We start from the raw sequence: 288,358 nt of genomic DNA, 5'->3' as shown, positions 1-288,358 counted from the left end.
GAACGGATGCTTACATCAACACAACAATACCCAAAGGGAAAATAATGATTTTTTTGCTTCCATTGGAATAAATGTCCACCAAGGACACCACGTGTTTTATGGTACAAAGCCCAGCAACTAAAAGAACCTGAATTTTCCCTACAATACACGTGTTTATCACTTAACAGGAATATCAACTGATCTATACTTAAAAGTAGTGATCTAAGGCTTCTGTTTTCTTCTGTCAGGCAACTTCCAGTATCAAATGTGAGGCATTTACCTGTTATGGCATAGCAGTAACGTTCTTTTACAGAGCTGAGCATGTTAGAACACATATCAGCTCACACTTGCACATGCATGCACACAAACACAGTTTGATCCTTAATTGATGCCACCACATGCTTTTCATTGTACTTTTTCTGATAAGCTACTAAGAATATTTTGCTGAAGAAGAGAGAGAACTTCTAGGACTCTGTTGTTTGGCCTTCCCACTTTTCTCCTCTGTGCAGTATCCACTCAGAAAGATGCAGGGCAAAACATAAAGCTTACTTACATTTGACCTTAGATAAACAAGACTGCATATGCATTACTGAGGCAAACTGAATAATAAAATGGCAAGCAATGCAGGATGGAAAATTGCGTTTTGTTTAAGCTGTACAATGAATTTTCAATAGCTGTTTAAAAAAGTATTTTATTACTCTGGTTGAGATTGCAAGCATTAGAGGTGTCCAGTGATTTTGGTGGATCCTCGTCAAATTACAGCATGCTTTCCATTTGGATTTTCTCCATTATTAGGTCTTATTTTCCTGTCAGTTTGCCCATTTTATCATGAGCTTCGTTCAGATAACAGACTGGGCAACATACCTCCAGCAGCAAAATAAATCAAACAGTCTATAAAAATAAAAATATGTTTTAATGTTTTTTTTTCCTTGAAAGATTATTTATCAGAGCATATAAAATGAATGACAGACTAATGATGGCCACTTCAGTTTTCTTCAGCACACAAACAAAAAAAGCTTTGATTTCCTTTGTTTTCCCCTTTTAAAAGGTTGATACACCAGAAAGAATTATATTTGGGATTCCTTAAGTAAGTTAAACCAGTCCAACAAAAGCTACCTTGCCAAATACAACTGTGATCTGACTCAGTGTTAAAGCTGCATAGCAAGATTTAAAAAGGTGGGAAACATTAATGTTCTTCTATGGGTGCCACTCTAACATACAAAGCAAATTCCAAAAGCTTTTAAATGACATTGATAAATTCAAACATGCTAAACACGTGACCCTGTGTTAATTATGGGCATGGTTATAGTTTAAATAGCAACCAGTTTACACCAAACCTGAATTTTACAGTCCCCTTTATTTACTTTTGCTGAAAGACATCTCTCATTGTTCCAGGATCAGAATCTCTTGTATTAATCAGTGTGATTTTCTGAGATTGCTGGAATGGCATCAGATTAGGTCAGCAGAGAAACTGGCCTTCTGCTGTGCGTAACGTTTCTAATTTTGTATCTTCAAGAAGTACCACATCCCTCACATCAGCTTGACTTTTACCCTTAGAATGAGTTTCCCAGCACACTCTTGCAGTGCCATTTCACACTGTTGTTTACTTCACTGTATCATCTATTCCAGCGTCTCCCAGGAGAACCTGCCTGAATTCTGTTGATTCCAGTCAGCATTTGAGAGACTTCAGTTTTTGCTGGGCTTTTTTTTTTGTTTTGTTTTTTGGGGTTTTTTTTTAGCATTTTTATTTCATTTAGTGAACATTTAGGAGAGTTTCAGGAAAGAGGTGACGCAAAGAAGTGTTATCCCTTTTGCCTGTTTGTTTTTGCTGCAGTCACAGCAGTTCTATTGCCCTCAAGGAAGGTCATCCAGGTGGGCACAGCACTCCGAAGCCCACGATGCAGACAAGCTGGAGCAGGGTTCAAAGGTGCCAGTGCCTCACTGTGCAGCTGGCCAAAGGAGGCTGAGATGACATGTGCGCAGCTGTGTGCCCAAAGAGCCACCTGGGTTACTGGCCCTTGTGTCACTTGCTGAAGGAAGCATGGGGCCCACTACTGAAATCCCCAGATGGCACAGGAGGGGCTGTCCCATGATGGATTTCCCCCACACCTACGCACCCCTGCATTCTGAGCCAGACCAGCATTCACACACGGCCTTCTGCACCTCAAATTCAGATTTCTCCCAAAAACTTAAGAGGGAAATACCACAACACTCAAGCAGGGTGAAAATTAAACCTATCTAATGTGTATCTTTCTTGGTTTCAAACGAGACACCCAGGGCCATTTTTTTTGCAGTGTAAGAGAGTGACTGTTGGGCTGCAGAGATGCTACCTCCAGGCACACAAACACACATTTCTTCTTCCATTTGGGAGCTGCGGGATGCAGCAGGACTGCAGGACGGGGGAGGGCAGGGGTGGCACAAGGCACAGCGCCAGTGCCAGGGGAGAGAACATGCCACAGAACATGGCGGACACCACCCTTCCGGGCACTTCAGCCCGTTTGTGAAGCGGTTATTTGTATTATTTTATTTTATTTCGCTTTATTCTATTTTACTTAAATTTTATTTATTCTCTTCCGCGGCCGTGAAAAGGAAATCCCGCCGTCACACAGCCGAGCGAGCACAACCCGCACTCGCCTCCTCGCAGCGCCCCTCCCCCGCCTCGCTCTTCCCTTCCCCCTCTCTGCCCCCCCACCCCCGCGCCGCGCGGCCTCGCGAGGTCACGTGCCCCGCACCTCCCCCCGCTTCCCCCCCCTCCCCCACCCCCCGCTCCTCCTCCCGCCCGCAGGGTGGGGGAGGGGCGCGAACCTGCTCTTTGTTGCGGGGTCAACGCCGGCTGCCGCCGCGCCGGGCGGTTACCGACAACCTTCGAAGAGAAGCGCACTCGCGGCCCGCTGGGTGCTGTGCGTGGGGCTCGAGCGAGTCTGGCCGGTGGTGTGAGCACACGGCTGAGGGCCGGTGGAGCCTCCATTTTGTGCCCAGTGCTGGAGCGGCCTTAGGGCAGGCTTCGTGGCTGCGTCACGCCCTCATGGTGGGATACCGGGGCTGGCACCCTCGGCTGAGGTTGCTTCCACATGTCAACAAATGGGTGTATTGTTTCTGGCACCTGGAGGGGAATGTGAATGTGATGAAGGGCCCTGTCCTCCTGCCTCCCAGAGCAGCAGTGTCCCACATCGTTTCCCCATGGGAAGGAAACACCTCAGGTGCACAAGACGCCCTGCTCCTAATTGCCAGCTTTGCCTGCAAGAAGGAAGCCCTTCCACCTTTCTCCCTTTTGCAGGCACAGTGACCTACTAAATAAACACCATGTCCCTTGCCTTCACATTGCAAACTCACCAGGCCTGTACACCCTGGCTAGGCTTATTCCTGCCCCCCCCCGACCTCTGCGCAATGGAAGGCGGGTGAAAAGGTCGGGGAGAACAATCAAAACACTGCCCTTGCCTGAATAGCAGCCACATAAACTTATCCACGGGTTTTAGAGCAGCCTTTTTTTTATGGGGATTGCCGCCCCTCCAGGACTGTAGTCCTAGCTTTATGGGTTTGGGGGAGGGGAGGCAATGCTGGAGCCTCCTGAGTACACAATACCAGTCAGGAGGAGGAAAGCTTTGCAGCCTCAAGTGAGCTTCCTTAAAACTCATCTGTCGGTTGTGAGGTTATCTTCCTCAGTTTTCAGTAGTTTCTAAGCTGTAATGTTGTCACCTGCAATGAGGATCAGAAGTACGGGCCTGGCTCTCTGCTTGCACAAACCACCACTGCAGCTCCACCCAGGAATGAAGTCAGTGCTGGTTTTTGCACTGAGGGTGTGTGAGAGCAAGCGTTTCCCTACATGTAAAATATTTTGATATATCAGTGGCTGTCTGGTAGTCACAGGTACTACAGCTTCTTTGAAAGGCTTCTGCATAAGCACATTTTGTTGGCCCATCTAAATCTTTGTTCTTTTTTTCCCTGTTGGCAGGAAATACTGGGAATGAAACCCAAATGTTTCCACACCTGCCCCACCACAGTTCCTTGGCACTGCCAGCTCTCCCCACCTGCACATGGTCATCCTTTTGTGCGGGTTTCCCACAGGGACACACCACGGCAGAACAACAGGGGGAGTGCGAGGGACAGGGAAACCGCCAGGCGTCACTTTGCCATTGCACATGCTTGGGTCAGGGCCTGATCTACCAGTTGTGCTGGTTAGCATGGGGTAAAATACCTTCAAACCATCTGCTTATGCTAGCAAAAGGCTTTGAGAAACATGCTAACCTCGTAATCAAAATAGGCTAAAATGCACCAGTCTGTCACACTGAATGCAATGTGGGCATGCCTGGCACCAAAAATTCCTTACTTTTACACTGGTAAGAGTTTGTCCTGCAATTTGGGCATAGCAACCCTATGCAATGCTAAAGGCTTTGGGCAGAGTGGCTAGAAAGCTGTGTGGCAGAAAAGGATCTCCGGTATGTTAGCCGACAGCTAACTGAACATGGCCAAGAAGACCAACGGCAACCTGGCTTGTATCAGAAATAGTGTTGCCAGCAGGAACAGGGAAGTAATAATCTCTCTGAACTCAGCTCTGGTGAGGCCGCACTTTGAGTACTGTGTTCAGTTTTGAGCCCTCACTACAAGAAAGACATGGAGGTCCCAGAGCATGTCCAAAGCAAAAGGCAGTGAAGATGATGAAAGGTCTGGAGCACAAGTCTTTTGGGGAGTGGCTGAGGGAACTGGAATTCTTCAGTCCAGAGAAGAGGAGGCTTTGGGAAGATATTATCCCTCTCTACAACTGCCTGAAAGGAGGCTGTAGCAAGGTGGGAGCTGATCTCTTCTCCCAGGTAACTGCAATAGGACTAGAGGTAATGACCTTAATTTGTACCAGGAGAGATTCCGGATAAATACTGGGAAAAATTTCTTCTTTGGAAGAGTAATGAGGTGTTGTAACACACTGCCCAGTGAGTTGTTGGAGTCACCATCCCTGGAAACATTCAAAAAGCATGTAGATGTGGCACTGAGGGACATGGTTAATGGGCATGGTGGTGATGAGTTGACAGTTGTACTTGTTGATTGTAGACAACTTTTCTAACCTGAATGATTCTGTGATTCTATCATTCTGTGGTTATATACTGGCATTGCAAACAGAGTTCTGAAATAGTGCTATTTACCTTTTGATGAGGGGACTGACTGAATGAAGGAATTACTGCTAGAAATGAAGTCAAGTAAGCAGAAACCATGCTTAGATAATTAAAAAGTTGCTGAAGCTGAGGATCTTTTAGCTAAACTTGAACATGCAATATAAAATATTTAATTACATTAGAATTTTAAAGATTCCTCTAAGACTTTAGTGTAGATGCAGCTCATATATACAGTATGAATTGTAATACATATATTTCTGGTTTTAGATAAGTTTGTTCTTAACAAGAAACTGAATACTTTGTTTATCTGTAGTAGGAGATCCTAAAATAATCAAGACTAGATATTCTTAGTAACTTTTTCTTAGTATGGACACACAAATTGTTGATATCTGCTTTTTGTTGTTATGACACATTGCATTAGAAAGTATGGCTACGTTTGTGCAACAAAAGATTGTTACAGATAAAACATTCCCCATAAATACAGATAAACATGCCCAGAAAAGTGTGCCAGCCTCAGGACTATTCTGACAAAGCATTCAGATCCTGCAATTAGCCATTGCATTTCTGAGGGTGGCTGAAAACTTCGGGCAGGCTCATCTGCAGCCTCTGGCTGTCTCTATTTCTGTATAAAAGAGAGAGCGTGCTTGGTGGGAATGCTCTGGGGAAGTGGCATGCTGCTGACAGGAAGCAACAGAGCTACTGTAGGGCACACCATTGGCTGCATACACATGGAGGCCCTTGGGACCGACCAAGGGCTGGGAGCAGAGCTGTGACCCAGGAGCAGACAGACCCCGAGTTGATTTGAGGGAATTTCCACAAGGAAGTGGTCAAATCCTAAATGAGTGCCTCGGTCACCAAGCCCCACTGTTGGCCTTATTTACAGACCAGGATGTCTGTGTGCTGGCTGTACTCTCATTGTTCTCATTCCTGAGTTTGAAAAGAGGTATTGTCCTACTTGCAGTGAAAAGAATATAATAATTTTAACAGGAGAGGCAGTCATCTCTCTTCAGGAGGCAGTAAAAATAGTGCCTGTCTGTATGCAATGTTAAGGCAGTGTAGCTCAGCTGGGCACAAGAAGGGCAATTTACCAGAATCAGTGTCGCTGCTGCTCATCCTCAACTGGAAGGAAAATGGTCTATCCTCTCAACTGTTGCTATGGGAACTTTTCCAGAGTTCTTGCAACTCCTCTTTTAGGGCTGAGGGAACAATGAAGGATATTGAGCAAAGAACATTAACCGTTCTCCGAAGCATTTCAGTAAATACCAAGTTTTATTTAAAGCTGCATCTCCATGAGTCCTGGCCAGCTCTTGTATAATTGCTGCTGCAGCAAAAATGGTGGCTTTCCAAGAATGCTGCTGAAGCTCCCCACAGCTCTGCTGCTCATCCGTTTGGGTCACCTACTGAGTTACATTCTGCCTTGTGGTAAAGCAAATTCCATGTGTGTTTCCTCATGACGGTGCAATTAATTTATTTACTCAAGCAATTCACTGAAACATTAGAATAGAAAGGCATATGGTGTGAACTGGTTGCACAAGTCAGAGTCAATTTGTTACTTCCAGCAGTGGTAGCTTATTATATTTGATACCTTTCAATTGATTTGCTTTTGTTCCCAACTCTGATCTTTAAAGCAATAAGCTTAAGAAGCTCTGATTTTAAGCATACACATTTATTCTGTAATGGCACAATTGATTTCTTGATGCAGTTTTTCCTGTATTCGTGGCATCTATCCAGACAAAAGGTGCTTATTTTCCAAATAGGAATCTCAGATTTAAATCAGGATTTTGTTTTTATTCTGGAACGGGGGGTTGGGGGTGTGGGGGAGGGTGGGGGAGGAGGGAGGGAAGGAACCCTAAATCTACCACATACAAGTCTGCAAGGATTTTATAATTGTTTCTTTTCTAATAGTGTACCTACAATTTTATGCAACATGAACATTCTTAGTGGCATTGTCAGAGTTACTTCTTGCACTGGAATAGATTAAATTTTCACTGTTAGATTTCAGCAGTAGGAAATAAGGCAGGTTTTTGTATTCAGTTTTGAGCTCTCCCCTTAAAAATGCTTTCTGCTCTTCAAAGATGGAGGAAAAAAAGGATTAATTCATGACATAGGCAGTAAAAGGAAACCATAAGTGAGAAGTATTGAATGTGAAATTATGCTGTTGCTAACCGCAATTTCAGAAGTGCTAGTGTGAAGAAAAAAAAAAAAAAAGAATTCACATTACCAGAACAAAATTGTGCATGACTCTTTGGAAAAAAAAAGAAAAGAAAAAGAATGGTAAAATGGAAAGGTCTGTACTATTACCGTTTTTGTGAGTTTGAGCTTGAAGGTAGACTGCGTAGATTTATGCTGTGAATATTTGAGAATACACTGTTACCAGCTGCTGGGCTGCAGTCTCTAAGGCTGGTGGAAAGGGCTGCTGTGCAGATTATATCCCTCAGCAGAAGTTTGCATAGGTGCGCATGTTGTATTATTCCTTGGCTTTCTGCCACTCCAATTCATGCAGAGAAGGAACGTTAGGAGACCTTTTCCTGCTGTCATTGCAGAGCAAAAGGGTCCTTCTCTGAACAGTGCCCACCTGTGCTGAAGCAGGGAGCAGGACACCTGACTGCATCGCATTGGCACAATCCTACTCAGAGGGAAATTAAAACTGAGGTTCACAAGGAGATCTGCTGGAGATGAATGGGCTGAGGGTTGCTGTTGTGCAGAGAGCTGTGCCTAATGGCATTCTGCTTCAGAGCTCCCACGATCTGGGAAACAATGTGCCCATTGCCACTGCTGCTTAAGGTGGCCAAGTTACTCCCCCACTGTTCCGTGCAACTGATGCATATTTTAATCAAGCTTCTCTACAGTGTTCATAAGCATAATCAAGAATTTCATTCCTATACTCAGCACTGCTGCCTCTCATGGATCCTCATCTCTGGCACCCTCCATTTGTTTTCTCACACTGAGGGGTACACTGAGCACATCAGTAATTATACAAGGGGGTAGCATGAGGTAATATATGACTGCCTCTCTGCTTGACTATTATATGGCCAAAGCAAAAAAGCAGAAACTGCCAGGCACTCTAAGGGGACTAAGGTCAGGTCACAACTAGCTCTGAGAGGCAGAGGAATGAGAAAATTGAACTCAATTCACAGATTCAACTCAGCTGCACATATGTTCTGTCAAAGACGAACAACTCTGTGCCAGTGTAGAATATCAGGCTGACTGCCTCTGCTCACAGGATTTGGCTGAAACAAAAATTAATCTATCTGTCTGTTGGAGTGAATGCCCTGTGCAGCTGAGGTCTGAAGAAACCCAGTCTTGCATCACTGTAGTTGCTATTGCAAAGTTACACAGCAAGTAAGGCCTCACATTCCTCCCTCTGAAATTTTACTTCTATGAATATGGATTTTCCAGATGAAGGGGCAGGAGAGATAGGAGTGATTTCAGAGAGCCCTGGTGATTTCCAGACTTGGCTCTCTGCAGCCGACCTCACCAGCAGAAGTCCCAAGAACTGCAGTAGAAAGTAAGTTTAAGTGTCTTTGAAAATCACATTTAGGCTCCCACTTAGTTGCTATCCATAATGATAGCAGCTTCTTGCATTTTTATTTCTTGTTGCAAACTGTTCCTTTGGTCATTTTGCATGCTATTTTTTTTAGCAGCAGTAAGAGCTTCCTACCTCATCTGATGCTATTCTTCACCCTTTCTGGCTTTCATAACAATGGATTCCACTTACACCAAGTTCGTCACATTTTTCAGAGTTCACTTGTATTTATTTTTACTGGACTCTTTTTCATCTCCATTCAAAGAAAATTTTGAAATACATTCAAAATGTAAATGGAGCTCAGATTTCAGTTGAAAAATGTGCTTGGAAGTGTAGACACTCTCAGAATGGCATTTGAAATGGTAGGAACTTAAAAAACATTTTTATAAATTCTGGAAAAATAAAAAATGTAGATTTTCCACAAAGTTCACACTAAGCACATTGTGATATCCAGCTGTTCAGCGTCCCGACTGTATTTTTCATACCATAATTCTGTTTCTAGAAGTAAGGTAGGCTGAATTCTGTTTTCACATTTTACCCAGGTTAGAGAAACTGCTTACTCTTAGGCCACGGAGTCCAAGAATAGCTCAAATTACTTGTATTTCTTCTCTTAGTACTTTGAGTCAGCAAAACAGAAAATGTCAAGGGATTGTTGAGGTATGCTCCAGGTAGAAACAAATTGGTAGAAACAAACTTTCATCTATTCTGTGCGTTAAGAAATCTCTGCTGGGTTCAGGACACACTTCTAAAACTGAAGGACATTTCAGATATTCTGATAAAAGAGAAACTTCAGAGAGCAAACTGATTCGTGGGCAGACAGATGTGTTTTAAAAGTAAATACACTGGGGAAATTTTTCCCTCAACTACCGGACTCTGCATTAACTTGACTTACTTTTGCGATGAGAAGGCTTTTATAATGATGTTAGTACACAAGGGATTACCAGGCAAAGCAGCTTCTGCAGATGATCCAGACTTTGGGGTTACAGGGTGCTGTAGATCTCACAGAAAAAAAAAAAAGTTTAAATTGTAGCTTTATATCAGATTTATGCATATGCATAGTTACCATAAAATTATAGTGAAGTATGTCTAACACAGGCAGATAGAACAGATTTGCAGTGGATTGAGATTGTAACTTGGCTTCTGGTCTCCTGTTTAGAATAACACCGAGGTTTGCTTTGCATAAGAAGAGATGAGAAATTATTAACCTGAACAAAACATGATCAACAACTACAATAACCATAATAATAGTTACTATTCTGTTCAGGAAGAAGAAAAGTTTACAGTGCCCATAGCTCTGGCGTTTAAGTGATGAAGTCATGTATCTGCATATGAATGAAATTTAAAAAAATATATATGTACAGTATTCACACTTTTCTGTCAGTCCTGTAGGCCAAAGGACTGATAGAGAACAGCCATTTAAAATCTGTATTTGGTGCCATTTTTTTTAACAATTCTATATTTGAGTAAATGGCAGTATCTCAACTGGCCCAAAGGCGAATCTCTTAGAGACTGTGAATGCTACACTGGCATCTGTCTCATCCCCTTATGGACATGCCTAAACTTAGAAAGATTCAAGACTGCAGTATGACCTGTTGAACCTTAAGCATCCACACGCACCCTGTCGTCTTCTGATTCTCATTCCTAAGCCTTCAGTTATTCTTAAATTATTATTATGTTTGTTTATTTAGTTGTTAAATAATTATTTTTGCCTATGAGAGCCATCACCTCAGAACTGTCACAGCTGGACCCCTTGGGGAACTGAGTTGTAGAATCACAGGGATGCATTTAAATTCAAGAGCAGATACATGCCATATGATATGAAAAACAGCGCTCCCCGGCAAAAAATCCAGACCAATGGATATGTTGGAGAACTCCATGGCTGTTTCCCCAGCCATGCACTGCATTTTTTCCAAATGATTGTCTGCTTGGGTAAGGGAGAATAGTGTTCATTCAGTTCTCACAGTAATACCTTCTTGAGAGACATCTGCATGTGAAAACTTGGAAGCTGTTCTAGATATTTAGGTATGCATCCTATCTCTAGTCTCTGTTTCTTATGTAGAGAAAATGCCAGTTTTCAGAGTTTCCAAATGGAACAATCACAATTTTTGTGGCATGGAGATAATTTGAATAAATATTACAAGGAATTCAAGTGTTCTGGGATTAGTCTTTATGACTTAACTATGAGAGCCATGTAAGACTTTGGCAGCTTAAACATGAAATGGATTGTTTCTTGTCCTTTCTCTTTCTTACCTACCCAGTAAAGCTATTACAGAGCCCTGGAGAGACCCACATGCAAAGGCTAGGGAAAGACCTATAAATCCAGAGATTTCTTTCAGATATTATAGCTAGCTATCTGAGAACTACTCTAGCCAATAAGTTACATTTTCTTCTACTGTCTTTGTGTAGCATTCAGCAGATGTGCCTACATAATGATAATGTTCAGGAGGCCTCAAATGATCCTTCTTACAAGATTTCTGACATGTAAACACCTTCTAATTTATCATTTATTATTCATTTATCTCAAGAAACCACTGTGAAAAAATACATACAGTTGCAATGTAAAGTCCCATCTCAAAATTTGGCCATCTGAAGTTATCTGAAGTAATAAGAGCAGGAAAAACCTGCACAGTGTCATATGTGAGGTGAGGAAGAAGCACACATCACTAGAAGTGCTCACTCCCCCAGCCTTAGCTTTGTTGTCCCTCTTGTTTCCTGTTTTCTTTCTTGTAGAAGGGAGTTGATCTCTCTCAGTTGGCGGCTTTTGTCTCTGTCCTCTGTCCTCATGCATGAACATTTAGCCCAGATATGTCTGTTCCTATACATGGTAATAGAGTTGTGAATCTTCTGGGAATTGACCAATGTAAGCATGGGATCTGGTGTTCCTAGTGCGGTGAGTGGAGAACTACAACTGAAGTGGTGAAATAAATTCACCTATGACATTTTAGCCCATGACGACAGTTTAAATGTCTTTATACAGAAGCCCGTAGTATGAGGACTCAGTTTGTTAGTTCACTTTCTTCTCTATTTGCACTCTATATTTCACTTCCTATCCCGTATTTGCAGCAAGATTTCCTTCAAACTGTTCAGATTATCTTTATTCCATCTCACCAAAATGCCACAAGTTGTTTACAGCATTTCTTGAGGAAAGGAAGGGCAGCTGTTCCCCCAAATACCTACTTAATTACATGGTTTCTTAGCTGCAGCACCGCTGCTCATAGTTCAGTGGTTGCATAAACTCCCCAGTGAGAAATCTGAACAATATTTAATTAGCTTGGTCCTGCTGCGTGATACTTCAAACACCCTGTTTACCCAATTAAGACAAAGGTTGCATGATCTTATAGTTAGTGAGTACCTCTATGTACTGAGACTTGCAGCTGGAAACCGCAAATGTAAAATGTACATCTCTCTTTGTGACTCTTAATTGTGCTGTGCCTAAATAACACAAAGCAGATACAGAATAAAAGAACAAGGAATCCTTTTCAAAGCTCTGGGTTAAAACATCTGCATGATACAAAGGAGGCTCAGCTCATAATAGGGTTCAGGTCCATCGCATGTTCTGTCACAAGAAAATAAGACAATGAACATTTCAGACAGTTTTTAGATCTCTAATGGTATGCTCAAGGAAAGAATCTTCACATAAATGCATTCTCCAGCACAAAGAATTTGAGACTACTATATGTGAAACGTACCTGAGATGTAGATCTCACTAGGAGACAGAAAGGGAGGAAGGAACTGCTTAGCATTCATAAAACTGTTCTCTACTCTTTCCAATAAAAATGTTTTTGTCCTGAATACAGAGTATATCCAATTAATGCAACACAGCTTTTACTAACACTTTTATTTCATTTCACTAATGGCGAAAGAATTGCCTCACTTCTTTACAAGATAGCACTGCAAATACCTCTTTGAGTCTGGAGATCTGCCCATCCAGAAGGAAAATCACAACACATTGCGCTGTTTCATGGAGCATCACAAACTGCAGTGCTGTTCCTTTGACTCAGGTGGGATCTACTGCAGTGTATTTGGTGTTTCCTAAGGAAAGACATGGCTTCAGCCTCTATCTTGCTATTATATTTCCAAGTTGTGAGCTTCTGCTACCCTCGCAAAAAACTGAAAAATCTTTAAGGCCTATTTCAATGTTTTGTAGTATTGATTGAAATATGATCTTCATTTTCATAAACTGCTTTGAGAAGAATTGAAAATTTGGAAAAAAATTAAAACAACCGAAAAAAAACAGAAAAATTTGAGTCACTTTCATTTTCTAGTAGAAAACAAAGGGGAAAAAAATAATCACTGAATTGTGAAAGTCCATTTTGCATTAGAAAGCTGTTTCCAGGCAATTCTAGTGGTAGCATGTGTGTTAGAAATCAACAACATGAGTTGTTTGGGTTGTTTTCATATCACAGCAATAGGTACTTGTATATGGAAAATCTCAAAGGAAAATACTGGTCCTTCGAATGAAATGCCTGGGATGCTTTTTCTGCATATTTAAATAGAAATTATGTAAGTTGGTTTCAAAATTATTTTATGAATGAGGAGTATTTCAAAAACTGTAGTTTTTACTTTTATTTTTTAAGGTTTTACTTATCAGAAGATAGCTCTGATATTAATCTTGACTTTCCAAAAGTTTCCCTCATGTGAATGTGTGTTATTAGTTGTGCTTCATCGTAGAAGTCAATCTTCTCTAGCAATTCTGGGGAATTGATGTGTTTTCTACTTATGATGCTTATGTGGGTGAGTGGCAGTGAGCACAGTAATCCCCTGCCCAGTCACACTGATTGAAGTCACTTCTACTAGGTGGCAAGGCAGCTAAAACTCAGGTGTTGCTATGGCTGTGAGCAACACACACATATTTCCACATGCTGTGTTTTCCAAGTTTTTGATCATACTGGTTTCTGTCTTTGGAATTGCACCTTTACCTTTACAAGCAGCCTGGCAACACTGAAAAGACTGGAAGAAATAGCTAAGTTTGGGTGAAGTTTCAAGAGGGTCACTGTCATTGGCATTTCTGGTCTGATGAAATTGTTTTCCTGAAATTTACATTTTGGTGAGATACTTAAAACTATCTCTATTAGGTGAATCTAATGCCTGTGATGTATGTAAGGACTGATGACTAAAACTAAGAGGATGCAGTAATGCCTATTTTCCAGTGAGTCCCCAGCATGAAGAAAAGCCAACCTGATTATAAAATATTGTCCATTTTAAGAATACAAATGTAAGTACTGAAAATGAAGAAAATGAAGATTTTCGTTAAGCCTTGCTTTCTGTAATTTCATATCTAAAACTTAATTGCCTAATAAATTACACCATAAATGTGCTTAAAAGAGGATTGAAAGATAGATAGAATGTATATTGCAGGTAAAGTGATTAGCAGATCTCAGATAGCAGAAAAAAAAAAAAAAACAAAACCAAAATCACACTGGCAATAACTTTTTCAACATCAAGAAAAAAACAATCCAAAAACTTGTAGGAGTGATATCCACCACTCAGCCAGTTGGAGCTAAATTCAGGAAGAGCTGTTATGCAACCGGTTTCCCTTTTAGACATCTGAACCTGATATTTATGCAGAGCTAGCAGTAAAAAACTCCAGGCTCAACTGCTGTTTAAATTGCATTGGCACATACGGCTACATCCATACTAATAGCTTTAGCTGTTCTGGGGAAAGTTCCCAGGCACTGGAACTTAAGCTGTTTATTCTCTTATATCGTCAGAGGGGTCTTTGGCTTGTTTTGAGTCCATCGTCCCTGTCTCTGCAGTAGTTCAGGACTGAAAAAAGCAGAGAACATTTCCACATACTGGTCTGGATATCCTCCTTGGTGGCTAAAACAGTTTAATGGTATGAGTTTGAGAATGGCCGCAGAGTCAAAGGATGGTTGAGGGAACATTTAACATTTTACAGCGTAGGCATATGGAAGGGAAATCAGTTTAGAAACATCACATACATTTCTGCATTGATGCATATGCAGATTTTCATCGAGTTCTTGGCCATGTTCATAAACAACATAGATTGATCTGGTAAAGAGAAGCATTCCTCAACCCTCTATCAAATATATCACCAGAATTTGTGCCCAGGAAGGGGATAGAATTGAATCTTCATGCATGTAATGCATGCAGTGTGGCCCAAAGATTCCTGGTCATGTCAAAGAGCTGTTTGTTAGATGAAGAGACGTCAGGCCTCCAACTAACTAGTTTAGTTTATTATCACAGCACAAAACATGGAAGTGAAAAATAAGGCCTAAATATACGCATATGTATAGCCAAGGCAAAGGAAAAACTTATTTCTCACAGCTCGGAGGATCCACACACACAGACCATCTCTTCTCTAAAACAAAGTGGTCTTTTACCTCCATTTTGAATACTGAAACCACATTTAGTTACATGAATAAATAGCCTTCATTTCAAAAATGTTGAGTGCTCTTGAATCCTACTGCAGTCATGTTCCCACATATTAAAAATGCTAGGCTGGAAAAAATTCTAAGCACTGTTTAGTAGACAAAAGCCCAAAGGTTTTGTTTACAGACTCTTTCACAGAAGAATAATCAAGCTCTTTGGAGAGCTGTTACTCCACTTACTTGCTAGCCTTATTTTGACAGCCTTTGCTAGTTTGCCCTACTTTGAAAAGGGTAGGTTGATGTGAAAGCCAAAAAAATGAAATCATATTTGCTGTCAAAAAAATAAGTGTGCTTTAAGGTTTCATCTGCCACTAGCAAGTAATCAAATATGGCAGTGGTAGCAGCACTTGTAGTTAACCCAGTGTATGTTCATTAAACGGCAGGGGGTACCCAGAGTGTTTATTTCAGTAAAAACAATTAAGCATATATATAGATGTATATATATATTCCATTGTTAATGATTCCCTGTTGACAGAGCTGAAAAGGGAGTGCTTCTTGAGTTTCCAAGAGTGATTATTAAAGAGAAATGACTGTCAGTCTTCTAATTTGGGTGAATGCCAAGCAGACCAAAGGTGACAGAATAGAGAAAAAAAGAAAAGAAAGAATACTCAGGGCTCATTATCAACGTACTCTTACTGTTTTATTTTTTTACATTGTCACAAATGAGCTTCACAGTTTTCCCTTTGTTATGAAACCAGCGGCCGTAACACGACACATTTTCCATTACATCACAGTGCTTTTACACGTAAGCCTGAGATGATTCCTTCCTAATTTCTTTCTTGGAATCATTCATCATTTTCTTTATAAAATATTACCTCTTATACTGCTGTTTCCCAAGCTTGTCCCCCATCTGAGGATTTTGTTCACGCTCAAGCTAGCTGTTTTTGAAAAAACGATGAGAATTTTCAGGCTCTCCCAGGCTGTAGAGAAAGAAAAGCTGTCATGGTGCCAGCACACCATATTCTCTGAAACCGTGGTTGTTAGGACTCAGACTCTGAATTGTTTGCAGAAGAGATGAAAAGAAAAAAGCCAAACTCTTGACATTATTCTACAAAGGAAAAATAAGTGAATAAATAAATTCATGACCCTGCAAAGGTGTGGTGCAGTTACAGGTTGGCTCATCCTGTTATTCAGAGTTAGTAAATGTTCATATGCTGTCTTTCATATTACTGCAGACTGAGTTCTGCTGGCTCATCACGATTGTTATCTCTACTGGAAAGCAAGCAAACCTCTCATCTGTATGAGATTTGATGTGACATTCTGCATTTTAGCCAATTCCAGCTGGCTGCTCCAAAAAGGCAGGCAATGTTTCATAGGTACCACAGCTATTTCTCCTTCTTCAGTCCCCTGAAGTAGTAGCTATGGGACTGTACATTAAGCTGTGAGGTAAGGAACCATAAATACGTATTCTATTATATAGAGATTTTTTACCACTTCTTTTACTGGCTTTGTAGTAATCCAACTGCAAAGTTAACCTGACAGAAGATTCCTTCTCTTTCATCTTTTTTGACAGTCTCCTGTCTCTATATCCCCTACTGCACTGTCTGTATTTCTCTGGACTTCATAATCTGTTTTAGAGCCTAAATTATCAAACCTCAACCATACAAACATAATTCCCTACTGTCTTATTCATTCCTGTCTTAAAAAGGAGTTAAAGAGTTTATGTGGGATCGTTTAAGGAAGAAATGGAAGGCAATGCAGAATAGTAATCCTCTGGCAGCATGAATTTCAACTGCAATATCTTTATTTCTGTAGAATTATGACTGAGGATGAGCCTTCTGGTAGATAGTGTTCATTCAGCCCTTGAAGAGAATGAATATCTGCTATGATCACATTACCATGCTGTGGCTGTGCCATAACCCTTAAAAGAGTCCAAAATACATTCAGGAATATACTTTCCATTGACTCTTGTCAAAAAGAAAAGTTGGAGTGAATTTGAAGACAAGTGGACATATGATAACTATGTGAAGATACAATATCAAAACAGATTGTTTCTATAGTACGGTCACAAGCAGTCATCAGTTAAAAAGTAAAACATTTATAATTCACAATCAGTTACCAGTCTTTTTAGTCATGGATGAAAAGTTGTGACTGGCATGTATCATTTATTATACATACAATTTTTAAAAAGCCGGTTCATTCAATTCATATAGACTAAAATGTAATTGAGAATGCAAAATATTACAACCTCTACATTAAACTGTTTTCTTAATTAATAGAAATTGTTCTAGTTTTTGCCACTGTCATACATTTTCTGTTGATGCTGATGTTGCTAAATCAGCTCGAGGGATGTTTGTAGTTATAGCTGTATGTGTGAGATCATGCAGAAGAGGGTTCAGCCCTGTCCTTCAAAACATTCCATTTCACAAAACAGTCTTAGCTGCGAATTTTGCTGCTGAATCACTAAGAGCTCAAAACTGAGGAAGGTTCAGTTTGATGGGTTTTACATTGGGAATGACACGTCCAGCTGTTATGTAGCCATTCTTCAATGAAGATCATAACAGTAACAGTTTTGCCTCACTTCATCTTCCTGAAGAGCAGGTAAGCTTCCATGAGGCTGCAGCATCCATTGACCGAGGCAGTGCAAACAGGTGAGCCAGTTATGACTCTTTGTCACCATTTCCTGCTATTCCCACTGCTGCCTGTTATACCTCCTCCCAAGTGAGAGCTGTGTTGCCATATGGTTTTATTTTGCCAAAGGGAAATCTGCCAAACCTACCCCACCTTAAGATAATAATTTACTCACTGCTAGTCATCTCTTCAAGGCTGACATAGCAGAGATGTACAAAGCCATCACCTTGTTGGTGAGAACAGCTTTGTTGTGTGCAAATTCCTAGCTAAGTTTGAATTGAGTCATAAATAGGTTAGAGTCATTCTGTGAATTGGCTGAGAGAAGAATCTACTAATGCTTTGAACCATTCCGCTAAGGCTTTTATTGCTCTGATACTGTCATAATTAATTCCAATATTTTCAGTCTGGAAATTGAAATCTAAATTTCTACAGCGTATTGATTCCTTGCTTCAAAACAGTGCCTCCTGTTTATTTCCGTGGAAACTACAACAGATACAAAGCGATTTCTGATAGAGCAAATTCTCAGCTCCAAAACAGTTTTTCAGTACAGTCACCACCATTGGCTTTGCATGATAGCCAGTGATAAACAAGAGCCTGCATGCCATACTCTGAACAGTCTGTACCAGTAGCGGTGACACACTGTCACTGTCACCACTGCTGAAACACACCACCTGTCTGTGCTCACATCCACTGTTAGGTGCCCACAAATGTTCAACAAGCATCAGTGTATGTCAGTGGGTGCTGTGCTGGTTTTTTGAATGAAGGAATTCAATGACAGGCTTTTGCCTAATATGCACTTCTGTGTTGGATGCCATTTTGTCAGGCTGCTGCACTGCTCAGCAGCAAAATGTAACGGAATATTGGTGGGAAGGTTCAACCTCTTGCTGTACCACCAACATCTGCCTCTGATGTTGTGAGCCAACGGAATAAAACAGGAATCATTACTTTTGGGGAAGGTCTCACAAGATGAAGTTTCTGAAGTAAATATCTAAATTGAAAGTATATTAGTATTTGTGGCTGTTCATTTATTCTTCCCTGGGTACTTGCTGTAGGCAGTTTTCACTGGTCACTGAAATTTTTCTCCGAGCTACTCTGCCCATTCCTGTGTTCATTTGTACCCTCTGCTTTTAAATGAGCCCATACCTGTCAGTGTGTCTTAGTGTAAGTGCTGCAACATCTCTGCAGGGAGACAACGTCCATCTCTGGTGCCCATCTGCTTTTCTCACAATGTTGATTTGTTGGTCAGGCTCCACTTATAGTGGATATATCCACTTATAGTGGATATAGTGTATGCCTGTGCTTCTGTATTTAAGCTCTCTAGTTTAGAATTTGCAGAGTGCGTTCACAAATCGTCAGAGTATGTGCTGTCCAAAATGGTAATAAACAGAGTCAGTATTACCAAGAAATTGAGATTTTCAATTTCCAGTTTTTCATTTCCTCTCCAGAGACTCACGATTGAGAGGAGAGGCATTTGCAGTGGCAATAACCATATTAACATAATTATTATCACAATAATAAGTTCAGAATGGTAGTTTATACTATTCTTCTAGTTTACTCTACCATTTAGCATTATAGCTCTATTCTTATTTTTTACAGGCCCCATAATTAGGATTGATTTTAAGGAAATAATTTCTTAGTTCCCAACTAGGCTATGACATTTGGTTATTAGAAGGAAGCCTATCTGCAGATAACCATCTTGTGTTCTAAGGCGCAACTTTACACCAGTCCTTAAGGCACCCAGACTGCCCTACTTCTTAGACATCTTGATTTCCTGAGTCTCACACTTCCCTAAGGTGTTTTGTTTGTTTGTTTTTCCCCTTTGCCTTGTTTGGGCCTTTATTCTTTTATACAGTGTCAGTCACAGCACAGTGCCAAAACCTGATCTGAAAATTAAACAAACAGAGAAACTTCAAAATGTTTTGAGTCTGACTGTGGAGACTCTCCTACGCAGGGCTGTGGTGCAGTAAGGAAACTCTTCAAAGTGTGCTCTGTTTTCACTCTCCTCTAGTGCTGAGTGTTAAGCATTTCTTTTTTCTTCTTCTTTTTTTTTTTTTTTTTTCCTTTTCCCTGTGCTGTTTCATTAGAGCCAACTCTGTTTGATCCACAAGGAAAGCAAATTTCCTGCTTCTGCCTAAAACACACTTGAGAACCTTTTTACTGGAGCCAGTAAGAACATTCTTGCATTAAGGAAGGAGAGTGAGGGGAAGCAGAATAAGAATGTAATTTAATTTGTTTTTTTTATATATATATAGCTTTTTCATATACAAAATGCAGCAAACTGAAGCATTATACTATTGCAAGCTCCTCCCACTATGCTTCCCCAAAGGTCACAGCTCAAACTTGAAAGCTATGCAGAATCTAATGCTAAAATGCTTCTCTGTGTGAAGTGGTTTTAGAAGCTAAACCCTCTGAAGTTGGACCATCTAAGACAGTGACGTAAAGAATAGTTTTGTTTTATTCTCTCTCTTAAGAAGCACTGCTCAATTTACATAAAGACAAGGGGACACTGACTTTGCTGATGTGCTCCTTGATTTCAGAGTGTGATTCTCTCCGGTCTTCCACATTTTGGACTGTCTTTTGAAAGTATGTCCATGACATCTGAGTGCTTGAACACTGTAGTTGACTTTTGTTATACAATGGAACCTCAGCATGGCTTCGCGTTTCCTGTGCATTTACAAAGAGTAAAAGTCATCTTCCACCTTGAAGTGATGTGCTGTAAAGGGAAGGACAGAGTAGGTGAGGTTTATCACATTTAACTCTAAATGTCCACTCCTGAACTAGTCATCACAGACTTTCTTTAACATCAGTGAACATGTACAGGCAGTTCTAGACTGCGATATAATATCTACACAAGGATGAGGTGATTCACACCCTAGAAATAATAATCAGTCTTTCTAACCATAATGGAAATCATACAGTGGCCCCATCATATCTTCAGCCAAATGAATCTCACCCACAGTGTCCAGTTCCTTACTGCATAAAGTTCACACTTAAATTATTTTTAGTTGAGTAGAATTTTTTTATTCTTCGGGAGTGATGACATCAGGAAGCAGCAAATGTAATTGCAGGAGAGAGATGTTTATGTGGCTTTTCTTAGAAAGTTTCACCTAACATAAATTCTCCTTTTCCAAGAATAAATTACAAAATGATCTCATCATTTTTTTCCAAATTAGATGAATTCTTACACGTATTTCATTGTTAACCTGTTGGGAACTTCTTATGCTCTGGAGAAGCGTCTTAAAAACATGCCATGGAGGTGGGCCTGAGGCATCCCTGATTATTCCATTAAAAATGTTGATTCAGCGTGGCTAAGTGAAAACTCATAAATATTCACTGTAGAATGTGGCTATTATGGAGGAGTGTAGCTTAAGTACCTTCCAAGCAACTGTTATTTGGTTTTAAAAATCTTTTTATACTACTGCTACTGTGATGCTTAGTGCTGAAACTAAGAGTAAGAGATGTCTCGTGAAAGTAGTTGCTTGATTAACTGCAGAGGGTGAGAGACACAGATAGTTAAGAGCAAAGAGAAAGAAAGATGTGGGGCCAGAAATAAAAATAACTCTGATGAGGTAACAGGAACAGAAATAGGCGGGTAACCAGTAGTGATGCAACAGAAGGACAGGTAGTTGGATGCACAGAGCAGGTTAAAAAAAGTCAGGAAAGAGAAGAAACGCTGGGCATGTGTATGTAGTTAGCAGGGGCAGGAGACCAAAAAGAAAGCGTGGGGAACTAGGGAGGAGGGGCAGAAGCATCTCGTATCACAGCCACAGAACCTGGCCATGTCTCTGGCCACCAAGCAGAAGCAGGCTTAGTCCTTGTTTTCCTTTACTCACAACCCTGACATTTTTCTAAGGTACGATTCAAGTCTGCAATATGATCATGCCTATAAATACTCTTAATTTAAACTTGGCTATCAGTTGGTAACTTTTCAATCTCAAGTTATTTCTGAAGAAGTATTTTGCATATAAACCTAATCCCTCAGATTTCCTTTTCCTGGCGTGTCATTTGATACAGTAGAAGTTAGCAAGCAAAGCTCCTGTCAGCACACAGAGCTAGTGCAAGTTTTTTTGTCTGAACATATAAAAACATAGCCATTAGACAAATTCCCGTACTTCAGATAGAAAGGAGTCGTAGAAGCACATAAAGAAAGACAAAAACTATACTAAAAAAATGCAAGCCTGAACTATAAATGCAAGCCTAAAACTATACTAAAAAATGCAATCAGTAGATTATTTTATATATTGAGAATGAATATGGGAAGATAAATTATTTTGGCCTTCTTTTCTTTTTTGTGAAATTTCAGTGCAGCCCTTCAGAAGTCTCATTTAAATGAAATATTCAAGTTGAAGCCAACTCAACTTTACTGCACCAGGCTACGTTATCTTTGAAAACTGTCTCAATCTGTTCATCCTAAGTCTACACTGTCAACGAAGCCAAACTATTAATAATATATTGCATGACTCCAGACGATACGCACTTATTGCATAAATGTGTAGTTTAGTCAGGATTCTTCTCTGGTTGCCACAACAGAGTAGATAAACACCAAAAAATATGTGTTGCTCATGGGATAAATCCCCCCAAATGTCCATGTTATTAATGGAATAAATCCTACCTACAATTTCACACCCAATACTGTTATTTGCAAATGAGATAAATTTATGTTCAGTAGTTAACGTGAGGGCATTTCTACTTCATTTTGAATGTGTTTGACTTTGGAGGTAAAATATTCTTCATGAAATAAACAATGTGGTAGTATGCAATTCAACTGAATTTTGGGGCAAAGATTAAGGGAGCTGTGGATACAGAAAGCCTTTAGACAATTAAATTATCCTCTGGCCTTGAGCAGGACATAGAGCTGACCTTTATTGCAGCATGTAAGACAAGAAAACCAATGTATAGTCAGGTGCATTGCACTTCATCTTTAATTTCTTGAAGCATACATCTTTAAATTCTTGAAGTATGCTTCCCTTGAAAGTTTTTCCTATTTCTTAATAATCGTGGAGGTGACAGCTCTGCTTAATAACACCTTTGACCAATGTATATTGAAAGAAATATATTCGTTCCCAGTTTACCTCTGGTCTACTGCAAGTCTTTATTTATTAACACTCCATTTCCAAGCCACCAAATCTTATAAAATACATCTGATTATTATTTTTTTTAAATAGCCCATGAATCTTAAGATTCAGTTGGAAACTTTCGAAGCTTTATAGTGTATATCTGAATCTGATTTATTATTTTTGCTTCTTTAGCCTACAGCTCAAATAATCATTACTTTCTGTCTCTCACTCTAATTTTCTGTGGTTCTGCCTTGGCCTGCCAAAAGTCATGTTGGTGGATTGAGGCTTTCAGTAGTTCTAAATCACATAATTCTAGTCCACAGAGTAAAACATTTCTCAGTTAAAATGCATAATTTTCTAAGAAAGATATCAATACAAATATCATTATTTTCCAAATACATTTTCTGAAGTTTTGTCCAATGTGATGCTGGTTTCCACTGTTCTAGTTCATGAAACCCTGAGTAGGCCTGAAATTAAAGAGCTTGATTTCTGTTGGCTTTAAAACAAAGACCAAAAAATTAAATCCATTTGCTCTCTAATCTGCTTTGGAGATTTTTTTTCAAGGTCAATATAAGTTGTAAGCTTTCAATGATCAAAGTATGCAATGCTTGTAAATGTGGTCACTTGCCTGATAGCATGTGATTTAGTATATCTTGCCATGGAAGAAATATGTTTCTCTGCTAAAGTTGTACAGTTTTTATAGGAGGGGGAGGGACTACATTAACAGGGCTAAGTGGTGTTTATTTCATTTTGTAATCTTCTTTTATTGCTTGACTTTTTGGACAACAGCTAGCTTAAAAATTGGTGTTAAGTATCAGGTAAATTTTTGTGTTACTTCCCCATTGCTTTTACCCATGAGTGCTTTGTTATACTGGTCCACCTCCTGTGGATTGCAACTCTGTAGATATCCAGGTCTCTCGGTGCCAGATGCCTGGCTGGTCTTTCCTCCAGTGTTTCTATTTTACTGTGTTTATTAATCTATTCTCTGTATGTGCATGCATACATCTGTCATATATCTACATCTATCTATACTACGCATACAGTCAGTGTATGCACACACGTACAATGGATTTGTGTAAGGCTTGGAAAGCAATATTGTTAACTGTGAGAGCAGAACATAGAGGATGAAATATTCATCCCTAAGATGTTTTGTGATCAGTATTAGTAGAAGGGTCACTTTCCAGTGGGAGAGACTCTGCTATGCAGAGTAGAGCAAAAGATCAGCAAAAATAAATGGGCAGCTGTTGACAAGAAAAGCAAGATATGTAATCACCAAGGAGGAATGGAAGGCAACTTGGTATTGCTTTTTAACTTGTTCTCGTTTACTCTGATTTGCAATTTATGTGGCGCCTGAAAGTATGCTGAGTACTTTGTAGAAAGACTATACAAAATATTTATAGATATTGCATAACTAGTAAGATTTACACTGGAGGTATGGTGAAATAAAAGTAGCAGCAAGAGCATGAACGTAGTTACGTTTCTTGTGATCCTAGGTAGAGGTTTTTACTTGAGACAAAATCTTTTCAGGGACAATGCATTAAACACGGATATTGCTAAACAGAAGCATGCAAAAGAGAAAGCAGAGTGGATGGAAGGGGCAACCAAAAGTATCCCAGGCATGTAAAATCAAAATAGGACTAATAAGAAGCCTGGCAACTGGGCTTACATGAAAACATATTCAACCAATTGTGGTGAAATCCAGACTGACAAAAAGAAAAATTTGTAACTGACCAGAGAATACTGCCACAATGGGCCATGTGGCAGAAGATCTTTTCTACAGCAAGGCTGTGTCTTTTCCCACATCTTTTTGCTATGTAGGAAAATTAGACTACATTGACTTAAAGGGTGCCTGACTGTAGGCTGTCTAAGCCAATTCATGGAGCTTTACTTGTTTTTAAGACAAAGGAGAACTTGACGAGTATGGAGTATGGAGTATGTCACGGGGAAGGGAATAAAAGGCAGGAAAGAAGTTGCTAAAATTAGGAGATAAACAGGAAGCGATTTTAAGTGGAGAAACAGGCAGTGTATGGGCATATGGGAGAATGGGCATATGGGAGAATGCTTAAAAGAAAATGAAGTAACTATTTCACTGGAGAGAATTTTATAGAGACTATAATTGCATATGGGGAACAAGAGGATAGGAAATACAAAAAAAGTGTGCGAATACAGAGGAGATCTGAACATCGCATCACATCTGATCAAACTTGACCAAACCCATACTGAAGATACAAATCTTACTAAGCATGAAGACTGGCATTTTCAAAGAGAAGGAAGTGGGTGGAAAGGGGGAGGGAGAAATAAGCTTGCCTGTGATGGGAATTATGTAAACCACTGTGGCAGGAACTGCAACTTGCTCAGACTTGTTTTAGATTATATTAACCAGTTGCATGCAGGACCTCACACCCCTTGCATTGTTCCTGCTATATAAAAGGGTAAGAAGACAGTCAGATCCTCCTAATGGAATGTTTCCCATCCTAATGAAGGCACTATGTTTATACATAGAAATTATACCACCTTTGAGAGCTTGTTGGAGACAAAGGTACTCGTGAATAGGTGCAGCTGAAGCACAAGGCACCTGGCCAGCTTTGACACACCTGATTGTCCCCAAGGGACAATTTCAGCCCAGGTGCAAATTAGAGCCTCTGAAAAAAGGAAAGCAGATGGGCTTTACATGTCCAAAAGGGTAAGAAGCTGCTAAAATAACACATCTGGGTCTCTGTCAGGTAGATGATGAGAGAGAAACCCTTATTCTTTTCAAAAGGCAGATGTAGTCTGGCCTCAGTGAAAGACCTAACTCCAGGTATTCAAGTACAGAAAGTAAGTAGAGAAAGCTTATATTTATCTGATGGTTTGAAGGAAATAAAAGTTAAAGGTACTGATGAAATGTATTCAGTTTTAGGCAAATCTTACTTCCACTTGAATTACTGGGAGAGTCTTATTGCCTCAGAGGGGATTTAGAATATTAAAAACATCAGTTAGATAGTGAAGGTAGAAAAGTCACTGGCACAACTTTATAAACATAATATGAAATGTTAATCCTCGGGATTCTGGAAAGGTTTCTCTGACTTCAGTTCCAAAAAAACTCTTTGGGAACAGCTGAAGTTCTATTTCTCCAAGCACTTTATTTTCAAATTTTTCAATAGTCAACAATCTTCCCTGAACAAAGGTAAAGTTCTTTTTGCTAGAGCTGTTGTTAGTCCTTTGTATCTGCCAGATCTCAACCATGCTTTCTAAAACCACACAGCAGGTTTTTCTGGCCTTTTTTGGCACGCAAGCTCTTTTCAGTATCAATTCAACAGAAATGTGAGCTAAATGCTATGTCCAATATCGTAGTACAAAACCATCAGCTCAAGTGCACTATGCTTCTGTAAGAGAATATAAACCACATTCATGTAAACATATTGGAAAATACTGTAGCCTCATCTTTTACCCTTGAGCTACTTGGGGGTGGGGTAAACATGGGCAACCCACCTCTGCATATCTCTTTTGCCTAATCTGCTCTGAGTACTGCCTGAATGATAGCTACGTAATAGCATAATGTCCTCCAGAGAAGATGAATGTTAAGCTATTGTCAGAGGAAACAAGTAACTGTTGTGTTTTGCTTTGGCAGAAACACAAATGCATTTTTAATAGCCATTTGTTTCATCTAAAACCATTAAGGGAGTTTTCCCATTTCTTTTCTGTCTGTTAGAACTACAAGCTACATTTTGCACTACATTAACAAAAATTTTACAGAAACTTTACAATCAGCATAGCTCAGCATTGCTGCAAAATCCTCCAGGAGCTGACAATTCTGTTGCTTTGTGTTGACGGATGGCTGAGCAATTCAAAACAGTGAGGGGTTTTAAATCTAAAAATGAAACATGCAATCAACATAAAACAAAGTTAATGCCTTAAAATATAATGTAGCACACCACTTAACATTTTCACAATTTTTTTCCCTGGTTTCCTGGTTTAGCAAGGGCCTGCCACCTGGTAGAAGCAGGCTGCAGAAGTTGCCATTCTTGCTCCGCATTCCAGGTGCACGGGCTACAGAAAGCTCCCTTTGTTCATGCCTCAAATGTGAATGAACAGTAGCAGCTTTTATGACTCCGATGCCGAGTGTGAGCCATAACAAGGGAGAACATGAAATGCTGGTGTACTCTGAGGCAAAATTATGCTTTCCAAAAAAGATAAGTTTTTTAAATATATATAGATGTAATTTAAAAAGAAAGCAGGGGCATTTAAATAGAGAATCATAGTGCGTGTAAACTCAGATTTTCCTGCTAAAGGAAAAGAAGTTTACAGATTGAGAAAGAAGAGTGATAGAAAGGGGTGAAAAAATAAAGCAATCCTACATTTTTAAAGAATCATAGAGAAACACATTCTGCACTCTTGCATCTTTTAAAATTCTCAGCTTCTCAATTTAGCTGATCATCAGCTCCTATCTCATGGTCTAAACAAATTACCACATTAAAAATTCAGGGCATGGCCCCAGCTCTTCTGGCTGGCGTTGCTCCGTTGCCTCAGGTGGCACCAATCCAACAGCACCATCTGAAGATCTCACCAAGAGGCTCTGTGCAAGTGCATTAGCCTGAGGCTGGCACTGTGCTGCTGATGCTTCTCCACAGATACTTCTTGCTCCAGAAGCATCCCTTGATCTGCAGCCAATGGAGATGCCAGGGATGGGATAGCAGTGGCTGGAGCCTGCTTGGTCACCTTTGTCCATGAACACAGGTATCTGGGCACATTCTGCTGTGGACACTGTTCAATACTGAAGTACGTACACGTGTGTGGCATACCGAGATTGATTTGTTAATGAATAGTTTACCCACACTTGCCAATGTGCTGTGAGGCAGAGACCAAATTATACAGCAGTATCTTTCTCCTGCTTTCCACAGTTATCAGAAAATTGTACTAAGTTGTACTACTATGTTGATCAAATACTAAAAGTCAAATCTGAAGAAAAAATAAAACACCACATGCTCAAAACTCCACAGCTGAGCCTTCTTAAGGCACTGGTATGGGTTCATGGAATAAGGCAATGCACAAATCTTCTGATGCAAAGTGGATGTGGACATTGCAAACTGTTTTTTAAAAAGGCTGAAGTTCACCAGCATGTCAAACAGAGTATAGGTGTAACTGTGGTTGGTAGATCTAAGGATCAGCCAGGACATACAGCTCTCCTCCCTTACTGCATTCATTGCAGCCCTCCCCTCCCCTCCCCTTCCCTCCCCTTCCCTTCCCTCCCCTTCCCTTCCCTTCGATTCCACATATTACCACAAGTATTACTTCACAGATACACAGCCACCTCTGACTTCTGTGCTTAGAGCAGATTCTATTTCACCACTGAGATTTTTAGAGTAACATTAACAGCATTTTCTTTTCTAAACTTCACTTTTGATTTGAAGTATGAGTGGCTGTGGATCTTTTCAATACTTTGTTTCTTATTAGAAGCCAAATAAAAAAATAGCAATGCTGAACTCCTATACTAAGTGAAGGGAAGGGGGAGAGAGAATATGAAAAACTAGGAAAAGAGTAAATTTTCTCTCCACAGTTGGAATCTATGGTAAATAGTTTGCTGCAATTTTAGTTTCAACCCAATCTGACTCAAATTATATGCTTTTTTGTGATATAGCTGCCTAGCAATCAAGTGTTTATCTTTGCGGCCCTGTGTATTCTGTACACATTCTGAAGATGAAGCTTTGTTCTATGCCTACCCGTTATTGAATTAAGAGCTGGGGGAAGGAAGGGTGAAGACACTTAACTCAGTATGATTTGATGACTCATTTTACACTGAAAAGTTGCCAGAAATGCATCATTTCCATTTGCTGGGAAATGCTGTTTCAGTCAACTGAAATTGTTTTTGATCTAGGGTGGGGGTCTTCAACCTACAGGCAAATGGAGACCACATGGTAATTATCCTCATCTTGATGCCAATGCCAAAAACACTGCTGTTTTGGAAAAAAAAAAAAGTCAAACTGAAAGAAGAGAAGCTGTGTAGCTAGAATCTGTTTATATCTGGAATATAATGAAAGAGATAGCAAAGACCACAAAGTAGATGGGATGAAACAAGAAAAATTAACATTTATCTTCTCTGAGTGATCAAACCCTGAGTCTATAGCACTGAAGCACCAGAGTATCAGCATTGCTTTAAGTACGGTAAGGCTAAAAAGATATTGCAAAGGTAATTAGGAAGCTGGGAAACTGGAACACTTCTGGTTTGGAAGGAATACTTGGATTTTGCATAACCTCTGTTCTTTCCACTATCTTAAAGATGAAGATCAGATATTTGCAAGATATCTGATTTCAAAGAATTTCTGAGGCATTTTTATCACTGCGTTTCAAGGAGGTGGAGATGCTGGTGGTTTTATAATGGAAACTGCTGCTATTTTACAGGCTTTAATTTAATTGCTTAATTGCTGCTTCAAAATGCAAAGGACTAGAACTTTAGCCAAGAGTTTTTTTCTCAAAGAAAATATTTATTAAAAATTAAAGTCAGCCTATACCATATCATGCAAGCTGGTAACTGTAGCAGAGCTGACTGGGGAAATCAAGTCAACTGCTCAGCCACAGTGGAAAAAAAGAGATCAAATAAGAAGATACTTCTTTGAATTTCCTCCCTGCCCCACACTTAATTTTAGTGACTTTGCAGAAAGGAATCTCAACCGTTTGCTCCCTTTTCAGGAATGAACATTAATACAGCCTTTAAGTTCCTTAGGGTAAACATACTTTCCCTTAATGGCTAAGAGCAGTTCAGGGAAAGGATTTGCAGCATTGCTTAAGGTACACACGTGCTTAGTGAAGTTCAGAAGGAAGCCTCAGTCGGCGCCGTGCCTAACTTCTTTTGACTGGATTGTCTTGTTAGGTGCCTTGCCTATCAAAAATAAATACGTAAGTGTAGATGTAAATTTGGCGTATGATGTAACAGTAATATTCTGAGGGTCATCAGCTAGCAAATGCTCATGTCCATGGGGGTTTCATTGCAGGATAACCTTTACTAGGGCACAAACAGGAGTGCCTGAAACAAAAAATCTTTTCTGCTCTGATGCCTGGTTTGACAGTTTACAGCTGCCTCTACATATCAGAGATAACAAGAAAAAATAGGCGTATGGAAATCAGACACGTTATAGAGATAGGAGCTATCTTATTTCACAAGGCTACCTCACGAGATGATCCTTGCTTGGCTCAAAGCTCATGCGGCAGGCATGCATGTGAACATCCAGAAATAATGGACTTGATTTTGAATTCCTGGCATCCTCAGCTGGCATTTGGCTGAAGAACATAGGTGATTCCAAATAGGTTGCTCACATTGCTTCTCTTCTTCAGAGAGCCTCATTTTCAGAAGATTACTAATGGAAGGTTTATATTCAAGCATGGGAAGCAGAGGTGGTGTGCCCACTCATTATTAAAGAGGTATTTAATGCACCAGTACAATCTGCTATGATAATAAATTAAGGAATATGCTGTACCTGTGCTATAATAGATTCTAGGAATGAGCAAAGTGACAACTGAGGAGCCTAATGGGTCACCTAACGCATTCATGCAATATGCAGAATTAATAACTATGGGTCCTTGGATATTATCCTACGAATGAGCTCAAGAACAATAAATAATTGATAGCCCATAGCCCATTTGTAGTTGCAAGTTTTTCATTCTTACATTTACATTTGGAGCAGAAGAAGAATTTAATGGTGCAAGAAGCACAACAAGGATGGCAGCAAAAAGTTTCTCTTCCTCTTTGGATACAATGGTCTGTGCTGAGCCTGTGTAGCTCAGCCAATTCTCACTCTTGCACATTCAAGCACGAAGTTTAAATTCTCAGTAGACCATTATAAGCCCTCATTGAAGTTGATATAAATCTAGAACAACTCCAGTGAACTCAGTGAATGAAGTTAGTCTGAATTTACTGCTGCGTAACTGCAAGCAGATTCTGAGCTCATCTACACTTTTTTTTTTCTAAATTACTAGGCCAAAGTCTGATAGCTTCAGATAGGCAAAAACCTGGTTAGTCATCAGCAGAAATTCTGACTGAGCCAACAGTCCTCTGTTTGCCCTCTAACCTCTCCTTATTTTTGTAGCTTAGTTGTGCACTCCTAACAGCTCCCTCCATGAGCCTCCACTCTTTGTAGTGACTGTGAGTAGGTCTGGGAGCATGGAGTCCAGAGATTAACAAAGTTATTTTCAAGTTGTATTTTTTCCAAAAGAACAGAGGTTCTTGGTAGTGCAATTCTTGCTATGTCACCATTCCACTCCACTCCTGAAGGACTGGAACTTTTTCTACTTCATATACAACTTCTCAACTTCCAAAAAATTCATCTTTTATTTCTGCTTTCTCATTACTCTGCTTCCTGGATCACCTCTCAAGATGTTATTGAGGTGCTCTACTTCACTGCTGCTGTGCCAGAGCAATGCAAAGATTGGCAACCTAAAATTCAAGTATTCCAACAGAACCTGACTGCAGCAAGATGACCAGTGGACATCGATGAGTAGCGCATCCCCTCACTGCATCCCTCAAAGCCCTTTTCCACTTGGAAGAAAGCTCTGAATTGCACAGCATTTGAAATAGAACAGTAAACTCTTTGGGCTTGTACTCTGAAGTGCTATTACAATCGTAGGTGTTGTAAAATAGATGTTTTATACAGTGAAGTGCTTCTTTTCATAACAGTTTTATGTTAATTTCTTCCACTTCATTGCTATCTATAGGGAGATCTCTTTTCATTAATTTTATAACAATAGCCTTGTTGCTCCCTGTTTTTATTAGATCTGAAATTGGTGTAAAATGACAAATGTTTGCTGTTCCACAGTAGAGCAAATGGAAAGAAAGACTCGGTACAAATGCAGTGAAATGACATCAAATCTAACTAATTACTAACTGCAAATCATGTAGGTTTGGGACAAAAAAAAAGTACTGCAGGAAATAGCAAATCATAAAGGCAGAGAATAGCTGGATATAACACACTGAACTACAACTCTCTGAAAAGCAGGCAGATGAAGGACACTGACTATGCCCCACAATAAAGGATGTTTTCATAATGCATAGAAATCAAAATTTCACTACAAGAGACCAAAAAAAATCCTTCTAACAGTATACTTGAACGAATTAACTGGCCATAACCCAAACCACTGTGACTGGGAATTTATGGAAACATGGCATATTCCTTCTTTTTCCTTGCCTCAGTTGTGATAATTTGGTGTTGAAACATGCCTCTTGCTGTGTTTTGAAGGCCATTCCCGAAATGATTGATGATTGCAAAATTGCGTGTTGCAACACTTGAATGTCTTTTGCTTAGTTTTTAAATGTCTCTGAACTCAAGGGCAAAAGAAAGTTTTCTGTCATCTGCACTTGGCCCTGAGGCCTGTGTGGGGCTGCCTTGCACAGGGGGGCATGGGACAGGCCTAAGGGGCCTCGGGAGCATGAGGCCTCTGTGAGGAGCCACAGAGACACGTTTTGGAGTGGTGTCACTGCTGTGCAGAATTCTGTGGTGGTATCAGGTTCAGGTGGTGCTGATAGTTTTGCACAGGGGTACCCCTATGCCTGACGGAGCAGCACCACAGTGCTGGCTGCATGTACTCGTGTGAGCATGTGGAGTGGCCAGCATGCAGCCAGAGCTGCCTGCAGGGACCACCAAGCACCACGGCTAATAGTGAGGGCCTATCCACCCTCTGCACTTCTGTGGATGCTATTCAAGCGTCACTTAATCAAAATGAAGCTATTTGATTGTTTAGAGAAGCTTTTGCCATTCTTTTTTCACTCTCAAAACTTCAGCTGGAGATAATTTTGTTCAACTCACTTCATCAGTTATTGTGATATAAAGAGAAATTAGCCTAGAAGGAAATTGCTGAATCCTCTCTTTGTCTTCCTACAGAGGCAGGCCCTTTTCCAAAGCAATTCCATAAAGGAATGCTGTGCTCTTTCAGGATGTTTCACAATGCCAGGCCTAAGCTGGTGTAAGCAGCAAATGACAGCAGCCATGCCAAAAACATGCACTTCTTTCACAAAGTTTCCACTTCTGGAGAAACATCTAACATTTGCAGTTCAGCTACCATGTTTCTTAATTTAAGTGACATAGCTGCAGTCACAGGCGTGACATTTACAGCTGCAGCTTTGAAACAACTCCCATTTGCCAAGCAGAAATAAAGTTGATGCTTGTCCACAAGTTCAGGGTGTTTTTCTTTACTTTGTTCATGAATGTGGCTATTTTTTTATTAAATCTGGATAACAGAAAAGATATAGCTGGCTTTTTAGTACCAGTGGCAGAATGCACCTCCAGGATGAGGGTCTAATTTTGTTTCTTGATATGCATTTTATTTAGGGAATGATACATATCTAGCCCACTCAACACCTGCTGTCTTCAGACGCATTGGCCATTTATGTCCATTATTTAGGGTTCTCCTCTAGTTTCTGCAGAACAGTTTTTCCACTGAAGAGTCCTCTCCTACCCTCACTCATTTTCTCATCTCAGCCATCAGTGTTGCAGAGGACAAGCTATAAGAAACAGCTACTTTTCTATGGCGTAAGGTACCCTAAAGAGCTCTAGCTCTGAAATTTAGACTCTGGAAATGTGTTTTTCCTTTCATTTCGTCACACATTCCTATTTGCTTAATGTGTTCAAAATTCAGTTGCCCCAGACCGCTTCCTGGCCTTGCCATACCATGTGAACCAATGCCTGACTTGTTGCAAGATCTAAAAACAAAACAACAAAAAAAGTCACATTCTATCTTCTTTATGGGATTTTAGGGTAAAATTAATCCAATTATAAACTGAGAATTACAAAAAATGTTTCAATGTAACAAGCCAATGTTAATTCATAGCAACTAGTATTTAAATGAGAATAGCTGTTGCAAAGCAATCCAATGTCATGCAGATTCATTAAGAATGACAGGAATAGGGAACGCTTCCTGCTTTCTCTGCTGTAATCTATTAGCTCCCAAATTAGCTACACTAGCTCTGCTGAACCAAAACTATAGGTATGCTTTACATGCTGCTCCTGCAGGCTTGTACTCCAGGCCTGCCACATAGGGCCCCAGTGCTCACAGTGGCATCAGCTCCTGGTTTTGCCTTGGGAGCCCCAGCCCCACTGGACAAGAACACATGTATACATAGGTTTGGGCACAGCCTGTAACTATGCAACAAAGTAATAAAACAAAGCACTGGTGTGGTGTCTGGTGTCATTTAAGAACATTGTTTCAATTTCTTTTCGCAGAGAAGTAAACACTGGTAACCGCTTCTAAAAGAAATACTGAAAGATATACAGTAACTCTCTGAAAATGTTCTCCTTATCACTGCTGTTGTAGATAAAAATGGCTGTAATCAGCATCAGGGAAGCGCCGAGGGCAGATCTGCACTAATTCCCTCTGACTGTTGTGCTCAGCAGGCATGCACAGCTGCCGGTTCTCAACCCGCTCTGGGTTCTTCCAGCATATTTTTGGATGAGCGGGACGCATAGCTTTAAAAAGAAAACATTTGCCAGACCTCACATCATTTCATTTTTGCAGCCCTTATGTTTAATAAACTATTACTTCTTCCACAACACTGTAATATTTTCCACAACACTTCACTTTTCCAAAGCATTGTCCAAACCTTCTCTGCGCTCAGAGGCAGCCAGTACTCAAATTCTCCCATGATTTATTTTCCCAGGCACCTTTAGCTCTCTCACAGATATTAAAAGAGCAAGAGTTTTAAATATACACATACATATCAAAAAGTATATATATATACTTTTGGCAGTTGCAGAAAAGTCTCACTGTTTGTATTTCTTTCTTAAGTGTGACTCGCTGTCTTTATTTTGTGCAGTTAACTTCATGCTCCGTGTGTTTCCTCGTGCAACAACAGATTCTGCTTTTCCTTTGATTTGTCATTTAATCCATTCTACAACAAGTGGCTTTTTAAACAATGGTGATTTTTAAAAAACCCTACATTTGCTCACACCCGTCAAAGAAGGACTGCACTGTATTGTTGTCCTGTGCTGGGAGCATACAGAGCACAACACTGCAAAAGCAGGCACTGAAATTTACACCAGCTTTTTGGATTGCAAACATTCATTTTGCCTATTTTCATGACTGAATTTCTAGCCAGGAAAAGTTAGCTCTTGTTTTCAACAGCGCATTTACAATAACTTTAATGAGAAAAACTTAGAACTAGTGCCAAGCATGGCACCTCAAATCAATATTTTATGATTTGCATGTTCAGAATTAGGCACTTAAATTATTTTTTAAAGTTTCCATTTTGAATCTCCACGTAACTGGAGAGGAAACTGCCTGCTCTTTGTCATCAGTCTGAATTATCATACTCATGAATGTAGTGTAAAGCAGGAAGTTCATAGGACCAACACTTATGGAGCTTGTAAGCAACCAAAACACACCTCAGTGTCTGAACCCAGATTTAGTGGCTGGCCTGACAGTGCATATGTATTGAATGATGCTGAGCAAGGAAATTAGAGGATCATAAAAGTGTTTGTAAGAAAGGACCTCTGGAGGTCGTCTGATCCTGCCTCCCACTCACGCAAGCACCACCACCGAGCCTCTTCCTTCTCAACGCATGCGTTTGATGAAGCTAATGCAGAATTTCCTCTCCAAAAAGACCTAAGCTGGAACATCTGGAGCTTTGCTCGTGTCGCTAGTGCACATCACAGGATAAGATCAGTGCCTTTGTGAGAGTTTAGCAGGGCGTCACAGAGAGCAGGAAACGAGATGAGGGTCCACGGAGTTTGGTCAGGGGAATACATGGATTGCAGCGCTCATTTCCCAGCAAAGGCACTGGCCATGGTCCATATATCAGTAAGCCCAGTATTATTTCAAAACATTCTTAATTATTTCGGACATTTTTAAGGCCAAAAGATCATGGAGAGGTCTGACTCTCCCCATACTTTTTATTGTAAGCACATAATCCATATCTAAACTATGATGCATCATAGAACAATGTAGGTTCTGATCATGATGTACAGCTTCGAAAACTTCGTTACACATTAGTAAGAAGGTTCAGAGATTAATTAATCTCACTACACAAACTGTGCCTATTTTTATTCTAAATTCTTCTAGAATTTGTTTGCTGGAGCAATGTACTAAGAAGATTTGATGCTTCTGTCCGGATCATAACAGATAGCAAGATGTCTCATCTTCTGGCCACAGCCCATTTAAATCCCAGATCTGTCTGATTACGATTTACTAGATAAATACTCGTCCACCAGAAAAGCTAACACACACGTCACACAGGCAGACATGCTCAGGCACACATATACACACAGAGGTGTTTAGTTTCTCTTTAACTCTCTTTGCCAAACTAAATATGTCTAATGATTCATAACTTTCTGGGACAGATTGTAAGGTATTTTACTCTGTCAGATTCCGAGGATTTTGTCATTCACACGCACAACACAACTATGAAACCATAATAACAATGCCATGCACAGCAATCACATAGGAGTATTTTTCTTTGAAAAATTATCTTTTAGTTTTTTGCTGCCTTGCACAGTTACAGAGCAGATGTCATGGTGCTGACTCAAGTAATTTTCATCTTAGCTGTCGGCTTAATGTCCAAATACTTTAAAGGAATATTTTGCTAGAGGAAGAGTTAACCAATTTGTTCAGGTCGTGCTGAAGGTTCCCTCTGGAAGCGTTAATTTCACAAACAGGATTTTAGGACCCAGTGGATCTTACTTCTCCCATTGGGAGAAAATCTAGTAGGGAAGCTGGGTGACAAATGGAGAAGTGAGCAACCCGCTGCTGTCATCAGTACAGCTTATTTGCTACGCTGCTGTCAGTAAAGCGCAATTCCCAGCAATGAGTGAAGTGTCACATTGGCTTAGATGTATGTGAATGCTAAAGAATAACTTGAGTTCTCTGCCATGTGAATTAACAGCGCATTAGCTAGAATCTATCGTATCAGCTCAACATTTCTTTTTGCAAAGACTGCTCTTCTAAAAGAGTTAATAGCCTACAAGCTGGGTCATACCTTGCATATCTTGCATCTGCAAGTTATATTACAAAGGTTAATCTATCCTTTATATATTTCTAGGGAAGTTTTTAGAAGAACAGGCGTTTGTCCTGCCCTGCACTCTCTGCTGTGCAAACTGGGGGACTCCACTCTGTTTGGGAACACCTGCTGAAGGAGGAAGGCATAAAAACTGACATTGCAAATAAAATGATATGAACTTGTCCTTTATGTGTTTGACAGGGTTAACTGCAATTCTGTTCCATCAGTTTATTACATTTAAAATCTACAACTTCAAAAATGGTGACACTGATATGTAACGATACAGCTCTGAATTAAGGGTGACTCTGAACATTACTGAGCGTCAATCCTCTAAATAGCAAAGAAGATTAATTATCTGGCAAAATTTCAGTGTTTGATACAATGTGACATTATCCTGAAGGTTTTTTTAGGGATTTCAATACATCTAAAACCACAGTCTCTTCAACAGCAAGAAACAAAGACATGTAGTGATGAGAAAAGTTTTGTCCGCACTACTATATGTGATATTTATGATGATCTGTTTTTCCTCAAATTATAATAGACTAACAGATTTCATAGGTGAGTAAAGAACCAGAGCACAGACTGTCTGGCAATCTGAAATAAACCACTGATGGATCCATTGGTGCTTTGAGATGTGCTCTAACACACACACAACAGCCAAAATAAACAGATAATGTGATTAGATTACACAGAATCACAGAATCGTAGGGCTTAGAAGGGACCTCAAGAAAGCATCAAGTCCAACCCCTGCTAGAGCAGGTTTCCTACAACAGGTCACACATGTAGGCATCCAGATGGTTCTTGAATGTCTCTATAGAAGGAGACTCCACAACCTCTCTGCACAACCTGTTCACTGCTCCGTCATCCTTACCGTATCAAAGTTTAAATTAAATTAAGATTAATTAAATTAAGATTAAATGAATATTTTACCACAAACCAGTAATGGATTTGCAGTAGAATATTATTATAGGCTTCACTTATGTTCCCTTTTAAAGAAAAAAAAAGATGTAATGCTTTGATTCTTGCCATTGTATGACTCCTTACATTCACTGTTTGGTATGATCATTATCAACAAACACATAAGGACCAAAACTATTTAATTCATACAGAGATTTTCCTTAGCTACTTCTGATGTTGATGTTTTGTTTTGTTTTGGTTTGTTTTGTTGGGGGGAGAGAGGCTGTTGTCTGTTTGGGTGTTTGTGTGTTTGTTTAATAAGAACATGTAGAGTTTCTCCCATAAAGTGAAGTCAAATTTGAAATTGTGGCTGGACATGCTCATCTCATATTTTCTTGAGATGCTAAACCATGATGGCAGAATAGAAGAACATCCAGTACAAGGATCATACAAGGTATTAATCACTTTAATTACACCTTATTCAGGAGCTCAATTTCTCCAATTCCACAGCGATTGGATTTTATTATGCCTTTGTGGAAAGGTCAGAAGGTTCAGCCATCGAACAGCTGTTCAGTGTGTAAAAATCTATCAATAGTCCTCTTCTAAAGTTTAATTTCTTGCATATAATACCATTCCTTGCAGTTTTTACATTACTTTATGCATTTTATCTTCTTCTCATATTTCTGAATTCATCCTGAAGTGCAACTCTCCCTCTTGGACAGAGCACTGTACATGTGGCGTTACCTCTATAGGCACAATCACTTGTCTGCTTGGTACCCTATCTTTTGCTTCCAAGATCAAGACATTCACAGATGCCTCTGGTACATTTGCTTTCTTTTCAATGGAGTTCCTCCTCACCTTGAGATGTTTACCACAGATTACTAAATGACTCCCAAAGAACTGCTTGCCATGACAGTTTACTATTCTCAAACCAGAGCTTGCAATTTCGCTCCGTATGGTGTTTTTTTTTTTCTATTTAGTTTTATTAAAATGAACCATGCTCGCTGTGACAGCCTAATTGAGTCATTCAGCTTGCACAGCACAGCTAACTTTTTTCCTTGTTTACTACCCTGCCAATTTCTCTGTCACCTGCACACATTATTAGCACAGATGTTTTGTCAGTGTCTGGAATGATCATCCATCAGGTGGAACTGCTCTCTAGGAAATCCACTGAAAAGGCTGAACATTTTTTATGTGTTCCTACTAATAAGTCCATTTTGTATCTGCAAGTGACCTAGGTTTCAATTTTTCCCTATTAATTCCATGTCATACAAGCTTTCTATTTAAATCGTTATATGGTTTTAAGTTGATACTGCAATCTCAGGTAAAACCTTGTCCTCTGGGAAATTAACTTTCCTATAGAGTCTGTGTAGTCAGGGGCTCATGCTGACAGAGGCCACCTCATTTCAGCTTCCTCTCTCACTCAGCGCTAGGGAAGCCCAGGAGGACTGTTCTGTCTCAATAACAGATAGAGATTTTCCCATGTTCATCCCTGCCACCGTATGTGCCCTGTCTGCAGGAACAAACTGAGAGTAAAGAGCTCAGAGTGTTTGCGATACCTCTTTCCTCAATGGGTCCACTTTGGCAGTATTCAAAAGCAAATGACTTCTTCTGTTCATTTACTAGAATTTACTTCCGTGCTGTAAGATAGATACTGGTTTAAAATGTGGCTAGAGTTTTCATACATGCACACACTGCATTATATTATTTAGACGGTGAAAATGGGTTCCTGCCACAAACGTTCCTGCCACAGAGCCAGGTCTAAATGAGCAGTGTGTTAATCAAACAGTAATGAAAAATGAAGTCCTTGTCCAAGGAGACTTACATTGCCCTGAAGTCTAGGTGTCTGCCCTTTTGTTGCACAAATGCCTTCTAGGACTGTCAGCTCTTTGTAAAATTTCTCATTAGTAATCTTGCGCTCTACTTCATCAGCGTCACTGCATGTGAAACTATCAAACAAAATGCAAGACATCAGCTCTATTTAAGATGAACACAAAGAGTCTGGTCTTCCACGATGCCAAACGTGCAACAGCCAGTCCTGAAAGCCTTCGTGGTACAGCACTCGCAGTGTCAACTTAGGACTTTCAGAGTCTTTGAATAAGTATTTGAATCCGGCCAGGTGGGTTTCAATAAATCACTAACACTATGTTAATAAAATCACCCTGACAGCATGAAAAGTCTTAGTACAGCATGAGCAAAAAAGAGCCAAATGTTACCAAAGGTACATGGCTATATTCCCATCAAATATAGTTAAGGCAATTTATACTATTTCCTGAATGTATATGTTTTCCATTGGACCTTAAAAGCTGCCCATTTAGGCATACTTCTATTCACACTTTTCAAAAGATTCTATTTAACATCCTAAGAATATCTTTTCCTCTTTCCATTACACATCTGAGTAAACTACAGCCAAAGCAGAAAATGCCTACATCCACTAACAGGATGTGTGAAAATCAAAATTGTCCAAGCATATTCTGCCAAACAACAGTCTCGCAGCCTTCTTGTAACTATTGCTTTTACCTACGACAAATCCTTCTCATCTTCTCTGTATTTTTTGTCTATTCACTTTTGGAGAGAGCTATTACGTTCTGCAGTTTATTATTTAAGTCATTCACATCCTGGCTACAAACATGGCTTCTGTTTCTTCATGCATCTCAAGCCATCCCAATTTGCATAGTAGCCATGTTTACCTTTCTCTTTATATTTCTTTTTCTCTGGCTTCTATCTCTTCCCTTCCCCTACTTCTAGGCAATGCTTCCAAAACACCAGTTCCAAAACGCACATTGGAATTCCTGAGATTTATATCTTTTCTTTCTTTCTTCCTTCCCCCCCCCCAGATAAATAGATCTTTATTGTGGTTATCCTTGGATTATTTTTGATACATTTAATTAGGATGGTTTGAAGCCAAACCAAAGGAAGTCCAGTAAATACTTTTAAAGCATTTCCCTGTTAGAGGCTTCTAACCTACTTTTCTTCAAACTGTCTCTGCATTAGTTACCCTGCAGTTAAATTCCTATTCTGACTTAAACAGACAATGTACACAATGTACACAAAATGCCTTCCAAGAACACCTATAGATGTATCTACTGTGAACACTGTGAAGTCATACAAAGATATGTGAATTCATTTTGGCTTCTGGAAGCAGAAGGAATCGCTGGGAAGCAGTCATTCTTTTTAGCCCTGTGAGAGATCCCACAGCGTGCTGCACTGTGCAATGCACACATACTATTTATCTTGCTATCAAGTCTATTCCTGTGATTTCCAAGAATTTTCAGGTGAATTTGGGAAACAGTGGCCCAAATTAGAGTTCAGAGTGGCCACTCATCATATTTTTTTCCATGTGAAATTAAGTGAAGAGTGTTATGCTATCATTGTAATAGTCAGAAGTCCTGTCAACATTACAGAAACAGTAACTGAGCTCTGTCTTCTTGGCCATGCTGTAAATGGTTATAATGCTTAATATTAATGATGTGAGAAGGAAACTTTGTAATTTACGCTATCCTTTACCTCTAACTTGGAGCCACAATTAGGTGATCTAAGCTGCTAGAACATCTAGCAAAAGTAACTGATAAACGATCCTTTAAAGTGCATACCTGCCTGGTTAAATATGGGAATCTTTCATGCTGTGGATAATATGTCTCTTCAGTGTAGCTTGGATAAAGATACTGATACCTTTAAAATTGTGCTTTTCTCTTGCTCTTTTAATGTATTTTTGTGCTGACCACTCATACAGCAGAGGTGACACTGGTAGAAACCTCAAAGACAGTAGAGTCTGCTCCAAGGGCTGATGAGGCTGGTGGGGGACCCACGCTTTGGACCGAAATGTTAGAAATATAATACAGTCAAGCATATAATGTAGTGTAAAGGATTTGGTTGGTAAGGGAAATGTGATCCATGATTAATCTGACCTTCATTTACCTTGTTGAATCAATCTCCTTATTTGGTGTGGACTATAATCAGTTCTGCCATCTGTGTCTCTTTGTTAAAGCCATACCGTTTATGTTTAGTCAGCTGTGAAAAGGGACTGAGAGAATGGTTCCTTCAGTACAAGGTGTTAATGTCATTCTCCCACACACTTCTACTTAAAAACAGAACCGTATTTCTTGACAGAGGCTCTTCTACTTAAAGGTGAGCAATCTGAATCACAGTTTACCCAGAGTGGACATAATTTATTTTTGCTTGCCTTACATAAGGACAACCAAACTCAAATATCACTACGGTCTCCTTTCTTTTTATTCAGGTTTAATATTGCATGTAGGCTTTGCCTTACGATGGAAGCAAAAGGCAAATCTATGTTAAAATATCTTGCTAGTTTACCTTCAACTGATACAGCCAGCAAAACCCAAATATAGATGCAGTCACTCTAGGAAAATGCATGCCTTTTTTCTACACAACTTGGTTTGGAGAGCTGATTTAAATATACTGATACAGAACTTTTTTTGGGACATGAGGAATGCCTCCATCTACAGGATTTGTCATTTTAATTTTACAGGTATCACTTCAGGTGGCCCCTAGGCTAAGCTCCAGTCACCATCAAGGCCTAATGATAAAATAAAGAAATTCCAGGTGGTGCATAAATCCCATACGTGGGTGAATTAATCTTGAGTGTTCAGGCTTTGTTGGGAGATGTCAATGAAAGCAATAATTATTTAATCCCCCTAGAAAAATCATGCTTCTATGTACAGTTTAAAAGGGAAAAGCAATGATATTGATGGACAAATGCAAAAGTATAAAAGGTCAAGATTTCATCTACTAGAAGTTCCATAACACCACTGACTGCAGGAGATTCATGGTGATGTACATTTGTTGAAATGCTGGCTGTATTCCAAAATGACAGAATTCATTCAGTGGGTGCAGAGTGAAAACCAAGGTGTCATGGTGCACAACATGAGACAACAGAGAGATCTTTAGATCTTTTGTTTTCTTCTATTTCAGATCAACCTTAAATTTCACAATTGCTTCGTAAGACAATTGAGAGATTTTCCGTGTTTTATTTGTGGTTTTTATTTCGGTTTGGTTTTTGGTTTGGTTTGGGTTTTTTTTTTGGTTGGTTGGTTGGATTTTCCCTTAAAATCCTCCAGGAAACAAATCTCTTGTCTTTATCCTGAAATGCATGAGCAAAGCTATGTGTCATAGTCAAGTTCCGTGCTGTCCTCACTGAGTATAGTAAAAGCTCTATTTGATACTACAGGGAATTTAGAGCAGAATAACAATGCATATTGATTCCCCTGCTTTTAAACACACAAATTTCTGATAGTGAAGACATAGCACAGACTGTCCCAGCTGAGAGCAAATCCCATAGCAAATGGGACAATTTGTTACAGCTCATGGAAATATATAGCACTCCCTAACATGGGGAAAAAAAGTAATAAAAATGGATGAATGCCCATCCATTTCTCTATTTGTTCAGAAGTCTAGATAAGAAAGCTTTAAAAGATAAACTATTAATTGGTGCATTTCTCAATAATTTATAATGATGATAAAATGTGTGATAAAATGTGTCAGAGGAAAGGATTTTCTTCTTGTTTTTTTACCTTTATGCTGCCAGGAAGGCTAATGCTCTTGTAACCTTGCTTGAAGAGTCACTGGAGACCTCACATGTTCACTTTGAACTTTTTCTGCCCTGAAGAAAGAGAGATAAATTTTCTCCTAAGTGTTTTTCAGTATTTGAGTTGAAATCAAAACCAAACAGTGTGAATGAAACTCACCTTCCTCTCATTACTTGGCATTTATTTGCATAGGTTTTTCTGATGCCATTATCCTTGCCTGATCTCCTTTGTCTAGAAGCCAGAGACTCAGAGGAATCACCCAGAAAAGGGTGATACAAGACGAATTTCTATCATGACTCAAATGGGAAACTTTCCCCTCTTACTTTCTAGAGATATATGCATTATTTGATTTTTATAATTAAAGAGAAGGAAAAAGAACATGAACCTGACCTTCCTCTCGTTCTTGCATAATCCATTATTAATAACAATGCCTTTTTCTGCATGGTTCTCACATATCCTTCAATATTCTAGGATAAGTTTAGCTTGATTTATCAGTGACATTGTTCCCTGACCTTACAAAAAATGCTGCCTTTTAATTCACTCTGTAGAAAAAAAAAAATTGCTGAATGAGTTTCTAAAGGTGGCTGAAATAGTTGCCATAGCCTCCAGGCAGCAATGATGTAAATGCTAACAAGTTATTCTGGTTTTACATGTCTATTCACCTTTGTATAAATTCTACCACCTCTGCGTCTCATACAACATGTGTTAATGCTCGGGAAGTTCTTTTGGGCCCTATAAACAGTTCCATAATGTAGTTGAATGTAAACTGAAATCGTTTCCTCTAATTCACCATTGCCTATTTAATAAGCATATTGTTGCTCTGCACAATGTTTACGTAGCACCCGGTTTTGCCACCCATATGCAGTCCCCCATTTTATAACCTTTTTATTTAAATTTAGCACAATAGATTGGATTGTGACAATTGCTTATTCAGGTTCAGGGAAAGTATAAAACGCGATCTCTTTCTGCGAGGCCAGCTCACATCTTGAGCCCATATGTTTGTGAGTGCAGGAAAACTGGAGCTGATGCCTCCATAGTGAGCAAATTAAGGCAGGAAAGGGTTACAGTAGTGATAGGAAGGGAAAGGAGCGATTGAATGTGTAATGTTTTTCTTTGAAATGGATGAAAGGATGCAAGGCATAGAGAAAAGAAGCCAGCAGTCAGCCACCTCATCCAAAAGCGAGAGCAGCAGCAGCCTCTCAACACAGCCCCACCAGCCCAGTACTGGGGCATGGAGCACCAGGCAGGCTCTAGGCATCCCTATTGACTCTAACAGCTACAGAGTAACCCAAGAGAACATACGTGATTTCAGCATCGGGAACAGTATGATAAGGCACTTTACTTTTAATGGGCACATGCTGCTACGGTTTAGGGAACAAATGTGCAAATGTCAAGGAGCCTTAGGAAGAGCACAGAAGCAGAAAATAGTATATTAGCGGTAGCAAAGAGAGACAAGATGAGCTGGAAAATGGCTAGAAAGTGATAAGGAGACAACAGAGCTCACACCATGCCTGATGCATTTTCTTGAATGGTTTTATATATATATATATATATAAACAGAAAAAAGACCTGGAAGAAAAATACTTTTTTTCCATACTTGCTCCTTCAGAGGATGAATAAGTTTGAATAAAGATGAGGCTACAAATTCACCTTTCTTTTCCTTTCATTCTTCCATTTTTTTCTGTGGGGGGAGAGGAGGTTGGCAGAGCACACATCCTTACTTAGTTTGAAAGGTACATAAAAATCTCCATATGTTCCTGGCCACATGTTTAGACTGTTTGTTTGTTTTGTTGTTGTTGTTTTGTTTTGTTTAATTGTAAATCAGCTCTTTAAAAAACCCACAGAACTTAACATGAAAAGGTAAGGGCATAAAGGGCTCCACAAAGCAGTAACTGCAGAGCAAATTAGGGTCTGACAGCCGTTGCATCTGTCTCTAAACCAGTGGCAGCTCTGAGCTGTAGCAGTTTGCACACCCATAAGCATAGGCTAGAAACCCACAAAATGTTGCCCAAATGATATATTCTGACAGGTGGCTGCAGTCTCAGCAGGAACCCACCTGTTAATGATCCCACACCGGGTTTTAGTAGGAGAAGGGGCAGACTGCAGCAAGAGCCTCTGGACTCGGTCCTGGTCTCTCCTGCACAGAGCAGAAGAACATTTGTGGGGCGGGCAGCGAGGAGTCGGCACTGTGAGAGGTGGCTGTTCCCAGCCCAACAGTCACAGACACAGGAATGAAAAGTAACAACCACGAGAGCAGGTTTCATGTTAACACAGGGGCTGGAATTCAAGCCTGAAACATTTCAGAGCTGTTTTTGTTTTTGTTTTTGTTTTGTTTCAATATATATAAAATGTATACTACAAATACAAGCATATTTTTGCTTGGTGCCTTGCAGCTCTATTTATAATTTGACCATCATTTTCAGACCTGCCTGATTAATACTAGGCCACTAAATTCAGGCTCACATTTCTAAACAAACATTCTCCTTTTTTATTGTTGTTGGTAGTGGTGAACTCCTGCCTTTCCCCACAGCATGTGCAGGATGGTTTTGCCTTTTAGCAGTCTCTTAGGGCGAGGTAAAACAAAGTTTGCCATCACGTAAGAATCTCAGAAATGTGGCCTCTGAGGATATCCTGGTTTGGTCAGAAGTACTGCTCTCGCCTACCTGAGCTGCTCTGGTGGAGTTTTTTGTGAGTTTAGAGTAACAGGATCACACAAAGTCAGGTTGAAAGTGGCCACATGTCCCATCCCCTGCCCCAAAAAGAGCCCAGTGCTGAGTGAAAGTGGGTGGCTCGGCCACGCACCTGCAAAGAGGGAGGGCCCTGTCCACCCTGGACACTGTGCCAAGCTGTCATCACCCTCATAGAAGAACACTTCCTTGCAAGGAGTGTGTGCAAGGAGCCACCATGAGGGAACTGTATGTCCTTCTCCCAATGGGTTACTCACACCGCCTGCAGCCACAGGAACTGCTCATGACCGAAATGTCCTTACTGGCTGGACACTGTGTACCTGCAGTCAACATTTTTGAAACCACTGCTTCATGCCTTTGCCATTTTCTCTGCGAGACATTGTCCTCATCTCAGAGGGGAGAGGGAGGGTGAATGCATTATTAATATGAAAAGCATTCAGATTTGGGGGGTGAGAAGCACCAGCACTTATGATTCATCCTATGAATACAATATAAATTATTCAGCAACTGTACATCTCTCTTAAAAAGGAAATGAGAACTGACAGACTCCTAATGAGACAGGAAAAACAATTAAATCCTAAAACATAAATGTAAACAAAAACATAAATACAATACAAATGAAAATAATTTAAAATACCTCACTGGAAAGTTTGCTTATGGTGCATATTACTTTAATGGTTACTTTGTGTGCAGATATTTTAGGAAGAAAAAGGTGTTCGTTTCTTATGATGTACTCCCATGCCTCCTTGGTTTTCCCTCTATAAGTTCATTTATTAACCTATTTTCTTTGTTTAATTGCTGTGCGTTTTTGGTAGAATGAAATCTTGTATGTTTCTCAATGTGCTACTTTTTAGTACTACAAAATAAACTCTGAGGTTAGACGTGTGTTGTTACCAACTCTGTCGTCACTGTAAGACAGTTTTTAATAAAGCCAGCACTACATCCCAAAGCTTTCACAATCTGGAGGAAACTGTACTGAGAACTTGAGATCCGTTGGACTTTACATTATTTTCCTGTTTTATGCTCCCACTCTTTCTCAGCTGCAGAGGCTTTGGATTTGAAAGAGAATGGTAGTCAGTGTAGAATAAATGAGGCCTCTTCGAACTTGGGATGGAAATTTGTTTTTCTTTTCAAACTTTACACAAAGTGTAGAGAAAAAAAATTCAAACTCCCCAAACACGTTCTTTCAAATTCACTTTGTTAAATGCAGTCTCTCCCACTTCACTGATGTACTTCAGCAAGGAAATTGTTCTGTCAGGTACAAATAAAAGGTATAGAAAATACTTACCTGATCTGCTGGCAAGTCATGTAAACACACCAATTTTTGCAATAATTAGAAGCACTTCATGTGAGTCCACCTTTTTTGGACAGTATTTCTAAAGTATAGCAATCCATATTAGGAAAAAATACAATAGGTTTGCAGTGGCTGAGAGCAGGCACCTGCAGGGGACCTTGTGCCAACTGGCAGAGAGTTACAAGCATGCATGCACAGCTTTTTCCACACTGGTGACAAAGACCTTCAGGAAACTTGCTCCTTCTGTTCAGTCCAGCACTTCCATCAAATGGAAAGGCTCACACCACCACTTAATCCTCCATGAGATCATCCTGTCGGAAACTTTGTTCTCTGAGGGCAATGTGTATGCACATATGGACACGCACCTCCACGCATGTGCTCTGGGTTCAGCCGCAAAATGATACAACTGATGTCATCTACCTGGGCTGCAGCACGGCCTTTGACATGGTCCCAGATTACATACCTATCTCTGAGTTGAAGGGATATGTATTTGAAGGGTGGACTGTTCAGTGGATAAAGAATTGGTTGGATGGTCACAGCCAGAGGGTTGTGGTCAAATGCCCTATGTCCAGGTGGAGGCTGGTGACGAGGGTTTCAGGCAGGACCAGTATTCTTCAGCATCTTCATCAGTGGCATAAACAGTGGGATTGAGTGTACCCTTAGCCAGTTTGCTGGTGACACCAAGCTGAGTGGTGCAGTTGATATGAGAGAGGGAAGGTATGTCATCCAAAGGGACATCCAGAAACTTGAAAGAGGGCACATGTGAACCCAATGATTCCAAGTGAAAAGTGGTGCACCTGGGTTGGGGCAATCCCAGACTTGTACAGACTGAGAGAAGAACTCATTGAGAACAGCCCTGCAGAGAAGGACTTTGGGGTTCTGACAGGGATTTGGAAATGGATTATCTTTAAGGTTCCTTCCAACCTAAACCATTCTATGATTCTATGAAGTATGTATGTGTGTATCTGTATGTTTGTTGATGATGCATACACATAAATATCCATTTGTGGTTGTGAATCTCCAAATAATATGGAAAAATAAGGAATTTTATGTCTTTGTTTTGGCTTATAAATCTCACAGTTGCATTTGCTTTTTTACAGTAATTTATAGACATAGCAAAAGAAGATAACAAGCAAAGTTAACATACATCATACCAGAAAGATTCAGACAATCTGTGTCTTTGTGAGCAATCAGGAAGCTTCCCTCGCAGCGCATCCTTATGGGAGGCAAGCTGTTTAGATTCTTGTGGCACCGGGTGAAGGAAGGAGATAAAAAGTAATTAAATTCTATTTAGTGACCATACTCCAGTTGCACATGGTCAGATGGCTCTAGATTGCAGATAAATCTTTCTAGCTGAGCTACTCATTACTGAAACCACAGAAAATATAAACACTACGGAGCGCAATTGTAGACTGTTATTGAAACTGCACGATATCTGAAAGCCTTGTAGCTCTTCTCACTTCCACCTAAGCCCAAGTTCAGCTTAAGGATGGGGATTTGTAAAACTTTGTGAGACCTAAAAACACCCAATCTTTTCTCTGTCTCGAAAGTTACAGAGTAATACTCCTACTTTAATCTTGAAGCTGATTCTGCGAATGCTTAGTGCTGAAATTAGACGCTATGTTATTTGATGAGTTTTTAATCATAGTATTTCTTTCTTACAAGCAGTCTTTGTATTGCATATCGTTGTAGGTACTTTTACCTAACATAATGTCAGCATCTGGCCCCCTTCAAGTTCTAATTGGGAAACAAGTGACTGAGCATACAGAAACACCACAAGTATGTAAAGACACCGTCTCTGTTCTTATCACAGAGCTTAACCTAAACTTACTAACATACAGAGATGGAAAACACAGTAGTTAGTGGTACAGTAGAAAAAGCAGAAAAATATTTCAATAGATGTTGACTTTCCATCTAACTTTTCTTTCAAAGGCATTCAATTTCTGATGATAGACACAATGGCTGTTTTCAATTCAAAGTTTTTCTTTAAAACAAACAAACAAGCATAAAAACAGCGAGCTTAATCACTGTGTACCCAACAGTACTTTCAGTTCCACTTTTGGTATATTTATGAAAATTCTGGGCTTACCTCACATATCTCAGTTGTGTTCTTTCCATTCTTTCATGTCCGACAAAGCTCAAGACATCATTTATATGTTAGAAGTGGATGGTTACTGTCTTCTGAAAGAAACAGAAAAAACTCAGGGCTGAAGAGCTAATTCTATTCTACAGACAGTAAGAAACAATTTTGTAATGAAGAACTCTAAATAACTGCCTCAGAATATTTTAGGTGGACCTTACAGATTTGTATTACTTGCTAGAAAACAAAGAATTAATTTAAATGAAAAGTTTAAAAATCTTGAAAATACAGTAACAGGAGAGTTTGCTGTAAAAAGTATAGAACACTATATTCTGGTACATTTCCCCTTTTTATCAATAAAAGAAATTTAAAAGCCAGTAGCCTGCACTGAGCCTATTACATGAAGGAATCATAAGCAACTGCAGCTCATGAAAATATTGCCAGTCACAAATTTACCATGACATAATGCAGAGGAAGCTGTAGTTTGAAGTCAAAGCTGTCAGGACTGATTTTGGAAGTCTCAGAATTCATAGTTAAACTTAGGCACATTAGCAGACGTTCAAGGAAGATGTCTGAGGGGCATACAGGAACTACCTCATTTCTACTGTCTTTCCTAACTGGTGCTTCTAATTCCAAGATTAAAGGAGATGCTGAAATAAGTAAGAAAAAAAAATCAGCCCTGTATAATTTGATAAAACTATAGAATCTGTGTGATGAGGGGAGTGCAGCAAATATATGCGACCTCAGGCTAATACAGTGAGTTTTTATATTGGAACAGGAGAGGAGAGGAGAGGAGAGGAGAGGAGAGGAGAGGAGAGGAGAGGAGAGGAGAGGAGAGGAGAGGAGAGGAGAGGAGAGGAGAGGAGAGGAGAGGAGAGGAGAGGAGAGGGAAATCTTAGGTTACTAGCACTGACAGATGAAGTAGGAACAAGAGATTTAGAAAATAAGAACAGTAAAGAATTAAGGAATCATTTTTTGTTGCAACAGAGATTTGAACTGATTTATTGAACCTGTTTCTCCCTCACTGTTCAATCTTTCAAATAACTCGGTCTTTTAGGAACTATGATAGTATAAAACAAAGATTACTTAATAGAGGGGCATTCATTCCTGTTCTATCCACTGTTTTTCCAGTATTAGTAAGGCATTGACAGGGAAGGGCCTTGTTATGCTCCTGTTGTAGTAGGATAACCACTGTAGATTTCAATGGGAACAAGACAGACTAAAATAGATCTGATGCCTGAACATCTTCATATAAATCCTCAGTTTTTAAATGGAGGGTGAAATTTGGAAGTACACTTTGAATTTTTAAGTGTCCACTAATACTGCTTTTCAAATACTGAAACACTGCTTTTTAAGCATTTACTGATACTGTATCTTAAATTTAATTGTAAAAAATGAGCTGAGTTTCTTCTCCCTTTTATGCATTTTTACTCATATCCATATAGAGCACTGGGCTAACAGAGGTTGTAAACTGCATGAAGTCAACTACAGTCATATGAAAATTAAGACTGAAAAGCAGGTCTGACTCATCAGCCTTGTAGTAGCTAAAGAGGCTTCTGATATTACATGTTTCTTTGAATATTCTTTCTTGGATAAAGTCCTTGGGAAAACTTCTGGCATATGAAAAGAAACCCCAACCCCACCTTCGGATAAATACATTTTCCTTATACAAAGCTATTCCTATTTAAAGTGGAAAGACAGTGACTTTGCAAGCACCTGTAGAAATAATGTGTGTGCAAATTCAGAAGGCAAAGTAAACTTTCTCTGCTGACAGAATATTGTGTATTACTGGAAAGGTGTGTTAAATACACTGACAGTTAATCAGTTAGCCAACCAGACATTTGGCTCTTCAAAAATACCACTTCTCAGAAGCCTGTTTTTGAAGATCTTAAGAGTAGAAATTGCCATTGCCATAGTTTATTCTTAGCATATAAAATCATAATACAGGCCACAGCACTTCCTAGCGTTCTTTGAAGCTCAGTAGCTGTGCTTGAGCTAACAATCTAGTTACAGATCCACATTGTTTTCTTTGCTCATAACGTCATTTGTCTGGTTTTCTCTAATCTTAAAAAACTTTGTTTGCTACTTTGTCTTTAACATCCAGCCGTAGATTCTCCCCACAGCTGCGTGATAGATTGAAAAGTCCTCTGTTAGCTCTTTTCCCACGCGTTGGTTCTTCTAAATGGTTAAGTTACTTCATTGATAAGTTGAACAGATCACTATCTTTGAAAATAAGCCATTTGCCAATCCTTCAGCCATTATCAGTACTCTTCTGTGCAGTCTCTCCAATTTATCATATCCCTCTTGAAGCGCAGATAATCAAATGGGACTACTTTAGGAGTAGTCGCACCAGTGCCAACCACAGAGACAGTATAGCCTCTGTTCTCCCTCCTTACATTTCCATTTTTGGGTACCCAGAAATCACAGCCGTTCTTTTGGCCATGGCATCACACGAGGCACTCCCATTCAGTTAGTTTTGTGCCAGCACTAGCATCACTTACATGAGCTTCTCAGAATCCTTCACCCTAAAAATAGTAGTTTGCATCTAGAAATGATGTAGCATACCTTGCATGCTTAAGTAGCCACAGGGACTGTAAAGAAAAATTAGGCATTTTAGAATTCTTGAACCCAAAATTTTGCAGTTGGCAAGGGAAGCAACCCATATGTCCTGCATTTCAGAACAGTGAGTCATGCTTTGAATCCTGAGTGATCCCACTGAATTAAGAGGAACCTTTAAAAGTGTAAAATATTATACCATGTAATGTCAGTAGAAACAGGGAATTATCAGTGACTTCATCTAGAGCAGTTTTAGTTTGAATCAGGTCTGCACTTCTGAAATGAATCTCCAGATTCTCCCTGTTTGCCTTACTTTGGTACACACACAGCAGAGTGGTTTCTAAGCATGAGAACTGGGTTTCCTCTGGGATGAAGCTAAGCCAGCAGATGTGCCTTGGGAACATGCCCCAGGCACTCCAGCTGACAGCCAGGCAGTCTGCTCAACCAGCCCCAGGCCTGAGGTGCATCTGGAGGCTGATGTTAGTGCAATGCAGATGTTTGGCCCCCGCAAGCACTGTTTCATCTTCACACCTGCACCAACCTACATGCTCGTTTAAGCATAGCCACTCTGGTTGCAGGAAACTCATTTGCTTGCTCCTCTGTATGCACTGGACCTGTCCTGAGGGTTTCCTGATAAATTCTTCACTGGGCTGCTCCTGTACTCTGTGTTAACAAGAGCTCTTTGGGAAGATATGAAGTTTGCACTGTCAGGCATAAGGCTCCTACATGTTCTGGAGAAGCTCTTGGTGTGACTGACAAACCTTGGGGGTGGGATACCATTCAGAGACACCTAGAGTGGCTCGAGCAGTGGGCCCAGGTGAACTGGTCTTGCACCTGGGTTGAGGCAACCTCCACTACCAATACAAGCTGGAGGATGAAAGGGTTGAGTGCGGCCCTGCCAAAAAGGACTTGGAGGTACTAGTGGATAGCAAGATGGATATGAGCCAGCAATGTGTCCTCACAGCCCAGAAAGCCAGCCATATCCTGGGCAGCATCAAAAGAAGTGTGGCCAGCAGGTTGATGGAGGTGATCCTGTCTTTCTACTTTGCATTGGTGAGGCCTCTCCTGGAGATGTGGAGTCCTCAGTACAGGAGAGACATGGACATGTTTGGAACACATCCAGAGGAAGGCCAAAAAATGATCCAAAGGATGGAACACCTCTCCTACAAGGACAGGCTGAGAGAGCTGGGGCTGTTCAGCCTGGAGAAGAGAATGCTCTGAGGTGACCTGATGGCAGCCTTGGAAATGGTTTTAAGTTGAAGGAGGGAAGATTTAGGTTGGAAGTCAGGGGGAAGTTCTTTACAGAGAGAGTGATGAGGTGCTGGAACAGGCTGCCCAGAGAGGTTGTGGATGCCCTGTCCCTGGAGGTGTTCAAGGCCAGGTTGGATGGGGCCCTGGGCAGCCTGGTCTGGTATTAAATGTGGAGCTTGGTCGCCCTGCCTGTAGCAGGGGGTTGGAGATTCATGATCCTTGAGGTCCCTTCCCAACCCGGGCCATTCTGTGATTCTGTGATTCTGTAAAGGGGGCTGTAAGAAGGAAGGGCAAAGACTCTCTAGCAGGGTCTGCTGTGACAGGACAAGGAGAAATAGTTTCAAACTAAAAAAGGGGAGATTTGTACTGGATATAAGGAGGAAGTTTTTTACAGTGAGGGTGGTGAAGCACTGGCACAGATTGCTCAGAGAGGTGGTGGAAGCCCCATCCTTGGAGACACTCAAGGTCAGTCTGAATGGGGCTGTGAGCTCCTGATCAAGTCGTAGGTGTGCCTGTTTATTGCACGGGTGTTGGACTAGATGGCCTTTAAGGGTCCATTCCAACTCAAACGATTCTATGATTCTATGACAAGTAAGCCAGGGCCACTCCTAATTTCAGAATTAATGTACTTCCAGAGTACCTGAGCAGCCCAGGGAGATTATACAAGACTAACATCCCTCAAATTCACAACACAGCTTCTGTGAAAGCTTGGCATCCCTGCAGGAGATCTGATCCTCATAATTTTTGAGGCTTTTCACTCTCCGCAGCCAGTTCCTGCTTAGAAATCCTCTCTCTTCTAAAACTTTTCATAGGAAGGAGAAAGGCTGGAAGCCATGAGCTGTCCCACACACGGTTCAAGCACAGCTGGGGCCATGCAACACTGTGCAAACGAGGAAAGGCAAGGGAAGAGATGATCACCCCTCTGTTCTCTATATCCTAGACTGGCAGGAGGCCAAAATGTCTCTAAAAGTAAATTAGAGCAACATAAAAAATATCTGTTCCATCTGGGTATCCTAAGGGACCCATAAAGCTAGCTTAGACCATCGTGTCAGCCCACTAAAATAGATCAGAGGAGCAGAGATTACATACATCAGAGTTTCTGATTTATTTTATCTTAAGTAATAACAATTATGCAGGTTCTACATAGTAAACAATACATTCCATATAGTAAAGAAGAATGTTTCCCTAACTTATTTAGCAAATTTTACCTTGGAAGAATCACTGAATACATTCTTATCTTATATATAGAAGCAAAAATATTCTTGGCTTAACACTTACCTTATATACAATTTGCCTGAGCAGTGGAAGATGTGCACTGATCATGTAACAGCACAGACGAGAAACTATGAACAGTGTGTCCCAGTCTGAGGCTTCAGCAGAGTAATAGCATCAGAATTGCTGTCAGAATTGATTAGATTTCTACCAGATTAGATCTAATTCCTGTCCAAAGAATCTAAATCTTCACACGGCAAAAAGGTGGATGAAAAATATCACTGGAGAGTACAGGTGTCCCAAGCCACGTGAAACAAACCATAGACAGAAAAGGGATAGGAAAAGAAGATTTTGCTCTCTCCACAAAAATAAGAAACATGTTGGTTGTTTTGTCTTCCAAAAGCTTTGTGACTAGGTCTCCCACTTTGCTTTTTGGTTTATTTTCTGCTTCAGATTGAAAGAAACATGATGATTACAGAATACCTTTTCTCATGTCCACAAATAATGTTGTTCTTCTCAAGGTCCGATTGCACACATGCTCATCAATTAAGCAAAAACTTTCAGTCTAGTCCAAAGAAAACTATGAAGTAATATGTGAAGAAAAGATATTAATGACAGTGTCAATTCCTGACAATATCTGAGTCAATCAGAATTTCCATTTAAAATTGAAACTCTTGGTATTAACAAATGGCTGAACGAGAAACCTTTTGATGCTTTGGAACTCACAAGTGACTCTGTGAGAACATTTATCTGAAAAAAACTACTGTAAAGATGCTCACAAAATAGGAATCAAGTCTTGCCTATGTGCTAAATAATAATAATAGTAATAACAACGTGCTAAAAGTCTTTCCTTTCGCACCACAAATTATCTTGTGGGACAAACCATAACAGGAGAATTAAGTGTGCTACAAGAGTACTGCCTGACACTGCATTTCAGTGCATAGAATACCTCCATATTTCAACAAAAAATTACATGTTGCTGCTGTATACACAGGCTGAAGCTCCAGTTTGGTTTTCACTATCACATACAATGTTTTTACTACTAATTCTCTGTAAAACATCATTAGATCACATATTTTACAGTTCATAACAAGAGCAAATTATCTCTATTTTGGACATTTTTACAAAGAGAACATTTTACCTACAGCCATATTAGCACAGAACCACTTACTTCTAAATGACTAATTCAGGGGAACTTATTTTCATTTGTATAGTCAGAGGACAGAAAACCACAGTGTGGGGGAAAATACAGTTAGAAACAGTTAAAAACACAACGCATTCTGAGGAAGCAGGAGAAGAATAACAGTGACTTTAATCTTTTAAAATGCAAAATATTTTGTCCTATGATCCTATTATCCCTGCAGTAGGCCAGCCACTAGCCCTCGACTGTTGCTTCGGGGTCAGGTTTCCATGTCGATGATGAGGTAAGACACCACACCTCCAGCTCCCCGCATTAGGCACTGGGGGAGCACAGCTAAATTCTGGCTGCCCTCCCTGCTGCCAGCTGCCCTCCCTGCACCGCCAGTTATGAAACAGAAGAAAAAAGACTCTTAAAGTCTGGGGGGGTTCTTTTATAGCGGGTGGATTCAAGATCTTCTGTCGCACAAAGGCTGACATTTTCTGAACAGCCACAGCAGTGATTCACTCTTCTTTTACTGTAGCATCCCTTTATAGGGTTGTTTTTTTCATTGTCATTGGAAAAAAAACCAAGTCTTTCTCCTCAGCTCTGTGCTGCTGCCCTTTGCCAAGCTTGAAAAACACAACTTCCTTGACAGATCTCACTTTATGATCTGGCTGTGCATTACATTTAGCCCCTTCCCTTCAGAGGCTGCCCTCAGCTTCTAGGCCGCACAGGCTGCCAGGCAGTGGGTGCCTGTGCCCAGCCCTGCAATGCCCCACGCTCAGAGGCCACGCAGCCCTCGGTTCTCCAGTGCGAGACCCCAGATGCACAGCTGAGAGGCTGCGCAAGGTCAAACCTGTGGGACTCTGGCTCGCAGCTGCAGCCACCCAATAGGCCTCAGTGAGAGCCTCGCTTGGCCTCCCCACAGCTGCTCTCCTGCTGCAGGTGGGGGAGCAACATCAGGCCGCTGCCAGGCGGTCCCCTCACTGCAGAGCCACACGTGGTGCTGCTGGTGCCTCTACTCGAGGCCACTGTGGGTGTGTTTGGCCTGAGGGAGTTAGAACAAAGCAAGCAGAGGTGTCACAGGAGCTGAAAGTTGGATACAGCATAGGCCTGGGGTGGTTTGTTTGTTTACACCGTTGGGTAATAAAACCCTAGAAACCTGATACAGTTTTTGCTATTGAAAATCAAACAGTGGCTCATTGGGAACAAAGAACGTGCCCGCATGAGCTCTGAGAGGAGCACGGAGCCACCCCGGCCCGCAGCAGCACCCAGCCGTGCCCAGGTGTGGCTCAGCACACGGCCCGCTGCCCGCAGCAACATCCCAGCTCGGCTGCCTCTGCCGACGCCAAATTGTTCCATATTGGCAGCAACGCAGCAGCTTCGGGGCCAAAACCCCGAGAGCACGCTGCAAGGCCGGAGCCAGACTGAACCCACCGGCGAGGGAAGGTCAGCCGGGAACGGAACCCGCTCGTGCGGCCCTGGGTGCTGCCGGCCCCGGCCCTCGAGCTGCCTGCGGCCCCGCCAAGCCGATGGCGGGGGATGGGATGGGATGGGGGAGCACGGCGGGGATTGAAGTGCGCAGCTACTCGGCGCCGGGCGGTAAAGCGGCGGCGGCGCGGCGATGATGTCAGCGTGTTATTTACTTTGCAGCGCAGGTGACCGAGCAGGGCGAAGGGAGGCTCGCTTCGCCGAGCGCTGACCCGCCAGGCGGAAACAACGCCCGGCGGCGGCTGCGGGGGGAGGGGCGGCTGCACGACGCGGCGGCCGCGTTGCATCATTCCGCGGGCACGGCGGGTGTGCGCCCGCAGCCGAGCGGCCCCGCGCCCGTTCCCGTGCACGCACCCCGCACCCTGCACCCCGGCGCGCGGTTACACCTTCCCCTCGGCCCTCCGTCGGTGGCGGCGGCGGCTGGAGCGCCCGGGGCCTGGGCTCGCCCGGTCACGGCGGCGGGGAGCCGAAGGGGTGGGGGGAGGGGAGGTTTCCTCCGCGTGTGCGCGGCGTGGGAGCGGCGCTCCGCGTGGGAGCGCGGCGCGGGGGTTCCCCCAGGGCGGCCGGCGGGCAGGGCAGCCCCGCACGCTGCCGGGGGCGGGGGCGCGGCCGCTCGCCCCCCCACCGGCCCTCCTCGCCCCGCCGCCCGCCCCCGTCCTTCCCGCCCGGCAGTGGCGGCGGCGGCGGGCTCCGGGCGCGGCCCGCTCCCCTCAGCGCCGCTCCCGCCGCCGCCGCGCGCCCGCGGCCGCCATTCCGCCCCAAAACTTTCCGCTCTCCCCTTCCCACTCTCCGGGACTTCCTTGTGTGCGCCGAGGGGGAGGAGGAGGCGTGCGCGGCGGCGGCGGCGCGGGGGGGTTCGCAGGCTGCTGGCGGGCTGGCCGGGACCCCGGCACCAGGAGTTGCACCATGCGCGGCAAGTGAGGGAAAGTCCGCCCCAGGCTCTCCCGCCGCCCCCGGAGCGGAGCCGCGCCCGCAGCGCCCGCGCGCAGGTGAGTGTCCGGGCGGGGAGCGCCGCTGCCCGCCGCGTTTGTGCTGGCTGCGTGCGGCCGCGAGCGCCCTTCCAGCCTCGGGGCTCCGCCGCCGCCACCACCACCAAGTTGTGGAAACCCGGCGCGTTTCTGTCCCTCTCTTTTTATTTGGTTAATGCTTTCGTTTTTCTGTATGCGTATAGATGTGTGTACGTTGATATGTTTTGCGGCACGACGTGCGAACCCCGGGCAGGGCGCGTGTGTGTGTGTGCGCGCCAGCTGCCCGCGCCCACCGCCGCCGTCCGCGGGCTCAGGGAGAGGGCAGAGAGCGGAGAGCCGCGGGGCAGCGCGGTGCGGGGCAGGGGGGAGGGGAGCCCATTCATCCCGCTTTGCGGCGCGGCCGACTTGGCTCCTCAGCGTGGGTAAACAAGCGGCCTCCCCCAGGCGGGCAGCGCTCGGGGCAGGGCGCGGCGCTCCGGACCTGTTGCGCGCCCCGAGGCCGGCGGTGGGAGCGGGGAGGCACGGCGGGCACCTCCCTCCTCGCCTCCTTCTTTCCCTCCGCCCGCGGGTGTCGTCCGGCTGCGCCTCGGGGTAACGCGGCTGAGGGGTGTTGTAAAGGCTGGTGACCCCTGACCTGTTTTAACGCCGTGTCGGTGGATCGCCAGATGGACACCCGGTATAGAAAGAGGGGGGAAAGCAACGAAGCCACACCCTAAAAGTTAGGTTGGTAGGTCGGTTTTTGGGAGCCGGTGCTCGGGAGCGAGCGCTGCCCCAACGCGTGTCCCGCTGCTCCCCAAAGGAGCCGAGCGGTGTTCTGCCCTCGACGTGCGGTGAGCGCCGGGGGGGAGGGGAGCGGAACCGGCCTCGCTGTGTTGCAAGGGAAGGGGAACGGCCGGAGTGGTGCCGCCGGAGCTGAAGCACCCCAGCGAAAGGAACGGCCCCGAGTGTGGAGTCTGAGTTGTGAGAGCTGTGTTTGAGGCTGATGGTGTGAAAATAAATAGGTTGTGCCAGGTAGAAATCTGAGCGTAGGTTCAAGAAACGTGTGGATGAGGCACATGGGGACACGGTTTAGTGGATGGTGGTATTGATGGGTGGGCAACTGGGCTGTATGGGCTTAGAGGTCTTTTTCCAACCCAAATGTTTCTATATAGCTCGTCAGTAATAAACACGAGGTCTCCACTGGTGACAAATACAGCCCTGCATCTCCTGTCCTTTGCCTGCTGATCAGCAGTCCTCTAAGCGAGGCATGCACGATGTGCACCATCACATACCTCGCTTGCCATGTGCTCGCATGTGCTGCACGAGGCCTCTTCCTCTCCTGCACTTAGTGCACCACTGGGTACAGAGACACCGGGCAGGTTTTGGAATAACTCTATGATTTCTGTGATTGCTGGAGAACAGGGCAATGTGTTTGACGTGTTTTGGTGGAGTTTGTTCCTGATCTGATGCTGTTTTCAACAATTACGGGTAGTAATCACAGCATCTCAATGACAGTAATGTTTTGTTTTTTTTTTTTTAAAAAAAAACAAAAACCAAAAAAACACAGGGTGGGAAGGAAAAAAAGCACTGTGGGGGGATGATGCTGCTATGTGAACAATGCATTGAACCTCTATTGGGCTACGTGCAGTAATGGTAAAACCAGTAGAGGTTTGAGCGGAATTGTTGTTTATCTCAGTTTAATACCTCTGGTGATCTAAGGAACAATCCGAGTTCTTTTTTCTCTTCTTAAGATATGTTTTGGAACCAGAGGGATGTAAGGATTTTGCGTGCTTGTGAACACTGGCAGCTACACAACTGTTCGAGTCTCATAGGACAAAAAAAGAAAAACCCTCTGCAAATAGTTTGTCATCTGAATGTATCGTCTGCCTTGTCCCTCTTGGTAACACCAGTGCCTGTTGTCTGTCATACTGTGGACGATGAGTTATTTTCGCTGTTACATTCCGTGAATAAAGCTCCTTGTTCATCTTTTCAGTGGGTGGCAAGTATCCCCCACACCCTGCAAGAGGAGTACCAGGAGAGTGAAAGTCAATTAAGTTATTGATAGAGAAGGGGTACATGCCAGCACTTCTGCTCTGCCACATTTACCTGTTGTGGTCCTCGCCTTTATTCACAGATGGGCTTTTCCCATCCCCACGGCAGCAGGACCAGAAATAGACCTGTTGTCCACTTCTTGGAAGAACCTCCTCAGCTGAGACCCCACTGGTGGCAGCAGTTACTGAAGGCTTCCAGCCCTGAGCCTCGAGGGTATTGATGAGAACATGCTTGAGTGCAAGCGACATATTGTTTCAGTGTTGTTTCTTGGTAGAAATGTAAGTCAGCTGTGAGATGCACTTGGGATTTGGTGGTGCTCTGAACTGGGTTCAGCTCAGAGGTTGGCTGGAGAACCTATCCCAGGGCTCTGTTGGCATGCTTTGGCACGCTCTTGCTATTTTCTGTTGACAGCTTTTAAAGTTCAGTGCTAGAATTCACGCTGTAGTTTGTTTTGAACTGACGTTGTTTATATTTTAGTAGTGCCAAGGGGCCCTCGTACAAATCAGGGCCGTTTGGGGAATATCCTAGATGACAGCTCCCATCCTGAAAAGGTTGTAATCGGAGTGAGAGAGACAGGAAACCAGGAAGGTGAATGGTGGAAAAAACTGACTCAGGGGAACAGCAGCTGGTGGGAGTGCTGTGTGTACTGGACAGCAGCGTGACCTCGCCTGGTGAAGAGAACAGAGTTGTTGTTAGCACCTGGAGGTGCCACCACTGATGGATCAGGTTGCTCTGTGCAGCCAAGGTGCTGGCATCCCTTGGCCTCTGCTGATGCAGACCTTTTAATTCACAGTATTATTGTAAGTTACGTACACCAGCCTGCCTGTAAAACAAATAAGGTTTTGTAGCTCTTGAGGGCAGATTCTTTTTCATAATCTTCATTATGAGGCAAGATGGAAGTAATTTTGTAAACTCTTTTTCAGCTGCTAAATTAAACCCCGTTCCCTCTTTCCCTCCTTGCTTTTGCCTATTTTTAGTTAAGAGGAAATAGCTGACCTCTTTACAACAAGAACCCAGACCCCCTGGGTGCCATTTATAGGTTCCTACCTAATGGCCTACTTGGATAAGTTGGTCGAATATTAAACAAAAACATTGGAACTACATCTCTGTGTAGGAATAGCAGCGTTCCCGTAAATACAAAATCTATCATTTTAATGATAGCGTTACAAATGTCTAAAGGTGAAAAATGGGTTTTAGGTTGGTTTTCTTTGGTAGACGTGAGGATATTTTATTCCTTCATTTATTTATTTTTTGTGGCAGTCTGGTCATTAATATCATGGAATTTCAATTGAGAACGACCGATGGTGAGTTGTTTTAAAAACACAAGAAGCCTTTGGAGTGCTTGAAAAGCTAAGTGGTGTCAGATACTCAGTTTCATAAGGAAAAGTCATCCTTTCTTACCAATATTCATCTTGTGGAGACATCCTAGACGGAGAATCATAAATTATGGCTACTAATATTTGGTAATTACATACAAGTATAATAAAATTGCTTCTGCAAGCTTGACTGAAAACAAACTGAACTGTGAGTATACGATTGTTTTTGAATGTTAAGGAGCACAGTCATCTTGCATTACTTTTCTTGAGCATGTTTGTGTTTCATTGAAGTGGCATCGATGCCTTGATATTATTGCACTATAGCGAGGTGTGATGAATTTCTTTGTTGCTTTAGCAGAGAAGAATGTGTGGATGTACATGTAGTCTTTACACGGCCTCCATAATACCCTGTTCATGTCCTGTCCACCAACGCTCTGATGGTATCTGGTTCTTAGTGTGCCTGCAGAAGAAGAGGCTTGGGGTTGGGCACATCTGGTGGCTCAACTCCTGTTTTTATCACTGCGTTGACTTTGTGCAATAATAGGAGGATCATAGTTGTTTAACCCCATTTCTTGACCTTCTCTGTTTGTAGCACAGGCAATCAATATGTGTCTGCTTGTCCTCTTTAAATTGGAGAGCATGTAGAAATTCATTAATTTATATGATGTTACAGTGGAATTTTTTGCTGATAGTATTCATGCAGTACAAAGTCACACCAATGTTTCTGTAGCATGAAGAAGCGTTTATTTCAGTAGTTTAGCTAAGCGTGGTGCATTAATCCAGTTTGGCTCTTCATTGCATCTTGCTCATTTCCTCCAAGAAGTCACACAGTGCACAGAGTACCTGAACAAATCCCCGCCTCTTGATGCCGAGGCGATAAGCCTGGTGGGTGCCTTTGAGCAGGCGAGGAGCTTCAAAGTGCAGAGTGATTACATATACTTACTTATCATGGCATTACTTTGTCTAATTCGGTGCCAAGTTTTATTGACTGCCTTTGGAAGGTGAAACAGGGCTTTTAAAAAAGCAGTATTCTCCACTAACGTGTAGCGGTTCCTCTGCATCTCTCTGCTGCAAAACAGGGTTGTATTTACTGACCTAAATTTCATCCGACCCCCTAAGTCTCAGTTACCTTTTAACCTCCTACTGTTATGTAGTGAGTTTAGAATGTTTTATCATGTGAAACCGTATTTTTTATTAGGTGGAAAGATACGGTAACATCAGATATTATTTTATTTTTTCCCTACTGAAACACAACCTTTTTATATCTACAGTAAATTATTGATGCAGCAAAGAAGCACGTTTTTTTCTTTTTTTTTTCCCTCAGGCATTAAAAAGACTTGGAAAATACTCTTTGACGTTGCCTTTAAGAAAACAAAGAGGATTTTCTTCCGGTGGATGGAATCCCTCTGTCATTCTGCAGGGTAATATGTTTGTTGAGCTCTTGTTTGGAGGCAGCAAACTGCCCACTGCAGTACGTACATCTCTGGCTTCTGGGGCACTGTGCTGTGTAGCACTGTCTGCTCCTGGTGAATCCTGTCCCACTGAGCAGGGACTGCAAAACAGTCTCTGCAGATCAAGATTAAAACCAACTCTTGCAGCTTGTATTTCTGAGCGGGAGAATCTTGTGTTAGAACATCAGTGGTGGGAGGATTCTGTTGCCGTGTTGTGATTAAGATGTATAAGGCTGTTATTACACATTCTGTGTTTAAAGTGTCCATGGATGTGTCTGCTGGTTTGAACACAGTCCAGTAGCCTACAGCGAGATCACTGGAAGTTCTTCCAGAAGAGCTGACCTTCATAGTGCATGGTTCATAAGTACATGAGACCTTTCTAAAATTAAGCCTAAATATGGAGCGTTTGCCAATCCATCCATGCTGGTTACTTACGACTAAGAATGACTGTAACTATCCAGTAGTTTCAGTGTTGTTCAGCAGCTGCAAGTTGCTTGTTGTCTCTTCAGTCTAGTCTCTGCTGGCAGGGCATGGTGCATCCAGAGATCCATTAGATTTAGGACTTTTGTTAGCACGCAGACCCAGTTGGGAGTTAACCAGTAATCAGTTTCACTAATGTTTTTTGTTTTCTTAAATGAGCTGAGTTAATTGTCCTCTTTGTGTACACACACACACACACACACACACACACACACACGTAGCCTTATGGTAGTTTAAAGAAAAAAGAAGAAAAGCAGCTTTTGGGAAAAAAAAAAAAAAAAAGGAATCATCCTAAGGCTGAAGAAAGGTGCGATGTGCTCCTAAATCCTGAGTTAGGACACATTGTGGCACCTTTAATTGTGTGCATGCTGAAATGTCTCTAAGTCAGGAATGGACAGTGTGCCTGGGTGCCCCACTGAGTGTGGGGAGGCTGCTTGGCTTAGAATTAAAATACAAGCCCTCATCTCAAAAGAGATTGAGGCAAAATTACCCTTTCTCCTAGCACTTTTCCCAGATGGATTTGAGCTTTGCTGACAGGGTAGGACGGAGGATCCGAGCACAGACAGTGCTGTTGGTGTTGTGGGGATTAGTTTCCAAGGATATCTATCTGGGCTTTTACACTTACAAAACAAACTTAACTCTTCTTGTACCCATTACGTGCATGTAGGAATTGGACTTCTAAGAAAGGAATTTGGTTATAAAATTGGTCGAAACACAGCAAATCTGATTTTTCAGGAGATATTGGTGGTGCTGCCAATTACATGCGTGCAACTCTCTTCCATTTTGGATTGACTTTGTTGTTTTGTTGTTTTTTTACTTTTTGCATCGAGTGCTGTCTTTTTTTAAGCTTCTGTGGCTTTATGTAGTAAATGTAGGCCTGGTTTCATTTTGCTTTTTAAAACTTAAAATAATGTGATGTGAAAGGCATGGATAAAAGACAGGTACGAAAATTATTCTAAGGAGGAGCATCGTCTTTCCTCTCGCAGTTCTCAGAAATGAAAGAGAAGAACAGGAGCAGGTGAACTTTTGATAACGCTGCGTGGTGTTTGCAGGATGCAGATTTTGTCATTCTTTGTGAAGGATGGTGAAGGTTTCTTTAATTCCGTTTTGACGACCACCTTGTTTGTTTTTTTTTTTTGATTGCAGGTATTGTAGCTCATTAAGAATTTGAGAGTCTGTTTTTGTATTGCAGAGTAACCCCAAAATGTAGGCTCTGCTTCTATCAATAAGTATCTTAAATAACCAGTTAATTTAAATGAGCCAATTAATTTGAAAGCGGTGCATGACAATGTGTCATAAAAATTCATCCAGCTTCATTCTCCCAGGATTTTATGTGCTTGAAAAAAAAAAAAAGTATAAGGCAAGCTGAAAAGGCCCATGTGCAGTACTGGGGGGAGGAGGGGGAGTGAAGAGTCTATCGTACACAGCTCAAATTCACAGGAGCATCCACGTAGCAGTTGCTTTCTTAATTTTTCTGAGAGACCAGCATTGTGTCTTTACTACGTGCTCTGGTGGTGCTGCATAGAGGTTAGGTAAAAAAAATAGAGTGTAGTTTAGGCCGTGACAGGCAGTTTATAGGGAGGAGGAGGAAGAGTGGGAGGAGGTTACCATAAAAGCCAGGATTCACTGGTTTTCACTTGCTGACTGTCAAGCAGCCAACAAAAATCTTTTAGGATTATTTTTTTAACAGAATTTTTTCTTGCCTGAGATGGTAATGCCTTCAAAACACTTATTCCTGTGTGTTTCATCAGTGTTGTGATGGTAGTAGATACAGTATGTGGGTATCTCCTCATAGGTCAGTGTTATTTTGTGATTACAGCAGGGACTGTGTGTGTCAGTGTGTGGTTGGGTAGGTATCTCTTCTGATGTTCTGTGTCTGTATCCATATGTGATCACTGCTGTATTCATTATTTTTTTTCATTCAAATTTTGCTTAGTGTAAGCAACATATTTATTGTGGTATCTGGTACATCACCAACAGTGTGCATTTGGGGTTTAAAAAGAAAAACAACTTAGAAAGTGGGAAGTTTTGTGTTCTCTAATGTCAGCATGTTTAATGGCATTGTATGTTGCCAATTTGACCGTACTTGGTGAATGATGGCTTTGTCCACCAGGTGCTTCATGCACAGTGAGTGTGTATGTACGTCTAATCTACAGGGAAATAAATGAATTTCTCATAATAAAAGACGTAGTGTGTCCTGTATTTTGTACATATTTAGAAAGCATGTGGATAATTGCAGGGATTTAGCTATAAGTGTAGTTGTTCACTCTCATATCTTCATATTGCTGTGTGGTTATTTTTTCTATAAGGTAAATTTGAATATACATCTATTGAAAGAAAAAATATGTTCCTCAGCATCTTTTTGAGACAATTGACAGGGCCCTCCTTTTTCCCAGCTGGATATTTCTAGTAGAATGTAACTTATTGGTCTGCCTCCCACCCTGCAGAGCTGCTGTGAAGGTTTTGCAAATGACTTTTTGGAAGAATGTTAAAGATTAAAACAGTGTGTTAATGTACTTACAGTTAGATTATTAAAAAGTGTGAATATAAAGTTCTGTTTTCAGTCCTGCTTTCCATCAGAGTACGAATTAGGATAGCAAAGTGTCGAAAAGAAATCATGGGAAAAAAGTGTTTCCTTCCTTTTGGTGTAGGGTTAGAATTAATGATTGCTTTACTTTGTTAATCTTCTGTTAATTTGAGAGCTATTTTCTTGGAAAACAGAGTTACGTTTAGGGTATTAATTGCTTGATGGGGTTTTTCCAATCTTTCTGTACTAGCTTTTAATTTTTTTTCTTTTATCTTTCTTTTTCCTACTAAAGAATATTGGAGTCTGTAGTGAAATTCAAGGGATTCCATTTTAGTGGATGTTTCTGATGTTCCATAGTAGTTGGTTTGGTTTTTTTTTTCTTCTTATGAGTTCCACACCGTGTGGGTAATGCCAGCAAAGACGAAGTTGGTTATACGTTTGTGTCGTGAACAATCAACAGATCCATTTAAAGATATGGCCTGAAACTTCACAAACTTACTTGGCACGTGCAGAAGACTTCTAGGATCAAGCCTCCTATGATGACAGTGCAGATTCTTGGTGGGTTAGGTCAGTATTTTCCAGCCCTTCCTGAAGTCTAGTGATGTGCGTGACTTCAGCTTTAGGACTGAAAGTCAGTATTCTTGTAATTACGTATGTAAGAGAATGTGGTGTCCGTTTCCTGTAGCCTATGTAAGCAGTTGGGGTTTGTTTCTTTCTCTGTGTGTGTGTGTGTGTGTGTGTGTGTGTGCACGTGTGTGTGGTAGAGCTTCCATTATCTATTTCGAATGCCATTCTTATCTGAATTCTCACAGCGTTCTTTGATGTTTGGGTGGCTGACAAACAAGATGTCCATATTCAGAGTCCAGTTTCTTTAAAATGTGCAGAAGCTGTGTTGGTTTCATTTATATTTTTATAGAACTAGTATGTTGCAGTATGAAATGTCGGACTTAGAGATTAGAAATTGCAAACGCGTGTTTTAAAAGGGGACCGACTTAGGTTGGTGATTAGAGCCTGTGACTTTCTTCAGAGAAGTGCCTTTAGTTTTTCAGGCCAGCCCATGTTGGAAGGAGTAAGAAGCCCTATAGCCACAGCCACCCATACAGCACCTGGCAGGCAGTGGCAGGATGCTCTTGTCATTGTCCATCTGTGTAATCTCAAGACTCTTCTGCCAGCTGTGGCCTGCATCCAAAAAGCTCAGCGTGCTGAGTCCAGCACCTGATGCTTGTCTTTTGCAGAAGGGTTACCAGCATCGTGTCCTCTGAGAAGACCACATGCAGCCTTCCCACTTGGCAGGGGAGAATCTCACACCCTTTTACATCTTGCTTGGAGCTGTGCTTCCTCCGTTCCCTTTTGAGTCTCAGCAGCCTAGCTCTCCTTCCTTTGCATGGAGTACCAATCTCTTAGCCAACAAGTTGATGCAAATGAAGCAAAGCCTTCTTGAATCCTTCCTCTGGTTTGCTGGGCACCCACCAAGCTCAGTTTGAAGGCAGAGGCAGTGCAGTGCTTTGTATTAGATGCTCGTTGTAGAAATAAACATCAAGGTTTCACTGCTTCTAAAAGGAAGCAAAAAAAACAACAAGAAGGAAACAAAAATCCATCTGTGTCTGTGTGTTGGTGGTGTGGCGTATGTGTTTTTTTTAACTTGCTGGTTTTCACGGGGGTAGTTCTGTGTGTGTCAACAGTGAGTAAGAAAAATAAGGCAGAAAGAGCATTAAGTTTGCTCTCATTTTAAAAAACAAGTTTACCGCTTCAACTCTTTTTTTCATTTGATGACGTGGGCATTTTATAAATAGTTCCCATTCCATCAGGAGTTATTTTACATACATGTATGATTGCACTGTTGGTGTTGTCTTAATCGTTCCTCTTGTCTTTGGAAATACATACAGTTACTTCTCTGGTGTCTCAATCGGAGTCGACGTCTTGCCAGCCTATTTAACGCACTAACGTATGTGAGAAAGTGTGCCCTGTGGCCTGAGACATCATTTATGTATTTGCCAATCCCCTCAGCCATTTGATTTCTGTTTGTGCATGCTGCATTTGGTTTGCTTGAATTTATTATTGATTTCAGCAGTTTGCAAATATTATAGTGACAGACCGTTTGGTTCTGTCTCCTTTGAGCCAGCATTTTACCCTCATTAGTCTATGGATGTTTTCCTTTGAACGTTGGCCAAATGCGTTCTGAAAAACAGCACAATTAAAAGGAAGGAAAAGTATGAAGGCTGTTTGACCTATTAATTGTAAACAGCATTGTGAAACTGCATTTTAGTGTTAGACTGCATCGTTCCCTCTCTCAAAATCTGGCGTGGAGTCTAACACTGAAGAAAATAGAAACATACGTATTTTGTAAGTCTTCCCTTTTGATTCTGTCAGGTTTTCTGAGATTGCCATGGTACACAGCCATTTTCTCAGATGATACAGTTGCCATTTTCTTGTTTTGTACATTCTTGTTTGGTTTGTTTTTGAAGACTGAAGCTGCTAGGTGAGTAACAGCCGTCACAGTTATCAGTTCTCTAATTCTGTAGTTTCAAACCACAGCCTGCGAGCTGCTGGGGGACTCACTGCCTCTTTTTTTAGAGACGTGGGAAAAAAAGGAAGTCTTTGTCATTCTGTGCAAATTTACTATCCAAGGTAACTTTATAGGTCCACAAATTAAAGAGATTTAAAAACCACTGATCTAATTATACTCCAAACTTCTTAAGGATGTGATGATATCTTATTTTTATGGCTTACTACTTTGTGGGTGTATATATCATTATGCAAGTAATGATTTCTGTTTTTGCAGAAGTAATTTATACCAACATTAAATTTTGGCATCGGTTTTGTTACGTTGTGTAGATTTCTATGAAAATAACCCTTCTGTTTTGTAGGACTGCAGTCTGTATTCTCTGACAGAACACAGGTCTGGCTGATCTTTAGTTGCACAAGAGATAACCTGAAGAGGAGCGTTTGGTTTCTCTTAGTTTGTGTTTACCAGATCTGTCATCCAGCAAGCCTGCTCAGTTGATTGCTCATCTTTTTGTTCTTTTTTTAAAATTTCTGGTCTTGTGCAGCATTGTTTTTGTTTCTAGCCATTTGTGTGGTACCGTCATATTTTAATAAATCCTAATTCTTGCATCTTAAAATGTCTTAAAAAAGAATTTTGGTTTTTTTTTGGTGTTGCCACATTTCTGCTCTCCCATGCTTGACAGCAGCACTCCATGTTGATGTTAGGAGGGGTTACGTAGAGGAGGTGAGAGTGGGGGTGGGAAGTAAAACAGGCTCTGGCTGTTTACACATTCCAGGCAACCACAGATCTCTCCTCTTTGAGGCCAGAAATATTTTCCTTTTTACTATCAGTTTTGCAGATCTGGGGTATTTGGGCATGCCGCCAATAGAAATAAATAGTAATGTGTTAATCTCTCTGATTGAAATGTACTTGTAATAAGCCATATTTTACCTTTTTGAGCATGTGCATGAGAATAAAGGTTAACCTCACTCTGTAATTAAAATATGACGTTTTTAGAAATACTAAAAGTTACAATAATCTCTACACTTTCTTCAAGAATTACCTACTAAAGGACAGAGTCGATCTTGCGTCCTTTCTTCTTGGTAGTTTTGTTCCATGGGGAAAGCTACACAAGCAGAATATTTTTGCTAATTAGGTTTCCTATTTTCTGCATGATATCCTTTGGCTCAAGGAGCTGACAGTGAGGCTCTTTTTCCAATTTCTATGTAATATATATATCTAAAACTTTTTTTTTTTCGTTTATTTTGGAATGTGTCTGGTCTGCTTTGTGGTCTTCATTTGATGATTCTGGTTTCCAGCACTTATATTTGAGATTTCTGATGAAATCAGATACTCACTCATCCACCTTCATGCCTGTAGTTTTCTGACTGTTAGAAAGTACTTCTTGCAGTCTAAAATACAGACTGAGCACGCAGGCAGACGAGTAATGATTTCTTCCAGGTTCTGCATAATGTAATAAACAGACCTCCTGTTTGTTATTATTTATTGTTAGTGTTTGTGTACATGTGATTTCCTTCCCCGAAGCTTGCTTTCTTGGTTTCTTAAAGCTGTATGCTGTGTGTGCCATTGTTGGTTTTCCCAAGTGGTGCAGTAATGCCACTTCATCACTCCAGCAGCTTGCTTTGTCACTGGCAGTTGATGTGGTGCAACTTGTTATTATTTCTGCTTTCCAAACCAAATTTGCTGCCCTCCAGAAATACGAGCATATGATTATGTCACAAACAAACCAAGACAGTCCCACTGAGATAACAGCTGTTTCCTTCGTTCTGAAGTCCATCCTAGGAGATGAAGTGCAAAAGGTAATTCAGGCAGCATCAGAAGACAATTAATAGCTTACAACTTTCTGCATAGCTGTGGCTGTCATCTTCTCTGTGTTTAGAGATACATTTTCTGAGGAGCAATAGAGTGCTTCAGCTAGAGCACCAGCAAGTTGAGTAAGCACATGGTGGTATCCCTTTCTTGACTAATTTAGGATCAGAGCACTGCTCTGCCGTGTAGCGACTGGGTTCTAAAGCCAGAGGTGGTTGGGGATTGCTGTTGGCCAGGCTGCCTGCGCCTTTTTATTTCTGTTCTGTGACATGCACTCACGATGGTTTGTATCCTGGCTGTGGCTCATGCTGGTTTTGATGTTAATATTTGTGTCTCTAGCGTATGTGCTTTCAGAGGCCAGGCGTTTTCAAGTATAGATACCTGTGTTAAGTACCATGGTGTTTGGAGGCTTTGAGTGTGTACAGCTCCAATTGAAATCAGGGCTGCTTAGTGCCAGAACAAGTCATTACTCTTACTCAGGTGTCTCGATGTAGGGGTGCATCATAAAATTCTGACAACGTGGGATTGTTTCCCTCTGTTTCACCTACATTAAATCAAGTAGCATTTTAAAAGTATTTTGAAGAAATGGATCCTGCTGAGTGATCATTGCCAGTCTGTATACTGGTGTTGGTTTTCTGTTTTCATGCGTTTCTTGAAAGAGCAAAATTTGGTGTTCTGTGTTTGAGGTCCTTTACTGTAAATGGGTAACAATGTATGCTTCCAGTGTACGTTCAGTTTCATTTCATGTAACGTTTGATTTAGTGGGAGGATTTCCTACTGTTGTAGGAGGGGTTTGCTTTAGTAGTTGTTACAAGTATTTGCTACCTAAAGCCATGAAAATGTATTTTGTAATTGAAACAGTAGCAGTTGGGAACCTTGTTCTTTATTAAGCAAGCAAAGACGTTAGAGACAAAAATGCCAGATATAGTGACCTAATGCAAAACAGACCACCCCAAATGCTTCTCAAAATGAAACAGATTTACGCATTACTTATGTGTCTGAATATCTAAGTATGAGTAGGGTCAAATAATGAGCTCCACCATATAAGAAGGCTAATTTGCATAGAATAGACAAAAACAGGCTTGGAGGTGACCTTCCATCCAAGTAGCTTAGAAGTATCAGAATGCTGCTTTAAGGACAGATGACACTAAAGTAAATTTGATGTGAAGAACAAAATGTGATGAACTGCTTCAGACCACTGTGGGCTTTAGAACTTGTGAAATTGTAACTTCCCTCTCCTTTCTCTCTATTAAGAATATGGACACGTATGAGGCATATTCTTGTCTGCTTAAACATCAGCAATTAATTTAAAGCTGCAACAACTGTAAAATGAAATTGTACACGTGCATCTGAAGCTTATCACCTTTTTTGCTAGTAAAAGTTTTCTACAGCAGACCATAATGTAACAAGCTTGCGTTGTTGACCAAACAAAACAGTCTGGGATGAGTTGTGTGACAGTACAGATATTACTTACTGTATTTAACGTTGTTCATCAGTAATTTTAATTATTTCAAAAAGTATTTTCTTAGAGTTCTTAGAATTCTTATGAATCTATCTGACGCAGTAAGAAGATCAGTAGGGCCCTGTCAAAGAGCATGTGATGTGTGATGGAAGGAGGCCATTTTAGTACTTCATTTATTTCTTCAACCCAAGCCGGCGAATGAAGCGTGTGTGTTCAGGTAGTTATACCTGAATCCAGCTTTGTGTCTTCATGGTTTTGTGCTCACATATGGGAAAAACATGAGTAAAGAAGGTTGGTAGTACACCAGCAGGCTTCTGTTTTGAGAGAGATTCGTAGGTAAAAATAAGCTTAAAAAAAGGTGTATTTGGCTCTTACAGGAGGAGCACCTCATTCAACTGACAGATTTTTATTTCTTTTTCTGCAACTGCTGTTTCAAAGAGGTTTCTGTCAAGATTGGTTTCACAGTTTTTGAACTTGTTAGTTTCAGAGCCTATTCTAGGCTAGTCTGCTTCCTGTGAAGAGTAATGTTTAATGAGGTGTGGGTATCTGCCACACCGCACTGCTAAGAAATAAATAGAATTGTTTTGGTCCTGCAGATCACCCTTCGCTTATTAGGTTGTATGCGCCTTTTGGGGGAGCAAGAGGTGGGAGGAAAGCAAGAGAAGCAACTAGCAGTGATGACATGGGACCGTTGTACTGGGGAAGGAGGCATGCGTGCCAGATTTCCCCCAGGTTTCATCTTTCAAAATGTTCCTATCAGTAGTAGATCTGATGGAGGCTGGTGGTATGCCTTCCTTCTGGAAAGTGAGTGTTTACAAAGTGCCAGTTGTCAACTCTTAGCTGGGAGGTGGCCTTTCCAAAGGAGGAAATTGATTCTGAAGTGTTAATAAATTGCTACAAATTGTCACTGGGATGAATGATTAAAAAATAAATAAACAAATGAAAGGAAACCAAAACAAGCCGAATAAAAACACCGTTAACGTTCCTCACCAAACTGAAATGAAGCAGATGACAGACTTGTTACTGAGCACTGAAGGTTGTCTTTGGACGTTACAGTGTGAATTGATTCTCAGCTGTCCGCTTTGTGTGAGGGAAGCAGAGTGAACTTGTCATCAAAAACATTCTTTTAAGAAGAGTCGCTATTTGTGATGATTCTGGTATGTTTACATGTATGTTTTAGAAGAAGAGAAATGACCTATTGGTGTCTTCAAGTCTTCCAGATGAAAGAGTAGCTTTTTTTCTTTTTTAAGCAACACATTACATCCTGTTGTTTAATGCTGGAAATTTTTCTTAAATACAATTTTTTAGTTTTTATTTTTTTACAAAACTAATTTTGCCATTATAATTGCAAGCACTTTAGTTAAAATATGGATGATAAAGATAGCTTTTATATGAAATAGTTGGCTTTGCCTCCTAGCATGAGATGATTAGGCCAAAATGTTGATGTTCTCCATTGAGCTTCTTTACATAAACATGTATGCATTTATTCCAGTTGTTTCTGCAGTAGGCTGCAGACCGTTTCAGGTGCAATGCAGTTGCCAGTACTGGACGGGTTGAGATTGTTCTGAAAAGGGGCAACGGTGAGTGCCAAGAGCTGATCTTTTTGCAAGTTGCAAAAATGGCTCTCTCCTCCTTGAACTTACCTCATCTTTGAATTAATCTTATGAAAGCCCTTTTCCTCTAATACTTAGTTTTCCTTATCTTGAGCATTAAAAGCAAAGTGCTGTTAGCCCGCTTTGATGTATACATTTAAGCTGAATATTCAAGTGCCTTACCGGAGAGAGAGAGACTTCTTTTCCAAATATATTTATATACTTAAAGAATATTTTTGTGAGATGTCTGTCTTTATTATAGGCCAGATATTTCTTCATACAGCATATGGCCATAGGTATTAAATATTTATACCTGTGCTTAATTGCACACGCAGTCATTTCAATAATGGAAACAGTTGTACTCAAAGGCAGGAAGTTTACAGTATGTGTGTATGTGTTTAGGGCTTTGGCATTAGTTACTAGTTTATAAGAATCAATTGTCTGGAGTAGAAATGTTTTAAAATCTGTCTTATTTCACCTTTAGAGAATTAAAAAAAAAAAAGTTATTAAAAGCTTTTAATGAGTAATGAAAAGCTAGTTGCTAGGCCTTCTGGTTCATCTTTGTGATTTGTGGTATTTTTCTTTTCAACTTGCACCTTAGATCCTTTCAGTGAAGCCTGGGCAGAGATTGCTGGCTGCTGTCTGCCGTGGTCGTGAGTGCAAGCGAACGAGTGGAGCTACTGTGTAAATAAAATGGCATCTCATAATGAGAAAGTTAGCGACTGTTAATTGCTCAGGAAAAATGGCTGCTTGCACTTGTGCTTTGAAGGGTTGCTTTCAAATTATTTCTGTAGCTAGCAGTCTGAATTCTATATCCATTGGCAATAAAGACTTAATCTGCAAGTAAAAGCAAAACATGCATGTTCTAAGCGTTGTCTGGTTGTGGCTAGTTTCTCCTGCTCTAGTCCTTAGTGAAGTTTATGCTCTTCTTTGGAGATGAAGGAGGCCTGTCACCAAGGGAATGAAATAATTATTGTGATATTTGAGGAGTAAGATGAAAAGTCAAGGGTGTGCATAACAGAGGAAGCTTCAGTTGAAGGAAACAGTTGTAAATAATCAGTCTAGCTCATCATGTAGGAAAAGAACTCTGCAGACTACATGAGTATAGACAGAACTCATTTGTGACTAACATAGGTTGTTCTGAAAATAGCCAGCTTTTTATTTCCATGGAGACTACAACAGATACAAGGAGCACAATAACACTGTTTGAGCAAATTCTTAGCTACAAAGCACCGATTTTCAACGTAGTCACCACCATGAGTTCTGCATTTTCACCAGCAGTGATCAAGAGCCTGCATGCCACACTTGTAACGATCTACCCCAGCACAGGTGATGCACTGTTGCTGTCTCCCCTGCTGAAATGCACTGCCCATCACCTCACTGTGCTCACATCCACTCTTCGGTCTCCGTAAGCATTTGGCAAGCATCAGTGAATGTCAACAGATGCAAAAACGGGAATTCAGTTCCACGCATTTCCTTTATTTGTACTTCCGTGTCAGCTGCCATTTTGTCTGACTGCCCCTCTGCTGCCATCTGTCATACAGTTTTGGTCTCCTGACTTGAAACGCCTTTGGGGAGCATCGCTCAGCTGATGGATGGAACCACTGCACCTCTTCCTCATTGAAGAGCACAGGGGAAAAATTTTACACAAAGTGTTTTACTGTGACAAAATGACTGTCAGGAGGTGTCCTGGGAAGTCAGTGAGGTAGCTGATGGCGGCAGTAGGAGGCAGCAAGGTCACCCTCGCATGGCGCAGCCCTGTGACTGCTGAAATGCTACTGCTGTGTTGCTTCCTGTCACTATGGGAAGATGGCAGCTGTACCCTGCACTGGAGGGGCTGGGAGGTGCTGGGGTGCCCCCCTGTAGGAGCTTACCCACCCGCTGTGGCCAGTGTTTGATGCAATTAATTTTTATTTACTAGGTCAGCCTTAATAGGTTTCACTGATGTACCTGGGTTTTATTGCAGTTTAGCCTTCTAAATACCCAGGAGGCTTCTAAAATACAATGATACTATTAATTAGGAGTTAAAAGGAACTTAAACTTTCAAACAATAATATATATTTTTTTCTCATCGTTTAATGCATTGTTTAATGCATGTACCTATTTAAAGCCGCATCTCCACTGCTGGAGCCATACAGCAGCTAAAGTAGTTTAACAAGCAACATTTGAAGTTGCTGAAAAAAACCCCAAAGAACTATTTTTTATATAATAATTCTGTTTTTTTCTCTTCCTCTTTATTTTTTGTTTTGCATATTTGAGGCACTGTTGTCACCGTCAGTTTCATCGCAGTCTCCTCTCAGGCCACTGGATTTCCCATTCTGTCTGTTGATTGTTTTACACAAAAACAAGTGATCGTTTTTAATTAGAATTAAGTAATATGTAATGCATTTTCAAAGCCATAAAGCCAAATGTAAGAACTGGGACTGATTCAGCTTCTAAAACTGATTTACTTCACTCGTTTGAGCAGATTTCACACTGCCGCTATCACTTAAAATGGAGGAAAAAGGGAGACGGGAAAAACCAGCAACAGCTAAATAAAAGATGTTAGAGCTAAAAGCCCAGATAGAATGCGTTTCTGTCATCTTTGCTATCAGAAACAGAAGAATAAAGACATTGTAGTCCAGTGCTGGACTACAGACTAGACTCTTCTGTTGTGAGATGAAAACTTATCTGGGTTATTGTAGTTCAAAAATATATTTGTCTTTCTGCCAGTGGGTGCATACCAGATCAGTTACAATTCCAGTCCAAATCCAAATTGAAGTTGGCAAAACATAAAGGAAATTTCAAGACAGCGGACTGTGGTAGTCCAGAGCTTCCTTTACTGTATATTTTTGTTAGTTCAAAATTACAACAGGTCTGGAAACAGCCATATTAGGGTCACCAGCACAATATGGTGTTCTGTTCTAATAACTCATATTTGTATTAATTCTTCCTACTTAAGCATTGAATAAATCAGTGTTATTGCTTTTAAAGATAAAAACCAATTGTCTGTTTAAACTGGAAATGTGCGGAATGGAATGCCAGCACAGACTTGTTTCTTGCCTGTTGGTTTAGATTTAGTATTTCCACACAAGCTGTACGCATTTAGCCAGTGGTGGAAACTGAATAACCTACAAAGCAGTCTAAAGGACAGTGATTATTGCTTGCCATCAGTGGGAAATTACATGAAAAGCATTGTGCTTTTTGCTCATGAGACAGCCTAACTGTGCTGGTGTAGAAGTTTTGTTAGGCGTTTTGCTCAGCTGGTAAGTATAGGCATTTTACTGGATCTTGATTTGCATTGCCTGACTATAAAGAGCATGAGAAGGCTGAGAGGAAAAAGAAACTGAAACCATTGCTCTGTGTGTGCTGGAGACATAGAAGGCAGTAGCTAGAGTGACTTCTGCCTGATTTCAACACTTAATACTAGAAACTGGGGTTTGTATGGTGAAAGGTAAATAGTAGGTCTGTCCAGATACTTTCATTGGTCAGTGCTTCTGAGCTTGTAGACTGTGAGTTGGTATGCGCTATATATCTGAATGTTCCTGAGGATTTCCTAAGAAAAGTTTGTGTGCTTCTCATCGTCTCTGTTCATCCTTACATCCATTAAACACTGTCAACCATGTCAGACAGAATGTTAATGCTCTCAAGGATACAGAGCACCTACAGGTTTTGTGAAAATCAATGTTTTAGGAGATTGAGACCAAAGCAATCCCACTCCCTCTCAAGACAGGAAGAGCACAGCTCACAGAACAACCATATTGATTCGTTTTGTGGGCTGAAGTCTCAGTGAACTTAATGCAAATACTGTAGCAAATACCTTTCTAACAGAAGGGATATGAACTTATTTTTAAAGTGCGCTTTTAACTGCAGTCATGAAACATGGATGAAAAAGTTATAAATCTGTCAGTAAACTATTTTAAGCCCATCTACTCATGTTTCCAAAGATTAAATTTTTACAAATAAGATATTTTTAGATGGATGAAAAGATCATGTACCACATGCTAGAGGTACAATACAGTTTCTTAAGTTGTAAGTTTAAAGCTTTTTTTTCAATACAGTGTTTTGAAATCTAATGGTGTACTGTATTTGCTGTGTACTGTATTGTTACAGGAATAGTGTTTACAGAAATAGTATCGTAGAATCCCTAGAGTTGAAAAGGACCTTTAAAGATCATCTAGTCCAACTCCCCTGCAATGAACAGGGACGTGCACAGCTAGATCAGGTCACCCAGAGCCTGACCCAGCCTCACCTTGAAAGTCTCCAGGGACAGGGCATCAACCACATCTCTGGGCAGCCTGTGCCAGTGTATCATCACCCTTGCTGTAAAAAACTTTATGTCTAAACTAAATCTTCCCTCTTTAAGCTTGATACCATTTCCCTTTGTGTTACAGCAGACCCTGCTAAAAAGTCTGTCCCCTTCTTTCCTGTAGCTCCCCTTTAGATATTAAAAGCCCACTATCAGGTCACCTTGCAGCCTTCTCTTGTCCATGCTGAACAGTACACCCAGGTCTTTTTTGGCAGGGCTGCACTCAACCCTTTCATCCTCCAGTTTGTATTGGTAGTGGGGGTTGCCTTGACCTAGGTGCAAAATCTTGCATTTGGGTTTGTTGAATCTCACGAAGTTCACCTGGGGCCCAGTGCTCAAGCCTGTCTAGGTTCCTCAGGATGGCATCCCTTCCATCTGGTGTGTCGACTGTATGGAACAGCTTGGTGCCATCTGTAAACTTTTTGAGGATGCACTTGACCCTACTGTTGATGTTACTGATGAAGATATTAAAGAGCATTGGTCTGAGTAGCGACCCCTGGGGGATACCACTTGTCACCAATCTCCATCCAGACATGGAGCCACTGACCACCACACTCTGGACTCGATCCTGCAGCCAGTTCTTTGTCCATTGAACAGTCTACCTATCAAGTCTAAGTCTTTCCAATTTGGAGAGAAGGATGTTGTGGGGTACCATGTCAAAGGCCTTACTGAAGTGCAGATAGATGACATCGGTAGCTCTTCTGGTGGTTCTTCCCTTGTCCATTGATGTGGTGACAGCATCATAAAAGGCCACCAGTTTGATCAAGCAGGACTTGCTGTTGGTGAAGCCATGCTGGTTCTCCTGTGTCACCTCCCTTTCTTCCAAGGGCCTTAGCATAGCTTCCAGGAGAATGTGCTCCATGATCTTTCCCAGCACAGAGGTCAGACTGATAGGTCTGTAGTTCCTGGTATCATTTGTTTTACCTTTCTTAAAAATGGGTGTGATGTTGCCTTTTGTCTGGTCACCAGGGACTTCACCTCATTGCCATGACTTTTCAAATATCATTAAGACTGGCTTGGTGACTACATTGGCTAATTCCCTCAGGACTCAGGGACAGATTTCATTGGAACCCATAGAGTTCTGGATGTTCAGATTTGTCAGGTGGTTACATACCTGATCTCTGCTTACAGTGTCAGGGATGTTGCTTCTCCAATCTCTTCTTACCAAACCAAACCAAACATTTGAGGGCTGTGTGGCAAGCAGTTATCAGAGAAGACTGAGGCAAAAAGTACCTCAGTTTTCTCCTTGTCTGTTGTTACCAGCCTGCCTGTGACACTCACTCGGGTGGGGGGGGAGGAGGGAAGGGGAGGAGGGTTACATCCTCCTGGGCTTTCCCTTTCTGGTTGAGGTACCTGTAGCAGCCTTTCTTGTTCTTGGCATCCCTTGCCAACTGGGCCTTGACCTTCCTGACCTCATCCCTAGGAGCTTCCTTATACTCGTTCTGCAGTACCTGTCCCTGTTTCCACTGCCTGTGTATTTTATTCTTGCTCTTCAGTTTGACCAACAGGTCCTGGTTCAGCCATGCTGGTCTCTTGCCTTCCTTTCCTGACTTGCTACACCTGGGAACAGAGAGTCCTCGTGCCCTGAGGATAGCCTCCTTTAAGATCTGCCAGCTTTGCTCTGCAACCTTGCCCATGAGGACAGTTTGCCAGTTGATTGACTAACTCCCTGAAGAGCTGGAAGTTAGCATTTCTAAACAGGCACAGAATACTCCATTGCTGTGCTGGTTTGAAGAATCTGCAGATAAATTATTGTCAGGCAACCATAAAATTTGTAACTATAATTAATGCTTCTTACACAGTTAATTTCTGTAGTAGTTGTATGACTTTGTTACTAAGCTACATAGAGAAATATGTCTAAATTCCTTTGAGATACAAGTGTGCAGCATGCAATACACAAAGTCTTATTGGTTTACAGACTGTGTTTTCATCTTAACTCACAGTAGCACTGTGGATTTGCTTTGTTTTTATATCATTCTGTATTCCGGTCCACTGGATTTTCCAAGTATTTCCAAGCTTATACAGAACAAAATGCCTACCTCCATCAATACATGCATTTTTAAAAAACTAATTGCTATATGATTCTCATCCAGATTGGCCCTGTAGGTGTGGACTACTGTTAGTTTTGTTGAGAGCTTAGCGTCTCATAGATCAGGCTGAAAGTATGCCCTTTAACCATGAAAATCATGGAAGAAAAAAAAAAAAAAAAAAGCCTAGGCATTCCTGTAGACAAAGGCTTGATAGAAAATCTGATTGTAATGTGGCGACGTGACAGCTCAGGCATTTTGAAACATCCAGCCTTGGCAGTAAAGTCAAGGAGTTTGTCAGAGCCTGTTCTTGATACTGTTTTCCAGGTGTAACAAGCATTACGGATAAGTAATGCAAACTGTGTGAAAAAAAACACTCTCTGTGTGTGATGCGTTAGTATCAGTTGTGTAGATGGTATATTTTTTTGCTAGTTATGTTGGGATATTTGCCTTTTTTTTTTCCTAGTCTTATTCAGTTGTAACCTGATAATGCTTGGCCCATTTACCTGTCCTCTTGCTGCAAGCCAGCCAGTATGAAGTGGTTTGAACAGCATTACATTTGGGTTGTAAAAACTTCTCTAGTAATTAAGTGCTTATTACTAGCAGTGAGTACAGAAAATTTAATGGACATATATATATGAGTCTCTGTGACTCTAGAACAGGGATAAAGGATTTGTGAAATGACAGTGAGCCAGCATGTGCCCAGGTAGGTAAGAAGGCCAGTGGCACCCTGGCTTGTATCAGAAATAGTGCTGCCAGCAGGAGCAGGGAAGTCATCATCCTTCTGTATTTGGCTCTGGTGAGGCCACACTTCAAGTATTGTGTTCAGTTGTGTGCCTCTCACTACAAGAAAGTCATTAAGGTCTTGGAGCATGTCCAGAGAAGGGCAGTGAAACTGGTGAGGAATCTGGAGCACAAGTCTGAAGAGGAGCAGCTGGTGGAACTGAGATTGTTTAGTTTGGAGAAGAGGAGGCTCATGGGAGACCTTATTGCTCTCTACAGTGACCTGAAGGGAAGTTGTAGTGAGGTGGGAGTTGGCCTCTTTTCCCAGGTAAATAGCAATAGGACTAGAGGGAATGGCCTCAGGTTGTGCGAGAGGAGGTTCAAGTTGGATATTAGGAAAAATTCCTTCTTCAGGAGAGTGGTCAGGTGCTGGAATGGGCTGCCCAGGGAGGTGGTTGAGTCACTGTGTTTATACGTATTCAGGAAGTGTTTGTATGTTTTACTGAGGGACATGGTTTAGTGGGAAATATTGTTGGTAGGTTGATGATTAGACTGGATGATCTTGGAAGTCTTTCACCAATTACCTTGGTAATTCTGTGGTTCTGTGACAATCGTAACAATATTAGGGCGAATTGAACAGTTGTTTTTATTCTGTTGCAAGCATAACAAACAAGTCTTCCTGCAAAGAAAGCAAAATTTTATTAGCATGAGATTATAATGATTTTGATAACAAGAAGCAAGCTCAAGGGAAAAAAATGTTGTCCGGTATTAAGCTCATCATCTATGATAATGATCTTTCTTGGACTGCCACCTCCAGAATGTGACCAGGGCTTGATTTTGTCCTCTCACTGTGCTCAGATTTAATTATCTATATTTACAATTAAATCCCTTGAATCGGAAAAATCATTTACGTTACTTTGTACCCTTTTGGAAATGCTGCACCCTCAGCGAGTCATTTCCATCTCGCTAGAAATGTAAGTGAAGAAGTGGTGCTTTCAGTGACCACACTCAGTGGTTGGATGAGATGTGATCTTTGAATGGAATTCTTAAAACTTGAAAGCCTCCCTTCACCTGCTTTTCTCTCTATCCATTGCTCTGAGGAATTATTAACAGGTGCTGAAGGCATGAGTGCTGCATGGCCCTGAATTCTCAATGTACAAAGGAAAGATCAAACATACTTAAAAAAAATTAAAAATAAAAAAAAGGAAACCAGTAGAGTTGGAATTGTTTGTGACTGTGGAATAGTCTGACAATACCTGTGGGGTTTGAAGTGAGAGTGAAATATTACTGTTAACGATCGCGTAACAGTCACATAAACTGTTTCTTTTCAATCTGTTTTTCACATCCAACCACAGGGAGATACTAGGAGAAAGAGGAGGGACAGGAAATCACATCATGTTAATCATTATATAAGCATTGAACATTTTTGAGAGAGCTATGGCTGAGGGTGCTGCACTCAGAGATGCAGACACTCAAATAAGTAACATTATTTTCCCTTGCTCATTTTTTTCTTGCATCAGTGTTCATCCCAGCCTCCACATCACGTTTCTCAGACGTACGATTTTGAAAAGATAACATTTCCTTTCTCCCCGTATCAAGATCTCAATCCCATCCATGTTGACGTTTTAGCTTTCTGAGGAAGAATGCATTATGTAAGTTTTCCATTAGCCTGTGAAATATTAAATTAAGTGTTGAAAACATGAGTTGTTTTTGTTGAGTTAAGCCACTGAGATGATTTGTTCTCATCAGAATGAGCTTTTTCTTTCTTTTTAGGCTAACTGGAGAACTGAGCCTCCCTTACACTCACTCTTTCCCCTCTCCTTACCTTTGTTCAGGGAGTGAAAGACAGGGAACAAAGGCTAAGTTCTTAGTAACACAAGTGAAAGCATAACTGTAATTTGTAGCTGGGAATACTGTGAGTAGCTGATGTGGCTGTACATTCCTTTGGCAAGATGTTATACACGTTCTCCTTGAACTTATAATTATGTATCATTGCTTAATAAGGAGAGAACTTCTTTGTCAAACAGGTCTCTGTAGTATTAAGCTTTTGAACTGTGCTATAATGGTGTGTTTTGGAAGTTATCAAAAATTCAACCACTTCATTTATTTTTCTGATTAGAGATAACATTGCTACAGTGTTAATTGTAGTCTAAAATAGGTAAAAGTGCAGTAGTGTATTTGTGCATATAGGTACAGGGGTACAAATGAAATCTGTCTTGACATGCTCTCATGATAATATTTTTTCTACGTGTTTAAAGAATGAAAGAATATCTGTCTCTGGTAGAAAATTCTGTGTTTAAAGCAGTCTCCCACTATCCTTTGAAGTGTTAAATCCGCCTAGGTTTCATTTTTTTTGGCACGAGAGCAGTGGATGTTTAAGAAGCCAACAACTTTAGCTTGCACAGGAGCATTCCTGTCTTATTTTTGTTTCTAGGTCTGTTTCCTGTGATGGGGGAAGGGAAATGAGAGCACAGCTGCTCACAAAGTTCAAGATGAAGCTGCTTCTTCAGTGTGTGTTTTAAGCCTTGGTCACAGTTTCTTACTGGAAGTCTTTAAATACGCTTTAGTCTGATCCTCAATTGCTCCTTTATAGGCGTGAAGTCTCCCTCCTTCTCCTCTCTCCCCCCATTTCAGTCGGCAGCAACTAAACCTGCTCACCATGAAAACAAAACTCCTGATTATCTGCAAAGCAAATATTCAAGGGAACCCTTAGAGGCAGAACACGTCAACATGCATCTTTCTGAGATCCAGCGGGTAATTGATTCAGCATCAGCTTGACAGAGTGATTGATCAATATTTGGTCTGAGGTTTTTCTGTCCTCTTTTTAAAAGTTTTTGTGCTTACCAGCACAAAAGATTGGCTGCTTGGATCCCAAAGCTGATTTGAACCTTTATTTCTCAGATAAGCTGAACATCACAGAAGGGGGGATTAATTTTCTGCCTGGTTATTTATAATGTTTCCTGTAATTCAGAGGGAAAAGTAGCAGCCTATTCCTCTTACACCTCCTTATATTAAGTAATTGTATATTAAGTAGTTGTCAGTATAAATGTTGGCTCATGTGTTCCCCAGTCGGAAGCGTTGAGTTTTTCATAGTTCTACAAACAAAGCCGTTTGCCCAGTTAATTGCTATTGGCCAAAGCTGCAATTGCATATATGTAAAAGGAATACACCAAGTGGGAAGGACATGGGTGTTGCAGCATCTTTCATGCACTGTGGGGCATTTTGTTGAGGTGCCTTTGCTTATATAAAATAAAATGCTTGAGTGAGAAGGAGAAACATGTACATTGACTGCATGTGATTTTCCTACTTGAGAGCAGATTGAATGTGATATAGGAAGGATACGCTTTGTTTACAGTGTAGATTAGTAGTTTTGAAAGCTGTTGTCCACACTCCAGAGCTGTATAGCCCCGAACAACAGCTATAGAGATGAGCACCAAGTGTGTTGTTTCGTTATCTTAAAACCTGCAGGTAGTTTCACCCCAAAAAAGAGCTCACAGAGGAGTTAATGTTAGACTCTCATTTTCAATTTACAAAAATCTTGGAAATCAAGGGAAGTAGGAGAAATCTGAGTGAGAATAAATGTTGTAGGATTGGTAACGGAGGTGATTATAAGCCCAGATTGTGATCCATTGGAATAGTGGAATTACTGACTATTATTTGACTTTTTGAGTAAAGTACAGAGGAGAATCACAAGTTGTAACTAATTTTTATGAACATTAGCTTGTTAAAAATAGGTCCTGTTAAACTACTGCTACCATTACTGTGTTTTGAAGAGGCTTATACAATGGGTTGTAGGTGAGGAAGTATTGAGAAGATATGTATTGAGACTTCTGTAATGCTGCTTTCATTAGGATGAAGAAACAAGAACGATACAAGGTGAGAATGACGCACAGTGACTGAGTTAGAGCTAACCTGAGTTGGACAACTCACGAAGATTATAGATGATTCATAAATTCAGAAAGTAATAATGAATGGACCAAATTGCAGAGTGACTGTGGTAGTCGAACTGGACAAAAGAAAATCATTGCTTTAATACAGCAAATGGAACACTGCACCAGGAAACAAAGGTGTAAGACTTACTTGGAGTCACAGACTCCATCCTGTGGAAAACGTCTTTGGCAAAAGAACTGACTTGATCTCTAGATACATAAGCTAGAAAGTTTGTTTTGGTAAAGAAGTTGATACTCTATCTGTTGAGAACTAAGGCTGGATTGTTTTATTTAGTTCTTGAATATGTACGTGAAGAAGAAAATAAAGGAAGGTTCAAAGAAGAATCATGGGAATGATTAAAGGGCTGGAAACAAATCTTAAGTAAAAATGTTTTTTGTTTTAGTGTAAGGTACTAAGCTTGACAAAAAGCTGAAAGGTATTCTTGTTAGGCCTTTGTAATATATGAATCTCTGAACTTCTGTTGTTTAATTCTAACTGGGAGAAAAATGGTTCTGGTTCCAGTTGTACCATGTCTTGACAGTTTTAAAAACATTACAGATTTTATATACGGCAAGCACTTAAGACTATTCTGTTAAGTAGTTGAATATAAATGTCCAGTTTTAAAGATGAAGAAACTGAGATAAAATCACGTGTGTGTAAAGCTCTTATTAGACACACACACATGTATGTGTCTGTTACTCAAAATCAGAGATGGCAGTGGTATGGACTACAGAAAAGGAGAGAATGACTGCAAAGTCAAAAAATGTGATAGTATACTCACATAGTATACCAAGGATGAACGAGTAGCTTGGCTCAACTTTTAAACTGCGTCGTCTTATCTATAATGAAATCAGTGTATCACCCTATATGTAAGTATCTAATACGTGGATTACTCCAAAAATAATGCCTCCTATGTATTTCCATGAAAAATACAGCAGGTACAAAGAGTTTGATGAGCAAATTCTCAGCTTTTTCAACAGTCACCACCATTAGCTATGCATTTTTGCCAGCTGTGAACAAGAGCCTGCTTGCTATGCTTATAAAAATCTGCACCAGTAGAGGTGACCCAGTGTTTCACAGATGCTATGACAGCATCATTTCTAGGAAAATTTTGCCCATGCAGTCCATCTTTCATCGTTCCAAACAGATAGAAGACAGGAGGTGTCAAATCCAGCCTATATGGTGAGTGTGGTAGAACAGTCCAGCCAAGATTGGCAATGTGGTCCACAGTCTTCAAACTGTTATGGGGTCTGACATTATCATGTTGCAAGAGAAAGGTTCTCTGGCCTGATTTTGGAAGTTTGAGCCTTCAGCTTGATCAGTGTTGTTATCTAGTGGCCAGAGTTGGTGGTTTTTCTGGGTTCCAGGAAATCCAGAAGGATCACTCCTTTCCTATGTAAAAAGACAGTACATTCACTGAAGGCTGCATCTTGAACAACTTCTTTGCTGGAAAATTCATGTCGCCACTCTGCGGACTGCCATTTTGACTCCATCTCACAGTAGTAACACCACATCTCATTACCAGTAATGATACTATCCAGGAAACTCTCACCTTCAGCTCGTATTGGTGCAGTAGGTCCTGACAAACTTGCATATGGTGTTCTTTCTGTTTGTGTGTGAGCGTTCATAAGACCCACCTGGACCAAACTTCGGAACATTCTAGTGTTGCCACCATCATTTCCAATGCATTGAAGCTGGTAACTCACTCTTGTACACAGGTCCCTGGTTGTAATTTACTGATCTGTGTAAATGAGCTGATCAAGACTCTTCATTTCATGGTTTGACAGCTGTGCATGGCTGTCGGGATGATATCTTGTCTTTCATGTTGCTGTCACCACTGCTGAAACACATCACCCACCGCCTCACTGTGCTCACATCTACTCTTTGGGCATTGTGAACGTTTGTTTGGTCTCCATCAATGTCCAGGTGATGAATGTCAATGGGTGCCATTTTATCCATATAAAGGAATTCATTGACACACTTCTGCTACGTCTGCCCTTCCATGTCAGACACCATTTTGTCAGACTGCCCCTCTGCTGCCATCTGAAACATGGCAACAACAGGTAACAGAATATTGGTGGGAAGATTCAGCCTCTACTGCCATACCAGCGACATCCGCCTCTGATGCTGTGGGCCAGTGTAATAAAACTGGGGGCCTTCCTTTCAGGGCACCCTCGTATATTATTTCTGTAGAACTTCTGTGGAAGTTATATTCTTTTCTGTATTAAGTACCATGTGCTGATGCTAGTGACAAGTTCTATGCAGTTTCTTTCCATTAAAATATATATTAAAGAAGTAGTAACACAGCTCCTAAATTAACAACTATATTGTAGATTTTGCTTAAGTACTCTTTAAGCACCGTCTTTTCCTATTTAAGTAACAGAAGGCAAATAGTGAACTTCATAATTAATGCAGCACACAGTATATTTTTTCCAGCAAACTGCTTATGGTTACATTAAGCAGGAAAAAATAAAACTAAAGCCCAAAAATGCAGAATAGGGTTGAGGTCTGGAACCAAAGGGGTAAAACATGGAAATAAGATCTCAAAGTTTACATGTAAGCAGTTTTCATGTTAGTACATAAATGTATATATTTACCTAAGCAGAGTTTGCCTAATGATTCCCTTTTTGAATTTTCTCAAGCATGTCTGAGTACTTGCTATCCTATGTCAAACCAATTATTTTTCAGGTATAGACTTGTCAGCAGATGTTCCAAGGATCCAGTCTGCTTCCACCCTCATGATATGATGGGGTGTGGTGCTTCAAAACTTGGCTATTCTGTACCTGGGAAGAGTGAATCAACTGTAATTAGGTCAGTCTCTTAATGCCAGAACCTTCAAGCTTTCCACTATCCCAACAGATGCGTGACAAGAAATTAAACCCATCAGCCTCTGCTCTGTGTGCATATACATGAACGTGGAAATTCAGTATTAGAGTTGTAGACCCCAAGTTGTTTATGATACCAACGAACAACGCCAGTTCTCACCTTCATCCTCCTCTGAACTCTCAACAAACAAGCAAATATGTTCTAAGCAACTTCTCAATGGTAATAGTCTTTTGGATTGTAAGAATATTGAAGTCACGTGTTCAGTAAGTGTTAGGCACGTAACCAAGTTCGGCGCTTACATTTGTGTGTTCAGCCCTGCAGTATGACATAGAAGTTGTGGCTAATTAAACTGAGCCAACTAGTTACCATGTCAGAATTACATCATTGCTCAGAGCCTTTCGAACTTGTTCCAGGTAAACACAGCTCCCTGTTGTAGCTGGTGTTGTTTTAAAAAGCAAACACTAAATATGAGGTTTACAAAAGTCTTGTTGGCTGATGTGATCAATGGGGAATATTATTTCTCACTGATGTATAAATGGTTAGATATATGGGAGACCTTTAGGACTTACCTGAATTTTGCTCTAAACGATGTGTATCTGTGTACCATCACAGTGTTCATTACTGGTGCAGATAACAGAGGTGGAACATGTGAATGCGTTTATAGCTGTGGTTGCACAAGTCTGCTCTAAAATGCCATATTCAGTTGCCCAATGCTTCTGAATTAATATGTGGTGGTTGTTTTTTTTTTCACTCAGAAGTATATTTTCCCACCTGAACAATATGAGCGAAAACGCCAGGTTTTGAAATCAAGTGATAACCAGCATGGTTCCATCTAGTTTGTGTGGTTATCTGAAAGGGAGGGTAAACCCACAAAAGAGTGTTGTTTATACACCCAACCTCAATTCCTTCCCCCCCTTTTTTTTTTCTCTTTTGAAAATCTTTTTAGACTACAGCAGAATTTTGGATATAAATAATTCATTTGATGTTGTTTGTATTTTTAAGAAAACCTTTCAGCTGCAGATAGATGTTAGTGTTGACTGTTACGCTTCTCTCCTACTGTTGTTCAGCGCTGGCCTGTGTGTTTGAATCTGCATCCTTTTTTGAGATGTGTGCCTGGGGGAAGGGAGGGTGATGTACCTTCTGAGTTCATCTGTATATGAAGAAAATGTCAGGGTCCAATCGTGCTGCATCGTACGCTGGTTTTGTTGTCTTTCATAGAACCATAGAATCATAGAATGGACTGGGTTGGAAGGGACCTCAAGGATTACGAAGCTCCAAGCCCCCTGCCGTGTGCACCTCTATGTCTAACACCAGACCAGGCTGCCCAGGGCCCCATCCAACCTGGCCTTGAACACCTCTAGGGACAGGGCATCCACAACTTCTCTGGGCAGCCTGTTCCAGCACCTCACCACCCTCCTGGTAAAGCACTTCCCCCCGATATCCAACCTTTCCTCTTGGTATACTTTCTCTTCCATTTTTTCTTCATAGTGTTTTCTAGGTCAAAATGTATGTTTTACTCTGATCTTGCCCCTGGCAGCTGGCTGTCCTCATAGATGAAATAAATCTCATTTTGGTCACATTATTTTCTTGAAAACCTCTGTCCTAAGTTTGAGGGTGCTTGGAACTGAAATCGTGATTAACTACAGAGTGTTATCCAGCATATTGCTTCTCATCCTTATTTTTCTGGAAGACCAAGGATGAGGCCAGGGACAGTCATGCTTCCCACCCAGTCTTTATTTTAAAATTCACGTTTTTGTTTATTTGTTTTGGAGTAGCTTTTTATTTGCCTGCTTGTTTTGTTTTTAGTAACTCAAATTCACTCAGTCACTGACCACAAGGGATGCTAATATTTTTCTTTTGTTTTCTTTTATTATTATGAATTAGAATGAAATGTGAATATTTTCAAGTTCACCACTAAAAATGAGACAACCAAAACGTTTTGTTTTCATGCAAGTTATCAATCGTGCTTATTACTTTGCGTGGAGAGTTTCTACAGCGTTAAGCACGTTTGATATTCATTTAAAGTAAATTATTGTCAATACAGTATGTTACAATATTTATATTTCATCCCAATTTGCATTGTGTCACTGTATGGGAACTGCTGAGTCACGGCCTGACCCTCTGATTGATCACCTGAGGCGAGCCATGAGTCAGCCAGAGGAGCACAGCTGAAGGCAATTCACCTGTGCTGCCAGAAGGGGTGGAGCCTGGCTGCACCTTTCCTAGACCCGTTTAAGAGCTGGCTACCAGTGGGGAAGGTTCTCTTCTGGAGATCCCTCCTTTGGGGTTTTGCAGTGAGCCCAGGATGTGGGTAAGCTTTCTGTCTATTTTCTTTTTGTCATTATAATTTGCTTTGCCAAACTCTCTCATTTATTACATAGTTGTAGCATCTTTATATTCATTGACTATACAGTCACATTCTAATTTAATTTCCATTTCTTCCATCAGATTTCTGCAGAATGTGTTCTACCTTGAAGTATTACAGAAGTATTTATTTCCTTTTGTATTGATAGGAAATGTGTTTCTGCCAAAAATCCTAACTAGATGTACGTAAAATTCTTTTACCAAGTAAATGATTTCTTATCTTAGGGACATTAATTAATTTGTATATATTCTAAAGACGTAAATAGAATATTCCTGGCAAGCAAAGGGTGCCATAGTATCTGTTGTTATACCTTTTCCTAAAGCCCATCCTCTTTTGTTGTGGAGTGAGATCTATGGCACTTAAAAACATACCAAGAGGTTCCATGGTGTAAGTGTCTGTCAGGATGTGAAGTTGTCTTGTGATTTCTCTGTCTCTTCTGTTTCTAAATATGCTACAGAGAAAGATACATTGTTCTTTTTTCTATGCTTGGCTTTCACACAACTGTGGATATTGATGCTGTAAACAGCACTTGAAAAATATATCTGAATTCTCATTTTGTTTATCTAGTTTCATATATGCTATTACCTGTACTCATTGGATTGAACAGTGAACTACATTAATTGTGGAAGTTGCTTTAGGCCATTCATCCTTGCTGGTTGTATAGGTGCAGTTATCTGGAATCACGAGGCAAATTGTTCCTGCTCATTCATACATTCATCTCTTCTTTCTAGCAGGCAAGCCTGCTACAGTACAGAGAGCTAATGCAGCATTAGAACTTCTTAACAAATAACATAATGTGGCAAGATAAAGCATCGTTATCTTCTGCTTGCCACAGTCTTGTTTGTCCCCTTAGTCCAAAGTCAAGTCTTTCAAATGTATCCTTACTGTAGAATGTACCCATGATAAACGTGTGGCTGCATCCTGTAGCATACTAACTGCTTCCTTAGGAGGTCATGAGAAAAAAGAACAACCATGAAATCAATTGATGTATAAAGTTTGTTTTTAATACTTTCAAGCTTTTAAGTATTACGTAGCCATCAAAGCCTGGTTATTATGGAAACCTAAAGCCTCCAGAACTCCAGATCCATTCATCTCAAAATGGATATCAGCATTCTACACATACATCCTTGCATGCTATTAATAATAATAAAGACGTGAAGGATTGCACTTCCAGTTCTGCAGTATCCTCTGAATGCTGGGGAGTGTCACTGAACAGGTTCAAGTGCTCATGAAGAACTTGGTCTTTTCAGTGTTACGATTTAAGTGTAAAAAGGCTGCCATGTGTGGTAGCATGAGATTACCTGGGAGATCCTGTTGTGATTTTTGAATGAAGGTGAACTACTGCTCCAGGAAAGCGATAATACTTCTATCAAGCTGTTTTCAGTCCCTAAGCTGAGTGCAGTGCTCACTACGCTGAAGCATTATGCATAGAAATCAGTCTTGCCGTTTGGAGAATGCAGTTTTTCTTCTTTGCAGAAGCCAACAGCATTGCTGTGACAGAAGAAGCTCTAAGTTTCCAGTGAATTTTATCCATCCCTGCAGATGGATGGAGCAAGAATGAAAGTGTCTCTTACGGAGCTGTTATGCCTCATTTGTCCACTGGCTGGAAGAACAGCCACCCTACCCTATTCAGGTTACTCTCTTTCTTTTCTGAAAAATAAGTTTCTTATTCCTGCTTTCCCCTGCCAGTTCTTATCTTCTCAGGCCTAATTGCAGTCACAGGAAGGGAAATGGCCTTGGACCTGTGTTGTGCCTCACCACTGTCTTCCAAATGTAGAAGGAAGGAGAAGTTGACCTTACATCGTCTGTCCTTGACCTGAAAAAAGGGGCTTGGGTGCACATTTCCATACCAAGAGGAGCAGAAGTAGTTTGAGAGAAAGAAATACACGTGAGTGCTGCTAGTTGCTGATCCAGGGTTCAGGCAAATATAAAGCTGGCAAAATGGATACCTAGTGAGAATTTGGGGAATAACTGCTAGAGATGCTGCACTGTTATGTGGCCAAGAAGTGCAACTGCAGCAGGATGAAAGATTACCATTCCCTATGAGTTGTTTCTGATTTTTGTACAGAGTTAGGACTGCAGACTTATACTTAATAGGAAGCACAACTTTTCAGTGTTGTAACTAATTTACCCCAAGTCTAATTTTTACATACAGTTTGTTTGTTCATTGCTGGTGAGAACTCTGTTTCATTTTGAAGATGGAACAGTTACTTCATCTGCTTAAGTAGCATCATACTGGCAACAAAGCGTTGCCTCTACCTTTAAATAATCCATCAGTCACTTTCCTGATTAAGAAAGGCATGTTTTGTAGTTAGATGAGATTTTCAGCTGAAGACAAATCAAGATAGGTAAGACTTAAAAGGAGAAAAAAAAAAACAAACTAATAACTTTTGTGCCTTGGAAATCCAGTTACATTTTTGGGAGAGAAAAAGGGAAAACAAAAACCATACAATATGAAATTTGTAGGCATTTGGACCACTGCTGGCATTTTAGCCAAATACATCCTAATTGAAACAAGTTGTTGAAATTCATAAAATCTGTCGGTCTGACAGAACCCCTGTCTCTGTCTTATCCACTGAATCAAATTTGATCATTTGATAAAACAATTCTCTTGTTTCTAATCCATCTTGATCTTAAATATTTTGAGCCCCCACACTCAAACTTCTCGCAGTTAATACTTTATCATGAAAGGTCAGTAAAATGTCATTTGGGTTGCTAAACTCAAGGAAGGAAGGAAATACCTGGGATCTATATGATGACAGTGAAAATCTGAATCATGAAGGAAAGGAGTTTCACAGCAGGGGTAATGCAGCAGTGCTAATTAAGCTGGTAATTTAAAAAAATAAAATTAAAAAAAAATGGCTGCGTGAGTATAAAGTTTTGCAACTGCTTTTGCTCTTCTTAAAAATTGTGCAAACGTGTGTGATAGATTAAATGAAAAATTACTACAGGTTACTTGTTTTGCTGATTTTATTGGGTAAAAACAACAAAAAAAAAAACCATTCAATCAGTCATGGTTGTGAGCATTCTGACTCTTCTGCCCGTGGGACCAGTCCTGTGAATTCAGGATGTGTGCCTTTGTACTGAATTAAATGTTTCACGTGTGGAAGTTGTGTTGTCAGGGTCTGTGCTGGTACGCTTGGTGACACTTTGACAGTCTTTGAGTTGTCTATCAGGAGATTCCCAGGCATGTGTCTGGAATGGCAGGATCCGTAATCGTGTCCTTAGAAGTTACAGACTTCATTGGAATATTATGCAACGTCATTTGCGAATCCTCATTAAACATTTGCAGAAGTAATTCTACATGTTGTATTGCACAGTACTTCTGCAATTAAATGCTACACAGCACATGTTCACTTCTAAAAGTAAATATAAAAGTCACTTCAAATGAAAATTCTTTACCATTTTGGACTCTGGAAACTCATGCAGGTTTCAGCTTCTTCCCATAGCTAAAATACTCAACAGTCTGTTGAATGTGAAGCTATGTTTCACTAGAAGGGCAAGATGGAGCTTTCTAGCTCCTGTAAAATTAGGGGCAAAGCACCTTTCTTCTGTCTAGAAAAGATAGAGACTGTGTTTTATTGATTAAATATAGCAGGATGGTTCACATAAACTACCTTCCTGCCTTGGTAGACTAGTTAGTGATGTTAAGCTCTAGTTATATGCCAGTTCAGTCCTTTTTAACTCGGTTTCCTTGTTTGGATAATCCAGCAGCGAGCTATCTCAGTGAAAATAGGAGCAGAAAACTTTCTCAGTGAAAACAAAAATGAAGACACTTCACAACTACAATGGTATCAACTGTTGTCAAAAATACAGATGACATTTTGTAACGCTTTGCTTCCATAGGAAGTGCTGTGAGACAAGACATTATCTCCCTAACAGGTAATGTGGTTCTGCTTCAGAGCTCTGTTCATTCTGTAATGTTTTCCCTATGCTTTTAGTAGAACAGATTTGCAGGCATGGAGGAATATGCGGACAGTATTTTCCTCACTACTATAAAATTTTATGTCTCCCATACCCGTAGTTAAAAACTTTTCATCCAGAATAAAATGCCCTATCCACCTTTCAGGAAATAAAAGAGAAATAGGGCCAAGTTAAACTCTCTGCTTTGAAGTGAATTAAAGGAGGTTTCCTTTTTGTCACTAAAGATAGGCAATTTAGAAGAGTTTCAGAGTAGTGCTTTTGTTGAATAACAATAAATGACTGGAGAGGCCTCCCATAGCTGAGGGCTTCTAACCAAACTCAGCAAGTAATTAATTGGTATATATCTAAGATAAAGATGCAATTAATTTTTAATATAATTATGTTGTCAAGGGTTATCAAATCAGCAATCAAAGACCTACACGTGACTTCTTACAATTAGTTCAATAGCTTCTGCCCTTTTCTTTGGAGATAAAGTTCAGAGTATAATTTAGTCACTGGTGCCATTTTATACCAATTAGGAAGTTAATTAGAGCATTTCCTTTTGTCCAGATAGTACGGGCAGGTCCCCTCACTTCTAGGTGTAGCATCACCTGAAAATTTAGTTGCTCATCCTTCATGGATTGTGTGACCTATCTCATGTAAATGGCAAGGCTGTTTTTGCTGTTGGGTAGAAAGTTAATCCCCAGTGGAGATCCTTGAAAAGCTCATCTCTGGCAGAAGAAGCCACCCAGAACTGAAAACACAAAGTGCTGAGCTGTAGAAGATTGGATCTTTGTTCCTTGGCTGACGGTGTACTGGCTTCTGCAGCTCTGTCTGTGTGTGCTCAGGTGTACTCTGTCAATGCAGACAGCATTTGTAGGCTGGAGACCTGTCTGAGATTAAGTAATTGCAGTTTGGGTAACCCTCATTGCTTCCCTAAGGATTAGGGTGGTAGCTGTAGTCTGTCTGAATCCATACGTGCCGTTTTGGATCTTATCCTATGCCTTGACAGAGGGAAGGCAATCTAACTCAGCTAACCTGCGACTGGGGAGATGGATGGAACAAACATGACACAAACACTGTGTCATCCTTCTGCAGCCCTGCCCTTTTCTGTGCAGTGCTAGCAGCTTGAAGGCTAGGAGGTGCATACATAGTTTAGAAAAACATGACTGATTACCCTAAAAGGTTGGCAAATTGTGTGAGTCCCTCTTACCTTTGTCTGGGGCTGTGAGGGTTTCACCATCCTTTCGGGTCAGAAGGAGAATCCCCACATCTTGTGTGCATATGCTGATTCTCAGTCAGGTCTGCAGCCCTTAGCAATTCAAGCTGGGCTGTGGCAGAGAGGAGAGGTGGTGAGTGCACCGTTTGCAATTTCACATTGCAAAGCCTGCAGCTGTCATCTTGGTGACTTTAACACATGATTGTGGAGACTCTGGTTAGAAGAGTTACAACAGAAAGTGGTGCAGTATGTATGGGAAGGAATAGCTTTGTCCATCTGGCTGATGTGCCTTGCCCTGCCTTTCCTACCTCTCCACTGCTTCGTTGCATGGCTGCAGGATCACGAGGTCTTGTATCTGTGTGCAAGGGCCCAGAAACTGGGGAAGCAACCAGGAGCACCTCAGCAGTGATAACCCCCACCTAATTCAGGTGCAGAGCAAAAATCTGCTTTCCAGTTCTTAAACCCCACAGCTGCACCTTTTCTTTGTCTCCTTTGTGTTTGAGGTGGTCACTTAGCTGGAATAGCCTTGAGGTACACTGAAGAGTTTAGGTTATAGAGCATATTTTCAGTTTCAGCTTTCACATTTTTATGATAATTGGTGCTTGGGCTGCCAGCTGGAGATGGACCGTCCATTCTGTTCCCAGTGTTCTCACCCCAGGGAGTTATTTGAGGTTAGGCAGCTCCCTGTTTCCTAACCTTGGTGTTTATGTCCATCCTGTGCTGTGGACTTTTCCTGGGAACTGCAAAGTGTGGGGCTCTGCCCACAGCCCCCAGGTGGTCCCGTCAGCTGCTGTGCACCCACAGCTGCAGAGAGCCTAGGAACAAGAGGTGGGGCCCAGCTGCATCCCCCTCTGCTCCTGAGGTGTGGGACAGGGCTGCTCACCCTGGGCCTATCACAAAAAACAACGCTGCAGATACTTATCTCTGTGTTCTTGTAAGTAAAGTCTATGGTATGGGCTATAGGGTGTCAGCCTGAATTTTATCTAATAGGGAAGCTTTTTTTTTTTTTTTCCTCCAAACATTCTGTTCAAATATTCTCTTTGGACTTGGCTTGTTCCATCTGCCTTTTTTAGCGTGTTAGGAAAAGTAGGAGAGCACAGGCTATGCTTACGCACGGTGTTTTTGAGCAGCTCTTACTTCTTTTTGTTGTTCTTCAAAGCATGTGTTTGAGAGAACAGAAGTTATTTTATTTTTGCTGTGAGCTCTTCTGACCAGTTAGCCAGTGGTGTCCTCTGTACAGATAGACTTAAGCTTAGACACAGGCATGCACGTAAACATGTAAACAAATATATATTAATACCTGAGACTTAACTCATTAATAAATTGTCTCTTCATTTCTGAAAAGTAATTGCTCAAATGTTTTAACCCAGCTGTATCCATTTTGTCATCAAATATGTTTTTCTAAATGCTGAGATACCAGTCAGGCTTCATCTTCTTCACAAAAGTCTTCCTCACGCTTACAGCGATTTTCATACCAAAAAAATTGCAGCAATTGCAAACCTTTGCCAAGTTGCTGCTGGCTCGTGTTTCTTTAACACTGTGTTTACAGCATGGTTCTCTCTTTTAATATAAACTGTCAACATTCATATTGGGCTGGTTATGTTACTTGGAGAAAGTGATGTCACAACTTACAGAAAAGCCAGGCCTTCAGCTGAGAGAGTGGTTTCATGTAATCCCCACTTGCCACAGCTATGCTGGAAGTGATTTGCGGCTTGTTGTACTAAAAACAGTATGTCGAACAGCAATCACAATTATCTCTGATAAAGGGAGGAATTTCACCGTGAAAAAAACTTAGCATGTGTTGGTTGTTTTTTTTTTTTTCTTTCCACAACTGACTTAAGCATTGCAATAATCAGAATGCTGTTACAATCAAAAAGTGGAAGTAGGTGGGGAGGAGTCAGTTTCAAGTAACACATTTGGATTTTCTTATATGCAGTAACATCTTTGGCCTCTTAAATATTTGGTAAACAACAGTTGCTTATATTCTGCAACAGTTTTTTTTTCCACCTAATCTTGTTGTAGATAGCTGTATGCAATGAGATTCCTGAATGGGTCCATCCAAGGGACAGCTGAAGAAGCTGCCCCACAGAGATGTCTCTCAGTCTGGCTTATCTCCCAGGCTATGTAGTACTGGTACACAGTATGGCTGAGTGCAGTTCCTTGTTGGTTATGACAAAGCTGTGGTAAAGTGTACAACAATGTAGAAAATGCGAAATGTATAATCTTTAGTTGTAGTCACGCCAGGCTTATTGCCAGAGGATTCTAGCTTTTCCTTCTTTGCTTTAATTTGTTGATGGTTTTCCCCTTTTGCCGACTAATTCTTGCTGGGTCTTTCTCAGTTTCCCTTCCCTAAATTTCTCCTGATCATCTCACGTACTTATCGTTGAGAGGAACTGTGTTTCAGGTGCTTAATCTCTTACTTCTGCATTATAGGGTGTTACTGAATGACATGGTGAGTTAGTAAATATGGTAACCCTCTATGCTACTCTTGTGATGGTTGTGAGAAAACCTGAATTTGTGTGATCTGTTGGTGACTTGTTGTCCTTGTCATAGAAGGTTAGTTACACTTGGTGTTTGAAAGGGAGCAAAAAGTGGCTGCTGAATGTGCTGCAGTCAGTGCAGCTGCTGTGGGAAAAGGGGTGGCTATTCGTGTCAGGAGTCCTCAGGCAGTGCACAGGTACCTTCAGCAGACCTGGTGGTAGCAGCTTCAACTAAGGCTGTCTGGCCTTGCTGCTCTCCTAGGAGAAGAGCAAGGTGCAATAGGCTCAATGGTAACGCCATTAATCATTAGTTTGTGTCATACTGATTTGCTTTGCACTTCTGATAGAGCAAAGACTGCCCTTATTCGATAGGAATGTGATGTTGAGCTATTGGAAAGCTACGTTGTCATCCTGTGTGAGAAGGTTGAGTTTGTGTTCACAGGAAGTGCTGTATTTACTTATTGCAGAGGGCCTTCTTTGAACTTGATGTGTGTGACACTTCACAGGAACATGGCAGTATTGCTATTTTTCAGAATGCACTGTCAGGCAATGCGAGTAAGTATCACTTCACAAAATCCTGGGTTATAGCAGCACGGTATTTTCTGAAATACGCTATTCAAAAATGATGACGAAGTGGTGAGACAAATCCATGAAGCTGGGGTCTTTTCTAAGCAGGGCCAAGTCTCTTTCAGTCCCCCTGTTATGCACTGGTACGAGCTTCTGCTCAGGCCACAGTTGCAGTGTCAGTTCTCCTTCTGAATCTATCTGTCAGATTATCTCTGTCAACTGTAGTATTTGTGTGCCATCTCATGCTTTAGTTTCTGATGTCTGTACTTAACTGATTTATTTCCTATCTGCCTAGTCAATCTTTTCATTTTTGGTAGAATGGATTTATCTTGTTAGGTTTTTTTTTTGTGTGATTAAATGCAAGGAGTTGCTAAGGAATCAGATCAGGATCCTTTATTACATTTTAGCATCGTTCTCGGAAACCTGATTATATCTTGTGAAGTACAGTAACATCTCAGAGGTAATAAATCCTACATGGCTTGTTAAATATCTTTTTTCTTGTGAGTTTTTATGGAAGTGGAATTAGATTATTCCAAACTGTGCTAGGGGTGAAGTGTTCTGCCATTGCTTATGCGTTTGCTATTATCTAAGCACTTGCTATGCAGGAACAGAATTATTTTGTCTCAAAGATTTGATGTTCAGAATGTTCAGAATAACTGTCAGTTAAATGACTTTTTACTAATGATATTTAAATATTTATCACATCACAAGCAATTTTGAAAAAGCAGGAGAAAGCGTTCTGAAGATGTTCAAATCTGTGTGTATCAACTACATGGCTGATACTTGTTTTTTATTATTCAGTGGGCTATAAAACCCACTCTTACGTCTGATGCACTGAAAATTTGTAGCGTATATGTCTGTTTTGGTAATTACTGATAATTGGATTAAGTTTTGTCAATAACTTCTAAGAGTTTCTGATGTAGATCCATTTCCATTCATGAAATCATTGTAATTGATGTTTCTAACTGAGAGGTGTACACAGTATATATGTGTGTTTTCCCCTTGTGCCCTGACTTCTGAGTACCTTACAGCTTCCTTCATGTGAACAACCTCTATTAATAAAGAGCTCTTTTACCAGTTTCAGCTCTGAGGTATTTCCTCACATTCTCTCTGTTTTTCTCCGGAGCAGCTCTTGGTGCTGCTGACAATGAGACTGAAATAAAGACAGCAGGGAGCTCATAATATCAAACACCTTTGGACACAGTGAATTCTCAGTTACCTGTGGATGAAAATTTTGAAAATAAGTGTAGTTTGTTTTCTTTTTTTTTTTTTTTTTAGTTTAAAAATTCCATCGAGTTTCAGAGTTTGATTTCTTATGATTGATAACGATGCAAATGAATAATCAGTTCAGGAAAGTCAGTGTATGATGTATCTGATCCTGGCAACAGGACTTGAATTTGGTGACTGAGAAGAACCAGGGAGATCTAAAAGAAGGATCTGTCAGCATGATCTCAGTGCTAGGAGCAGATCATCTTGAGAGAGATCACATGGCCTGTAGGGGACAACCGGGCAATCAGACCTAGCCAGCATGGGTTTGTGAGGGGCAGGTCCTGCTTGACTAACTTGATCTCCTTCTGTGATCTAGTGACACACCTGGTGGATGAGGGAAAGGCTATTGATGTAGTCTACCTAGACTTCAGCAAAGCCTCTGACACTGTCTCACAGTATTCTCCTGGAAAAGCTGGCAGCCATGGCTTGGGCACGTACAACTCTTGGCTGGAGGGCTGGGCCCAGAAAGTGGTGGTGAATGGAATTAAATCCAGCTGGTGACGAGTGGTGTTCCCCAGGGGTCAGTACTGGGGCCTCTCCTCTTCAGTATCTTTATTGATGACCTGGATGAGGGCACTGTGTGCACCCTCACTAAGTTTGCAGATGACACCAAGTTGGCTGGAAGTGTCAATCTGCAGGGGGGTAGCGAGGCCCTACAGAAGGCAGGCTGGATAGCTGGGCTGAAGCCAATGGGATGAGGTTCAACACAACCACGTGCCGGGTCCTGCACTTTGGCCACAACAACCCCAGGCAACGCTACGGGCTTGGGATGGAATGGCTGGAAGACTGTGTAGAGGAAAAGGACCTGGGGATATCGGTGGATGAGAGAGCTAAATGTGCACTGTTTCTTTCTCCTTGGTCTCAACAGCAGGAAAACTGGTGATTGTGCTGGCGCTCTTGGGAACGTGGCTGTCCCTCAGTATCAACACCTATGGACAGTCGCCTGCCTTTTGCTGCTCGCTATAAGGGCTCTGGCAATGCTTGTCCCTACCTGGGGCAGCAGGGAGGCCTCTCAGCCAGGGAGTCTGCGACCCACTTGGTGCTGCTCATGGCAGGCCTCAGGAAGTCAGTCACTGGGGTATGAGAGCAGTCTGCCTGCCTGGCCTCAACAGCATGGTCCCAACATTTATGAAGGGAGAAGCAGAAAAGTACAGAGAAGCAATTAAATGAGGACTGATTTTGGTTCCACTGAGAGATCTGGGATGAGCTGCCCTCCATATACAAGCAAGCTTCTAGCAGTTGCTGCCAAATCTGTTTTCAGTAGCATTTTTTACAACTCAGAACTTTCAAATGTGATGTAGTGGAACTGGAGTTTAAAAATGGGAGGCATGTTGTTTTTTCATGTGTTGAGCTTCCTAAAAAGAAATGGAGCCTTACTTTGTTTTTAAAGGCTTACTACCTTCAATTTTAATGTCAATTTTCATGTTTTGACTACAGATCTTCAAGTTAATGGTAGCCCATAATAAGCATTTTTTTTTTTTTTTTTAAGTTGGTTTGTTTTTAAATCTGGTTTTCCTCTAATGTAAGTGTGATATGTATAAGATTCTTGCCTGCCATTGGTGTCTGCTTAGATGTACTGCATGGGTTGGCAGGGTTGCAGTCACTTGTTGGACCACTTCTTTAGGAACTGTGCCTCATAGCAGCCTGAGGTTCAGTCTACTTTCTCCTGCTAAGATACACTTCTTAGTGCAATGTAGGGAAGGTTCTTGGAGGAGGAGATCTCTGCCCTGGCTGTCACACACTCCTGTCTGCTGCCAGAGAATAGCCAGGATGGGTAGGATGCTGCTGCTCTGCCAGCTCTGTGCATGATTCAGGCTGTGTTGAGCTTTCTCACAGCTCAGAGAAGTTTCTGCTGTCACCTTGCCATGAAAATCTGTCCATTACCTATTATTAGATGTTGGGATCAGGTCCTATATTTTAGTTCTCTCCTGGAGAACCAGCACCTTCAGTATCCCAACTTCAGAATTCACTGTGCGTGCACTGAAGACTCTCACCATTCTGTAGTATACTGATAATGATCCATCAAGAGCTGCTAATTAGGAATCAGTGGAAAAGCTCATGTGTTTTAATTTCCAAGATTCCTCTTGGCTTACAATTCATTGCCAAAACAATTAAGAATCTCCCATTAAAATGGGACTGCATTATACTATCTTACTGAGTCTTACACTAGGAAGGAAGTAAACAAAGGATTAAATGAGAGGATGAGAAGTGTTTGGTAGTGCAAGAGGTGAGGGCCTCAAGTTGCACCAGGGGTGGCTTCAGATCGGGTATTTGAAAAAATTTCCTCTCAGAGTGGTGAGGTGCTGCACAGGGAGGTGGTGGGGTCACCATCCCTGGAGGTGTTCAAGAAATGAGTAGATGTGGCACTGAGGGACATGGTTAGTGGGTATGGTGGGAATGCGCTGGTGGTTGGTCTAAATTCTTAAAGGCTTTTCTAACCTTAGCAATTTCCTCTGTAAGAGGAAAACTTCTCCCCTCCAGTATGGCTTTTTAAATTTTTATTTCATTTTATTTTAAGGTCAAGAAAACTACTCTTTCACAGACTTGACATTTATCCACTTGTAGTGCACGGAATGTCTAAATACAGGAAAGTACATGCAGTATTTATGCTCTTGTGAGACAGCATTATGCTCTTAGCTAGGTTTATCTGAAAAGAAAAGCTTTTGTGCCTAGAGAGCTCTTTTGATCAGAATCGCTATTGTTTTTTTAAAGTCTATATTCATTATGCTGTAGACCCTAGTGTTAACAATATTTACAAGTAAATCACATTTCCATTTGGGATTAAACTAGTCCCATATAAACACCTGCTTTGTCTGATAAACAGTGGCTCTGAAATACATAAAGCAGTGCACGTTTAGTATGCAGTGTTTGAAACATGGCTCATTTTTCTGGGAGGCAGCCTTTATTGCGAAAGTGTTGATTCTTAATTCATGACTACTGACTGATGCTGCATTTTCTTTCCAGTTGTACTTCTGTTGTGAAGAGTCACTGAGAAATGATTGGCAAACAGCGTCCCGCAGGGTTCAGCTCGCTGCTGCCAGTGGGTCACTAGAGAAATGATGGCTGTTTGTCAGAGCATCCTCTATAAATCTGGGCCGTTGTGGAAAATGGTGAAATCTGGAATCAGTTCTGCAGCAGCTCAAGAGAATGACTTAGCTGATGTAGACTGCAGTGTAATACTGATAAAAATGTGCAGAGTGGCAGAGATCGCGGGGAATTCTCCATTTCCACTTGCCCACTAATATCTTAACCACAGTACGTGTACAGTTGGAGGTGAAGAAGATCCCCTTGTTATTTTCAAGCTGTGGTTCCAACTGTAATATCACGTGATAATGCCATCACTTTGATCACAGGGTTTCATTCTTCTGTTTGCTCTTTCAACAGGCATGGTTCTTGTCTGTGCTTGTGTGTTACACAAGAAAAGCCACTCGTCTTTCCTTAAAACTGGGTAGGGTCAACTGGGCTGTTAGCCTGCAGGAATTTTGGTAGGGGCTGTTTTGGCAACATGCAAAAATACTCCCTGCAAAAGGTAGAATTAATGAAGTTAGGGGGGGAAAAAAATAATCAAATTTCCTTGGGACTGAATAGGATAGAAATCTGAAACCCTTGCTTAAAATTTCTATCTTGTCTATTTTAAAACATTTTGCTTTCTTCCTCTTTTTCTCTGCTTCCTTGAGAGGAAGAAGCTTAGGAGATGAAAACAAAAAAACTGAGAAAGAACTGTAAGAAAACAATATTCAAATGTTTTAAAGGAAATAATTTTAATGGCAGACCCATCATTTCATTGGTAATTGCTTTTACTTTAATAAGTTTCTCTTGAAAAATGTCAGTGTTCTCCACATGTGGAAATGAGTGTGGATATCCTGCGAAGAAGTAATTTGGAGAGCAGCCTTTCTCTTATTTTCATGGTTGCTTTTCCCAATATCAACAGGATTTAATTGAAAGCAATACATTGATGTAGGTTTTTTACTATCTCTTGCTACTATGTTAGCATTCTAACTTTGACTTGGATGTGAGTGACTTAAAGCAGCATCCGGATGCTAGTCTGTAGTGCAGGTGATACTTCATGGAAATTAGCGTGTTTTGTTTTTATTTGGCTCTTCAGCATGTGAGCACTTTATATTCACTGATATTTTCTGGGAACTTAGTACCTGCAAAAGATGCTTTAGTGTCACTGTTTTTATCTGTGAATGTTTAGGATGATTGTGATGTACACAGCTTTTAGCATGTTTGGTCATTTAGGCATAGAGATACCATGGTAAATAAGCAGTATTTGGCATCCTTTTTCTGTTTCCTTAACTCAGTAATATTTCCATTTCAGGCCTGAGCTTTTTTTGGTAGATGTTTGACCCATTTTTCATGTAATCGCAGAAACTTAATCCTGCAAACACCAAAGCAACCATGAAACTTGCTCAGATGAGCACTTTTACAGACACGGAGATTGCTGAGGTAAATAGTCACTCGTTTGCATGGAGTAAGAAGTGCAGAAATGGAATCAGCTCTCAGAACTGTGAAGGAGTCCTACAGTCATGCTTTAAAACCTCTCTTATCTTTATATATAAAGAATTACTGAAGGAGAAAGCACTCCCATGTGACTTAATCTGAAACAAAGCTTTTCAGAAGTCGTTCTTAATATGCAGAATATGTCTCTTCATATGTCTGGGCTCATTTTCAGAGGTCTTGACTAGGCTGTTTAGTCTGATGTGCACTGCAGCAGTGTGTTAAGTAAAATATACAGAGATGAAAATTCCTGTGAAATTGTTTGTCTTTATTTTGTTTCTTCATCAGTAGGTCCTGGAAGAACAATATAAAACTGTATTTTTTAAACGTTCCTTCTTCCACATTGATACTTTCTGCTTTTCAATAGTTTTCCCTAGTTTAATATTTGGACTGTCTTGCACTAACAAACTGTTGCACCATTTGGCTGGAACTACATCAGCAGGTATTTAGATCCAACAAATTCATACGAGGAGTTATTAAATTTCTAAGTAATGCAAACATTTCTACTGATCTTTCAGCAAAGCTGCAACTGTCTCAGCATCCAAGGTGGTGTGTTAAACACCTGGTGCTTAATTCTGTGGAAATTTCTCTATACTTTCAATACATTTCCCCATTCTCTGCTGTATTGTGTCCCTAAGAGACTGCATCTACCTGGTGCAGTGACTTAGTGTGACTTGTATCATCTGTGATGTTAATTTAATTGATGATGGCATTGTCACTGGGGAGTTGTGGAAGTCCTTAGAAAGGTGTCTGAGCACAAAGTGACCGATAGGTTAGACTGCATCTAGAACTTCAGTGTGGATGTGTGGTGTGAGTAGTTTTGGGAAATCGCTAACTACCCGTGCTGTTGCTTTGATACCAAATCAAGACAGTAAACTGAAGGAAGTAATTCTGTTTTGCTTTTGATATTCTGAACAAATTTAAGTTTACTATAAATTGATCAGAGTTCAGAAATGCAAACCAAAATTATTGTTAAAGCGCCCACACAGGCAAACCTGGTGAAACTCCACACATAAAACTTCTTGAGTGGTCCTTTCTGTAATTTCTTGTTTCCTTTTGTGGCTGTTAATTACACTGTGTTTTAGTTCTGGTTTGCAGGTTATTATCTCACCTGAAACTTGCATGTGCTAAATCCTCATGCTGGGTAATACCTACATCATACAAACATCATGCAACTGCATACATGCTTCGCAAAATGCATGAATTGGAAGACACTCTTGACTGTCTGCTGGAAATGAGTGTTCTGCAGATGAACATAAATTTAGCATGTATAGACTCCTTGAATTTGAAGGGAGTTAGGAGGAGGGAGGAGTTAGGCTTTGTGTTGGGCATGTGCTTCAGTTTTTTTGTTACTCTGGTAATTTTGATACATACATGGTTCTGAAAAATAAAAGATAAGATAGTGAGGTCATTCGTAGAGAGTGAGTGGGACTTAGCGACTAGAAATTGAAGTTTTGATGATAATGGCTTCTATTCAAGTCTGTTTTGATCTTAAAAGCCTGTTTCTTTCATGCTGACTTCAAAAGTAAACAGTGATCAGATAAAGGCAATTTGATATTCTTGAGAAATTGATTGGAAGATCAAGAACCACAAGGCAGCAGTGCAAGCTTCTTTGTGCATCATCCCTGACCAGTAGGGGTAATTTACTCTAAATCACTTCAGTTCTTGACTTTAATAACACTGGAACCACCCTATCAGCTTGAAACACTGCCTGCTCACTTTTGCTTGCAAACTGCAATGTTTCTTTTACCATTTACATCGTGCATGCATGTATTTGTACACACGCAAACTACATGTTTTTATTTGCAAATCTGTCTTGGCTTACATACTTTCCAACCAGGAATGTGGTTGGCTTCTGCTGGCAGGACTTTTCCGAGAGTTACATGCAATAAAAGTAATTTTTCAAGCAATCTTGAAGCTGTGCTGATTTTCAACATGCAGGTTCTGTTTTAGAAATATAAAACACGCTTCTTTTACAATACTTATGGACTCTAATATGTAAACATTGCCTACTTAGGTCCCAACTGCAAACATCAGGGAATAATTGTCCTCATTTTCAAGTCACTTGTTTTTGTTGGCATAAGTTAAGTGTGCACTGAATCAAAAGCATGTATACTTTTATATTCCATGTATCGTATACCAAAAGCCTAATCAGAATTGTGCGTGATACCCTTCTACAAATTCAATGAAGCAAAACCTTTTCCATCATCCAGAAAAGAGGGGCCAAACTGATACGTTCAGGAGTGCATGTGACACAGAAGGCTGACTGAAAACTATCTTTACAGCCTGGGGCAAATTGCGCTACTGCAGATTAATAAAATGCTGGGTGTTGCTGCAGCTTAGTGAGAGTTGATGCTTCAACAGAGTTGTCATAACTGGCTGTGTGATGGCTTTTTCATCACTTTGGTTGTAAAGTAAAAGACAGGCATTAAGCCACCTCAGAGTTATTTTTTCCCCCACTATTGGGCTGTCGGGTAACTGCTGTGAGGAATACGTACACCTCCTTACTTGTGACCAGCAGTTCGGTGCTTGGTTCTTAATTCAGTTGTTTCTCCTTCCTTTGGTGATGGATGAAAACATAAATTTCTGGAAGGTATTTATATTTCATCTGTAGAAGCAATGTAGTGAGTGTGTTAAACTGCAGCTGATCTAAGGCAATGCTCAAGGTTTTGCACAGCTCTACTCCTTCATTTTTCTGCAGCATTGTTGTTAATATCGATTTTTTTACACCACCGGCTACCAATAGGAGTCATCCCATCTGCTGTATATGTTTGTGAGCATTCTTACTTGCCAGTGGTATGTTCATATGTGGAGGATTTGTAATACACTCTTAACATGGGATGTTTAAGGTGCTTGTGTGATTATGGGGGGGGGGGGGGGGGGAGAAGAAAGAGAAACCAAGTTCAGCTATAACTGGGATTGTTATTTTCTTAGAAGTGGTGGCTGTGTGTTGTTTGACCAGAATTGCCTGCTTTAAGAAAAAAAAAAAGACTCCCATGTGTTACCTGAGGGGATGGTGGTGCCTTGGGAGAAAAAATACTTTCTGGAATGTGACTACAAAGCATGCATGGCATTTCTGAGGCAATTAAGAGATTCCAGGCTTTAAGGGAAACCAAATTATGTTCTGCCGAGTTCTAGTAATGGTCTCATTCCTGGCAAAATTCTCACAAAGATAGGTTTTTGTTAGTAGGAATACATTGGCTTTGGGAGTATTTGATGATAATTAAGAAATTAACACTGTGATGTGAGCATCTACAGTATGTTAACTTGTGTGGGAACTATCAAGCTCTTTGCTTCGTTACTAGTCAGCTCCTTTGAATTTGCACTGCTGTGTTTTATATATGTATATTTTTCTATAGTTTTATTTTAACCTGTAATTTACAGGTCTAATATGATCTACATTTCAGAATAAGAAGAGCATTCAAATTAAATATTCAGAATACATTTTTCAGGAGAATACATCAGTATAAGCATGAACTTTGGTAGAAGTGGTTATAATCAAGCAGCTTTTGCTCCAACAACTGAGTGTGTGTATTTATAGGATGGGGACACCTGAAATGTAGAGGTGTGTTTTTTTTTTTTTTTTTTTATGGGACTAGCACAAAAAACATTTGCAGTGCCAGCTGAGGACTTGAAGATGAGAGTGAAAAGTGATGATGAGTCCGCGAGGTCTGACCTTTCTGGCTATGTTCTGTGCAGCTCCTCACAACCCTAATGCAATTATGTGGTAGAGCAGAGAAGTGGCCATTTATAACTGTCCATTTAGAAATGACTTGAGTGCAGACACGGGCATTTGGCATGAAATAACAGGAGAAGCCTTGTTACTGTGCTCTGTGTAGTTCATCTGTTTGCTGCTAGTGGTTGGAGGTGTGTATTTAGGATTATGGATCAGAAGGTCTCGGTTGCTAATTCAGCTCTGCAGGCTCCCAGTGCCTAGTCTCAGGTCGTTCTGGTCTTTATCTCAATATGCAAATGTTTAAAATGAGAAGAACATCTGTTAACGTTGTAGGATGTTGTGTAGGTTATTTAATGGTTGCAACCATCTGAGTTGGGTAAAGTGCTGTGATAATGCCACTACGATGGCTCTAAGCCACCAGTTTGATGCAGCTGTGTGAAGGGCTTACGTGCTCATACAATACATTAGATGTGGTATTTTGTAGAGAGAGGGAGGAATGCTAATAGCATTTTACAAAAGCTTCCTGGGACCTCATTTGGAATACTGTGTCCAGTGCTGTTCACTTGCAGTCAGGAAAGATGGCCTTAAATTAGAACAGATGCAAAGACAGACTAGGCTGCTCAGGGTAATGGAGTACTTAGCTTTCCAAATGAAAATTAGAATGCTGCTGTTGTTCAGCTCGCTCAAATGTGAAGGCTGAGAGAGAGAATAAAGATACTCTTTGTAAATAAAATTATGGATAAATAGGGCAAAAAAACTGTTTCACGTAGCGTGTAACCATTGTGTCTGATATTGATATTATAAATAGGCAAATTTAGGCAAGAAATTGAGAACATTCTTAACTAGTTCTCCTGAACAGGATAGTGGGGCAAAGAACCTGAATTCTAAGAGTGAATTTAGTAACTTGTTGAGATCTGTAATGACTATAGGAAGTTAAGTCTGGATTTAAAGTATTTGAAGTATTGAGGTCTCCAAGGGGTCTGAAGGAAAACTGAAACTGTTTGTTTTCTTTAAACTTATTTGGCACTAACAGCCTACTGCATGGTTTCCAGTGGTTGCATGTGAATAAGTGTATTTTTCCTGCTCTTCTCCCAAACCCTTTAATAACAACTCACTTGTACTCGCTTCTGCCCTCATTTTCTCACATTCGCCATTGAACTGATTACAAGAACTGTGATCAGGGATGAATGGCTCCCCATAGAGAAACAGGCACAGAATGACAGATATTTTTATCCTCTTTTGTTGTGCGATATCTGGTCCACTTCCTGTGATAATTTAGGAGTAGTTGTTACTTTGCAATTTAAAAAAAAAAACAAAAAAACACTGCTATTATAAAGACATAGGATATGGCCAATGCCCTCAAATCTCTGTTTCTCCCTCTGTGGTATTCTGTAATTATAGCCTTTCCTATGGCTGTTACGTTTTTGTACGTTATTGAAAAGGGTTTTGTGGTGTTTAGGGCGCAAGGAACAGATGTAGTATGGAAACTTTGGGTCTGAGCATTCATTGCGTAGTTGCCTACAGTTTCACATCCATTCTGAAGTGACCGTCCTATGTCTCTGAGCTGTGTTGAGGCATACGCTGAAGTGTCACACTGGTGATTCATACAAGATGTTGCAGCAGTGGAAACTACTAAAATTTTGCTGTTTTGTCTGAATTAGTTTTTCTGTAACGATGTCTAAAGGATATACGCATCGGCTTCTCTTATTCTCTTCAAGGAATGTTTCCACTAAGTGATGTCTTGCCATTTGGTTATCCCTCTGCTGTTGCATTTGCAGCATCTCTGAGAAAGCGAGCTTCCAGGGAAACCAGCATACCATCAGAGACCTCAGAGTGAAAGGGGAAGTAAAGCAGGAAAATGAGATACGAAATTTCTTTCAGACAGTCTAAGTTTGGTATTGAATTAAGTCATCAGAATGTGGGCAGGAAGTAGACAGTGGTAAACAGCAGCGCTTCCACTAGGTTGTCATGTTTTTCACAAAGCCGTACAGCCGGAGAGTCGCGTAGTGTTTATAACACATTCATGGCATAGCTGCTTCCTGCTAAGTGTGCAAGAGGAAGAAGTGTTGTTCCTAAATTAGTAAGTTAAGGTCACAGAGAAAGCAGCTGGTAAAGGCTGGAGTGCAGCTTTCTAGATTTTATTCTGGACAGGATTTAAAGAGAAAGTTTCTCTTCAGTGTTTCACTGAAGGACCGGCTTATGAAGTAAAAGCCTTATTGTTATGGTTTTGTTTTGTTTTTTGGTGGTTTTTTTTTTTTAGGCTCAGGCCATATCGTGCCACCAAATGTTCAGCTGACTGTGGAAAGGACTCCATGCTGTATGTGGCTATAACCATAATAAAATATTGATTCTTGCAGGCAATTGCTATAATACAAACTTGATTATTTATAAAATATGTTAGTCAGTGGAGAACTCCTAGGAAAGTAGGTTAGGCAAGCAAGAAATTATACCTGCATTTACCAATAGCTTACCTTGTGGCTTTGTACAGATTATCTGAGAATTAGGGAAATAATTTTGAATAGCTCATTACTGTTACAATTTTGTTACAGGGATTGCTGAACATCACTTTTTATTTTTTCTCGCCTAAAAAGACTGAGGCTCTATTTTAGGCTGAATTCTGATTCAATAAATGAGTTGAATCCAGAAGAGTATGCTTTTGCTTTGCTGATGAAACCTAATAGCCAGTCCCTTGAAAATTTTAGCCATAATATTTATAGTAGGCAGTTAATGTGATATATAATTTACTTTAAGAAAAACACCCTAGGCGATACATTTTGGCTGAAGGGCACTGTGCAGTGACAAAGTTCTTTCTTTTCTGTTCAGAACCTACAGATCATTGGTCTGAATGAAAGTGCACCAAGAACTTGCCTTTTGTTGACCACTGTGACAGCAACTGTGCTGTTTATATTTAAACCGTGGGATTATCTCCACTACTTTCAGATGGTCTGAAGCTTCTAGCAATGCCCTTTATGACGAGTTCCTATAATTAATGGTTGCTGAAACTGCAGGCCTCCAGCACTTCCTCTCCCACATCTCGGTGAGCTGTGGAACCTGAGGATCAAAGAAATGTTAAATCTATTAGCTTTAGGCTGTACAACATATAAACCCAGATCACTTGTGCTTAAATGTGTTGAAAAGTTCTAGTGCTTGCTTGTGTGAGCAAGGTAACCAGCAGAAGCCAGGCTATAATTGCTACAGCAGTAACACTGAAATCCTCTTATTCGAATAAGAAAGCCTTTTCTAGGTTAGCTGCGCTGATTTTTGGATGGCGGTGGTTAAGCTGAAAATCTATTTATTACCCAAAAAGAAAATATCTCATGGAAGATTTAAACTGGTGCAGTTCACACTTCTGTCATGATGACAGAGATGCATTTCTGGGCCAGGAATCCATCCATTGTTGGCCTCATGCAGCTGTGGCAGGGCCCCGGCCCTCCCTGCTGTTGTGAGGAGAACTCGACTTCTTCCTGGGGATGAGTGGGGAGAACCTGCCTTTCTACAGGTCTTTCCTGGCCTCCCTGGCATGGCAGGCTGTGTGTAAACCCAGTGTCTTTTTCAAATCCCACCCTACAGGAATTGAAATGGAAACACTTGTACCACTGTGGATGTTCAGGGCTTGGAAACATGAGCCGGGAGATGATAAAATAAATGGAGGAGAGTGTTTCCATAAAGTGTGCAGAGACAAAATCTGAACTTGTTTTATGTCTTTTTTTTTGGTCACTTAACCTATTTTTTAATTTATTTATTTTAAATTAAGCATCCATCTACTGCCAGTAGTAACAGATGTTTATCTACTTGTTACCCTAATTAGCAAATATATGGGAACTTACTGGTGAATAAGAGAGACTTAGACTGCTAACCTTTTGATAAAAATTAGGGTCGTGAGCAATAATAATAACTTCTGTATGAGTTACAGCCTTTGGATTATTTAGGTTATGAAACCTGCTTGCAAGGTTGTAGCTCACTGCAACAACAGTACTGCTTCCTTGTCCGTGGTGGATTTGCAGGATTGGTTATAACTGGTGGCTGAGCTGGGACATTAAATCTGTTGCTGTCACTGTTTGAGACCTTCTTGAGAAGAAGTGACTGAATACCATCTTATGTTCTCCTGACGTGTACCTTTACGCTGCTTATCAGCGTGGATCAACAAGATCCACGTGTTCTGAGCATTTTTATTTCCCTGTTTCATGTGAGGTCAGGTGAGGATAATTGGATATCGCTTTCAGCACTGAAGTGTACTTAACACAGAGTGGCTGAATAAAAAACAAGTGATTTGTTTATAAATATTGCCTTCATTGTTGATATTGCTTCTATACTTAATTTTTATCTATCAGATACCCAGAATGTTTGTTGGAGCTCTGTCTTTTTTGCTGCGTGCGTAAACATTACTCATAATTTGTTTTTTAAATATGAAGTGTAATTTCAGCCTACCAATTCTATTTCAGATAACTTCCATTTCACTCTTGAAAGAATGAAGATGGAGGGGAATTCCTCTTTAGCAGACACCTTCTAGAATCAAATCATTTAGCTGTGCTTACTAAGTTTGCTGTTACTGACTGATTGCTTGATACTATAGCAGCAATGTAGCAGGGATACATGGTTTTCCACCAAATTTGCATAGCTCAGTTTAGGCTGAGATTTTTAGATGAAGAATAAGACTCAGTGGCTCATGTTTTATTAGAGGCTGTGAGAATTCCTTGAATTAATCCCAGGGCTGTATTTGAAAATTTCCCCCTGAAGAGAGTGAGGCTGCCCTTCCTCTTGTGTTTGTGTTTGAATGAACACTTCTACACTGAATCACTTGCTTGATCTGATCAATATTTGAAGGCATGTTGGAGGATTTTGGAGCAGACCCCATCATTTGTTTGGGAGTGCAGCAGAGCACAAGGGTAGAGACTGGGGTGGCAGTCCAGCAAGGAATGGGACTGCACTTGGATGAGGAGGAGCCTGGACCTGGTGATGTGGCAGAGAAAGGCAGAAGAGGAACGTGACCAATTGTTGTAGTGTCCAGAGAAAGGAAAGCATGGGGAATTATGGGAAACAATGAAGGAAAGATATGGTGGGGGTTTTTTTTGTTTTGTTTTGCATTTTTTTAAATGAATCCTCAGGGGGAAAAAAATCCAATGCTCTGCATTGCAGAGCAATGTGAAGCAAAACTGCATGTGCAGTGTTCCATGAAGATGTTGCCCTGTGTGTTAGAATGAGTAGGGGAGGAAGAATAGTAATAGGGGTAATAAGAAGTGTAGAGATAAGAATAAGCTCTGGGTAGCAATTAGAAACAGAGCTGCTTTTAAATCCAGTGCTACCCTTCCAGATTTGTCTTTTTCCAGTACTTCTGTAATCCGGACAATTGACTTGCAGGTTACATACAGCAAAGAGAATCGTAAATCTTAGGAAGCTACTCACAGAGGTAATGTGAAAGATTAAAGTTTTCATTCATACTGATTTAGTGTTTTCTTTTCCAGTCACCTCTCTGATGCACTGGTCTGAACTGTGTAAAAGCTGAGGAAAAGCTGCTGTAGCACTTGCAGTGTGTGTAGGTTGTGCCCTGTGAAGTACTGATTATTTTTTGTGTAAAGGCAACTGCGGTCTTTTGTCACTGAAATTTGGGTTGTATTTCAGTGAGGAAATTAAGAGGAAGAGGAGCAAAGAAACAGGGAGAAGAATGGAAGAGGAGTTGTATAAGACAGGAAATATTTAAGAGAAAAGGTAAAAACAGGAGGGCAGATTAGTAAGAGATCTGACATATTTAGGATATTTATGTAAACCATGTTGGAAAGAATCATACCAAGAAGCACAGGTGACCAATATGAATCTGAATTAAGGTCTGTGTTGCCTCTTTGTAAAAGAGTCCTGTTACAAATACTGGTGATGTCATGAAGTAATTCAGAGAACTACTTTTGTGTATTCAAATAATGAAACTGCAGCTTACATTTGTGTTCATTTAGTCCTAAATCTTTGATACAAACCCAGATGTTGCCAACCCAATTTCTTAAACTATGCTAAAAGTAAGACTCATGCGTCAAAATGAATGCCTTTTAATTTTCTTTGTTGTCTTACATTTTGGAGGAAATAGTCTCTCCCTATGGTAAGAAATCATCTTAAGTTCAGACAATTCCTTTAAGCCCCTTCCCCAATTAAGGGAGAGCTTTTGGGGGCAAGTTGGGAAGAGGTCTTTGGTTTTGTGCGTGTGTGTGCTTTCTGACAAAAAAAAATAGATGGATATATTCTATCAGCTACTTTCTTGTAGTGGAATAAGTGCAGTTATTCTTGGTTAATGGTCCTGAGGACGTACCCCTCTGCCAGTATTTACTATGTTCAATGAAATCAAGGGGTTTGTGGTTTGTGTTTTTTTTTTTTTGTCTTCAAGACAATTACACAATACTACTATATCTGGATTAACTGCAATGTAGAGTGAGTTTAGATTAATATTTGGACTGCCTAACTTTGGGCTCTCTGTAAAAACAGAAGATAGGGTTAAATATAAATATATATATATTTATTTATTTAATCTTACATTATAGCTGATGTTAATCTAAACTCAAGACTGGAGCCTGCAGTCCACAAAACCTTCATATAGCTGTTTTGACATCTAAGCTGATTTTGTATACGTGTTTCTGTAGCAAGGGATTTAAGTGCCTAACATTCTGCTGCTGCACAGATAGCGCTACTGCATTGCTTATCTTCTGCCCAAGTCCTTCTGGGATCCTCAAATGAAGTGTTCCTGCACATAAGCTCTTGTACAGATCTCTTTTAACACACATCATTGGAAGTGAGTTCAGCACACAGCACAGCAGCCATGTCTATGGCACACTAATCAAAAAGACTGTGTAGGGAGCCAGGAAAGGAGATACAGGTAAGACAGGGAGTTAGTTGTTGAGAATAAATCTGGAAATTGATAGGGTAAGAGGCAAGTGCAGGAGGCTGAGATGGAGAGTAAAGCAGTGGGAAGACCATTGGAAAGTAAAAAGCAGTGTGAAAGAGCCATCAGATCTGTAAGTGGAGGGGACAGAAGCTGAGAGATGATGCTGAGATTAAAAGGAAAGGTAGCGCTTGAGAGCTAGAAACTAACAAGAAATGGGATTCTGGTTAGAGGGGAATAGCATGAAGTGGATGAGAACAAAACAGCTACTCTAAAGGGATGGGGTAACAGGACTGAGATCAGAAATACAAGAAGGCTGAGCCTGATGGCAAGGAATGTGATGGGGTGGTTGCAAATGCTCCAGGCGGTGACACTGGTACAGCTTTGGATGAGAAGGAGAGGTGGGCACGTTCTGTACGACACTTGGAGTGTCTGTACTGAGTAAGTAGGAACTTCTCCTTTTTGGTTGATTCTTTCCTTAAAAGAGCTGGAAATTAAACCAAGCTCAGAAAGCAGTGGACTTGAAGGACATTGCTAGAGTTACAAAAAAGCATTCACTGCAGAGCTGGAAAGTGAAGAATTAAGGCTGTCTGAAGCTTGTTAATTGACTGTCCTTGGATGCTATGCTATGGTTTTAAGTTACGTGATCTTAGAACTATATTGCCCCTTCTGTAGGAGCACACATATATGATAGTTGTTTAGCAAAGCAGATAGATATTGCAAACTTCAGGTAGTACATTGTCCTATTCACTGCCTAGAAGAAATGAAAGATGCATCACCTAATTAAAGAGGCGAATACAACCTTCCCAGAGAATTAAAAGTATTGTGTAATGTTAGGTGCTCTGATAAATGAGTTTTAGGAATCTTTGATTGAGATCAAAATTTGCAATAGTTTTAATTCAAAAGTTTTGTTTGCTGTCTGTGGAGATGAAACATATGGTGCACCTCGTGGAGAACTGCAAAGCAATCTGTTGTTATAGCAGTACCAAAGAGAAGCTCTCTGGGAGAGAGTGGCCAGGTGCTGGAATGGGCTGCCCAGGGAGGTGGTGGAGTCACCAACCCTGGAGGCATTCAAGAAATGTTCAGACGTTGTATGGAGGTATGTGGCTTAGTGGGCAGTATTGGACATAGGTGGATGGTTGGACTGGATGATCTTGGAGGTCTCTTCCAACCTTGGTGATTCTATGATTCTGTAGCTATAGTTGGTTTTGAAATATCCATTGACTTCTAGTAAGTTCTTCTTTGAAGAAAGAGCATCTTGCTTAATTTTTTAGGATATATTTACTTGTGTGATAGAGAAAGCTAAAAATGATTTTATTGTGAGTTGATGTAATTTTAATTACGTTTTAGGGAAACTAATTCCATCTTTGTTTTCTTTCTAATTTGGCTGTGTTCTGACCATGGTCAAAAGCAAGGTAGTGATTACTGTTTAAAACGCATAGCTTCAGTTCTGTCACATCAAAAGCATTGCTTTTCTGCTCTGTAATTGTTGGGTGGACTGGTCTAAATTAGGTGGTCTAATTCTGGAAAATTTGAATATGTGCAGGTGGACTTTTATGTCACTAAGCTACACTTATTTAATTGGAGCTCCATGTGTCCGCAAAAATTGACTCCATATGATTGAATAGCATGTTTTGAAATGTTTCTTTAATTCATGCAGTGCCTGGGGAAAGTAGAATAATGTTTTGTTTTGAGCTCCTCCTTAAGTGACAGTGCACCTGTACACAAACCTTTCAATTTTTCAAGTGGTAATGGAGTATGGAGGTTTTTCCTCTTTCACATGTTAACAGTTTCAAGATAGCTTCAATCTGTGTCTAACAAAGCCTTTGCTGTGATTCTTTCCGTTTGTACTCCTAAAAACAAGTGATGAAATTTACTTAAATCATGCAATCTCACCATCTACAAGGTTGGATTTACATGAGGTTTCTGACAGAACTGTTTCATTTAAGGCTGTGCTAAGTCTGAGGGGAAAAAGAAAATAGAACTGGTGAAATAAAGAACTCTCTTCTGCATAGAAAACAAAAGCCTTGAGTTTCCTCCTGGTCAAGCAAATTGAGGGGGAAAAAGTCCTGATAGAAAATGTATAAATTGCTGATAATTTTCGGTAATCAAGAGATAAATTTAATTAATAAATTTAATTAAACATAATCAAGAGATGAATTTAAAAGAAGTTACATAAATTAATTTTGTTTTTCCATTTTTCTCAGGTACGGAAGGATAAAACTGGCCTGAAGGGAAAATCTACGGAGAAACTGGGGAGTTTGACTGTGCTTGCACCTGAGTAAGTAAGTGCTGAAATGAAAACTAGCTTTACAAAATGTGACTGTTTTTAAGCATCTTCTCACCTAAACTGCAAAATATCAGTTTTTGCAGTTTAGAGAGACAGTGCTTTGGCTTTTGGATTGAGAAAAATACTAAAAGTAGTAGGGTTAGCTAAGCGGAATGTGGCATAATGCAGCCTTCAGTGCTTTTTATTGCTATCCTTAAAGGCTCCATTAAACTAAACGTAGATTATATACAAAACTGGTATTCGGGTGTTATGCCTCTTCAGTTCTTTATCCTGGGACTAAATGCTGAGTTTGAGTGACCAGATTCATCAGATGGAATTGCAGTGAGGCACTGAGATTCAGTGGGATTGAAGTCCTAAAAAGAGGCTTTGTTAAGTGTGATGTTATCAGAGAATGGAGGCTGAGAAGAAGACCTTACAATGGTGGCCTAGTATGGTTGTCTTGTTGAGGGCGCATTTCACTGTTTGAGACAAAAGCTATTGTCTCACTTGAATTAGCTTCCATTAAGATTTGGCTAGGGGTGTTTTTCTCTGGCAGTTTTGATGGGACACGTGGCAGGCCTTCCTAGATGCTGGAAAGTATCCAACAATCCCAAACCCAGCCTACACAAGTTTCTTAAAAGGCAAGGAAAGAAGAGTGTTTTTCAGTTATAGCACTTATCCAGCTTGCTTTCTTTCCTGGTAATCCCAGTGCTATTTTGGTAAGAATAAATATTCCAAAGGTCAAAAAGGTATTCTGTTGTATTAATTAATTAATATGTGTAGCAATATATGGAAGACATGTAATGATAATAAGCGGGTAAGTACAGCATAGCATGAAACTTCTTTGTACTGGTAACTTATTTTTAATAATGGGCAAGTTAATTGAATTTTCTGAAACAATTGCCAGAGCTGAAGGCTTTCTTCCTGCAGGCATTTGTCATGCTAAAAGAATTATTTTTAGTTTTGGAAGGCTTCAGTAAGTTGAATATTCTAACTGGTATCTACATTAAATTTTACAGACTCTTCTTCTCTGCTGAGGTTCTCTCAACTTAATCTGATCTAAACTTGTTATCAGTACATTCTATTTAGAATCTGTTCTGTAGTTTAATCTTGTTCTTGTACTGAATGCATGAACTCATCAACTGATATCTGTCATGTCACTGCATAAAAAAAAGTACGTTACATTTAGTTGTAGCATTCACCGTTTCTCTCTTTGCAATAGAGTAGAAGATTAAAAAATATATATATACATATCTTCGATTGTTTTTTCCATTGCTTTTGATGTTAAAGAGAAGTAAATACGTACTTTTACAGTAGGGTTTGCAGGCTATATATCTAGGACTTCAAATTCATTGTACAATTTGGAAATATATCAAGTCTCATTTAGCATAATCATTCTTTCGATTTCTAAGTTAGGTATTGAATCACACGTAGTGCCTGAGGCACTATTATAACTGGTTGCTTTCTGGTGCATTTGTTGTTCCTGCTGAGGTTGTGGTTCCTGCAAATAACGTGCCTTGTCAAACTTGCACTTAATGTGCTTAGTTGCAGCAATGGAGAGCATGGACAGATGTAAGGTTTATTAAAGGGGAGAAATTCAGTATTCTTAAATGATAATGGCATGTTTTTAAGTTGAAATTGGCTGAACAGCTCTGCTTTAAATCCAGAAGGGACCTCTGAGAGAGCTTTTTTGCCTTGCTTCTTTTAACTTTTGTACTAACACATAGCAAATGTTTTCATTTATTTCCTGTGTTATCAGTCCTACTCTGCATATTTTAGTCTATTGCTTCTGACAGTGATGAAAGGCAGGTATTTCCTGACCTTTTGTATTTTAGGTGCTATATAAGTTCAGCTGTTCACTTCAAGAATATTTTGTTTTTCGGTGGCCTTCCTGTTTTCTCATTCTGAAGGTAGCACTAGGAACTCCAGGTGCAATTGCGATCTTTTTGATATCACAGTGTAGATTTTGTAGCTGTGCATGTGAGAAAGTAGCCTTCCCATACAGAAGAAAGGTGGTCATTCTTCTGAGCTCAGGTATTTGTCAGATCAGTGACTCCTAAATGAAGAAGAGATCAGTGAAGAAGTGTCAGTTTCATGTTACTTTTTAATTGAAAATTGTCCTCAGCTGTTGTTTGAGAAAGGCAGAAGTCAAGAACGGTTGAAGTGACAAATGGCCATAATCCAATTACACTGTGCAGCCCATTCCTTTATGAATATGGGATTGATCTCTGCTCTAACGTAGGTGTCACCAGTTATTTGTAGTTTACTGCATCACCTACATTCTTCTTTACGAAGAGCAGGAATTGGACTGCCCTGGGGCAAATTTTTCTCAGATCAGCATGGAAATGAGCTGGATGTGTTTTCGTAAGCATCCTGCATATAGCAGCCTTGTGAGCCTCCTATTCTGAAAAGACCTGTGGCTTTGTGGAAATCTGCGTATCGGTGTGAAACCAGGGAAAATGTGGCAGTGACGCAAATCTCTGTGCATTTATCGTGTTCTTTTTCTGGGGTTGTTAGGTAATGTGCTGCACCTTAGTTTGCAGGCTGCAGTGAAGCCAGCTGATTGAACCCCTTGATGCTGTAGGATGAAGCTCTCCAGCTTTTTTTTAGTAGCTGATTTCAAGGAGATTGTTATTAGTTTTGTAAATCCAATTGTATATTTCTGGCAGTTTTTAAAGATACCGTGTGCTCTGCTGTTCTGTTTGTGTGAAGAATAGTGAAGATGACTCTAGAAGTCTAAAACCCTTTCTCTACAGTATTTTTCCCACAAAGATCAATTAATTTTCTGATTAGAACTGTATCAACTTAAAATCTGCTGAAATCTAAAGAGCTTGATGTAGGATGCTACAATTCTAGAAGGTTGTTTAAGCCTATGTGCAATTTGCAATCTGGCACCTGGCGCTTGAGTAATGGAAAGCTTCAACAGCTGAAATCTTAGTAACAGGAAATCAGTTATTTAAATGGTTTTATTAATTAAATAATTTGTTCTCAGCCAGCTGAAAGAACTGCAGTTGCAACCCTACCCTGTGCTCTGTCTTTGAAGACAACTTATTTTGACCTGACCTAAAACGTTAATGAAATGATATCTCCTTGTCTCAGTTGCCTGAAGCCTGAGGTCACAGCCTTTCAGTGGTGCTTGGAAAGTTGTATATCACTACATTTGAAAGGTACAAAAGTCCTGTGGTTGGCCTCAGCATTAAAATATATAGACGCTTCTGCTTTATGAGCCTGTAAACCAGATAATTCATCACTAGTGGGGATCTGGAGGGAGTCGTGGGCTTTTAAAGAATAATATGTTAGAGTACAAACACCTTTGGAGGAGGGCTGTTACTAGGGATTCCTGGGAAGTGAAAAGCCTGTGATGGCATTTTGCATGCACAGTGTCACCAAGTATTTTACCTGTTCATTTTCTTTTGTCCCTCTTCCTAAAGGTCTAAGAACATAGAAACGTTCTGTTTGAAACTGTAATAATGAGTGCTGTCTTCTCTTCAAATACAGGAGGGAAAGGAAAAATTATATATATATATATATATATATATATATATATATATTTTTTTTTAAATTTAAATAGGTTTAACATTCTCAGTAACTGTTTAAAGAAATGCTTGTGTGTCTACAGTAACAGGTGCTTCATGTGAACAGCGCTGCAGCTGTATTGCTGTTTGCACAAGTAACAAGAATTGAAAAGGAAAGGATAACAAGGGAGATACGTGGGGGAGATTAGCATTGTGGTATGGATGAATTTACGCTGTGCCTTTATTGAGGAGGACTCATTACAGGATGCTTGATCTGTTTGCTGCTTTTTGGAATTTAAAAAGCATCTTTTTGCAGAGCAGCTCATGCAGTAACTAGGAAAACAGAAGCAATTAGTGGTAATCTCAAAGGGAATCTCAAGCTTCGCTTTAAGTGCAATGATTAAATCCACTAAAATGATACCCATTGCTGCCAAGCACTCCTGTAATTGGTCACTAATGTATTTTGTTGTAGCAGTCGATAACTACTAGATTTCAGGCATGTAATTAGTAACGCATACACGTTTGGTCAGTAAAATTGAAAATCCTAATAACCGAGGCTAGAGGGGGTAGAAAGGAACAGAGAGCTGGAGAACTGAAATAGTGCTCTGTTGATAGTACCTAACTAGAACTGTATGCTTCAATAAAACAAGTGTCCTACTGTGCTGGAATACAAATGGGCTGTCTGTGGCAGGATATAGCAAAGACGTTTGGCAGAGAGGGATTTGAAAGCTTCTGGCAGAATGTAATTGAATTGGCCGTTTCTTTAAAGATACAGCAAATTGTTTGCTGCAGCATTCATCATCATAAGGAAGGTCAGACAGGTTGCCAAACATATGATATTCATAATAAAAAGTGAAATGGTGACGCTTACATTTGAACACAAATCATGTTACCATATTTGCAGAAGCTGTGGAAATGAATGGCAATATTTTGGTGTCGCTGAGCCATTAGTAATTTAAGTAAGATTGTAATTCAAGAGGGGGAAAGTGTATCGTCAGGGAGAGGACCCCCGCGGGACTTCAGATAGCGAGCAACTTAAAATCCCTCCCCCGGCGAGAGAGGAAAGAGTGTTTTGGCAGGAGTATTGCTGACTCCAGCTTCTGATCACTTAGGAGAAGATAAGCTTATGTGATCCTGTTGTTTTTCCTTCTATGAAAACAAAGGCAAAATGTAATAAAGAGGAAGGACTTGAGTGTTTTAAAACAGACAGAATCTAAACTGAAGCATTGTGGGTGTTTGTTAGAATCAGTTATGTTGTGACAGAACAAAATGATGCAACAAGCTGTAGCATATCTGAAATGCTATATGAAATGCTTGGTATTGATATACTGGGAAAACCCTCTGAACATAAATTGTATGCTGACAGCGGCTTTGGGCCACACAGTGATGCCTCTGCAAATGAGCTGTTAGCTTTGAGGTTCTAACACATTCAGGAGACTGGCACTTTGATTTCTTGCACCACTGCACCACTGATAGGGTTGGAAATGGGAATCAAAATAATTAGATTGGATATATAGATCTCAGCAAACCAGCCAAGAAAGCAGTGAGGGGTGGGGAAAGCCTCTTTCAGTTCTGAAACGTCTGTTCTGTTTCTATAAGAGGGTGAGGATGGAAGATGTAAACTACTGTGCAGATGCTCTCCATTTATATTCAAAGCGTGTAATAAAATAATTGAATGTATGCTTCCTCCCATTAAAGCCTGTTAAAATCAGTAATAAAGGGCATTAGTGTTATATTAAAAGGGAGTTCAAATTTTTGGGCAATATATCTCAGTTATAGTAGGCACGGAGCATAGATAGGCTAACTGGGAACTGGTATTACACATCATCTGAGGCCTTCCTTCTTGCTGGTACAGGATTGTTCCTACCAGTGCATTTGCTGTTATTTTCCTCTCCAGAAAAGCTCTCCTACTGAGTTGCTCAATATTTTCCATTTGGAAAAAGCATCCATCCCTGTACTACTGACTCTCCATATCTGATAGTGAGTGGCTTCCTTTTTTTGGTTGTGTGCGTTCTTCCTTCGGATGTTTGTAAATTTATTACCACTCCCCCTCCCCTGTGTTACTATCCCATTTTCTCCTTGTACAGATTTCTCCCTGCATCATCTAACCTATCTAGTCACTGCTAAATACCAAACCCAAGTAGCCTGGTGACAAGGAGAGCAGTGAATTGAGATTTTTTGCTTTGAAACCAGATGTCCTGGTACTGTGTGATAGTAATATTTTAAGGAGCTGCTCAGTTTTGCAGACAGCTGTCCTGTCCCGAAAACGCTGTCTGGATTTGCAAGCAAACTCAGCAGTTCCTAACTCTGCTTGTAGTCACTGGAAAAAGCCTCACTGAGCACTTCTGAACTTTCTTGTTTTGAGATAAATGCCAGCAATTTTTTTTTCTGCCTTTCCCCTATTCCAGATCCCCAAGCAATTTCAGATAACTAGTTGTCTTACCGTGCTCTGCAGTTTGTTATTTCGTGGTACACCACTCAGTTACAGAGATGGCAATGAGGAATAGTATAGTGACCTGTGCAAACCCATAATATCTAAAGCTCCTTCAGAAGTTGTCACCTCAGCGTGCACTGCTGTCATTGTACAGCTGATGTCTAAGTCTACCACTTGTTGATGCTGCTAAAAGCAAATGGTTTTTTTGTATATAATTGCAAGACAACAATTAAATGGTGTGTTCTTAATATCCATATGGTTTGAATGATATTTAACTAGGATGTATGTAGGGTGGAGGTTCTGCACTTGTTATTGCAGGCTGGACATACTGGGAAAGAGTTTGGGAGCTCTGGAGGAGTTCATTTTCCTGGTAAGAAATGGGTATAATCCAGTGTGTCACATAGAGGCGGAAACTGGTTGTTGGTCATCATCTGGTAATAACCATGTGGAGACTTACAAGATGAGAAACTTAAGTTTGGAAGGTACAGAAATGAAAAGATGCATTGGAAATAGATGATAGAATTCAAACAGGAAGCAGATTTTTGTTTTTATTCTGTCAATAGTTCTTTACAATTTGTAAAATCTTGAAATTGAGAAAAACTACCCCAAATTCAGTTAGCTAATAGCAGTCTCTTTTGGTCTTCATGCTGCTTAGAATCTTTCAGTTAATGATAAGGGCTATGTACATATATATGTGCTGACTGTATAGTTGAGAATGTTGGTCATATTTTAATAGAGAACAGTCAAAACACAGTAGTACTGTACAAAACCCTGAAGAAATAATTCAATAAATTGCCCTGCTCCTAAAGTACCTCTCTAATGTCTTTTGTTAAGTGCTTCTGTTATGGCAAGTAGAACATACAGACTGCTTATGGCAGATGTGACATACAGACCACTTAGCTTAGAGCCCAGTATGTGCTGACCAATGTTTGAAGTTTACTCAATGTTTGGCATCAATGTTGCACATAGGGAATTGGGAAAAATGGTTACTGTTTTGTGGAGGTTTTATACATATATAAATATATATTTATGTGTGTGTGTTTTTTGTGTATATATGTTTTTTTCATCAACCTGGAATTGGCTGGCTATATTACTGGCACTCTAAATGCAACACTTTATTTATGGTGATAATTCTGTAGGAGAATGAATCCCACAGAGTTTGGGAGAGAAGGGGGAATGAAAGAATCATAGCCTTTTCAGATGGATAACTTGCTGAACAGATGCAAATGCAACTAACTTGAACAAAGAGATCAAATTGAACACCTTGCACAGGATCCTAGACAGGATAATGTCTAGGAGGGCTACAACAGTCGATCACCCATGTTGTGAATAATGCCATTTGGTTTATCTTATGCTGTCAGTTCTAACATGGCAGTGTGTTACAAGCAGTAGTTTCTGTAACAGTGTTAAACGCTATCAAATATTTCCTTTTCCCATATATCTGTAACCTTCTGTTACTTAGAACATGCATTCTAAGCAATGGCAGTGCCTTACCTACTTCAGCATCACAGTATGGTATTTGTCAGGAGACCTGCGGGCAGCTTAAGTTTCCTGTTTTAAGGTGTTAAAATCATATGATATAAACATTAGGCTACATCACTTGCATCTTCTTGTCCAGAGGACTTTTCAGTGCATGTTGTCTTACCCTTGGTGATTGGAACCATGTTTAGGTTATGGTAGAAAGAAGGTTCTACTGTGGCCTTCAGGATTATGTTCAGTGACTGTCTTTGTCCCTTCCAGTTTTTCACTGCCAGTGCATATTAGATAGGACTTTGCTGTGCAGCTAAGGAACCCAGCTCTTCACTATTCCACATTGACTTTGTTTCTGAAAGGAATCTGAAAATACACAAAAGCATATGTAAATTATTTCGCTTTTTCTGTTCTCTTATGAGGAGAAATTTCATTTATACACAAACTTAGCTGTGGAAAGTTGCATATAATTGGTTATTAAAGGAATAAGGTGACTGTGTCAAACTTAATTTTACCAAAAGATGTGAGAAAGTGTTTATTTTTAAGCATAAAGTGTGTTGTGTTTTTGAAACTTCCTTTGTTTCTGCAGCAAGATTTTCAGACTTGTAAAAGCATTAGTTCTTGAGTTAATAAAGGTCATCTCCTGCCCAAAGATTGTTTGAACAACAACAACAAAATAGGCTTGTTTAGGAAGTGCAAAGTGACGGCACTAATATCTTACCTCCCTTACCTTGGGAAGTGCTTCCTTAATTTCCCTTTTCCGTGCCCCTCTCCAGGAACAAAAGCAGTACAAGAATGCAGATGTTGAAAAGCAAGAAAATGTGCTTAAAGTATTTTCCTTCTGTCTTGGAACAATGGTTGCTGACAGCAGAAGGCTTGCTTGCTTGTTAAAATTAGATTTGAATCATCAGTGTAATAGCAGTAGGAAATTGTAGGTGGAAGGATGCCAGGAGGCCTATCTTATACCTACCCTTGCAGTAAGGTGGTCCCTGAATGACTTTGGCTGGCTCCTCAGTTTAGCAAGTCAGCCTTAAACGATGGATCATAGGAACTGGGTTAAATATCCTGAAAGCAAAATGTTTTGTACCTGGGCAAAAGTTATTTTGATGGACTACCAAGAACAGACATAAATGCAAGGCTTTGTCAACAGTGCGAGATTGCTGTTACAACTGAGGCTTCATGACCTTGTGTTCTTGGTTACATACATCATGTTTAAGTGGCCGCAATCTCATTGCCTCTCATTATTTCCCTGGGTTAGGATAGGGAAAATAATAATAATGTGTGTTTAAGTGGGTGTTTTAGCGGGTTTTAATGATTTTAGGAACACTGCAAAGTTTTCATGGGCTAGATGGGTGTAAAGTAGGGTGCTGTGCATCCTCTGAAGCTGCATCATGGTCAGCATCGTTCTGGCTTCTTCCATTTCTCCTCAGCTGCTTTAAGGCAGTCTGGCATCCAGTTGCTTCCTTGCTATGGTTATGAAGCATTGGCTTCACAGTAGTCCAATCTATAGAGGACAATGACCTCTGCGTGCACCTTAAAACCACTGGCAGAAATGGCTGTAATTCTGCTGATGCAGAATGCAGCTGCCCACTTAAACCTTTTCTTGTTTTCCTCCTTACTTGCAGAGGGGCTGGTTACATCTCTGCTGTATGCTGGCTTCTGTTTCATTCCTGGTGTGGTTTTTGTGCTATTTCCATAAGCAGCTTGGTTCTTGATTTCTTCAGGGAGTGCTTTACATGATGTAATGGTAATTGATAGCAACTGAAGTGCTAAAGCTACCAGTCTCTAATTTAAATTAGTGCCAGTCTGAGGTGGGAGAGCTGAAAGTAGGACTGTGCCTGGGAGAGACCCCTGCTTTTGGAAATTATTTCATTTGTTCTCGTATCAGAGTAAGAATTTTCTGACCATAAGGTCACATGGTTATTCGTTTCCTGGGTGGTAAAACAGAAACAAAGTGCCTGTGAGGGGATGATCAAAGGGGAATTTTAGTCTAAGTGTTTAATGATGTTTAGTGCATTACTGTTCTCTTCATCAGTGCTATGAATGCAATCAGACATATTTTAAAATAAATCTACATAAATAACTGGCTTATAATAACGTAGCATCGGTTTATATCTTTTTATATCATTTGTTTATATCTGCTCCATTTAACACTCTCTCTGTATCCTATGTACATATGTATCCATCTGTATATATCTGGAGTTTATATATAACAGCTCTTTATTTTACTGAGATATAAGCAGTCCTGCAGCTGGACTGTATTGTTTATAAGTACTATTTAATTGTTGGCAAATATTTGGAAGGCACAGGACCACCAAAGCTTCATGAGACTGGTATAGCAAAGTCTGACTGTATACCCAAAAGAAAACTGAAAGCACTGCATGAGCGTGAGTGACCACCTTGAGTTGGCCTGCTTGTATGTTCAACCTACAGTTGTTAAGCTGTACTAACTGGAAGGAAAGTGGGTTATGTGAAAGATTCTGCTGGAAGTTACTGACACATTTGTGCTTGGAAACAGCGTACATGGACTGATCTAGTTTTTTGTCCTTACAGGCCTGGTAGAACCATGTTCTTTGGGTATCACCAGTGATGGTGGTTTGCACAGTTCCATTGGCAGCTTGTTCTGCTAGGTTGTTTTTAGAAGTTTAACTTGGATTTATTAGTTTTTTGGGGGGGAGGCATCGAGTCTAGTGCTTATTGCTGATTAATTTGATTGGTTGTCGTCTTTGTAGTGTCCTATGTTATATTTGTGGGCAGTTGCTTGCCATCTTTCTCAAGGACAATCTTTCACAATCATAGAATCACAGAACAGTTTGGGTTGGAAGAAAGGATCATCAGGTTTCAACCTTCCTGCCACAGGCAGGATTGCCAACTGCTAGATCGAGTCCTAGGTCAGGTTGCCCAGGACCCTGTCCATCTTGGCATTAAACACTTTCGAGAATGGGGCATCCACACAACCTCTCTGGGCAATCTGTTCCAGAACCTCACTGCCCTCACAGTATAAAAAATAAAAATAAATAAAACCAAAACAAAACAAAAGCTTCCCCCTCTTGGTTACTTCATTAATTTGTGATTACACTTTTTCTTGAGTATTTTTCCTATTTGACTAGTAGATTTTTTTTTGTTTTTAAAAAAAAAAAAAGTGTAACCTAGAATACAGTAATTCTAACCTACACTTCAAATGTAAGTCTAATCTAGAATATTAAGGTTCTTATAGCCTCACTACTTAATTGCATATCCTCTTAATCATACTGTTAGCCAATATCATCTTTGAAGGTATTGCATGTCCCTTGGGTGTCTACCTACCATCTGTTACTTTATCCCATTAGATTTCTACCAGATTTCCAATTTTCTTTCCTCTGTACTGTGCTGAAGGAACCCTCCTTACAGTTTCCCTTATTGATATCCCAGTTTAGTTTTAATTACACAGCTAATCAGATTATGGTGATTTTTTAATTTTTTTTATTTTATTAATTTTTTTTTTTACTATTTCTTACCTCCTTGAACTTTCCAGTTTAACTAAAAACATACTGAAGGACTGTTTTATCCATGTATTTGGAGCTGATTCTCTTCATTTCAGCATTCGGGTATTCATAGCTGTGAGGGGTTCTGAGATCTGTTTTCTGTTCACATAGTGGGTATAAAGACCTAACTTGGGTCTAGTTTTTCACAACTGAAGCATCTGTTTATGGAGGAGGGCATAGCAGAGGTGGGCTATTGATGATACTTCCCTGGCTTGCCTGTCCTTGCAGCCTCTGCTTCCTCTGCAAAGGGAAACCAACCCTCTTCACAGTTGACCTCAGCCAATTTAAATGCAGGCTGCTGCAAAAGGGACTGTCCTCCTCTCCCCTTATCCTTGATGCTGTGCTCCCACTCCCTTGGCAATGCCAGCTCTGTAATTGTGCAGCTGCACAATGCTAAAAATTATTTTATTTGCAAGGTGAGCTTTCAGTCCACTCAACAGCCTGATCCAACTCATATCCCAGTCACGTGGCACTGGGAGGGTCTTAAATAAGCTTAGGCTGGCTATTAATACACAGTGCTGAGTCACTGTTGAAGTGCTTCAGTTTGCTGTGCACCTTTTCAAGGCAAACTGTTGCTAATTCAGGCCTGGGTAGAATGTGCTATAAATTGCAGTCTTGGGCAATTGAGTGGCGAGTGGCTCAGCCGCTGATGCAGAGAAGCAAGGTAGGCAGATGGAAAAAACTGCCTGGGTGGGTGTCTGCAGCTAAACTGTCACTGCTTGAGTATCACCGCCCAAACAACAACTGGTAGGAACTCACTTCAACCAGAGAATTTAGCTTTCCATTTTCTGTGAAGAAAGTAGAAAGAAGTTCAAGATTGCTAGCAAATGTATGAGAAGTCTTCATATGCATTTGTGTTATTGACCAATGAACAAATGCCCCCTTTTTTGTTGTTACAGATATCTTAACAGGCTCACAACAGTTCCAGGCAGCTGAAAGAATGTAGCTCTTTTATTAGCTGAAAATTATTATTGGCTGAAAATTCCGCTTTTGTTAGGTACCATTGTTTTTATAGGACAGGAAGGTGTTTACTCGTTCACTACTCGTGTTTTGTATTGCTGGATGAGAGTTCACCTGCTGAAATTCCATAGCTAATGAGCTCAGCCAGGCTTCGGTTTCTGGCCATGTGCTACAGCAGTTAAACCATATGGAATATTGCTGTGGAATATTTAGGTTAATTTATAAATACCAAGATTTTTGTGTACATCTTAGCTTCAGTCTTAATTGATTTAGAGTACTTGATTAGACAACACAGCTGTGCCAATGCAACCCTTGCTGCTTCTCAGAGCAGTAGCTCAACCCTTGCTTTTTGTCTTCCTTCACTTCTGCCCATATGGTATTTGTCTGCCTCCTTGCTATACCACTGAACTCCTTGGAAGAGACGAAAACATTTTATCTAGTTTGATGGTGTGAAACAGGTGTAAGGAACTGTATGCTTTCTTTCTGGAAGCTCTTTTACATCACAGGGACTGCAGGTCTAACAAGAAAAATTCTAGCTCCAAAAGGTATGACTGAGATCCATATGGGTTCGTTTGCACTTACTGAAAAACAGGAATAGTCTAGTAGTTATACGTACATCTTCCGTGATGTATTTTTAGACATTACCACTTGCACACAACGTAATAGTCTTAACAAAAAGAAGGGGGAAAAGAAAAGGCATTTCTAGCACAGATGGCATTATGGAGGGAGCCATGTATGTGGTTTTACATACTTTGGATTTTGGTGGACTGAGGAGGCTTTCACCTCTTAAACTTATTACATCCTGCATTCCAAAATAAAATAAATTAAAAATACTGTGATGCACTTACACTTGGCACAGAAACAAGGCTTATTACTTTGTCTGATGAAAATCAATGGTCAGAGAACTAACATGTTCTTCAGCTAATCATGTTGAACTTGGCTATGTTTCAGTAATTTTCTTGACTGATGATGGAAATAGAGATGTTGTACTTGTGTTTATTATGACTTACGGGCTTCTGCAAAACTGGCAGGTCACCTTTGGTACAGCAGCCTCACTGTAAAGCAGGGTGCAAAGTAATGTAACTTGGGAAACAGTTCTACAGTTTGCAGCATCAGGAATGACAGGTTGGATACTTTCTGGTCCGAAAATGGCCTCAGAATGGGAAGTGCAAACTGGAGGTTGCATGATCAAATGTGATTCTTGTTCTTGGAGCAAGCACTCAATCAATGACCATCCCCTTTAGAGGAGCCCATGTGCTGCTGCTGTTCTTTTCCTGTCAATGAGAGATCAGGGAAGGCTGTGCCTCTGGCCAGGGAAGTACAGCAGTGAAGCCAAGCCCAGTAGGTTGCCAGGCCCTTTGTGGAAGAACTGTGTTAGTGGCAGGGGCTTTCCCTGTCCTGGGGCCTTCTGTGTGTGTTACCTCTAGGTGATGAGGGACCTGGTGACCCAGCAGAAGGCCTCCAAGGTGGCCCAGTAGGTGCGAGTCCCCCACCAGTTGGGTGGCCTGGTATGGCAACACATGCTCCCTAAGGCCAGGCAATGCCAGAAGCCCTGCTTCCCATTTTGTGTGGTGAAATGAACCACAGCTCAGAGGGCAGGAGTGGAAGCAGAGGGATTTTAGCATCCTGGTTTTAGCAGCCCTGTTGATGAAGCCAGTGGGAGGTTTTTTTCCCCACCATCGCTGAGCATGGCTATGTCTGAACACAGGACAGGAAAGAGCACATCAGATGCATCTCCCTCAGCCTGAGGCTTCTCACTGCCACACGCAACAGAGCTGCAAAATAGGGAGGTTTCCAAAACTGACAAGAAAAAGGATTACGTTGGAAAACAAGTGAAATTAAGTATAGGGGGCATGGCTTCTTACTCCATGTATGGGGCCAGCTCTGAATGTAATTAGCCATTTTGAATATCCAGACTTGTAAGCTCCAAAGACTGTTTACCAGTTTTGACAGTGTACGCATTGCTGGAGAGAGGTTACTTGCAGCTGTGTCACAAAATGACGTCAGGTATGTATGTGCATACAGGTGCATGTATGCGAGTGTTTCTGGTTGATTGCACATCACAATTATTTTCTTCCTCTGCTCACCCTGGTGCTTTGAGGCGTTTTTAAAAGCATTTGAGGCAGTGCCTTAGCCCTGGCGGCTCTGTAAAAGACAAATCTTTTTTAATAACAGTAGTTAATTTTGGGAACGCGCACATGCAAGGAAACAACATTATTTCAAGGATCTCCACGGTTTTGCAGGGCCAGGGGGTGAAGCCAGCAGAGGGGGTAAGGCGGAGAGCTCCAGCGTATTCATTTGTTTGTATCCAGGTCTCTGTACCCCCCTCCCCCCCCAGCCCCATCTGCTGCCACTGCATGACTCATTTCAGGCAAGTGCAAAAATGGCTGTGGTTGCTACCTGTTTGTGGGTGATTGGTTGTTTTTCCCCTCTGAGTGCTGCAGGCACGGTAGAGTGCAGCAGCTTATCAAGCACTTCAATCTGGTTTGCTGAATGTAACAGCTTAAGAGAAAATGGCTGCCTTGTTTTCCAGAGCTGTCCCAGGGATGACCACGCAAGAGAAAATGAGGATCTGAGCATGAGAAATCTCTGAGTAGTTTCCCGGGCCATTTAGCATTTCTAAATACACGATGAAGGATCCTTTTTCTTTCCAGGTAGCTGCATGACTTCAGTCCTTTAAGATTTGTCATTGAGCACAGTGATTCTAGCTGGGCTGCCTGAAGGATGGCTTGTTCTGTGTGCAGGCAGAGAGGGAGCTGCTCCAAGCTGTCATAAATACTCCTTGGGAGCCTGCTTGATGTATGTGTTTCTGTGTATGCGTGTGTACGTATATGCATGTATAAAGGTGGTGTGATTTTAAGCTTGAAATTTTGTTATCTTAGGTGTTGGCTCTGTACTCAGTCACTTTTTACTGGTTATATTAATGAGATGTTGTTTTTTAAAGTGTGAAGTGCTACTTTCATTCTAAAAATGACTCTTCATTTTCTCACCTTGTGAGTAACACAGCATTATAAGCAGACATTACGTGATGTGCAACTGAAATGCATGTAACTGTTACATTGAAGCATCTCTAGGCCAAGAAATTTTTAATATTAATACAGAAATGATCTGCGCTAAATGAGTTTCTGTGAATAACTGCTGCAAAATTCTTGGCTGCTTAAGTGCATTATGACATTATTAGGGACAATAATAAAAACAACTTTTACCAAATTATGCTGGCTCTTTGCAGCAGTGCATTGTTAATTTCCACTTCTTGAGAGATCCCAGAATGCTTTAATGAATTGGGGTTTTTTGGTATTTTTTTGAGAAAGGTGAAAATTTTATCTGGGACTCTAAATTTTAGAAGAACATGTTAAGTCATTTGTTTGGACTATCATGGGAGATCTGTTGAGAAGAGTAAGTAGGTTATTTGATGTTTGGACCTCTGACGTAAGTGACTGTCTCAAACTTTGGTAGATCTAGCTGTGGTGGCTTAAGGTGTGACAAATGTGTGCTACCCATCTGCAGCACTTACTCCATCCACTCTTCAGGCAGATGTGAGCCTGCCTGTGAACTCAAGTGGGAGATCCGGGCTCTGTGTTCTTCTCACCCCTTCTGCCCAGCAGGCTGTGCACTGGGGCTCTCGGCCTGAAGCTATCCCAACTCCCAGCAGCCAGGCTTTTCATCACCCCCATCTCTTTAGAAAAGATGGGATGGAAAAAATGGAAATGGAAAATGAAACATGATCCCAGAGCCGGGTATGTTGCCTTCGAATGTAGGTTCCCCATCTGGCTTCCAAGTGGTGTTGTCACAGAATCACAGAATGGCCAGAATCGGAAGGGACCTCAAGGATCATGAATCTCCAACCCCCCTGCCACATGCAGGGCCACCAACCTCCCCTCTAAGTACTAGACCAGGTTGCTCAGGGCCCCATCCAACCTGGCCTTGAGCACCTCCAGGGACAGGGCATCCACAACCTCTCTGGGCAGCCTGTTCCAGCACCTCACCACAGTCTCTGTAAAGAACTTCCCCCTGACATCCTCCCTCAACTTAAAAGCATTTCCCCTTGTCCCATGTCCCTTCGTGTTCTCAGAAGTGTTGATTTCAGGTTACTGCTAGCGATATCAGTACTGTGGCACTGATGTACGTGGGTTTCTGCAGGCTCATTTCTTCCTATGAATAGGGTTTTTTCTCTGCTTCCCTGTAGTCTTTGTAACAAAATAGAGCAACAAGCCTTTTTCTGTAGAACCAGCATTGCTTTTGAGCATAATCACAATCTGCACACTCCACACCAGTTAAAGAAAAAGGCAGTGTCTTCCTTCATCTTGTATTGAATAGCTGTGGAGAGGCAGAGATGTTTGGGCTTTTTTTTTTTTTTTTTTTTTTTTTTTAGATTAACGTAACACTGTGAAATCTGTGCAAGTTCTGTGAATGCTGCACATCAGTTGGAAACACGAGAGTGCAGATGTAGCTGATTGCTGAAGATCATGCTGTGCTGTTCAGTGTCACTGCTTCAGTGTCATTGCACGCCCAGGGACCTGTTTTGAAAACTCTGTACAGAGAACACTGCAGCTGTAGCAGTGTCAAACAGAGGATGTGTTCTTGTGAATCAAACACTCACTGTATTTCATTTGTGTTTTCTAGAGATGTACAGATAACCTTCTATGTATTGGGAAGAAAAGGTTTTTTCAAAGAACTACACATTCAAATTGTGTGCCTCAAAGCAATAGGAGGGGTACTAATTTGGATGAGAAATTGTTTTTTATTTCTTCTGTTGCTGCCATTTTTTTTTAATTTTTATTTTTTAATTGTTACCTTTGGAAAAAGGAAAGGAACAACTGGAGCAGAGGAGCTGGAAATGGAACTGGAAAGAAAACTGCAGTATTTTTTTCTGAGAAACCCTTTGGAAAGAATACCTGTTTCCTCCTGCTGTGCCAGCATAGATGCTGGCAGTGCTGCTCCTTCCCTGAGCACGGCTGCGTAGCAGTTGGAGAGGGCTGCTTACGTGACTGCTTGCTTGTTTCATAACCCTTGCTTTGGATAGGTCCCATAAAGTCTGATGTGCTAGTGTCTACTCTTAGAAGTATCCTCTTCAAAACAAAGAAGGAATTGTATCGAAAATTCTGATCAGTGTTTGTTCATTGGCCATAACAGCGCTACACAGTATGGGATTTTGTACAGAAGCACAGGTTAGCAAAACAGTGCAGCTTCCTTAGGGCATTGCTTTACCAATGGGCCAATTACACTTTACAGAAAAAAATGAAACGCTGTGGAATGTTTTGTATCCTGCAGTACTCAGAGAAATACAGGTATCTGCTTTCCAGTGTGGCATAGAAATCTACCCCTTATTTTCTTACTTCCAGCTACCAGAATGCATCTATCCTGTATTGATTTTATTCTGAGATTATAACTTCAGGGGCAAGAATTATTTTTTTTTTTCCTTTTTTTTTTTTTTTTTTTTTTTTTTTTAGTCTGTGTTGTTATAGATTTTTATAATTTAATATTTTTAGTACTATGGTGCTGCCTGTATCTCAAATATATGCAAGATAAAGGCAGCGGTATAATGCAAGTAAAACCAACTTATTAGACGTCAATTCTTTCTTGTCTTTTGATAAATGTTGCGAACAACTGGCTTGATTGCATACTTCTGAGCTTTTTACTGGTTGTTCTCATTAACAATTTACCAGTTCATAATTTTAAGGAGAAGAATAAATAATTAAGGTCAGGCTAGGAGTCTTCATTTATCTTAAAAATAAAATTGTTCCCAAAAATGGGAATAGGCCTAAATCCTCAAATTAGGTCTAAATAAAATCCAAGTACTTGAAAAAGAAAGAAAATTTATGGGAGAATGATATAGATGTTCTGTCATGCTAAATAAATGCTTTTTGAGGTGGGTTAATAATGCGGAGCTGATTGGGAAAGATTTTTCCTGTTACTGCTGTGGATGATAGGCCCTGAACCTTACTTCCTGTAAAATGTTTACACTTTCATGTTCTCTGTATTCTTAAAAATGGAGCAGCATCCACAGTTTCTTGTTCTCATGTAAATTCTCCTTTTTCCTACATTGACGCCCAGAAATCAGCTGTTTGATTTGCTGGGCTGATGTCCACGATTTTGCAGTTTTACCAGTAATTGCCTTTTCCCAGGTTGCAATGGTGCTTCCGTGACATGATGTTGTTATTCCTTATTCACATCAGAAAATCTGGTAAAGTCTCTGCAGGTTCCAGCAGGATTATGTAAAGAGGTAAAATGATATTAATAGCTGTGACTTTTCAATGTAGGTTTTCTTGGAATGGAATGCTCATTCACAGGAGTTCTTCAGGATGTGTTGTGTTCCCCTATCTGATATGTACCCCTCTGGCTTCTTAACTGGGCTTTGTAGCAGCAATGTGCTGTGCCCATTCTGGCTTCCACAGAGTGAGGGGAAATAGAAAAATGAAGTTCTACTCATGACTTTTTAATTCTCTTTAAGAATACAGGATTACTACATCATCACAGTCAGGATTCATTTGCTCGCCCACCTGAATACTTATATTTAATTTACACTGTTGTGAAGACAGCTTGTAAGCACAATGCTCAGGCCTCTCATTGGGAAGGAAATGTTTCAGTCCTCTCCCTTCTATAGCATTTGGCCCCATTTCCAGGGTCAACAGTGAGTGTTTAAAGGAGGGAGTCCAAAGAGCATGCAGAGGACCAAAAGTCATGAGGATGCTGACAGCTCCAACACAGAACAGGACTTCCCTTAACAAATACTCTTACACAAATAGATTTTCTTGCTAACATTACCAAGTAAATCCCATAGTAATGCTCATGGATTCACAGTGGTACATGAAGCCTAACCAAACAGCAAATGGATTGTATTTTATTTCAGACAGCAGTTCAAAGTTGAGAAGCCCAGAGACAGAGCTTGCTTTCAAGTTTGAACTTTCCTGTTCTGATGGGGGGGGAAAAAAAAACAACAAAGTACGTATTGTTTTGTTTGTTTGTTTGTTTTTCCTCTCTTTCAGTCATAGGCTTCTAAGCTGCTCTTCATTTAGTGTGTCTGCGTGTTGCATTTTACTGTCTAGGCTTCGAGACTGGCAGCCCAGCCCCAATGCAGTGTTGCTGCCTTGTTTTGCGCTTCCTATCCCCTGAAAGTATGGCTGCCCTTCCTGCCTCAGCGTGCTCCAGATACCGTTTTGATGAGAAGAGGAAAGGAACAAGGGTGAATGGGCCTTCTCAGGGCCAGAAAAAGTGCTGGCAGAGTCAACTGTGGGGGTTTCTGTCATGGTAGCCAATGCCTTTTGGGAAGCCAATGGCGTAGATATCCTTAAGTGCATGCCTAGCATCTCTGCTAGGCCAGAAACAGCTTTTTAATAGAGACAAATCCTCAGATCTGAAGATCAGACCTACTTTAGAAAGTCTGGCCACCAGAACTTAAGCTGAGTAGATGTTATTCCTCCTGTCTGTCTTGCTGGCAAAGTACTGTCTGGCTTCCATCATTTGCTTTGACGGAAGCTACTCTGTCCTGCTGATAGCAGTCTGAGACTAAAGGTTACTTATTAAAGCTTTTTGGTCTCTAGGGCATATCCACATGAGCGATGTGCTTAACTGCAGGTAGAGAACGCTTTTAGGCTTGTTACAGCTGTGGTTTGAAAGGATTAGGCAAAATTGTATGGTTTGTGATGTGCAAAAAAGTTGATTTTGGAAGATGGCACAGATATCCTTCAAGTAAAAAGTGGCCACTGCTATTGTAATGTGCTATTCAGGGTACACTTTTTGTTTGTTACATCTGTTCAGTCCAAGTTGGCCAGGAAATAAAACTGTATTTTTTCTGGCACGTAGAGTGTTAGACCAAGGGCGTGTGAGGAATTTACTGTGGGCTAACAAGTTATTTCTTATCTAGGGAAGAGCACTCAGTTTGTGCTACTTCTTGTTGTGTTTAGCATGTCTATGTAATGCAGCCCTCTGCTCCTACAGCTGTGCTGTTGCAGAATGTCTGTAGCACCACAGTAGGTTCTGCTGTGCTGTCCTGGGATCAAACTTATAGAGGCACACAGGAGTTGGTGATAACGACAAGTACTGTAGAGGTGAAGAATATGCAATCTCTTAGTAGTGACAGTGAGCTGAGTAAAATATTGTGTTGTGGATGTTCTGAGGAAAGGTATCTACTTGTTTTTCTGATTGTGGGATAAATTGAGAGTGTCAGCAGTTTGAAAGCTGTTCTTGCTGGTAAATTGAACAGATTTGATCTGGATGTAGCAGTACACAAAAAAAAAAAGTATTGGAACTCAATAATGTTGTCACTAGAATCAGTTTTCATACTAAGATTCACAGGCCTGAGTTCAGACCTCAAATTCACCGGTGAAAATCTGGAGTAGCTTGACCTGTAATTTGTTTGATTCTCTCCAGACATACTTTGTGGAAACCAAGTTCAGATTCGTCCAGCACAGCCCAGGCTAAATTGTTCACCTGTTCATTCATCTGTGCACTCGTTCATCTACTCACCCACTGACACAGATCTCCTATAAAGCTGAAAGACAAGCCTGTGTTTTAAGAAAACATGGAATTCTTGAAATTCACTGCTTTGAGTAGCCATGACAAATAAGCAGCTATATCCATTACCAGTCCTCTGAGTTATGTTATGCTTTCTTCATGTAGTTTCCTATTCTTGTTTTTTTTTCCTAATCAATCTTCACTTATTTATCGTTCGTAATATGAGTTCACTTCTTGACTCTTCTTTCCATTATTTTCTTGGATACCTTTAGTACAGACCAGTCCTTAGTTTGTTTCCTTGCTGAAGATGTTGTAGCGCTTTTTTCAATGTGTGTTTTCCCACTTCATCATCTGGAAATATTATTAAAGATATTATATGCCTTTTTCTTTATCCAGAGTCATGGTGCATCTGTTGACCTCGGGGGGTATTGCTGAGGCCATCTGGTTTTCAAGGGAAGTGGGAGTCAGGAGGGAACAGAGGAGGATTTAAGGCAGAAGGAGGTATTAGGTTACATATTTATTATTTGATTAAGCTTTTATTTTGTCAAAATAAGACTGATTGGTACTTTGTTACAGTGTTTGACTTTCTGTAGTCTCTGTTTTTTCTCCTTGTTTGTTTTGTTTTGAAGTTGTGCTGGGCCCTCTGTGGGTGTGTGTCTGGGTGTATCAACATCTACAAAACAGTGTGGTCCCAAACTGCTTTGAAGTGTTGACCAGTGCTGCTGTTGTAGCTGTATCTGCAAGCACCATGATTACGTTACATTGCTTAGAAGCTTGTTCCTAGACTGTGTTCACCTCCCAGCTGAAGGAAACTTTAGTTGCCAGTGAGGAATTAGCAGGTTAAAGTATCAACCTCATTTGAGCCTAGAAATACTAATGTCTAGAACATGCTTGTATTCTGAGGGAAAACACTTTTTCCTCAGTTTTCCAATCAAGAACCTGATAGTCCATGCCCACGTGCAGTTGCCCACTTTAGATGATCCTTAGCAGCACATGCACAGGAGACAGCATTTCAGTTCTACTCCTGTCTCTAGATTAAAAGAATTAGATGCTTCTGAGGGCTGGAGGCAGAAGAGGGTGAAAAAACAGTTATCCATTTTTAATTGTCCCAGGTTTTCAAAATGGCCAACATGGTAGCTGTTCTGTGGTTTTTGATGCCTTCTTTAATTAAAGCCTCCAATTGAACAGTTCGTATTCCTTCTTTAATGCCATTAAGAAACCATTAGTTGACAATATATGATATAATTGAAATTTCCTTTAGTTTTGTCAATGTATGCTTTATGTCATAAAATACATGATACACAAAAAGAAATCTTGCTTTCATTTCTTAACAGCTCAGATTACCAAAATCTTACAAACAAACTGAAAATACAGCACATACTACTTTTTTGGGGGGGGGGCTGGGGGGGGGGAAGAGGGGGGAGTGGAAATGGGAAAGAAAGGTCTCTTAAAGTTACAGGACAAAGTATGTTGTTCCAACTGAAAGCAATAAACAGCTTGGTTAGAAGATAACAGTTTAAATTCACATGTTGGAAATGATCTTCTCTAAGCTAACAAAGAGCTAACTTAAGTTCAAGCAGAGCTCTTGTGTCTTCACATGTTATCAATTCTGAGTGATCTGTGTAAAACATACAGTGATCCTCCTGGGGGTGCATGGGGGTAGTTCTGCTGAAAGCTTTGCTCCAAACCTCTCTCCTTGTGTAGTCACACCTAACTGTTACCCTATAACACAAAATCTCCCCTCAGGTCTGGCTTCTCATGCCTATGTGCATATCTTCTGATAACCTGTAGCAAATGAAGCATGTAGGTTACAATCATGAGCATATGATCATCTTGTACAGTCCTGTAACTAATAATACCAAAACAATTATTAAATACTCAACTCGTTGACAGTCCACTCAAAGGATTTAGTTCTCCATGTTGGTCATTATATTTTAGAAGGAAATATGCCATCTGTGCAATACATTTTCCATATGAATAAATCTGCATATATGGAGAAAAAAGAGCAAAAGGAGTGATGTTCTTCTGTAATGCTTAATTGGTTCTGCCTGAATCTGGAGTTCACTGACAAGGGAAAAAAAGCCCTAGCTAGGAAAGAAAAAAATAAGGAACTGTGTTAGGAAACTTCGCTTTACTTGTGATTTCCAGGGATATTCCATGTGTATCAAATTCTGTCAGTTTGTTGTGTCATTTCAGTCTTGCTCCTAGGCCTTTTATCCGTTGTCTGTTAGGTAAGCTGTAAATTCAAGAGCGAAGCAGACGAGTTCTTAGAAGTGTTTCTGTAATGTTTTCCTTGTAACCAAATAATATCGTGGCAAAGGTTTACCTAAATGAAGCTCTCAGACTGTCAGCTTTCTTCCTTTCTGTTTTGTTTTGTAGGGGGAGGAGGGGCTGACTAACCCTGACTTTCCTAGCTATTGTGGAACAGGCAAGCAAAAGTTAGCAGACTGTTGTCTTTGCCCCGGGATTTCCGATGTCTGTGATCAAAAGCGTATCTCACAAAGCCAGGCATGGTTTCACAAAAATTCCACTGAGAGGTCATAGCTGCTTGAGTTAGAAAGCTTTCAAGACTACGTAGCTTTTCTTAGGAAAACATGTTAAAACATAAAACATCTGTCAGAAGAGCTCTTTGTTTGGAAGGCTTCTTGAAGTGCACCTTGGAATTTCCTTCCTTGGTGATGGTGGTTCTGTGTGGTAAACAAAAAAAACAGTGGTTATGTCACCTGGGTTCAGCAGCTGAGGAGTATGCAGAGGTGTTAAAGAGATGAGGCTTTCAGGGCATTTCAATGTGCTGTGAAACATCGTCTCAATATACTCTGAGGTAATGACAGGTTTTGCTTTTTTTTCCACAGCGTACATTAAAACCAGACACAATAAGAACGTGTACAAGCAAGGAAGCACGTTGAGCTCAGAGTAGCACGCAATGTACAAAAAAGTTCAACACTTTTAAATTTTGATTTTCATAATTGAAATGCTGTAGATTAAATTGTTCGTCTCGTTTTGTCCCGTGGATCAGATCCTCATGTTCTGTGTATTTTAATGTGCTGAGCTCCTGCGTGCTGTTATTTTTTTTTCCATGTAAAAATGCTTTCAGAATTGTAAATTAGGTTCTCTTCTGGCTCAGACATCAACTACATCATTAGCAAAATTCCAAGAGTTGAGCCAAACCTTATCTTGGCTGCCTTTGTAATGTTAATGAAATCACAACAGGTATGGTGGCAAAAGAATTTTGCAATGAAAATCTTAATTTCTTTGGTTAGCTGTAACAGAGAAAGCCTGTTTGGTTTTTAAGACCAGAATGGATTTGCAGAATGTGAATCTGGAATAACCCTAGTTAAGCCAATCAGTTTTAGTGTTTTCCTTGGGTCCCTTAAACTATCCGTTCTTCCCATTTGTTTTTGAAGATATATGTGAAAGAGTAAAATAGCTTAGAGTTCTCTTAAATTTAAGAAGTGATTTAATTTCTCAATAGAGTAATGCTTCATGGTTTTCTTACCAAATCAACTTTTTTTTATAGGAAATAATCTTTTCTAAAGATCTAAAGAAGAATGTGAGGGACTCTAGTGAGGTAGCTCAAGGAAATGTGTAGGAAACAGCTTCCAAATATAGTAGCCAGCATGAAAAGAAACATGACAATTACAGTTTGAAAATGTAATAAATAGGCAGGTAAGCTAATATGCAAGTAAGATAAAGGAGGTTGGAGAAAGACTACAAAAGGGCTTGAAATACTTCATCCCTGGAGACTCCCAGGGTCAAGCAGAACGGGTGTCAGAGCATCTGCTCTATGGCTATAGGTGTTCCTGTTCATTGCAGGGGAGTTGGTCTAGGTGAGCTCTAAGCATCCCTCCCAACTCAAACCATTCTATCATTCTACAAAATTGTATAAACTGCTTGAATTTGAGGTGACTTTCATTTTGTGGTAAGTTGGCTAAAAGTGTTGCACGCCAACTTTTTATCTAGTAAGAGTTGCATGCTTATAATATATATTAAAAAAAACACCACCAACAACAAAAAAGCAACAACATTGTTTATATAACCCTGAGCTGGCCATCTAGAAAAGTATGTAGGCTAAGGAGAACACTGTCAAGTGTAGCATGACAAATAAGGTGACTGTCATGTTGGCAGTGTTGACAAAGCTGGTTGCATAGCAGGAATGGTTGCAGAGCAAAGGGGAAAAGTGTACTCAGTGTTCAGAGTGGTTTTGGAGTTCAAAGCCAAAAGTCCTGCTCACATCAGAAAAGGACAGAAGAGGCAGATCTGGAGTACTGAGTACTCGTGCATCAGCGATAATTAAAACCAATTTAGAAAGAGTTTCTCTCATGAGCAAAAGAGAAAGGAGTTGAGGACAGTGCTATGGAATCCCCAGAAGTAGTAAAAAATACAATTAACAGCGAAAGGCAATGTTTAAGCATGGATTCATTCCATAAACTTGAGAGTTTATTTAAGAAGAACTTTCTAAAAATGAGTAGTTTCTTTTTCAACTTTATATGTATTTATATGCAACATTCATGTTTAAGTTGATGGAATTATTTTCATTTTATCTTTTGGCAGTAGGAATCAGATTTCAAAAGTAGGAAAGAATCTAAGAATTTGAATTTCAGGAAACTGTAGAAGTTGGAGGAAGAAAACCCTTCTTCTGACACACATTGTAGTGCTGTAATTTATGCTGATTGCAAGGGAAAAATGTTGTTTTACCTTCTATTGAGTTAAATAATGCACTGAATTGAATTAAAACTCCATTAAACAGGAAAGGATGTTGAATAGAAGAGTATATTTACATGAGAAGTTCCATTAAACTCTAGAAAATAACAGTGACTAAAATAAACTGTGTAATCTGGTATCCAGATGAATAAAAGGATCATGAAAGCAGAATCATTTTGATTTTCAGGGTGATACAGGGTCTTAACTCTTCATTGTTGTTTTGTTTTGAAGTTCACGTACATGAGAAAGAAAAGTAGAAGATGTTAATACCTAGCTTCTTGGTTGCATCCCTGTTACTTATTAGCATAGAGTCTTTTGAGTGGGATCAGCTCACCTAACTTCTCAGATTCCAAACACATCAAGTAACAGAGGTGTTTTCCTTCATCATCAGTGGGAATAAAACAGGTAGTCCCAGCGCAGGGTCTCTCCTTCTGGACAGTCTAACCCATGAGGTGTACGAGGCTCCAGAAGTGACCTGCTCCTGACTTGGAGAGGAGCTATGCTGGAACACAAATGTTTGTGTCAAAAAGATGTTGGTCCAGCTATTAGCATTGGCTGCATCACTGACCTGAATGATGGGATCCTTAATTTTCCTTAAATACTGAGAGAACTGAGCTTCTGCTCATTTTATTCATATCTGTAATCAGCAGTGCCCTCTGGGCAAGGATTTGCTTTATCGTAATTTGTATTTGGTGTTATCTTTCTGAAATGAAAGTAACCTGTAATAAGGTACTTGCTAAGACAAGAAAACTAAAGCAGGTTTCAAGGTAGAGAAAACACCAAGGTAAGAACATGGGTTCGTTGGAAGGGTTTTGAGTGATATCAGAACAGTCTTGGGAGGAGCTGAGTAGCTATAGGTATGTTTATAACTAATTTTTGAAATGCTGTAAGTGTAGCTCACATTATAAATAACCATGTGTTTGTTAAGTAACTCAAGAAGAGAAATCTGGGAGAAGTTTGTCCAGACATTTATAACTTTTTTTTAAAGGGCAGTTGATTTTTTCCATATGATTTCCAGGCTAAAAAACTATTTTCATCTCTTGAGACTGCACACTGTTATGGAGAGTTGCACTAAAAAAGAAAGAGCAAAGTTATCATCCAACCCTAAATGAAAAACATGAGAACACTTGGGATTTAGGCAGACGATTGGTCGGTTACGTAGCTTTTATTTTACAGCAGAGTTCTATAACAAATCTTCCTTGAAAACTTAATTGAGTCTTTTTTTCCTTCCTTCAAAGTCCAAGGGGACTGTTGTATGTGTGAACAGAAAAAGAGCTTGCTCTGTGTGCCAAGCTGACGATGAGTACATGCAATACATTGCATAATATTCAGCACATATTATACAATTCATCCTCATCGTAAGGAATGTAGTTTCTATTTCAGATTTTGTACTCAACTGCAATATAGATGTATCCAGAAATGGTAGAAAGTTTTATATGAAGAGTACACAATAAAAGAGTATTTTTTAAGTTAGAGCAAGAGTAGTTCACATTGAAAAAACTGAAATAGATACAGATTACTCTGCAGACACCATTGTAAATGTCGAGTTTGACAGCTGCTAAGTTAAGAGACATAATTAAATATATATATCTCCATACGTGTACAGACTGCCTTTTAGCATGCAAAATTGGCGTGCATCAAAATAAGAAGGTGAGTGACATATGGGGATTAAGGCAGCTGAGATCTAGCAGAAATTGCAGGCAAGCAAGGCAGCCTTTGGGACAAAGACAGCAATAGTGGTGGTATAGCAGTCATGGCGGTACAGCAGTAGTGGTGGTACTGCTGGCATGTGTTTGTTGTTTCATGGCACAGCAGTCTACATTAATTAAAGGAAGGTGTGTCCCCATGTAGTGCCCTACTGGACTCAGAGCCTCTGTAATATGGAAGAGAAAAAAGCATCAAAGGTAGGCTGCCTAGAGGAGAGGCAAATTGCTCCCTTAACGTACTATGGGTGACTGTCAGTTTTGACAGAAAGGGGCAAAACTGTCTCCATACTGAGCCGGATTGTTAGAAATGTGGTGGATTGAGTTAATAAAGGTATCTAGGGGCAATCCCCTTTTAGGCAAAAATCAATATTTCTGACAAATACTTTTTAAAAATTACTTTGTATTTAGATACCTCCTCAAGTATTTATAGGAAATGAAGCTTTGAAGATGGAATGCTTGTGCCCTTTATACGTTATTTCCATATATACTTATTTTTGGCTTCGCTTTAGGTTATAAATACTTGGCTGTGACCCTAGAGAAGAAGAGATTAGTTGGGTAATGTAAATTATTTTAGGAACTGTGCTTTTCATTTATTTACTCATCTTTTGCTTTTGCCTTTTGCTTGTATTTCTCGGGATGTTAGCATTACAGTTGTGTTCAACCACTTCAGTTTTTTCAGATGTATTTGTTAAATCAGTGTTCTTTGAGTCAGCGATATTGCCCAACAAACTCCAGTCTGTTGCATGAGGAGATTCTGTTGAGTCACAAGTCGATACGTACCTCTTAAAAAAGAAATCATTTGAATCTTAACTGGAAAGGAAACAGTTTTTCTTTACACATGAAATGGAAGATTGTGAGTTGTCATTAAGTCCTCAGTTTATTATTTTATTGATCTGATTAAAATTTTATACAAACAGTATTTGCTGCTAGAGAAAGTCATCACTCACCTGTGGGAAAACTCTAGCTATATACCTTTCCACTGTAGTAAACCTGCAGCTGGGAATTGTAGCCTTTCCAGCAGGTGAAGAGCTCTTCTTTGTTTGTGCCTACCAATCTAGTGAATGGCTTTTAAGATGAGAAAGTGCTTGGGGGATTGCTAGGAAGGAAAGATCCTTCTTTCTCCTAATTAGAAGATTAGTTAGAAAACAAAGAAAGAGAGGCTGCAGTATGTTGGTTTTAAAAATCTTGGAGGACGTGGGGACCAGAAATATTTAGTTTGTTTCACTAGTTGTACTGATTTCTCTTGAATGTATTGAATTGGCTCATATTGAAGAATTTTAATTGATTGTTATGCATGTTTTATGTAAATACTTAATGAACTGTTGTTTCTAGATTGTTTCCTTCTTTCAAATTAAAAACATGTTGCTTATTTTTTTACATTTGTTTTGAAGCTTAATTTCTGTTCTAAAGTCATAGAATCGCCATGGCTGGAAAAAAAACCCAGTCCAATCCACTTAGAATAGCTCTCACTAAACCACGTCCCTTAAAGTCTAAATGTTCCTTGAACGCCGCCAGGCTTGGTGGCTCCACCACCTCTCTGGGCAGCCCATTCCAGCACCTGACCACTCTTTTGGAAAAGTCATATTTCCTGTTGCCTAGCCTGAATCTTCCCTGGTGCAAGTTGAGGCCATTCCCTCTAGTCTTATTACTAGATAAATGGGAGAAGAGTCCAGTGCCTGGCTCACTATGACCTCTCTTTAGGTAGTTATAGGGAATGATGAGGTCTCCTCCGGACTAAACAATCCCAGCTCCCTCAGACACCCCTCATAAGACTTGTGCTCCAGTCCCCTCACTAGATTCATTGCTCTTCTCTGAACACACTCCAGGGTCTCAATGTTGTTCTTGTAGTGAAGGGCCCGAAACTGAACACAGTAGTTGTTCAGTTTTGAACAGTTGATTTGCAGCCTCACCAGTGCTGAGTACAGAAGGACCGTTACTTCCCTGCTCCTGTTAGCAGTGCTATTTCTGATACAAATGACTATATGTAAGAGAGTTTTTCTTTACTTCAAATAGTGTGGGAAAATGGTGAAAGTAGAGTTTAACACACATTTAGATATGTACATAGCATAGTTTTATGGTAAGCAAACGAAAGTATTGCATTGGCTTAAAGATTGCATTTCATTGTATGTAACTTAGTGTGTACAGAAAAAATGGGGGGGGGGGGATGAGGGGGGAGGAAAGTAAAATATGGTGTTTAAAGTGGCTTTACAACACCAGCATCTTTCTGGTTGTGTGGTGTAGGTCAAAGTGAAGTGGGAGAGCTGTGGGAGATAATGGTAGTGCACCATTTGCGTCCCTTCCAGAATGAGGTTAGGCTGGGTGTCTGCCTACAGGGCAGGGCAGAGGGATAAGGCCACAGCAGTTCTGGCCACAGCAGCCTTGTCCTTCTTGCTTGCTTGCTTTCACGTGCGGAGGTGCAATGTTCCTCATGCTGGTCCTGCAGCATGCCATCTGCTTAGGAGCCAGGAGCTGGCCAGCTGTACTTGAGAGGAACTGGAGAAACTAGAAAAGCCCAGGTTTATCTGAAGTCATTTCATTGTTCCTCCTGCAGTCTGTAAGTATGAATGTTGACTATATGCTATATGACACATTTTCTGGATCCTTTTGAAGGAGAACTTGAAGTAAGTTTTTCACGTAACTTGCAGTTAATCTTGTTGAGACGAAAGTAATGAAGGCTATTATAAATTAGATACTAAACATGTGTTCTGTTCCCGTTATTTAAAGTATGGGGGAAAAAATGTTCCCTTGCAAAGCTGAATTTCAGTTAAATGCTTCAAAGTGTAGTATCAAAAGTTATCAATTAATAGTTGTTTCCCATTCTGAAATTCTATTATTTGTGTTCAGTTGTCAGTGTTACAGAGTATCTAGGTTAAAGTCCAAATACTGTGTTTTATCTATTCCATGTCTTTAAATGTGAAATATAAGCAGCTGCCCAGAACAGAAGAGTGTAAAGAGTGCATACTCTTCACCTCCATGTTGATGCTTTCCTGGTGTTGTCACTGTTCATTTACATATTTATTTAGTTATCTGACATTGCTACTGTTTGACTTGCATGCTCGTTTCTTGGCCTGGTTTTAAGTGTTTCTATATTTGGTACAGAAGAGCTTCATCAGAAAGGAAGAGAAGTTGAAGAGGCTTGGCAACTAAGTCTCCTTTCCTCTTTGTAGATCTAAGTGTAAGCGCGGTGGCTGGGCAGCATGAGGAAAATTTATACTCCTTGAGAATCTTGGTTGGGATTTTCAGCCTGGGGTTGCTCTTAATAAAATCCTATTGATTCACATTGCAGGGCAAGAAAACAGCAGACGAAAACATAACTTTGTGAGAGATTCTGGAAATTGTTTTCAGATTTTTGGGATTGCATATTTTCCTAAATAATCTGCATTGAGCGATGTTGAGATTGTATTTATTAAATATAGTATTTTATCTTTCCTTGTAATCACACGCAGAGATGCAGAAATGGTTTAATGTGATCAAATTTTCCCTGTAAACCGAATACTTAAAATATTTTCTCCACTGTGAATTTTTTCTGATTCTGAAAACTGCAAAGAATGGAATTTAGGAAGAATGGAATAAACTGTCTGTTGGTTGCCATTATAGTGTACAAATATCTGAGGTTAATTCGAATTCCACCATGCATCATTGTGTACTGTGTGTTCTCAGGTGTGTGCACACATTTGGTAGGACATGTGAAATAGAAAAAAAATCAGACTTCTGTTCTAAAGAGTCTTTTCCCTCTTGTCTTATCTGTCCTGCTATCTGCAACAGTTGCCTGTGCCTAATTCTCTTTTATGTGATATTAATAGCCATACTGAATCTGGTACTGTCAGAAGTACTAAAGAGTATTTAATTATTCAACTAGAATAAACAAGAAGGAGGTGCAACAGCAGCAGCTGTAACATAAGACATTGGTACTTAATCTCCAAAATGTAAGAATTGCTCAGTAATAATTCAGTATTTCTGTACCCTTGGTTAGAAGGAAAGTCATAAAATTCTGAACACTAAATGTTTGGAGAATGTGAGTGAGCAATGAGCTTGTCTTCAGGATCTTCTTATGCTTTGTGTATGCTCTTAGGTATGACGGCAATTGATTACTGTTGCATGAGAGAAGAACAGCAAGTTCCCAGATATACACCATTCCTACAGTGAGGTTTTCAGTCAGGGAGAATTGTGTAATAGAATTTCTGTGGTTTATTTCCAAACAGGTCTGTCACTTCTGCAGGTTATATTCTGCACATGTATGTGAAAATTTAATGCTTGTTGAATAGATTATTGTAAAAATCTCCGATTCTCTTGCATATTTTTCATGTGCAAATTAATTGAGCAAGTATTCTAGTATTTACATGGCTTTGAATTTGGGCTGTGTTACAGGTTCAAAAGAAGGAATTGAATGCTAGAATACTTTTTAAAACTTCAGACATTACATACAAAAATGAAGGACGGGATTATACTCAACAAATACCGTTAAGATAGTTAAAAACTAAACTCAGGTGGCTCTGAAGTGGATCGGAAGTGTTTGACTTGATGTTGTTAGCCTGTTTTTTATGGTCTTCTCATTTTCCATTTGAGTTTTTTAACAAATGAAATTGTACTATGGAGAACTGTTCTTTGTGGATAGTATTTACATAAAAGGTTTAAAATTCTGGAAAAGAGTAGTGCTGTTGACACAGCAGAAGGAAACAACACCATCCAGAGGGATCTGGAGAGGCTCAAAAAGTGGGCACATGGCAACCTAACGAGGTTTAACAAGGCCAAGCATGAAGTGTTACGCTTGGGTCAAGGCAGTTGCAAATAAGAGTCCCAGGTAAGACTAAGAGAAGAACTCACTGAGAGCAGCCCTGCGGAGAAGATCTTGTGTGTTTAGGTGGATGAAAAGCTGTCCGTGAGCCAGCAGTGTGCATTTGCAGCCTGGAAGGCTGACAGTATCCTGGGCTGTATCAAAAGAGTGGTGGCAGCAGGGAGGGGGAGGGAATTATCCCCCTGTACTCTGCCTTTTTGAGGCTCCACCTGCAGCAGCATGTCCAAGCCTGGGGCCCCCAGTATGGAAAGGATGTGGAGCTGTTAGACCGGGTCCAGAGCAGGACTGCAGAAATGATAGAGGGATGGGACACCTCTCTTAAGAAGGAAAGTTGTGAGATTTGGGCTTGTTTTGTTTGAAGAAGGCTCTGGGGATGCGTCGTTGTGGCCTTCCAGTACTTGAGGGGAGCTTATAGGCAGGAAGGGGACTGACATCTTATGTGGTCTGATAGTGATAGGATAATGGGGAATGTCTTGAAACTAAAAGAGAGGAGATTTAGGTTAGATGTTAAGAAGTTTTTCACTATGGGGGTAGTGAGGCACTTGAACAGGCTACCCAGAGAAGCTGTGGTGCCCCATCCCTGCAGGCGCTCAAGGCCGGGTTGGATGGGACCCTGGGCAGCCTGCCATTGCCTATAGCAAGGAATTGGAACTGGAGGATCCTTAAAGTCCCTAATGAAGTGTATGATTAATTTACACAAAGTGGTACACAAATGCATTTTTAAAATGTGAGACTAAGTTACATTTTGTGTGGACTGAACTGTAAAAAAATATTTTTTTAGAGTATGGTTTCTTAAGTCAGGAAATACCAAACAAAAAATTGCTAATTTTTGGTTTTCTTGTTAGTCTGTTTCCATTCAACATTAGGAGCAGTAGCAAACCATAGCAGAGCTGTGTGTTTCTGTCCTTAGAATCCAAGTGCTTGGATTTAATGCTGTTCTTTTACTTATGGGAATAGAAAACTCAGTCTGCTGTTGTTTAAAGGATTGGATTAATTAATGCAAGTCTGTATTCAGACTTCAACTGTAGATATTCTTGTTTGGAGGGAGTGGAGAAGAAAAGACAGGAAAATATATTCAGCAGCTAGTTTTGAAGTTACTGTTTTTATCTTTATTTTTTTTTAAATACCCCAAAACAGGCAAATCCGCCTGTACAGATCTATTCTACAGGCAGTCTGGATAGTATCTATAAAATCCTAGTGTGTATATGTTCTGAGGGGGGAAAAAAAGAAGATGGGTTTCCTGTTCAACTTTTAAAAGTTGTGTTACCTATTAAATGAAAACTAGATCATGGTCATTTCTGTTCTTTAAGTTCAGCTCTCTGCTGCAGTATTAGGTGGTGCAGCCTTCTGAAATAGCCATACAAGGCCTTCTTGTGCATCAAGGCTCATCAGAGCAGAGTAAGGAAAAAATGAACAGCTGTCATGCTCTCTTGCAAAATGGTTCATTTGCCTCATCTTTTGACCTAAAAGGAAATCTTCAGATATTTTATTTTTGGTCATCTACGGTCATCATTTTTGGTGTCTAGATGGAAGGCGGCTGTCTGTATCAGGGTTAAACAAATAGTAACACTCCTCTGGGTGTTTTGACCTACCAGTGATGGCCTGAGAAGTTCTGGATAAAACTTGTTGTGTTATGTGGCTGCTTTTTTCATCCTGTAAATGTGATCTCATGCATCATAGCTCCAGGCTTGCTGCGCACATGCAAGAGGTGATGGGTTGGCTCCCACAGGGCTCGGTTCGTTGCCGTGTGGTGTTAAGCCAGGGTGCAGCCAGACCTGTGCTGGGGTGGCAGCGGTTTGGTCTTAAATAGGGCAGTTTGCAGGCACATGGAGCATTGTGGTCACAATGTGGCAGAAAGAGGCTGAGTTTGTGGGAAGTAGCAAGTGTTGGGGTTCTGGGTACAAATGAAAGCCGCCTTGTCGCGCTGTTCAAGAGGTGTACTTTGCTGTGGCTAGAGAACAGATCATGGACATAAATAATGGCCTCGTTTTACTCATTAAACCTGAAGCAATTAAATAAACATAGCGTGCCATTAGCACAGCTCAGTGTATGCACATCGTCTTCAGAAGGAAATGAGTTAGTGCTGTTAGAAAAAGCAAATCATTTAAAATTAGTTTTGTTGTTTCTACAAGTAGGCCTTAATTAATTGTATGTGATCAGGGTAGTGCAGGCTAGTTCCTAGGTGTCTGATGTCTGGGCTTTAATGCTTACACGTATATGAGCATATATTTTTAAACGCATCCTGGACCTCCTGTCTTTGGGGTAATTACATTATTTCATGAAAAATGTGTGGTCATAGCACGATGTTTATAAAACTTCAGGTTTAGTGTGCAGCATTTTCATAGTAACGGCTAAAAGAAATTCCTCAATAATACAACTTATGTAGTAATGTTCACAAGATGTGCAGAAAGTCTTTTCTATATGTAAATTTGTTATATATGTAATATATGTAAATATGTAAATGTCATGATAGTTACGAGCCTCTCAAGCTGTGCATTTCAGTTTGATTATTCTTGCATTGACTGAATGGTTGAAGTTGCTCAGCCTTTGGCCTTGAGCCATTGTAGCATGCCTCAGGTGGTAAGTAAATTGCCTGCAAATGCACAGCTTGTCGTGCCTTACTGCTTAAGTTATTCTTTGGAATAAATTTAGTCTCGTAATAGGCAGACACATCACGAGGTAAAAATAAATAAATAAATAAATAAAAGCATTAGACAGGGACAAAATACTAGCCTCGTAAAAACCAAAGTTGAGTCACTTGTCTTTCATAGAAAGTAATAAATAGTAAAATTAATGGCATACATCTGTGTTAAAGAGTTGTGCAGAATGTTAGCATATTGTAGCAGACTGCTGAAGAAGCGCCCCTTTGCTAGTCCTATGTTGGGGATATGCTACCATCCAATGTCATAATTGCTCCTCTTTTTCTTCGGAATGAAGAGGTGAGGTGCCTTAGAGATGTCTGTACCCAAAAAATCACCATTGAATTAAGACACATTCACCCGCTTCAGTGGTAATGGCAATCTAGAGTGAGAGTGCATTTTATAGTCATAGTCGTAAAGTCAATGCAGTACAATTCATGTGATGTCTTATTTTTAATGTGGTATTTCCAAAGAGTCACACCAGTGCCTCATTTGGAACCAAGGTGTTTTTTCCATCTAAAACACCCTTCAGTTACATGATTTGAAGTAGCTCAGCAACTACAATGAGAACATTCAACTTCTGCATAATAAACTTTGTTCTTCCAAAGCATACATAGCAATGCACTCAACAAAGAAATCACTCAAGTATCAACCTAGGTTTATGTTGCAATCAGATTACCTAATGATAGATGCCTTTATACATTGTTCTTCTTACTTTGTTTTTTTTTATTGTATTACAGAATACTTTGCTATCTTTGATATATGACTTCAGGTTTTAGAATGATCTATCATTTCTGATAACACAGTTATTTATTGGTTGGCTCTTTAATGAGATTGTATACTGTTATATCATGCTACATTCAATAAAATTGAAATGCATTTGTTAGTCTGTATCTCTGGTTATTGCAATGGATGTCAGATTCAATCTTGATGTAATAGTTGCTTTGATTTCTTTATTCACAGAACCATTGAATGGTTTGGGCTGGGACCTCAAAGCTCACCCAGCCCCAACCCCTGCCATGGGCAGGGCTGCTCCCACCAGCTCAGCTGCCACAGCCTCATTCAACCTAGCCTTTAGCACCTCTGGGGATGGGGCACCACAGCTTCTCTGGGCAGCTGTGCCAGCGCCTCACCGCCCTCACAGTGAATAATTTATTCCTTATATCAAATCTAAATCTGTGCTCTTTTGGTTTAGAACCATTCCCCCTTTTCATACGTATCTACATGCCCATGTAAAAAGTCTCATTATATAATTCTTGATACTTTACACCCAGAATGGAAAAGTGTAGTAATTAGTACCTTGCGATTTTGAAGCCTGGACTGTTAGAACATGCAGTCTGAATAAGTAATACAGTATGAAGACCCTTGGAACCTAATAGAAAATCTTTAAAATCCATAATGTACTGGAACACGTGAACTTTGCATACTTTTTGGTAGTCCTCATTTCAGAACATCAGTTCGTAGATAAAAACTCATCTGGTAAAATATAAATCAGTAGGGCTTTAGCCAAATGATCACATGGAATAATGTGCAACCTTAAAAATCAGCAGTTATAATGCATTGAATTTGCTGTTTGTTCACAAATCCATCCTACCTATCTCTTCCAAAACAGCATTAGCCTGTTTAATAATAAAAGAATTGATCACTTGTAGTCTTTTATGTTTAAGATTCACAAGTGTTTTAAGGAGATCTACTTATACATATGGAACAGTGATCTTCACAGGTGGCATTTTCCATATTGTGGCCATTAGCAACCGCAGATGAATTTCATCATGCCACTCAAAAAATATGGAGAGCTATGCAGAGTATTAGCCAAGTGAATTATGGACCTTTTAAGCTCTAAAGGGAGGCTCTAAAAGGAAACTGAGTAATCACAGTGTTATAACAACATAACACCTCAAATTAGACTTTTACTTTGATGAACAGTGTAGGATAATGATTTATTACAAATACTAGAAGGTGGTTGTCTCCTCAGATGAGTTCTGGCTCAGTAACAGGATTTTCTGTAATCATTTAGAATCATTTAGGATTTCCCTTATATTCCTCTTGTGCTAAATTAGATGCACGTGCCTGCGTGTGTGCATTCAGCACGTGAAACCCTCTCTAACCAGAATTGGAAGGAGTTTTTATTTGTTTGCTCACCCGTGCCAAGATCAAACCTGCTTTTTAGCAATTTAGTAGGGAAAGATAATGTTGAGAAATTTCTCCAGACCTTCTCAGAGTTTTATTTCTATATAGGGGTTAAAGTAGTGTTCCTATAGTTTCAGATGAAAGGCTTGGGTGGAGTTTTAGTGCGTAAGACTACCAAGAACATGAAATCCTGGTGCTGGAGCCACTGGGCCCGTGAACTTGCATATGATTTTGCAGTACAGCATCTGATATGCAAGTTACACTTGGTGATCTTAGAGGTCTTTTCCAACTTTTATGATTCTAGGATCTCTTGAGACATCTTGCTTTGGAAAAGTGGTATTTTATTCACTTTTCCATGTTTTCTTTCTTTTTCTTATTTCTCTGGGGGGGAAAAAAAAAGTGATGTCAGGAAAATGACAGCAGAGCAATTGGTAATTATGTAAAGTTTCATAGAAGCTGCAGTGTGTACAAGCAGCATGCTTGCTAGCGCTGCAGAAGGAAAAAATACTGCCTATGAGCATAATACGTACGGCCAAAAATAGGCTAATGTAATATATGGCTATAAACACATTTAAAGGAGTGAGTAAATGTAAAAGAAATGTTGCGGTTTCTTAGTTAAAATCATCTTTTGCAGAGTGCAGTGAGGTAGGGTTATAAGAGCTACAAGATTTGTTCCATTTGCTGTTACGTTCAGCTCTCACGCTTAATTTGGTACGCTGAAAGAAAAATATGAGTTCTCTAGCATAATACAGCTTCTCATTTTAATTTGCTGTTTTATCTAAGTAGACAAATCTGGTAATTCCTTAAATGGGAAATTTGCCAACTGAGAGAAACCTAGGGGGCAACAAATGGGCAGTGATGACAGAATGTTTTGAATGCTGGGAATGTTGTTTTGATTCCAGCTTGTTTAAAAATATATTTGTCTAGTGGAAGGTAATGCTAAACAGACAGATAACGCATGAGATTTCCTAGGCATTACACACGTGCACATACGCACGCAGACTTAGCGTGTTTTATTTTTCTGTAGGCTTCACCCTGAGAAATTAAAATTGCATAATCTTTGAATAAAAAATGAATAAATAAATAAGGGCAGGACGCAGAACAATGAAATCAAAGCAACTCTGCCTTAGGGCTGCAGAGGTTCCCTTATCTTACCCTGCTGTGTTGAGGTAGTGCAAAACATGTCTCACCTTTAGGAGGAGTCTCCAAAGAGTGGGAGCTGCTGTATTGTGTTTGTGCCACAGTGAGGAGGTGTGGGGATGAGGTGAAGCGAGGACACGGAAATGGCTGCCTTTGAGCTCAGTGCTGCTTTACTGAGGTGGTATCTGCATGGGGGGCAGGGTGTTTCTCTTGTTTGTCAGCTGCCATAGATGTGTGTCTTTTACAGAAGTTTCAATGCTGGCGTTATCGGGCAGAGCCATTTTCTAAGGAAACTTGAAAGTCTAAGCAAGGGTTAAGAATGCTGCATTTTAGATATTAGCAAAAAAAAAAAGAAAGAAAAAAGAAAAAGCATCAGAACAAGGGCAGCCTTCTGTTTCCCATATTTTGTTCTGGCAGCAAAAGAATTGGCTGAGGTTCTTGTCCGCTGTGCACATGTTCTCCTAAGGTTTAATTGATGACGTTGTCACTCCTAACCTAATTTGTTCACTACAATCTAGGTTAGTTTAAACACTCTTTAACACCCTCTGAACTATTTTAATCAGAATCGTTTTGACATCAGCAGTTATTCCACAGATACTGAGGGGCAGAGGTGTTCAGCAGGAGTATAAGGGAAGAGTGATTACAATGAGTAAGAGAATAAGTCTACCCCAGTGAAGCCTCAGCCAGAGTAAGAGACATGACTGCAGCCTGGAATTACAAACTGCAGTGGATTGAGTGGGACATTGGCTAGACTTATGGCTACCCTAGTAAAAATTAACTTCTCAATACCCATCCTCCCAAATTTCTTCGCAGAGCTACTCAGCCTCTGGGGCTTGGCCTCATCATTTTCCTAAATAATTTCAAAGTGACTGTAACACTTTGCATCTCACTAAAACACTTAAGTGGAAGGCAACCAAAATCTGTAAAAAGAGATGCAAAAAAACTATTAACAATCCTTCTTTGCTGCTGCTGTCTTTGGTGAAATTCATCCTTGGCTTCAATGGATCTTTTTTTACTATTAGATGGTTCTTCCGCTAAAGTAATGCGAGAAAGATACTCCTCCTAATGAAGACTGAATATTCACGTAATCCAGGTTTAGGCATCAGCATCCATACACATATACTTAAGTTGGAATCAAAGTTAAGTGGCGTGAACATCTTTGACATGTTCCATCATGAAATAAAAAGGTTCTGTTGTGTTTAATACAGCACAGTAAAAGCAGACTTCTTTCTGTGCAAATAGCTGCTTGTACTTCTCATAGTTTTCTCTATTTTCAGAGGTAGAGTTTAGTTTCCAAGATTGAAAGGCTGGCATGGCTTCCAAACCTGTAGGTTTATTACTTCCCTTTTGTTTTGAAGTCAATGATCATTGCACTTCTCAGACCCTAAAAATAACTTTTTAGTGCTGATTGTAAGTAGCGTCACCTACTGGCTGTGCAAAATTCAGTGCTTTGAAATCTCTATGAAGATCCAGTGTTATGTTAGGAGATATATAAGGCTGTAAGTAGCCTTTGCTGTCATTCAAATTATTACCCTAATCTGTATGATTTTCAGAGGTTCTTAATTTATCACTGTAGCATTTGAAGAAGCAGGTCTGAAGTTTGTTAAACAGAGAATTTATTGAATGAAATTGGTGTACAGATAAGCATTAAGCACTGTGAGATACTAAGTGGTGCTGGGAGTTATTTAATATGCATTTTCCCTTTTCCAGTCTAAAGCACTTTGGTCCTTGGTTGTTAAAGAAACGATGTTTGGAGCAACAGAATCAGGACCTTCAGACTTTCATGCTGGAAAAACCTAGCAAACCTTCAGGAGATGCAACATAATTTCTCAGTTTTCCAGTTTTCAAGTCTTTCTCCCTTCCTAACAAGTTTAATGGTTTAGCTGAGTTTTCAAGCTTCTGATTGTGTGACTTTTGTCTTTTTGGTTTGTTTGTTTGTTTCTTTAAGAAAGTTCTGATACCTGATAACGGTATTGTGTAATGTCTTTGGAACAATGTCTGAACTTAGCATAAGACAGAGGATATAAAATATGAACTGGGTAAATAATTCAAATAGCCAATTTATAAGATCCTGACCATGTGTGAACTTTCACAAAAGAGCAGACTGGAGAGTTGTTACAAATCTGTGGGCTTTATTTGCTAAAATACCTCTTAATGAGGTGGGAAAATAAAACGCACTGAAAGTGGTTGGATCACAGTGTTCATGGTATGTACATGATGTACATGAGGAGACAGTACTTTACTCATGTTCATTGCAAAGATGTATCCCATCTCATTCTACCAACAAGCTGTTTTCATATGCGCTAGTCAAAAGAGATTAACATGATATCACTGTGGAGGTATGGATACCATTTATTCCTGTAAATTATGTGATTATGGGGTAGCTAGTGTCAACCACCAGGTTAGCAGGTTAATCCATCAACTGGACCACAATTTAGAGCAGTTATTTCCTGTAACATGCAGATGATAATTTGGTATATTTTTTTGCCTGGAACTTCATTTCTATTGCAGGCTCTTACAATATTTTATTGAAAGGTTCCAATGTGGTGAAATATTTGGGCTCTTGGCCAGCTCAAAGTTTTGAGTTACTTAGACCAAGAAACTTCCAGACCGGTTTTCTTTACACCGAGTCTCTGTGACATTTGTGAGTAGAGTTTTTTTTGGTGGGAGTTTTATTAGTGATGTTGGGGGGGTTGTTGTTTTATTTTTTCTTTTTATGGTGATTGCTATTGTTTTGTTTGATGGTTGGTTTGGTTTTGTTTGCAATTTTGAATTGGCCAGATTTTCCTCAGCCCTGTTTTCTGCAGTTTAATTCATGTTCCTGCTCTTTATTTAATTCAGTATATATTTCTCTAGCCAGTATTCTGGGGTGTATTTTTAATACCCAGACAAGTATAACCTATCACCACATGCCATGCCTTTTAATCCGGGGAGAATTGTAATTCACATAGTTAAACTGTGAGTAATTTAATATAAACAGCTCTTACCACTATAGCTCTACAAATGATTTAAGTGAAGGAAAAATGTAAAGTCAAAAGGTAATTTGCAGTACAGCAAAGTTGCTCTGTCTATAGTCATATGTCTTATCCATAGCAGTAGCTGCTTAATCAGCACAAACTTTGTATGAGCAGAAAGAACATCTCCTGTTTGCTGTTTTTAAGACCTTTGGTCTCAGTGAATTCAATACGTAAGTTTGTGTCCTTAGTTTTCTTATTAAATTCCTTCTTTTCTATGTAAATAGCACAGCAAGCATATTTTACTTTACTGTAAGGAGATTATTATCATAGGATAATAAGTTGATACAGGTTTGGAAAGGATGTTGAGAGATGTCTTGTCCGACATTCAACCCAGAGCAGGGCCTGCTCTGGGGTCAGACCATGCTGCTCAGGGCTTGGTCTGGTCAGGGCTTGAAATGTCCAAAGATGGAGACAGCACAGAAGTGTTCTTGCAAGAAAATCTCAATAGTCAATATAAAAATTTAATTTTCAGATAGCTATCACAAATAACTGTGCTTTTTGAAGATGAGATCACTTCTGCTGTGCTTTGTAGAACAGGCTCTTTTTTTTGCACTCCAAATACTGCCTGCATTTTTGCAGTGTCTAACTGCTTAGCCTGCCATGCTCTTCCCAAGCGTACGCTAACTGAAGGATGACTCAGCTGCAAATCTTATTCTTAGGTGATTCCTCTCTTCTCCTCAAACTCTTTTTTTCCTTTTTCCAATAATAATAATAATAATAATAATTTAGTGCAACTATCTAACTGCAAAGCCACTATATAGTTGTCACTGGCTTAAAATAAAGAGAAGAATCTGTTGATGTAGTAATTTTGGACGTGATGTAAAGAGATATTATTTACCTCAAGAATTAAAGAACCATCTCAAATTAGAAATAGTACTGAGGAAATGCAGCTTCTCTGGCAATACAGCTTGCTTTTTCTTAAGGCGTCTAAATGAAGGTGATGTTATATTCCCTGCCTTGCTTCACTTCATGACTGTGATCTGTTTTATTAGAAATGACAATAAGCAGGAGGAAGTTTTTCAGCGTTTTATGCTACAAAATGTTCTGTAGATCAGATCTGGCGTGCGTGCTGTTTAATTTCACTGCCTTTTAAAGGAGTGTTTCTAAATAGGAGTGTGAAATTGTGACTTTACGTGTTTATTGCGAAATGACAAGCAGGGGAGATGGATCTCAGAAGAGATGGGCAGGCTTTGGCTGTTGGGAAGCTGGCTCAGGCAGTGCTGGTGTCACTGGAACGAGTTTCCCAGTTTCAGGCTGGAGGGAAGGAGTGGGTGGAGAGTGCGTGGGAACTTGAGATTGCTGCTGCTGGGTTCACATGAAATCTCCAACAGCTTAGCATTTAATAACCTGCTAGGTACTTTACCAGGCAGCCTGAACACCTGCAATTGTCTTTTCAAAAGTCTGATAATGTCTGAGTAGCTGCCGTCCATTAGCCACGATCTGAGACCAGTGGTCAATCTGTGATCACAAGAAGAGCTGATTCAAGCTAAATCAGCTCGTTTCTGATCCTCAAATGACTTTATTTCATTCATTTCATTTATATCATTCTTTGTTATACATTAAACTACAGCTTTTGTAGTCACTCATTGGGATTGAGTTTACATCAGTGTCTGTCTTTCCAGTCAAAAGGATGAAACCATGTGTAGTTGGGTAAAAGACAACAGGATGGCAGAATGTGTAAACTTGAACCTTCTGCCATGTTTCAGTATATTATCTCAGAGTGAGGTCCTGTTTTTTGTGTCTTCTTGGTAGGCTAGGATTTCCTAAGGGGTGCAGTAGGTAGTTGACCTGCAGTAAGTAAAATTTAAATTTGAGCAAAAATTAGAGGGGTTGTGCTTATCTTATCACTTAGCTCTGATTTTAGAATCTGTCTCATCTCTTGGGAAGTAAAACAAAATCCAAACCAAGGGCAGACTTCTTTCTGTTCAGAAGATATGTGCAGTAACCAGTATTTCAGTCCCTGTAGAGAGGTCTACTGATTGGAGTCTGTCCAGAAAGAAAAACCACAGGGATGCAATGATAAAATCGTTTATGCTACAACAGTGGAAAATTCTGCCCAAGAATTATTATTTTTTTCCTATCTTCATGAGATTTCTTTAGCAGCTTGCAAAATGAATAATTCTACAGCAGCATGCTCCTTAGCATTTCATGTCTATTTGCATGTAATTCCAACTGTTTTAAAATTTCTTTTGTCACTTCTCGTTCATGAGGATGTACAAGAAGTAAATGTTGGCTTGGCTAACCTACTCGGGCCATCTTCAGGAGGAATACCCTGAAAACTGTCCTCTGATCCAAACTTACAAAAACTTTTGAATAGCTGGAAAGCTGCCAATAGTTCTTCCAGTGTTTATGTGTTTCCCTATTATTTTTGGCACTGTGCAGTTCCATAATGCATATATTTCTTTTCTGTTTCCCTCCTGATAGCTCCAGCATTGCACTCAGTGAGCTAATCAAACAAATAACATTCTTCAGCCCTGTGAACTTGCTGTATGAATGTTTTTCTCCCCACTCTAAATAATGCAGATTTTCCATTGCAAAAACTTCCCAGATAAGGAATGAACCAAAACATTGGCTTGAGAAATATTATTAGTCAAATGGGTCCATAGTACTGATGATTCAGTCATCTGTCAGTCTGATAAATGGATTAGTGGAAGAGGTGTTCCAGTGGGGAAATGCAGCCCATAGAGCTTCTAGCTAATTATATTTAAGTTGTTTAGTACTGCTGGGAAGCAGCATCTAGGCAATTACTGAAAGCTTTGATGCAGTGTGCACTATTAGAGTGTGTGTTCAGAAACTCATTACCCTTTCGTGCTTGTGCTGGATGGATTCTAGGAAGCTGATGTGAAACAGAGAGCAGGAATCAATAACTGAAAAGACATTTTAGTTAGCTTCTGATCCATTTCCTGATTCAGCAGCTTGCAGCCTCAAATGTTTCATACGTTTTCTGCAGTATAATGGGAAAATGTGACTTAAATATATTAATTACCATATACGCGCGTCTGCTTACAGTGACATGCAGCTGAAGGTCCTCCCCAGATAAAGCAATAGAAGTCCCTTTGGGGACAGGAGCCTCCGCAGATGCCCACAGCGTGCCTGTAGCAGCTGCTCTGCCTGCCCCTGGGATGCTGGCTGCAGCCATTTTTTCTCCCTCCACCTGACCTTGCAATGGTTATTTATGCCTCTGCAACAGCAAGATTATATTACTGTGGGGTCCGTCATAGCCTACCTTCATGATTTCTTGGAAACTACAGCTCATCCAAAACAAAGCCAGTGATACTGGTTATGCATATTAAACCCCACTTAAGAAAATTGTGCTAGCTCTGTCTTTGCTGCAGGCTGCAATTCCCATTACTGATGCACTTCTAGAAACCTGTACAAGCTCTGTGTCATTCTGATGGGGAAAACAATTCATTTCATATGCTGTTCATCGGTTGGGTACATCCAAGATGTGCATGCTAATAGTAAGGCACTACTGGCACAACTAGGGGCCAAAATAGTGTGTTTTTATTTTAAACACTCACTTATTAATCAGTTACTGGTGATTGTAGGGACGGTGCAGAGGAGACAACTTTTCATCTTTCCTGCTTCTTCTACTTCTCAGGTTTGCCTGAGGTAAAGCTACATAGACAGCACTTCTGAAGGTGATAATTCTTTCCCACCTACCTGCCACATCACAGTTCTAATAATTAAGTGCATTTCTCTATTTCTCCATGCTGTGCTTTGTGTTTTACATTTCATGAAGTTAAGCAGAAATGTAATAACTTACTACCAAGAGACAAGTTTGTTGTCTTGTGTTGTGTTGTTTTTTTTTCTTTTTTAATCTGGACTTGTTAATTAGGAAAAACACATTTGTTCTGCTTGAGGGTTGCTAAGGTAAATGTTGTACTAATAGATAGGTATGTATCCTTCTGAAAAAAAATCTTGTCAGAAGATCGTGGTGTGTGCTGTTGTAGGTCACAGCACCCATGGCTCCACATACTATAAAGAATATTCTTACTGTACCAAGCATGTGCTGTATCAATACCTGCCTTGGCTGCTGACTGACAGGTGAGCATTCCATAAATCCATTCATAGAGCAGGAAGTGCTGGCCTTGCATAGGCCTTATATAAATAAAGCGTGCATATCTCCTGCCTCTACCAGTATTATGCATGACTGTGATATCTACCACACTGAAATACATCAAGGTAACATAAACTGGAGCTGGTGGAGCATCTGTGCACAAGTGACTGTGGTAGCTAATTCTGAGAGTTGTTGCTGTGACTCTGCCTTCCAGTCTGGTTCCAAGGTTGGTTGTACTGAGTTACTGTTTGGGATGTTAACAGTTAATTTATCAGCTGATAAAGAGCCTGCATGAAAAGGATGACAGGGTAGAGACAAAGCAATGATACCAGGCTTCTGCAATTCATAATTTCGTGATGTCCTCTGGTTTTGAGAGAGAGTTAGTTGAGATGAAACATGAAAAGAATTTCTCCTCACAGTGCAGACTGCAAGTGGAAGTTATATGTTCCCTAGAGACACTTGCTTCAAAGTGTTGGCTTAAACTCTGTGAAACTACACCCAAATGAGTGAAATATTCTGGGGAGAGGCTCTCGAGGCCGAGTATTTTAAGATTTTCTGGAAATATAGAGGTTATTTCTGAGGTTTCCTTGTTACTTTCTCTCAGATTTTACCATGGGAAAACTTCTTTGTGCTAGTATTATAATGAATATTTATTTCAAAGTTGACTCTCTGATTTCTGACTGACTCATGACTTTGCTTTCTTTATCTAATCTCCCTTCACTAGTCATCTGTGGTAGATTTAAAATACAAAAACCTCACCTCTTCTAACTTCCTTTAGAGGAGGAGTCTGTAGAGAAAAGATTGATATGTAAGTATCAAGAGAGAAAATAATTTCTATCACAGCATGCCGTTAAATAGTATTTATTTACACTAAAGAACCTTAGGGCAAATAAATTAATATGCAGGCATTGTGTGGGTGTTTCTGAACAGACGTTGAAGTTCCAGTGCATACATATTCTGTGGAAACGCATCAGAGAGAGCCGGCATATTGTGTTGAAAGTCCTGATTTGGGTTCCACGTGTCTGCAGGTTTTTTCCATGATCTTTGTGCAGGTGAATTGCTGGTTGTGTCCCAGAGGTGAGCACTTCTGTACAACCATCCTGATGTGATTACGTTTAATGTGTGTTCTTAAAGAAACTGAAAACCCAGCACATCAGCAGAAGTTTTGCAAGCGCTGAAACGTTTTCTTCACCAATTTGTCCACTTTTTAGGAATTGCTTTCTTTTTTAAACATCCTTAGAAAGGACTGCTCGGTTTATTTTTTGCTGAAGGTGGCATAATTATTGATGTCCTGCTGGAATCTACCGTATATTCCAGTCTTCCTGTGAGTCTAATCCCCCAGGGATTGTTTGAAAATATTAAAGCTGTTTGTCAAGTTGAAAGAAAGCAAAATATTCGTGTTGCACGGTAGGTATCCTGTACTTCTTTTGCAGAGATTGATAGTGAAATCTCTCAAAAATGCTTTTGTAATTCAGTGAGTGTTGAAGGCAGGCTATTTATCATTTAAATTCTCCTTTGCCTTTAAAATTCAGAAAAGCGGGGGGGATAATAAATTACTCACCCAATTAATGTTTTTTTTATTATGGATTGATGTTAGAAAAAACTGTTGAGAGAGAAAAGTAATGTTGTCCGGTAAAAACAAATAAAATTATGTAGGTGAAGCTGCACAGAATAACAGTTAACCAGGAATCAGATTGGAAACATATTCAGGTATCTAAATCTATTTAGAGAGATTTAGTAGGCTTTACAAAAACATCTTCCTAAAGAATGTGACTGCTGTAAGTCAAGAGTGAATGTACTCTCCTAGTTAGGTGATTTTTCCATGCATGACAGGTAAGTCTGGCCCCCAGTTTCAGTTTCCTAAACTTATTTATGTCCCTGCAGAAAGAATCATAGGAAGGAAGCCTGCATACCAAGCAGCACATCAGCACAGCATTTCATCTGTTGTCTTCTAAGGGCACCTCTAAGCTCAGACTTCTCTGCAGTGGGTGCCATTTTGCTGGCTGAGCTCTCAGTGCCAGAGGTGGGAGGCCAAACATCTGTGATCTTGCCTTAGATTGGTACCCGAATACAAGCGTTTGTGTTGGTTGTATTGATAGGAGTTGATGCTCTCATTTGCCATGCTTTTGCTTCATTCATGTATGGAGTGTTGGCAAGGAAAGAGTGTCAGTGGGCATCGTGGCATTGCTCAGCTTAGTTTTGTGTTTCCAAAAGTAATGCAACATCCAAGGTCAAACCGTATGTATAAGATTCAGTCAGACAAAACTAATGACATTTTTAAGACTTTTTTTTGGCTGATATTTAAGCCTGGTTAGTTTGTGTGGCAGTTTAAGACATAGTGACAGCAGAAAAGATGTCTAAAATAACACATGCGGTATCTTTTCTGGCCATTGCTTAAGCTCTGTTGTCATCGTAGAGCAGTTCAGTGTGTCCTTGCGTACATTTCTTACTATTTCCTTTCCTCGTTCCCTTTCCTGAGAGCAGCTGCCATTTGCATGCCATGCAGAGGGACAAGGTTCAGCATAACTGCAAGACTTCTCTTTGACTCAGGCTGGAAGCTTGTGGCCCAACTCACAGCGACGCACATGAGTGAGGCATCTGGTGCCAACAGAGCTGTGTTGCCCAGTACCTAGAGAGCTGAGACACAGACCAAGCGAGCTGCAGGCCACGCTGCTTGCTGTAGTCATCTCACCAATGGCCCTGGGGGAGAGAGCAGCCACCACAACTCAGTTTTGACCACGTCCTGTCAGCTCAGCAAGGAGCATACTGCCTTCCTAAATTAGCAGCCAAGTATTACTCACAGCAGGATGTAGTCCACCTGTCTCTGAGAAGATGTTTGCAATTCTCTGACTCCACTTATAGCCTGAATGCAGACATGCTCCCTTGCTGTGTGTGCGTTTATGTGTCACAAGGCACATGCTGGAGCCAGCAGCATGGCATGCATGCCACTTGTCTCCCTTCAGCACTGCTGCTGCAAAACTAGTCAGTAGCTGCAGATGATAGGATGCTTAACGTGTGACCAGAGAAGTGTGATTACATCACCTGGTTTCCTTCCTCTGAATTACCCAGCAGTTTTTGTGTGAAACCTAGTAGCTTGTGTTTGGCTGCAGAATAGCTTGTGTTTTTGCCTAAGTTCATCTCAGAAAGTCTCACCAGACAGACTTTTTTACCAACAAATGGAGGAACTCTGCACTCTCCCTCCTTTTGATAGCCACACTAATGGTTAATCACAAGTGATGATAAGTATGTGCTTTATTTCTTGTTTGAACTTGGCCTCAGCTTCCATGTAGTGATTTGTTTTATACATTCCCTTCTGTGCTAGATTAACAAGCCAGTTGGTTCTTACTGTTTTCTCCATGTGAAAATACTTACGTGCTGTAATCAGATAATCTATCTTTTTTTTTTTTTTTTATAAACTGCAGGTTGAACTCTCCAAATGTTACATACTAAAGTATTTTCTTCAGCCCTCTAATCATTTTTGCAGCTGTTTTCCGTGATCTTTGCTTTTTTTGCAACTTTCTAAATTATGGAGATGTGAATCCAGAGGGAGTTATCAGATATGATATTAGTATTACCAGTGAAAGTTTAAAAAAAAGCTTTCCTTCTTTCTTTGCTCTTTATTTGAAGGCTTATATTAGCACTTCCTGCACTGTGAAATTAGATTTTAAGGAACCCTTTTGTTGCTGAGTAAAGCCTTATGAATAAGGACACGTGCTAGCATAACATGCTGTTAGAACCATTCACACGTATGTTCTTGACCAGTTGTAAAGAAAATCTTTAGCTTTTAAGTGTCACTGACACTTGTGGGTAACAAAACTATAAAGAATGTCAATCTCTAATTTGTTCCCTTTCCCTTTTTCTTCTTGAAGATCAGTCATTTACTTGTAATACAAAAAACATTTTGAAGTAGAGATCCATTATAAATGCTTTTACCAAAAAAGATGTCAAGGTAACCAAAAGCAGTCATACCGTAGGATTCAAGTATTTCTGCCAGCATTATGACTCTGTCCTAGTACCTTCTGTTTGCCCTGTAACAGCATGGAGGGATGACTGGCCTTCATGAAACTCCTTGACTGCCAAAAGCTACCAGAGACTGGAGCACCTCTCCTGTGAGGACAGGATGATAGAGCTGGGACTGTTCAGGTTGGAGGAGACCTCGGAGGGATCTCACTGATGTCTGTGAATACCTGAATGGAAGGTGCAGAGGGCAGGACCAGGCTCTTTTCAGTGTTACCTGTGCCAAGACTGTTGTCTTGGCAATGGGCAGAAATTAGAACACCAGAGACTCCCTGTGAACACCAGAAAGCGCTTGTATGCTGTGCAGGTGGTAGAGCAGTGGCACAGGCTGCCCAGGAAGACTGTGGAGTCTCCTTCTTGGAGATCTCCAAAAGCTGCCTGACCGTGGGCAGTGAGTGATCTTGTTCGAGCAGATGGATCCTGAGGTGTCCTCCAGCCTCTGTCATCCTGTGGTCCTGTGAATCCAACATTAGTAAATAAAACAAATAAGAACACATCCCAAACAATTGAGGACAGAAAGAATTAAATGTGTAGCCAACACAACACTTCACAGCACACTATAAGCCTTTATCTTGTATTTTACAGTATCCACTAAACCTCGTGAATCTTGCAGAAGTCATGAGGTGTGCCAGTTGTCTTCGTAGTATTTCTCTCCAGAACAGCCCCTATGTGTTACCTATTGTTGCATACCATAATGTCAGAATACTGAATAGAACTAATTTAAACACATCAACACTCTTAACTATTTTCCCACAATGTGGAGAAGTTACAACAGCAAGATCCTCTAATTATTATTGGGATTTTCAGATTGCATGTTTACACAAAGTGTTTTTTTTTTGGAGTATGCTTTATTTTACATACATATAACATGCTCCACAGAAAAATAAGAAGGGAAACATTTCCAAAATAAGATGGAGAGACAATGATAGTCATCTCAGAACGTCATCTGAGAATTAAATTGGCAAGTGTATAGGTAGAGGTCAACAAACTCAGAAAAAATACAGGCTTCAAGCCAATAAATTATTTGTGATACTTACATCATTGTTTGTTGTCCACTGTGTAGTCGTTCAGCTCTGATTAGAATAGGCATACGTCTTTCTCACGTGAATAGTTGTATCTGGTTAGATGGTGTACTTGTCTCATGGTGATGTAAATGAGAACATGTTGTAGTACCACAGACAGAGAATTAGATTTATAAAAGCTTCTCTTTATGATGTTTTAAAATATTTGTTAAATTGACTGTATTATAAAGTAATCCTTAATGTATAGTTTTAAAAGCTGATAGACGTTTGTGTGGAAGAGTATAATTAATTTAAGGAACCTCCAATGAATATCTTATTTCACTTTACAGCATTTAATTATTATATTATATAGACAAAAACGGAGCATAAGATATAAAGATTGAAATACTGGAGTAGGAAGCTAGTCAAGATACGTTGCGGACAAATCACAGAGGAAATATTAAATAAGGATTTATTCTTTGTGTTCAGTGGCAGATGTAGAAATCTGCAAATAGGTTTACTATTGCAGAATGCTGGACTGTCTTTCATGTTTGATTTTTGCAAATGCTTTGCCTTCCCCCAGAATGATATATTATTTGGCCTACTTATTTGTTTTCGCACAGAAATCAATTTCCACTGGATATTCTCTCCGAGACCACTTCTGTGTGCTGTTCTGAGGCAGTGAACTACTTTTCAGTAACTTGTTCAGCTTTCTTTCCCTAGCCTGTGAGCTCAGTGAATGTATTGCTTACGTTATACTTCATCAAAGATGCTGAAAATTTATTGAGCCAGTTTCAGCATGCCTTAGGTTCCTGGAAAAGTGCACTGCTTTGCAAAGCACTTGAATGCTTGGGTTCGCTGGATCTTACTCTTTCCTCTCTCCTCCTGTCATAGATGTTGGCTTTGTTCCCCATATGGTTCTGCCAAAGCTTCCAATTTGGAAGACAGTACATTGATGAATGCCAAGAGAAGGGGGTCAAATACTCTTGTTTTGATGGGGTGATGCAAAGTGGCTTGAATGGTGCCTCTCTCCCTCGTTGCAGCCCTCTCCGCTGTCAGATGTGGTGATCTCCATGCTAACTCCAACCCCCAGACTCCCGACAGCAGCCTGTGAGGAGCAGCATTCAGCAGCTCAGGGGTCTCACGGCCAGGTAAGCCAAAGAAATTGTCTCACATGGCCTTACCTTGGCGACATTGTCTCTTGGACAATCTCCTTTCTTTTTTTTTCCTGATAAACATGCAGCTCAAGCTGTCATAAGGTTTCATTGGCATTTGTATTGTATTGTTTCTGTGCCATGAAGATTGTATTATTACTTTCTAAGTCCATGTTTTCCGTGCACCATTCATTCTCTGGCTACAACCTACCATCTTTTTTTCTTGCTGCATAAGTCCCCTTTGCTGCAGTACACTTAACAAATACATCTTACGAAGTAATCTATATTAGTCTAAATAACCACTTTGCCAATCTGACAATTTTTGTGTTGTAATTGCTGTCAGCACTGTTACATACAGACATTTGTATTGGTGATGATACTCTTAGGTAATGTTGAGCTAGTACTGGATAATTTTATTGGGTAACATACAGCATTCTTCTTCCATTATTACTTTCTGTAAAAAAAACCTCATATTTATGCTACTGATAATCTAGAAAGCAAGTTTCTTAATCTTGAATGTTATGTGTTTTTAAGCTATGTGCTTTTCAAAAATCTGTGTGTTTCACCTATGAATTTTAGTCCAAAATAGTTACTTTATAACTTTATCAGATTATTAAATCCCACCTCTGTGTTTTATTGACTAAATTTCTGCAAAATGGCATTGACTGGTGTTGACTGTTTAGTCATGTTATATTCCAGGGAATTTATCAGTTCACGGACTGTTTTGCCTGAGATTAATAGTGGCTTAGAACTCTATGATTACTGAAATCATACTGCTTTCCAGCATCAAGTATTGTCAGAAAATACTACAGTCTCACTGAATTTCTTTGGTGTTCCAGAATGTATTGAAAATTAGCATCATAAAAATGATACTCTCTCAAACACTTCTAAGATTCTAAGATCCAGCACAATTATCTGGGTGTGCAGATTTAAAGTTGTCTTTAACATTCATTTTGGGTACTAATGGCCTCCTCATCTGTTAAAATGCTTTTTTTGTGCTTACAGGGAAGACTTTTTTTTTTGCTTTTTTTTTTTTGCTTTTTTGTAAAGTGTGTTTTTACCCTTTTCAAACATGAATCAGAAGTTGGAGACTTTGTTTTCTTTAGCCAATAATTTCCTATTCAAATTAATCACATTTGATTTTTCTTTCTGTTTTGTTTTGTTTTGTTTTGTTGGTTTTTTTAATATGCATTTCATTTGTGGCCTTAACACAGAACTAAAGTGTGTTTTTTTTCTACAGGTTGCCATTTTTTTTTATAATGGTCTTAGTAATGGCTTTGATCCCTACTGGTAGTGAGCAAGGAAGAGTCCTTCCACATTTTTATTCCAAAAGTCCTTTCGCGTATTACAAATACATTTCTATGGAACAAACCACCCAGTTCTCTGATAAGGTTTGGTGATTTCCTTTGTCTTACCACAGTACATCCTCCTGGGATCCACTGGCATAGTATTTATATGTATTCAAGATCTTGAGCTCTCAGCTTATCAAGAATTTTGAGAGATAATGGTGCCTTTAGTGCAGCATATCGTCCTTTATTTTCTTTGTTCTGTTTAATAACAAGTATCCTGTAAATGTTAGAAATTATGATGTTAATATTTTAGTTGTGGAGATCTCCTCAGCAGTTTGAAGTGATAGCAACCATACAAAGAATCCCTCAAATAAGAGTTTACAGCCTAACTTGCTTGTTTCTCAGGCCTCTTCCACAGAGATCCTTCCTTCTGCAGAGGTTGCTATGCGTAAGATCGAACTTCAATGCAGCCATTTCTGTAACAACTCCCAGTTTATTTAGAAGCCTTTTGCCTGCCTCAGCTTATCCTTACCAATGATAACCATATGTCAGTGAGATTAAGCTTATTTTGTAAACATTGCTCCTTCTCTCCATGGATATGAATTTCTTTTCCAAAGACCAGAGTCTTGTCAGCTTTTCACCAGAAGCATAGCCAGTAGCTGATCCTCAGCATTTGAGCTTCTTGTTTTCAGACACTTAGAAGATAAGGCAGATTCCCAGGAAAATATCTGTAAAAGTTTTGTTACTTACATACATTAATTATAGTTTATATGTGGCCCAGGCAAGACAAGGTGTCTTGACCTGTAACTTGACCTGATGATATCTGCTTTAGCACTTTCGTAGTAAAACTAGGACTTGCATAGCATCATAGAATCCTTAGACTACAACTTTCATCTCCTAAAGAGAATGGCTCTCACCAGTCTATAGTGAAGATGGAGCTGATCCAGACCGAAAATGTCGTATTTCAGAAAAAGGAGTTACAGAAGACATTCATGCCAAGCCCTGCAAGTCAAGTGTTGCAGAAACCTTCTATTTCAGAGAGGTACTAGGAACAGCTGGTGTCTAAACTGTTTAGACAGTTCTGTAGTAATTGCTTATTTGAACCAATTAGAAGGAAATCAAAAAGCAAAAGTTTCTTTCTGAGTAAAGCAAGCAAACAAAAATGTAACAGCAACATTAGCAAAATTTGCCAGTATTGTGAGAGTCTCTAAGCATAAAGTTAGGTAAATCAGATTCCATCCCTACTTTAATAAAAAAGGACTGTACATTTTGTCTTATTATCTTACATCGTGCTTCACATAAGCCAAGCATCAGCACAATCTGTGTTTGCAATTCATAAGAATCATCTTTCTTATTCAGGGGTCAAATTTCAGAGTCAAAAGAGAATCGCTTGCAGAGTCTCTTCCTGTTCCTACCCTTAGTCTATTTTCTGTCCCTTTCTTGTACAGCTAGTTTTCAGCTTCCACTAGGGTCTGTTTCTGCATCTGGTTTTGACTTTGGCTCTTTTATCTGTAAAGAAATTATTGTAGTCTTAATTATTCCTCTGATTTGTTACAGAGGTGTAATGTTCTTTAGATAACAGAAAAACATTTTGCAAAGCTGATGGTCATATTTTAGTAGATGTGTACTTGTTCCTGGGACTGGACTATAGAAGTTTCTTCAGTTCTGTGCTTTACTGGAGTCTTTGCATTAACACAGTTTTTACATGTTGGGTGTCAGATCATTTGAGTATCTTCTATTACGTAGTCACTGTTATTTCCCTGATGTAGAAGTGCCTTTTGAAAATCGTATTTTAACAAAATAGAAGTGTGCTAATTTTGCCCTGTGCGTTCTTATCTTATTATTGATATGATGGATTTGACAGTGGGGTGACTGTGCTGATATCATGTGTGATAAGAGGAATGAGTCCATAGGGAATTAGAATATCTTAACTAGAAAACCAAGATCGAACAGACAGGTGAGACAAAATTACTTGTAGATGTGAGAACATAAAAAATAGTTTAAGCTCAGTTAGGAACAGTGAGAAGTTTGCACGTGTTACTCAGAAGAAACAGATCACTCTTTACTAGATTGATGCTAATGGTGTTGATTAGTTTACTTTTAAAAAGTGGAAGATATTTCAGATAGATACATCAGTTGATAAAGGCTAAGAATGGACATATTTTGGGAATGACATGCCTGAAAGGTAATAGTGCAAGTTGTGACTAGTTTTGTATAGAAGCACAGAGTTGTGTACAAAAATATTCAGTATTGGCCAGTGCGTAAATATTCTTTTCAAAAAATAATTCCAGGGCAATTTTTCTTTAGAAACATTTTGGAAGAATTCTTTTTGTTTGAATGGAAAGACTGTTTCATTATAGGCCAGCATTAAGACAGTTGGTATTGGTGAAATGTGCATTGTCTTTGTACGTGAGAATGCCGTATTTCAAGCAAGTAAAAGAAACTGTCATCAAGCAGTTGGTTATTGCTTTTCTAGCTTGAAACTATATGCGTTTTAAAATTGTTATACCCATACTTACATACTTGTTCCTTAACTTTTATGCATTTTTTTTTAAACTTGGTATTTTGAATAGCTTGTTTTAATCTGTTTAGAACTTTACCAATGGTAATGCACAGGTAGACAGGGAAGCTTTCTGTATGGTAAAAAGAGGTACTCCTGGCACTAGATCCCAGCAGTATTTTTTCTTGGTCACTTAAACTTAGTAACTAGAAAATCATGCTATTTTAAACAGTATCTTCTGTAATGTTGGGGTTTTTTTGGTAAACAAACTTTACATTGGTTTGGATTTCTAAAAACCAGTTATTAGATATTACCAGTGAATAATTCACAGCCTCTGGATCTGCACAAGAGCCACTCAGCCGTCATTATTCACTATTCTGAAGTTATCCTTAAAAGTCACTGCTCACTGAATAACAGTGAAATGTTGGCATAGAATTTTTTTTTAAATAAGCATATTTTAAACTAACATGAACATCCTTTAAATTTCCATTATTTGCAGATGTTTCGAGGCTGAGACAAAATGACATTTATATATTCCTTGAGACTTCCCTTGCTACTTGGTGAATCATAGTTAACTGAACTCTGTTTTTATTCATGAAATATTACTTATCTGCATTTTTTACCTTCTAAGTCAGTGAAAAAGTATATCTTGCTAGAACATGAACTTGTCCATTAGGTAACATTTTTTATTACTTTACATTGTGCTGAAGAGATAAGGCAAATACACTTCCTGTCGTGGCCAACTTCTGAGATGGTTGTTTGAGCCTTGCTTTTATAGCAGTCTTCTAAGCTACTGCTAAAATCATTTCCTTCCTTTTTTTTTATTCAGTACAGCTCAGGTTCTGAGAAAATTTTTTATGGCAGTGGAGAGAATTGAGGGTGCTAGCATCCAAAATGCATTATCCTTGGATTTTTAAACTAAGCTTGTCATTATTTAAGCTTGACTCAGAACATCTAGGACTGAAGTATGACAGTCCTGCACTCTTTGTACTTGATATGCAGAACACGTTAGGGTTCCTTGTTCACTGTGTCAATCATGTGAAAGTGCTAGTAATAGATATGAAGCATGGAGAAAAGTGGTTTATGTGCTAATTGCTAATAAAATGTGTGCTTAGTTTACCTGGAGTGCCAGATTAAGTCAAAGGTGTGTACCCCAGTGAGACATGAATGAAGTATGTGCTTTGGGGAGACCATGCAGCCACGTAGCTTTTCTCCACCTGAAGTCTGCCTAACTTGTGTGGGCAGAACTGAACAAATTTGCCCAAGTGAATTCAGCTTGGGTTGTGGCACTCCCAAGTCTCATTATGCCCCAGCACGTACCAGTGGCATAGCATCTTTCTGCAGTCTGACTGAGTTTGCAGAGAGACTGTGTGTGTGTGCAGTGAATCTGCTGCTTCCCAAACAGAACAGCTTCCCTCTGAAGAATTGGATTTTCTGCTTTTCAAATGTTTGTTTACTTGAAGCCTTTGTTTTAAACTAAACTCTTTTACCACGTTATTCTGCAGAAATTGCCTTATTAAGGGTAGTCTAGTTAAACATACTCCTCAGCATCTGAACATCTCACAGTCAGCTCACAGAGAAGAAGCACATAATACAGATATTCTTTTAGTGAAGCTTTGGAGATCCTCTATTTTATATATAACATTATATATTCTATACGTATATTACTATGTATATTTGTATGGGCTGTTCCTACCTGAGCTGCTTTGATTTAATGGTGCGTTCATGTAAATTATTGATAATCATACTGTTATGTAGATCACACACTCACCATTTGCACCCAATATACAGATGAGTGCCAGTTCTTGTTTTGTCAACTGTATGGAAGAATTTCATTCTTCAGTCAGCCTATAAGGATTTTCATGTAATATTCTACTGTCTAGTTTTCATTCTGAATGCTGCAAGTGAAAAGCAATCAGGTTATTTTTTTTTTTTTCTCTGAAGTTAAATTATCATAATTCAGTGCAAACTGGTGAAATTTCAGGTAGAATTAATCAAAATGGTGTCACGAGTGTGTCATTGCTAATTCTGCAGTTTTAGTTATACACAGAGGTCACAGCTTCAGGCTTGACTTTTACCTTGGTTCAGGCTTTTCCTTCCTGAAAGTGATTTTGAACAGACTTAGTAGACTTGTCATACTCTTATAGCTGATGAGGTAATGATCTCCACCACGGAAGCTCTGGTGGTTTAAGATATGGCAGAGCCTGCAGCTGAACCAAAAGAGCTGAGTGGTTTTGGGTGTCCCAAACCCAAAGGCCAGATCAGTGGTGGAAGTCTTCCTGTGATGTTGCCACTCTGGCGCATCAAAGCTCCAGCTGTGGGGCCAAAGCAAGAGGTTGCATTTGCTGAGCGGCTGCAGTGGGGCACCTGTTTCTGCAGTGCTTCCATAAACACAGCCTTAGTGTGGGCTCGGACAAAGCCCTTTGGATAATCAGCATTGCATTCAGAACTTCACAAGAGAGGTGGCTTCCCAGGACTGCTTTGGATTGTACCTTTTTCTAATTAGTGGTTTTGGCGTCTTTTAGTCAAGTTATTACCTACTCAAAAAATGCTTGCAGAACAGGAAAGGATCTTTTTCAAACAATGTATCCATTGTAATAAAAAGTACAGCTTTGTACTTTCCCTTGTATATCAGGTAGTTAACAGTTTTGTGTTGGTTATTTTGTGGGTTACAATGTAGCTTAGCAGCTATCCCAAATCTATGTAACATGAATTGTGTTCATGGTTGACCTAAATCAGCTTAAATAAACTTACTTCAAGTCATGCATGCATAAAGTCATTTCCTATTTGTCTGATCTGTTAATAAGCAGTCTGAATAAACAGAATAATCAATCACAGAAGACTTCTTCTGTAGCATGACTGTGCATCTCTGGTCAAGGAAATGTAAAATAATTTCCTAGTCTCTACTCAGTTCCCTCCATAATCAAGTCTCTGCATTTACTGACTCACCTTAATCATTTTTACATTCCATTATGGAAAAAAAAAGCAAAAACTCAGGTTACCTTCATGGAAGGTACTAGAAGAAAACAAGTGAAGCTTTTTTGCAGGTTTGGGAGAGCCTCCTTAATGGATTAGCCACATGACATGTGTTGTTCCTGCACAGAACTGGAGCTGGCCTGCAAATGTAATAATGTTTTTACTTTTAGGCTGAACTATTTTTATATTAACTGGCTGTGATATTTTAATCATATACTTATACAGATCATCACATTTAATAACTTTTGTTGAGGTATGTTATAATAAAAAATGTGTAATATCTGAAAGATCAACATGTTGTAATACTTCACAGCTCCTTAGCATACTTCTGCACTTGCAAATCAGTTCTTCCTTTTGCAGTCACCATAACGTAAAGGTAAAGACAGTCTACCTGTTCTAGCTAAAAACATTTTCAGAGTATGTCCTATTAAGTGTAGCTGACAAGACTAGAAAAACAGTCCATATTAGCAAGCATTTCTACCATACTAGTTAATGGCAATTTCTAGACTGCTGGTTCAGAAATACTAGAAAATACTGTTCCAGATCACTCGAGTAGTTGCTTGAAAATGATATATAAGTACATCTTGAGCAGTCTAATGCTGCTAGTAGTGTGTTAACATGGAAGTACTGCTGCTATTTCTGCCTCTTCTGCTAAATGCTGATGGCTCAATAAAAGTAGTTTGTAGAAATGTGGGAGTAATTCAAGCATAACTGCTGGCTTTTTTACAGGAATTCAATTATATGTCCTATATAAACTCAAACAAGACTTGAAACATTTTGTCATCTTGCCTTATTAATATTAGGGTCAACATTCATTACTTGCTTAACATTAGAATATCTTACATCTGTAGAGAGGTGAAATGCAGAAAATATGATTATTTGTCCTGTGAGCTTTCAAGTTAGAAAATGTGGTTCCAAAAAGATTTGGCATGAGTACATTTTGACATTGAAAAGGGGCTTTTCCTCTGTAATAAAATCAATCATCATCCTGCAAAAACAGTAATCCTTTTATTGGCACAAAGGAAGGATGTGGTGCACCTTTTTGAATAAGCATTGTAATTCAGCCATAAATGAAACCACGTCTCCTTGTTACTTGTCTGGTCCTGTTTCATGAGTACAGATATTAAGTACTGTTGGTCATTCAGGGCTTATTTATTTGCTTCAGTATGTTTGTTGACCTCAAATGTAAATCAGCTCCAAGTTGTAAAAGTTATTGCTTGCGGTTTAAGCACAATTACATCTTATTACATTGTCAGGTGTTTTCTTTTTGCAAATTTTTTTTCAAGCCAAAAGTGTAGATGCGATAAACTACACCTAATGCTAAGCTTGCTGTCTGGTAGGCCAGAAGGTCACTTCCAGCCATGTTTTGCCAGAAAGTTGCTTTGAACCTTTCCATTTTATACAGTATCACTCCCATATTCTCCTCTCCTTCCCTCCCCATTCCTTTCCTCCCATCCCCTCCCCTCCCATCTTTTTTCTTCTTTTAATGGCTCTAACATAATGTCAAACTGTTAAACATAGTGGAATTATTCTGTTTTGATGAGTTTGATTAATATATATTTAGTAGTATACTGGAGAAACCATCCTTTTCATCTTTATGTACGTTTGATTTCCCTCTTGATATTGATAGATCATTACAAATTATCTACTGAAGAGAAGATTCAGATATTTCAAATTCATCCTAATTACACAACTATTCATAGTGTCATCAGAGGACTGTGATCTGAGAGAGGAATAAGATGATCAGTACAAGCAATTAGAGCAGTGAGGTTCAGTGGAAGAAGAGAAAGAAAATGATCTGACCACAGCCCAGCTTGGAGGCTGCAGCCTGGAGATCATGTGAGTTTTTCCAGTCTGTATGTGCTTCATTAGCTACCAGGGCCGAAATCCAAACATGAGAGAAAACTTGGTGTCTGAGATAGGTTAGGCTTGCTGGTTTTACTTGGGACCAGTTTTGTGGGAGACTTTAATATCAATTTACCAACTGTTTTCAACTGTTTTCCTTTTTTTTTTTTTTTTTTTTTTTTTTTTTTTTGTCCTATAAATTAACCATCTTTCTTTCCTTTTACTCTAACTTTTACATCAGCATCAATGTTTTGCAATTTTCCATAGAATCTCAATTTCTTTCGCATGTGCTTGTTTCAGTCATGCCTCAAAGCTGTGCTTTGCCCTGCGCTGTGTCTCTCAGAGCTCTCTATTCTGACTGCGTCACCAATCCTGTAAATGCTGTTTGCTCTCGCCTTGCTTACAGCTCTGTGATTGAAGAGAGTGCTAACTTTGCTGGAGGTTTTTAGAAGTCCAGCCTCTTCGCAAATATTCTCCTCTTGACTCTTAAGTCAGTTTTGCTTTAGAATTTCATGGTAGAGAGGATATGTTAATTCATTGTTATGTAAGGGTCACCACCATTTTATGACAGTTTGTGTTACTAAGATTTTCACACAGATGTGTTAGAGACACCTGAGAATGAATTCTGTAGTGATTCAGAGCACAGTTTGCACTGAGGGGAAAAACTGAATGTCCCCTTTGGAAGAGGGAGCAAAATAGGGGTAGCATTGTTGTTGCAGAGCTGGAGGAAATAAAAATTCTGCTACTGTGGTATGTTCATTGCTACTGAAGTCGACGTGTTGATGAATTGTTTTAGGTATATAGCTTTTGCTGTGGCTTTGTCCCAGTTGTTCTACTTGACCACTAAACTCAGCCTCAGGGCTTGTTTCTGTAATTCTAATTGCACTTTTCAGTGCGTTTAGAGAGAATTTAAACAGCAGATTTTATTCATCTAAATGATTGCTCGCTGTTCTAGAAACTCGCATAGTTCACTTTATTATAGTTACTTGTCCTGAGAGGATAGCAAAAATTGAAGTACATTTCGTAAAGAAGAGGGGATTTAGCAACAGAATTGTGAGTGTATCAGATCACAATCTCTCTCTCATACGAAGATGTTAACTCGGAAGGCAGATGCTAAGCTGTTTACCACAGTCAGGCGTGAGGCGTGATCACTCAGCTCTAAATTAAATCTACCCATGATGGTTAGCATGGAGGTAATCAAATCACTTGCACCATTTGAGCTGATTCCGTCGCCTTTCATTATCAAAGCTCATTTAAACTGCTTTAAACCTAGAGCTGAACTGATAAAACAGATAAATTTGTGCATCTGTGATCACATTTTCCTGCTGTTATGTTTTGTGCTATCTGAACCTAAAGACTGTGTGTTAAATAGAACCCTAAAACTGATGACAATTAGTCATATCCTGTGTCTTGTCATCTTAATATTTATATTAATTAGCCACTAGAAGTATAATTTTGTTCAACACAGAATAGGTTTCAGGTAACATGGAGGATCTCTAAGTGATACAGCACACACAAATTACATTCTGCCCTTAGAAAATGCCCCTTTCCTACTGGATCACAGACAGGAAATAAGAAGTTATTTGCTCATTGCTTTAAAACTGTAGTGACTTTTTCTGCCTAGTGATTCCAATTTAACAGCTGAGAACAACGATTTCCTTGTGCACGGTGTGTAATCTCACATGATTGTAAGGCTTTTCAGTCCTGCTGAGAACAAAAATAGTCAATGCCACACTCCCTCCACCCCACTTAGTATTATACCTGCTCCACATAGTCGACATGAAGAAAACAGACTTGTGAGCAAAAATGAAGTCTGCTATTGGTAGAATGCTTATGAAACTCTTGCTTCCTATGCATTTTGTAAAAGCTATAATGACTACTTCTGTTTTGCTCATCAGCAGCATCAGATTGTTTCTAATCCTCAGACTTGAATTCTGCTGCCCATATGTGTTTCATTGGCCAAGGAAATGGCCGCTGAAGGCATAATAGCCATGAGACTTGATTCATGATTGGTTTTGCTAGCATTTTTAATGCCTTTCTATCTAACTAATAAACCACTTAAATTGTCTTACTAAATTGTACTTAAATTGGGCCCACCAAACTGAAACGGGGGTAAAAGGATGTGGTCAAGATTTAAAAACATGATGTGGTTCTTACTGTACAAAGTGCAGATGTTCTGCAAAATCCAGTCACCCTGGGGCTTGGGAAAGCAATGACAAGGTGCATCTTTTTTTTCACGTGAGTTCAGAACACTTGAATTATTTCAGAATGTATAAAGATGTTGAAGGGGGGAACAACTGAAAACTGAGATTTTGTGTGTTCTGCTTAAAGATAGCTTAAAGATATTTTGAGATGTTAGGATTGAACGCTGAGCCTGCTGAAATGAGCTGTTACTCCCTGCATCTTTAAAGGGTATTTGACTATGTGAAAGGTTAAATTATGCCTTCTAATTTGCATGCAGATTCTGGAAAGTAACTCTTGTAGCTGAGATATCTTTGATTTATGACCATCTTCACCATGTACTCAGAGCGTGTGCTGTTGCTCATAGTAACGAGGGACTGTTGACAATATCTGTGACTATTAGCCAGAGTCAGTACTGACCGCAGACAGGCAGGTAGAATGCATGAATGCGTTTCAGTCAGTGACAGCTCTTCATTTCTATCTGTGGCAACCACGCTGCAGAAAGGGAGTGTTTCACTTAAAGATCTGAGCAAAATTCACCTTCGGATGTCCTCTTAGTAGCAGTGATGAGTAAGAAAAAAAATTGTGCTGGCTGATTTTTAGTTCCAGCTTATCAGATAAAGCAATAATAAATAAGTACATTTTGCATAGGAATAGTATCATGGAAAACGGCATGAATTGTGCCTTTTTTCAAATTGCTTTGCAGGCTTTACTGCAAGGAGTGCAAAATTCACCAGCTGGGTCCCAGTAATTGTGCCTGACTGCACAATCTGAGCTCCCTATGGTGGAGTTCTCCCACTGAAAAAAAGTCGCATGCATCCTCCTAAGGTTATTTACCACTGTCAGCTGATCTATCTGAGTCTTTCTGCTTTTGTCTAGCAGACATTCATTGGGTTTTCACTAGGGGAAAAAAATTACATGGCAAATGAGTAAAACTGTAGACTACTTTTTACTCCAGCCCTTCTAAAAGTCAACCCAATGCAACTGACTTTGAATTGTTGGGTAATTTTTTTGTGCTATAAATATTTTTCTTTTGATCATTTACTCTTTTAATGGTAGCAGTAGAAAGTGACTGATATAGAAACAAGGTGGATAACAGTGATCACCTGCTTTCTTTTTTTTTTTTTATCCTTTTTTCAGTGTTGGTTATCTAACTAATGCTACTTGGTATAAAGGAAGTTGGCTCTTGTTGTCAGCAGATACTGTAAACGTTGCCAAGTTTAGTCATCTGTGGCATAGAAATAGAAAACTGCAAAGTTTGAGCTGCCCCAGCATAAAGATAACCTCAGTTCTGAATACCCTAAACCCTGAGCGGAAATAGGGAAATTCTAAAAGCATAACAAAGAGATGATAAAAGACAAAAATAATCAGGGGAGGTAATGCAGAAAAATAGAGCTGAGGAAGTGGACAAATCAACATCTAAAGCTTTTCCTCCCCTAGACCTGCAAGAGATGAGCTCCTGTAAGTACCCTGGAAGCACTGTCATGGCTGTGCTCTACTTGAGAGCCGTATTGTGTCAGTCTTTACTTGAATGAATAACCCCTTTGGAGTTAGTTTAGAGCTTCACATTCAACTTTGTTGTGGAAAAGGCTTTGCCTTTGCATCTTCTGTCTGAGGGACTTGCTGTTTTGTGCAGTGTTTAAAATACAGCTAATACCAGTGATGAAAATGAGGGGAAAAAAATCAGGGATATGTGTTTCTGCAGTTCCTGAAAAACTGTTAGACTTTCAGCACTTCATTATTTTCTACTAAAAACCACTTCTGCTTTCATTCTCCTGCTTTTTTCTGGAAGATGAACAGAGAAGATAACACAAATTAGGTTTCCCCTCCCCTGTTCCTTTAATTGAAAAAACTGCCAATTAATAATTTGAATTAATGGGAAGCCGGAAGGTTGAGAGTGTGACGAAATTCAGTCAACCTTGAATTCAAAGTCAGGGTCATTTTTCTATTATTGTGATGATGATATATCTCAAAGTGAAGATACGTGGTGGTTTATATCCTTTGATAAGTTCAGCACTGTCATCTTGTTTTTCATCTCATTTTTTCTACACGTGTTGTTCAGTTAATTAACACAAAATACAGGTGAGGTGTATATATCCTAAGTGAAATATTATTAAGTTCTTTACAGTGGGCTGTAAGTAAAAAGATGAACTAATATTTCCCAAGGCTGCAGAGCTGGAACTGGGAGTTGAATTTAATCCTCGGGAATCAGTCTTCAGCTGAAACAATTAGTTTATTTCATTATTTGGCATTACAAAGCATATTTCACTGGCACTACACGGAGCGAGCTCAAAATATTTTTTTTCCTTAATTTTGTTGTTCAAATGATGGTTTCATTAAAAAGCATGTTACAGTTCCGAAGAAATGCAGTAATTTTTGGTACTAAAGGCTTGTTTGTTTCTCCGGCACAAAGACAGCATAAGGATTATACAGGATGAAACATAAGACTTCACAGCAAAGGATTTTGTCCCTGGATAATATGTTTTTCTCCAGGGGTGCTGGCGATTGTTTCTAAATATTGGAATTGTTTTGAGGTTTTAAGGAAAGGGGGGCTGTATAAGATATGAAAACAAATCTGTGTCTTTTAATACATGTTTTTAAGCTAACACAAACGGACTTTAACAATTTGTAATTAATCACTGGATTTACCACAGACTCCATTTATCGTCCAGCTCACTTTTAAGGGTGGTAAATTATGTTACTTAAGCTTACAGCTAGGGAGAGATTATAAAACACTAGTAAAGTTCTTACTAAAAAGAGATTGTTTTCTTCTTAGCAAAACAGAGATAATTTGGTGCGCATAGCCCCTCTTAACATACCACACCATTTTTCACTGATTGTAAGACAGAGGTTACTTCCACACTGTGTTCAGACATGCATAGAGGCTGTTCTGCTGCAGCCTTGCAGCCCTGGGTTGTGCATGGGCATTAGCAGTGCATCTCTTGGTGGATGTAGCAGCACCACGTTCCCTCAGACTGGCTGGATGGAGCTGACTGAACGCCTCAGTTCAGCTGTAAATCACTCTCACAAAACAGAATCAGACTTCAGTGCCAGGCATGCTGATTTTCAACTACTAGTTTTTAACACTGCTTCTCCACATGATAAGATCCCACCGAATGCAGCGCTCGGCAGCTGAGGCATGACCCAGGGCCCCGGGCTGCTTGTCCACAAGGGATAGGGATGTGAGAATGGTCATGGCAGCACTTACTGTGACTGTGGGGTTGGTGGAGCTCGAATGCATCACAATTCAGTTATCCAAGGGTGGCATTTCTTGTTTTAATTTCTTCAGGGGTGCTTATTCTGCTTAGTTTTGAGGTTGAAGAGAGTAGTATGCGACTGTACTGAGTACCAGACTTGTTTTTTAGAACTTGAGAGTTTTAAAGGCAAGAAAGTAAGGTGTCAGTTCTCATCCAGGGCAGAGATCAAGGAGTTTAATACTGGAGAAAGCAATGTGGGTTTTGCTGTAACTACAGTGTATTAAAATCGTAAAATTGTTCCATGTGACCAAGAAAAGGCATGTTGCATCATTTATGTTATGTGTCATGTGGCTTTATGCAGACTGGGACTTCTTGCTTTTTTTTATAGCTCCACAAAATGTTCCTCACCTTCTATATATAAAGCTGCTTAGTACCAACATGTCACTCATCATCATCATCATCAACTTCTCTTTAAGTTGTGATACGTTTATATAGAACCCCAAACTGGAGTGGAGTATGAAAATCAGTCCAGCAAGTGCCTAGAATAGTTGTCATAGAGAAACTGTTATGTGCTGTATCAGTTGCAAGTCCAAGTCTGGAAGCCTTTTCTGTCATATGTCAATATCATTCATTGATGTATGGTTTGGTTTCAGTTATGGCCTGGAGCTACACAATAATGAGCCAAAAAAGGCAATGGAAGCACCAGGGACACTTCTAAAATTCTTCCCCCATAGCTAATACTCTTGTGCAGATAAAGTCATGTTTGCTTTTGTAAAATGGGTTCCACCTTCATTGTGGTCTCCTGAGCAACACTCAGTCTTTGCTGTGATTATGGTCTCAGTAGTGCAAAAGGAGCCTTCAAAGCCTGTAAGTGTTGTGACTGCCTCAGAAGTATTGCTTTAGTGATGATCTAAAACCATTTGTATCCATTGTACGTGATTTGCAGGCTGCAAATTACCCATTTATTTAAGCAGCAATGTATAAGAATAACTAATTATCCCCAGAAAGAATAATCCCTGGTAAATTGTGTCATTTTTTCTCTTTGTTTCTCTAGACACAGCTGATTGTTAGGTTTCAATCACAGTGTTAATAATGTGAGGCCAAAATACTTGAATCTAAAAAATACAGATATTTTTTCCTGTTAGCTTCAAGACTGTGTGAAGACAGCCTCGAGGGAATCTGCTGGAGGAGTTCAGGGCATGCTTCCTTTCTACATAGCAAGGCTGAATATCAATAGTATCTCCAATATAATTTCAGAAACGGGTAATATTGCTGAGTGTTTGCTGTCAAAATACGGAACTGGGGTCAAAAGTAACAATCAACTCCTGAATGCAAATTGCTTGTCACATTTCCCTTTGGAAGCAGCAGATAACTGGAATGAACAGAAATTGAAGACAGTATATTTTTTATGACACAAATTGAACTCCTGCCAATGACAAATGCCAAGGTACATTGTGAAAATAAAATGATGTGGTGCTAGCTAAAGTGCATGACATAACTATGAATAGATGCACCCATGTGCACAACACAGCTCCTACCTTTCTTTACTCAGAACAGTTTCACATTTACCAAGGTCACCAAAGTGGAAGCTCATGTCATGCATGAAAGTACATAAGGACCATCTGGGAACTATAAAAATAGCCTGTCCTGACTAGATGATTTGTTTGGTGGCCAAGGACTGATATGCTCATTCAGGAAATGGCAAAACAGTGTCAAACTTGTTGGGAAATTATCAGGCCCTGTTTCATCCTTGGGAATGGCCTGGTATCTTGTGGAACTAAATCCTCAACGAGACTTTGGACCTCTTGGCTTCTGTGTGTTCTGAAAGGGGTCTGTGTGAACTGAAGTGCTTTGGTACAGACAGTGGAAATCTTAATATATTTACAAGAATCCTAACATTTCAGGTTTTCTCATTGTGGAATAAACTGAGAGTGATAGTAGAAGTTAGCTCAAATGTATACAATAAAGTTTATAAAAGAGGTGATATGAATACCACCTTCCACCACATGCCAGTCAGTTTTATTCAGCCATTTTGCAAATAATTAAGTGTTATGATCTTGTTTGAACATGGTTTACCAAGTAAGACTGGAATTTTCTGGTTGCCTTATGGGAGTGCAGGACATATGACTTCAATACAGATAACTTGAACCTGATCCCTGATGTTGGTTATTTTTTTAAGCTCAGTCTAGAAAGAAGATTCCTAAACTAGCAGAAATACCCATAAATAATGAAACTCAATTGCAAATTTTCCATGCAGGAGGAAAAAAGATACTAATGACTACTTTTTTTGACAAGCGTTTCCATATATAAGTGATGCACTGGCAGCTTTTGAGCACAGCTTTAATGAGGTATCACACCTGAATGACTTCTGTTGAAGTCCTTAACCTGCACACTGTAAGTTGTAACAAATCAGTCTCAGAATGCTGTTAATGGATATGCTAGATAAATATGTTGAGGTTCTCCAGCAACATCCAACAGTCCAGGCACCATTTTAGAAGCTGTCAGTTTGTGAGTCCTCAAGTGGCTTGATGCTATTTCAACTTGTGTCACCTGCCTGAACAGTGATGTTTCCAGGTAGCAAAGTCTTACGTGCCACATTAATTCAGTAAAATCTGATTATATGTCTGTTATCTTTCAAGCTTATGGTTGAACTTGAACTGAGATCAGAGCGGCTTGGGCAACAGGCCCAGGCCACTGTCTGCAGTGTGAGTAGTAGCAAATCTTGTCTGTATATTGTTCCCTGTCACCACCCCCCATTTGGTCAGCTAGTTGGCTTGTTCCTGATTCAGCCCAAATCCTAATATATAGGAAACAGGAGCAGTAAGGGAGTTTAGGAGGGGCTTGTTTTCCAAATTAACACAAGGTGTGAGATGTATTTGGTCTCCCGCATGCTGTTTTTTAATTTTTAATTTTTTTTTTTTCCCATGTGTAATCTTGGGGAAGGGGAAAATTAGGTTTTGTTTTCAGTGTGGTGAGTGTGGTGTGGATGTTTCTGGAAGTGATGAACTTTTGGAACTTAGGCCAGAGACGGAAGCAGTTGTTCCATTTTACTGTTTTATAGCCTCACCTGTAAGCAATGTAAGTGATGTTTCCTAGATACCATTAGAGGGTCAAATTAAACAGCAGGAATTAAAGAGGAAACCATTTATTTGCTCTCAGAGTCATACCTCCCTTCAACTGACTCACCATTCATTGCTCCCGTCACAAGGCTTTTTCTCTTTGACCTCAGGTTCTGGTTGCTCTGTCAGCTTCCTGCTCCTTCACTGTGCCCACGTGTGTCTGCCATTTTATTGATGCTTTTCTTCCACACCCCACAAGTGCACACACACTTCTGCCAGTCAGCTCTCTCACTCGGCAGTTTGCTACCAGTCCCGTGAGAAACCACTGAAGCACTGCAGCTCAAACTCTGCTCAGATCTTGCTATACTCTGAAGTTCATGATGCCTCTCCTCCGGTTCGCTTGTTTGCTTCCATGAAGAAGCTCAAGAACTGGTGTTATGATTGCAGAATGTTTGTATCAGAAGGATTGCTGGAAGTCTCTTAACAGCCATTCATACACAGTGGCATCACTGGCAGGCTGTATTATGGTACAACTTATTCATGTGAGGTAGAACTAGTAAGACTCTGGTTAACATTGCTTTTTAAGAATCAGTAGGAATCATTTTGTGCTTATTACTAACAGTTGAAATGATCGCAGAGGCCAGAGGTTTTATTTTTTGAAGCATTAGCTTTGCATTTGTGTTCATCACAGATTCATTGTGTTGACATCTAATAAGAACCTGAGAGGTTCTGTGTTACACCAAAACTTATACGGAAACATCTAAGATGTATTAGTTCATGTTTTAAGAGTGCTTTGAGAATACAGAGCAATAAATGTCATTAATGGGTGGTATTGCTAGCTTCCTAGGTAGGATATTTATCTCTACATAAGAATTGGAATCTGAGTATGCACTTTCTCTTTGATATGGAGATGTGCTTAAATTATTACTCAAAAAAGTTGTTTGGTTCTAGTTATAGGAGAATAAGTTCTGTATGGGTGTTACCCATGTCAGGTCTTAAAATAAGGAAGCTGAGACTTGAAATTAGAAAAAAGAAAATTATGGAAGACTTGCACATAAATCTGGATGTAAACTATTACCAGCCAAAAAGGAAAATTCTTTACAAAATATCTTATTTTCCTTTACTTAAAGAGAACAAAACATTATATAATGGTATTGGTAAAAACAATAAAATTGGACAAGCCTTTCCCTCTCTTATAGCTTTATTTCACAAGATATTTGATGGAAATCAGGCTCATCTTCATCAATATAATGGGGGAGGCGGGAATGTAATTTGTACCTGTGAGATTGTAAGCATTTCCTAAACACGGAGTTAAATTTTATGGCATCTGTTGCTAAAGGAGAGAAAGGAAGCATTTTTTATGTAATCCCTGAAAGTTTTATGAACAAATCTTTGTTTCCTTTGTAGGCAGTACAGTTTAGAACATCCATGTTCTAAAGCTCCAGGTAGCACCGTGCAAGATTGTAATGACTTAAAAGTGAAGTGATGGCTCTTCACTGACACATCTTGATCACCTCTGTAGCACCAAAATATTGTTCAGTGGCAGCTGCAAAGACTTTAAAAAGTACTTCCTCAAAACCCAACATTTTAAGTGCATTATTGACAAGAAAAAGTTTTGTTGCTTTTCCGTATTTGATTCCAATCCCAGGATTGACCACACATTAAGCAGTGTATGTTCATATGCATTCCTGTTGTTCAAAGTGGTTGACTAAATATTAGCCATTCACTAAATTTCTGCAATGCTGTAATTAAATTTGACTAAGGTAAAATACATATAAGCAAACAACTGTGCTGCTTAAGTCTGTTCTTAATTGACAGAAAACAATTGAGAGAGGAAGAAAAATCATCTATTTCTGTTGGGGAAAATCAGAAGACTTTGTTTTCTTTTCAAGAATTCCCCAAACCAAATAAGTCTCTTAATTGAAAGCTTCAGGGGAAAAGCCCTAACTCATAAAAGTAATAAAAGCAAGGTTATTAATAAATACACCTAAAAGGCATTGAAGGTCACATAATCCAGATGCTCAGGAATAAACTGTTGATAGAAAGCAATATGAAGGACTGCAGAGATGTTTAACATCAGCTATAACTTGGCTATAATTATTTTTTGTTGTTGGGAAGAAGGAGTGTACTTTCTCCTCTCTGGAGATAGGCACTAGCAGAGCTGTGCACAGGAGTGAAGCCGGTTCAGTAGTGCATCTGCCTGTGACCCTGGTTCCTATCACCTTTCACAGCCTGCTGCCCCTTGCTTCAGCATCAGGATGTGTCTGCGTCCTCTTACATGAAAAGATGCTAATCCCATCACCTTACAATGAAGCAAAGTTAATGCGATAGTAATATTTGACAATTTGATTACAGGCTTCTGACAAACCTGTGCAGAGCCACATACAAGTAGTATTTCAGGAGAAAATTTTTTTTAGTCAAATTTACGTGGGTTTTCACTGTGGTAGAAAAGGCATTTTGCCATCAGAGCAACCTCTGCCAAACGTCAAGTCCCTGTTCCAAAGTGTGGAAGCACTAGAAATCCTCATTCAAACAGCTGTATAAATATCGGTAACGCCGTACTTCCCCCAACTGTGATCTGAAATGATTGAACTGTTTTTCCTCATGCCTTCCAGTAAAAAAACTTAGCCTGAGGCAGACGCTCACCATGGATCTTTGCAGCCCAAACAGTTAAAATGTACTCAAATTATAAGTGAAAATGCAAGCTTATAATGTGTCATACTCAAATATAGGTGTTGATGTCTGCTCCTTGCATAATACTACAAAGAATCATGAGTTTCTGTAGAAAAAAAAAGAGCAAAATTATCTTTCCTTAATAAGGAAATGTAAAATATATGTAGAGAAAAAATAGTTCGTAGGAGTGAAAAGATTAATAAAAGTTCAACTGTGAGTAAACAATACATGAACACTCACACTTATTATGTATGTTTTTTCACTGATAGAGAGAAATTAAAAATTTCATTGTTCATTATTCAGCTGTGGTACATCTGTATTAAGTAGGGAATCATTTAAAAGGAGCTACTTATCCCTGTTTCCCCATCCTTCTGGCTCATGACTCTCACATTATTTGCTCCTCACAGTTTTCATTTCAACAGCCTGTAACCAGGTGTGAAGTGCACTCTCCTGGGAGCTGGAAAATGCAGGATTCAACCTGCTAATTCTTAATGAACACTTCAATCTTTTGTCTCTTAAATCTCTTATACCAGTTCCACTGCCACCTTTTTTCTCTTTCTTCCTTTCTTCCTCTCTTCCTCTCTTCCTCTCTTCCTCTCTTCCTCTCTTCCTCTCTTCCTCTCTTCCTCTCTTCCTCTCCTCCTCTCCTCCTCTCTTCCTCTCTTCCTCTCTTCCTCTCTTCCTCTCTTCCTCTCTTCCTCTCTTCCTCTCTTCCTCTCTTCCTCTCTTCCTCTCTTTCTCTTTCTCTCTTTCTCCTCCCTCCCTCCCTCCCTCCTTTTCCTGTTTTCAAATGAAGATAATTAGTCAGTTCTCTACAGCCAAAGATACAAATTGGAGCCTAGATTTGGAGGAGAAATATGAAACGATGAATCTCAGTCTCAGACAACTGTCTAATCCATGGCTGCAGGAAAATACATAAGTCTTTGAAACAAGCACATAACTTTCCCCATTCCTTGTAGAGGGAATTCAATAGCTTAATAGCATGTGAGAATTACGCTCCAGGAGCTGGATGGCTAAAATACTCACTTGGTTATAACATCCTTAGAAGATCTAGTAAGCATGACAGTACTGAGTATTACCCTGTCTACCCTCCTGCATGTCTTTTCCATATATATTTTTTTCCATATAAATTAGTAAGACTGTTCCAACTTGGAAAAAGACTTTACTTTCAATTATTTGACTGCTGATGTTCATTTTGAAGTCCTATATAGACTTTGTAACTTTATAACAGAACTTCAATACTTCTTTGTGTGAGCAATAAGAAACAATTCTGGTCTGTATGAGGAGGAGCACAGCCAATGAAGGGAAGGGATGATCCTCCTATACACGACTCTCATCAGACCACATCTAGGTATATACCCAGTTTGGGGCCCCAACAAAGACAGATATGGGCAAACCAGAAGTCTTGTAGATGTCTGGTGTGTCCCCCAGGGTTGGGACTGGAGCACTTGCCCCATGGGGTGAGTCTGGGCTGGGTCAGCCTGGAGAAAGGACAGCAGCAGGAACAGCTTCAGGGACAGCCCCCCAGTACCTATGAGGTGTCATCAAGGAGATGGAAGTGGTCTCTTCATAGCAGTGCAGGATACAGCGTGGATGGAGAAAAGGCAAAAGTTGACGCAGGAGAAGCTCAGGTTGGGTATAAAGAGAACCTGTTTCCCTGTGAAGACAGTGAGGCAGAGGAGCTGGTAATTTAGGGAGGCTGTGCCACTTCTGTCCTTCGAGGGTTTCAGTCTTTGAATGGATGAAGCCCTGAGCAACCTGCTCTAACCCCAGACCTGGCCCTACTTTGGCTCAGAAAGTGGACTGTATACCTCCTGAGGACCCTTTGAACCTCTTGCATTTAGGCACCCCAAATCCTGCTAATGTTGATGGGCTTTCAGAATATTTTTGTAGTAGTAAACACGATTGACATATATGTCAACCTTTATGGTCACCTCTGGCTTCCTGAGAGTCTCTCTTGGAGGAGAGGCCAAAAATATAGGAACATTTTGTTCTCTGATGAAATAATTCTTGTCTAGGCATTGATAACTTAAAAAGCTTCTCAAACCTTGTATAGATAGTTTTAAGTCTTCAGTTCAATCTGTGTTGATTTTTTTAAGCCTGGGAGTGCTGTTTTATTTGATCTGCTCTAACTAGCAGTTGTGTCATAATAGATTGAAACCCTTCTTGAGAAGCATTCAACTGATCTTTTTTTAGGAAAAATCTTAGGTTATATCGTATGTGTCTCTAAGTCCCCAAGGATTTTGAATTTCTCTTAGTTTCTAGGTTGTTTGGCTTTTTTTAAAAAAGCCAGTTAAAAAGCTTTCCATGGCATCTTTTAATCTGTATGATTTGCTGTTTATATGAGGGCTGCATAGAACATCACAGTACTGCCACCATAAATTTATCTTGCTACATTCTATATTCATCATCTGTCTGGAAATAGAAAAAAAAGCTGGTCAGGGCATGCAAATCAGTGTTAAAAAGAACCAGAGTATATAAAAAGCAACCTTGTAGTGATGCTGCTTGTGTCTCCTGCTATCCTTAGACTGGAGGAAACAACCAAATATGACTGAGATGTACATTTTGTGTACACCTCCATATGGGGCCAGTAATGTCTTTATAAAAATGGGCAGACACCCTCTATCTAAAGAGGAGAATATTCCTCCCGCGGTCTTACTAGTAAGACAAAAAGCCAAAACATAAAGAGACAGTCTGTCTGACACCAGTGGCTAATAACAGCATATGAAGGAAGAAGGACTGGTGAAAAGGCAGTGTGCGAGATAGTGTTGTACAATCTGGATTATGCTACTGGATATTCTCTGCCTGATTTTCTCTTCTGTCTTTGTGGTCTGTGTATAGATCGTTCAGAGGAAAGGTAGGGGAAAAAACAAAACAAAACCCACCAGTATCTTAAGCTTGTGCTTGGCATGGTTTTTCATAAGACAGAGATTACTCAGTCTGAATTTTTTTATTGACTTTGTAATAGGCAGCTTCTATATTAAATAGCTGGAAATATAAATGCAAACAAATAGCTTAGTAAGGTTTTAGTTTGGGATTGCAGAGAAGTGTCTGCAGGCATCCTTTTACAGCAATCTGTGTCTGTCTGCCTTTCTTTCTCCCTCCTCCACCTTTAGAGAAGAAAAGTAACGTCGTACCTTCTTGAAAGAGCAAGCCTTAGGAAAACATTTAATGACTTGTCTCCAGGGCTCAAATAATTGTAGACATGAGTAAACTGAGTGAAGCTTGTGAGGTATAAGTACACTGCAGTAAAATATCCTGAATGTGTATATATATTTCTGTTGTTCTGTTGCACAGTACTATCTAATGTTTGTCCTTAAAGTGTTTAGCACTGACATTCTCCTAGGATTATTCAAGAGAAAACATTAACTATTCATAGCCATCGTTAATATGTTTATAAATAGTTTATAAGAGAACCTACCATAATCAAAGTTCGAAATAGTGTCCACATATTCTATGAATTACAAAATATTTGTTTTGGGGGCTGAAATTTTCCGTGCTGATAGCCTGAAAAATATTTTTTTGCCCTTTAGCTCAGAATATAATCCTTTCAGCTATTCTGGAATTACAGACGAATGGGAAAAATTCTTTTTCCCTTAGTGTAATAATAAGAATAATTTTAAAAAATGAAGAAAATCCTCAGCCACACTTTTAACAATACTACAGGGAACACAAGGTTGAAATATGTGGTAAGATATATGGCCTTTTCTTGCTTTGAGGAAAAAAAAAAAATGAAATTATAAATGATGGAAAAATAACATCAAATTGTTCCCAGTAGCATCTGCTAAGCCTATTAACTGAAAATAATAAAATCCCACCCCCTTAACAATGTCACTGCCCACTCCTTCTGCCTGAGGCCATCAGGCCTTGAATGTTCTAGGCTGGGCTCCCTCCCTCAGCTCTTCCCTGGACCTCTTCACATCCTTCCTTAGCTCTTGTTCACTTGACCTCAGCTGACGGATCCTGGAATCATAGAATTGCTCAGGTTGGAAAAGACCTTAAAGACCATCAAGTCCCACCGCGACATAACCATCGTACATACTTGTGGCTGCCCTCCTTGCGCTTGTTACCAGCACACCTGGTGACAGCTGCCCAGCAGTCTCCTGCTCTGCTGCTCCACAGCCATGTGAGGATAGCCTGCAAAGCTTGAGGCTTTCTAGTCCATCACAGACTCCTATTTGTTTATGTCATCCTGTACGTAGGGTTTGCTAAGTCCAAAGGTTGATTTTGTCATTCCAGTAGAAGGTGTTATTGTGAGGCAGCACCAGAATCACTTCCCTATTTAAATTGTTTCTAATGCTTAGGACTAATGAAGTCTTAAAAGATACTGAAACAACATGCAGTTCAAATGGACTTGGAATTGAAACACAGATATTACTTGTGGGAAAGAAGTAAAACCAAAATGTGCAGGTATCTGGCCATCCTGTCGTTCATGTTAGTACTGCAGTCTGTCCATGGCTCTGAGCATGTTTCCTTCATGCTGGAGGCCCGAAAAAAAGATATGAAATAAAGAGACTGAGCTTATGGGTATTAAAAAATTGCAACCTTCTTTATGTTGCCTTTGCTGTGTGTCACCTCCCTTATCCTACAGTGTTGAAGTGCCATGTTTACCAGGCCTGTCTGTTGTCATATGCTGAGTAGTGAAAGTCCCAGTAGCTGTAGTTGGCACTAACACCATTCCAGCTGATAAGTTGCTCGTGGTGTGGTTTTTAAAGAAAGGATTCACCTTCGGGCTGTTAAAGGAAGCCGTTTATTTAAGAGGTGGTGTAAAAGACACGCGTGGATGTTTTATCCTTACCTTGCTCTTCAGAAATAAGGAGAACATACAAGATGCAACTTGATCCTATAGCCCAATTCAAATGTTCAGATGTGCTAGGAAAAGTCAGGATTTGGGCCCCAGCTCCCTGAGCTGCACCATTGTAAATGGTGGAGTTGCTGGATAAAAGTCAGATAACTTATTCAAGGCAGAGGAAGCCTTATTCAGCTACTGCAGCTTTCAGGAAAGTCAAGGCTGTCCTTTTCAGTCTTGTGTTCTTTGCCTCATTTAAAAATAAAATAAACAAAACAGACATTGTGCCTGCTGATCCCAGCTGACCTTACAGCAGGTGGCTCTGGAACTGTATGGAAGCCCTGTTATCAGTCCCAGCCCTGTGGTGTCACCTCAAAGGCACATGTTTTATCTGCTGGTGCGTGGCCTGCCTCATCACAGTTGGGTGCTTGTTTACATCCATACTTAAAGGCAAGCTTAGGACTCAGATACCTCAAATTGACATTTTAGTGTACTTTTTTAGGTATTACAGAAAAAGAAAAAGAAAAAGAAACTGTCCTGTTTCTAAATACGAGAGGGGAAGTTTGTTCTAAAAATTCATTTGTGTCATTTTAATCACAACTGAGGATACAGAAAGAAAATGAAACAGGTATAGTCAGTTCTGGCAAGGACTCTTCCCATCATACTCCCTTTCACTCAGTACTCTGTAAATGTAAAGCACTGCTGAAAAATTGAAATCTCCATGTTTGCACTTTTTTTTTCCTTTTTTTTTTTTTTTTTTCTGAGATATTAATAAGAATTCAGGTAAATCTGGTGAAAAGTGAAATTTGAGATCCTATTAATATACTGTTCCACTTGCCGAAAATCAAGAAAAGCAAATATCTGTAGGGTAATTGTGTAATCATGTAATTTTTTTCAGCTTTTATTCTTTGTTACCTGTTTTGAACATGTAGCACAATTAGCAAGACCTAAAACTAATTTCTAGTTGTATTGCACACATGGGACTGCACATACACACACACAAGTGTACAGCTAGTTGATCACATATTTCAGTCTAATTGACTTAACATGTATGGACACATCCTCCAGTTTGTCCACAGTACAGTTTTGTGCTCTTACGAGGAAGAAAATATTAGTTCTTTTTCCTGGCAGGATCCCCAGATGACTGAAGTTGTTCAAGAGTGATGAGATGTCTTGAATCTCAAACCAATCACACCGATCATGTGTTTTTACTTCTTAAACCTCTCTAATTCCCTCTTAAACAAAATAAAAAACATCATATTTCATGTCATTTCATTTGCAAGGTTGAGAACTAACAACCTTTTCTCTCCCCTCAATCTTATTTTTGGCTTCCCCGAGCTTTCCATGCAATATACTATTGTAAACATCAATTTTATTGAGAAAGAGGCAAAAAAAAAAAAAAAGTAATTGCCTCTTCTTAGAACTAAGCTATAAAAGAGGTATAACGCAATTGTGCTAATTAAGAAGAAGAGCAGTTGGTTTTGTTTGCTTTTTTCCCCCTTAGCCAAGTGCCAAAAAGGAAAGATCAATACAGGAAAAACCATTTTGCTCTACGGCAAAAGGAGTTGGAAAAGATCCACTCTTAGAAGTGAAATGCTGGAGGCTGATGTAATTAAGTGAACCAGCTGAGAACTGAAAAATAACCTGATCCATCTAGACTGTAGGCATGAAAGAGCTGATGCACGGTTCTTAGTCTTTTGATAGAGGAATGGAGTTCGCTGGGAATTTGGTGATGAAAGGCTTGTCTTCTGTTGACAGTTATTTTGTGCTGAAAATTGTTGGTTAATTGAAAAATGGTTGAATAGTGCTTAGAAATTGCTGGAATATATTGGTTGTTTTTTGGGTTTTTTTTTGTTTGTTTGTTTGTTTTTAATAAGTAGGTTCAGTTTTAATTCCAAATGGCTTTTCAGTTTGACATGTAATTTATAATCTGAAGAGAAGTTATTTCAATGCTGAGATAAGCCGTTCTGCAGTCCACCAAAATGTTTAATTGGCCAACCTATTTTTATTGGTATATTTGTATTAGGTTTGATTTAAATTTGTTAAAAGTTTTTTGGTGAATTCAGGTGAAAATTCCATTTTTGTCAGATTAGCTCACACAACATTTGATTCAACAAGAGTGAGCTCTTCAAGACAGAACTGCATTTCGTTAATCATTGCCACATGCATGTAATTATCATTCTTCCACTTTCTTCACTTGGCACCAGATTTTGCACTCTGATATGGCTGAATACAGTGATTAATTGTAGGAGATATCCCAACATGTCAGGATTCAAGCTTGTTTTTATCAGTACTGTTTTTTCTGAAGCACTGAGATAGATGCAGATGTTGCTTCTTCTCGTAAGAACGTGATCTTCAGGCAGCAGTGTGAATGAGGACGAGCTGGAGCTTCCTGCATTTGTTTTGGTTTAGTGTGGCCATTTTAAAATCAACACGATTCAATGTAAACAAATAGACTTTAAAAAAGAAGAAGAAGAGCCAGCCAGAACATTTGGCCATTCGGGTTTTCTGGCAAGCTTGTTGTCTTTTCTCTCTGAGGTCCGTGCTTTTATTCAGCTGCTGTAAATGTCAACAGCATTGCTTGGAGTGCAGCAGCACACACTGCACAGAGCACTGAGCGATCTCTGAGGAGGATCCTGTGCTGCTCTCTCTTCAGGTTTTATTTCTCTGGGGAAGTAAATAAATAAATAAATAAAATTGGTGTCGCATTTATGAACAATATTAAATGTAGTGATGCAAAGACATCTGTGAGCACCTATAAAAGATCCTAAGAGAGTTTTGAATTGCCTCATTTTTGTTGTTGAATAACCAGAGCGATCCATGGTAGTCATTTGGAATGAGGATAGTTAATCATTTAACTCCTCATTAAGAAGGGCCATGGAGATGGTGCAGCTTACTGTCAATAGGACTTGATTTGGATTTTTAAGTGCCTGATCTCTAGAAGGAACAACTGTTCTTCCTTTAGGTTGTGTTTTTTAGGGAAAGTGTTGTCAAGTTCAATCCTCAGAGAGGAGGAGCCTGGAAGTCACGCACACATAAGCTGCACTGTGAACAGGGCTGCATATTGTTTTGATGAGTAGCACAGGTGGAGTTTAGAAAGAATTGTCCTGTGTGCTCTGCACCTGGTTGTCAGCAGGCATGAAACTGTGTTACTCCCATGTCAGGATGGTGGCAAAGAAAAGATGTTTTCCTCTTTAGCTTCTTGAAGTGGCTAGAAAGGCTGCAAGGGGAGAGAGGGCTGTGTGCACTCTGTTCCTCTCCCAAAGTTCTGTTTGGGCATTTTGGGAAGGAAACATACTGGAATTCTTCTGGAGGAGGAGGCGGCTGCAATAAAAGACTGAAGAATGCAGTGGTGCGGGCCAAAGAGAGCTTGTCAGCCTGTGGGGAAGAGCTGCTGCCTGCTGCCTGTGTTCTGGCTGCATGGTGAAGCCAAGCATAGATATACAAAGTGCAAGGCTCACTGCAAGTTTCTGGTGAATGTGTTTTTCAGCAGGAGAAACTGAGATTGACTGAGTAGATCGCTTTGTGAGAAGTGACTTCTGGCTTTGGGAAATGATGTTCTTCATTCAACTACAGAGCATATGCAAAACAGTAACCTCTTGATTTGGCTGTGCTGCCACAATGCCTTCAGATGCGCCGCTGTGACATGGGCGGCTGCTCTGGCTCTGGAGAGGTGCAGCTTCGTGCCCGGAGCCATCTTGGACGAGAAAATGGGAGCACAAGGGCAGGAACTCCACTGTTCCCGTGCAGCAGTTTGGCAACACCCAATATTTGAACTTTCTGGAATGTTTTCATTTCAGTGAAACCTCTTGTTTTTGCCCGGTTTTGGTGTGGGCCTTTTGTTGTTGTTGTTTTTATCACAAAGAAAATACACAATTTCTCTTTTTTTCCTCTCTTTTTTTATTGTGGTCATTCAAACTTTTGTTGGGAAGACATTTTAGCCTAGCCTTCTTGAGGAAGTAGGTATGTAGTGCAACCTCTTCAGGAGATTAAAAAAACATATTGGGGTATGGAGTGTGTTTATTTAACAGTAATGATAGAAGCCTCCAGGAAGCTAAAGGCTGCTCAGCATTCAGTTAAAGCTGACTGGAGCTCACAGGTTCTCAGGGGATAATGTGAGGACCTGGCTGGCAGCCTGATGAATTTCTGTCAGGAGGGCTGGATGCAGAAATAGGAAGCATGCAGTTTCCTATTTAGATTTGAGGTCAAGGTTTGAGTTTAGGTGTTTTCCCTAAATGTCTGCCCTGTTTCCGTCTAACTGTGGGGAGAGCTGACCGGAAAGTCCCTGTGGATAGCAGTGCAGCCACAGGTGGCAAAGGTGAGCTGCTTTCCTGGGATGGCCTCTGCAGCCCTGTGCAGAGGTATGCCTGGGGGCCAGGAAGCGGCTTTCAGGACCTGTGATCTGCAGAGGAGGGAGTGGAGCTGCATCTCCATATGGTATTTTAAAGATTAAAATTTATTTTCGCATCATTCTTCAGCCAAATCTCTCTTATTTATGGCAACAGTGCTAAAATGCACCAGAGGAAAGAAACATAGCTTCCTGATATGGGTAGGGGAACATGATGCAGATAGGCAGCCTGGTGGACTGGATGGTACAGTGCTGGAGCAGAGCTGTTCCCCAGGTTGCCTTCTTCAATCACAGCATGGCCCATTTAGTATTAATACATTAGGATTCCTGGTGCTCCAGGAAGGTCTAATTTGGGAGGAGAGGCAGGCCGGCACTTAGAGCCAAATCAGGGCCGATGTTGACTCCAGGATATGAGTCTGCTTGCTCACCCTGAGCACAGGCAGTGTGCTGCAGGCTGACACCAAGCCAAGCAAGTGTAGGAGCATAGTGGTAGTGTGCCTGAATCCAAAGCGTCTCTGCCAACCTACCCCTGCAGAACTGAGAACTTAGCATTTATGTAGACCAGTGGTGAATTTAGTTTTGCTTGTTCTTAACATCCATTGAGGGGTTCTGAGTGTTTGGGGTCCATAATGGGAATTCCATACACTTAGTAGACTCTTTTCCTGTATTTGACATACCCAAATACCCGCAGGATCATATCCCATGTTTCTAAGGCAAGGTTGGAGTAAGTAGAAATTGCCCTAATATATAACTGGATACACAAAAAAAATGCTTCAAGTAAAGAAAGGTTGAAAACTTTGAATGCTTTTTTGTAATTCCTTTTGTCATTGTTAAGAATTAAGATGTTATTGCTGGTTTGAATGCAAAATGTCTCATTTCTAAGCAATACTTCATTTTAAAAAATTATTAATCTCAATAATAGCAGTCTCCAATAGCAAAAGGAGACTGTCACTTAGCAGAAATAGTTCTATCACAATGATAACTAAGGGTTTCTGCAGTTTTCTGTAGACATTTGCATTTCTGCACTAAAAATTATATTGATGGGTTACTAGTTGTTTTCTGCTTGGGAATCAGATGTAGGGGCACACAAAAGGGATGCATGTTACCCTCTTCCCCACCGTGTTTTCTATAGTTGGTTTTATTTGAGGTGTTTATCTTTAGGGACGAAGGGAAATCAGAAAGAGCATTAATGAAATTGAGTATGGTCTTTCAAAACTCAGCCAAACGTCTAATGAATAGGATTCTCTGGGTCAAAGCCAAGATCTTTGTATAATTCTGCATGGGTAAAAGCTTTGCAGTTGTGTATCTGATTGTGCACTGGCGTCTCAGAGAGAAAAGAAACCTTAAATATATGAGCAGGGATCATCTGGTTATTTATGACATGGTAACAGTCTGTATAAAGATATGATCTGACACATATGTCAAAGTAATTCCTGTTGACTGACTTCAGGGAAAATGCATTGTAAATCTAGCTCCTCGGTGTGTTTGGGATTCTGTTACAAAGGTAGCTGCTCTGGAGGCTTTTCCATGGCTGTCAAACTGTTTAGTTTGCAGTCAGGCTCATTTTCTCTGGTTTTAACTCACTTAAGAAGAGTCTTCTTTGGAAAAGCAAAACCCAACACCCCTCCTTTCCCTTTCCTTTCCCAGAAGAATTCTCTGTATGTGGGAAATACCATATGAATGGCTTGAATTATCAGGATGCATCCGGAAACAGCATTTGTAGTTTCTTGATTCTTTTTCTTCTAATAAAGTTCATTTGACCACAAAGTACGTCATTGCTGAAACTGAATTTTTGTAAGAGGTTTCAATGTTACCAACTTTCCTACCACCAAATACTGAAACCGCTATTTTTAAAGTGCTTTTTAAAAGGTTACGTTGGGTATTTTTTTAAATCCACACCTAACAAAATTTCTTGCTTTAGTGTTATCACAGTCATAGCAGTGATATGAATGTATTTTAAATACTCGGGGATGAAAATGGTCTTGCGTTTTGCAAGGTATTTCTTTTTTGTTCTTCATGTAATGGTGATGACTGTGCAGAAAGAGGCATGGTGATTTATTAATTATTCATTATCAAGTATGTCAAGTGATATTTAAAAGCTGCCACCCATCCATCTTCCTGAGGTGCTTTCTCTGCCTGCTTTTCATGCCTGTAAGCATATCTTTTGCTACCTGTGGTTGCCTTTCCACTTGCAAAAAGGGTGGGCCTGTCTGTAGCTGAAGGCAGTGCCACCTTGATATGCCACCCCCTGCAGCTATGAGGGATTGAGGAGCAGGGGCACCAAACAACTTTCCAGAGGGAAACATCACATGGGTGACAGAGCTGGTTGGATGCAGCTGGCATTGCCTTCCCTCCGAGCCTTAACAGTAGATGAAATTTCCCTAGTTGAGACTCTGAGATTTTCAATATTTTCTTCGTATTCTCCAAGGTATAATAATAAAGACTAGATGGCTTGAGGAAAGTGTCTCCCAGCTTACCAAGGTGTGATGTCTTATGAAAAAAAAAAACAAAAAACCCAGCATCTGAGCCACTGAGGAAATCTTGCAGTCCAGGAGAATTAAAGGCTTAAATAGGGTTCAAAAGACCTCCATTTCTGTAAATATGCAGAGGCATCTGTTACAGTCAGAAGTGACCTCCTGGTTGAAATGAGCAGCAGGGAAGACTTGTAGCTGATGAGCACTGCACGCGGTAGCAGGTGTTAATTCAGGCAACGGGAATCGGCGAAGAGGTTCCCAATGAACAAAGACCTTTCTGCTTGCCAAGAAGAGACATACGGGAAATTGAAACAAAAAGCACCCGCCTGTGGTGTTTCATTTATAATTTGCAGCCAAGTGTGTTGTGTGCATTTCTATGTCCAGATCTTTACATCACTCAGTATAGGGCTGATGTGCCTGACAAAGCTGCAAAGGTTATGTCTGAGAGGCACTTACAGCTTTGGAAACCAAACTTCTTAAAGCAGATTTCCAAGCAGAAATGAATCCAGATTTAATGGAAAATGTTCAAAACAAATATATTTATTATCGCAGCGCATGCCCGAAGTAGTAGTGTAAAACTGTCATCCTAAAGGTTAGGATTGCTTAAGTGAATAACTGAAGTTTAATTATTGCTCACTAGTAATCAGCAGAGACAATATAACATTATAACTTTTTATAATGCCAGGATATTTGTAGTCCTTGTTGGCACAAGGTATATATTGCATTCTTCCTCCTTGCCTCTCTCTCACATGCACACCCCTGTAATAAAATTTGTAATTTCATCTTAAATTTAGGTTGGTTCTGTTTTATGGGAACTTTATTTATGTCCTCTGCATAACTTAGTTTTTGTAAGGAAAGAACTTCTCTATTAAGTGGGTGAACTACTGGACAGAAACCTAGATGACAAATGTGGGGCTGGAAGGACTTATGATTTGGTTTATGTGAGTAATTGCTAGCAATCCTGAAAAGGCAATACCCTTACAGTAACAAAGAGTGCCCAGAGAACCAGTAATAAAGCCACTGATGTAACAGAGTTAACATTTGCAAAGGCTTTCAAGATTTAAAATGCTCCCTTGGATTCTTGTATATATTAAGGACAGCTCTTTAATTGTAATAAAAAGCATCATACATCTTGAGTACTTGATTCGCAGTATTTAATGTGTGCCTCCCATGGGGATATAACAGCTCTAATGATGAGATCTTTAAATACCTTAACAAATCTCACATCTGTTTTGATAACAACTTTAATAATCAATCAAAATAAAACCTGTTATTTTCTTTCCTGTTGAACAGAGCGTGGATCACACTTCTCATAAACCTCATCATATTGAGGTTGGGCTAAGATGAGCATAACCAGTGACGAAGTGAATTTCTTGGTGTATCGCTATCTCCAGGAATCAGGTAAGTTTCCTGTATTTCATCACAACTCCAAGTCATAGATGAAATGGGAAAATTTTCTTTGTATGTGGTGCTGTTTTAGGAATGCTGTGTTAAGTGTTTCAGTTGAACTAAATATTTCTTGCGCAAACCTGTATTTCTTTGGAACTGTGGTCCAAAGCATAAAAAAAATGCAGACATACACAAGTACAAATTAAATGTTTAAGTTAGGCAAAACAAGGAAATAAATAACATTGTGTTAACAAATGTTTCTGTAGAGTAGTATCATCAGAGCCAACATCATTTTTGGCAGCAGCAGCACAAAGCACATTGATTTTGTATCATTTTTCTTAGCCATTTGAAATTGTTCTGTCAGATGCTTATTAAATAAACAGGGACTGTATAAATCAGTTTTACATTGGTGGAATGTTGATCTCATAAATGGAAAACTGGGCGCAAATATCTAATGACTTAGAATTTCATTACAGTAATTATATATGTAAAGTAAGCTTTGCAGATGACATCTCTTTTCCTTGTGACCATGGCTCTGTCTTAGCACCATTTCCTTGTGGTACTGCAAAGTGCCCATGGTACTCTGTCTTCATTGTAGGGAAGGGAAAAAGAAATGACTTTTAAGAAAACCTTTTGGAAGGAAAGGTGAATCTTTCCTCAGGAAGAAAAAAATGAAATGAAACTTTAATATTTAGTGTCTATTTTGTTTTCATAGTCTTGTGTCCACTCTTTGGAAGGAGTCACAATTCTATTCAGAAATAGGAATACTCTTTTAAAGTGGAGATGATAGGGGAGGTGAAAAACACTAACAAAGGATGTAGACATAAGCCCAATTAATGTAGGATTGGCCATGTGCTCTGGATCAGTTATAGAATTGACTGAAATGTTGTCTGAATACTGAACTGAAAGGTTGTTGTTTCAAGTGCTAGGAAAAACCAACACTTGTGAGAAAAATACAAAAACTTCATTTCCTCGTATCAGAAGACATAAAGCCAACTTTGGAATAAGCCCACCAGACTTTGGACATGTCTTCGATAAATGGCCAAAATCTCAGCAAGAAAAGGATACTGGCTCAGCCTGCTTCTCTTGGTCATTAAAACTAGAGTTCATTAGACGAGGTGTTTTGACTTGTTTTTCTCTTTCCAAAGATATTTCAATCCTGGTAGCCCAACTTCCCACACAAGGGATTTCCCCTGAGATTGAAAAAATGATTAATAGTACTTTTTCAGAATTTGGTCTTTAGAAGATTGCTTTGAGATAACAGAGTTGGCCTGTGTTGGCAGCTGTTTTCTTACATTGTGTTCTTCTCTCTAACACCACAGCTTATAAAAAAAAAAGCTGTAGCATGCATTTAGATGAAGGAAAGATAGAGACTAGCAAAACTGAAATTTCACCCAGACGTTTATTTTTAAAAAAACCTAGTGGTACTTCACTGGAAAATGCATTTAAGCATTGAAATGTCACACAGACAGACATAGGCAGAGCCTGAAGAATCCTAAAATTGTTCTACATTGTTATATTCGTATTATAGGAGATTTTACATACCAGCACATTAATACAGTAACTTTTCCTTTTGATGGGTCGGTAAATGGGTTAGTACTGTGTAATGATTGAGAAAAAGGCTTTAAAAAGTCATTCAAGAGTGGTGATGTCAGCCAAATGTCAGGAAGTTATTTCAGGTGACACCTCTCCCACAAGTGAACAGTAACTTTTGCCATTTTAGGGAGAATTTTACATACAAATCTTCAGTTTAATTGCAATTTTTACTGCTCTTTATTTCTTATGTATAGGGACAAATGCTTTTTCTTACTTAACTCATTCAAACTAAAGACACGCAGACATGGTCCAAACCCAGACCCACTTCCCCATTGCTTGTGGCTGGGGGTACGTGAGGAGTCGGGTGCAGCCGCTGCCTCCCCTTCCCCTCCTCTTTATCTAGTGAGGGTGTATCAAGCTGTAGCCCAATATGTAATATGAATTTAAACATTCATAAATTCAGGCATTCATAAAAATGTCACAGAAACATTGTATTTGCATTGTTTTTATTGTTTTTAATCCATATAAAATAATAAAAATTAAGGTTAAGTACACGAGGAAATATTCAAATATGCTTCAAATTGAGCATATTGAAATATAAAAGAATAGAAATTAAGGTTAAGTGCATGAAGAAATATTCAAATATGCTTCAAATTGAGCATATTGAAGTCTAGATGCTAGGTATATCTTTAATAGATATGCCTTACTGTTTGCAGGTAATTCTGTTTTATAGCAATGTCTTGCTATGTCTAATGTCTAATTCTGTCTTATAGCAAATAAGAGCTATAAGCAGTGATCAATCCACTGATGTATTGGCAGATCTTCTTGCACTCATTTTATATCTTTCACACTCTTGTGGTTTTTCAGTGCAGACTTTTATATCTTTATTTTCAGAAGAGTAACAAAAGAGGAATTATTCTGCAGCATCTTGTCTTTCCACCTGGTGAAATATGTAGGTCACTCTGAAATTAATGCCTCCCATGTATCTCCATGGAAGCTAGAACAGCTAAAAAGAACACAATAACACTATTTGATAGAGCAAATTCTCAGATACGAAACATTATTTTTCAGTATAGCTATTAGCTATGCATTTTGGACAGCAGTGAACAAGAACCTGCGTACCATGCTTATAAAAACCTACACCAGTGGAGGTGACCAACTGTTTCACAGCTGCTATGGTATAGTGGTTCCTAGGAAAATGTTGCCCACGCAGTCCATCTTTCATTGGACCAAACAGATGAAAATCGTAAGTGCCAAATCCGGACTGTAGGGTAGGTGTGGAAGTAGGTGTGGAAGTCCAGCCAACACTGGTTCTTTGCAATCCTCAAAATGGTATTGCAGGAGAAGGTTGTCGTCTTCCCTGGCCTGACTCTGGAAGTTCAAGCCTTCTGTTTGGTCAGTATCATGATGTAGCAGCTAGACTTGATTGAGCTCCAGGAAATTCAGAAGAATCACCCCATTCCTATCTCAGAAGACAGTGCACATCACTCTACCTGCTGAGGGCTGTATCTTGAACTTTTTCTTCAGTGGGGAATTCACATGTTGCCACTTCACAGACTGCCCTTTTGACTCTGGTTTGTAGTGGTGATACCACGTTTAGTTACCAGTAATGATAGAATCCAGGAAACGGTCACTCTCAGCCTCGTGTTGGTTCAGTAAGTCCTGAGAAACTTGTATACAGTGTTCTTTCTGTTCCTATGTGAGCATTCATGGCTGCTACCTGATACAAACTTTGCAAAACTCGAACATTGCCACATTGCCATTGTCTCCAGTATATTGAAGCCGATATTCAAGTCCTTATACAGTTCCCTGGTCATAATCCACGAATTTGCGTGACTGTCTGTATTGTGGCTTGTCTTTAACATCACCATTGTCACTGCCCACCACCTCACCATGCTGACATCCACTGTTCAGTCTCCATAAATGTTCAGCAAGTGTGAATGATTGGCAACAGGTGCCATTCTTTCTGCATGGACACACCTCAGCTTCATGTGCACTTCTGTCAGACACCATTTTGTCAGGCTGCTCCTCTGCTGCCGTCTGTTGTGCAACAACAAAATGTATTACATTTTGTAATACATATTGGCAGGAAGGTTCAACCTCTGCTGCCATACCACCAACGTCCAATGTTGTGGGCCAATGTATCAAAATAAAAGGCATTACTTTTGGAGCAGCAGATAAAGGATATTCTGAATCAATAATTTTCAGAAGTAATAAGAATTTATAGGGCTAGTATTTAAATACAATTTAAGTTCAAATCCCTGTAGTTAAAGCAGTTTGCCAAAAACAAGGTTATTAGATTATGTTTACATTAGCTGAATTTCAAGCCTCAAAAAGTTATATTAAGCATAGCCATAAAAGTAGCTTACAGGACCATAAAAATGTTCCGTTTTCCTTTTTTTGTTATCTGTTCTTTAATCTCATCCTGTAAAATTTTTAGGCTTTCTCACAAGATATGGACAGTGGGAAAAGAGAGAAATGACAAAAAGAAATACAAAAATGGCAGAAAAACAGTGTAAAAAGCAAACTATACCCATAATATTTCAAGTATTTTGCAGCTAGAAGGCACAGAAGCACTTGAGATTATTTGAAACGTTATCATTGCAAGAATACGGATGGGTGCTTTCATACTTCATTATGAAAATGCTTTCAGGTCATTCTGATACAAATTCATCATATCTCAAATTGTAGTTAGAAGTGAAACTCGGTAATTATATTTTCCTTATTAATTCTCTGTCAGACTACAAAACTTGCACAAGAGAGTATTAAGAGCGTTGAACTGTCTAAGCCATTATTGTTGCTCTTTAACAAATCTTGGCGTACTAAGAGGAGTTCCAGTGAACTGGAAAGAACAAATGTTGTGCCAGAATTTTTAAAGGTTAAACAAGATGATCCAGGTAACTGTAGGTCAAGTAAAATCATTGGAAGGCTGAAACTAAACACCTCCAACAAAAAAATAGAAGAGATGACAGCATACATAATACCAGCCAGCAAGTCTGTGTGAATAACAGATCTTAACAAACAAAGTAGGTACTAGTTTTTCCAAGATCACAGAATGCAATGACAAAGGTAATTGCACTGACAATAATATGCTTAGACTGCTTTATAGCACTTTTGTATTTTTGTTGACACACTGTGTTTATAAATAAAACAAAATAACAATGTGTAAAACCAATGTAATCCAAGGTTATCAAGTGGATTGAAAACTGACTAACAGAACATCTTGAAAAGCGATTGGAGATGGGGAATATTTATCAAAGGTTGCTTCTAATGCAAATTCACAGGAATCTGTTCTTGGCATGACACTACTCAATGGCTTTATTAGTGACCTGGAAGGAAATATAAAATGATCCTTGAGTGCATTTGCAGCTGACACTGTAGGAATTACAGTTGACTGATCATGGGGTTTAAAAGAGAAAAACACAGCCAGAGAGACTCTATACTTCGAGTCCCCTGCTGCTGGAGAAGCAGAGCTGGAGAAGATGGTTGCTCTACTGACAGTGGAGTCACATCCCTTCAGTACAAGATAGGACTTGGACCAGTTAAGGCTGCAATTGCACAGCTGTATTAAAATAAATAAATAAATGCCTTTTCACAGAAGTGTCTCTTTCAGGTCTTGTCTATGCCAAGAAAAAGAAGCAGTACCTCAAGTGTATTTTTCATTTAAGGTCTCTCTATTGATAGCATCTATCACTGACATGGCAGAGTGTTTTCACTTGTGTGGCAGGTAAATGAATGCACCTCTTCTTGAGCTATAAAGAAGTCAAGTGGCTAGTTTCTGTTTCAGATTGTTAGTTCTTATCCAAAAACCAGATCCTGCAAGTTCTTAATTTGCTTAGTTCTTAATGTGCACTTCTCTGGAGCACAATTTGAAGCGGCCAGATTCTGCAAAGTGCCAAGTACTTCCAGAAGTCAAACTTCTAATAATTGAATTCTATTTATTTGAAGGTGTCTTGATTCAGAGACCACCTCCAGGTGAAAATGTTGGCCTCAGTTACTGAAGTCAAGCTTAGGTGATGTCTGCACTGTAAGCATTCTACCAGCATGGAAGTAAAAGCACACAAAATGTCCCTATGGTGGATATATTTATACCAACAAAACAGGTGTGTTGGCAAAAGCAAAACAAGCTATACCAAAGGCACTGTTCTGCCATCCAAATTATGTAGGTTCAGGTTTGCACCTCTTCAAACTCCTGAGAAGCATACTTTTGCCAGCAGCCATCCTTACCACTGATACAGTCCTGTGGATTGTTTTCAGAACGAAGGACTGTGATTCTACAAAACCATACCGAGTTTAGAGTACAGAGATTTCTCATTCTGCCTTGTCTGCCCGAAACAGAAGCAGGTAGTTATCTGTCTTTCAGAATGAAGGGCAGTAACCAATATGCAGTAACAACCTCAGAGAGGACTGAAGAGAGGGAAGTGGCTAAACCAAGACACATTGAATCATGATGTACCTTTTAATCCAAACTATGCTGCCATCTGTTGTGAGTGACAAATCCTATCATAGATTCAAATGCTACAATTAATTACCTTCCCTAACCGGTCCAATCTGCCAATTCATTATTAAAGCTTTTCAAATTTAGTATTTTGATGGATTGATTGGTTGTTTGAACTGTGTTCTTTTTGTACCACTTACATGTATCTTGCACCATCAAATCATATCAGCTCTCCATCTGTCTGAGGCTTCTACTGCTCTCCTACAGGACATTTATTGTGGTGGATGTCTGGCAATGCCTTGTTAGAGTTAAGATCGCATAAGTTCCCATTTTCACTCATACTTTCACTGTTGAATTTGAATTTTTCCATGTTTTATGACATACACTTGATAAACTTTTCCTTGATGTACAATCAGTACCATGTGCAAGATAATAAAAATGCTTTCTGGATACTTGCACTAAAAACATGTCAGTAAATTTTTAGCAGCTGACTTGGGCCAATTTATCATTATACTTCAGCATTGTAATTTGTTTTCTTCCCAGCCATATGAATTAAGCTAGTAATGTAGTTGTTTTCCCCTGTAGATTCAGGATGACAGCATTGCATTGATGTTGATTGATTGGTTGATGTTTGACAGATTTTTCTAGAAGATAAGATTTTCTCCTAGGTTTTCAGCATAGGCTCAAAGGGCACATAGAACATGATGTGTTTCTGTGAATCACAGCACAAATTTCTTTTAGAGTTAAAAACGCTTAAGCAAAGGCCCTTCCTGTTAGCCACATCCAATGCAACTTACTCTCATTCTGTCTTCTGGAATTATAAGTGACATGGATATTCTGAAGCTTCTGGGATTTCAGCATTGTGACCTTGTCCAGTCACATACTAACAGTTGGAATAGTGCTACCTTATATTTTTTTCCAATGCCATTTACAATTCCTTGAAAAGGAACCAACAAAATCTGAAAGAAAATACATCTTTCTATACTCATTCTGTCCTTAAACAAAGAAATTTCATACAAATTGTGAACAAAATATCACAGTTTGCAAAAAGTGCATTCTCAGAACAGAAATGGAATGTTGTGTTCTTTCAAATTTGTGCTTTGTGCAGCAATTTTTACTGTACATGTGTATGATTTTTTTCTCTGAAGTCCGTATTTTTTCTGTGTGAGGTATATTTTAAATAACTGTTATAGCACAGAGTTCCTGAGTCACAGATGTGAAAAGCGTATGAAAATGATTCAGCTTAAGCATAGCATAAAATATTGGCCTATATAGGTCAGCTAAATTTGCTTCAAAACTAACTGCTTTCTTTGCATAGGAAGGCTGCTGCTGGGTAGAAGAGAAATATATAGTGCATAGGTTTTGCTTAAATTATTAAAATATATTCTTAGAAGAATAATTCAGGAGAAGAAAGAGGCACTTGGTCAATAAAGGCACTTGGCTAATGTGTTAATAAAAAAATATGGTGTGAATATAGTGTCTGTGAATAATGATTTTTCCTTATTTCTCTCCTCTCTTCTCTCCACTGGTTAGTTCAAAGGAGAGCTCAGGCTGTACAGTGTCCAGCACTTCACAGTATGAGAGTAGTTAAGGTTGGGGAGGACCTTTGGAGGTCATCTAGTCCAACTGCCCTGCTCATACCATGGTCAGCGTGAGTTGGATTTTGAGTAACTGCAAGGATGGAATGGACTTCGGGAAATACTGCTTTTCTGAAAGAGTGGTCAGGTGCTGAAATGGGCTGCCCAGGAAGGTGGAGGAGTCAGCGACCCTGGGGGTGTTCAAGGGTCGTTTAGACATTGTGTTGAGGGATATGGGTTAGTGGAAACTATTGGTGATTGGTGGGCGGTTGGAATGGATGATCTTGTAGGTCTTTTCCAACCTTGGTGATTCTGTGGAGAGTCTGTAACATCCTTGAGCAGCCTGTTCCGTTATTTGGTTGCCTCGACATTTGAAAAAAAAAAAAAAGGCAGGGGAGGGGTAGGGATTAATGGCATTTCATGTGTGTTTCGATTTGTGCCCTTTTCCTCTTGTCCTTTCACTGGGTACCACTGAAATCTCCATCATCTTTGTACCCCTCAGGCAGTTATGCACATGGATAAGAAGCCCCTGAGCTTACCTACTGTAGGCTGAACAGTCCCAGCTGCCTCATCCTTCCCTCATACATGGCATGCTCAACTCCACTGGTAATCTTTGTGGCGTTTTGCTGGACTTTTTCCAGTGTTTCTCCAGAAATGGAGCCAGCAGTCCATGTGTGTCACACCAGTGCTGAGGAGAGGACAGGGATCACCTCCGTCAACCTGCTGGCAACACTCTTCATAGCACTGCTCAGGGTGCTGTCAGCATTCTTTATTGCAAGGGTAATTTCTGGCTCAGGTTCAGCTAGCCCAGCCTCCTTCTCAAAGCTGAAAAACTTCAAAGGTCTCTTGAAGTACCTTACATAAAGGTACTGTTGAACACTATAGTCACTGGAATGCTTATGAAGCTGCGTATATAGCAGTGCGCTAGTGGTGAGGATGGAGACCTTTTGTTTGTGGAGGGAAAAGTATATCCTTGAAATGACATCCTGCCACCCAAAGATAAAATACACATTTTAGTGCTGTTCCAGTAATTATCTGTGGTGTATTGCCACTGACTCTGGGCCACGTGTATTCTGCCTGTGATGTGCAGTAGCTGTAGTTTGTAGGCAAAACTCAGCAGCTTTCCTGTGTATTTGCTTAGCTCCTATTTTCAGGGGTACTTTTTTGCTAGTACAGTTGGATGCTGGTCAGGTATAAATGATTAAAGAAAAGAATGCAATTTTTAAGGAGATACCTGAAAATTGGTGTTTGAATCTGGCCTTGAAGTTTTTGTGCCATTATTTTCTTATTTGAAAATGAAGTTAATTCTATGTACAGTAAAAAGGTTATAGTCCTAAAATATATTTAAATCCTCTGGAGAAAGAATTGTGGTAATGCAGTATTTAACAGTATTTTGCTATTATTTTAGGTACTACTTGTGAATTTATAGGCAGTTATAAATTGGTTGAATATATTCATATATCTAAATGCAGTATGAATGAGATTCTGACGGTATTTATTATTCAGGAACAAATGTGAAGGCTGACTGCAGGAATCTTTCACCTTTTCAGTGATACGATAGCAGGCTTTGAAGCAATACAAAATCCATTTTTAATTGTCTTGGTTTAGCACGGATCTGATTTGTGGGCATGCAGCTCTATTTATGCTTATGATACAAATCCAATCAACTGGAAGTTGGTTATAGAGCCAGTGTTTGTGACCTTTCTTGAATTACTTGAGATACACAAAAGCCGCGGTGTTGTTGCAGGAGTGAAATATGTGTTACAGTAGATTTTGGATAGAAGTGCTTGAGAAAACTAACAGAACCAGTTTGGGTTTAAATAAAAGAATTAACATTCCTATCTAATGAGAAACTGTCTGTTTCCATACATTGCTTGTAATGTAACGTAATGTATATAACCTTCCCCTGCAAGATATGACTGTAGTAAAGAAAACTGTGCTTTCAAAAAGGTATGGAGATTTTCACTGAATTGCCACCATTTTTTTATTTCTCTCCTGCCTTCTGTATTTCTTTTAGATTAGGGAGGAAGTTACCGTATGATTTCACAAACAGCGAGACTGATTCTGAGTATGAAATAATACTTCATAGTTGGAGGATGAATGACTGCTGAAGAGACAAGTCCATTTTTTGAATAAGAACTCTGTTATGCAGTTTCTCACTCAGCAAGTAATCATTTATTCTCTTTGAAAACACTAAGTAGATTTTAAGAGAATCAGGGTCAGCATTATAAGACAACTAGCTTTATTAAGCTGCACCAAAAACATTTTTTTTATAATTATCAAAGCTATAATCTTGCAAAAGATTAAGCTGCTAGGTTAAAGGTAAATACCTTTAAGTTTGAAGATAAACAAATGAGTTGCTAAGCTTACACTTCTGTATTGTACAGAACGTTCTGTTAACCCACATCCCACTGTGCACTTCTTTTTGTAGAACAGTGAATACAGGCTAGCAGTATTTGACGCTCAGCTTCCCAAAATCCAAATTCCACGATGGAGAGGAAAAAATACTTCTACAGCTACAGAAGTTATTTGTTTTGCCATGGTTATATTTACAGGAGAATGCAGTAAGCTGTATGGTGGCCATTTTTATGTGTGTTTATGTGCACAAGCTTAAAGTTCTGTGACCAGATATCTACATTACTTACACATACATAAATAATAATTTTGAATGTTTTATTTGATCAAGCAATCCCTTTGAAACTTCCTTCTGTCTCATTTACCCCTGTTGTGTAATAGTAGTCACATAAATGTCACATAAGAAAAGCAATACTTTGTGCAGAATTTTCTAAGTTCTGATGAAAGAAAAAAAATACACTGAGCATCTTGTTTCTTTGCCTTCTGCAGAACCCTGCTTCTTTGGTATTTCCTTCTAGGTCTGTTGAGAGAACAGTTTAAAAACTTGGCTATTTTCATTTTTGTTTGGCCTGAAAGGTGCTGTGCAGTGCTGGATCTCAGACACTGAGCAAACACAGAAATTGGAAGTTATGCAAATAAACCTTTTCAAGTTTATTCCATAGCCCATGTTTTTGTTCTGATCATCTCATGTCCTGATCATTATAGCTTACATAATTACAGTATCACAGCAGTATAGGGATATTAAGAAAATTGGATACTGGGGGGAAGGAAAGTATCTTTAGATCAAGATGTCTTTGCTTAGTAAAACCAGCGATGTGTTACATGTTTGTGTAGTGCTTTTCCTGATTGTTGGCCATACCCAGTGAAAGAAGCTGTAATACAGTGCTGCAGTTTTGCAGTTATATATCACACCCCTTCACATCTCTAGCCAGCACAGCTCCATTTGAACTCCATGTGTAGTGGCCATGAGCAGAAACCATTCCAGAGCTGAGGTTCCTGAGTGCCCACAGTGCGTCAGCCACAGTGTTATTCCTGCTTGACACTGCTTGCAGGCGTATATTAAAACTGATTAAAAAAAAAGAACATACCTTACAGAAAAAAATGAGAAGTGTGTATGACTGTGAAGGTCTCTTACGTGAAAGGGAGCCTTCCAATGTTGCACAGCATTTTGCATGTTTGATTGAACAGGGTTGAAAATAAGAGAGCGGTGAGGTGCTGGAACAGGCTGCCCAGAGAGGCTGTGAATGCTCCATCCCTGGAGGTGTTCAAGACCAGGTTGGATGAGGCCCTGGGCAGCCTCTGGTCTAGTATTAGGTGTCTGGTGGTTGGTGGCCATGCTTGTGGCAGCGGAGTTGGAACTTGGTGATCCTTGGGATCCCTTCCAACCCAAGCCAATCTATGATACCAGCATCCCATTAATTTAGAAGGATTATTTGTTTTTTTCTCCTGCAGTTACTTCAAATCTTGCCCACAGTTGCATTAAAGTGTTAGGTCTGCATTGACATTTATTTGCAGTTGTCAGCCTATTTACACAGAGCAAGTGAAAAAGGAGGATTATTTCAGATCTTGTTTTCAAAAGATTTTTTTAAGTTCCTCTTTCCATTGCTCATGTTCTGTTTTCTGTCTGTATCGTATTTCTTTTTGTTAATTTGCAGCACTCAGAAAGACTTAAGCAGTGAGTGCCAAGTATTGCTCATGAAAAGATCATTTCCAAGTAGTATTAATCTTTTCCAGCATATTTTCCTGCATGAAAAGAAAAAAAAAAGAAAAAAAAAAAACCTGCCAAAAACATTCTTTAATAAAATAATTTTGGGTAGCAGACATTTACTTGGAATTCTTGGCAGAAGGTAAGCAGGTCAGATATCCAAGAAAAAAGGGTGTAACGTTTAATATTGGTGAATAATGGCTTCTACAAACTTAGGGTAACCAGGCACATTATAATTTTAGCAGCTGACATAAGCTACGGTTAGGGATAATTTCTTTGTGAAGAACGTGCAATACAGGGCACATTTGCTAGGGCTCTAGAAATAATTTTAATCACTCCGCAATCCTAATCTTGAAACAAATGTACAGGCCCTATTGTTCAGCTGATTTTTCTAAAAATATGTTTCAACTGCAGTTCTTATTTTAAATTGCTAATGTGTGTCCTTGCTAAGCCCTTTATGTAATTGCAAAGGTAAGTCTTCAAAAATAAGCAGACACTGCCAAAACTAGAGAGGCACTCTAGGATGTATTACTGAGAAAGCTCAGCTAGGAGAAAAATCTCAGGCTGCTGTGAATAATAAACAAGATGTGGTTCAGGCTTTTTACCCACCTATTTTTTAGCTGCTTGTAGGATGTTATCAGTGGCTCTAGGCACCAAATGTTGCTAACTGCAACAAAACATATTTCGGAGAAACCAGTGTCCTTTCTGCAAAAGCTATGCACAAGGGTTCTGCGAGCATATTTTTTATGTCTGTAGTGGCTTCACACAGATGGGCAGCTAAAGTCCACTGCAAGCACTCTCCCTCCCCATAAAGGAAGAGGGGGAGAAAATACGATGAAAGAGGGCTCATGGGTTAAGATAAGGACAGGAAGATTGCTCGCAAATTACTGTCACAGGCAAGACAGACTCAGCATAGGAAGATTAATTGTAACGTATTGCCTGTTACTAACAGACTAGAGCAGTGGGAGCTAAGTGGGAACTAAACCACCTTCTCCCCATCCACCTTTCTCTCCCTCCTCCCCCCAAGCAGCACAGGGGAACAGGCAGTGGGGGTTGCGGTCAGTCCGTAGCCCTTCATCTCTTCCACTTCTCCATGGCCAGCTCTTAGCCCTTGCTTCACATGGGTCCCTTCTACAGCACTGTCCTTCCCAAACTGATCCCACGGGGGCTTCCCACAGGCTGCCCCATCATGGCTCTGTACCACGAGGCCCACCCTTCAGGCACTGCCCCACACGGTTCCCACGGGGGGCAGCTCCCCCAGCCCTCCTGCCCCACCGCTGCCCCTCTCCACGGGCTGCACCTCCAGCCCAGGCCACTCCTGCAGGATACCCACAGGCCATGCCTCCTGCAGGTCACAGCTACCACTGCCCCCATGGGCTCCTCTGGGGCCGCACAGGGAGATCTGCTGTAGCCAAAGCTGTGCTCCCTTCCTTAAATCTGCTCTCGCACATCACACCTGGCACCACTCATGGCACTGCTCTAGCAGCAGTGGGTCCCATTGGAGCAGTTGCTCTGCTCTGCTCTGCTCTGCTCTGCTCTGCTCTGCTCTGCTCTGCTCTGCTCTGATGTAGGGCACTGCCAGGCTCTGCTCACAGAGGTCACCCTGCAGCCTCCCTGCTTTCCAAATCTTGCCATGTAAGCCCAATACAATGTCTGTATAATTACATTTAGACAGAAATGTGAGAAGCAAGGATGGGGATTCATGCTGTGTTTGTAATTCACACTCAGTGCATCCTAATAGAAAGGGAATTCCTGCATTGCAAAATGGCAGCTGCAGTCAAGTGCAGTAAAGAACATCATTGGGTTCTCTTGAACGATGGTCTAGAAATGGTTTAACTTGTTCCAGGGGCTCAGCTAGCATGTGCTGTGTCCAGGATCAAGAAAATAAAGTTATTCCAAGTTAAATTGTTTGCTTCTGTCTTTCAGCCAGAAGTTGAGTTCTTATGTGAATTTTCATGGGCTCAGAGATGTGTTTTCTTTGCTTCTCTATACTAACGAATTTAGACCTTCAAAAGCCTTAATTTAGCATTAGTTGTTTTCTTCATACATTGCTATTTGGAGGAAATGATTTTGTTAGTAGTTCTATTTCACTGTTCTTTGGTGGAATTTCTTTAAACTACAGTGGTGTGGCTCTGATTTATTTCAGGTCACCGCATTGCACCATTCTTCCTTTCTTGCCTTCCAGCTCAGATGGCATTCCCAAGACCCAGATGTCAAATTTTGGAAGATCTTTTTCCACTGTTTGCATCTGGTTTCTTTGGCAAGCTCAGCAAGCATTGGAGTTATTTGGGTTTGGTGTCATGGCAAGGCTGCCAATGGGACTGTGTGTGGACATCCTTTCCTTCTGTGTGCAATGTACTTTTAAGTCATTATGCTGTGGAATGCTTCTGCTTAATGTGTCTGAATCTCCCAGGAATTTTGCACTTATGCCCATTTATGGTGATAAAGCTGACTTTCTTTAACCCCATTCAGGGCCATCTTTCCTTCCCTGCAGCCTGTACAGCTGCAGTCAGCTCTTAGATGTGTTCCATCCTTGCATGTATTTTACATCAGCCGAAGTATCAGCAATAATGCCAGTCACAGTAATACCTTAAGAAAACAAGCACTCGTGCCATCAGAAGAATGAGATTGCTAGTGAATCACATTATAGCAGTTGCAAAAACACAAGTTACCAAGACGTTTTAATCATTGGTACAACCTTCCTTATTTTTGTACCCTGTACCTGCCAAATACTTTATAAGAAAACAGCGTGTTGTATTAAGAATTGGAAGACATAGTATTTGGAAATTCCATAAAGAAGAAGACAACACAGTATTAGAGAAATCAATGAAATAAAATGTGTTGATTATTTAACAGTGCACCTGGAGGTATTTAAATTATTATGGAAAAAAGAGTTGACATCTATCTCTTAAACTAGTAACAGCACTAATTTAGTAACTTCAGGAAAATGAACATGGAGTCGCTACGTTTTGAAAACCTGTCTGGACTGCCTGAATAAAGGAAATAGGAAAAATCATTAAAGGAAATGGCACAGACCTCCTTGTGATATCTCAAAATTTTCCTGGACTGAAAACCACACTGGGCATGAGTTATTCAAAGATCTGTAAGAATGGGTCATAACTTGTACTCGGTTCCTCCTAGAGATGTCTGAGATGTGCGTCAGAGACAGTTTGATGTTGATAATTATTTCTTCTCTGTTTCATTCTGTGGTAACAAATGTTTCACGTATATGAAGAATCACATAGTATGAATAATTAAATTGAATAATTTGCAACCAACTTAGAGACAAAATGTGTTTTTAAAAAAATTGAACAGTATGTGAAGCAAACTTGCTAGGTTTGAAAAAAAATGTAGTTCATAAGCAGGAGACTTGTATGGTACTCGGCAGACAGATTAACTGTCGGTAGTCATTCCTCAGTTACTGGCTAAGACAGAAATATGTCAGAAGACGTTGCTTCCACAGACCCTTCTTTGTCAGTCTGCTCACCTGCACAAATGCAGCAGTAGGTGCCATAGCTATTGCACTTTAAGTTTAAACACGACTGCTCTTTACAGCGATAAAGGAATCCGAAAATGAAGGGAGCACTTAGGGAATGTCAGTCAGATGGATCGATGATTGCTAGATCAAGTAGCACAGGGAATACTCAGCAGCACCCCATTTGTGTGCTTAAAAGAAGGAGTGCTTAACTCAGACCAGGTGAGGCACGTCTCCAGAGGACACAGGGCTTTCTTAAGGCTGCGTGGCAGCCCAGTTATCTCTGTTTCCTATGCCTGCATTTTCTAGGCATTGCTGCTGTGAGCCAAGCATATTGCAAACAACTAAAGTTACATAGCCTGCAGATCAATCAGCATGCAAAGAACAGCATTATGTTCTTTAAACAAAAAATCAGTGGCAAATACTGTCTGTCAGGGAAGCCATTTTTAACTGAAAATGGAGCAGCCAAGGAAAAAAAAACCCGACACTATTATTTCTATTTTTGCAGTTGCAGAAAAATCTATCAGTGAAATTTTGCAAAACAGCCCTACATATGCATTTTTTGGCACTGCCTGGGGGAAGAATTCCCAAATGACTGTGTAGTACCACTGATAATGTATATAGGCACCTCGATGTGGGAAGAGATGCAGCACAGAACCCGGATTTGTTATCACTGTCAGTATAAACGTGAGAGAATCTCTAAATGATGAATTTCACTCACTTTTCAAGTCAAAAACACTTGCATAGCAATTTTTGTTAGGTGAGATTCATTTCATTATGTCATTTTTCTTCTGCGTTCATTATGAATTTTCATATGTCATTCAATGCTTTTATGCTCTGCAAAATCTTTCCAGACTACTATGCCAGAGCAGATAGATACTGCCTTTTACGTGATCATACGAAGTCCTGCAGTTAATCCGCTCTTCGTTTGGATTTTTTTCATGTATGATTATGTTTTTACACATTGTGTGTAGTTCCGATGGTACATGTTTTCCCATATTTTCTCTGGGCTGAGGTGGGAAAGACCTGGCAGCCATCCTCTCAAGGCTGCTGAAAGATGCCATTTGGGGCACTGGTCGTGTCACTGCACAAGTGACTGTCCAGCTAACGGATACAAAACCAGTTCCAGCATGTGGCCGTGGTCCCTCCCTTTGACCCTTTGTGTTCATACCCACATCCTTAAAAGCTCTGAGTCTCACTGTATGTATCCTCAAAGGTTTTACTCCATTAAGACACCACTTACTGGTGTTATTTGGGTATAAATTAATGTTTTATAGAGTGATTATTACAATCGCTGGGCTGACAGAATTTGAAGAAGTGACGCATATGGACACACATTTGCAAAGCACTTCTTTCATTTCACAGCTACTGTAGCGTTTTGAGTTTTGGTCTGCCAGAGTGGCATACCATCCCGGTCACATCCTTCCCTAAGACTGCCATTTGCAGAGCACGTTCTCCTGCTGTTCTCCCTCCCTGACTGCCTTGACAGCCTGCACAGTCATCGAGGGGGTGGTGTGCTGGCTTCCTGGCTTAGCGCTGCCTCATGTGGTTTCATGAACTTCAGAAAGAGGGCCAAGTTAACGTTTGTAACACAAGCATTTAAATAGCTAGCATTTAAAAGAAACTTGCCTTTGTTCAGTAAAAATCACCTTTTTATATGACTGAACCATACAGAGCTGCATCACAGCTATATAATTCCATGTACTCACGGTGCCCTAAAGAGAACTGATGACATCTGTTAACTATAGAAGCAAAACTAATGATTTTTCGGTTACCAAAAACCTGATGTGGGTACAGTTTCATTCAGAATTTTCTTAACTGTGTGTGCAACTTTTAAAGTCGCTGTACTTTCATATGTCATGTAAATTCTATGGTAATATTTAAGAAATCAGGAGATAACCAGCTATAGGTTGGTTGGGTGTTTTTGTTTCTTTGTTTTCCTTTTAAATACTGTTGTACATTAGGATTTTTTTCAAGAGGGTTGAGGAACACAGTGTCCAGCAGCACCCGTTTAAGCAGTTTCACTCTTGATTTTCATTATTTGGATCTTACCAGATAAGATTTGGGAACATCTGTCTCAGCTGCTGGAGATAAGTGACTGAGATTTCTATTCGGTGACAGTGTATCCAGGAGTTTTTTGTTTGGTCATCTCTCGGGTGCTTTGGTAATAGTTACTTGTCATAGAGAGAAACAGTCAAATGAAAGGATTCATTTCAATAACACAGCTGTGTTTTGTGCTGAGAGGTCCCTTTTCTCACCCGCAGTCAGGTGAGAGGTCTTGCACTTCAAGGACTTGGCAGCTCAGTACTGGCCAGAGAGGTTAGCTGTATGCCATGTTCACCTGTCTGTTGGCAACAATGTGACTTGAAATGAGATGTGACAGCAGTCAGCAAAAAGGTCTGCAGGATACTGTACACAATAATGAAGTAGTTAAATTTAAGGCTGCTGTAGATCCACAGTAAGTTTTCTGTTTTTTACCATCTCCTATGGATGTTTACTGTTTGCCATTTTTATTCTGTCTGCCTTTTGATCAAATCAGAGACCACTTTACAAAATTATGAGCTGCCAGCTCACAAAGTAGCTGCTGTCTTTTGTGGTAGGGAACTTCAGTGCTTCTGGACAACAGCTTAATTATCTGCATCTACTGCATTTTTAAGTAGGTTGACTGATTAATCTGTAATGCTTTTTAAAGTCCACTGCTTTTCAAAAATGTGTTATTACTGTTGTTGTTTAATTTAAATACGTATAAATATATGTTTAGTGGGATCTGATTAATCGCATGCCATATATTTATACAGAGAGAGAGATTTCAGTGTTCAGTGATCAAACCCTAGGTCTCTGACTCAAGCTGTGTGTGCTGAGTGACTTCATTCTTACTGTGCTACCCAGCAATGTGTTTGGATGTTCTGCAAAACAAATAACAAGGCAAAAACACTGCCCTGCAGATCTATTTTGGATGCAGCAGGAGGTCCAGCAGCTCATAAACTAGACCAGGATATAAAGAGTGAGACAGGGTAAAGGGGGACCAGGGATTAGATAAATAATACTGCTGTTTTTTAGGTGTTTTTTTCCCTATGCTTTGTTTTCATGCTTGTGGTCATACACAGTACTTCGTCTGGATTGACCAGACACTTTTTAGAAAGTGTCCTAAGCATTCCTAAAAATGGAGGAGTGCTGGGAAAGGGAAGTATGGTAGGGAAGGGAAAGGATAGAGGCTGGCGGAGAAGAAAAGCAGTGGCAAAATGAAGTGCGTAGGGGGAGAGAATCACAGAGAAATACGTACCTTGGTTTTCACATGTGGGAGGCATTCTGTTTCTTAGCTTGTTTTTGCTATCTGTCTATGATGGTAATTGAGCTGGTTGCAAAAAGAGTCTTGAAAACAGTTTGAGAGAGGGAGAGAAAGTAGTGCTGTGGAGCGAGCCCAAAATCCTGTCCGCCAGCCCACACACAATCGGACATTGCAGTGACAGAGGGGAAATCCCTTAACGGACAGAACTATAAATGAAACTACTGTTGACAAGGGGAAGAGGCAAAGCTATATTTAACGGAAGTATTTTCATTCGAGAACTGCTTTCTTTTTTTCTTCTTTTTTTTTTTTTTTTCCCTCTTGTCTGGTCAGCAGAGACTGCTAAGATTCTTCCTGTTTGAGACAGCGCATGGGTGGTTTCCCCAAGGCTTTTAATGTCAGATTAATGCTCTGGAGACAGTGTGGTGATAAATGGGTTCCTACGGTTACATCTACATCCTGTGCTCCCTTCCCCCACCACTGCCTGGGCCGTGGGTCTGCAGCCTCCAGGCCAGACAGCAGTGCCCAGCAGCCCTACCAGCTACTCGGCTGCAGAGCCTCAACATTCGTCCGCAAATACACTTCAATTCACAGCGTCGCAACCAGTTCTTTCTAGGACAGTGACAAAAATGGAAATGGAAAGAAAGTGAAATGGCGAAGAGAAAAGCATTGGGCTGAAGGGAGGGCTGTCGAATTGGCTCTTCATCTGCAGTGACAGATCCCAATTAATTACTTTTGCTGTTGCTGTTCGCTTTCAGAAGATAGGTTTGCAGGAGCGGTCATTCTGTTGATTCATGCTTAATGGCAGTGCTTCGTGTGTCGTACTGCGCTCAGCAATAAATGTGGAGTTTAAACTTCTCCCTTGCATAAGCACACGGCTCCCCTGCGTGAGCTGCTCCTGTGCCCTGGTGTTGTGTGGTGCTGGCAGGGGTGTAAGTGCTCAACTTCAGGAAGCACTGACACAAAAATGTAGACAGGAAAATGAAGACCTGAGTTATTTTTATTGTTAGCTGAACGTGCCTTCGTGCTGACTGGTATTTTTCATGTTTGTGTTTTTGTTTTCAGCTGGCCAGTTCCCATGATTACTCTCCTGTGCGTGCATACATGTTTTGGAGGGATGCTTGCTACCCATGAGATGTGCAGGGCTGTGCACAGGCAGCTACTGGCACAGCTCTCCTTAGCCTCTGCAGCAGCCTTCCCCCAGTTGTGCTGCAGTGTCTTTTGCATCTTGAAGCAGAATTATTTTTAGACCATGAAGGTGTATCTGGCTGGTGCGTTTAGATTTCATGTCATGGCTTCCTTTTCCTGCTCAGGTTTCTCCCACTCGGCCTTCACGTTCGGCATCGAGAGCCACATCAGTCAGTCCAACATCAACGGAACACTAGTGCCACCTGCTGCACTCATCTCCATCCTCCAGAAAGGGCTCCAGTATGTGGAGGCTGAGATCAGCATCAATGAAGTAAGTACCCCCAGCACCCCTTTCACACCCCTCCTAGGCACTGCCGGCCAGCGTGCTGGGGCTCACCAAGGAACACATCTCAAAAACACACACCCACCATCCATCCTCACGTTGCATTGATGCAGTTTCCTTTTGTTGCTCTCCCTGTTTTGCACCACCCAGCAGAGAGCCAGGCAGCTCTGAGATACACGTTTCGCTTTTTTGGCTGTGGCACCGAAGCCACTTCTGTGTTGCTTATTTGGGATTTGCAGTGTTTCCACTACTCAAGGCAAAAGAGCCGGTGCAGAGATTCCTGCAGCAAACAAGATGGTGTGTCTGTGTTTACAGTGCTGTGTTTTCAAGGTGACAGGAAAAGTTTGCAATGTAGGTTGAAACTTCAGTCTGTGCTGCCTTTCAGAACCTGTAGTGCTGCTGTTTGCAAGCTGTGAGGAACCTGACTAACAGTCCATAGAGATCACTGGAGAGATTCTTCTGATTTCAGTAGCTTTGGCTCAGATCATACAGAGACTGAGCACCATCCCATCATAGCACAGACATGCCAAAACAAGTGTGTGTAAATTCTCATCCTGGCTGGATCACTGGTTGTCTGTGTGCATTGTGTGAGCAGCCACAAAGTGTCTCTGTTCTCATTGAGCTGCAAGGAGAAACAAAGAGGGCATGTAGGAAAGAGCCAGTGTTTTTGCCCTGCCAACCTTAAAAAGGCGCAATACTTTGAGAGGGAGTGGAGCATGGCAGATGAGCAAGTGCTGCATTACAAAATATTTACCACAGTTAGCTGTATTTGTCAGAGATCTGTATTAATATTAATGCGTAAAAAGCTATTGCTTTTTCCTCTATAGCTGAATGTCGTATGTGAACAACGTGGGTGAGAACAAAGGAATATAAAACAGAGAAAGCTGTGTTTGTACTGTATGGTTTGGAAATCCATTTGTTTTTATCTTTATCGGTATGGTTTTATTTTTATGACTCAAATACCACATTTAAGTGTTGTATATGTGTTTTTTAATTGGGGCAGTGACATTTGACATTCGTGCCAAGCTGCACTTTGATGGTGTTGTAATAACAAACCAATGTGAGGAATCTCTCTCAATTTGCTGCTACTTAACATTTGGCCTTGTGTCTGATATTAGATCTACACAGTTAGAGTGTTTCTAACCACGAACAGCACCTATAAATTCACGTTATATGAAAGGTGTAAGGACCTATTCCTGTGAATCCAGCTTCAGAATTAACCTCTTTTGAGTGAATAATCTAAAAATACATGTGTTATCACTGCTGTGATTTATTTTTTCTCTCCAAGTGGTTCAATTCTGCTTGATTATATAGTTAGAAGCAAAACGAAAGCCACTCTTCCTCAAGTCTGTGTGCCAGTAGTGGCTACAGATATATTGTGTGTATTACTTCAAAGTGGTGAGTAATCGTGAGTTTATAAATTAGTGTGCATAAAATTAAAGTATTGTTTGTGATTTGTGTGAAGGCAGTCATGGAAATATTCCAGTGAACATTTTTATAGTTAAAAATGTAGGATGCCAAAATTTATTGGCAAACATTTGTTTTTCATGTTGTAGCAAGGACTTGAGCCAGGATTCAAATAAATGTCTATAGAGACATTTACATTAAAAATATTGAGGAGAAAGAGGTCTTGTATGTGTCTTCTCTAATGACTCTTTTCTCTGTTTTCTTCCGCATAAGGAAACAGATATATAATACTTCAATAATGTATGGTATAATTCCAAGGACAGTCCAAGAGAAACAGACTTGTAAGCCAAACTGTTATTTCTCCTCACCAGTTATTGGTATCACTTTCAAAAGATAATAGGTAATAGGAAAGTGAAAGTGAAGCAGAGCTAAGTAGATAAAGCAGTTGTTGACCTGAGTCTGTATTAAGTCTTAAAAAATAGCCTTTGAAGGTTAATTCAATTGCTTGTTAAACCTGAAGCCTAATTTACAGAAATCAAAATGAAATCTGTAACTATTGTTAATAAAACCAGGGGGAAAAAGGAAGGAATAATAGTGGTAAAGCAGTCCTGTACAATCAGCTACAACTGGTGCTGCTGGGCTGATGAATGTGGTATAAAGAAACAGTGAATTTGCATATACATCTTATTTTATCTGAGGTTCGTTATTCATCTACTGCTTCCATTCATATGTTACTGCTAGTGCAGGAACACAAACCATTCAACCCAAGTCCATTTGGCTCTGTCATGACTTTAGCCATTATTCTTTCCTTTTCAAAATACTAAATAAAGAAAATTTTCTGTTATAATTCAGATGATAGATTTTCACAACATCATATTTTTGAGCCTGTAAAGAGTTCAGCTGCCTGATTTTTGTGTAAATTTTGTACAAATTATGGTTTCGCAGAACAGTATCCTCACGCAACCTGGTTTTGTTTCGTTTCTTTGTAATATTGCCTCTTTACCAGCCTCAGTGCTGAAGATCCTGAGCTTGCAATTTTACTTTGGCTCATTCTCTTTGCAGGATGGTACAGTATTTGATGGCAGGCCAATAGAGTCACTGTCTCTGATAGACGCAGTGATGCCTGATGTTGTACAGACCCGGCAGCAAGCATTCAGAGAGAAACTAGCTCAGCAGCAAGCCAGTGCAGCAGCAGCAGCAGCAGCAGCAACGGCAGCAACAGCGGGAACAACGACGACTGCTGTTTCCCAGCAGAACACACCAAAGAACGGAGAAGCCACTGTGAATGGAGAGGAGAATGGGGCACATGCAATAAGTAAGCCAACCTGTGCAGCTGCTTTCCGCTGCTGGGGTAGATTAGATATTGAATAATCCTCATGTACTTGGTGTCTCTAAGGTGGTAAAATTGAGGGGAATAATTTCAAGAGGATGGGGTAATTCTAGAAAGATTTTTGACTAGACAACACTTTTTCTCTCACAGTATTATCTCTTACAATGCAAAAATTTCGAATATCTTCAGAATTGCAAGTTGAAACCAGTGTCATGAAATGGAGCTGTATGCAATTTCCTTGGAGCAGGCTATCTGTAGATTTCATTAATAGGTGCTTTAATACATATGATGACAGTTGGGAGAAGCTGCAGCTGCATTTGATCATTTTGGCCAAGCTAGGGGAAGGTGGGTTGAGAGGCTGGGCCCTGCAAGCCATATTTGTGTAATTAAAGCATGACCAGAGCACAGCACTGAGCACTAACTACCCTGTGATGATCCATTGCCTTACTACAAAGGTCCTTGGAGCAGTTTGGCCTATCCATTCCTGTACAGAATAGTCGAAAACTGGATAGAAGCTTGTATGAGCCGCTCCTAGCAGTTGGGAAACAGAGAATTTCTTTTGAAGGCACAGAGGAGAGAATTCCTTGCTTTTTTCTTAATGCCACATGCTTAGTCATACAAGCATCACTGTGAAAGTCCTACTTCCTGTAGAATGTTCCTGTATGGGAACAGTCAGTCCCTAAGAGCTCCACGTTCACCTTTGTTTACTGATGACAGAGATTGAGCTCATGTCTTAGACATCTAAAGTTCGGTATATGTACCTGTAGGTGTAACCAAATCTTGTTGGCTGTGCTAACATTGTTGAGCAGATGTGATTAATGGTTCTGTTTTGTGTGTGCAAACCATATTAGGGCATTGTCTAACATCTGAAACGAAACCTCAATACATTATATATTTCAAAAGAAATTCTAGAGGAACATGTGTGGCAGGTTTTGTAGGAAATCCCAAGAATTCTTTGGTTTAGACAAGAAACAGGTCAGGACTGTTGTCATGTAACAGATTTTCTTTGTTCTGCTGTGTAGATGCCTTTATCAGTCTCTGTCTTCTCTTTGACTTGAATAGACTCCTCTCTGGGTCAGTGAGAAAAATGCTTTCATACCAGATTTTTCTTCAGGGAATTTCAGTCAGACAGAATGGTTTCCCCCAGTAATACTGAAATGATTTAAAATACATTTTTCTTTTGAGAAAGCAATGTTAAGAGTTCTAAAAAATTCCAAGATGTTACTTGTTTTAGATCTGTGAAAAATGTTAGTATTTTATTTCCAGCTGATCCTTTGTTTTGAAGTTGAACTTATTTCATATCTGAAGTGGTACAAGCAGAAATGAAAGCACTTTCAAATTTATCTACCGCTGACTTTTTGTTGTTGTTGTTAACTCTTTCATTCTGATCATTGGTAAAGATTTTTGGAGAATTTCCTTCTGTCTCAGTAACAAATTCTAAAGGTAGAAAATCCAATATCAGATCATCACAAATGCAGAACTTCTCAGACTTACTTTCTGTGATCTGAAGAAACTTGTATTCTGTTGTGTTAAAAGAATGAGAGCCTTTCAGATCAATTCTGATGTGTAACCCCTCTGAACCTCAGTCTCTCAGATTTGTCATCATTTTTATTAAAAGTAATGGTTCTTACAGTGGTTTTTAACAGAAGTAGTTTCATGAACAGTTGTGAACGTTTCTTAGTGTATTCAGGTAGAGAAGTCATATATGACTTAATCTCATCCAATATCTGCATGGAGCAGAATGCAAGAAGATGACATCGGTGTTGTCCAGTGAAATTTCATAGGCTGCAAATTTCAAAGCATGAACATGGCTGAAAACCTGCCAGGCAGATAGGTTAACAGAGCCATAGCAGTGGGAGTACCTGGCCAGCTGGCACATCTCATTGGCAGCTGCTCTTGTGCTCTTCACCATCCTGAGCAAAGAGGTGAGGTCTGCAATTTAAGGAGAAGGAGACTTTAGGGAGGAGCTGCTGAGAAATACAGAGACAGATGGCTCTTTGTGTGCCTGGGAGGAATATAACCTTTCAGTGGGAGTCATTCAGAGGATATCAGCGAGATATCAACAACTGCAGGCTGAGGATTATACTTGGGAGATGCATACAGATCTGCAAAACTGATGCTCTCACCCTCGATCAGACCTGTTTAAATAAACTGCAAGAGATCTCTCTCAGTAGTTATCAGAAAGCACTAGAAATAACAGATCTAACTGGCAGTTTATTGCATAGGTCTGATTAATAGCCTTGCACTTATATTTCCTTCTTTTATGGTAAATTTAGGAAAAGGTAATTATGTAAATGAATTGACAAAAAGGTCACTCTCTTCCTTTTTATTGCTTACACAGGGCAAACTGTATCTAACCTTAATTTCACCCTTATCACTGTGTTTAGAGAGTGTTCAGTCTAGGACAGACTAAGACGAAAGATGCGGCAAGAGCTTAGATCAAGACAAAACATTTACGATAAGATTTTAAGATTAAGATCAGAAGATGTTTAGGATGGGACATAAAATGAGTAAGGTGAAAGCTGGGAGACCTACTTTGTAAGAAAGTGTTGATAGAAAAGATGGGAGAGAATTCCTGAACCATAATTTCCACTGTTGTTGGATTTAACAGAGCTAGAGTACACTGGGATGTTTTGGGGTACTGTGCTCTTTCTTAGACATAATTTAAGATAGAGAGACACAAAATAATCTAACAGTTTGAGATGCAGGTTTAAAATAAGTAAAGGAAATTGCTACCTTATTTTGCTGCTTCCTGAGTAATGTTTTCTCTTTTGAGTCACTTTAAAAATTAGCTTAAAAGAATTGGCATTAGATTGTTTTCCAACTCAAATATTTTTACTGTTGTTTCTATCATTATATTTGCAAGGATTGGGTTGTGTTTAAGAAAAATAAATCTCTGGAAAAAAAAACTCTCAACCTAGCTCCTTTATTGAAGGCACGGCCATAAAGAACAGCTTCATTGAATGGCCTGTCAAATATTTAACTCAAAAATCATTTCCTGTGAAAAGTCAGGGTTAGCACTGGTAACAGCTTAGAAGTACATTATTTTTGTTTTAATTTAAAGGGGAAAAAAAGAGTTGAAATCCCTCACTGGTATATGTTAAAATTATATTTAAAAGAAATCAACATAATTTTGGGGGCAGGGAATATAACTTTCCAGTAACTTTGTATTTTTAATATCTTTGAGGAAAAATACTAGAATATAGTGTAGTCTTAACCATAGAAAAATAGAAAATAGTTTGTATTAACCTTTAAGCACAGTTCTCTAGTATGCAGACTAATTTTTTCACTTTTGAAGGTCTGCTGCACTCGGTACAACTTAATCATGTCTATCTGAAAAGAGCCTGAAGCAGTATGTTCATTCATTCTGTTTATTCAGTGGGGCATTTTATGTTTTGGAAAGAGTAATCCTTTAAATATGAACGTTTTTTAACATCACTACTTAATTACGTGATGAAAAACAGGAAGAGGAGACATACAGAATGAACATTTGGAAACAATTTCTGAAAGATTTCTCATCTTTCTCTCCCTTTTTTCCTGAACCATCAAAGCTGTAGTGTCAAAATTGCTGGTGGAAAACAATAGAAAACAATTGTGCAGATATTTCATTGTTTCCAAAGGCCACTCAATCTTATATGTACCAATGCAAGTGTCACTTGACTGGGGTTTTTTTTTCCATGTCACAAGTTTGTTCTTTTTGCAGAATAATTAATAACATTCAAAGTGCGTATCTAGATTTCTCCATCTGGCCATGTACAAACAAAAAATACTTTTAAGTATCAGATGGCCTTGTTCTGTTAGTACCTCACAACTCTGAGACCCTGGAGTAAAGCTGCTATCAAGCCATCATTTGGTTTTATTCAGGAGTGAAAAGCAGCTCTTCCTTTAGAGCCAGGCAGGTAACAGTAGGATCGTATATGGTAGGAGTAATATCTCATTTAATTTTTTCAAATTAAAACACTTGAAAGAACTCACTGCATGATTTAACCCCAACTTCCAACTCACAGTGTGAACAGGACACACACGAATGCCTAATAGTTACTATGCTGCTGTTTTTCTCATCAATATGTGCTTTAAACCTGGTGATTCTTTGCTTTGGTAGACATACAGGAGCTTGAGGCCACATCTCCTGGTTGGTTTTAACAGTGCTTTACTCTGTATTGCCCTGGTTACTCATCAGCTGCTAATGTCAGGCTGCATCTCAAGTACTAGTACATATCCTGATGGTATTAATTTTATATAGGAAATGATCAAGAACAGTGCTCAGCATATATGGATTTTACAAACAGACGTTTGTAATAGTTTAGTTTTATGCAGCCAGTCCGTGATTATTAAGTATGGTCAGAAGTGCAGATATTTTGAATGAGGACTGCAGGGAGAGGGAGGGAATTGTCCACCTGTACTCTGCCTTTATGAGGTCCCACCTGGAGTACTGCAATCCATGTGGGGGCCCCCTGGTACAGGAAGGATGTGAAGCTGTTGGAACAGGTCCAGAGGAGGGCCACAATGGTGATCAGAGGTCTGGAGCATCTCTCCTATGAGGAAAGCTTAGAGAGAGTTGGGACTTGTTTAGCTTGGAGAAGAAAAGACTCTGAGGAGACCTCATTGCAGTCTTGCAGTACTCGAAGGGAGCTTACAGACAGGAGGGGGACCAAGTTTTTACAGTCTGATAGTGACAGGACAAAGGGGAATGGCTTTAATCTAAAAGAGGGGAGATTTCAGTTAGATGCTAGGATTAAATTCTTTACTCAGAGGCTGGTGAGGTGCTGGCACAGCTGCCCACAGGAGCTGTGGTGTCCCATCCCTGGAGGTGCTCAAGGCCATGTTGGATGGGGCCCTGGGCAGCATGATTTAGTGGTTGGCACCCCAGTCCGTGGCAGAGGGTTGGAGCTAAATGATATTTAAGGTCCCTTCCAACCTGAGCCATTCTATGAAATTCTATGGAAAGTGCTACTTGCATGAGTCAGCATAAATTAGCACAAAAAAATTAGCACAAAACTGTGTAGTTGAAGTTAGGGTGGTTGAAAGCATTGGTTAGGGTAGAAATCTGGAGATCTTCCTTCTGATGGCAGTTGTGTAACATCACAGTCTGTTTTGCCAGTCAGTGGGCAATAGCTCAACGGAGCATGAGTATCAGGACAGATGGCTGATTCTAAATGCCATAAACATGTGGCAATAAAGGAGCATAATTATTCCACTTGTGAACCTATGGATCTCCATATGTGATTAAAGAATGACTAACTAAAAGACTTAACCCAGATTGAGAACTTGGATTTTGATCAATCAGAGCAGATCAGCTGGCCAAGGCATTGATGAGATAACACAAGGCTGCCTCTCCGCCAGCCTGCCAGCTCTCTGCTCTTGGATGTGCTTTCTGTGAAATGGGCTGCAATTCTGTACATGACATCTGCTGCCTGTTGTTCCACTGTGTTACCTGCCCTGGATTGGTGTCTCATTCACAGGGGATAATAATCTTGCGTTGCAGCCAGGAAGTGCAGTTTGAGATTCATACTGATGCAATGAAAATCTGGAGTGCAAATATTATTCACATTGCAGATTGGTATGAAATGCTGCCGCTCAGAGAAATTCATTGTTTTAAACTCACTTTTGTTTTGTTTTTTTTTTTCCTTAAGGAAATAAAAATGGTTTATAAAACCAAAGTAGCTTAGACTGCAGTCTGAACAACCCCAGAATCACAGTATGTGGGTTAAGTATATCTGTGCATCAGTTGGTCCCTTTGCATATATCCTGGTACACATAAGAAGAGAATTGCTCACTGTTTCCCTGCTGAACTTGGGGAATTAGGCCCATACTACATACATCCTACATCTGTGTAGCCTCTCACACTTCTAACACTGTCTAAGAAAATGAATGTGCTATCTGCTGCTTTTTTAGAAGAACAGCATAAATCTTTTCTCATATGTGGCAATCTTCTACTTCAATAAAACTTTAGGTTGATTTAACTTAAGACATCTTCAAGAAAATCTGTATTGAAATGAACACTGATTATTTATATCTAAAGCTACATACTTTATACAGGATATTTTAGAAAACTCTATATCTTGAGGAAATATCGTAACTTTGAATCACCATAGAAAAGAAAACAGAGTAGCATGACCAGTGACACAGCACAGGACACTAAATATACATTGCTTTTAAAGTTTAAGCCATGGGTAACCAGCTGTTTTTAATGCAGACCTAACATCATCTTGCAAGCTACTTATTCAGGTATTTCTCTTTACAGATAATCATTCAAAGCCAATGGAAATTGACGGGGATGTCGAAATTCCTCCTAACAAAGCAACAGTCCTTCGGGGCCATGAATCAGAGGTGTTCATCTGTGCCTGGAACCCTGTCAGTGACCTGTTAGCATCTGGGTAAGGCCATGACTGGAAACAGCTGCTGCAATTAGAATCTATTTAGAGATGCAAGAACTTGAGAGCATATCATAGAGACTAATCAGTAATCTCCCTACTGATTTTTTCAGCCTGCAACTGTTTTTTTCAGCTGTACTGCACATATGTAGGAGTTCAGTAATAGTAAGGTGACGCAGAATATGAAGCATTTACACATTTAAAAAGTGCACTCTGTGGCTTTGAATGCAAACAAGATTTTTAAAGGTTTTTAAAATAACTGGATAACTCTCAGAGTATTAGAAGTTCATGCAGCCTGTTCCTGCTCGTCTTAGTTAGTGGTGCATATTGGGATCTCGGAAAGCTTTGTCATCCAAGTTTTATTTTTAAAAGTGTGGGGACTATAAAACAGAGTTCTCTTTAGCCATGTCTTCATTAGCATGGTCCAGCACGAACAGTAGTAGTTCCAGAGGGCAGAACTATTGTTTGAGAGTCTTATGCCACCACTGTTTGTATTAGAGAGGGGTACTTCAAAAGGAACCTGGTTATGTCCAATGTGCTCATCATTAGGAAACGCTTTGAGGACATATTTTGTCTCAATTTCATTGATAAAATAGTCCAGTTTGTGTTCTCTGGTGCTGCTCTGCCATGACAGAGCATGGTAAGCAGGGCAGTCAGATTGACTTAGAAAAAACAATTTTGATCCAAACTGAAATGCTATTGTAAACATAACACTGGAGCTGTACACAGACGCTGTTGGAGTCTGCATTTGCCTGTGCTTTAAATTTAACTTAAAACAAAGGCTAAATTTTAGAAGTCCAACTGGGAACATGGAGGAAAACTGATGCAAGTTAGAGGAGATAGATGGGTTTTCGTCACTCGAAGTTACCTAACAAAATCTGAGCATGTACATGGAAGAGGAAGGTCGTTTTTCCAACTTTCTGTGAAATCATCAGAATCTATCTTCTTATGAGATCTTTGTTGACTTAACACATGAAAGTAAAAAATGCGAATGCAAGTAAATGTGGGGGGAAAAAAACCAAACCCTAATAAATTAACAGAAGTAAATATCAGGTTGGAGAAACAATACAGGATCTCTACAAGATTGAAGACAGCAGTTTCCAATAAATGATCTCAGATGACAGGGTGGATTTTTAGAAAACAGAATCTTGCTGAACATATTTGATTTCCAGAATGTCCAGGCCTAATAATATTTCCTTTATACCAGTCATTCTAGGCAGTGTACTAGTAATGATAAACGTGTCCATTGTGGTGTTAATTTGAATTTTATGGAAAACAGCCTTCAGGTGATCCATTATCACAAGCACATTATCTAGGGGAAAATATGTAGGGGAGAAGGGATACCATAAAAAATTATTCTTTAGGGACACCTGGGGGCACCTGAGATGCAGCAGCACATGCTACTCTGTTCTGGAGAGTACCTGCACAGCTGAAGTAAGGCATCTACTCAAGTGCTCTGCCTCTCTTCTAGTTCTTCCATCTATCAATTCATTATACAGGGTGCTGAGACTCCTCAGTATAGGGGCTTAAACTTCACTTATTGGTTTTAGCACCTGTTGAATTTGATATCTACTTCCCGATGTTTGGCTCACTGTCAGTGCTTTCCATGCTACACGGATGAGCTCTATTTCACAGTCCCTGTGTGCAGAGTTTAAAAGACGACTGAGTGGGTGTTTAATTTTGCTGCAGAGCACTGAGTGCTGGTGGCTGGATAAAACAAAGGGGTAGTAGAATCATAGAATCCTTAGTGTTGGAAGGGACCACTTAGGGCTGTCTAGTCCAACTCTCCTGCAATGAACAGGGACACCACAGCTAGGTCAGGTTGCCCCAGGCCTGTTCCAGTCTGACCTTGAAGGTCTCCAGGGATGGGGCATCCACCACAGCACTAGGTAACCTGTTCCAGTTACCTCACCACCCTCACTGTAAAAGGTTTTTTCCTTATGTCTAACCTAAATTTATGTTCCCTGAACTTGATGGATGGTATCTTGCACAGTCTCCACTGAAGCTGGAGGACAGTAATCAGAACCATTAGTTACATGTCCAAGATAGAGGACTACCTTCTCATTATCCCTTCAGGTAAACTTTGCCCTTCAGGGTAGTAAGTCTTTATTTGTAGGCTTTACTGTTCATTCTAGAAGCATATAAATACATGCATAGGCAGAAAGTACAGTCAAGTACTGTGTCTCATGCAGACTAATGGCAACGCATTGAAAATGCGAATATCTCAAATTCATATGCATCTTAATCAGTTTTTAGTCTGTTTGTAAGTGAATTCTGTTAGCTCTCAGATAATGCAGAAATGAGTGCCTTATGAAGCTTACATTATTGAAATAGCATAAAACGTGCAGGAAAAATGGCAGGAAAAGAGCTGATTGATGATGCCATTGTACAAATAAATATTTGAGATGTCTAGTGTAGAAATGCTGCATGTTATCATCTACAGGCAAACTATATATTATGGTACCAAATTAAAAAAAGGGAGAAATTCCCTGAGGTCTTTAGTATGCTGCAGTTCCATTTGTCCTTTACAAAGTATTGCTTAAAAAAAAACCCTAGAGTTAGACTGATGTGAGAACACTGAATTGTTAGATTCTGTAATAGCCATGTTGTGCTGCCCAGTCCTTACTTTTCTTCTGTCTCCCCATCTGCTTTATTGTACCCATCTGTTTTCTCCTTAAAAAACACATAAAAACCCTAACTATTAAGTAAGTGAAGTAGTGCATTCGTTCTGTTTACACTGCACATACAACAGTTGAACTTCAATTCATGGCAAAGTGTTTTCTGCAAACCCTAAGTTATACAGGTAATTAATCTAACAATTAGTGCCAATTTAGAAAGCAACCTGAGGTAATCTTCAAAGCACGAGAAGAACAGTGCAGATTCACAACCTGATCTCAAGCAAGCTGTGTAAGGGAATTACAACATTGGTTTCCAGATTTAGTGAGTACCCCATGGATAGAAAGAAAGCTGTGTATTTGATCTCCCAACTACTGGCACTGGTTAGCACTGGCTAGTATAGGAATGTATCCTTTCTGGACTTGGCAAAGGGCTATTTAAAAAATAAATGTGGAGACATGAATTTCTCTGATCAAACAGTGAGAAGAAGTACCTTCTGCAGCTACCTGTCATTCTCCACCATTCCCATAAGTGTGGAAATGGAGGATCAGGACACGGGTGTCACCAGTAAAGGCTACCAAAGACGTGACTGTTACCAGATGCTTATGAGAAGAACACTTGGAAAGTGTACATACATGCAGTTTTCTAGGAGGATTAATTGCACCTTGTCAAGGAAACGAGCATTCCAAAATAAATAAGTGTGTGTAGTGTTTTCAGAAGGTAAAAAAAAAAAAATACGTGCATAGGCAAATGTCAAGATTTGACCATTCCAACCATAATTCCAGTTTTACTCTTAAAATCCAGCTGTCCTTCTTTCAAAAGAACTGATTTCTTCCGTGAAATTTCTTTTGGCGTATTTTAATTTTGTGGCATACATAAATCATTACAGATGGTTGTGTTCCGTGGGTAGTGCAGAAACAGCTACATCCACATTAGTAAACTAAACATGCCTGGGAATATTCCTAGGCATTGAGGCCAACTGGCACGGTATGGCCTGTGTCTGTGCTAGCAAACCATCCTGGCTGCCAAATAGGGCGGTTGCCCACAAGCTGCACTTTGGGGATTATCTGTGTGTTCCCTATGCCCAGGAGATATTCAGAGAGATCGTCAGGGCCCTGTGTGCAACAATACACATTAATGGCCCCATCAGAGAGTGCCAATTCAAACAGCCCTAATTCTGTAATCAATCTATCAGCTTGCTAGCATAGGAAGTCGTGGTCTAGTGACCCAGAATGTTCCTGAACTTATTTGAATTTCTCAGTATTGAAGGAGACTGTGAATGTCAAGGTTGCTGGAGCCTTTTCTGGTTGAATTTAAGTTGCTTCTTTCTGGACATTCAGCCGCTGTTTCCAAGAGCATGCTCTGTTCTGTTACATCCAGCCATGCCCTTTAAGTAATTCTCATGGCTGTGAGGCAGAAGAACCTGGCCTCCTTCCCAAAACACAACAGTAGGTTTCTTGGCTTATCTTTGCTGACCTACACCAGTCTCTTTCACACAAGGGAACTTTGTGTCTTGCAGAGCTCTGTGTGCATCTTCACTCTCTGTAGTCAGCATAATAATTAGCCATAAAACTGTTGTCCATAAGATCTTATGATTATAGCTCTGTATGGCTGAAGCAGGAGAGTTTCTGGGCCAGTTTCAACTTTCATCTCTGGGTTTTATATAATGCTTTGAGTTACTGTGTTCCTCGTATCAGCTGTTTATTACCTACTGTGAATTACCCTCCGGAAAAATCCTTTTGAATTACCAGTTGGAAGGAGAGGATTGCAAACTTTCCTAGATAATGCCAGGTGCTAATTCATTTAATTTTAAGTGCTTAATCACTAACAGTTGACTTAATTGGGGCCAATTTCTTTGTCATATCAAATCTGTTAATGCAACCAAGTCTGCTATTAGGTAAGTTCTATTTGAATTATCTATTGTGGGGTACAATATTGCTGAATCAGTGGGACAGACAGTGAGCTTCCTCATTGTGCTTATGCACTTGGCTTTTCCCTCTGGATACCTCTAAGGCATTTCCCTTTGCTGACTCCGTAGGAAACTTAAGCATTTACTCTGAGACCTGTTTTTTAAGGAAAAGTTATGCGTGTAAATTAAGTGGAGTTGGTTCCTTTATGCTTTTAATAATCTGTTTTAAAATAGAATAAAAAATCCAACCTATTTCAGCCAGAAGTGTTAAAGATATGTAGCAATATTGCATATCAAAATAGCCATAAATTATAAGACTGTACCAAAGTTCAATAATCATGCAAATTCCTTTAGACGCTGCTGCTGTTTTAACCTCTTTGCTGGCTGTTATGGAACAGGGGTTTTATATATCACAAATAAAATTCTGCAAGCATTCTTCTACTTTGATTCATGGTTACACAAGGGCTGAAGGGCATGAAGTAAAATGCTTTCAGAACTAAGCCTTCCTAAAATTTGGCAGTATTCTTCAGTAGTGCAGAACAGTATACCTATTACTCAAGTGTTCATGACTCGCATGTTGGAATGAGCTGCTTTATCATGCAGATAGAAATGCTTCTGTGGGCTAAGGAGATTAAATATCTTTCTGAATTGTGCTTGAACTATGGTTCTCTAATAAGGTAGGGTTCACTGAATCATTCAACAGAAATCAGAATACTTTCCAGAACAGAGAATACTTTTTTTTCTTTTTTTTTTTCTTTTTTTTTGTCCCCAGCAACAAAGGGGAAGACACACAGATACCCCTGCCACACACTGGTAGGCTTATAAAACCTCTCTGCAGGAACACATAATAGCTTATGTAGCCTTAGGAAGAAGAAAATGAAAAAAAACAAAATTAAAATACTGGAAAATAAGATTGCCCAAGCACAGCCAGAAAACTGACTAAATAAAACTGTTGAAAAACAAAGCCATAACCCTTTTAGAAATAGCAAATAGGATATTGTGTTTGATAGCCAAGTGGCTGTGTATTTTCTTCAGAGGGTCCAATAGCAAAGTGGATTATTACAATAAGGGCAGAATTGGCCAGGAATCTTATGCAGTGTAGAAGCCAGCACTGGAGGAATTTCCTACTTAGCATGCTAACGAGTAACCCAAGCCTATAAAAGATTTACGTTCCCACTATTGTAAATTATTGCAACTAAAAATGCCCCTTATCTTCTGAGCCTTGTGTTTAACTGCATGGACTTTCCCGCCAGTACATACAAAATTGTTCAGTTTTCTAAACCTCTGAAGAAGTGAGAAGCTGTATGACATTCATAGTTCCATATGATGACCAAAATTATCTTGATTCAAATTATTTCTTAATCACCGATGTGAAAGATGTGTGCCAACAATCAAAGAATGGCTGCATAGAAGCCAAAGAATGGCAGTAGCTTGTGACAAAGCCCTGGCCAGCAGTCACATCTCAGCTTGACACAAAAGGTTGTGAGGAGATGGGAGGCACATTCCCCAGGCATGCAGTGACCCAGCAGACCTCAGAGACACTGATACAGGCAAAGAGGATTTTTCTTGTACTGTTGAAATATTGTTCATGTAAAATCTGGCTATATTGTTGATAGAAGAATATGCAAAAAATCAATCTAGTTTGTTGCTTTATTGGTCATTATTTGCATTGAAAAGTAGGAAGTGTTCAAAATTGTCTTGGTATCTTTAGTATGAACATTTTAAATGTTTTATTAGTAGACCACAAGAAAGTACAAAATTCTCTTGTAGTAGATTTCTTTTCCAGTAAAACATGGGTTATCCAAGCAAAAATGGATCTCAGGACTTTTGTCTTCAAAAAAATACTTTTTCTACTTGCTCATGTACTGGAAAGTAAGTCCTAGTCGCTAATTAAAAGCAAGGAAAAGTTAACATCAGATACATCAACAATAACATTTAGTTTTGATTGTATGAATTCTTGGAAATATAGGAGAGATCCTAACTATGCTTCAGGTTTCTGCTTACTGCAGGTAAATGAAAATTACCCTCTGGACACAGCAAGAAATCCATCTTACTTGGTTGCTTTGTTTCTTTTTTGTTGTTGTTATCGATTGTTTAAAAAGAAGGGGGGTTTGGGGAGGGCAAGAGGCAAATCCCAGTAAACCAGAAAACATGATCTCTTCCACCCTGCTGCTGGAAATTGATTTCTGACCTCAGAGACATTTTTTATTGGAAGGAAGATCTGTGCACAGTGAAAATAATTGTATAATTTTTGAGCAGACTGTGATCAACTTTTCACTTTCTCCTCACATCATTTTCTAGACAACATCAGTCTACAATGAACATATCTTCCTAGAAAACATTCTGTCTATAAAGTAGATGAAAATCCTCAGGCAGAGCCTGGAAGCAGGCACTGTAGCACCTTTGTCACACTGTTAGAGGTCCCCTTCCCTAAGGCAGCTGCCAGGTGACATTGCACCTCTGCAGATGATGATGCTGCATTCTGCCCCCCTGGGGAGCACCAGGGCTCCGTCTGCCATTAGGAGGTTAATGTGGCTGTGCGCCATTTTTGTGGGAAGCGTGTGAGCACAGCCTGTGTGTAAAGGGCTGCCAAGACCATCTCTGTAATGGCAATGTGTATGAAGTGCAAAATGTAGGTAGCAAGCAAATGTACAGCTATTTTTTGAATAAAGCAAATGATGTTATGCTGTAGATTTAAATGATAGATATGAGATAAATATCTATTAACTTTTCTAAAAATATTTGCCAGTATGGGGAATGCAGGAAGTGCAGAATTGAAAAGCCACATTTGAAAGGTTGTGATGTTTTCTCAATTATAAGTAGAGGTTTTTTTACTTTGTTTGCTGGATTGCCACCAAGAGTTTTCATCTCTTCGCAATTGCTTTTATAGATCTGGAGACTCAACTGCCAGAATATGGAATCTCAATGAGAACAGCAACAGTGGTTCCACTCAACTAGTTTTGAGGCACTGTATAAGAGAAGGAGGACATGATGTCCCCAGCAATAAGGATGTGACTTCACTGGACTGGAATGTAAGCTAGCTTCTAAGACTGTGTGTGGTTTTTAACTGTCTAAATTTAATTCGGAGTCAATTACAGCTGCTGCTCTGTATCTTTTATATCTGAGGTGACCAGAACCTCTGTCCTAACCTATTGACCTCTTGTTTCAGATACTCATAATAGACTGAACTTTCCCCTGTAAGCTTTAATTTTCCAGTACAGTTGCCATCTTCAAGCTTAATGATGATGTATTTATGTATCTTTTTTTAGGAGCATGAGTAAAAATAAACTCAGCTAACTTTAAGAATGAAGATTAAACAAGCAGTCTGTGTAGTAATGAAAGCTGATTAATATTGTGTTTGCATCCCATAGTTATTCTGTTTTGGCATGTGAGGAGATGTAAGCACCAGTGAAGCTTCTTCTGAGATTGAGCTATCAAGACACGCTCCTGTCTGAATTATGTTGTACGAAACAAAATGTGCTCACCTGGTAGTCTGTTTGGGTAGGAACATGTGCAGTCATTCTCTTTCACCCATCCACCTTCCAGGTGAAACTGTATTACTTGATCCCTTATTGAACTTCATCCTGCAAAATCTTTTATCCATGTTAGATATTACAGTACTGCACAGGGATAACTGAAGTGAGCAAAGGAAAACAGGTATTCTTAGGAATCCCCAGTGGCTAGGCAGTGTCTTTGAACAGCGTTAAGACTGCTTAATGTCTCCTTTCTGCTGCTGAGCAGTGTAAAATGAACTTAGAAGACTTTGCAGGAACCTTAACTAATTTTGAGATCATTTTCATTCTGTCCATTTTGTTGATATAGACAGTTTTTGTTGTATAGACAGAGTGATCACAATGAATTTAAAACTAAGCACCAGGAAGGATTCTCATCTGTTACATACAGTTTCAGTTGCAGGTCAGAGTCTTGATTTGATTAATCTTTACTGCAATATCACTGTCCTTTGGTGCTAGGTGAGCTAGATGCTTCACAGAAGTGTAAGATAAGGTAGCTGTACAGGTCAGCTTCCCCTATGTATTGTTTATTTGACACAATAAAGTTGATGAATATTACAGAAAGTGCAGGTAAGTTAACAAAGCAAACTAAGATAAGATCAAGAATGCGTATTATTTGTTTTCTGTGTACATTATGGGAAAGAAAAATTGTCAGGAAAAACTGAATTGAAAATTAGGAAGAAGGAAGTTGAAAGAAGAAAATAAGCAAAGATTCAGAACAGTTATGAGATAAGTTGTCAATAGTGCATTCTTCCTCTAATAGTACCTGCAGCAGATCCATACCCTTCCAATCTAAAGTGATACTTTACTTGCATTGGGCTAGTACCTAATATAATTAAATGGTCCTCATTTAACCATCATAAGTGCTTCCAACGTGCTTTCAGTTCTCCAGTGAATATGAGTTACTGATAACAAATTTGGATAAACTGTATGTCTAATCCCTGAGCTTTCCTTCTCTTTTCCCTTTTGTTGTTGCCTTTGTCCGTATCAGGGGCCCACATAAACGTACAGTGAAGTTGACTTGAGTTTCCATATTTTTTCCCCTACATCATTACATATTTGACTTAAATCTGCAACCACTCTGACTGCTTACAGAGGGTTGAGTTGGAGATATGTTTTAAAGAGCTGTTTTATGCTTTTTCCTAATTTTTTATTCATGAAATGTCATCTGCCTTTATTGTTTATTTAGAACTACAATATTAATCATATTCCATTGTGAAATTTTCAATTTGTTTAATATATTAAATCAGTTCTTATCTGTTTTATGTGATTTATGTTACAACAGGAAAGGTTATTTCTAGCAGTCGTATTCAGATCCTTTGGTTCCAAGGGTAAAGCTGATCTCCCTCATATTTAGCCATCTAAACTGGTCATCTAGGTTCCTGCTAAAAGACATGTGCCTTTGTGGTGGTCTGGGCAGAATCTACAGCAAATAAGATCATGAATTACACTCCAGGAGCAGTTAGTACTGCTAGTTCTAGAGGGGAGACTAGGTTACTCTGTTAGTCTAACTCCTGCCTTCTGAACTTCTGCAGGTAAATGGGGTGAATCTCACTCTTAATCTGAAGTAAAATGCTTAGGGACTAATTGCCCACTGCTAACAGTGCTTATTCACCTCAGCTGGTTCCAGAGCCAGGTTCCTTTTGATTTCTCTCATTCTGGCCCAGTAAATCTTTCATTGCCACATAGGGGTTATCCTTCAATGAAGATCTGCCTCCAGCAGGATACATGTAATTTGCTGGTTAAAGTTACCAGGCTTTTTTTCTCATAAGTAGAACCTGTAAGTTCCACTTAGAATTCTGAGACTGCCCATCATGATATTGTGCCTCTGAGCACATGTGGGAGTCTTTGGGCAACCTGGAAGCAGCTCCATTGTGTTAGACAGCTTTCAAGGTGGTAACGGTAGGTAGCTTATATGTTTAGGTTCTACTTTTAAGTGTAGATGCCTGAAATTCATTCAACTGGGATTTGTTAAGGATATTCAGAATCAGTTAATGATTCTTAGTCTCTTATGTCTGAGATGTAATATCTGCTTGTTATCTGGAAGAATCCCAAATAATTTTTTTCTATTTTGTTTTCCTTTTCTAATCCTCTTGAATAAATTACTTCTATCTGATGGCATAGCTCAGTTTTTCAGAGCTGTGCCATCAGAGGGTTTTATTTCCTCATTCTATTTGCAGTACTAACCTTTAGTTTAGATTATATAATAATGATACTGTCCATTTTATTGTGTGGACTCAGATTACCTATAAATTGTAATGCACAAATCTCGGGGGGGGGAGAACATTTTGGTTGGAACAGATTTCATCTAGTATTGACCTTTGACATTTATATACATCCCAACAGAGTGATGGAACACTATTGGCTACAGGCTCATATGATGGTTTTGCAAGAATATGGACAGAAGATGGTAAGTCAAACAAGAATCAATGGTCCTACACAGTTAACAGCAATAAAGAATAAGTTGACTAATTCATAAACAAATTATAATGTTAACTTTTTCTTTATTCCAGGTAACCTTGCAAGCACCTTAGGTCAACATAAAGGTCCAATATTTGCCCTGAAGTGGAACAAAAAGGGGAATTATATTTTAAGTGCTGGTGTTGATAAAGTGAGTTGTAAAAATACTTAATTATAACTTCTAAGTGTGCTGACTCAGTGAGCATGTGCTGTTGAATTCCATAAGACTGTTTTCTTGTGCTCCAGATGCTGTGGGGAGTTTCTTTAATTTGTTCTAATGTGTGTTGGATTTCCTTGGGTTAAGTGACTGAGAACGTTTTTGAGACTTCACATAAATACGTGAATTTTTGTGTGGAAGTTTGTTTTAAAAAACTCTCCATTTGCTCCCTATTTAAAATAGCATCTTAAATGAAAGAAAGAACTGCTTCTACTACTTAAATATATGGTTTTATCAACCACAGCAGTTTCCAAGAAGGAAGTTATCTTACACGTACTGACTGCATTTTTGGCTCATCTAATTATCGAAACTGTTGTATTTGGATAAAATATATATGGCTTCCTTTACAAACATGCAAAATATGGTGGTTCTCAACTGAAAATTGAGCAAAAGCTCGTTTCAGCTAAGTGCGTATTAGAGATTAAAATGAACAGATGACTGCTGATGATGAGCAGAAATCCATTAAAACTGAAACTGGAAAATAAACACTTGCCTAACTTTTGACATCTGAAAAATTAGATTTGTGTGTCATCTTTGGCTTCCTTTGTAAAGTATGGAGAGAAAAATGGTACTTCCAAGTGATGAGTTGCGTGGCCTGTGTTACAGTGGGATGCACAGACAGTGCTCCTCTCCAGTAGTCAAGGGAAATGCACTCAGACTCACTCTAATTTGTAGGGTAGATGAATCTGTATTTTCACATAGTTGTAAAAATGGAAATTTGTGAGAATTGAGTTTTATTCCTTTCAATACTGGCCCGTATGCAGCTCCATTTGTCTCCTAACAACAGTTCCCAGTAATAGCAGTGATTCTTCATGAGATCTGTTATCACCAAGGTGAGGCAGCCTTCATTTATTTCCTCAAAGTACATACTGCCAGTAAGCTGACAGTTCACCTAGATGGTAGTTTTGAGTTGGGAAATTGCTTACGTGTGCTGTGGGAATGATTTAAGCCTGTAGTAAGCAAAGCGTACTTCAGTCTGTCCTGCCACAGTAGCAGGAAGTGGTAGGTACTCTGCAGCTAAACAGTTTATGTTATCATTTAATTATTAGAAATGTAGTATCACTTAGGTTTGCAGTCAAATTCAACTTGCATCTTCAGAGAAATGAAGTCTTACTTGATAACTGAAACAGCTGTAACAAAATGCTTATTATAAATCTGTTGTACTGTCCTCTGGCATTATTCAGTGAGAATATGCCTATTTTTAGCAGTTACATTACTTCCTCTATAGGGGTGATACTTCTATACCCACACTTAGATAATTATTCTGTAATATTTGGAAGGGATTTCTGTTTATTCAGCTGTACAGCACACAAGGCTCTCTGCAGTCAATAATTCTATAATTGCTTCTCAGTGGCCCTCAGAACTCTTCTCTCTATTTGTTCTCTGAGCTGAACAGTCACTAACCATTTTTTCCCCCTTCTTCCTTATGCAGACAACAATAATTTGGGATGCTCACACAGGAGAAGCTAAACAGCAGTTTCCTTTCCATTCAGGTAATCTTTGCAGAGCTCATGTTACTGACGTACAATACACATCTTAATTTTATCAGCCTATTGTAAAAATCTGTCTGCCAGAGAAAAAACAAATTTTGAACTAGTATTTTTGTGCCTTAACTATTCTGAGTAGCGTGGTTTCTGGCTTTATCCCCTTTTAAGTGGGATAGGTTTCTATGAGAAGCAGCTTTGAAAGTCAAACTGAGCTCCAGAAAAGGATTTACATGCCAGCCAAGACTACTCTGCTGAATGCTTGTGTCATTATCTATGTACTTGAGTAGTATCAAGGTTAAAATGGTAACTTTAAAAAGAAGCAAATGCGGATCTCTCAACAGTTTGCATTCTCTGTGGCAAGCATGAAGGTCCTTAAGGATATCTCATCTTTTAGTTTTCACTTGAATTTCTTTTGTATTTGCTTTGTCTAATTATCAGAAGTCAACAGCAATCTTACTTGGACTATCAGTTGTACATCTTGTCCTTCTCAAGAACACAGGAGACAGATTCTGATACAAGATATAGACAAGATATAGATTCTGAGTAGTCTTGAGTAACAGCAATCACTGATGTAATCATAAATTCACATGAGATCAGACTTTTAAGATGATGATTGTATTCATAATCCAAACCTGGTAAATTGTCACAATTAAATATTTCTGATGAGCATAGTCAAACTGAGATTAAAGCCATCAAAAACATTACAGGTTCTGATGCTATAAAGGTTCATTGTAACTAATCATTTTTTCATACAGCAGTCATACACAAGGTACTTACTGGTATTAAAAAACACATCGTTCTGATTCTAAGATGTTAATTTCCACAGTCTTAAATTCGATTTCCAGTTGGTCTCATTCTCAAATACTCACATCTATTTGCAAAAACTTCCACTGTTCAGTGGAAGACAAAAACTTGGTCCATGCACACAGCAGATCCATACTCTACATTTTTGTCACTCCAAGTTTATTAATTCAGTTGTCAGTTTGGAGGAGCCAGTGTCTGTTGACACATTTTCTCATTGCAGCATTTATTGATCAGTCAGAACTGTTTCACTAAACCACATGTTGCACTGTATAATGTTGTAGGTAATGAAATTCTTAGGCTTACTAATCCCTAGCTATTGATCTAAATAGTTATGGGTTCAGAACCTGGTTACCTCTTCAGAATCACGTTCACTGAAGTGTATCTGTCTTAGCAGCATCCATTGGGGACGCATCATCATTCTCCCTTTAGCAAGTTGAAAACTTTAATATTTATTCCAGTGCAATACAAGAAAAATTGTTATGTGCTGTCTTTCGACCATTAGACATGACTGAATTGAATTTGTCATTTCAAATATGTCTTGATAGGAATGTAAAAAACAACAAATTACAGATAGGCCAAAAGCATATGAACAAATTCGTGCCCCTTAAAATCAGTAGAAATCTTTGTCCCTAGACAATTCTAAAGCCAAGACCTCATCTTGACCTTCTTGCTTCACCTTTTCACTAGAACAGACTGACTGCAAATTACTCACCATATCTGGAATCTGAAAATCTTATCAATACAGAGATTAAATGTGGCATTTAAACGTCTGGCCTGCACAGATCATAGTTGCTTAGTCACATACTTGTGTGGCATTCTTCTTTGCATATGTCTTTGAAGTCTCGAAGCGGTTGGCCTAGAAACAACAACATTTTTACTCAGCTCTTACCACTTGCTTAGGTTACACACGTGCAGACAAAACTGTCATAACTTTAAGACTCCTTTATCTAGGTCTTGAAGGCCTCCATCTTGTTGATGTTACGCCCCTGTTCAGACATTTAAGTGCTCTGAATGACTCATTAAGAAGAATTAACTCCATGTTTGAGCTTCTCATTCTAAAACGCACCAAAATTTGATGCAAAGTGGCCTGAATTAACTGATAATTGTTGTAATACATTTGTTCTTGGCATTTATTATAGCTGCGTTTCTTCAGGGCTTGTTGCTGCTTTTACTAGGTGACATTCTAAGTGTTTTCAAGCAATTGGCCAGTGTCCTGTGGTTTTGAAGACACTTTGGCAATTCAATTACTTGCATCAAAATCTACATTGGATTTTTTTTTTCTAGACAGTTTCGTGTAGTTATTTATCCAGTAAACATATGATTAACCACACTAATAAATGAATCTGTATTAATTATCAACATTGTATAATTCAAATTATACAGTAATGCAAATCCATTGCTTCAGGTGCCAGTGGCTTTCAGAAAATTACTTTTCAACTCATGTCTCATGCTAGATATTAGCCCCAAAGGTATATAGCTGTTAATGAAGACAGATCTTTTGTTTGCTCTGGAACAGTAATACAAGTTTAACTTATCCTATTGTATTTAAGCTTGCAGCTTAAAAATAAAAAATAAAAGACAAACAGGCAGTTAGAGAAACAAAATCTTTCACTGTTAGAGATTCACGGGAATCTCTAAGTAATCTGCCTCTCTCACACAGATTTCCTTTACAGTCCTACAAAGAATGGATTCCTTACCTGTCACAGAGCTTTATTAAGAATTTTCTTTAATATTCTAAATAAATACTTGTATTTGAAACAATTCCAGCCCTCTGTTCTCATTTAAAGAGCTATCAGATGGTCAAGTGACGTTCAGTCTCATTTTACAGTTCATGAAAATTAGAACACAAAAAATGTATTTAAATAGAATAGGCTGGGCAGAACAGGTATCTTTTTACCTCTGTATTATAAAAGTATTTCTCTAAGCGTCTTTGCATTAGGGCATTTCTTATTTTAACAACAAGCTTACATTATACTGTTGCCAGAGAGAGATTCAACTTTGCTTTCTAGACACCAGTCTCATTCTGAGACATTCACTTCTCACCAGTGTGCAGAAAATGACGATTACTGTGTTTTGGCAAGTCCCAAATCATCCTCTGGAGGGCGGCAAAACTCTCTCTTGAATTGAAAAAAAGAAAAAAAAAAAAAAAACAACCATGCAGCAGACACAGAAACACTTACTGCAAAGATTTAGTGATTTTTTACAATTTTGCACACAAGTTACAGTTACGTGCTGAGGTGCTGTCGATGTACAAAGTTTCAGTAGTTCAGTCTCCATTAATGACAAACCCTCTTCAGAAACTCATCCTGTGATTTCAGATAGGTTTGATCAATGTACTGATCTTAAATCTATCCACAGCCAGATTGAATTGAATACAGATTATTGTTGATCCACTTGTGCCTGCACAGAGCAGCAAGTTTGCACTCATTGTTGTGCAGAGTATAAAGGAAGATGGCCACGAGCTCCTCCCTCCCGTGTGTAGTATCTGACATTCACATTCTGATCAAACTCTAACCCAGCTGAAATCATCTTCTTCCTTCAGAATTGTTTTTTTTCCCAACAGCTTGGTTGGACTGGCTTACAGAGAAATGAACGGTCCGTGAGCAGGATAGTTTTGCCCTCTTTTGTCCAAAAGATTCTCACAGCTATGTCCTGCACAAAGATCTAAATCACCCACTGCAAAAGAGAAAATTTCAGACAATGTCTGTCAGGCCTGCAACTAGTTGCAGGTGGTAGGTCCACAACAAGTTTTTAGTTTCTTTGATCCACGTGGGTGACAGAAGGAAAATGATTGGGGTTGAATATTTCTTTGCTGTGTTCCCTGATGTTCCGTCTGTTGTTTCTGCTTCACAGCTCCTGCTCTGGATGTAGACTGGCAGAACAACACTACTTTTGCCTCCTGCAGCACTGACATGTGCATTCACGTGTGCAGACTTGGCTGTGATCGTCCCGTTAAAACCTTTCAAGGACACACAGTAAGTTTAAGAAGTCTAAAATGTTAGTGATTAAGTCACAGCCGCACATAATAACGATGACAGCTGATGTGTTTGCATTCTGGAGCCGCTGGCATTATATCCCATTGCTTCCCTAAAAACATATTCTTCGGGAGTGAGTCACTGCCTGTGAGAAGGGATAAACTGTTCTAAATCATTGCAGGAGGCAAAACCTGCAACTTAAACAATGAGACTATTTATATGTAGCAGGAGCTGCAGACTGAAGGCACATAAATAAATAAGATTTTGTTTACCACTGGTGTAATTTCCTTCAGAAAGTGAGAACGATGAATAAGAAGAGAACAGTTTACCTCCAGTTGTTCAGTTTTAAAATCAATTTCATCTAATATCTGTTCAAGATGTATTTTACAACTCATTTTTTAGTACACAGTGCCTGTTAAAGGCTAGTTTTTCCAGCTTTCATTCATGAGAAAACTGCTATCAGATACAGACCTGTAATGTAGATATTAACTCCCAGAACTGGCTATCTCCACACAGAGGAAAGAAAAGTAATGCTTTTGGGGACCTTAGCTAGTGTGTGGTTAAACTCACATTAGGCTGCCATTTTATGGCAAGTTCTATGTTCCTACTTGCAGAACGGTGGTTTTTATGATTATATGAATTGCACCATTTTGCACACAGACCAAATTTTGCTTTCAAATATTTGTACAGTTCCTCTTAATGTCAATTGAAACGTGTAAAACAGATAAAGCGAAATTAACATGTTTTCCAGGATTATTTTCACTGAGACTCTGAGTCAGTCTGTGCTTTAAAAAAGATTCTTTTTCCTTTTTGTGCAACGCTCTGTTAAACTACAGATGTATGACCCTCAAAAAAGCACCAGAAACTTTCTGATTGCCATGGGGATACATTAGGTTTAGTTAATAGCAAAGTGCTATAAAAACTAACCTGGAAAAAATCATGAAATATTCAGTATGCTGAATTTTGTCAGAAATACAGTCTTTTAGAGAGGCCTGTGTTGTAGAACTGCAATACTAAGAATGATAAAGTCCACAAAACTCTGTGCCCCACTGGTATTTTCTGTTGTAGATCTGCTAAATATTAAGCTAAGAAATACTTCAGTTTAAAAATCAGTTAATGATGTGTTATGATTCTGTCTGGATTGAGGGTTTATTTAAATCCTTGCAGTTGAGGAGTTTGAGAGTGGTTGCACTAGAAAAAACGTATCAGAAGACTGATTGTGTGTGCTTTTCACAAACGCAAAATGGTGACCATTCCTACATGATGTTTAAAGAGTTTCTTACAGAGGCAGCTCTTGTTTTGTTCGCCCATGGAGCAGAGCTGCAATTTGTAGTTCACCTTGTTGGAGACATAAAGCTTGAGCGCCCTCTGCTGGGTGCCCAGTACAATGCGGGTAACCTGAATATTCACCTAATAAAATCGCTCTTTATTTCAGAATGAGGTTAATGCTATCAAGTGGGACCCATCTGGCATGCTACTAGCATCTTGCTCTGATGATATGACATTAAAGGTAATATAATCTCCACACCTGCTGATCAGAAAGCAAAAACAAAAATTATTTGGTTTTCAATCTTCTCAGAATCTTCTCCAGAATTATATACTATATGACTGAATACTCATCATGAACAATAGTTTAATTTATCACACGTTTCTTAAAGCCAATGGGAAAGATTGAAAATAGAGAAGTAGCCACTGGGAAAACTGAAACATCCTATCCAAATAAATATCAAGTGACTGATAAGTCACTGTCACAGAATATTCTTAGTTTAAATGTACACATATGTATATTTATATACAGATATATATATACCTGCTTGCCTGTCAATGGAAGTTCATGGCAACTTCCTTATGCCGAGAAGCAGTCTATTGCAAAAAAAAAAGTAAAGGTAAAGAATTTTCCCCTTGGAGTCTTTCTGTCTGAAAGTAATTTCATTGAAGTCACCTGATTTTTTTTTCTAAAAGCCTTGGCCAGAGCAGTGGGACAGGACATTAATATTCAGAGCCCAGCAAAAATCTGAAGTGCTCTCTGAAAATACTTCTTAATCCATTCATTGTATAGGAAGCCTAAGGCAGCTGTACTGCTGGTTTACTTGCCTCTGTTAGGTTCTCGAAGGTAGATGGGATTCATCCAGATTCTGTCTTGGGAATAACATTGGCTACCAGGCCACAGCACTGTACCAGCAAAGTACTGTTAGTACAGAGAGGCTCTGGGCTTGCTGAAATACTTCTTGTCATGGAGCTTTTCCAGCCCAAACTCTTCTCAGTCTTGCTGCTCCTTCCCAGCTGCGTTAAATGAAGGCTATGTATATACAGGAAGATCTATATTGTAAGAACTAAGCCCTCCTTCTGGACTGCAGAGCTAGCCCAACGCTACTGTTAATATATACTGTTTTCTCTGGGCAAAGCAAACATCCCAGGCAAGATACAGGTTTGCAAATAGAATTGCACTAGTAATACACATTTCTCATAACATAATTGAGTTAAAGCTCATATCGCTTTCCACTGCTGATCAACACAGGTAAGGCAAGAGGCATTTCTAGTATGCGCACAGCCTGTGTGTAAGAATGGAAACAGCAGCAAAACCTATAAATGTAGATGAGAGTGAGGTTAACACTGCTTTTTGGAGTATTTTCTCTTAATATGTAGCCATGTAATGTGTTCTGCTCCATCCTGTTCTGTCTTCGCCACATTCCCTCTGGAATCTCATTCCCTGTGGATTCTAGAAACATTTTTCTAGACTATTCAGAGGAGTAGAAATTTACAGAAAATAGGGCTAGGAGAGACAGAAAGAGGACACCTCATCTTGTATTCTACTACAGAGCATATTGCAGTAACCAGTGTTACTCTGCATACACATTCTGACCCCATGGTCAGAGTGACCCAGTTCCACGCTGTTTTAAAAACCACCATGGATTGTTGGTACCAGTTCATTTTTCTGACTGAATTTGGCACAAGAGTCATTTGCTATCACTGGCCTAGCCAAAGGCCTCTATCACTCCTTCAGTGACAGAGACTGCAAATCCTTTTCAGGCAAATTTTGTTCTTCCTTTGGAAACAAATCCTCTCCAGCTTTTTTTTTTAGTTTTTGATATTTTTCTGCGACTTCTTGGAATATGTTGCCTTTTAGCTATAGAATATGGCTCCTATAAAAGTTTTGTGTAACATTTCCAAAAGTAGACTTGGGTATGCTGCTGAAAAGTCATCATAAGAACCTATCATTTCCCTCACAGTGCAAATTATAACAAGTGAGTTAAATTCTTCCTACTTTTTTTGGTATCTTTCCAAAATGGACTATTTTTGACTTACTGTGCTTGCTGTGAATTAGTCCTGTTAGCATAGTCATATTTCCTCAGTTACCTGAAGAACATATTTACTAAGTTACCTGCTGTCTCTGCTGTATGTTGTTTATCTTGCATTTAACTGTTTGGCTGTGCAGCACTGCATACATAGCTGATCTTCTTCCATCATCCATACTGTTAAAAATGCCAGGAAAACAAATGGAGTTTGGGAAGAAAAGGAAAATCTGACTTGGCTGTTGGGAAAACTGCTACATTCTAAGCAGTTAAGAAGAGTTTGCTCTTATTCTGTAAGATGACTGCTGTTGGGTTCTGTGACTCAAACTGCAAGTTGAATTTCTCTGAATAGAATAACTTCAGATTCTGTATGAAAATATATGCATTGGCAATGGCCAGCATAGCAACTATTCAGTTCTTCTGATCGATTGAATAAGTACTATTAAATGTGTGGCACTTTTCCCTCATGGATCTGTTCTGACATGTGCGTGGTAGGTGTCAAACTGCTGTATTAATAAACTCAAATTAGGTTGTGTTTATGTATATGTATGTGTGTCTGGATACTAAGTAAACAAACTGCAAGAATAACATGGAGAGAACTGAAATAAATCACCTGAGATTTTTAATGTTGCTGTTTTTACCCCTTTGCAATTACTCTAATATAGATTTGGAGTATGAAGCAAGATACCTGTGTACATGACCTTCAGGCTCACAGCAAAGAGATTTATACTATCAAATGGAGTCCTACAGGACCAGGCACCAGCAACCCAAACTCCAACATCATGTTAGCAAGGTAAAAATACACCTCTTTCTATTGCCTACCAAGGAGAAGAATCATTGTTCTGACATATAATTCCACTGCTACCTTGCTGTCAGTCTCCTGTTTACAGTTCTAATAAGCCATCTGGTGAATAAAGTAAACAATACCTGCACTTCTAAATCAGGGGGATGGATACAAAAGGCAGAGGAATTGTACCTGAAAGACGAAAAAGAAGAGGAGTTGAGTCATAGGATATTTTAACTTTTTGGTTATCTTGATAAAATGATTGTAAATGTGGCGTTGTACCTTCATATCCAGCATCTGGTTGTTATGAGTGCATGTTTTGAATGAAACAGATGGCAGCCTGTTAAGCCAGTCGGAATGTGTTCTAACAAGGGTCATCAGTTCACCTGGACAGATACTGACTGTTTTTGAAGTCTCGTTAATTAATGGATAACGCTCAAAATTCTACTTAAAAATCTATTCAAAATTCTTCTATGAGTTTAGGAAATCTGGTTACTTGTAGAATGCCAATTAAGGGTTAGTACCATGAGATTATCAAATCAGTTCATGATGTTTTCAATTTGGGAAAGAATCGCATTGAGTTGTTCTATTTCTTTTATTCCTCAGTCTGGTAGTGGACATGGAAGAATTTGGCTTTCTTGGAGTTGTTCTTCTAGTATCATTTTTAGTACCAGTTATTTCCCTTGCCTTTCTCTAGGCCCACAGTTGGGGATGTAGATGATCTATAACAACCAACAAAAAAAAAAAAAAAAAAGAAAAGAGAAACCAGCACTGAAACAAAACAAAAAGAATCACAATTCTAGAGAATTGCAGAATGTTTATTAATAAAAAGTACAAATTCTTAAGGACTAGATTTCTCTAAGATTTCTCTGGAACAGTTTATCCTATTAATGGCAGTGTGCATTTTACCTTCCTGGATAACAGCAGGTGGAACCTCAGAAAGAGGAGCCTGGCCTTCTTTGGGCTAAGACCTACATGTGAGAATTCAGTTCTGTAGGTACAGTCCTTGTCATGGAGAATGGACAATTTAACGTGTTAAGGTTTTGCTGTTCTGTTTGAAACATTGTTTTCTGCTTAGCCAGAAAAAATAAAACTCTTGGTATTCTTTTCAGGCATTGACAGTATCAAACTACAAATGGATTAACACCCAAACTAAGACATGCTTTGTGTTTGAATGCTTCTTGTAGTGCTTCATTTGATTCCACTGTTCGGCTGTGGGACGTTGACCGAGGTGTCTGCATCCATACGTTAACAAAACATCAAGAGCCTGTCTACAGTGTAGCTTTTAGTCCTGATGGAAAATATCTAGCCAGTGGGTCCTTTGACAAATGTGTCCATATATGGAATACTCAGGTACTATTTTGATTAATGTGAATGACACATTAAGAGCAAAAACATAAATGGAAAATATATATACCTCTGTAATGATAGGATTAGCCTGCTTGTACTGACTGACTGATAGAAATCCCAGCATAATGGTTGAGTCACTAGAAATAAGTGATGCTTGTATTTAGTAACAAGATGAGTTCAGTTGTGAATCTGATGCACCTGGCTTATCCTTTGTGGTGGTGAGATGAGGGATACAAAGGGAATACAGACTAGGGATGGGAGATACTCCAGAGAAAGGTGGAGCATTTGGAGTTTTTTCTTCCCAAAGCCAAGAAGTTCTTTCCACTCATGTACTAGATCCTAAGTACTGAAAACAAGCTAAAATTGCTGGGTTCTACTTTCATGTCCACACAGCTTTTTTTCTGAAACTGTTTGGTGATCTGTACGTGCTTGGAAACTGGAAGTTCTCCCGTTACTTGTTTCTAATGCAAGGAGATGTATATTGCACAGAGAACTTGGGGAAGACCCAGTCTCTCTCCTACTGACGGCAAAAGTGCCACACAGTTCCACAGTTCCGTGGATGTGGTTTTGAATATTGATGCCAAAGCACTGAATTAAACAATAAACTTTAGAGGGAGACATCTCAGCTTAACTCCACAGACCTTTACTGCTGTAGAGCTGACAGAAACAGATGTTTAAGATTCATAGTGTAGATTTCTTTCTGGATGAGCCTGTTTCTCTTCAGTATCAAAGACCAGTTTCTTAACTTGAGCATCTTACAAAGATGACTAGACTGTAGTAAGGTGAGATGAACAGTTCCCACGCACCACCACTGTCTTCTCTTTAATATAGTGACACAGAAAAAGAAGGAACTTCCGTGTTGAACATTTGCATGCTCTCTTGCTTTGTAGAGTGGAACTCTAGTACATAGCTACCGAGGCACCGGAGGCATCTTTGAAGTCTGCTGGAATGCTAGAGGAGACAAAGTGGGAGCAAGCGCATCAGATGGATCGGTAAGAAGCTTTCCACGTTGTAAATGTTGAGAGGCAGTTATTCTTCTGGAGAGTGTCAATGAAAAACATGTATGCCTTGTTGCCTTTTCTGGACAGGACTCAAGGTATACACAGCTCCAGACAGAAATAAGTACTTCTGTGGAGTATATTAGAACTGCTCCTGATTTGAAAGGTTTTGTATGCTAGGAGGTGATGCTTTTATTGAAAATGAAGAGTGCTTGTGGAATTGGTAAATACTGTCAAAGATGGGGATGAATTTTAAGTACATACTTGATAAGAACAGCGGTAGTGTTCTTAAATGTCAGTTTTTACTGAGTGATCACGCATTCTCAGAGTTGGTCTGGGGCTTTCTAATTTTACCCCACAGAAGAAATGTACCTTTGAATAGTACCTGTGGGAGCAGTTTTTCAGTACAATACCCAGCAAGTTCATCCCGTGGTAAAGGAAAGCTACTGCTGAACATAAACTAATTACTCATTACAGGGTTTTTTTTGTTACTTGTTAAAAAATTCAGTTAAAGCATGATCAGCTTGTGAAGGACACATGGCTGCTATACATCAACTAAAATGACTCTTCTACACATCTGGCTGGCATAATTCTACTGTAGAGTAGTATTTTTCCACTGTTTTTAATGAAGGGTACACATAGAACATGATTCAGTTATTTGAGTTGTACCATTTGAACTGGTGCCATGCCTGGCTTCCAATAGCTGCTCCAACTAGGCACTTATCTGCTCTATGTCCTGTGTCGTGCCTGACCAGCCTGTGCATATATTTTGGAAATACTTCAAAAATTGAAGGGTTTAAGCAACTAAATAAAGCATATAGTTGTATAAAGGATGTGCCACCAGAATGCTTGTTTGTAACTCAGTGCAATCCCAGCTAAGCCTTCAGTGTATCTTTTCTACTTCTGTTTTGTCCCCTTGCTTGCGTGCATGTAAACAGGTCCTCAAGACAGACTTGATTTGAAGCCTGGGAGTATAGCACACAGCTGGCTGATCAGCCCGTATTCTGGGCTGTATATAAGTAGGAATTCCAGATAACTTTTGAAAATGTTTCTTAATCCTGAGTCTTTTTTCTCTAGGTTTGTGTTCTAGATCTGCGGAAGTAAAAGTGAAGTTTTAGAAGAAATTTCAAATGGACCAGCAGTGAATGTGTGGGGAGAAGCACTCTTCAAAACTATTCTTAACAGCTCCAGAACTGTACGAACTTGAACAAAGTTAGAGTGTACTGTGAAACCAACTCTCCCTGGCCACAGGTGTCTAGTATTTTGTCCGTAACCTTCATCAAGGAGTAAAAACACAGTCACTTCAGAGGGGGAGGGAATGGTTTCCACCTGGAACATTCAGCCTTGGAAGCATGAAGCCACCAGCTAGGCATTGCACTGTTTGGTTTGCGTCTGAGAACTTGCTCTGATGGCTGGGAAAAAAAGCTGTGCCAAAAAAAAAATTAATAAAAAAAAAAAAAAAGAAAAATGCTGTGATAAACCAAAAGGGAAAAAAAAAAAAGTCCTCCTCCATGCGGTGTTGTATTTTTTTCCTTCCAATTTGGACACTACAGTTGCTCTCCCAAAGGACGTTCAAAGACCAGTTTGTACTGATGAAATGCTCAACTTTGTAATCACAACACTTTCTATTTTCTAGACTACTTTTTTTGTTCAGTGGTTTTTCTATCAGCTGGAATATTATAGCCTGGAGGATCCCAGGCTTAGGATGAACTTTTGTTGTTTTCCTTTTATTTCTCCCTTCCACTCCCAACTTCTCCTTCCTTTTTTTCCTCCTTTTTCTTCTTGCCCATTTTTTTTTTCTTTTTTCCCTGTATGCCCATAGTAGATGTAGCCAGGTGGACATGACAATGAAAATTTTTGACAGACTGCTTCTCCTCTCTTCTCTGTTTCTTTTCCTTTCTTTCTCTCCGTTTAAAAGAAAAAGAATCCTCCATGCTTCAGATCTTAGCGTCTCAAGGGCACTTTGAGCAAATTGTGTAATAAGTGCTTTATATAAGAATGCAGTGCTGGGGAAGATTTTTACAGGAGAAAGATGACTTTTAACAGAAAGAACCCAGTGTATTTTTGGAAAAAAAATATTTTTTATGTTGAACACAGTTTTAAAAGCTGAAAATGGCCACCAAATGTAGACCAGTTGTGTAATTCAAGGAAAAATAATGACAGAATCCAAGGAACATGAAAGGTGCAGTATCCTTTTTGTCTTCTCTCTCAGAAAGTGCTGTAAGGCCGAACACCATCTGATAACATAAATGCCAGTCATTTATTAAGAGACCTCTTCCAGCAGCCAGGGATTTATACGTCTCTTCTCACTTTTGTGGCTGTTTGATGATTTACGCTTATTAAAAGGAATTTGTAGCTTTGAGACCATAAATATAATATTCAGTTTTGTGAGTGCATATTTTTGTTTATCCTCAGTAACGTGGGGAAAATGATTGTCCATCTTCTTTCCTCAAGAGACAGTTCAGATTTCATACAGACCGTATGTTTGGCTGCCCGTGTCTTTGTTGGGCAGTGCTGCCCTCCACTATTCTTGGCATTCATCCCATCAGCTGTTTCTATTCCAGTGAGTCAGTGACTTAATGGGACCAACTGGACCAAGATACATTGACGGTGGCTATCAGTGTTGAAGAATGGACTCTTGCCACACTCCTGACCATCTGTGGTCGGCACATGCCTAAAACCGGGCTCTTCCTTTGCATCTGGAAGTGCATCACCCTCTGCCTTGTGTTCTCCATGTGTCAAAAAAGACTCTGGGTCTGCAGATGGAGGGTCACTGTCTGTCCAGACAGGTTTAGCTTTGAGTGCTCAAAAGACAACATAGAATTCGTAGAACTCTCAATTTGATGAGGACCTGATAAACAATATATCAACTATATTTCTTAACATATATATCATGATAAAGTTATAGTGGGCAAGAACGACAATAAAGACTTCTGAAGTACCACCTATCCAGTTTGGACATGATTTCCTTACTGTGAGCTAGACATCTGCAGATGAAGATTTCTGTACTGTAAGAGCAAATGATGGATGCAGGAAAGGTATAGGAAAGCCAAAGGCAGAGCTTGCTAGAAGAGGTGTAAATGCTGAGGCAGCCTTCGGTTGGTGGCTGTGTTATTCAGACAGATCCTCAGAACTGCCTGAGCTGAGCTGCTATCCTCCCTAGCCTGCAGGCAAGGTAAGGGTTTGTAGGACAGAGAAAAGGAAACTGAGAACTGAAAATCGCACAGCACATTCCCACCCAAAGTCACTATTTCTGTAACACAGAATCTGTCCTTTGATTTGACCACAGCTGCTGAAGTAGTGATTTGATCCTAGCAAAAAACAAGAGCCTTGATACTGAACTGGTGGTGCAAGACTACTGGGCAACAGCATAGTGGAATTTGTATTTCCTTTTTTCTCTTGTATTTTCCTCTCTTTGTACTTGAATCTTTACAGTACCTGAGTCCTTTCTGTGGAACCAGGCACTGCCAGCTTCAGTTGCTTTTCTTAAAGATACGTATTTGGAAAGGAGAAAATAAGGAAAAGTAGCTGCAAAAAGTGCTAATTAGTCTGAGGGGAAAGCAGCTGTATGGTATTTTGGTTATTAATTACAATTAGGCTTGTTTATAATTTGTATCAGAGAACTGGACACTGGATGGTATTGAGGACTGTTTTCAGTGTCAAATATGTCTCTGTAGTTTGTAGATTCCTGCTCCAGGAGTGTGGCTGTAATTGAGCACAAACAGCTTTGTACTGTTTTATAGCAGCTCCGTGCTCCTGCTAATTTAAGTCACTATTTACAAAAGAGTACTTACTAGAAGAGAGACTTGAATTTGAATGCGAAGGTTTTATGTGGTTTTCTGAAGCACAGTTGGGTTGATGCTTGGAGAAGAGTCATTGCATGTACATGGTTAACTTCCCAAGCTGCTTTTGGGTGGCATTTCTGAGAACATCACACAAAAGTTCCCAGTCTGCAGAGAGCGGAGGGCAGAGTGGATGGGGCCCTGGGCTGGCTCTTGTTGCCCATTGTGCAATGCTTGAATTCAGCCAGACCTCAGGATTCAAAGACATGGGCTTGCTCAATCTGAGTTTGGCTGTGCCACATGACTGCCTCCTTGCTCAGCCTGAGCTTTGTGCTTGTTCCAGAAATAGATACTGTAGGTACCTCAGCAGTGTCAACAGTGTGTGCTTCTTTTTTCTTTCTCCTTTTTGCAAACTGCTGGTGAGAATGACGCCTTTCCTCTGCCAGTCTGCATGGAGGTAAGAAGCCAAGAAAATTCTGATATGGGTAGGTTCGCAAAGCTTCTTTGTGAGGGAGGCTGCCCTCCTGGGAGTTCTCTGGACAAACCCATCAGATTGGCAAGCACCATGTTGGACGAGCCAACAAAACTTTCTTCCCCTCCCTAAAGACTGGAAGATCCTCTGAGATACTGCAGTAGGTCGCTTTCAAATAAAAAGTGTGCAGCTGTTGAGACTGAGGAGAACTAAAGATGTAGTTGCAAAGGATAATCCTGTCCCAGCAGGCTGGTGCCTTTAGGACATAGGCAGTGAGAAGGCTTCTCCAGGCATCAGTTCAAGGCAAAATCTAAACCTAGGCCTTTGGGACTGCTCTCACTTTCCTCTGTTGCTGAAGAAACATCCCTAGGCTAATACTGCCATTTTGTGGCTGCCTCTGGAACAGAATAGCATGAAACAACAGGCCAGCAGACTTGAGCAATGTTCTCGTGCAGTAATTTTGGATTTTGTTTATAGGTTTTTTTTAGTGAGAGAGAATTAAAAAAAAAAAAAATAGAACAACCACCTAAGTGACCAAACAGGACTGTGGAACCATCAAGAAGCTGATTGGATTTTGTCATTGCTGGCTGTCTGGAACTGGCCTTGAAGTGAAAAAAACAATTTGTGAAAAACCTCTCCGCTCTGTGGGCTAGAAGGATACTGGATCTTTTATACAGAAAACACTGGGTCCCTTATGGGGCACTAACAGGCCTGACTTACAGGGTTATACACACATTAACCCCATGCTACATCTTAGAAATTTCCTTTTAATTTGTTAAAAAAAAAAATGAGAAAAAATAGCTAATTTTAGAGCCAAGTGAAGTGCACTTTGTCAAATGTAAGGGTCTGCTTTGTTTTTGGGTTTCTTTTTTCTTTTTCCCTTTTTAATTTTTCCTCCTTTTTTCCTCCTTTTGCCTTTTTAAAAGATGTGGTTCTTTGTCAATTGCAGAAATGTTCTTTCAGCCACTCACTGAAATTCTGAATTCTGGCTTCTGCAGTTTTTATTGTCTGTGTCAGACTTGCAGCCAGACTTGGTTCTCATTTCAGCATTTCCCAGGTTCTGTTGAAACAACATCAACCCTTATTTTGTTTCTCCCCCACCCACACTTTCTTCAAATTCACCTTGTGTATTGTAGCTCATTTGTTTTAAGGAGAGAATCAACAGATCATATTCAGTGTCTTGAATAAATTGCTATATTTTGATATTAGAGAATTCTGTGCGTGTTGTTCCTTATTCTTTCCTGGCAGTTTCGCATTCCATGCTTGAGAGCTGGGGTTGGGTGACTGAACTGTTCAGTTTTATTTTCCCCCAGTGATGAGTTTTTCGAAGTCTATCATTTTAAAAAGTGCAGAAGGCTGCAGTACTGAGCATTGGCCTGAGCAGATGTTCAGGAACCATTTTGACTAAGGCTGGGTTAAGGTAATTAAAAAAGAAAAAATTTCTTCATATGAAATACATTGGAGTCCAGCTTGATGTACATATATTGTTAATCTTCTCTTCAAGCTGTTAAGGCCTTAAATTTAATCCTGCTTGAGCAACTGGAGGTTTTCCAAAGACATTGGAATATTCCAGCTCATGCCCTAGGGCTTCCATTCTTCTTTTCAGCCATTACCAGAGGTATCGAGAAAAAAAGGATGCCTGTCCCTGCTCAGATTCCCAAGGAAAGCAAGATTCCTGCACTTGTCCCCTCCAAGAGCCCCTGTGGCATTCCCTGAGAGCTCCTCTGCTGGCCTGGGCATCACAGCACCAGTGCCTCAAAGACACAGTGGCGTTTCTGAGCTTTAACAGCCTACATGTTGATTTGTAGCTGGGTTTTCCTCCACAAAATAGGACCCACAGTGCATATGGGATTTTTGCTTTGTGACCATGTACCACATGACCATTTGCCTAAGCTAAGGCTTAAAGATTCTTAAGAGCCTTCAAAAGGAATTAGTGCAAAGACCGCACATGGTCTTACATATCACAATATCCAATTTTCAGGTATTTAAGAACTTGATGTGAAACGTTTGGGACAAATCACTTGTTAGAAAGTCCTGCGTGATGATAATCACAGCATCACAGAATGGTTTGGGTTGGAAGGGACCTCAAAGCCACCTCAGCCCCAACCCCTGCCGTGGGCAGGGCTGCCCTCTACCAGCTCAGCTGCCCAACCTGGCCTTGAGCGCCTCCAGGGATGGGGCACCACATCTTCTCTGGGCAGCTGTGCCAGCACCTCACCAACCTCTGAGTAGAGAATTTCCTCCTAACATCTCACTTAAATCTACTCTTAATTAAAAACCGTTTCCCCTTGCCCTATCACCACTGACAAAGAGTCTCTCTCCAGCTGTCCCATAGGCCCTTCAGGTACTGGAAGGCCTCTGTAAGGTCTCACCAAAGACTTTTCTATAGACATTCCCTTAGGCAGGATCAGCATATTATCATGCTATCAAATACCCAAGAAAGAGAAAATAATTCTGTTCTTGTCTCAGTTTATGCCCTGAAGTTTGTCCAGCATTAATATACAATGAATTCTCTATAAACGTGTGAGTTGAAAGCAGCAGAACAAATATATTCAGCTCTCACAAGACCAGAAACCACCAGAGGTCTTCACTGCGGCTTCTCAAAGGAATGCTGGAAAGCTCGCAAATGAGAGAGCCACTGCAGGGCTAAAGCTTTAACACAGCACTATGTAAAAGCTGCCGCTTTACTGCTTCTTAATAAATTCCATGCTATAGTCCTACTTTTAGTCACATCGTTTCCAGTCACATTTCAAGAAAATGTACTACTGTCAAACTAAACCTGCAGTTTACTTTATTTATCCTATAAATATTTACTTAGCCTGTAGACTATTTGACAAGTAACACTTGAAGCATTGAGCAGTCCCAAGCACTTGCTTCTTACTCCTGTCAGAGAGCAACACAATAAAAGGGCATTTGTTAAACCTGTTCTGGGAAGGTGCAATATTGCAGCATTGCACTCAAAACCACTTCCCTGTCGTCTTTCTATGCATCATTTCCCATAAAGGGAAGATCAATGTCATCCATTACAAGCCCACACAAATTTATACTGAAGCTCAGTGCTCTGAAAAATAGTATTTAAAGCTTTGAAGTCTCTCAAGTGAAGAAATGACTCACTTGGCAAGGAATTCGTCATTCTCGCTGACTCTTTTCCCAACAGGAAGGAAGATCTTTGCTTCCTTAGAGATAGTTTTCTACTTCCTTTTGAATACATTCACAAAACCCAAAGAACACAAAACCTAATAGCCACAGGAAAGCAGCTATCGCCTCTTTTCCTGCTGCAAAGCCTAGCATCTTCTGCCTTCATAGGAGAAGCCTTGACTTCACTGTGTCAATCGTCAGTATTTACCTCAATATAGAAGATTGAGGAAAGATTCTGCTCACCTCTTTCCAAGTCCTTCCTGTTACAAACTGAGACCAAAGTGGCATCTCTGTCCTTAGTGACAGTGATTCATCACAGTAAAAAAGCTTTAACAAATATGAGAAGGGCTTGAGCTGAGAAGCACTCGTGTCCTGCTGTTCAAAACCAGAATTATTTCCCTGTGCTTCTTTATGTCAACTGAACCAACAGAGAATTGTGTCCCTACACACAGTGTTGTTATTCCTGAAAAACTCTCAGCAGTATCTTGAAGGGAAAGACAGAAAGGTCAAAACCTTGGAAGGGTTTTTGAGGCCTTCTGCAATCCATACAGCTGCAGTGTTGTGCCAGAGGGACTGCAAGAGATGTCACTGCTAAGAATACCTTCATTGTCTCCTCTGGCTGTGGCTGGGACCACAGGTTCCTGAGAATGCCAGAAATCTGATGGGAAAAGTCCACAGCGTGATGCTATCACTGTGGTAAGTCCTGGAAAATAGCTGTTTGTCAGCTTCTTTTCCGCAGCTGGTTTGGGGAGAATACTGATAAAAGCTAAAAAACCAACCACATCTGACTGCCCACTCAGTCGCCTTCCTTCATGGAAGAGGACACAGGCAGAGAGCCTATGGAGCAGTCAGCCCACACAGACACCCACTGTTATCTGTAGCCACATTAAAGAGACAGGTCTCATGATTTAGTCAGGCAGTAGCAATCAAAGCAATTAAAAGTCAAACCTTTAGAATTCTCCAGAGAGAATGGCTTTCCTACTTGGGACTGTTTCAGCATGGAGACATTTCTGAAGACTGGGGTAAGTTCTACAGCATTCTCCTCACATTCAAGGAAGATCGGCCTGTGACATAGAAAATCCTGAATCTCCTGTACAGAACATCTTTTAAAATGGCCTTGGTACAAATAAGTGGGCTGTGCCTGCAAAAGATCCATGGGGTTTAGGTGGTTTTTCCAAATGCAGATTCAGAAAATGAATGTCATGGGAACAGCCAACATTTCACACCACTGAAGAAGTCTCCAAGAGTCCTCCTGAGACTGGCAAAGCTGACAGGAGATTAATTGTATACATCACTGAGGACCCCTTACCAACAAAGAATCATTCTTCTCAGAACAAACATCAACTTCCTTCCTGCCTGCCTTGCCATAGTGTCTGTGAAGGGAGCAGAAATGATAGGAGCTCTGGTGGGGAGAGAGGAGGGATCCTAAGAGCAGCCCCAAGCGAGAGTTTCTTCCACAGCTTTCTTGGGTAAGAGCACACACACACAGCTTTCATAGAATCATAGAATCACAGAATGGCCTGGGTTGAAAAGGACCACAATGATCACCAGGTTTCAACCCCCTGCTATGTGCAGGGTCACCAACCACCAGACCAGGCTGCCCAGAGCCACATCCAGCCTGGCCTTGAATGCCTTCAGGGATGGGGCATCCACAGCCTCCTTGGACAACTTGCTGCACTGTGTCACCACCCTCTGTTACTTTTTCTAAAGCCAAATCTATTCCAGCAGGAACTGAATTCACAACAGCGCTTCTAGCAGAAAAGAAAGATATCTATACATGGTCACTTCACCACTTCCTTCCACTTTCTGAACAACAAAGGCCTGATGCTCATCCTCCTGAGCTGTGGCCTTTGCTGGAGAGGTGAACAGAGCAGTTCCCAATGTGAAATTAATCAGAGAGAACACCTTGCTTCCTGCTCTCCTATTTGGGCTAATCCATTAGTGCTGTCTTTCTCCTTGCTATGCCCCGTATGCCTTGGGACGGGGAAGACACCTTTTTGCAGAAATAGCAGTTTTAGTCTGGATTGTCTTCTGAGATAAACTTCTCCTTCAGACTTGTTTTTCCTGAGCAAATTCCGTACAGCAGCCCCTTGAATGCCCATCCGACAGATTATTGCCCAACTGGGCTGAAACAAACAATAACCCCAGGCACAAAACCAAAACAAACAGAAAAACACTGGCATTGGAGAACAGTCCTAAAAAAATGCTGAGGAGACAAAGCAGTGACAATTTAATGAGAAAATGTTGCTGGATACATTTCTGCTGTTTATGAATAACGACTGAAAGGTCTGTTCAAAAGTGTTTTAATGAAAATTTAAGTTTTTGCATAAAGAAACTTTGCTAATTATTGCAATTGAGTCTCTCCTTGTTGTTTTTTTTTTTTTTAATAAATATTACCAACAATTTGGGTGAGAAGCACCAAAGGACATCTGCCAAGAAATGTAATTCGTAGCTCAGCCACCACCAGAAATGATGATATTGTAATGTTAAAAATCAAGGAGAACTTACATGTGCATCTCTGAGTGAGAGCATTGCAAGCATATATGCTGCCTGTGTAACTGTGCCTGAGTGTTTCTCATTTTCTCTCACACGTCTCTGCAGGACCAGGACAAAAGGCAATCCTGCAGTTGTTTGGAATCTCACCTGGAATAAAACAAATGCAGGAAATGCGTGTCTACTTTGTGTTATCTTAATAAAATATACAGAGACAAAGCATAAAGCTCGTCACCCAGTAATGCAGCAAGACTGCAAACGAAGAACAGCCACATTTTTAAGCTAAAAATACCAGAATAACAACAATGAATTACAATCAGCATACTGAAATGTAACTGAGGCAACACTGCTACTCTAACCCAGCACTTCCTGTAAAAACTTTCTGCTTTGCCATGAAAAAACACGCTTTCCCCTGTGCCTTGTTGTATTTAGGTAGAGTGTTGTATGTGAACTGTCCCTGTGGTAAGGCTGGATCAAGGCCATGCATGTGTGAGTGCAGGGGCCTTGTACCTACCTGTACAAATACAGCTGTTCCCAGCCAGCCTGTGTGACACTGAGACCATCCAGGGGTACCTACAGCTCATGTACTTCTGGGCTCCTTGCAATATGAGGGTTATCTATTTGCTTCTATCATGAAGACTGAAGTCTGTATTTGCTATAATTGGTACTGGAAGACGAAGCTACACACCAGTCCTACAGAATTAGGAGGTCTGAGATGCTGCGTTTGGGAAAAAACTGAACTTTTCTTTCCATTCTTTACCGATATCCCTCAGGGTGCCATGGCAGAAATGTAAACGCCAGGTGTGCAGTTCCATAGCCAATAGCCTTGTGGTCAGAACCCTGAGCACTGAGCCACCACTGTGCCAGGCAGCCAATGCTCCCTGGGCTCCCACCACATAAAACAAAGGAGCAAGGGGTCACAGAGTCATAGAATCATAAGGGTTGGAAAAGACCACTAAGGTCATCTAGCCCAACTGTCAACCCATTCTGATCATGCCCACTAACCATGTCCCTTAGTGCCACATCTACACGTTTCTTGAGCCCCTTCAGACATGGTGAGTCCACTGCTTTCCTGGACGGCCTGTTCCAATGCCTCACAACTCACTCTGTGAAGCAATTTTTCCTGATATCCAAACTGAACCTCCCCCAGCACAATTTGAGGCCATTCCCTCTCCTATCACTGTTACCTGTGAAAAGAGATGGATCCCCACCTCCCCACAACCTCCTTTCAGGAAGAGAGAAATAAGGTCTCCCCTGAGCCTCCTCTTCTCCAGACTGAACAATCCCAGTTCCCTCAGCTGCTCCCCATAAGACTTGTGCTCCAGACCCCTCATTTACCATGAACCCACATGGTCAGCATTGGTTTTCTCCCCTCCTTTTGGTCTAGCTCTTAGACTACAGAATTCCTGGCGAATAAGGAAAAACCCTCCTTACCCTGCCTCTGCCATACAGCTCTCAGAGTTCATAAAGGACACTGTGTGGCACACACAGCAAGTGGGCAGCCAGAACAGATGGCTGGGCTGTGGGAATGCTTCAGCCCACTGCCACACCATGTCTGGTGCCTTCAGCATAGCCTGGGAGAAGATGCTGTGCTGCCTCACATGGAGGCACATGACATGGAGCAAGGGGAAAGCAAGCTCTTTCATTGACATGTAAAATGCAATACTTGCTTGACTGCTTTAGCCTAAAGAGAGAGTTGGTTTGGGTTTTTTCTCTTCTTTTTTCCTCAAGAATATTTGTTCAGGGTCTGCTGTTGCAGAAATACAAGCATATCCCTTTGGCAGGAGGCCACAGCCCAGTCAATACAGAGGTTCCTTACTTTGCACAAAAATACCCACCACACCATTTAGAACCGACGTCATTAAAACCTAACTTTTTCAGTAAGCATGATATAAAAAGGTCTTGTTTGGCTTTACCCAATTCCAAGGTTTTTGAAGACGGTTGTGGCTGCGTGACTGGGTGTGCACCTCTCTGGAGTAGCTGGAAAGGCTCCAAGGCTCCACTCCACGTGGCCCTGTGTCCCTCCTGCTACACCGTGCGACAGTGCTCAGTGGTTCGAGGTAGAGGAAAGCTGGTGAAGAGGCAGGTCTGGGCAAGGCTGTCCTTATCTACAGTCATACTGTGGCCAGAGACCATACCTGTTCTCCAGAGGGAGGGCACCCATGTCAAGCCACTGCAGCTCTTTCCGAGCCCTTAAGCCCCAGCATCTTTGCAACAGAAGCCACAGCAATGGCAACCTGGCCCTCATCCCAACAGGATGGCAGGGCATGGCGAGGGACCTTCCGTTTCCTTGGTGTCACTGCTCAGGATGAGGCACCAGGTTGGTGCCTCAGTAAGGTTGGAAAACACCACTAAGGCCATCTAGTCCAAACATCAACTTAACGCCACCATGCCCACTAACCATGTCCCTCAGTGCCACATCTACACGATTCTTGAACAACTCCAGGGACAGTGACTCCACCACCTCCCTGGGCAGCCTGTGCCACTGCCTGAGCCCTCTTCTAGATGAGTTTCTTGTAACATTCAATTTGAACCTCCCTTGGTGCAACCCAAGGCCATTCCCTCTTGTCCTATCACAGTTACCTCATCATAGACTCCGTTCAGGTTGCTGTAGAGAACAATAAATTCTCCCCTGAACCTCCTCTTCAGACTGAACAATCCCAGTTCCCTCAGATGCTCTTCATAAGACTGGTGCTGCAGATCCTTCACAGCTTCACCGCCCTTCTCTGGACATACTCCAGTCACAATGTCTTTCTTATAGTGTTATTTTTAAAGAATAACCAATTTCTTCTATGCAGGCTTCATAGGGCAAATTTACCTGTTGTCACTTTTCATTCAGGTTAAGATCATACCATACTCACATTCATAAATATAAATAACAGGATGATTTTCATTGAGAGGCAGAGAGATGCACAAACATACACTTTTATTATAAATCAGTTTCTAACCAGTGCAGACCCACGTTTCCAGCAGGAATTCCCCTTGTTTCCTGAGATGACAGCCATTGCATGAGGTACAGCAAACCAACCCACTTCCATAAGTGAATCAGTCTTCACAATCTTGAAAAGGCTCCTATTGGAAAATGCTACCTGTGTTCCCAGCTCAGAAAAGATACCACAAACTTCTTTAATTTCCATTATACCTAACTAAGAGACCTAACAGTGGCTTTACATCACAGACAGGAGGTGGAGGGGATCTTGGCGGTTACCTGATGAGTCTCTGCTCCATTCCAAGACCATGAGATACGACCTGTTGGCCAGGCCCAGGTGCTTCCAGACCCTGCCTCCAAGCCAAGGACTGGGAAAAGTGGACCCAGGCAGTTCCTGCCAAATAGTTGGAGCTGGGTTAAGGCTGCAGATTGTTTTCAGAGAAGACAACACAGTTTCATTCAATGACAATGGATTTCCATTCCCCCTTCCTCCCATCCCACTCCCCCCCTCTTCCTCTCCCCCTTCCCCCCCCCCCAAAACAAAATTGATTTCATACAGAATGATGAAACTTTTCCTTATTCACAACTGGCTTTTAAAGCAGAGCATGTCCCTGGTCTATCCACAAGGATTTTAACCTGATTGACCAAACAAAATGGAAACACAAATTCAAAAAAGCCCTGTGCAGTTCCCTGTGTGAAAGTGGCATTCTTTTCTCCAAAGCTTTTCCGGAAATGCATACAATGAGAAACTCCCAGATGGGGGGAGATTGAGGACCTGCTGGGGGACAAAAGCAATCACTTCCTCAATCTCTGCTAAGTACCTGCAAAATGCTACACACTGTGGCCAAACTCTTCAGCTGCAGTAGATCACATCATGCTTGATAGTGATTGAAATAACTTTCAGTGATCCTACTGATTAAAAGAAGCCATGCAGCTTTTCATGGCTGAGATTTTCTGCCTGCAAAACCCTAATCTTATCTGGACATTACCCAGAATATATCACTTAATATCATAGGATATCTTCATTTCAGCAGGATTGCTCATTTCACCTTAATCAGAAGTTAACTTGCTCTGAGGGGAGGAAAGGGAAATCTGGGACACTTTCACTCTGAAGTGTTTTTTGCTTGCTTCCTCGTGATGCACAGGTACCTCCCTCCCTGCCTGGGAATTCTCCTTCATTATCCACAGTCCCTACTAACTTCAAAAAACATGTCCTATGTAAACTCCTACACAAGCTGGCATTCCTATTTCCTACACATTTAAGCTACTCTGACTGCAACATTCACTTCACTTCCTGGCTTTCACCAACTAAACTCCAGCTTCAACTCTCCAACTCCATGGATTGCTTTTATGTTGCTCCAACTTCCCAGATAGATGTTTTCTCTAAAACTAAGGGTATGACAGTTGTTGGGGCACATAAGGTCCCGACCATAATACAGATAACTAACAGACACCAATTTCTAGGAGTCCTCTAATGTAATTTTGCATATTTACCTTTCATTCTTCCTGTACAAGGTGCATTTTTTGAAAGAAAAAAAGAGATAAATGTAGGCTTGGCCATGCAGTCCTGGAGAAGCAGATATAGCTAACAACATTTTGGAGTCACCAAGTGGTCACATTAATTACTCCCCCAATAAAAAGAATTGGCCTGAATGTGCCTCATCCCATACTAGTTTGAGAGAATAAACATGACACACAAGGCACTGAAGGAGCCCATCAAAATTATTTTGTTTCATCACCCACTAACCACAAAATAATCACTTCTGTAAAATACAGAGAAGCCTGAACTCATTTCCAGGGCTCTAAACATGTGCTTCTCTATGTGTGGATACCATCTTCACATCTTACGGACATTTCCTCTGTGTTGCACAAAGCAGGTCCTTGCTGTATGATGTACTAAAACAAACCTAGCAGGAGGCAAGGGAAGAGTACTTGAGAACACAGTCTAAATCATGAGGTTGCCAAAGGTCTGGGGATGGTCACAATATTTTTCTTTCGAGGTGGAATGGCTGGGTTTCTTATCTAGAACTCTCAATCTTGTGTAGTATGAGCACGCAGTGGTTGGAAGAGCTGGAAATACCCACTATTGTCAGCTGTGAGGAAGAAAGAAAGTGCTCTATATCGCTCTGGTCTTTTGTTCTGAGTGATGTTTCTGTCACTCAATGAATTTTCTCAGCTTTTGAAAATCTTACCTACAAATACGTACAGAGTTAAACTCTCACAGTGTTTGGGAGTTTGTTTAGTAGGGTAGAGTGAGTAAACCAACTTTCCACACAACTGACAGCAGTCTTCTGGAAATATAAACCACACAGCAAAACAAATTCAAATCATCCCTGGATCTGACTGTGCTCACTACTTTCTTTCTCTGTAAGTCTGCATCTTCTTCAGCCACTGACCTCAATGTTCACGCAGATACTTATCCTTAACGGATAAGTGACCCAGATATCACTTGATCTTTCCTTAAATTACATTAACTACTGTGTGGTTTAGTGATTTCCACCTGGAAATACTGCAGGCTTGAGGAATCTGTGAAAATGAAGAGAACTGTAGAAGTTGACATACATTTTTCCTTGAATATACATTGATGACAACTTCTGAATTACAAGTCAAACCCTGTTATACAGGGAAGAGAAAAAATATGTTTAGCATTTCACTTTCCAGTTTTCCCCATCTATTTGGTCTACAAGGCCAGAGGAAGGGCTTAATGAGAGATGTAGCTAGGTGCTTGGTATTCAGACAGTACGGTGGGCCTCAAAATGCAGAGCTTTGGTATGCAACAAGTCTGCCTATTCAAGAAGTTTATTATTTAGTAGCTTCTATTTCAACTTTGCAATTAGTCTGAACATCTGATCATATAAACAGTAATAGTAGAATACTCACAGGTCACACACAGACCCATACATTCATTTCCACCTATAGAGAGAAGGGGTGTTTACAAGAGTGTTACAGGGTACAGAAGGATGCCTTTCCTTGAAGTTCTCTTCTGATCTTTAAGAGCTTAAAAATAACTTTTTGGGCAATACAGAGAATGCCTCATATACATGGTTGGATTTGAGAAGCTAGTTGGGAGTTGAGGAGAGTGTTAAATAGAGGCAATTCAGCTGCACTGCCTTGTGGGCATAAATATCCTTTTTATGAGATTCTACTAGCACAATTTTATTTCAGTGCACAGATTCAGCTTTAAAGAAAAAATACAGCTTTTCTTCATTCAACAAATACTGGAGGGTTTTGTTGTGCTCATATATGTCCAAAATAGACATAATAAACTGAAATTGACCATCTCTCTGCTCCCAAAACATAATATTTCAGCTACAAACATTTTATTAGACAGTTTCTTGTCTCATTCTCTACGTCTCTCTTGAGTCGCTCTCCGCTTCATCTCTGTTCCTGCTCATAAATGGATGAGATGCGATAACAGAGGAAGCTGATCCCACAGATGAGGCGCAGTTGAGGCCAAAGACTTAGACTCTGCATGCATCTATTGACTTTAGTATTTGTATTGACAAGATCATTCCCCTGTAATCCAAGCCATAATTGAAACACAGATTAGAAAGCAAACATTCAGGCCAGAGGCAAGCACTTCCCACAGGCAGTGGAAGCAGCCTGCCAGTACACTCCTAATGTAAGCAGTTTTGAAGCGACCCTTTGTACCATCATGTAGCCAGATGCAGAAGTTAACACAGTATGTTGCCTATGCAGATGCAGAACATCATCTACAGGAAAGCTGTTAACCACAAAGCTCCTATCAGCAGAGATTACACTTAACAAGGTAGCACTTGGGTTGCTGTTCCAGCTAGGCTGCACAGGTCACAGTGTCTGTAGCAGTGTGCCCTCGCCGACTGTTGGAGCAGGCACTTCATTTTGCCCAAAAGTAAACTTGGGAGGCTGATCCACAGCATAGCACAGTTAGGGGGGAAATCAGGAGGTTTACCATGAAACTAGATTTCAGATGGGAAGAAAGAGGCAACTGTATAAGGCTTGGAGAAGGCAATGCTTTTCTTACATTGTTATATGGCGAGGCAAGAACAAGGTTTGTGTGGAATTAAATCACACACGGTTGCAACTGAGCAGAACTGATTATCATTTCATGATAATTTCATTAAGCTCTTGAGGAATGCATACCTCATGTATATCCACAAGAAGTTGGGAGCAGCAGATAGGAAAACTCTCCCAGCACCCATTTCTTTTATGTCAGAAAAATGCTATCAATGTAGCAACTATGATTAGTTGTCTGTCTTCAGCACTTGAATGAGCCCTAATCTTTCACGACACCCTAGTAGATTGTTGTCTCAAGGACAGCCTTGAAAGGCCAAAAAAAGGCAAGCAAAGCACTGCCCAGGGGTGGGTGCCATGTCTCTCCTTGTGCCTCATATACCCTGCAGCAGCAAAATGAAGGACTGAACACACCAGCTGTTCAGCCCCATGGCAGGGCCTCTCCCAAGTGCTTGTGTGTCACAGGATTCTTCCCACGAAGCCAGAGGCTGTTTATTTGGTTTTCGGGTTTGGTAGCTTGGCCCACACCCTAGCATCTGAAAAGGCTTACCAACAATTCCAGCTCCGCCTTTTTCCTGCTCTTTTAAACCATACTTCGATGAGTCTTGCACAGAAAATGTGTCTCTGTTTCATAAAGATCAGCATGCTCTGCTTCCCGAGTCCCTGTGCTTTCTCTCCACATTTAGCTAGAAAAGAAATTACCGTATAGGCAGAGGAACAGAATTTCTAGGGAAAATACTGAAACTGCTTAAAAATGAAGATTTGGTGATCTGCCAGTATTTCTAAAGCAGGAATGTAAAGCTATAGAACCACAAAGGTTTCCACAGGGCACAATTTAAATGATTTACTACAAACCAACAACAGTTCTATAATGACCTGCCCAAATAATTACCAGTTCATTGTTTCACACCTTCATTTTAAATGATTAATTCAAGAAGGCAATTTATTTTAAACAGTGAATCAATATTTTACGGTATAGTTTCTACCAAGTCTGCTTCTCTAACCATCCTGGGATTTTCCTGAGTAACACAGCAGCTTAGACTTTGTGCTACAATTGCTCTAACCTTTCAGCTGTCTTTCAGGCTGTATTTGTTCTGGTTTTTTTTGTTACAATAGCTGAGACTGAATTGGGTTTTAAAGGAAAGGTGTGGACAGCCTGTGAAGTTCAGTCAGAGCAGATATAAAAGGATTTAGAGAGTAAATTTTGCTTTATGCCCAGACTTGGCCACGTACAGAAGGAAGGGAGAGAGGTTAGCTGAGGATGAAAGGCTTTTAATGAATTGCTGGTCACATTGTTTAGTAAACAGCTTCCAGGAGGACTGTGCTTAGCCGTGTCATTTCTAACTTTGATACGAGATTAAAAGCCTGGAAGAGACATCATCATCATTTTTTTTCTTCTAACTTTTCAACCAAGTTTAGGAATTGTTTGGGTACTCAGTGCACTGTACAAACTGAGATCTGTAACTGAGGAGATACAGAGAGTAGATGTGATATCTCTCCATTCTGCAACTTGAAGGCATAAAATAGAGTACATGTTGGAGCAAGAACTACTGATTCCATTAATTCTATTTTGATGAGAAAGAAGTATTAATTCTATTCATTCTTTTCTGATGACCACTCGGATCATGTCAATGTTCTTTGCAAATATTATCTCTTAATGCAACTATCAGTCATAATTCTGTTAGACAGGTATATGTAAGGATCAAACTGAATTCAAATTGAAAAAATAATCTGTAGAGCTGTTTTTTTCTTAAACCAGCAGAACTGGAGCCCTTATTCTGAAACGTTCTTAAAGCCTCAGCTCCAATTCATGTCTGAATTTGTTTTAAAACATATTCAACTCCCTAGATAAAAACAAGCTGAAAATTAATATAAACAAGCTAAAAGAAGACTTTGACAGTGAAATTCTGCACAAGCAGGGAAGTCTGTCCTTATGGCCAAGTTTGCTGTCACTCATGTTTTACTAGAGTAGTTTACAAGGGTGGAAGTTGTGTCTCAGAGCAGTAATTCAGGGAATTTTATGCTGAGCAAGGCAAGCAAGGGAAGACATTTAAAAAACCACCATATTAATAGTCTGTTTATTTAAACAAAAGACTCTTCTACCATACGGAGGTTACAGGAGAGATTGAAAGAAAACAGATGAATCATAAGTAACAGATCCCTGCAGAGACACAGTCCTGCTAAAAGCTATCAGGCCTTTGTAACTTGCTACACATCTCTTACAAAGCAAGTGAAGACATTAACTATCTTTTCTCTGCATCTTACACAGTCTCACACACAAACAAAAGCTACAGGAAATTAAACTGAGCCATCAGACACAAACCAAATTTCAGAATGAGCAATGATTCACACAGTGCCATGGTTTTGTGAGTCTTGACAATGGGAGAAATGAGATTCAGCTCTCCACCTATAAGCTACCAGCCCTGGTAGATGGGAGAGCTCCTGGTCAACCTGTCATCACCGCTCGTGTTACCTTCAGACAACATGCTTATAGCCTCATCAGTCTGCTGGCTATCAGTGGAAGATATCTTCTTTGAGTCGTGAACATTGCTTTGGTAGTTCACTGGTGAGGGATAGTCATTGTCACCCACCGTTGATGAGGACATTGATTCCCAGGGTATTTCTCTCTTCTGCCATTTCAGGTCCACTCTCCATCCTGTCCAGCCATAGAAAGCTAATGTGAAGAGGAAGCCTTGCATTGGATTAAGAATCCCCTAGAAAAGAGCAGTGCAACACAAGTTACATCAGCAAGGCTTCATTCTCAATTCCAGCAAAACATTCTGTATGCATTAACAACTTCCCTTACTCTGAATAACTGCTGTCTTTAGAAGATGGTAACTGCACGCAAATAAAAGTGTACATTTTTCCTACTGAAGACACAAACAAGGCAGAGTGAGAAACTACAACCTGTTGTTTCTGAACACTAAGGTGTTCCTTGTGAACAGCAGGCATCAAATGGTTTTCTAGCATGGATTTTAGCTGGTCAATCCACAGTGTGTTTTTAACATTCCTTACAAGCTCCACATTTTTTAATTCAGAAAAGCAAACATTTTACTCTTCACTAGAAGCCAAGTCAAATCTATGAGAATAGACATTAGCACATCCAGGCAAATTTTTTAAAATAGCAGCAATTGAACTGTCTGGAATTGTTGCAGATTTCTAAGCCAGTGAAAACGTCCATCAAAACAGAATGCAAAACGAGGGAAAGACACTGAAAAAGAAAATCCCAAGTGATTTCCAAAAAATCTTCTGTTCCCACTGCTTCAGGATGTGCGACAAGTAAATGGTTTTAGTGGTTGTCTTTCTTCTCACAGGAATATCATACCTTTTTTACAGCCAGTTTAAATAATAGCTCAGCTGGTAGAGCTGACTGTGTGCTCTCGCAGTGAGCAAGAGTAAGGTCCCTGTCACATGAATGTGTTCAGTCCTTGTCAGGGAGAAGGCTGCAACAAAACAGTTGCATTGTTTAACTTTCCAATATCAGGCAGCTCAAGAGCTTAAGTGCACAGAGCATATTCAGGCCTCACAGGTATTTAACAGCTTCAGAATAAACCTTCTTGAAAAAGGAACCTGCAATATCACCTCTGTAAAATCCCTTGTCAAATATTCCAACAGAGAGAAAAGTACAGGAAGACCCCAGTATCTTATAGCTATATTTTGGTGTGTTGCTTTTAAATTCCATCATGTATTTTCCCCTAATAGCTGTCCAAATGTTACAAGACGTTATTTCTTAGATAGAAATACAGTTTCTAATAAAGAAAACTGTAGCTACAAACAGACTATTAGTGGACAATGCCCATTTTTTGGGCAAATCTTCAAGAAACATGAGCTAAAATTCGCAGCTTGTCTTATGACAGAGGTTAGAGAAGGTAGACCATAAATCATTGCAATGGTCTGTTCTGGATCTTAAAATGGGTAGCAATCACTCATCACATACTCCTGTAAATGGCAGAAAATCTTAGCCTTTGTATCTTTTAAGCAAAGTTTGTATGCTCCGAATGACCGCTCCTTCCTTTCTCTTACCTTTGACTTTTCTTCCCTGATTTTCTGAGCTTTTCCCCCAAACCCACTACACTGGTGCTGTTCCATGAGTCTTACAGAAGTGATTTCAAAGACTGAGAGACACCACGGTTGACCTACCATTATAATCCATGTAATCAGTGCAGCACTTCTAATGTTTTTCAAAGGTGTTTCATTGATATCTGGCTGCATTTCGAGATAGAACAAAAGGCTCTCATTGATGATATTAGATGACCAGCTATTGCAGGAATAAAAAGGACAAAGAGAGCAAAACAGTGATATGTAGATATGTACATATATGTAAAATACAAATTACTTACAAATTATAGAAATTAGGAACCTTAATAAGGAGTTTTTTTTTTTTTTTTTTAACATTAATTCTCAATGTGAAGGGACCCAATAGTTCTCCCTGAGCTTATGATCAGAAAACAGCCTCTTACTTCCCACCCCAGGCAAAGAAATCCATATATCCATCAGAATTAAACCTGATCATGCACTCTTACTGCACTGAGATTATAAACAACTGTGATCTACAATGGGAACATTACGGACAGTGACTTCTTTTGCTTGTGTCTTGAATGTATAATACAGTTAAAGGAATACAAACATATGCATATACACTACAAAAGACTATATAAACTCCAGCATCTCTCAAATTTCAAGGTGATATTTGAGTAGATTTTCAAGATGTTTGTTAAAAAAATCTACAAAACAAAACTAAGTTCAACTTTAAAGTCCTTGAAAATGACATTAAATTTTAAGAATAAAGGTAATTTCTTTTTCTAAAGTAGGATGAGCATAATTAAACCTCATCCTCCAAGAGAAAATGAGAACATGATACACTAAAAAAAGGTTATAGGCAATGGTTCCAATTTCTAATGGCTCCTAAGCAGTCAGAACAGCTTTTCCGCATATTTCTACAGGTACTTCAGGAAGGAAATGACCAACACCCGTATCATATTTTCTGAAGGGATTTGTGTTTATGTTATTTATAAAACAGATCCTATGTTTTTTTCACAGTCTAAAATCTTCTGCTCATCCCTCCCAAACATACAGTTTTCTCTTCTACCCCATATTGCCCAAAATTTCCTTGACCAACTCATCTCCTTTTTTGACCACTGGGATGGAACAGCATCTCCCCTAAGCTTCTAAGATGATACTGTCTCAGACTTTCTGTACAGTAACCTCTGAGCTTTTACACTCTAAAGCTTACATTTTATCAGCAAATTAAAAGAAAGCAAAAACAAACAAACAAACAAACCAAAAAAAAACAAAAAAAGAACCACTTGTTTTGTTTGTTCGGGTGTTTTGGTTTGGTTTGGTTTTCTTGTAATAGGAAAACTCATAATGAGACAAAAAGGAAATAAACAGTCAAGCCCACTGTGTCCACTGAGGAGTTGCTCCTTTCTTTCATGCTTGCTCCCAGTCTAGCAAGCTGACCACAGTCCCTTCGGTTGTAATGCACTTCTGTGGTGCCTCCAGTACAATGTTCTTTCTTTCTGTAACCCTAGAAGCCTGGATAAAACTCTGTTCCCTGTTATTTACAGCAATTTCCAGCATGCCACGCTTCAGGCTGCTTTGCTACTGTCAGTGCCCTGCTCCCACTGGCTATTCCACCCTTCCCAGAAGAAACTTGTTTCCTGAGAAATGACCGGAGCACTCAAATATACAGCAGCAAGGACAAAATAAAAAGCAGCCTTTCTCCCTGTTCAGCCTTTTAAAGCAATGAAACATGCATTACCCACATATGAAACAATCAAATACTTGCACAAACTGGGAAATTTGGCCATCTTTTCACTACTTCTAGGCTGCTTCCTTCCTCCTTCCCTTGCTTGTGTTACCCATGTAGGTGAACACTTTCCAGCAGTGACCATGTCTTGCTAGCTCACTGCAGACACCCACATAGCATGGATCACTCCCTCATCTGGTGCCTTTAATATTGTGTGATGATTGTAAAACTGCTCCTAAAGCAGGGCTTCTTTCAGTTCTCTCAGTTTTGCTGAGTGCATCCAGCACCTTCAGTCCCATCCACCACCACAGCATCTTTCACACTGGATGGTGCTGCTAGAACAGACATGCAGGGGATTTGGGAATGAGGTATGGGGCACCCTCCCTCCTCCCACATCTTCCTTGTGCCCTTCTTCTTCCTCTCCCTGCCCTACCACAAACTGCTATTTTAGTGGAGGAAGGTGGAATATCAGAAAAAAGATCAGATAATGAGAAATTTCACACACAACACACAGAGATTTCCTTTCTGGTGTGTAAGTCTGTATTTCCAGCCAACACTATACTTGTTTCACACACTTGAGAGCTGCAAACTATAGAGATGATGCATCATATAATCATAATCAGAGCCGTAAGCATGCCCTAGAAGTGTATTTACTGTAAGTTTTCAATGGCATGTTTGATGACAAGCATGTAGAGTGAGCTCTGGGGAATCTTGCTGCAGTTTCAGACAGCTTTAGGTTGCATTCAGCTTTTTTTTTTTTTTTTTTTTTTTTCTTTGCTATTGTTCCTCAGTGTCATTGTTTTCCTGTTGGTTAAACATTTTTATCATTTCCTTGCAGCCTTGTGATGCTACATGAGTGATTCAGCTAATCTGAGAACTAGTTTAGAACTGTCTTCCTTAGAAACTTTCCCTTCCAACCATAAGGACAAGCAAATGAAATAACCCATCAGATTCTGTTCTTGTCCCCAGTTGTTTTAATCTGGGAGAAGGCAGGTTAAAACAAAATGCATCTCTTACCAAACAATGAATACCAGCATAATTTTGAAAAAGCGCATCTGGATCTCTGTCCCCAGCCGTCTCTCATTCTCTGTGTAAATCCCTTGTCTCCCTTTCAGTAAAGAGGCAACTGGAAAGTATAAAGTTGTGTTCATTAATATACGTACATCTCATCATTTGTAGGTACAAGGATACAGAAAACAGATGTCTGTAAAGAGGGAACAAAGGAACCAATGGGTTTGTCTCCAGCAGCAAATGTCATACATAGCCTAATCCTAAAGATTAGGACAATCCTAAAGAAGGACATCCACTAAGGTTTCCTGAAGTAGGTGGCATCCCACTAGCAGATTTTTCTTCTCTCAGTCCCATCGAAAACAGAAAATAGTATGGTCAGCACAATTCTTTAACAAGAAGGTAGTGCTTACGCTTCTCTATGATGTTCGTGATGTAAGGAAGTATTTATTATGTGATGTTCAGACTGAGACAGAATGCAGTCAACACTATTATACACTTCATATGGAACTGTGACATGAAGACATAATTGACTACTACATCTCTAGAACCTGAAACTGTAATGTCAACAAAAATAGATAGATAAGCAACATACTGTTCAGATACCAAGGAATCGACATATGTACTCACACAAACATACTCATTGTGTATTTTCCCATAAAAGGAACAAACTTTGAGAGATTATCCAATTCATTCTCAGCCTCTGAACACTGCAGCTAGATCCAGGTATGGCTGTTTGCAGCTTCAGCAAACTAGCTGAAAAATCAGGAACACACAAAGAATTCCTCAGCCAAGAGATTCTAGTGCTCCATCTATCCTTAACATTTTTTGCTCCCTAACTACTTCAACATCCTTTCTTTAACCTGAAGCTCAATGTTTATTTACTATTCTCTACAGCCGAAAAGAAATTCTGTTGTTAAGAAACAGCTAAATTCCCACTTCATTACATTCTACAGGTCTCATGATGTAAATCTTTTTTTCTTGTTGTTGTTCTCTTGTTGCTTTTCTTCATCACTTTCATTAGACAGTGGAGAGAAACTGCAGGATGTTTGAGAAAAGTATGCTTGCAAGACTTTAGAACAAGGAGACACAAGACATCATCTTTAGCAACGTGCATTTCTGAAAGTATTAAACAAAATTTGATCCTTAGCACCTACATGAGCAGGTAGCAGAGGTAATACAGACACAGATATTAAAGTAGCTGTACATGTAGGTACGTTAGCCACACAGTCTGCCAGAGGAATATGAACATATGTGCACATACCTACAAAATGCACACATACATAAACACACATGGATGGACGTCGCATACAAGCACAAACATTTATTATTTATGTTCTCATTGAAGACCTTTGCTGCTGTCTCTAGAAAATGTATTGTCCTCTCTTCTATAGGACATGCTGAAGAAGGTAAGTTTACCATTTACCTAACTACTGATTTCAATACACTCAAAAAAGAGTCTATGCCTTCAACCCACACAAATACAGCAGCTAATGCAGAGTGGAGGAGTCAGCTTACTGACTGTTTTTAGAGACCAAAACATCAGTTACAGGTATTTTTGATTATTTAAAATTTAGGCTAAAGCTTATCTTTTCCCTATAGAGCATTTTGGTCCCAGCCTTTGGAGGTAGCACTTGTTTTCTGTTTGCTCATGCATAGAGACATTATTCTAAACTAAAATACAAAAACCAAAAACCATTATCCTGAATAAATTAGGCAGAGGCTTGCTGAGTGCTATCTCAGAAATGCAGGTTACAAGACTAAGATAATACAACGATGCAAATATGGTTTGTCTTTTGTACCAAGTATGTAGCAGCGCTCTGGGACTCTGAGATAAGTGAAAAAAATAGAAGGTACCTCCATAAAGGTAATTAGTTGTACTTCAGTATGTAATTGGTACAGTGTTGTCTACATCTATAAAACTTGGCAGTGTAACATCAGCAAAAACAGGCAGATATTCTACATATAAAATACATTTTTAAAATATTCTATGGATTTTGTCAGCTATTCCTTTGATGATGGGCATTACTGAGGAAAGCAGTGCAGATGGGATGAAGACTGAACTCAAAACACAGTCTCTTCTGTTGCTGTTCTTAAATATTGAATGTGTAGATTATAAGTATGAATTCAGGCACTGAAAACATCTAGCACTGATCATGTTACATTAAAAGAATTAATGGAATTTGTTCCTTTTTTTGCAGTCACATTTCTTCGAAGTGCTGGATGCTAAATCAAACAGGAGCTTCGTGATCTCAGCCGAGTTGTGTACAATTCTCACTTGTTTCATAATCTCAGAATCAGGAGTAACAAAATTCTGATCCTTTTTTAATTCTCAGTTTCAAAGAAGTTAAACAAACTATTGGATATCACCAACATTATCCTTAAAAAGGAATTAACTGCATTCCAAAATACACATTGGTACCAGTATTATAGTACCATCATATATCCACCATATGCTGCCAAAAATACTTCAAATCAAAAGTAATTTAGTAACATGGAAATAACTTTGCCAGTCTGCAATAGTAAGATCTAAAACAGCCTAACTTCAGTATGTGATCAGTGTACCTCTATTCTAATTTTCTATTGAGATTGTATCTCCATTTTGGTAGGTAATACTCTTCTACTCTCAACTGCATCTGTTTTGATATAATGAGGAGCTATTCCATATCCTTAGATACACAGGCATTACTTTTTACTTCTACTTTACTTTTATTTCTATTTTGCTAAATAAGATGTACGCATTCATGCTGGCCATTAGGAACATACCTGCAGTCACTGTCCTTCTGAACAGGACTGGGTTGACCACCAGCACCAGCAGAAGCGGGGCATAGGTTGTGATGTAATGTGGGATTGCGTGCTCCAGGCCTCTTTCACAGCTGAGAACAAATTATTAACATGTTATTCATTATTTTCTTTCCACATCTGACAGTCTCAGCTATTTCATCATTGTCACATTTAACTAAAACCAAAAACAAACAAGAAAACAAACATGAAAGGAATTAAACAAACAGGTGCTAAATTTTAATTCTTGAATTTTCACAACGAATTCACACAGGACACAAAGTTGATTATTAACTCGCACGATCTGTGACTTCTCCTCAATTTTAAAGGAGTAAATACAAAGCTGAAACCAGGAGCAGAAAAACAGGAGTGGACCAGTATTTCACGCCTGCAGCAGCCCTGTGCACTGTGTCACCTTCTTGGGCATCATGACCCTGCAGCGGCTAACAGCAGGAGCTGCACCACAGCACTGAAATGCATCACAGGGCATGAAGTGTCTGGGAGATATCTTCAGGGCCCACTGAAACCCAGGATGCATGGACTGAGTAGGAGACACTGCTCAAATATCCAAAAAAAAAAAACCAAAAAACAGTACTTGGATGTCTGTCTCTACCATTGATGAAAAGACATTCAAATGACCACAGAGTACCAGGGTTTTGGAGTCTTCTTTCAGAGGCCTGCTCACCTGGAAAGGGACGGGTAATAAAGCAGCGCAACACCCTCCACGCAGAGCAAAACTGCCAGCCCCCAGGCCATCATGTGGTACAGCACGATTGTACTGGAGGAGGAAGCAGGAGAGAGGTTATCAAGGACACTAACTCTCACACGGCAATGTTAACATAGGATAGGTGTGAGGTGAATAATGCCAGCAGCACACTGAGGAGGGCAGGAGGGATAGGGGCCTTTCAGGAGAAAAGGGAAATCCTGGCGGCTGGACAGGCTTGCACACAGAAGTGTCATATCCTCCAACCAGAGGCCAGAAGTCTCTCCCCTGTTCCCACATCTGCAGAAGGAAACCCTGCGTCCTTCACTGCTCCTGCGGACAGCACATTCAGGAATTAAAAACAGAAGAAGGGAGCCAAACAGCCAACCGAGCACCCTTCTGAAGGCTGCAGAGAACTGTTCGATTTGGAGAGTCAGACACTGCTCCCACCTGAGAGAGGATCATAGCTCTGTGCTTAAAAAATCTTTCATTGCTGTTTTATATTAATGTTAACATTTCTGCCACAAAAATCAATATCAAGTACAGAGCAGAGATAAAAACAGCATCTTGTGGCAGTAGTGTAATGCCCAATCTACACCCTATTTTTCTGAAAGTTAAATAAATTCAGTTACATTTAAATGCTAGTTAGGCACAAGCAAATCAATATCCAAGCATTGCCCTTGCAATTGAAGCACTTAGAACACCATTCACACAGATCATTATCTGGTAACCATGCGAACATCACGTGTTTGCACAGACTTCATTTATACTCTCAGATAGCTGCATGCAAACATGGATGTACAGCATGAGAATTAAAATAGGACATTCAGAGCTTTAATTCTAGTACCTCAGTCCCGCTGATCTTCTTACCACCAAGTAAGAATCGACAGCATAGCAAAATAACCACCAGAAGCCAGCACTGTATAACAGCTGGATCCACATCTGCAAGGAAAAAAAAGGCAAATGTCACAGCTGCTTCTTAAACATTGCTGGAGGTGAGGGGAGACTCAAACCTTTTGCCTGGGGATTTGTTCTTTCAATGTGTGCATTTTCCAACTGAGATTTGTGAGGTATGAATTCTTACTGCAGTAGTGCTGTAGCCAAAGGATCTGCTCCTAGGTAAACTGAGCAGTTTGCCTTCACAGCTTGTTCAGTTGTTTAGAAAACCTGGTGTTTGTTTACATCTCCAGTCTTAACCCTGAATGGCACAAATTAATCTAAAGTCAATTATTAAACAACGTTTTAACTTTAAAGATTAGTAATGAACATTTTATTTTAAAAAATCGGTATAACATTTTAGTAAAATTTTATTTTTCAGTAGCTGAGGCATGAAAATATAACTGAGGTCTGCCTTCACCACAATGGTGGTGAATAGAAGTGCCTCTGTATCATGAGTTCTGTGTGTGATGGGTATTTTATCCACATTCAAGAACTTGAGTTGGTGTTACTACTGATAAAGATGATATGCAGAAAAATAGCCAACTCTGTCCATACTGAACTCCATAGCTAATCTTTTACAAAAATCCAAAGGAAACAAGTTCAAGTCAAGTTAAATTCCACTGCATTTTTGAGTTGACCCTATACATTTTTCCCATGAGCCTATAGAAGATAACTGACCTCTCTTAGACCCTGTTTATAAATTCCAAATCCTTTCCCGACAGGAGCTGGCTATTTGTAATGGTCTGGGACTATTTTAATATTCAGAATACCTTCCCTTTGAGCCCTGCTTTCAGCTCGTATCTGAATATCCTTTGTCACAGTTCCATAGTAGCATCCTTTTACACCTGGAAACCAACATACTTGTTACTGAGCCAGACATCAGTGACTTGAGTTCTACCATTCCTTCCTCCAAAGGTAAATCAAGCTGGGAAATACTTCCTTACAACAAGGGTATAGTTCCTATATCTAGTCATTCGTGACATGAATTATTCTGCATTTAATCAAAATGCTAAGACATTTTAATAATACATAAGCCAGAAAATAAAATTCCAGTTTTCCTGCTAGTGCACTTTATTCACAATGCTCAGTATGTAACTTAATCTGCACTATTACATATTTGCTGCAGTTAAGAAATGTAAAATTTACTATATATAAACGCATACATACAAAAATAAACCACGAAGTCTTTCCACACATAAATTCCAACATAGTTTAGATGGTTGCCAAAATTAATAAAAAGCAGATGCACCTAAAAAACAAATTTTTCATATGCTATCTAGCTTCTTGCAAAATGCCAGATCTTGCTATAGAGTATCTATCTAAAGATCTCATTTGAAGGAGATGCTTCAGAGCCTCACTATTTGGAATTTCACTGACTTGTGTGTAAATGAAATAAAACAATAGCACCAGAAGAAACCTAAAATAGAACCAGAAACATTTTATTAACTCACATGAGAATATGTTAGGGGAAGTAGGGTCATTTTTCATTCCAGTATAATTAAATTTAAACTTAGCAAGTGACTCAAACTGCAGCACTTTCCTGGAGCCCAAGATAGGGAAAACAAAAACTGCAGTAGACAGCTCTGCTGCTTGCCATTTAACCTGAGATCAAAATGAAAAACAAACAGTCTGCATACAGCATCCCTGTCACTGCTTTAAAATATTACTTTCTGTGGTAAGGGCCAGAAAGCAAAACTTAAGCCATATGGAAACGTGGTTTTCAAACAGGGCATTCCTGCTGCAAGATATTGATGTTGGCAGTTTCACCTTCTTTTAAGAAGAAAAATAATAAGCTTTTGTATCTCATAAGCAAAAATTAAACATGTATGATGGAAAATTGAGAACTAATAGGTGTGTACAGCTGATACTCGCTTCTGCCATTATGTCTGAAATTGTTATTATTTAGGCATATGAAATAAAGCAAGTTGCATTTTGGCACATCTTATTTAAAAACTACAAGAGCTGAATAGTTTTATTTATAAGCAGCATATTTCTTTTCTATATTGTAAGCTTTGATTTGTTAAGATACTACCATTATTGCTGATGCGTGCATTCTTTGGCTACCCTACATTCCTACTGAGCTGAGGAAATTGGCATAATTATCTGTGTTTTAGTTAAAAAAAAAAAAAAAGTGACATTTTTCTTGTACAGTAAGCTCAGATTTTATACTTCAGGCAATAGTGTGATTGTATTACTTAAAATTTGCACTTCTGTAACGCATTTGCATTTTCTTTTTCTATGTTCCTTAATCCAGAATCCACATCAGGGATTTAAGGAAATTCTAACCCCCTTTGGGACGCAGTATGTTGCCTTTTGGATCCTGTGTGAGCAAAGCAAGCAGGACTGTACCCCTGTACCTACCGCGCTGCCCACGCAGAAGACAGAGGGCCACACGTCAGTCCCGTTGGCCACTGAGATGTTGGCAACAAAGCTCGGGAAGCCCAACCAGACGCTCGACCTGAAGATCACACCTGAAGAGAAACGCATGAGTGCTCTGTGCCTGTCAGCATGATCACAGTCACATGCTTGCTGCTGGTCGCATGTTCTGCATTGCGGCCTGGATTCTGCATGCTCACAGGACTGTGGCTATTGGGGTGTGCAGTGCAGGCCAGATGCCAGGGTGAGGGCTTACAGAAAGCAGCTGTGAGCCTGGAGGACTCGCCATGTCATGCCACAAACATCTAAGCCTCATTTATCTACAGATACTGTCATACACTTCCCTAAAGGGAATCAAGAGCATTTAACGCATCTGCATTGCCAGCAACTAATGACTTACAATTTAATTTACAGATATTCATATTGCTAATGGTCATTTCTCTGCAACTCCTCATTTCAGAACAATGTTATTTAACATTTTTCTCTGTCCTCATTTTTACAAGCAGCTCTTTTCCTCTCTGTCAAGGAGCTGAAAAAAGCATGGTTTCACTATTAGGTAAGAACAATACTGGCTTTTTGCATGAATTTAGTTTGCTCCTGAGGTTTAGTGAGTTTGCACCAACCCACAGCACCAGCACACCATGCTTCCCACCCTCCAAGGTGAATCTAATTCAAGAATAATTGCAGATAAATAGTTTTTGTTAGCCTGTGAAAGAGAAAAGGAGAAAAATAACTTTTTCTGCTGCTGGCTTTATCTGACTGAGATTAGGAAAGATTTATTCTCTGAAAGAGTGGTCAGCCACTGAAATGGGCTGCACAGGGAGGTGATGAAGTCACTGACCCTGAAGGTGTCCAAGGAACATTTAGGGGTTGTACTGAGGGACATGGTTAGTAGGGAAATATTGGTGGTAGGCGGACAGCTGGACTAGATGACCTTGGAGGTCTTTTTCAACCTTCGTGATTCTGTGGTTCTATGGTTCTATGATTGAAAGGCCTTTTTCCAGGTGCTTTTGTGCTCTTTCCATGTCTTTCTCTATCTTCCCATCCATCGTCTGTTTTAATATTGGTTCTTCTTACGTACCATGAGAAGACCTGGCTAGGTGTGAAAGTGGAAAATGTGTAAAACCCTACTCCTTTCACAGGCAGCCAGAGAGACTTACACAACAGTACTACTTCAGTTATCTAAAATGAGAGAAAAGATGCTAATGTGGAAAAACTCAGCTTTTATTTCCCCTGTATATGTCATGATAATTTCTGTCTAAGATGGCAGTAAATTCCAGGGCAGATTTAGACAGCCCATTGCTGGAGGCAGGGCTCCCTGTTAAGGGTGCTTCTCTGCTTCCCCATGCTGGCACAGTGCTGCAGTTCTACACACCATGCTGCCAGCCTGCTGTGTGCAGTTTCGGGTTGGTATGTGAACAGCGGCACTGACTCTGTTTGAGAGGATTTACAAACACGTGCAAGTATTTTCCAAATGCAGTCCAAAGGATCAGCTAAGTTGTGGAAGTCAGCTTTAGTTATTCATGTGCTCCCTCACTTCTGCTTCTACACCTTCCTCTAAGTGTCAGCCAGTGCAGGGTTTTAATTTGAAGTAGAGACTTTGTTGAAGATTTGCCAAGAACTTTTACTTTTAAAACTTAGCTATTAAGCAAGACCTTTCTCCCCTCCAGGCCTGCCCTTTTCTCATCTTGTTCAGCCCAAACCTTCCCCTGAACACACGCAGCACGTTCCCAACCATCTGCCAGCAGGGCCTGCTGCAGCACACGCAAGGAACACCAAGATGGCGCTTACCTGAGCCACCGAGGATGTCACACACGGAGATAAGGAGAAGAATGGTCGAGGAGGAGGAGGCTTTGGGCATCTTCCGCAGGCTCTGCCCCTTCTTCGGCAGGAGCTGCAGGATGGTCAGCAGCAGGCTGGCTGAGGCGCTGCCAATGCAGACCGCACAGAAGACCTGGGGCTGGAAGCTCATCACAAGCTGCGTGGCTGCATCCCTGTTGGGGCAGCAGTAGGTTTCTAACCTGGGGGAGGCCATGAAGCATCCAGATGGCGGAGGGGGCCTGCGAGCAGAAGCCGCCGCTGTTGCTTCCAAAAGGCAGCGTGAGCTTTTTCTTCACCCTCCCCATTAGACCTCAGTGGTGAGAATCACGCGATTGAAGGATCATGTGCTGCTGCTGCTGGAAGTAAATCCCCTAGAGCGGCCTTTCTCAGCCTCTCCTAGCAAGGAGATCAAATCAGAACAACAACACACAGTGTAATCTGAAACATGCCCCATGCTTGCTCAGAGCCATTGGCAAGAGTTCACTCAAACCTTTCTGCTTGCACAGTGTGTGATACAGGAAGCTTTAAACCCATCAGAGCATTGGAGATGGCTTAAAATGAATAAGGATGGGGATACCAAAGAAGGAGCATTACATTTTAATTGTATTTCATTTTAGCCCCCTCCCACACATTGCACTTTAATTACTGAAAATTAATTCAAAAGATGGGCCTAAACACAGTCAGTCTCAGCTTTTGCTGGCAGAGCAGGTCTATAAATCCACACCCAGACCCAAATCTAAATTTTAGGGATCCTACCCACCCACCTCTCTAATTAAAAAGAGAAGCACTACATCCTATCACTGTGGAAAGAGATCACCTTCAGGAAGCCATATTAACTTTATCCCATTTAAACCACAAGCACAGAGTCTTCTCTTCAGTCTGTGTTAAACCAGAGGTGGAAAATTCCAGGACTTTTGCTTCCACAAGAATATTTTTCTTTCTTTTTTTTCTTTTCTTTTTTTTTTTTTTTTTCTTCTTTTTAGTAAGGGTTTAATATGAAAACAGGAATTTGAGCTGACATGTTTGTTTATTCTTTATAAGCTAACAATATCCTTTAGTCCTGTTAAATGTAGCAGAAAATACAATCACAAATACAAAAATTAACTCTCCCCTCTCAGACAAATTTCAAATGCCCTGCGTCAGACCTCACACCTCTGTAAACTGAATTTATAGGGACACATTGAGGAAACACAGAAGGGAGCATAGGTGAAGTGAATTGGATGCTAAATAACCATTGTGGACATTATAATTAGTCCTTATAAGAACAAATGGCCTAATGTTATTTTTCTTATCTTCTAATGCCCTTGTTTATATGTTAGCAGAAATTATGACACCTGACTGAGTGGCAGAGGGATGCTGTGTATATGGTCATTATGAAACATAGGCTTCAGCCACTAAGCTTGCCTACAGCAGAGAAATCAGTCTGGATGCACCAGTCCTGTCAACGCTGCAGCATCCAAAGAACAGGATGTTAGCTTACAGATCCAGGTGTCACATCAGCAAGTGCCTCTGCTCCCAGTGCTGCCTATAATTATCTCTGTCCACCAATTCCAGAGCCTAGGCTTAACCTACAGCTGTTCAGTTCTTCCCACCACCAATGTGCATAGTAAGCTGCATGGCTGAATAGGCTCTGCTGGCTATAACAGGGACTGAGGCATAGTTACTGCCTTTTACAGTAGACAGTAGATGAGCTAGAAGCTGAATGATCCTCTGGATGCTTTTGCTGCTTTACAGTACTCAGAGATTTTACTGCTCATCTGTGGATGAGGATAAGTGAGTGATCCAGATGTTATACTCCTATGTGCTGCTACTACCATGCACACAAAGAACATAGTGGAGACAGCAAGGTTGTGAACCAGATTGCCCTGCTCCAAAACACATCTTCTTGTTGAGGTGAAAAATATCTCTTCTCTGTTGGTCTGAGACTCCTTGGACATTGTTCTATGAAGCAGCAGTGAAGCAGCAGTGCTCCCAGATGAAGCAGCAGTGCATGGAGCTGCTACCTCTCTGTCAAGATCCCACACTGCAATCACCTGGCTGGCTCTGATATCAGTAAGTGTAACAGAAAATGCTCTCTTTTTTTCTCCTACAAATCACTGTCTAGAAGACAATGACTGCAGTTTTATTTTCATGCAGATTCTGGTAAATTCACAATAAACACTAAAAGCCAGTCTGGAAGAAACTACTAAAATTTATTAGAAAGGAACCAGTTCCTGTGCTACTAAAGAACAAAAATTAAAAACATCCCACAGACACATTATTACTTATAATAAAGCCATTGTATCCCAAATATACGATGCAAATACATACATATTAAAAGAAATGATGCTTGCTCTCATTGAAGGATTGCTTTAGATTGCCTGATCTATATATGGAGCAGTATTATTTTTAGATTATTAGGCAGAAAGTGAAACTGCTCCATTGAAGCCTTCCATTGATTCTCTGATTTTCTTGTTTCCCTCACTATTCCTGTTGTCCTTCTCCTTCTTTAAAATGTTTGAAAGTGAGTCAAGTCGTTATCCTGGCCATCTGTCCTGGTTTCCAGATAGGAATGTTTAGTGTATTTTGCTTGTTTCTACTTATCATTTGTTTCCACTGTTCCTGACTATGAATTTACCACTTAATTATTTTGACTTCTCTATCCCTTTTGCTCGGCCACTTCAAAATCACTTGCATTTCTCAACTGCAGACTTACACCATGGAGGTTAAGATTTTATATCTGGTTCCCCTTTTCTCTCCACAGTTTTGCCAGCTGTGCACCCTGATCTTATTCTTTACTTCTCTAAGTGGAGGACTGCTTTTTAACTGCTTCTTCTAGGTCACTTCTCTCCTTCTCTCTCAGCATTTGATCACACATTTTCTTACAGAGTGGTTATGTGATTTTTTCACTTCACATTTGTATTGGAAACAAGGAGTGTGGCCTGTGGCAGAATAAATATGAAAAGAAAATAAAGTGATTAATGAGTGAATGGATACCTGCCATGATGCAAGCAGACGTGTCTTCACACGGGAACATCTGAGGTTAAATAGGAGGCTGATCAGCCAAACTAATGAGCCGCCCAGCATCTCAGCTGGTAAGAATGAGCTAATCTGGCCCTCACTGTTGCACTCAAAGCGTAAGAGTCACAACAGTCACAGAAATCCAAAGCTGGTTTGGCAGCCTTATACCTGAGATTACTTTGGCTTCACATGATTATGAAAATGAGAGGATAAAAGCCAGGGCCAACAGCAAAAGAAACAAAAAGAATGAGCAGAAAGAGAAGAATTACGTTGCCTTGCTGAGGAACACTATTTGGTATTCAATACTACTTCAGTCTTAGTTCCTAGATCCCTTTCCTTGGAAATTATGGACACAGTTCCCACTGACGTCAGTGGTACCAAACTGACCTCATTCCTCCACCAAGGCAGTGTCTCAAATAAGTGAATGCAGTAGCTTGAAGACAAACATTAGCAGATGGACATGAAACATTAAATTAAAGTGGTCATTTTAAAAAACAATCAAACAGATGTGTGGAGCAAATACACTGCCCAATACTGAAAGTTCCAGTCCTGTTTTTACATATTTGTAGCAATGTATCCAAAAAGGAGAAATACTGCACTCCTTACAAGGAAAACAAGCACATACTCCATATGCATAGCTTTCAGAAACACCCACTCGCACCCAATTCCCCTTGGACCCAGGAAATACCACTTCTGAGGTACAGTCTGTGTGCATCGTTAAGATGAAACACAGCCTTGTCTGGCTTGAAAGGAAAACAAACGTTTACAAAAATATGACCGGCATGTGTTTCTGTTCTTTTAGGAGTGTGGCACATCTTATGCTTGAGTATGCAGATACAGATGTTTTAATCACTGTTTTAATTAAATCTGGGGCTTAATTAAGGTAGAGAAAGCAGAAGAAAATGTACTGACATAGAGACATTATTTATGTGTGCGATTCAGTGAATCTCTGCCTCCATTAAAGCTCCCAATAAAGATCTTTGTTACTCTGCAAATACAAAAACTCTATTTTATCAATGATTCATGATCATGAGTCTTTACTGGTCTTACACACATTACCTGGCATGACATTTCTTAAACTGATGAAAGGTAGGCCTGTCAGCAAGCTGAATGGATGCCATAAAACCAGTCATGACCTTCCCAACAGAATCTGCAGTATGCTCTCTGAACATATAAATATTCTGTATGCTTAGCACAGTTCATTTTATCTGCACAGGCCTCCAGCAACTAGATTTACCTTATAAGAAACCTGACTACTTTTTAGAGCACTTTTTACAGTCCTTTCCATTAGTATCACTACAAATTTTTAGACCTAGTTTTTAAACTGGCATTTCTCTCAATGCATAAATGAAATGAATTGAGAAATCCATACTTGATTATTTCTGCTTTCTGTAAATTTAGGCAGGAATATCAAAACAGTGATATTGAGTGTAACATCTGTCATCATTGTAGCAGCTATAGATTACACTGAAAGAATTAGAAGAAAAACAGTGGTATTAACTCCTTTCCCTCTGTGATTTGTATATAAGTATATAGGTGTAAATCACTAATTTACATTTAAGGATGGTAAACATTATTATAAAAGGATAAAAAATGAATGTGTTTTCACTGCACAATGTTTTTCTTTTTGTTTCCTTTAAGAAAAAAAAAACATAAATACACAAAATCAGTGTACAATTGAACTGCTAAAAAAATGTGCGTATTTGACAAAAGAAATCATATTATATATATTTTATTCACTTCTTATACACCTTCTCCAGGAGAATGTTATCCTACTTTACTTCTCTGAACAAGCATATGCAAATTTGTTACAGAAACTGTGCCTCTTTTGCATTAAATACATAGGGCTTATATGACTGAAAAACAAAGTAACTGAAAAGAAAAAATGCATTCATAAACTGAAGGAAAGAAATAGAGATTAGAAGAACAAAATCTCCAATTCTATATGCCAGCGTTGAGCATATTAGTCTTTTAACTTGCATCAAGACAGATTTTGTGGCCACAATTCTGGAGAAATTCTGTCATTAATCATTGTCATCTTTATATGGAGATGTTGTAAAAGTAATGCCTCCTATTTTATTATGTTTGCCCACAGCATCTGAGATGGATGTTGGTGGAATGGCAGTAGAGATTGAACCCTCCCAGCAATATTTCATTCAATTTTGTTGCTGTGTAATAGATGAGACCTTGTCCCACACTTATGCAGACAATATAAGACACAGTTTGCATTGGAACAGCCTGCTGAAAAACACTGTGAAAAGAAAGAATATTACCCTTTTTACACAAAGTGATATTGAAAATCAGACCTTAATATTTCTAAGCATGCAGGCAGTACCCTGATCCACAAGCATGTTGAATGTCCACCCTGTCCTCAGTACCTTCAGAAGATTCCCAAGGCACCACTGCTTGCACACACTTTTTCAGAAATGTTGTTGAATCCCTCAAGAGAAATTAGGTGAGACATTCTTATATCCTTATCACAGCTGTTAGACTGTGGGATCCCATCAGATTGCATCTCCTGCTACCTGAAGTAAAATTTTCAAAGCCCATTAGAGCAAGAAAATGATCTCATAAAACCTCTATTTCCAGGTCAGTGTATATATCCAGATCAAAA

At 40.0% G+C, this 288,358-nt stretch overlaps 2 protein-coding genes across 5 annotated transcripts; one reads left to right on the top strand and one right to left on the bottom strand.

Annotated features, from left to right (window-relative positions):
* The first annotated feature begins 57,415 nt into the window (after window positions 1-57,415).
* On the top strand, window positions 57,416-256,027 carry TBL1X (transducin beta like 1 X-linked). 4 transcript variants are annotated; one of them, XM_048934274.1, is made up of 17 exons: window positions 57,416-57,710; window positions 115,703-115,776; window positions 166,371-166,478; window positions 199,106-199,213; window positions 218,887-219,032; window positions 221,514-221,766; window positions 228,026-228,158; window positions 235,571-235,712; window positions 238,539-238,602; window positions 238,706-238,803; window positions 240,302-240,362; window positions 244,014-244,135; window positions 245,571-245,645; window positions 248,094-248,221; window positions 249,400-249,565; window positions 250,453-250,554; window positions 251,638-256,027. In XM_048934274.1, the coding sequence occupies exons 4-17, from the start codon at window positions 199,156-199,158 to the stop codon at window positions 251,662-251,664; spliced, it is 1,575 nt and encodes a 524-aa protein (XP_048790231.1). In that variant the 5' UTR covers window positions 57,416-57,710; window positions 115,703-115,776; window positions 166,371-166,478; window positions 199,106-199,155; the 3' UTR covers window positions 251,665-256,027. The 4 variants fall into 4 exon arrangements, with proteins under 4 accessions (XP_048790231.1, XP_048790230.1, XP_048790233.1 ...); XM_048934273.1 differs by having other exon boundaries at window positions 115,703-115,780; XM_048934276.1 differs by lacking the exon at window positions 166,371-166,478.
* A 13,015-nt stretch (window positions 256,028-269,042) lies between these two features.
* Window positions 269,043-282,959, bottom strand: GPR143 (G protein-coupled receptor 143). Its single transcript, XM_048959370.1, has 8 exons — window positions 282,715-282,959; window positions 280,909-281,018; window positions 278,456-278,550; window positions 277,591-277,683; window positions 276,891-277,000; window positions 274,134-274,242; window positions 271,508-271,625; window positions 269,043-270,081 (listed from the first exon to the last, which is right to left on the bottom strand). The coding sequence occupies exons 1-8, from the start codon at window positions 282,956-282,958 to the stop codon at window positions 269,782-269,784; spliced, it is 1,179 nt and encodes a 392-aa protein (XP_048815327.1). The 5' UTR covers window position 282,959; the 3' UTR covers window positions 269,043-269,781.
* Between the last annotated feature and the right edge of the window lie 5,399 nt (window positions 282,960-288,358).

The sequence above is a fragment of the Lagopus muta genome, chromosome 1, assembly GCF_023343835.1.
Source record: "Lagopus muta isolate bLagMut1 chromosome 1, bLagMut1 primary, whole genome shotgun sequence".
In the NCBI taxonomy this organism is placed as follows: Eukaryota; Metazoa; Chordata; class Aves; order Galliformes; family Phasianidae; genus Lagopus; species Lagopus muta.
This window is presented reverse-complemented; position numbering and strand designations above follow the sequence as displayed.

Coding starts and splice junctions, on each gene's coding strand:
- GPR143 (XM_048959370.1), bottom strand. CDS start 282,958: ATGGCCTCCCCCAGGTTAGAAACCTACTGCTGCCCCAACAGGGATGCA. Junction 277,001..277,590: donor TATTACCCGTCCCTTTCCAG/GTGAGCAGGCCT, acceptor ATTTGTTCTCAG/CTGTGAAAGAGGCCTGGAGC. Junction 274,243..276,890: donor CAGAAGGACAGTGACTGCAG/GTATGTTCCTAA, acceptor TATACTTTCCAG/TTGCCTCTTTACTGAAAGGG.
- TBL1X (XM_048934276.1), top strand. CDS start 199,156: ATGAGCATAACCAGTGACGAAGTGAATTTCTTGGTGTATCGCTATCTC. Junction 238,603..238,705: donor AAGAATATGGACAGAAGATG/GTAAGTCAAACA, acceptor TCTTTATTCCAG/GTAACCTTGCAAGCACCTTA. Junction 250,555..251,637: donor CAAGCGCATCAGATGGATCG/GTAAGAAGCTTT, acceptor TTTTTTCTCTAG/GTTTGTGTTCTAGATCTGCG.